Genomic DNA, 288,358 nt, shown 5'->3' with positions numbered 1-288,358 from the left:
ATATTTTATACCTTACCACACAAAACACACTTTCATGATGTGCATTTCATGTTCTCTGCTGTTTACTGGCTGGGGATGACTACAGGTACTGTCTAATTTACCCTAAATCCTTGAATTCACCCTGACTTTACCATCTTGGTTCTGGTGGTGGTGGTTGGAGAACAGGGGAGGGTACCAAGACGAACAGAGACAGAAATGGAGGGAAGGCAAGGAAGGGGAGACAACCCACCTGCCCACCCCACAGGCTAGAACACCCTGGTTAGAACACCTCATTTTTATGAATGAAGCTCACTTGGTTTCGAATGAAGAATCCGCAATAAGTAATAAGATATTTTAAGGGAACACTTGATATAGCAGTTTATTCTTTTTTTTTTTTTTTTGGAACTGATAAAAATCATCAGTATCAACAGGTTTTGAAAGAGTCATCTATAAAAGAAAGACACTTGAAGGAAAAGTCATGGGGAATAGAAATCAGAACGCCACGTCTCCCTTTGCCAATGGAAACCTCACCTTTGAAACTTGGGCAAGTTGAGCCCAGTGACACCGCTTTCCTCTCTCCCAGCACTAATATGGAGAGCTGAGGAAATGCTTTTGTTTTGTTCTCGTTTTTCATTTTTGTTTTTGTTTCTGTGGTGCTGAGGAGGAACCCAAGGCCTCACACCTGCGAGCCTTAGCTCTGCCCTGAGCTCTGCCCCAGCAAGCCACGCGCGTGGAGACAGTCTATAATTCTTTGTTTTTGTTAAAAAGAATGTCTTCTGTGGATCTATCGATTTGATTTTGATAACATGTGGCCGTTAAACTGGTAAACATCTGAGACCATGTAAAATTGCAAAGTCACAATGAATCTGAGACCACGGCCCCTTCCTAAATACAAGATTCTTTTATTCTGGAAGGCTGAAAACTCTCCAACTTGGTAGCCCTTCCATGTGTCCTGGAACTGCAGGTTGATTCCATGGGTTGTGAAGAATTTTCTCCACCAACCTCAAAAGTGATGCCCACCCCTTTTTAAATGAACACTCATTTCTGGGCCTAACATTTTCTCTTGCTGCATCTTATTGTGTATTAAAATAAACTGCCACATCTCAGATAGCTACAACTAACCAATATGATCCTAAATCTACAAGGGATACGTTTTGGAGGACAGAATTTTCTTTGTGTGTGTGTGTGGGGGGGGATCCAAACTGACTTGAAAGCAAACATGAACACAAAGCCTTTTCTTGCATTCAGATACATAAAGAACCCTGCGCATTTTCAAAAATCTCTATCCTGTCAATCGGTTGTATTACAATGCTCAGATTTATAAGTTGATGTTTTTAATTAAGAACAATAGATCTTAGGCATCGAGGATCCCCACATCAAAGCCTTTCAATCATGCAATCTTTCTCTAGCTACTTGACATATATATTGTTCACAATTTAAAGGATTTTCCACATTTTCAATCACTGATACTTATATTTGATTTTTAATGCTCTATAAACATCAACTAATAGTACAAAATACTGTATTCAAGGAAATAAACTGCGATAAATGAAAGATGAATTTGAACATAAATCTTTAAAAGAAAAACTTGTTTGACTAATAGAATTAATGCATATACAATGGGCCATTATCTAAGTGGATATAGTGCAATTTCAACTATTCACATCAGGATGAGAGGAGACAGAGCTTCTCGAGTAATATATATCCCTTAGCAATATCAGTGGTGTTCACTCCACAGACCTGTCTCTGCTCCACACTCAGTACCAGCTCGCACCTATTGTATGACATTCCACCCTACAATATAGTGTCTTAGGGCCAGGCCTCTGTATGTGGCTGTGAATGCAGCAGGTCAGCAGTGCAGTGGTGCCCAGCCTGGGTGTTCTCCTGACATGGCCTTGGCAGTCCACAGCTCCACCAGCCGAGACCTCCCTCTCCACAGCAGCACCCTCGTTGCTCACAGCTGTGGAAGCTCTGAGAGAGAGACCCCCTTGTGCAAATGCTTTCCAAGCCCCAATTTGCTGGTGTGCCGTTGGCCAAAGCAGGTCACAAGGCCAGGCCACATTCAACAGAGCCAAGACGCCTCCACCCCTGGTGGGAGAGCCTAGAAGTGTTGCCACCGTTTTGCCATCAACGACACCCACAAGATTTCCCCATCTGTATCCTTTCAATTTACTGCCTAAGTATCTCCGGACTTCATCCATTTCCCTCTCCAAGAGCCTTCTGCAGGGCTCCCTCCAGTCACACTTACGGCCTTACCAAAAGGCACCTATGAAAACCTTAAAAACAGATGTTATTGAGCCTTTCAGCCGCATCCCATCCTTAAACACAAGCCCTCCCTGTGGACTGCAGTGCCCTCTGTGACCTGGCCATTCCCCTATGGCCCTCCCTGTTCTAGGACCTTCCCCAGTAGTGGGCAGAAACACATATGGGGCTGGAGACCTGCCTAGGTGGAAAGCTTCTCTAAAGAAAGGGAATCCCATGGGGGGTTAAAATATCTGCAAGGGGCGCCTGGGGAGAGCTGGGGAAACAGGCGGGGGTCTGCAGGAAGTGCATCTGACACTGACTGTGTGACTCCTTGAAGTGCATCTGACACTGACTGTGTTACTTGTTGAAGACCTATTCATCTGCTCCTCGCCTCCAAATCCCTGGTGCCTATCCAAGTGGCTGCAAAGGGGCTCCTCCCCAATAAGAAATTTGGAGATGTTGAGATTCACTTCTGGATATCTGAGGAAAAACCCAAAATTTTAGACTTACATGAACATGGCCATATTTCAGAATGAAACTTCATGAATCTTGGAACCACTCTATTTAAAACATATGGTAGATGTTTCTGAGATTTCTATAAAGAATGAGAAAACCTGGGCTCTAGGACTAAGGCAGCCCTTACCTATCTGCTAAAGCCCTGGTCTCAGGTTCCTCATCAGTACAAGGAGACAGGCTCGGGCTGCAGACATGGTACTTAAGTTCCTTCCAATTTTTGAATGTTGTGTGATGCTATGATTCTGAGATTAAGGCGTCAAGTTTTAGCAGAGGAATAGCCTCCTATTGGAAGTAAACACATTTCTTATTTATTTATCTTGATTTACTTTATATGGATATGTCTTTAATTTAAGTAGCCAAAGAAGATAATTACATAAAAATTCAAGTTACTCAGAATGTTAAAATGTAGAGCTTTTTAAAAACCCTTTGAAATTTTTCAAAATAAAGCATGGAATAGAGAACAGATTAAACATACAATAAGCAAATAATAGAACGAAATAAAATTAAACAAAAATCTCCTCATCTCAGCTAACAGGCTAACAGCTCCCAATTTAGGTACTGATTAGTTGGAGGCCTCACAGTGAGAAATACGCCGAATTTCCACAAATTTTAACACATGGGATCTGCTTATGAAGCATCTGGAAAATCCCAAAATCAAAACATGAGCTGCAGCAGGACGATTTCAGAAGAGTCTAAGCGGGGGCCAAGTTCCCGGGGGCTCAGGGCAGCAGGAAGGAGCTGGGCCCCCACATGTCAGGACAGGATTTCTGCAGCACTTCTCAGGAAGACATTCAAGAGGAGAAAAGAAAGGCGGCAACACAGCAGTAGGCGTTTTTAACATATTTCAGATTTTACTCCAACAAAAACAACATCTGGGGGGCTGGGGATGTGGCTCAAGCGGTAACGCACTCGCCTGGCATGCACGGGGCGCTGGGTTCGATCCTCAGCACCACATAAAAAATAAAATAAAGATGTTGTGTCCACCGGACACTGAAAAATAAATATTAAAAAAATATTCTCTCTCTCTCTCTTAAAAAAAAAAACAACATCTGGAACTCTGAACAAATTCCACAGCGAATCAAATAAGAGATCTTGAACTTCTTGATACACCAAGTAATAGATTTAATTCTCGAGATTTGGGGAGGTTGCGGAGGTAAGCTCCAGGGTGTGAGGAAGGAACCCGGCCTGGGGCACAGGTGCAGAGTTCAAGCTCAGCTGCCTGCCCCGGCCTTCATTTCTCAAGGCAGCAGAAATGGGAAGAGAATAACTGTGGCTGCTGGTCCACGTTTCCTCCTCCACATCCCCTTAGGAAAGACGGTGGAGTGAGTGTGGGTGCCACTGCAAGAGTCTGTATTTTGCACAGTAGCTGCTAGAGAATAGAACATCATAAATTCCAACAAAAAGGTAGAAAGAAAATGCATTCACAAAAAATAACACAAACACAAAAGAAAAGTAGACAAAAATAAGAAAACCCAATACAGGCCAAAGAGCACCAAAAGGATGGTAGAGTTTGAACTAAGACACGCCAATAATCCCATTAAATATAAATGAGCCCTGGGCTATTCAAAGGTGAAGATAGATTAAAATGCAAAAAAAAAATTGTTTTATCAATGATACAAATAAAAATAAGAATATAGAAAGGTTGAAATATTAAATTTCAACATAGATATGCCTTGTAAGTATTAACAATTCCCCGTTAAGCAATAGTTTTGTTGTAGCAATATCAGAAAAGAGACTCATTACAGCGAAACACCTTGCTGTGTTTTAGCAAGGTCACTTCCCAATGAGAAAAAGGTGCAATAGATCCCAGCTCACCAAAAAGTCACACATTTTAAATTTTAATGTGTTTAATAAAATATTGACAAAACCAGAAGGAAACAAACACAAATTAAAAATCAAGATGGAAGATCGTAACTAAAGTTTTACAAGAATATAATAGAAGTGGGGAAATAACAACATAAAAACATGGCTGGCCCAGTTTTCACACTTGACCCAGTGGATTGCGTAGATCCGTCCATTAACCAAGAACAGGATGGGCATCTTCTACCCTGTGGCTCTCTATACAAACTGGCCGTGTCCCGAGCTAAAAAGCGAGCTCAACAAATTGCAAAGAATTAAATCACACAGGCCATTTTCTATGACAGGAAATTAGAAATCAATTTTTAAAACTAGACAGACCCCACATGTGTGGAGATCAGGTAGTATACTTTCTTTTCCACTCACATCAAAATTTAAAAATATTTTGAAATGAAATGAGAGTCAACCTGAGGTCTGCTCCTGAAGCAGGACTTGAAAGCCAGCAGCTTGGCGTGTACCTGAAGGAAGACAGCACAGCCACAACTAAAGAGCTAACTTAGTGAACAGTCCAGCAACTGAGGCCGGGGAAGGAGGAGGGTGACAAGGCTGTGGAGTAGGAGTCGGGGGACAGAAGTGAGCTTGCTTTAGAAGATCAACAAGGCCAGGAGTGGCTTCTCAGAAATCCAGTAAAACTGACCAACTTCTTGAAGGATTAAGCAAGAAAAATAGAAAGGGGAAAAACAACCAAATCAGTGACATAAAAGTGGATGTCATAATTCATACACACGTTAAAAGGGAAGAACAATATTCCAAAAAAAACTGATGTAGAAATTTTTTAAATTCAGAGATTAAACTAACCACTAAAAAAATGTAACTTACCAAAACGAACAGACGAAAAAGACAGAAACCAGGAAAGTCTGTTTTAAAGGTTGAAATACGTCACAAATCTTCCCACAAATAAGACTCCAGGTCCAGGCTGGCCTCCAAGCCAGCTGCTCCCAGGGTCAGCTATCCCCACCCCACAGAAACTTCTAGAAGTCAGAACACGAGGACCAAGCCCCAGATGAATCCATAAAGTTGCTGTAACCTGGAATACAAAACTGAGAAGGAAGTTGGGAGAAATGCCAGCCATCTCATTCAGATGTCAATGTTGGGAAAGGAGAAATTAAAAAAAAAATACATGAAGGCACCGTTTAGCAGTTTGGGTCCCTCCCAGGAGTGGTGGGTCGTGGGACACCAGAGTCAGAGTGAGAGCCACACCAACCTGCTAAGGGAAACACTTTATGATCACCTCCCGAGGACAGAAAATCCGTCTCAGCCCACGGAACTCACTTGTAGAAACCCCTGAATGAGACGCCTGGTGTTTCCAGACACCCAAAGGTGGTGGGCACCAACGAGGAGTGGTGGAAAAACTGCCTTTGTGATGAGAAAAGTGACTTAGACATACATTTGTATGTTTCATCCACCTTGTTGTGTTGTTTCATGATAAACAGTCGATGGGGGGGGGGGGAGCCATAGAATGGGTGAGAGCATTTCCAGGGACTCTAACAGATGAGTGAGATGAGCTGGAATATACAGAGAGCTCTCACAGCAAATAAGAAAAAGACAGTCGAGGAAACAGGCTCAGACAGCACCAGGCTCACAGAACAGGTGAACTACTACAGGGACGAACACCAAAGGTTTTCAGTAAAGAAATCCCAGTTAACATGCTGACAACCTAACACTGTCTGTCCAGTGGGAAAATATTCTAAATGCAAAAAAAAAAAAAGGAAACTAACAAAAATGGCAAAAGATTATTATCTTATATGTTTTGTCTTATCTTCTGGTTGGTTTGAAATGAGTCTTAGGCAAAAATCAAAAACTGTTCCAATATCACCTGACAAAATGTTGGCATTTGGAGCCAGAGTCTTCCTCTGTAAGTACTAGTGTGAACTTTTGAAAATGATATGCCTTCTCTAACCTCCATTTTCCCCTTAATTGGATGGGATATGGATGATCTATCTTATGTGATTATTCTTAAGGACACTAAAAAGCTAACAGTGGCAGACCTAAGAAATGTCTGCCCCAAAGTGGCCTTCTACCAAGTTTCCTTTCCTGTCCTTGGGAAATGACCAAAGCAGACAGTCTGCGGGTTCCCTAGGTGTTCGGCATCCCTTTACCAAAGTTCTCATCCGTCCCGTGGAATGAGAGCTCCGCACCTGCCCAGGCAGCGGCCCCTCTCTCTGCCCACGGCTCCTGTTCCACCGAGGGCAGGGCCACTCGTCACACTGGCTGCAGCGAGTCCCTCCTGCTTCCTGCTTGCTGGCAGTCCTTTCCAGTGTCTAGCACACTCTAAAACCACAGTCTTCATGTTTATCACGCTCTGGTTTGTGGTCTGTCTCTGTGCTGCCCAACCACCTGGACAGAGGCTCTTCCAGGGAGGGACATATTCCATGTACCTAGACCTCCTGGCAGGTGGGGGGCTCTCAGCCCACAGTTGCGGTGAGAGCACCTTGGCCTCAGAGAGAAATGGGACCTGGCAGCTCAAGCCACTTGAACTTGTCACACAAGTGAAGAACTCGTGACTTCATGTTTATGACTTACAGAATTGCAGATAATTTGGGGTAAGCACATGCAGAAAAATGTTCACAGAAGGTTTCTACCAAGAGACAACACCACTATTTACAATCCTCTAACTTGACTCCTAAGGCAAAAATAGAATTCTAAAGAATTTTAAAGGAGCTGTGACATTTGCCAGTCCTCGGTCTTGTCACAATCTCGCACCGTCAAGAATGGAGAAGGTGGTTGGGGTATGTGTGACAGATGGTGTTACCAGTCACAGGTCACCTGATGAACCTCCGAAGTACTGTGCCACGTTTCCCAGAAGAGCTGCTCTCCGAAACGCCCTAGCCTTGTAACTGACGTGTGACCAACCACAGTGTGACCTTCAGAAGGTTCTCCATGAGGTGCCTGTAGTGAGCACACTGGATTTGTGTCCTCTACCCACTCAGTGGAAAATCCACTCATGGGTCTTTCCAAGGCTCATTCACTTCTTTATTATTATCATTGTTGTTTACTTGACCTAAAAAATAGAGCTGTTTTGCATGTAAATTTATATTCTAAGATGTAGATATTGAATAAAGTCAAATAGGACAGTGGACTCTGATTGTGAACAGGTGTTTGAATGCATGGCAGGTCTGAAAGGGCGTTGGGCCGTGTGTCATTACTTACAGTGTCAGCGAGTGCCCAAGCCATCTCAGCACACATGTGGTCATGTGGGCACCTCTGCTGTGGCCTGTCTCTCTGGGACCCTGCAAGGAGTCCAAGCATCTTGATCCTATTCGCTCCTTGTGTTTCTCGCTGCTGTGAGAATTAGAGAGGCCGTCATGGTCAAATCAGAACATTTTCCAGTCACCCAGGCAAACAACGCTGAGTCAGTCTGTCTAGGGAACATTGTGGTCTCCTGTGTGCTTTTCTGGGTTCAGACATCTGAGGACGGTGCTGACAATACTGCGTCTAGGCAAGCATAACGCAGGAAGAATTTTAGAAACAGCTCGCAGATAACTAACACCTGTGTAGGGCCCTGATTCAGGTGAAGGTCTCCTCTGTAGGGTTTTCCCTAGGCAGATTCAGCCATGGTTTGTATTAACATAGGAATTAAATATCTCACTAACCGATACAAGGAGATTCAAGGGAAGTAAAAGTGGGGTTTTGTTTTTACCTTTGGTAAATTTACCATGTAATTTGAGAGGAAAGACATGAACAGGTTTAGTTTTGGAGAAACCAGCACTTTCAGAAGATTCTGAATAAGCCCTGGAGGTGTTCAGGAGAGGGAATAATAGACCAAACTGCTGTGGTGGAGCCCCGTGAGAAGAGGTAGTTGTGACTTGAGCCTCAGATGTGCCCCAAAGGCCCAGATGCTACAAGGCCTGGACCCCCCGAGTGACACTGTGGGGAGGGGTGGGGTCTAGTGGAGGAGGTCAGGTCCTGGGGTGTGCCTTTGAATGGGGACACTGGGACCCTGGCCCCTTGCACTCTCCCTGCTCTCTGGCCACCAGGAGGTGAGCAGTTTCCTTGGCCAGGCACACCCCCCATGATCTTCCCCTCCACAGGCCCAAGAGACTAAAGTCTGTGAAAACATGGGCCAAAATAAATCTTTTCTCCTTTTAAGTCATTTATCTCAGGTCCTTTGTTACAGTTAGGGAAAGCTGACTAACACAGACACATAGGGTGGGGATAAAGGGACAGACATTCATTCGTAGGCAGGCTGGAGTCTGCCAAATGGCAGCCAGACCTTCTCCACCATACACTGACTCATTTCACCTATCAAATGTCCTTAATGCCCACCTACCAACTCTCTTATGATTGGTACCTCCCAGTCCCAGTCCATCCCAAACCTGTTAGGTGACTTCAGGCCCCAGAGTTAGAAATACGTCACCTTAATTCATCATGAGGCCCAGCTTAGCACACCTCCTTTCCTCTCTTAACACAGTAAATGAAAGTTCTCTATAGCAATGAGCTTGATCCAGCCATCTTATAAAGGGGCTCAAAGAGAGACAGCCCAGGGTGGTGGTCCACAGCCCAGACTCTGCAGCCAGACCCCTGGGTTCAGAGCCCTTCCTACTGTGCTCCCTGTGGGTCTGATGTGGCAGGACTCTGAGCCTTGGCAGCTTGCGGGGGTTGTGAGGACTGCGTTAGTTAATGGCTCTAGGTGCCCTGCGCAGGGCTCTGTGTAAGTAGTCAGACTATCACTACCAATAACAGCAGCGTGATTACTGAGTGCACTGAGAAAATCATCCCAGGGCTTATGCAAAACAGAAATCTCTTTCTCTAGGAGCATTCCCGGTTAAGAATTTACGATGCTGGTTTCATTAGTGAAAGTTTCATTAGTGAAAGTGATTAACATGAACCTTCAACACTCACCAGCACGTGGCTAGAACTCAGGGACACCTGAAGTCCTCTGAAAAGGCGCCACACAGGTGGCTGGCGCAGTCGCTCTTAGGTCTAGCTCCTGCAGAGAGCAGAACGTGGTCAGGTTGCATGGATCCCTGGAACTGCTAGACAAGGGGCATTTGAAGATCTCCTTTTTGCTGAGCCTGGAAACCCTGGGAGTGGAAAAAAGGGGGGGGGGGGCTTGTTCTCCCTGCCTGAGCTGCAGGTTGGCTGGGTATTGTGTGACAGGCACCAGGCTGGGTTTGGTGGGAGCCCCGGAGTGAGGCCTCTGGCCTGGGACTCGGTACCCACTGGTTCTAAGGCAGGTACACGTCCTGGACCCCGGCAGACCCAGAGCTTCCAGCCATGTCGGCTATGCCCACAGACACTGTTCCTGTATTCCCTGGTGTGCAGTGGCTGAGACAGAGCTGTGCGTCCCAGGACCTCCCGTCTGGGAAGGAGGTGGGGCTCAGAGATGCTGTTGAGGGATTCTCCCTGGAGAGGCCTCAGCTCCTCTACTCCTGTTGCAGGCTGCACTTTGAGGCAGAGGGTGGTCTTGGCCCTGGGTGTGTCACAACCCTAGTCCCGTAAGCTATGTAAGCCACAGGGCATGCAGCCAGCTGCCACTGAGGCTGGGAGAGGAGAGGATTCTCTGACAGCCACAGAGAAGCTGGAGAATCTGTTTCTGCAGGTAGTCTCACGCTGCTAATAAGGAAAGGACCAGGGAGCACCCCACGCCCCGTGGCGATGAGGATCTCACATTACGAGGGCCAGAGGAAAACATCAGACCACGGTGGAGCCTTCCCAGGGAGCCTGGAGTCTTGCAAACAGAGCCAAAGCTACCAATCGGGCAGGAGACTTCTAAATGCTCATGAATTTAAGCATTTTCTAGACACGTGAGGCTCAGGTAAGCTTTGAATAAAACATCCACTTGTCTGGGTGCTTATTTTAAAACAGAATCTATGTCTGAGCCTTAGAGGTCTTTATACTCATAACAACAGTTATCATAGAGGTTATGGGATGGAATCATCTGTGACCAGAGGCATCGTAAAATTTCTTAGCAGAAGGAAGCATGGGTCCTCCCCAGACCCCTTCTGCTTTACAGTTATTTCTAAACCATGACCTATGTCCACCTCCACTACAACAGGAACCCAATCCTGCAGGACTTTTACAACCTGTAGCAAGTGCCGTAACCCCGACATTCCCATATGTTCTCCGGTGGGGCTTTTCCTGGCCCCTCTTCCAGAGCCATGCAGTCTGATTTCTTCCTTCCCCTCTGTTCACCAAGAGAGAAGTCGGCTCTAGCTTCTGAACGGGTGGCAGGCAGTGGCAGGGTGGCCACACCCACATGAGGCACAGCCAGCTGGACACCTGGACACTGGTGATTCCGGAGCTTCCCTGGCGCGTCTCTATCACAGGTCCATGGTAGGATCACCATCGTGTTCTGGCTATTTTAAGTCTGTTTAAAGGGAAATTAGGATAACTTAGAACTGAGTTTCTTCCACGAAGGGTGTATTGAAGCTCAGGTGAGAATCTGTGACCTGGGGCTATGCAGCGGGATTCAGGAGGCTGAGGGGCAGGACCCCAGGGGCTGGATTGAGGGCTGAACAGCAGACTCAGGAGGAAAGGACACAGGCGGAATAGACGGTGGACTTTCCAACATTTCTCTCTCCACAGCTCACACACCAAGCCCTGGACTTTTCTCTCAGAATGATACCAGGTACCCCTCACCCCCCCCACCCCCCAGCTATATCAGCCCCCCCCCAAACTCTGTGAAGCCCTTAGGCCTCAACTCATGGGTCGGGTCTCCAGCCCTGGAGGGCCCTCTCTTCACTCTCAGGCACTGGAGAAAAGAGTCCCCTGCTGGGCTAGTTCCTGAGCCATCTCTACTTTAATGACAGGAAAACCCCAGCAAGGCCTCTGCCCAGCTTCCCACCCCACAGAGAATATGGGACCCCCTGAGGGGGAAGGCAGGGAGAGCCTAGCTCTACTGTTTCCATATTCACTCAGCGTGAGTACCTGGGGTTTAGGCTCTTTTTAGGCTCAGTTTACAGGTTGATGAACCCAGGGTGCCCTCGGCCTGCTCCTCTGCACTTCGGGATGGTCTCTCCTGGACACCAGGAGCTGAGACCCTCTAGGTAGTGCTGCATGTCATTAGTCACACGTGGGTGCTGCAAGCCCCAGAATGGGGTTCATCTTCAATCTATGGCAGTACACCCCCAATTCTGCCAACATGCCCCTGCTAGAGGCATGAAGTGGTAATGGGGTCACGAGGAAACACGAGGTCTTCCCAACTTGCCCATGCATAAGAAGCCTACTTGTAACCTAGTGGAGAATTTGTTTTCCAAGTCCTGATGAGATAGCGCCCAGCTTTTCACTGAAGTTTCTGTACAAACTACATCCGTGCTCTGTAATCAATCCAATAATCAAAACCAGGACTCGTAATCAAATAGCTGCCAGATTATGAAAGGAATTTCTACTCATTGTGAGCTTGCTATGAGTAAATAACATGGCCTACGTCACGGAAAAAAACTGTTGGTAAAAAACCACCCTTAAAACACTGTGAATCCTTTGAATGAAAAACACAGTGTCTGGACCTGGGCGGTCCAGGCGGTGGTTTGCCCTGGTCCTTGAGTCTGCTGAGTGCCGCTGTCTCCTGTGTCTTGAGCATCCCACGAGACTGCAAATCCGTGGGCCGGAGAAGGGAGGTGGAACACCAGCATGCCTGCGCCGACCTCGCATCAAAGAGCTTCCCAGAAAAACAGAGAGGGAGAGTCCCGCAAGGCTCCAGTGTGGGTTCACACTATTTCTCTCCAGAATCGCGGGGCACAGCAGTGAGTCGGCATGGGATACTGCAAGTGCTGCCGCCTGACCTCGGGGTGCCTGCATCATCAGTGGGCTGGAAAGACGGCCCCCAGGACTCCGAGGAGGAGTGGACAGTGTGAAGGTCACACACACAACCGGGATGAGGCAGACAACCCTTACAGACCCCCGCAGAATTAGAACGGAGCCATGAGGACACACTGGGAGGACTGGGGAGGGAAAGTGAGCAGGACAGGAACCCACGCCGTCCTGAGGACCATCAGCTGGAGACATCCAGACCAGCAGGAAGCTCTACAGGCTTTATTCAACCAGAATAGAGACAAAAACAACAAAATGACTTCTATGTGGCCAGAGCAGAAAGCCCTGCAGGACAGATTGAGAAGCCAAGATAATGAAAAGAGTTAGAAATAGGTTGAGAGGCCAATAGGTGATGCTGCCCTCAGGCCCGGCAATTAGGGAGGCGGAGGCAGGAGGATGGAAAGCTTGATGCCAGCCTCAGCAACTTAGCAAGACCCTGACTCAAAATAAAAAGGGCTGAGGATATAGCTCAGTGGTAAAGAGCCCTTGGGTGGTTCAGTCCCCAGTAACAAAACAAAACAAAACACAGGTTGAGAGATTAAAGACAGAGTGAGGTAAGAAGGCATGGAAGAAAAGCAAAAAAAAAATAGTAATATTCAAATTAAAATGAATATTCAATAATAAATGTCTCTCAAAGAAGATTAATTCAATGTAATAGAAGAGGTCATTGAAAAGTTACTCTAAAATACAGAAGAAAAAGACAAAAGTCTCTGAATTTTAAAAATAAAGAAAAATTTCTGAAACACATAGAAGGAAATAAAATTACAAAAGGAACAAAAACTGGTAGCATCATACACTTCACCTGTCATCATGAATGCCAGAGATAATCGAATAATGCTCTGGGGTTTGGGGAGAGATATTTTTATTACTGAATTATAGTGCATACCTGGAAAAAGCAAGAAATTGTGAAATATGTCAGTGCTTAGAAAATACACCAGCCACTGACCCTCCTGAAAACATCATTCCAAGTGTGTCACTGCTGACTGAAGGTGGATCAGAATGAGGGTGGGAACGGAGGTCCAGTGTGAAGGCCTCAACTTGGAAGGCAGCACAGGTCCAATCACGAACCTGTGGAAGGCAGAAGGCACCTGATGGATCCCCAGCTCACCCCAGCGAGAACAGGATGAAGGGAGATCACACTAAGAGCATCCGGTCCCACGGTACCCGGGTAGACTCTGACCATCAGAGAATGAACTTGCAGGGAAAACAGTGAAACTAAAAGAGTTTTTAAAAATCCAGCGTTCAAAGAAAAGATAAAAGCCCACAACTCTTAACGACAACCAAAGTCAAAGTGCCCAGAGAGGAGGAGGTCCAAAGCACCCACTGTGGAAGGTGCTGGTAAGTCAGGAAGGTGGGCCACCCACAGCAGACAGGATGGGCCCCGCCATCCTGGGAGACACGGCCCACCACAAAATCCACCCCACCCCAAGCACTTCCTCTCACCCAGGAGGTGCCAGGCCCTGGGGAGAGGCCAGTCCTCTGAATTATGTAAATAGGATTTAACTTGTGCACTTCTGATTGGTCTGCTGAGCTCAGAGCTCCAAGGGCCTGGCTGGTCCTTGATGGCATGAGCGCCACCAATCACCTGCACTGGGCCACCAGAAAAGCCTTTTACACCACCACCCCACACACCAAGAAGAGCCAGCAGCACCCTCCGGTGGAACCCCTCCCAAACAAGGGGAGCCTTTATGGCTTCAAATAAACCTTGCTACTCTATCCTCCCCTGGTCGTGGATCTCATTCTTAAAAATGCGCAAGATAAAGGACTCACCTTACATCAGTTTTCTAGAACTGTTGTTAACAAATTACTACAAAGCATTCTCTTAAAACAACAGAGATTTGGGCTCTGAGAGGTCTAGCGGCCCATGGGGTGAACTCTGTGTGAGGGCAACTCTCAGGAGACTCCCAGGGAGAATCCTCTTCTGCCTCTCCCCACCTCTGCTGGCTTCTTGGGCCACCAACTGCCTCGCACTCCTTGGATTGTGGCCACAGTACTCCACTCTCTGCCTTGCTGTCTGTCCTTTTGTCAGGTAAAATAGCCAGTTTTCCTCTTGTGACCACACACAGGGTTGCGCTGAAGTCCACCTGGGTACTGTAGGAAAATCGCTTCTGCTCACAAGAACCCTTTTGTCCAGAAAGGCAACATTCACAGCCCCAGGGATTAAGAAGTGGACACACTTCAGGAGGTATGACAGTCTGCCACAGTAAAGGGAAAGCAAATAGTTAAAATTCCACTCCTTAAAACTGAAATTTCAAGTAAAGATATCAAACTGAGGAGGTGGGGTATACCTCAGTGTCAGAGGGCTTGCCGAGCATGCACCAGGCCAAGTTTGACTCCATGGAGCACACGCACGCGCGTGCGCGCGCGCGCGCACACACACACACACACACACACACAATAATTTCTCCTTTTCTCAAAAATGAAGATTCCTTCATTAAAGAAGTTGATCTTATGGATCAACATTCTACAGGACAGGAGGACAACTGTGTTGATAACAATTAATTTTACATTTCCAAATATCCCGAAGAGAGTGTTTTGAATGTTTCTGACAGAAAGAGGAAATCAATGCTGGATGTGATGGGTGACCAATTAGCTTAATCTGACACTTCATGTTGCACATATGTCTCACAATGTCACACTGTACCTCATAAATGTGTGCAATCACTGTGTGTCATCTAAAAACAGAAATAAAAATGAAATTTTTTTAAAAAAATGAAGCTTCATTAAGGGGTTTGGTTTTAAGAAATAATCCCACAAGGATGAACAGAATTGGAATGAGAACTAAATCGAGAAAATTATAGAACCAAGAAATCCGATGACTAAAGAGCACAAAATGTCTCCCGAATGGGAGAAGAATAAAGAATGCTCTTAGCTGGAAAGGTGGCCGTAACAACCACTGTCTGTCCTTTAATCAATGACTTAGCCAAACGTTCCCATCCACATAGACTACGGCGTAGAAAAACAGGGGCCTGATTGAATGACATCCTCTTCTACAGCATGTGTCATTAGATCCAAGAGCTATGGATTGTAATCTGCAGCTCACCCAGGAGAGGATGGGCACCAGGCTGGGGGCTCTACCCACGAAGCCGAGTCAGCACATGGCCGCATCCTCACTGAAGGGCGCATGAGAACTCACCCGCTGTGCAGACGTGACAGGAAAACTAGCTGTCTCAGCTTGACGCTCCCTGGGAAGGGAAAACGTCATCTCCCCCCAGAACGTGAACGAGACCCACAGGTTGGCAGAGCCAATTTAGGTTATCCACGAGGTTCAAAACCCAGCAAGTTTCTCACGAGGTTTGACTTAGAGGTCTCAAGGAGGTAATGTAGACACCGCAGGTGTTTGCTTACAGGGGTGAGCTGCTTGGATGTGCTCTCTCTCTCTCTCTCTCTCCCCCCGCCCTCCAGGAATATTATTGTATAGTAATATTTTGAGGCCACAGTTGATTGAGGGCAACTGAAATCACAAAGTGAAACTGTAGCTACGCAGTCTACTGCTCTTATTTTTATATTCTATAGACCTTGATTTGGGTGCTTAGTCTCTTCTTTGGCTCCCCCAAGGTTTAGCTCATACTAGTGCAGCAGGGACAGATGTCAGAGGACTTCTCTGTGTTGTACACTAGCTCTCTCCAAGGGGAAATCATTACTCAGTACCTTGGCAATGTATTTCACATCTGTTTGCAAATGAAAAATTGCAGTAATCCTTGTTTTGAGATGGAATTTCTTTCAACAGAGGGTTGTGTCTTTTTCTGTTTCTCTGTTCCTGAGTTTTAATGGCCAAATCCTTCAAGAGCCCAGTGGTGTCTCCAGCCTCTATTTCCCAGTCTAAGGCCAACCTCACCATGTAGAAAGTGAGATGTGTTCTGCACAAACCCTCAACGTCAAACTATCTACACCCAGAGCATCCCGCATAAGAATGGGAGGAAGGGTGGATTCAGAACACACTTCCAAACTACTTATGGGCATTCTCAAAGACAAGATTCACAATAAGCTAGCAACTGCAAATATTTGGTACCTATACATAAAATATTATAAAATAACGTGCACTCATGAATATATTGTGATAAATGTCATTAAAATAAGACGGAGGAAATACCATTGCTTCTCTTTTCAGTGTGGTGTGCTCAGGACGTTTTCTCACTATAGTAAGTAAACTTATGCATATAATTAAAACAAAATGTCTAGCTGAGACCATGAGTAATTTTGGCTTTATAAACATTGTCTGTCCTATTTGGAAGAACTGTTCCCCCATTAAGGTAAAGAAATAAGAACTTCTTTTTCAAGGAGAGCTTTGAAACCTGTTTCTTCGACAGTTTGGCACAGGTACTAACAGGAAAACAAAACAACAAATCATTGCTGGACCAATTTTCTACTAAACAGGACTCTTGGTAAAATGTGGCCACCAGAACCACGAGGGAGGGAACTGGTCCTGCTTATTGAGTTGCTGACAAGGGCATCCGCAGGCAGGACGCCTGTGATGCTGAAGCACCCTCGGCCACCGCATTGGGAGATGCGCAGCTTTTCTAGATGTTCTTGTACTAAGCCTGAGCTAAAGTCAGCAAGTGGTGATGAATGACCACCTATTGAGGGTCACCACTGAGAGCAACTGAGCTGTAGAGAAGCGACCGCCATTGCATATGGTGCATCAGGAATGAGATCTCTAAAGCCACTAAGTATATTTAGTGTGATTTTCTCAGGAAGGAGTCTAAGAATGCTTGTTTCAAAATAAACATAATTGGGGGGTTTCTTGAAGTAAAAAAAAAACAAAAACCAGAAATTTGCCTAGCATCTCTGATAAGTGCAGGTATGGCATTGTAACTAATGGACCCTGTAAAACTGGCAGCGTTTGACCATTCTTTACCCACCCAAAGGACAACTTCTCTAATAACCTAATGTGTACACAATGGTAGACGTTTCACATGTAGGAAACGACGTGCAAACCATTTCTAAAAATGTGTGTCCAGTTATTTCCATTTTCGGTGGAAATTCTGAATCATTCTTCTGTACCCAGACTCCATGGAAGCAGCACATGAGGATGAATCTGTCGTTCTGGGACAAGCCGGGAGAAAACTATAGCATTCGCCAACTCCAAGAGAAGAAGTAAAAGTAACATAGAGCAGAGGAAGAGAGCGGGAACAAGAAAATCGAGAGCTGGGGTCCTGGCTCAGTTGGTTGAGCGCTTACCCAACATGTGTGAGGCCCTGGGTTCGATTCTCAGCACCACATGTAAGCAAAAAACTTATAGGGAAAAAAAAAAGAGAATTGGAGGCAAAGAGGCTCACAAAGATAATTACCTCTTAAAAATAGATAAATTCTCAGACATATAAAGCAGGAAGTGCCATGAACGGTGGCAACACGGTGGCAACACTGAGAAACCTCAGGATGGAGCTGCACCCCGTGTGCCATGATTCCTTTCAAACTTCTCCGCCTAGTCCCAGAGGAGCTTGGGGAGGCTTATTTAAGACTCTTGTTTCCTTGCAAGCCCCGTGAAGTTAAAGCTTGACAGAGTCCAGGAAGTGCAGCCCCAGAGCGGCTCTGTGGCTCTCCAGCTGGGCTCTGGTGCTCTGGGCCCTTCCTGGAAGCCCAGGAGGGGCGGGCGCCTCGACCACGCGGTCGTTAAGGGGAGACAGAGGAGATTCGTGTCTGTGCTGCACCAAGCCCTGCATTATTTCAGTGTAGGGGAATTACAACTTATTAAATCAAGGGAAATAAGTTCCATTTTTAATCCCCTCTTCAAAAATTGCCATTATGTGATTTTCACAGGAAAATAACTTGCCCTGGTTTGAGTTTTGTGACATCTGAGTTTCATAACAGCTCCCTAAAATACCTCCTGCAAAGGATTGTATGGAAATATCAAGTAATGATTGTCCTAAAAAAAAAAAAATTGACTTCCTGTCTTTAATTTCCATCATAGATTTTACTTAGGGTTTTGCAATTCCTGTTTTAATTGGAAAGAAGACCCCTCTCCAAAAATATTCCCCTTTGAAAAAGATTTTGAGTTCTAAACAAATACTAATCAGGGGCATTTTGATAATTAACTGTAAGATGAAAATGAAATCAACCTCATGGTATATCTCTTTCCCTTTATGAACTTTAAATTGGCCAGGGAAGTTTATTTTAGCATAGAGCTCCCATATCACTTTCTTCTCTCTTCTCTTCCTAATTTAGAACCCCACTCAGGAGAGCTAGCCACTCAACTGTCTATTTTTAATGTGAAGGAAACTAAACAAAAGCTATTACAGGACTGCTCAAATATCTAAGATATTAAACAAAAGTCTATTGACACAGAAAAATAACCAAACAACTGCTAATGATTTTCCTACAAATCCCTCAGTTTTGCTCTGTTTTTCCGAAGGAGCCAGCCGGTTCCGGGGTGCCTTGGTCCTCCACCCTCCCTGGACCTCAGAACTGTTCCTGAGGTACAGCTGCAGCTCATTGGCCACAGCAAGCCCCAGGGCCCCTGAAAGCAGGCCCCTCTCCCTTGACTACTGGCCTGGCTCACCTGCGTGTGGAAAGGACACCCCCAAGGTGGACAGAGTGGCAGTGGCTGGCGAGGGACATGAAGTGGGGTCCAACATGAAGTGCAGCACAGACAGCTCTCAACTCCAACCACCTTCTTGCTCTGCCCAGGGCAGCCCATCATGGCCTGCAAAGAGAAGCGCCTGCCCTGCAAGGCTCCTCAAACATACAGCAAAGGGCCAGAGTCAGGGGAAGCCCTTCTGCAAGGTCTTAAATGAGCACCGAGATAGTTCAGCTTGGAAACATGAACTCTCATGTGTCAGTTAAGAACCCTCTCTCCTTCGTGCAGGTGTCCCCCGGCCTTACCTCAGTGTTTTCTGTCATTGTGTCTGAGGAGGTTAAATGCTCCTCCGCGTGGCTGAGGGCTGGTTAGAACGTGCTGCAGGGACGGCGGGGGTCACTGTTGCCTGGGTGTGGGCTAGATGCCGATGTCCCTGCGAGCTGCTTTGACTGTTTCCCCGGGAGCCTGAATCACTGTGCTCATTACACTGGACCATTAAAGAGAAGAGGAAGACAGAAAAGCCCAGGCGGGGTGCACAATGCTGCTCCCCTACTCCCCGCCCAGCCCCAGCCCTGGTAACTCAACAGGAACCCAGATCCCAGATTCCATTAACGGTGCCTTGCACCACGGCCACACAAGTCTCCGCTGCAGCTTTTATGACCTCCAAGGGCGAGTCTGTGGATTGTAGTCATGTTAATGACAAACACTTGGTGCCCTCAGAGAGATCTCCCGTTAATAAACCTACAAAGCACAGAGCTGTGCCTTTGAAGTCGCTGTAAGCATGTGACATTAGCCTGTGGCAGTGGACGGGGAAATGAGCTCATAGGCCCTGCAGCAATGCGTAACGCTTGCAATTGATGATTTCCTTCCCCAAATAAACTGCCGGCAGCCCCGGGGCTTCCTTCCGAAAGGTGCTCTGCCCAAGAACCTTATCTCCAGAATATGAACAGCAGAGCCCAGACACCGTGATAAGGCACGTTCACAGGGTACTAGTCCCTGTGAACTAGGGTCTCCCGAGTGCTGCCCCGAGTTAAATATTCATTAACCACATCCCAAACACAAGGCAGCAAAGGACAATGCCTTCATGTTACTGAACAGCCAAGAAAAACAAATCCCTGGTTAAGAAAGAAAGAAGGCGAATCCAAACCAGGGTGCACTGCGGCATGGAAAGCGTGCAGGTAGACGTGGTATAGGATAGGTGAAGAGCAAGTCGGCCACCGACTGTACCTTAGGGTTTGGCAAGACATTGGTAGTCATTCATCTGCACGTGCTGTTAGAAATCAGAGACCCCAAAGTCGTATTTTCCATTGATAATCCTTATTAACAACGCTTTTGTGCTCTTTCGGGTATGTATGTACCTCTATTTTAAAACTAATATTTCTTTTTAGAAAAGTCCATTCAGGTAGTAGCATTTTCTGCATTCCTTCTACTTCTTCAATTAGCATTAGTCACAAAAGAAAAAGAAAGAATTTAGAACAGCAGATTCTTGTGGTTTGGGGTTCTATGAAGGCCCCCTTTTACTCAGAATTACTATGCAGCAAGGTCAGGTCTGTTTAAATACATCTGTGCTACAATTATTTCAGATTAATAAATAAATCTTGATTTATATAATTTAGAATGTCCAGTTGTTCTTCTAAATTTGTAGCTCACTCACTCCATATTTCTTTTGCCCCAAACTTGAACCCAACTTGCTACTGGGATATGTCAGGAGAATTGTTATTTCAATAAAAGAACAGAATTGAGAGCACTTGGAACCATCATCATCCCCTTTTCAGAAGATACATTTGTAACCACCTAGAAACATCATTTCTCTTACAAAAACTATTTTTAATAAGTAAGCCCAGATCCCAAACCCCACAATCCTCACTTAAAAGACTGGCGATCCCTTTGCCTCTTACCCTTGGAGGAAGACATGAGAAGTCAAAGTCACGTTTTTCCTTGTAAAAGAAGTCCTAATTCATAGCGCCTTCTGTAGACCGTAAGACGTAGAAATGGCCCGAGACACAGTCACTGATTTTGTAAGTTGTTTAGCAGCTCCAGTGACGGCACACACAAAGCCTGGGTTCTGCCCTCTTTCTCTGGGTCCTGTGTGCTCCTCCAAATGCCCATCCCTCAAGGCCCCAACTGCCACCGCCAGACTTTCCCACAGAAGGGAACCCATCTCTGTTCCCTAAGCAACAGTCCTGGAAGATGATTCTGAAAGTAGGTAGTCAGCTCCAAAAACCCTTAGAGGGTTTTGGAGTGAGAAATTATGTGGGGGAGCATGCCATGCATTGTCGACCCCAGCCTCTACCCAGGTCCAGTGGCCACCCTTCCCCCCAGCATGGCAGCAGGGATGTCTGTGACATCCGCATCTGGGAGGTGCAAGCCATCAGGTGACGAGCTGCTGCTTCAGGGGAAGTCCAGGGCCCTCGGTGAAGGACAGGCTGCATCTTCCAGCCAACCCTGAGGATGGTCTCCAGGACAGCAGATACGCCCCTCCTAAAAGAGCCTCCATTGAGCATTAATCACCTCAAGGAGGAAATGTCACCACTTTCTGAATAATTAAGCAAGAAAATATGCAAACTCATGCTGTAAAATGATGCTTGACTCAAACAGTCCTAGGCTGAGGGCTGGGTGATGGGCTTCCTTTATAGACACTTCTCTTCCTTTAACATCCTGGAGGTAGCCAGGCCACATCATCAGCCTCATTTTATGGATGTGAAAAAAACGTGTGTTTGCCCAATGTGACACAGCAGAGGTGAACACCCAGGGACCCAGACTCAGAATTCCCACATATTCTACCAAGTAGTGCAGATCACGTTCACATGGACAAGACCGTTCATTCAGCCTGTTGTATTCCCGACTCCCAAATTCAGCAGTGAACAGACCAAAATCCTCATGTCCACTGTTTCAGTCAGCTTTTTCACTGTTATGGCTAAAAGACCTGTCGAGAGCAATTAGAGGAGGAAACCTTTCTCTGGGGGCTCCTAGTTTTAGGGTCTCAGTCCATAGACAGCCGGCTCCGTTCCTCAGGGTAGAGATGGGGCAGGGTATCGTGGCAGAAGAGTGTGCAGGAGGGGGGCAGCTCCCCTGAGGACCAGAAGCAGAGAGACTGCCCTCACCAGACACAGACCCCAGAGCCACGCTCCCGCTGCCCGCCTCCTCCGGCCACAGGCCTTCAGCTGCACTCAGCGAATCCCGCCAGAGGATGGATTCTCTGGTTGGGCCAAGGGTCTCACAACCAGTCATTCCTCCTCGGAGCCTTCTGCAGTGTCTCACACGCACAAACCGTGGGGTTACGACACCGTGGGGTTAGCTTGCGGTCCAACAGAGAAACGAGAGCCATCGTAAAACACACAGTACGTCAGGGTCTCAGAAAGATCCCGGGGAGAGTACCTGAATCAGCAGAGGGGCAGAAAGTGCCAGAAGGTGGGACTTAGGGGGAGTCAGGAAGGCCGTCATGGAGACAGTAGGTTCGATTGCACGTCGGTGAGGAGGAGATCCAGCCTGGGAGGAAGCAGGTGAGAGGGAGCCGGGCCGCGCACAGGACACGCCTGATCCTGGTGAACCAGAGGTGGGCCGTGAAGACCAGGCCAGGGGACGCAGCTCGGGGGCAGCACTTGCCCAGCGAGCGCGAGGCCCGGGCTGGCCCAGCCCCACACGAGGCAAACCCACCAACCCCAGCAGTAAGGTGCAGGACGCGGCCCGTGGGGCCCAGGCAGTGCCTGCCACGCTCCTCCCCGGGCCGCCGGCCTTACTTGTGGCAGATGCGGACGCCCTCCCCGGGGTATCCCACAAACACCGCCATCTGAAAGCCCGGGGGGCGGAACTCTCCCCTCCTCTGAGGGTGCATCTCTCCCTCACTGATGTGGCCACGTGTCAGGGTCCCTGGTGGAACCTTTCCTACAGATGAGTGGCTCTCAACCCCGAGTCATCGGCTTCCCTTCCCTCTCCCCAGTTCAATCTGTTTTTGTGTGTTTTTGTCATTTCCAGCCCTGTGACAAGGCCTGAGGTGACTGACTGACACCAGGAGGTGCCCACTGACTCCGAGGGTCAGAGGTCCAGTTCATGACCAGCCGGCCCTGTTATTTTCAGACCTTGGGTGAGCCACATTTGGTGGCCAGAGGCCTGGCAGAGATGTGGCCGGGAAGCACACAGGGGGGAGGGCAGGGAGCAGGGTCCCCAGTCCCCTCAAGGGCACCCCTCAGTGACCCAAGACCTCCCACCAGGCCCTGCCCCTGAAGGTTCCACCCCGTCCCCAGAGCGCCACACCGGGAGGCGCCTTCAACACACGCGCCTCTGTGGGTCGGAACTGCAGCCACAGGGAACCCTGAGTCTCCTGTCCACATTCTGGCCCTCCAGGGCCCATTTCCTGGGGTGTCTGATGGGTGCTGTGCAGAACACCCCACAATTCAATACTACTTATTGAATCCATTAATATGCTGCTTATCTTCTTACAAGCTTTACACAGTCTGTTCTCTACTAATAGTGTCAATGCTTGCTTGCTTGCTTTTTGTTGTTGTTGTTGTTATTTGTCCTTTTTAGATGCACATGACAGTCGAGTGCATTTTGACCTATTATACAGACGTGGAGTATGACCTTTTCTAACTAGGATCCCATTCTTGTGGTCGTACATGACGTGGAGTTTCACTGGTTGAGTTTTATATATTAACTTAGGAAAGTTATGACTGATTCATTTTGTCTTTCCTATTCCCATCCCCCCATCTTTCCTTCATTCCGCTTTGCCAAATCTACCGAACTTCCATTCTTCCCCTTCCCACTATCCTCACCCCTAGTGTGTTAGCATCCACATATCAGGGAGAACATTCAGCCTTTGTTTTTCTGGTGTTGGCTTATTGCAGTTTGCATGATATTCTCCAGATCCATCCACTTACAGGCAAAAGTCATACAGTCATTCTTTTTTATGGCTGAGTAATATTCCATTCTGTATATATGCCACATTTTCTTTGTCCATTCATCTGTTGAAGGGCATTTAAATTGGTTCTATAGTTTGGCTATTGTGAATTGAGCTGCTATAAACATTGATGTGACTGCATCACTGTAGTATGCTGATTTTAAGTCCTTTGACTATATACCAAGGAGGGGGACAGCTGGGTCATATGATGGTTCCATTCCTAGTCTTTTGAGGACTGTCCATACTGGTTACACCAACTTTCAGCCCACCAACAGTGTATGAGTGTGCCTTTTCCCCACAACGTTTATGTCAGGCTCCGGGAGGCCACCAGGGAATAAGGACGCACCTTACAGGAAGAGGCCGTAGAGTCTGCCGCTTTCTCTCTGCTCTACCCATGTGAGATCCACCGAGAAGATGACCGTCTAAGCCAGCAGACCAGCCACGCTGGCAGTGCCCTCCAGGTGCCCAGCTCCCAGACCGTGAGAAGTAAACTCCTGCCGCCTGGACCTCCCAGGCTGTGGGTTTCTAGGAGGGCCGCTGCACGCAGGAAGACAGGGAGGTCTCCCGGCCAGGGTGGCAGTTTTGAAGAGATGAAGGCGGCGGGGGCTGGGGGATGGAGCCTTTGGGGCGGCACTTCAGCCAGGGAGCGCCAGCTGCGCTGAAGCAGGAGGGGCCGGCTGGGCGCAGGGGTCAGGAGAGCCTGGCTCTTCCCCTGAGGGTCGGAGCAGAGCGGCATGTCTGGGACTGTGCTTTCTCCACGTAAGCACCCGGCTCCTGCCCCACTGAGTCCAGCCTCTCCAAAGGCTAAGAATGCAAACAGCAGAACACGGAACACGGCCTTCTCCCTGGAGCGAAGAGGGCCACTCCCTGTGGTCCTGGGATGTGAGGCAGGGGCACTGAGCACCAGCACAGGACAGCAGAGGCCCCTGTCCTGGGAGAGACTCCCTCTGCTACCGTCTGCCCAACAGGCCAGCCCCGGGCAGCTGCCTGGGCCAGCAGGGCGCCCAGCCCCACGCTCTCTGCCCATCTCTGTGAAGAAGGAGCGGGAGGGGGCCCACGGAGAGACTGTCTTTATTGTTCCTGGAGAAAACAGTCTTTTGCTAATGGCAGGCAATCGGGGCCAGGTACCAGTCACCTGGTTGGTGCAGATGCTCCGTTCACTGAGCTGTGAAACACTGACAATACAACACTTCACGCTGCAGGGCGGGTGTTCTTCCAGTCACGGCCAGTCTGGGCCCAGGACTGAGGTCATCACTCTGCCTTACACAGGGTCCGCCCAGGCGGGGGCCTCTTCCAGCACCTTCTGCCTTGCTCGTGAAGCCATAGCTGACTGACAGTGGTCCCCTGCCCCCTTGCCTTCCTGGCCTGGTGCAGATACCTCTCTAGCCAGCTGCGGGGTTTCACGTTCATATCACCCCTCCGAGGGCCAGAGTTCCATACTGTAAGTTCATCCGGGAGGGTTCTGCTAATGGTTTAGGGTCAGGACTAAGGACTTTGTTCCTTTAGGCAGAAGGAGAGGCGTATTTCAACTCTGCCTATCACAGCAGATTCCAACCAGCTAGACCCACTCTTTAAATATTTTATAGTTGCATCTTCGATGTTCGAAAATCACATTCATAGGCAACATAACTACCCTGTACGGGGTTTTAAAAGTCAATAAAACACTAACTATTATATAAAGAAAACAATAGTTGTGCAAAAAATAGACCCTCTCTCCATGTACAGTTGTGAACTCCAGGAGACACTGAGGTCCCAGTTGCCAGCACTGCGTGTGGTGACCTGGTGACTGAGGTATGGGGACAGCTGAGACCGTGGCTGCCGACCATGTCCTTCTCCAAAATGGCGAACACTGGAAGGTGCTCTCCCTGGTACATGGGGCAGGGGGGCGAGCACCAACACAGGACCGCACAGCCTCCCCTTGACCTGTCCAACACCATCACCGTGGACCACCAGGGGCGACCCGGTCGTCTTCCCGGAGCCTGCCTCTTGCCGTAGTGCAGATGGAACCTGCCACTTGCTTTGAACCAATGAATGTGGCACTTTGATGAGATGTGACTCTGTCACACCAGACGGCGAGATGAAGAGATCAAGTGGATGTAGTGAACTCTCCGATCAGTTGGTCTTGAGTTCTTCAAGAGGGAGATCATCTCACGTACTGAGGGCAGAGACTAGAAGGGCACAGCTGTCCTGCTGCCCCCCAAAAGCAAGTGGCCAGGGCCTCTTCAGGTGCCAGAGGAAGCCACCACCACCAGAGCTCTCCAGAGGTCCTGAGCCTGTGTGTGGTTTAAAAGTGAACAAAACATTAACTATAGCATAAAATAAAAAGAGTTGTGCATGAAATGAACCATTTCTCTGTGTAAAGTTATGAACTGCAGAGACAGTGAGGTCACAGCCACCAGCAGTGCACGCAGGTGACAGTGGTGTGGGGACAGAATCCCCAGCTGATACCTTAATGAAGCTTGGTAAGACCCCAGCGAAGGAGCCAGCTCTGCGCCCACTACTGACCTCCACCCACAGGATCTGTGAGAAGGCTGCTGAGTGCAGCTGGCCCTCCACACCCTGGGGTTCTGCATCTGTGGATGGAACAACCTGAAGTGTTTGGGAAAAAATTTGCAGAAAACTTGCACCTGTACTGCAGAGGTACAGACTTTTTCTTGTCCTTATTCCCTAAATGACACAGCCTAACAGTTATTTACAAAGTGCTTACATCATATTAGACATCACAAGTAACCTAAAGGTGACTTAAAGCTTATGGGAGGATTGCGTAGGGCTAGGCACGTACTGCGTCATTTTACACAAGAAATGCAGGCACCTTGGGGTTTGGCATCCAGAGGGTCTGGAGTCCAACCCAGTGGATGGCAAGGGAGAACTCACGTGTGTGTGTGTGTGTGTGTGTGCATGCATATGTTAAAGTGCTAATTCATGGTCTGTTACACAGCAATAGAAAGTAAATAGATATTTTTTAAAGTCGGTGTATGATAAAACATACTCAGTTATTTTCCGTACGTGTGTAGATCACAGCTCAGTCGAGGTTCGCATCAGCAGCTTTTCTCCTACAGCTGTGTCCAGGGGGACATTAGCGTGCCAGGACACGTGAGCGTTCTTTGTACAGGATCTGGGCAAAACTCCCGGCAGCATCTCACCAGCACTGTGTTGAAGGTGGGGCACTTTAATATGTCCCAAAGTCCCACTCGATGGCACTCTGTCTCAGCTAAGGCTTGGTGGTATGCAGGAGATGGGCGTGCTCTTTACCCCTGGAGCTGAAGTCTGAGTGTGAAGTTTCTGCAGGGTTCTTAAACTTTTTGCTGAGGGGCGGTTAATTATCACTTGAAGACACCAATAAAATCATTATCAGGTCCTTCTCCCTAGGGGAAACGTGGAGAGAAAATCTAGTGCCACATTTTGACCTGTGAGGGGACCTCGTCTCCAGCAGGACATGGGGTTCCCTCTGGGCTCACTCCGTACCTGCTGTGGCCCTTTGGGTGCACTGCAGGGGTGACGGCAGGCGACTGGCAGCCGCAGTCACGCTCTGGACCCAGCCACCCGCCTGGCTTCCTAGTCCTCGCTGCCCGAGGAGCCGAGAAGCCCAGGGCTCTCAGGGAGATGCTTAAAGATAACGAAAGACTAATTACCGCCATCCGCGCTCCACGGGAAGTTGAATAAAACCGCAGAGAACGCGTTTCTGGTCCTTAACCAGCAACAGAAAGGGGACGCAGCAGCCCAGGGGATTAAGAGGCAGAGGCATTTCAAAGGGACGGTGAGGTGCAGAAAGGGCAGGTTGGGTTACACTCGGGAAACCAAGAGGAAGACACTGAAGGTGAACCCACTAACACTTTTAGGGACCCTCCTTTTCCGCATTCCGTGGCTCTTTGTTGATCATATGTCCCCAATTCTTTGCCCGTTTGAATGGTCCAATTTTGACTGCAGTGATATTTGGTGGAGCTCATTATAAATCAAAAACCAATTTGATTTTTTTCTGTCACATGTATTACACCCCCTCTCCCCCCAAAATTGTCAGTTGTTTGTTTTGTTGAGGATTCTGTCAGACAGACGTCTGTTTTGTGTGGAAACGTGATCTGTTGTGCTTCTCACACAGGCTTCATGGATTCTCAGTTTGGAGCACTTCAGAAGGCCTCTCTTCTTTTAAAATCATTTGTAAAATTAACGTCTTTCTCTACGATTTTTGTGGGCTTTTAAGAACTGTTGGGTATAAGGTTTAGCTGGGAAAGATCCAAGTTTACTTATTTTTCCTGGGACATGTTTTGTTGTTGTTACAAGGAATAAGGATTTCAATTTCTGTTGCTTTAGTATAGACATCTTTTTCCAGAAACAGTGATTCCTCCATAATGATTTTCTTCTTAAGGACTTTCCTGAATACTCTTGCCTATTAGTTCTTCCAAGTGAGGTTTGCATTCGGTCATCAGGAGGAATATCACAGAGACGTTGGCAGTCGAAGTCAGCTGAGCTACAGATGGTCAGGAAGGCTGGCCTCTTCGCATGGGGCTCTGCCCTCTCTGCCCACAAGCCACGGGCAGTGACTTCAGGACCTCTGTCCTCTGGAAGCTTCTCACCTCTCCTTCATCTAGGTCTACAGGTCTCCTAGGAAACACATTTCATGCTTGGGGTTGGAATTCTAAAGGGAAAATACTGCAATCACATAAGCTAGTGAATATATGTTTTTCATATAGAAAAACTTCTTCCTAATGAGCACTTTTGAAAAGAGCTGCCACTCAGATTTCTCCCAGTGTCTAGTTTTTTAATTGACTTTTTAAAGATTGATACAGCTTAGACTTCTTTACTCATTCACATTTTCTAATTTTATTACCTACCCACAAACAGTTGAAATAATGGTTCTTGAATGAGTGAGCACCAAGCAAAACATTCGCTTTCCTTTGAGGCAAAGTTAGTTTCTGTCTATTAAAACCTAGTCTACTTATTCCTATTACATTAGTTCAAATGTTAGGATGTGACATTTAAAGTGACACTTTGCTGCATCTACTGAAATGTTTTCTTGCTTTTTTGTCCTGTTTACTGAGGCTGCACACGTGTTGAACGATTGCTATGGAAGAGTGTGCTTCCATGATGCACCTGTGAAGTTTTACATGAGCTCATTTCCATCACTTAAATGAAGTAGTGGCCTAATCTGACATGATGGAGATTTGGGCCTACTTTTTCCTCTATTAGGTGCAGAGTCTCTGGTCTAATTCCCAGGTCCTTGATTCACTTTGAGTGGAGTTTTGTGCATGGTGAGAGATAGGGGTTTAATTTCATTTTGCTGCATATGGATTTCCAGTTCTCCTAGCACCATTTGTTGAAGAGGCTATCTTTCCCCCATGTATGTTTTTGGTGCCTTTGTCCAGTATGAGATAACTGTATTTATGTGGGTGTGTCTCTGGGTCTTCTATTCTGTACCATTGGTTTACATGTCTATTTTGGTGCCAATACCATGCCATTTTTGTTACTGTGGTTTTGTAGTTTAAAGTCTGGTGTTGTGATACCTCCTGCTTCATTCTTCTTGTTTAAATAGCTCATTTTTAACATTTTTTTTAATATTTTTAAGCTGATAGGGTCATACATACAAAGTTTAATTGAAAAATGTGTCCATCCATTCTATTTAATTTGATTTTTTAAAACTTAAAATATAAATTTATTAAATAGAAGAAGGATATTAAAATGATTTCATTCAGGTATCAAATGTATTATGTATTAATAAAAGTTGGTAACTAAAGGAAACAATTCCTTAAATAACTATCGTCATCTCTGGGTATCCTGGGGGATTGGTTTCAATAGTCCCAGAATATTCTAGGATCCAGAGATGTTCACGTCCCATCATTTGACGGGCTGCAGTATTTCTGTATGAGCTGCAAACATCCTCACATGTACTTCACATCACCTCCAGATCACTTTGTAACACCTAACACAACATAAATGCTGTGTAAATAATTGTTACGCTGAATTGTTCAGAATCAAGACAAGAAAAAGCCTGAGCATGTTCAGTGCCGATGTTATTGATTGATTTACTTGTGTTTTTGACCCACCTCTGGCTGAACCAGATGTGATACCCACAGCACAGAGGCCTGTTGATGGGCAATAGCTGTCTGTCTCCGGGTGCCTCTTCTTTGCACAGACATTGAGCATGGTGTTTCTTTTAACAACAACAAAACAGTTTGGATTCGTGCCAAGCATCATCATGGAGTGAAGACCAGCAGATTAAAAGTGACCAAAAATTGGAAGGAAAGGCTACATGAAGGGGACAGACTGAAGAGACGCATTTGGTGGAAGCAACTGGCCAGCCATGGGGAATGTGGCCAGCAGGCAGCTCCCGGCCCTGCCAAGACCAAGCCCTTGGGAGCAGCCACTGTGGTGGCAGAGTAAGGTGGACACGGAGGCCTGACTGCCCACCCAACGTGGAACAAAGACAGAGCCATCGTGTCCCCAGATAGGATACTGGCTGGGTGGCAGCCTCACCCCAGAGCACCTGCCCCCTCTGTGCACCACAGCTATAGCTCTTCCTAGGCTCAGCTCCACCCCAGCCACCCTCCTGTCCCAGCCTGAGCCCGAGACACTGCCACCTAAGCTAAGTGGGGTTCAGGGGGGTGAGAAGGGAGGATGCGCATTAGAAGGGCAGTGAGCAGGCACGGGAATGCCCGGGAGAGGTTCAGGCTGCACCGTCTGGCAGCTGATGACCCTGCAAAAGCCGGCCACCTCCAGAGCTGCCTGGACTCCATCGTCACAGCGCAGACAGGTGCTGCGTCTCTGAAAGACCTACGGCACCTCTGTCTTCGGGTACACTTTTAAGCTTGTTTCTTTAAACTTATTTCAGTAAAATTTTGAGTTTATTTTTCGGACAGGGTCAGATGCAGTCCTTGGTCAGGGGACCTTCTGCACTTCTCTAATCCAATGGGAAATTAGAAACTGGCATGGAATGTTTTTATAAACCAGCTGAGGAAGAGGCGATTTCACTTCTATTCCCATTCTGTTCCTGCAAAGCCGATTAACAAACCCAGGCGAAGAAGACTGAGAAATGCAGGCTAGCCCAGTGTCCAGGGGGGCAAGAGGGAGGCTGCGAGTGGAGCCAGACTTCCCAGAGAGGTGCAGTGAGGGAAAAGTGGCCAGGACTGCTGGCCCCCACCTGGGACAGGACGCGCCTTATTACCAGAAGCCTAACTTGTGTGCTTGGCGCAGACAGGGAGCGGCAGCCACCGCTTGAATGTCACTTTTCCTGGGCTACAATCATGGCCGCGCCTTAGGAGCGGGTTCAGTCTTGGTGACTGGCACAGTGAGCGGCACCAGGTTTTCTGGAAGGCAAGCTTGCTTCTTGGGAACAGAGACAGGCAGTACTCCTGTCTCTCAAGGAGGGAACAGAGAGGCGGGCACAGCTCCAGACTGGCGGGTTTTCATCTTGGGCTGTTTCTTGAGGATAAGAGCAGTACTCGTCAGGTGGGAATGGGGAAGGAAGATGGCTGTAGCTATGCCCCCACGGAGCCCACGCAGCACCGGCTTTCCCAGGTGGCATCTCAGGAGAGCAGGTAGCGGACCAGAGATGGGCCAAGTAGAACCGGGACATCTGCTCTGGAGGGGTTCAGGCCCAAACAAAGCGAGCGGCCTCTTCTTTGAGAGTGTGAACAGCCCACAAGGTTCTGCTGCCCGGGCCTGCTTCCTGGCAGAGCAGGGTTCCCAGGACGAAACTTCGAGGGGACAAAGTCCTGGCTGGGTCTGGGCCTGTTCCCTGCTCCACCCAGTGGCTGGGTTTCTGGGGAAGCCTCCAGACCTGTGGTCGGAGAGAGGAAGCCTCATCCACATTGACAGAAAGATGATTTAAGAAATATCTACTGATCTTTTCAATGAGGATTTCAAGGAAGGAGGGAATGACATTTTAAAATTTGATCTATAGAAATTTTTTTTGCTAAACAGGAAGCACAGAATTACTTTTTTTTTTTGTATAGGGAATAGAACCCATGGGCATTCTACCACTAAGCTACACCCCAGCCCTTTTTATTTTTAATTGTGGGACAGACCCTCTAAGTTGCTGAGGCTGACCTTGAACTTGTGATTCTCCTGCTACAGTCTTCAGAGGTTCTGGGAATTACCAGTGTGCACCTTTAGGCCCAGCAAAAATTACTTTTGAAACCCACTCAATAAATGGGCAACCCTCTAAAAAGGCCTTCTCCAAAGAAGAAATATGAATGGCCAACAGGTATATGAAAAATGTTCACTATCCTTACTAATTGGAGAAATGCAAATCCAAATTACCCTGAAATTTCATTTCATTCCAGTTAGAATGATAGTTAACAAGAATACAAATAATGATGAAGGCTGGCAAGACTGTGGGGGAAAGGCACACTCATACAGTGTTGGTGAGGCTGAAAATTAGTACAAGCACTCTGGAAAGCATTCTGGAGATGCCTCAAAAGACTAGGCATGGAACCACCATATGACCCAGCTGTCCCACTCTTCAGTATTTATCCAAAAGAACTAGAGTCAGCATACCACAGTGACACGGCCACGTCAATGTCTATAGCAGCACAATTCCCAATAGCCAAGGTACAGAACCAGCCCAGGTGTCTGCCAACAGATGAATGGGTAAAGAAAATGTGGCGTATATATATATATATATGGTTTTACTCATGGCATTTTCTGGTAAATGGATGGAACTGGAGAACATCATGCTAAGTGAAATAAGCTAGGCCCAGAAAGCCAAGGGTTGAATGTTTTCTCTCACAGGCAGAAGCTAGAGAGAAAAAGGAATCTCATGAAAATAGAAGGGAGGTTAATAGAGTAGAGTTGGGGAGCTCAAGAGGGAGGGAGGGAGGAGAGAAAGGGTAAGAACTGGGGAGGGCAGTTGGCCAAATTAAGTCACGAGCATGTACAAAGGTTTCAAGGTGCATTCCAGTTTTATGTGTAACTCTATCGCACCAATTAAAACTAAGTGGAAGGAGCCCAGTGCAGCACAGGAAGGAGATCAGGGAAGAAGGTGCGGAGGGAAACAGTCAGACCCAGGATTGAAATGTGGCTGTTGTGTACCTTTATGAACATGCCAAAATGAAGCCCACTATTATATGTAGTTATAACGCACTAATAGCGTACCAAAAGAAATAATGTGAAAAATACAGAAAAAATACTTTTGAAAATGATTTCCTGGAGAAAATAGAGGAAAAAATTTTTGTATTGGCTGCTTAACAAACCAACCCAATGAAAGTAATTTGTTTGTTTTTTTCTCATGCATCTACAAATCTCTAAGAACCGGTGGGCTCAGCTAGGAAGTGCCTTTGTGGTTCATGTTTGTTGTTCCTCTCGGGTGCTCTGCTGACCTGTGGGTTCTCCATGGGATGCTTGCCCCTCAGCACCACAGAGAGGCAAGATAACCCACGGGGCCTCGGGTACCTGCATGCAGCACACACACTGGGACATCCTCCCACCTGCCGCTGGCCAAAGGCCGACTCCGGGGACACCCAGACGTGTGAGGAGCAGGTGCCAGAAGTGGTGAGGCACCTGACCTAGTGCAGCCCACCAGGAAGTCCTCCAACACAGCTCGAGATCCTGGCTCCCCAAGAACAGACGGAGGGGACGATGGTCCTCCCTTCACCCAGCAGATCCAGCATTGGTGTGTGGAGTCTTTCCAGGTACCCACTGCTCATCTTCACACTCTGTTACCCAACTCGTTTCTATTATTGTGTCTTTGGAGTGTGAGATCTGCAGTTTCAAAGAATAAGAAAAAGGAAGGGCGGACAGACAGGAGGAGAGTAAAATACAGTTAAATAGAAAAGAAAAAAATCCTTCCATTATAAATTTTGCAAGATCAATTTTAAATGAGCTACAATGTAACAGAGAAATTTGTGAAGGCAGGAAATGGGATGAGATGCCTGGGGAGCCACTGAAACATCCTGCCAAACTGCAGAGGACCACCGAGCTGGGACTGCCCGGGGCAGGTGTGACATGGACAACAGCACACAGAGACCCAAATCCAATAAAGAATGCCGGAAAAAAGAACAGAAGACCTGCTGAAATAAAGTCTTAATAAAATTTCTTACTTGAATCCAGAGACTTAAAGAGGTGACACCCGAGGAGTGAAGCGCCCACATCTGGACGGCCCTGTAAGGAGAGCAATCCACCAGCCACAGGCCAGAACAGATGTGTCCACAGCAAAGAACAATCGCTCGGGGCTGAGGCCACACTGAACGCCAGGCACCAGGGAGATGTTTCCTAACAGTTTAAACTACATGGTCTGTATTCACCCAAGTTTTACTTCACGTATAAAAGGAACTGAAAAGATATCATTCATATGGAAAAAAAAAATACCCCCCAAAGTATCCTATCAAGCTATATCTGAATACAAGAAAGGAAAACAATGGTGTAGGACCCGTGGAACTGTCTTTAAAACAATGCTACACAGTGCTGAGTTTAACAATATTATGTCAGAATGTATACATAATACTACTTGGAAAAAAGAGTCGACATGCCCTCCCATAGTATGGAGATGATAATTTGAAATGAGCTGGGTACAGAATCATAATTATATTTTTCAGGAATATGTTCAAATAGAATAAGTTATGACATAAAATTATAAATCATGGACATTCAACTTAAATAATAATAAAATACAGAATCATATAAATTAGTTTTTTTAAAAAAATACGACAATCCTAGGACACCTCGTCAGACCTTAGTCCCTGTTACACCCAGTCCATCAACAACAGGTGAGTCCTGGGGAGGGAATCAGAGTGCCTTGGCGGAGAGCAGGAAGCTAAGCTCATCAAGGTGCAAAGGTCAGGGGCAACCTCTTCCTCCCCTGGCTCCCACCCAAGCTCTGCACTAAGAGGAAGTGGAAGAAGGGCAGAGACCCCATGGTGTCTGAGACACTGAGGATCTTTAGTCCTTACCCTGCCGTCTTCCCTGTGGCCACCCCCTCTGCCCATCCTGGCTGTAAGATTTCCACCCTCACAAGCAGACCTGGCGGTGCTCTGGGGAGGGGAACAGGTCACCACTCCTGACCTCTCTCTGCCCTCCACCTCTCCCTCCTCCTGCTCTCTCTTTGAATGAAGTTTTCAATCAACTCTCTCCAGTAGATTTATCTTGGTCTTAGACTGGTCTCCCCATCAGTGGAGACAATTTACTACTAAATCATAAAAACAAATGAAGTAAGCATTCTGCTAGCAAAATTAAAAAAAAAAAAAACAAGCTCAAAGTGACTAAGAATCAATCAATATTAAAAAAAGAAAATACTGATTTTTTGAAACTGCAGAGAAATAGATTTAATAATTTCCATAAATTTTATTAATAATAAAAATAGTGACACCTATAAAATTCTGAGCCTTCTTGTCTATTTCCAAGTCTGTAGATTTCTAGATTTCCAAAGTTATTCTAACTATGGAATCTAAGTGATTCCATAAATATTTTGCTAGAAATTAAACCAATAACAATCTCTCAGTATAATCAAAAGTGCATAATACACAAATTAGAAATAGAAAGAAGGTGGAATGACAGTTGTAGAACACTTTTCAAAAAAATAATGATACTTAGCAAAATACATATAATAAGAAAATGTGGAGAAAAAAGCAACTCAGTTTAAAAACACAAGGTTAAAAAGTCCCAGAGTATCAAGAACTCTCAAAAATAACAATTAAATGTGGAAATGTTAGAATCACTTTGGAAATCTAAAAATCTACAGACTTGGAACTAGACAAGAAGGCTCAGTATTTTATAGATGTCATTATTTTTTGTTATTAAATAAAAATATTGAACATAATTTTGGAAGTAAAATAAAATTATTCTCAAGTCCAGGGGAAGAACTGGAAATGACCCATCACATAGCGCGTCATGGTGCCCAAGGCAGGGGCTGCCCTTGTGATCACCTCCCTTTTGTGCAGTGCCAGCTCAGTTTCTCAATAAATAATTTTCCAGGAAATGACAGCTCACAGTCAAATGTTCAAATGTAGGAGGTTGATATAAGGTGAATTTGCAATCGTTATAATTTAATATTATTAGATCTTATTCATTAATTGAATTATTTTAAGATCATCATTATATACTAAGTATGTAGTGAGGTATGAACATTGCTGATGTACTGCTTAATGAGCAAAAGTTGTAGACCCCATGTTCCGGATTCTGTATTCTGTAAATATATGCAAAGACAGAAAGAGGTCAATAAAACATATAGGAAGATCCTAAAAATAGTGCTTTGTGTGTGATACAAGAATGACTACATTTTTGTTTGTGTTTTTCTGTTTTCTAAATTGGACATATATTTGTTAATTAGAAAATTATGAAATTGCAGAAAGATGGGAAAACCAGGATGGTATCAGGTGCCTGCAGACTTAACGTCCAGCATGAGTTCTAGTCATTGGCTTCTCTGTTCTCATACCTGGGAATTAGCACAATCATTAATGCCATTCCTACCTGAAGCAGAGGAAAAGCTATTGAAGCCACACAAAGGGAAGTCAAGTGAGTGTCAAGAGTCGAGACATTTTAGAATTTAAGGGAAAGGTCATTGTCTAAAAAGTCTCCACTTCCTGTTTAAGTTAGTTGTCTCCTGTGAGAAGACACTGCAAGCCTATCATAGCCCCGCAGTAGGCCTCTCACCTCATTCCAACAGCTAGTGTTTAAATAACTGTATGTTCTTTAAAAATTAGAACTGCAACTTCTTTTCAAAGGTCATTACCTTTTATCATGTTTTTAATATGCACGGTATCAACCAGCCACCAGAAGAGTATTTAAATTCCTAACATGTGCTATGTGAGCTTTTTGGCACTGTGACCAAAAATCTGAGGAACAACTTAGAGGAGGGAACGTCTATTTGGGGCTCATGGTCTCAGTCCCTGGTGGGCCGACTCCAGTGCTCTGGACCCAAGATGAGACGGAACATCATGGTGGAAGGGCCCCGGGCAGGAAAGCTACTCAGCTCATGGTGAGGTCAGGAAGCAGAAAGAGAGGGGAGGGGGACACAGAGAAGATGCACCCCCAGGCATGCCCCCGTGGCCCACCTCCAGCCATGCCCCCTGCCTACGGTGCAACCCCGTCAGCCCACTCACACGAGGATGGACTGACCAGGTCGCAGCTCTCACAGACCAATCATTCCACCTGCAAATGCTCCTGCATTCACAGGAGGCTTGGGGGCACCTCATACCAGCCGCACAGGTGCCCTGCTGGAGGGAGGATGTTGGCTGCAGTGACGAGGACGCCTGCATTCTAAGAGCTCCCTGGAGGACGGCAGCATGCAGCACATGTCCACTGTGCCGCGGAACCTTCAGGAACAGCTCCGACTTCTCCCAGCTCGAGGTAAGCCCAGGTGCCTGGGAGGGAGCCTCCTGCAACAGCACAAGGACAGCGGAGAGGAGGTAGAGGCCAGGCAGGAGGGTCACTTGGCCCATTGTTCGGCTTCTGTTTAGAACTAAAGTTAAAACATACCTGACATATTAACGTCAGTCTCAAGAATCTCCAAATTGGCCACTTAGTTCACTGCTATCCATTCTCACATTCCTATTTTCTGAGATGATCGAAATCCACACCAAGCTCAACATGACTTTGGAATGAAGATGGTACTTATGAATATTAAAGCTTTCCTTATTAAACCTAATTCATGTCTCCAGAACATCTTAACAGCATTTCCTAAACTATTTTCCTCTTCTGCTTCACCAACTAAGCCTTCAAAAGAACAGAAGAATACTCTTTGGCTTCTCATTGTAGGACATGTCACAACATGACCTCATGTTTCGCTGTTCATTCTTATTTTGCAAATAATAGGGATTTATGAATCGTGTTCAGCTACAACCCTAGCTAATTTATCCATTTCCAAAAGTCTGTACAGAATCAACTACTTAAAATTATAAAATCACATTATTTAACACTATGATATTCTACTGAAAATATTTTTCTATCATCTTGAATTTCTCTGCAGACACATATGATAACTGTCCAGAAGTAATGTAATGACAACAAGAATCACAACTTGGTTTTCTAAAAGCAACTAGAAATCTCAAGTGTTCTCAATATCTCTCTCTAGGTGGAGATTCGTAAAGAATTAAATCAGAACTTAGGCTAAGGAGTACGCCTTCTATGTGAATTGCTCTTTTTATTTTGCTTAAGGGACCTCTTCTCTGTCCTTGATGACATCTTGTATTTAATCAATAGCAATATTGTTATGTCAGCTTCCTTTGGGAAATATTTGGTATATTTTTCATGCTTTTTATTATCTATTTTTAATTTTTGAATTTTTAGTGTGAATTTTATATATAAATGAGCCTATGTTTGTATATTTAGTTTAATGAATAATGATGGCCGCTTACAAATTGGCCTGGCTTAGTAAAGAGGGCATTACCAGACCTCTTGGAACTAGTATCTCCTCCTTGGTCACATTTCCCCAGGGGTTGTTCGGCCTCAGGGCCTCTACTATACCTAATTGTGGCCAAATTCTCCCCTGCTTCTCTGTATAGGCTCAGAACACAGGTACGCATGTCCATGTTATTTTTAAATTTTATCTAAAAGAATTCTGACATCACATTCTGGGGAAGAGCTTGTTTCTATCCGTCGTGATAATGCTATAGACATTTAGGCAATGTTAACTAGAAATGGGCATTCATTGTGTAAATATTCCAGAATTCATTTATCCAGCCTGCTAATAATTGGCTATGGGGGCTCTTCTCAATACTCTGCTACCATGAACAATGCTGCTATAAGAGCATTTGAGAGCATCTTCTGAAACCTCAGTGGGGCGACTGGCCCACTGCAGGTAGCCTGGAGCAGAAGGGTCTCTAGGTAGCCTAAGCCTGTTGTACAAATGCATTCGCTTCCTGTTGTTGATATCACAGATCTCTACAAACCTGGTGTCCTAAGCAGCACACTGTACTTTCCTACAGTTCTGAAATACAGAATCAGGTCAGACGTCCAAAGCTGATCTCCCTGGGCTATAATCCAGGTGTCAGCCAGCCAAGCTCCTCTCCAAGGTCCGGTGCAGGATTCAATTTGGGGCTTTTCCAGCTGCCACGGGCTGTCTGCTCCTGGCCCCATGGCCCCTTCCTCCTTCCCAGTCAGTGGCCTCTAGACTCTGTCACATCCCTTCATTTCAGTGCTGATTCTCCAGCCCCCTCTTCCACTGCTAAGGACCTTGTGGAACAATCCCCCTACTTCAAAGCCAGATGGCAGCCTGAATTCCATCTGCTGCCTCAATTCCCCTGAACAGAGCACATCCACAGTACTTCAGTCATGAGCTGCACAAGTTTGGGAGGCCATTATTCTGCCTACGGGAGAAAATTCTTGAAAAGGATTTGGATGGGGCTGTGGGACACGGAGCCAGCGCCAATAGATCCATAGGAAACCCTCAGTGTTTTCAAGAGAAGGAGGTGAGTGAAAGCACACCACTGGGAGACACTGAGGAGGTTCAATGTGAAGAGATGTCTGCACCCCCACTGGGTGCATCCAGGAACTGACATCCACTCAGCAGCAAGTTAAGGCCCCTCTTATAGAAAGGAAGGTCCTTTCAAATGCAGAGTCAAGAGCAAAGTGAGCTCTAGTAAGAAACATTCCCTGCCTGCAGAGCGGGAATCCCTGACAGCGTGCACTGGCTGGATTTCAGAGTGGCTCTGGACCTGTGGCTGCCGCGCGCTCCCTCCCTCCCCACTCGAGCAGGAGCGTCTATTGTGATGATGACTTAACTGAAAGGACTGAGATGTTCAGACCATAGAACAAAGCACAGAAGGAAACTCCATGACCTTTTCTGGGTAATGACTTTTTATGTGAACCCATGAGACTACTGCAAATAAAAGCTTCTGCATAGCCAATCAGAGGACCGACGGGGAGAGGAGAAAACCCGCTACGTGGGAGAAGCAATTGCAAACCATACATATGCCAAGGGGTAGATATCCAAAACATACAAGCAACCCAAAGATGTCAATAGTAAGAAAATAACCCAATTGTGGGTGGAAATGCTAATTAGCACAAGTATTGTGGAAAACAGTATGTGGTTCCTCGAAAAAATCTAAAAATAGAACTGCCATGTGACCCAGCAATGCAACTGCTGAGTAAAGGGAAAAAAATTAGTATATGGAAGTAATACCTGCACTGCCATGCGCATCACAACTTGAGTCACAACAGCCAAGATGCAGAATCAACCTGAATGTCTATCAATGGACCAAGGAATAAAGAAAATATGGTGTAGGTATGCAATTGAATGCTGTTTCATCTTTTAAAAGAAGTAAATCTGCTGGGCATAGTGGAACACGCCTGTTATTCCAGCCACTCAGGAGGCTAAGGAAGGAGGATCTAAGTTTAAAGCCAGCCTCAGCAAAAAGCAAGGCACTGAGCAACTAAGTGAGACCCTGTCTCTAAATAAAATACAAAATAGGGCTGGGGGTGTGTCTCAGTGATCAAGTGCCCCTGAGTTCAATCCCCAGCATGCACCCACCAAAAATGTAAATCTGAGTGAGTGAGTGAGAGAGAGAGAGAGAGAGAGAAATCCTGTATGTATTTATGACAATATGGATGGCAGCAAATCTTAACCTGGAGGGCAACTTGGGGTGGTTTGACCTGTAGATGGTTGGAACAGTCCCAGGCACGGGAGGACAGCACCCCCTTCTCTTGGAGGCTAACGTAGCTTTGGCCTGAGCAGCAACTCTGAATTACTCTCTTGATGTAGTTTCTTTCCATTGTTCCTTAACCTTCCATAAACCCTGCTAAAACTTATAAATGCTCTCAATGTGTAGGAAATTACAGAAAAAGGACTGACTGTCCCAGGGAATAATAGGATTTCTTTCTTTTTTTTTCCCCTGAGACTACAGTAGCAGTCACTGTGGGCATGAGTAATGACAGACAGCTTTTCCAGAGGACACAGTAGTCCTCGCCAAGAAGGAGTGCAGGGTAAGAGGGCGGGAGTAGAGCAGGTCAGGGGTCTTGTTTTGAGCACAGATGCAGGCCCCAGCTAAAGAGTTTCTGACCCAGGTTGTGGACATTCTGTGGGACTCAGTCTCTGACAATAAAGCTGGTGGGTGAGTGTGCAAGTAATAGTAACCTAGGTTAGGAACAGAAAGGAGAGACAAGACGGAAGAGGAGGAGAGGGCTCTACCTGTCATGCCCACCCACTCCACCCTTGTGTAAGCTGCTCTCATGTGGCCTGTTTTTCCTGAACATTTTGTTTGTTTGTTTGTTTGCAAATGAATGCCAGCCTAAGTATCTCAGAAAGAACTACAATGTTTTCTGCACTTAGGTCCACTACTGTGCTCCAAGTGAGAAACACAGGTCTACTTAGAGTGGGGTGACATGACCACTCCAGCCTAAGGTCATTAAACTTTTTTTTTTTTGAAGAGGCAGTTATTGATCTAAACAAATTTGTAAAGCAAACTACAGGTACTTTCATCTGCCAGATCCAATGTCGTTATTTAATAGCCATGAGGTTATTTAAATAAGTAAACTCTGTAAAAATGTCATGATAAAGCCATTAGTCCCCAGCATTTACTTAGAAAGTAACATTGACTCTGACAGAAACCGTGATCTGGGATTTGTTGGAAAATTATGTTCTCATTTATGGGAAAGTGTTTTGCCTGGTTCCTGTTACACGATGGGGAGGAGCGAGCATCAGAGGTGCTGTGCTGGTGCCTGGCTCCCTGCAGACCTGGACCCTGTCTCTCCCCCTCCACTGGCCGTCCCTTTCCTGCCACTCCTGGGGTCCTGTGAGCAGGCACAGCCGAGCTCCTCTCCTGCCTACCACACAGGACTGAGACCACACGACAATTCAGTTCCACATTCTTGGTTCTGTGTTTATGATTCGTGAGTTTTTTCCCTGTCCCCTCGATGTCACTGAAAGGTCTGGGACAACAAGCCTTCATCCAGCTACGTGGGGCGTAAGCCTAGAGCTTTTATAACAATTAAGGGCTGTTTTAGATCTATATTCTAGAGGCCAGTGTGCTAAGTGTGCCTGCCCCGTTGCCAGCGCCAACCCACTCACAGTCTCTGGAGGGGCCCCTCCCGTCAGAGGTCAGCCACCTGCCAGCGCCTGCTCCGCCAAGCAGCAAGGTGGCACCTGGCACAGCCTCAGTCCTCACAACCACCTGAGAGGCGGGCGCTGGTGTCGTTCTTGTTATTAGACACACCTACCTGGAAATTCATATCAGAACCTTAATTAACAGGTAATGGTAAGTTTTTGCCTGAAATTAAGGCTATTAAAATATATTCCTCCCAAAGAGTCGTTGCAGTATTTTAAAATTCGTTTTTAAACAAATCCTCTCTTTGCTTTCCTTCCACAAATTTTTTTAAGGTGAAGATGCAGGTTTAGAGCAGGTCCCCTCCCTGGACCTCAAGGGTGCTCAGGTTCAAACCCCAGGGTTTGAAAATCTTTTAAGGATCTTTTCTTGAAAGTGTTGATTCTTTTTATTTCCGAATTTAAGATGGTTTTAAATTAAGGTCAGTGAATATTTAAAGGCTAGGAAAGAGCGGGACTTTAGGGGTAAAGGAGTCAAGACGAGTGGTACTGGAATCACGCGATGCTGCCTCTGGCTGGTGGACATGAGCCTCTCACCGTCTGCTCTGAAGAGACCAACTAGCTGGCTCTGGGTAGCACTGTTTGGTGGCAGACGAGAACATATTGAAAATCTATGATCAGCTCCGAAAGCCAAATCATAAGAGTGTACTGAGCTCTGCACAGAGAGCATTTTGGCAAACACTTCATTTGTGTGAACAATAATGTGAACATGTATCTCAACTTCAGCAAGTTAGAAAATCATAATACATATGCCCTTCGAAATCTCATAAGAAAATTTTAGGAATCTAGCTAAATGGTATTATTTCAAGTTACTTCCAAATTCAAGTTACATAAGTCAAATGAAACTTGAAATTAAATGAAAATATTTAGATATTCAAAGTATTGACATTAAAATATTTAAAAGACTGTCTTAGTCTGTTTGGAGTGCTATAACAAAATACCTTAGGCTGAGTAATTTAGAAACAACAGAAGTCTGTTGCTCCAAGCCTGGTGGGACGCCAAAAGCCAAGGCGCCATTGGCACTGTGTTGGGTGAAGCTGCTCCCTGTTCAGATGGTGCCCACTCGGCCCTTAGGACCTAGTCACTGCCAACATGGCCCCACCTCTTGCTTTGGGAACTGGCTGTCAATGTATGAAGTTTGCAATGAAACAAACATTCATATTATGCAAATATTTTATTTTAAAATGAAGCCTACAGAATCATACTAACTGAATATGTGTTTAACCAAGAAGCAGTGACTGAAAATGGATGTGTGTCAGCCTCACATTATGGCACCCACGAGGAGTCCCGATCCTCAGCATCATGTGCACCAGGTCAAATTACTTCCCAGAAACAGATTTTCAGTTGATCACAGAAATAAAGGAGATGATGTGGTCTAACATCCGCAGAGCCACTTTGCACACACACCTCTTTCAGTCACCCTTCTCATATGAAGTGTGGATTTAACCTGGAGCCAGAAGAAATAAGGCCTCTGGTTTATGTGGCAGTTTCCAAATGCTAAACCTGCAGGCTGATGCCAATTCAGAAGAACTCCCAGCAGCATCTGTGCAAATAAGAAATAAGGACGATGCATTGAGTTCTCATGAGGCCAGGCACATTCAGTTATAGAAATACATCAACGTAAATTTAAAACTATATTTGTTTTATTCTGAGGTCATAACCTTTGACTTTTAGAAATGCCCTGACTCAGGCCTAGGAAAGTCTGCAAAATTGCTTTGCAATCTTCAAGTCTGTGGAATAGAGGATGTGGGACCAACACAAAGAGCACATACAACAGAAGGGGAGTGTGGCTTGGTGGTCATACAAGACTGGGCTCAAATCCCAGCTCCAGTTCTTACCACTTGGGTGACTGTTAATGACTTAGTAGCTCTAATCTTTATCTTTTTTTTTTTTTTAGAGATACCTTTTTTTGTTTGTTTGTTTTTTAAATGGGCCTTTATTTTGTACATTTACTTATACATGGTGCTGAGAATCGAACCCAGTGCCTCCCACATGCCAGGCAAGCGCTCTACCACTGAGCCACAACCTGTCACGAGCAGCTTCTCAGCCTTGTCTGGTTACCAGGAGTTCCCTTCCGGATATCTGCACTGGACCCCGGACCGCGACGTACGCGAACACCAAGCACGAACTCGATTGCCTTTTGAAATGCTGGTTTATTCGCATATCACACAAAGCAATACACGAGGTGACTGGCTCACACTGCACGATCTTACTCTCAGGCGATGAGAGTTGATTGTGAGCAAATACATGGAGTTTCCCTCGCGCTTATATACTCTATATGTTTACAACAAACTTGTTTATGTCTAACTTATCTAACATAAGCACACTACCTAGTTACATCATCAACTTATCTAACATGGGCATACTATCTAGTCATCCTATAACCAAAACATGTTTACAACTAAAAAGTCACTTAGTCACTGCAAAGTCCAAAACAAGTCCAAAACAAGTCCTTTTGCTGATTCATGTTGTTTATTCATCCTTGATGTTTGCTCCTGTCACAACCCCAGCCCTCTAATCCTTACCTCTCCCTCGAGTCTAGTTAGTGACTACACTGGAGTCTTGTAAGGGCCTTGGAATTTTATTCCCAGTCCTCTTAGCCGGGCCAGCAAGGCTGTGGCTGCAGCACTGGTTGGGGGTGACGTCAGCGGAGGTGGCAGTGTAAAGCCGTGCCTTTCTTAACTACTGTGAACAAACAAAGGCAAACATTTTTATTGCTGGTCCCATGTAGAATCACAGTGACAAAGACCACAGGTGACGTGAATTCTCTGTGATAGCTGGCGCTGCGCCCAGCACTGTTGCACACTTGGGTGCCCCGTGGCTTCCACGTAGCTCACAGCGGGATTCAGCTGGAACCCTGCTCCCAGCACAGCTCTGGGCTCCACTCTGCACCGGCACTTCTTCTGTGTTCTCATCACACCCTGCTCCTCGTGGTCCAGGAGGAGCACCCCAGGCACACCGACCTCACACGCCCACGGGCTGATCTCCACTCCCAAGCCAGCTCAATCCCAGCTTTTTCTGTGGCTACTCTTGGGCCAAGAGATTTAAAGTAAAGAAAACTGTGTTCAGAGAGTGTACAGATGACGACTTTAGGCTCATGACCCCACACTCTGCTTTTGTTTTTAGTTATGTACAACAAAACTCTTCAAAATGACTGCCTTGTGATCTCTATAATTCAAATATATCTTGAAACCATATACACCTCAGTTCAAAATATAAATACAACAAAAAAATAAGGGATTAAAATCTTATGAATTAAAAATAGCATATTTGTGAAGAAAGGAATGATACAATGGATAACTCATTGTAAGACTTCGTGCAAAGATAGTAAGCTCAAGGCTTAGAGAACAGCGTATTGCCAGGGTTATTCTTCAAGGACTTTGAATGCGCTAATGCACTGCTAACCCACAGGACATCTAAGAGTTGATTGATATAATTATGCCTGATTTTTTGGATGGGGAAACGGAGGCATAGAAAGTATAGAGCTGGAAAGATCCAAATCAGCTGCAGGTCACTGGATGCTTGTTTTATAATAATCTGAAAATGACAAACCTCACGAATGCCATTTGGAGATCATTTTAATGTAAAAGACATACTAATGATGGTGCATCTTCATTTTTTATTGATCAACAAGGTGCCTAAAAATGTCACAGAGTTATCAGTCCCAAAGCCCCAGTCCTTCAGAAAGGGATTGGAAACCATCTTCTTAAGTTTTTAACTCTTGTTCCTCTCCTTCCTTCTTTTCCTTCCACTCTTCCTCCCTAATCTTCAGGAAGGATCCAGAGGCCTGTTTTAAGTCTCTGCACTTAACCCAAACCCTCTTCCTGCATTTGCTGGGTTTCAGTTGACATAGCCTCCTGCTGTTTTCTCCTGGAAACTTGGACTTGTGTTATCTCAGTTTACATTTCCGTTGTCATTTCCATTATCTACCCTTGGGAACTGTGTGTGTTTGGGGAGCCTAGGTTGCTGTCAGTCATGGCCCACAGTAGGTCCTTCCTGAAGAGCTCATGGTGTGGACAGAAGAAGAGGTCCTCAGTGGGTCACTTGTGCCCTCCACCCCCGACCTCAGCCCTCAGACCATTCCTAACTCCATCTGAAGAAGTACTCTGGTCAGAGCTTCATCTCTCTTTCAAAATACAGATAAAGAAAAGAAGAATCATTTCTGTATTTGCACTATGACTGCCCTTTACCCTGAATATTTGAAGGTATCTGGCTAACAGATGCTCTTGGCTCAGGTTACAAATACTCTGGTTAAGTGTGTACAATACTGAAGGGAAAATCGATCCAGGGAAGTCTTCAATCCAAAATAAGAGGCCACATCTCCGATACCTGGTCACGAGGCTGGCCGTGCCCCAGGTCGGAAACGCCAACTCTGATAGAAAGTGGCAGTGTGCAAGAGCATTTACTGATGCTCACCTGCTGAATTCATTATCTTCATAATGAGCTTTCCAGATAAATCAGCAGAGGACCTAAAATTGCATAAATTTGTTCTCCAGGTTGTAAATGTGTCTGAGGAGCTGCTTTTCAGATAGCTGAGTTGACCAAGGGCTGAATGCTCCCTGTGTTAATAAGAAATAAAATAAGGCAGGACCTCACTCTGGTCAGGTGCCAAACTAATCATCCATCACCTGAGATCCTGCAGGGGTTCTTTGCACACTTATGATGCAGGCAGGTAAAATACTTAATCCCTCTCCAAACACACTCATCCACAATCAGCCTAGATGAAAATAAAACTGAGCAATAACCGTAATTTGAAAGAAAATCACCAAGTCAAGTCACTGACCGCAGTCTTGAGGAGTGGCAGTGGCCAAGCGGGAGGTGGGCTCTGTGGTTTTCTTACAGCCAGAAGTGATCTGTGGGAGGAGAGGAGGCCACACAGCAAGGAGGCCACCATCCCCAGCCTGGCACCCATAGAGGACAGCATCCTCTCCATGTGCTCTTCCTGGGTTAGATAAGAAGCGGCGCTCGGGTTGCATGATGGGAGGTGGGCCCAGGGGACCAGGGGACCAGGGCTCCGTGGCCCACTGAGTGCTTTCGTCCATCCCATTCCACCCTGTAGCTCTCTCTTTTTTGCCACAGTGAGTGTTGTTACCTTTCCAGCCAGTGTGACATCCCAACACTAAACGGTGACAAGTCATAAAAAGAAATTATGAGATGACCACTTATTTGTCACTAATATCACTTGAGCAAAAGAAAGAAATTTTAAAGACTCTGTGCAGGACTTATTTAATCACTTATCAATAAACAAATAAGAACACTTAAGGTTCTTCTTTTCTAAGTTTAGTAAATTTGGAGGAAAAAAACGTGAGGACCGGAGGTATAAGTCACCTTGACGACCTTATAATCGTGGACTTTGGGGCTGGATCGGGAGAGGTGGGGGTTTGGACTGAATTGAAGAAGCCCTGAGCTAACCATCATTGGTGTGACACCGGTCACAGCTTCTTGTGGACACTCAGCTGTGCTTGTAGCACCATGTGGCATGTCTTCCTGAATGAAATATTCCATCACACTTTAAATACAGTGAGCTTTATATTGTGTCCATCATACAGACATCATTTGATCTCTTATTCATCGTTTCTTAGATCTCTTAAATGACTTAACCCTAAACATCAAGTAATATTACACAGTATCCCAGGATACCCTAGCAAGTGAGCACTTCACTGACTCAGTAGAACTGGAATTCTCAAGTAACAGATCCCAACTGAGACTTAACTTGGCAATATCCAGGGGTCGGCATGAAATTTAAGTTTGATTTTACTTTCATTTCATGAATTTTGTGTCATTTTAACACAGTTTTTAATCTATATGACTTTTCTTTTAGAATGGCAATAAGCAGCATTTTATCCAAGTAAATGAATAAATCCCACTTAACCAGCTTCAAAATAAGTTTAAAATCTTATTTAAATTTAAAGTCGAATTTAATTCAATAAACATTTTTAGAGGCAGCATTGAAAATACATGCTGGAGGATTGATTGTAGGAGATGGCTTATGAGAAGGGGAATTTTAATAAGTCATTTTTTAAAGAAGATGGACATGTAAGTGCTCCAAGATTGTTTGGCTCTGTCTACCACCCCTGGTCACACCTACCTCCCCAGGATGCTGTGCCATGCCCTGGGGTGCAGTGGGCAGCAGAACCCAGAATTGTACCCTGCATATGTGGATTTAGCTCTGCACCCTCCAGAAACATACAAGAGACTTTTAAAAGTAAGTGCAAGAGAGTTGGAGCGGGAGAGGAGTATGGTGGTGGGCGGGGTCAGCTTTCCAGGGAAGGAAGCGTTTCGTTTGCAACTAAGATCTCAGTGAGCAGAGAGAAGAGGGTCTCTACAGGGTCATAATGGGCATTTGTGCCAGGAGGGTAGGAGGCCCAGGAGGCAGCGAGAAGTAGGAGCGGGACTTTCTGGATGAGGTGATGTGTGCGGGTAGACCCCACCAGCCTTTCTGTCTCTCTGGGGAGGTCATGGGTTCACCTATTCCTTTGCGGCAATAGGGAAATTTAAGGTGTTTGTTTATTTCTTTTTCTTGGTAAATTACTTCCCAAGTGAATTTTTCTTTGATTTTGCCAAGATGTTAGGAAGGACGAGTCTACTCTTCCCTGCTTCAATCCATCTTGCATATAGCAGCAGCCAGAGGACTGTGGAAGCACAACTGTGAGCCCCACACATTTATACTGCCCGAATAAAATGAAATCTAACAACACTTTATCTGACTCAGGGCCTCCTACAAAGTTCTTCCTTAAAAAAAAAAAAACCACTTTTCCCCCTAAATCGGCCTCACAGGTTGCCATTTCCCAGCATCAGGTATCAGGTGAGATCAGATTCTCAAATACTTCTTGGCTGAGTCATCTAATGAGCTTTCCTTTTCCTTCCTCTCCTTCCCTTTGTTGTACTCACCACGGTTTGGAACTGTACATTTGCGTGCTGAATTAGCTCTGTGCTCTCCCGGGTCCTGCAGGCTAGCCTCAAAGCCCCTCAGGGCCAGGCAGGCTCCTATCGCTGTGTAGACACTGTACCCAACAGGGTCTCTGAATGTTGGTAGGATGAGTTAGTTTGCAGCTGAAATTCACATCCTGAAACATAACCACAAATTGCATGACCTCTATACAGAGTGGCTTGTTACCACTCCTGTTTTCATTGAAATCTAATTTGGGATTCCAACTTTAAGGGAAGAAACCATTTCTTGATAGTCAGACTTCCTTGGTTGGATTAGCAATGTGTTCTGCGTGTTCGATGTGAATTTCCCGAGCATGGGGACATCCCACGGAAGTCTTCAACGTCATAACTCATCAGAGTGCATTTCCTCGGCAGCCCTGAAAAGCCACCAAAAATAAACACAAACCCCCCAAAAGGAGTTGACCTTCCACCTGGTGCTCAGCCTTGTACCACAGAATAGGTCTAAACTGGCGAGACCACCCACCAGAGAGCTGGAGTAAAGGACGTGAGGGTGGGGTGCTGAGAGCCATAGCCAAGTAGGACGCATGGCATTTTTGGTTGAAAGGTGACCCTGCTCAGGGATTAGGGTGGCTCCAGGTTTAGGGTGGATCCTGCTGGGAATAGGGCATATCCTGCTGCCTCAGGTGCCCACTCCTTGAATTCCCCTTGAGTTCTCGTTGAGTTCTGAGAGAATTGGTACGCAGAGCCCGGTGGAGGGAGTGTATTTTCCCCAGAACGTGCGTGTAGAGTGCTGGTGAAAGTTCGGGAATAAAGAGTTGCTGTTGGAATCTACAAGGCTTTGTGGTGGCTCGGTTATTTTGTGCCCAGCCAGACTGCGGCAGTGGGAGGGCTGACAGAATCCAAAGGAACTTGGACGCTGACCCGCTGAACAGGCACATAGCTAGAAATCGACTGCCATCGAGATGGAATTTTCCAAAAATGGCAATAAAAATGCCTCCTTCCTCACGTTCCCTTTGTAGCATGACCTGTACCCCAATCTCAAGGTGGACCCGTGAGTCGTCTCCTTGAATATGGTGGGCCCACAGCCCACTTGAGACCAGCGGAAGCTTATGGCTTCTGAGGCAGGCCAGGAGGGCAGTGTGGCTTCTACACTGTCCACTGGACCTCCTGAACTTAGATCCTGAGCCCCCAAGTCCTCCAAGGCTGGAGTGCTGTTGGGAGCCTAGCCATGTGGAGAGGCCGGTAGGACACTTGGGCTGGCAGCCTTGGGTTTTGAGTCCTCCCTGCCAGGATCAGCTTCTGGATGAAAGAGCCCCTTGTCTCCCAGCAACGCCACAGCCACAGCCACAGCACAAACCCTGAGATATACAATATAGTAATTGATAGGCACAGCCGCTCTCCAACAGAACACTGTTTACAAAACCAGATGGCACCCCAAATTGGCCTGCGAGACATGGCGTTCGGACTGCAGCTACAGAATCACGGTCCAAGGAGGGAGCTGACCATGACCCTTACATCTTCCGCTGAATGCCCGTGTCAACCTCAGTGCTTCTCAGCGACAGGCGTCCTGCGGCACATGAGGGCATCAGCATGCCAAACAGGCAAATGGTCCGCACCACACTGAGCTTGCTTCAGTGTGACACTGGATTTGCGGGTGAATTGTGTTCAGGGTCCCTTCCACGTACATGTAGTAAATCAAGACATGAGAGTGCAAAGAATACTTTGTCCTTAGCTATTATTTCAGGCAATCATTTAAAATGACGTTTTTATTGCGGAGTAATATTTGGAGCAACTCTCCATTGTATTTCCATTCACAACCATCCTTAGGGCTCTGCACCCACTGAGATCAAAGCATAAAGAGGAAGACCTCAGTCAAGGGAAGATTGGCAAATTACTGGTCCAGTTTTAAGCTTCCAAAATCATCTGTTAAAACTCACTTTCAAGAACAGATTTGTGAGAGACATGATTTTAATCTGCCAGAACAAGGTTTTGTTAGCGGGAACAAGCGGGGTACAGATTGGTATTAGTAGTGATTTTTACTTTCTGAACGTCATGGTGCTTTGAAGTTGGGGTCCCTGCTGATCCTGGACAGATGTGCTCCCAAACCGTGATTCCTGGAGGTGGCGAGTGATTCCTCTGAGCAGGTGCTTTCTCAGCAAGCCAACCCGGCAGCATCCCTGCCACCTCCGGCCTCCTTCAACAAACTCACCAGTGGAACTACATCCCTTGGCCCTGACATCTCCTCAGGCCAGGCACGGAGCAACCAGGGGCAGTCCCCCCGCCAGAGCCCACTGACCCCCACCCTTCCCGTCCTGGGACACAGTAAGGTTCCGGCCAAGCTCACCCCTGCCCTCCGCCTGTGGACTGGCCCTGTGCTCCCCGGGGGCTGCCTGGCACCCCTGCTTCATTTCTTGGGTTCTGTGCGCTTATAATTCTCCCTAAGGAAAAGCGCTGGCCACATTGAGAACGAGATTCCAGAGCTCAGACTTGGGGGATCTGACCGCGGAGTCTCCTCTGCCCCAGCAGGGGGACACATTCCCCAAATCCAACCTGAGCCTTTCCAGGCGCCTGTGACTCCCCAGATGACTTCCCAGCAAAAGGGCAGAAACTGTGCAGTTGTTTGGGGACCCGGTCCCCGTGGACACTGTGCCCTCTGACGTGAAGCAGGCAGCTTTAAGCCAGCAAACAAACAGCCCTTTCTCGGGGGCGTGGGGGGCTCTTAGGACGGAGCTGATCTTCTCACACAGCCTGGGGCTGGGCTCAGCTCCCGAGGTCCCTCTCTCAGTTCCCCTGTGCCCAACTCATCTTTCAGAACAAAACATGGACGCCAAGGCGAAGATCACACCCAGCACCTCTGTGTTCGCGCCTAGGGGACGTGTGGCTTGGGGAAGGGGCTCCTTCTGTCCAGGACTTGGGCCCGTCCTGTTGTTCCTGAGTCTGTGACAAACCTGTGGCAGTACAGTATTGCTGAGGTGGCGGAACCGGATCTGAAACCCAGAAAAATTAGCTGCCTAATAGAAAACCAAACCATGAGAAGCAGAATGGACGTCCCAGGAGTGAGCCGAGTGCGGTGGGAGCTCCTCACCACCCAGGGCTGTTCAGGCAGGCTTCCGGCTGAGACCAGGAGATGGGGACAACACTGAGACCAGCTCTGAATGAGCCTGTCATTGAAGAGATTCATTTTCCAGAAGAGACCACCGGGTCACACAAGAAAAATAAGGGTTGTTTTCATGAAATTGATCAAGCCAATTCTTAACAAATTAGGCTAAAAATAACCACAAAGCTACAATGAACTTAAATGGAACTTCTAGTGGGTTTCCCTGAGCCCTAAAGACTGCGGTAATCGGGCTGCACAATAAGCCAACAGAACGTCTAGCATGCGTGCCGTTTTCTGGACTATCAGTCTGTATAGCAATAAGATAATTTAATCACTGTACTTTCAGCAAACCTAATTTCCTGGCTATTTAACTTGTTCTTTTAAAAAATTTTCCCAACTGACAAAGCCCAAAATAAACAAGTACAATCCAGCATTACTTAGCCATTTGGTGAAAAGAACAGAATCTCTTTGAAATGCAATTAAGTTTCAGAAATTTCTATTAGCATTATCAAGTCATTAATATCACCCTCCAAATAATTCTGTGAAGACCAGAATAGATAGTCCTCACCTAATCTTCTTGTTCTTTCTCTCTTTCTTTGCTTTTAAACTCATACACTAGACTGAAATTGTAAAAGTACTAGGAGGTGCCATATTTTTCTAATGCCCACCTTTATCTTTCACAGAGATTTTCACAGGGCGTTGGGAACTTCCGGGCCAGTAATGCTTTTTGTGTTAGAACTTTTACATTTATGGAAGGTGGTTAAACGTGGAGTCTGAACTTCGGAGACCTTTCAGGTATGTGTGTTCTGGGGAGCCACAGGGCACGCTGGAGATGCTGGGGTCTCCGCAGCTCCCACAGGAGGGAGCGGAGTTGGCTGCTGTGATCCCGGGATGGCTGAGATGGTGGCAGGTCCCACTTGGCTCCCAAGATGGGGACAGCAGAGGATGTGGAAAACATACCCACAAAGGGGAATTTCCACAGGTGTTTCTCTCTGACTTCAATACTCCCATCCTAATATGGAGTCCCAAATTCAGGTCTATGGGACCTAATTTTTTTCAAAAGGTGATAAGGCAAAATAATAAACCACACAGACAAGGAAAGGACCCTAGGAGTCCCAATTCTTCACCTGTTCTTTGTTCATTCACTTCACACCTTCTAGCACAGCAACCAGCTGCGGAGAGCTGTTTTTTCGAATTGTCTCGACCCGCCCCAGTTCCTCTTGGGTAAGATCATCAGCGATGGCTTCATCAAGAGCTCTGCCTACGGTTTATGAGCACTTTTCCTAAGGCGGCCTTTGTGGGTCCCCAACAGTGGTGGCTTCTCCTGCTTCGGGGCGTCTCTTCTCTCCTGGCCTGGGCGTCTCCGTGTTCTCATACTGCCTGAGCCGCTCCGGAGTGTGAGAGCCTGGTGTTGGCACTGCCCAGGTGCTGTGGTGGCCCTGCCCTAGCCTGCAGCCTCCCCTCCTTCACCCCTCCTGTGTTAGGGAGCCCCAACTCCACGGCACCATCTGTCTCCACCTGTGGCATTCTGGAGTTTTTTAAACTTTGAATCAAATCCGTTTAAAGCTAGCCCCTTCCCTCACCCCCACTCCCCACCCCGTGCAGCCTCCGCCCTGTGCGCTCTGCCTGCTGCCGATCTCCTGTCGCTCTTTGTTCCCTCTGGCCTCATTCAGCAAGAGTCAGAAGAGGAATAAGCAGAACCTTTCTCCATGGCCTGCTGCTGCTTTTAATGAATGGCACCCTTTCCTTGGCACAGGTGCCTATGAGATTCATCTCAACGTGGCCTCTCTCCCTTTCCCCAGCATGCGACAGAGCGTGCCATGGCCCCTGCTTACACAGCAGCACCGAGTCCTTAGGAGGTGCCCTGAGTGTCTTCACCTCCCAACACCCCCGCTGCCCTCCGCTCACACCCCATGTTTGAGCCCCCTAAATGGATGCTTCCTAGCATGCTGCAAGCCCTGTGTCCTCGGTGCCTTGGCACGTGCTGTCTCAGATCCTTCCCTCTTCCCCAGCCTGGAAAGCCCTCCTCTCAGACTCACTAGCCCCTTTCCTGCAATGTTAACGTTGGAGCCCCCTTCCCTGAGCTCCTCTTCTGCACACCACCCTCCCAGGCTTCCTACCGCGGCTCCTGAGCACTTCTTGACATGGGCACAATTCCTTTCCCAGGAAAGGAACCACGTCTTATCCATTTTCCTTTGACAAACACCAGGCACAATGCCTCCTACTCAGAAGGTGTTTTCTTATTATTAAGCAGAGAATGGCAGATGGGTGCATGAAAAATGTATATGAAATATGATATTTAAAAGAAATAGCATTAATAATATAAAGTTTTATCATGAAGAAATATGAAATAGATTTGCTTTTATTTTGCCACCAAAGCAGACCTAGAAAAATTTACGAAGAACCAAATTCTTGTGTAATAAAACTGGCTGCTCTCACTCCTGGAGTTATCAGTGAGAAAACAGGAAGTCCAGAGAGGCTGTGGCTTCTGCTGACTGGACCCTAGACCCAGGGGCAGCCGCGGGGCCTAGTGCATCCAGAAGCTTGCTGTTCTCCACACCCATGGTGAAGAGGATCCAGGCCTCCAGGGCCCCGCTGGCTTGATACTGTTCTCTGAAGAAGAGACAGCTGAATGGTTCTGAGGTGACCGTTTGAGTAAGTTAGATGATTTGGTGCCTCTGCCTCCATTTTGTTTTTAAACATGTTAAATTTGAATGAATTAGAGTGTGGTCATAATAAGAGTCACTGAAACTTTGTAACTGCACAATATTCAGGGAAGGTACCACCAGAGACACACTGCTTTTGCGGGGAGCAGTCAGTGACCCCCTTCTCCCTGCTGGGTGTGGTTCCCGGGTGGTCCTCGGAGTCTGAGCCAGGAGACCAGAACCATCCAGGTCACAGTGAAGACGAGCAGCTCACCAGCCCCTCTGCCCCACATCCTCCTCAGCACCTGCCATCACCCTCCTCTGGATAGACCCCGGCCCACCAGGAGTGAGGGGGTCACACTGTGCTTTCAGTTTGCCTTTCTCTGATGATCGGAGACGCTGAGCATTTTCCAATATCTATCAGCCATGGTTCTGTCTCCCCTTGAGAAATGTCTGTTGGGTCCTTTGTCCATGTCCACAGGACGACGTGTCCTGTAGTTGGATATCGTCAGCTCCTTGTACATTTGGGACACTTGCCCTGCATCTCACGCAACATTTGCAAGTATTTTCTTTCTCCCGGTCTGACTGTCTCTCCTCCCTGCTGACTGTCCCTCTGCAGGGAGGGTGGGAGTGTTTCATCTCATTTGTCAACTTTTTCATTTGTTGCCAGGTGACCACAGTTAATAGTGATGTATTATGCATTTCAAAATAGCCAAAGAGTGGATTTTAGGAACTCTCACCTCAAAGAAATGATAAGTATTTAGGTGATGGAGATGTTAACTAGCCTGATTCAATCCTCCCCAGTGCACAGACATGAAAACGTCACGTTGTACCATGCATACACATGCGTGCACACACACACACACACGTTAAAAATAAAATAGAGCAAAAAAGGCCAGCGCTGAGTTGCAGACAGAGCCACCTTCTCCTGCAGACCTAACAGACACCTCCCACAGGGAAACTACACAGCCCCCAAAGATGCCGGCTGCTGGGCGGAGCTTCGGAACGGTGCCGAGCAGAGCTGAAGAACTTGGAGAGGACCTGGAACCCCAGCGGACACTCGGGGAATGAGCAGGAGAGTCCGACCTGAGGGCAAGGCCTTCGGGTCCTCTCTGCCCCCCTTGGATTCACACATCGGAAAACACAACGTTGCTTCTTTGGTCCTCTGAAGGATCGGAGAGGATGCACCTGGGGAAGCCCAGGCTCTTGTGTGGGGTGGCTTGTTTGGTTTTGCTGTTGACATACGCACCCACGCATTCAGCCAGCACGGGCCAGATGCCCCTCGGGCTCCTGGCTTTTGTGCTAGTGATCGAAGACAAATAAGCCACCAGCAAGGTCCTTAAAGACTCCACCTGGAGAAATGACCGAGGGCTAAGGATAATAGTGATGACGGTGAGGAGATGCGACCCCCCGGGATATTAAGGCAGGAACATTACACCTGAACCCCCCAAAAAAGGAGCAACGAATCACTGTACGAAAGGAAGAGACGCGTCATGAGAACACCCCCCACGTGGTGGCCCCTGACGCAGGCCTTGACGCATGTGCAGGAGTTCACTCGGAGACCGTGGGTGTGGACATAGCATCCCTCGGGGGGAAAAAAGGGCGTCCGCAGGAGAGGCGCGGACCCCTGGCTGCGCTCTGCCTTGGAACGCTGCGGCGCAGAGACGCACGCACAGCTTCCGCGCTGCGCCACACACGCGCTGGACCTGAGGTTCCCTTCAGCACCGGAGCTGGAGCCAGGGTTAGGAGCGGGCTAATCCTGCGTAAGACGCCATCCGGGCCATGACCAAACTCGTCGGCATCTCTCACCTTGGGCTCTCTCCAACAGTCACGGCTTACAAGGCTCAGCACTTGAAATCTGGACTTGAGCAGTCGTGTCCACCGTGAAAGAACCAAAGCCATTTTGCTTGGGAGTCAAACCTAGGCGGGTCAGATTCTAGGCTGTTCTCTGCAGCCCCCTCTGTTTGGCAGAAGGCATCCAGGAATGTGTTCCGCGTCTGACTTTGGGGAGCAGTGAAGCGAGGTTCTTGCTGAGGAGACCCATTTCCTCCAAAGGCTGTCTCTGAACCTAATGTAGACCTCATAACCTCCCTGTGTGCTGTGCAGACTGCATAAGGGGGTCCCCACATCCCGCAGGGCCCTGGCTCAGGAGGGACAGCAGGCATAGGACCAGGAGCAGGTGTCCTTGGCCCGCGGGTGAGCCAGCGTCTGTCAGTGCCTCGGAGGGACTTAGGTTTGCTCCTGTTGGCTTTTTTCCTGTCCTGTCTCTTCACAGACCGGCCCGTGCACGTCCACAGGTGGACTCCTCAGGGACCGTGTTTAAGTTCAAGGTTCCATGGTCTCAGCGTGCATCCTGTGGAATCACAGCTCCTAGCTGGTGTTGCTGAGTGGCCCGAAACCCATCAGGTTCTAGTTAATCCGCCCTGAGGAACCACAGCTGGTCGCCCGGAAGAAGAGGATTATGAAACCAAGTAGTTGTGTCTCAATCCCAGCAATTGCTGGCATGCGAGTCCTGATGTCACGGCTGGCCTTGCTCCGCAGACAGGCTCTGCACCAGGCCAGGAGCTGCTTCTGGAAAGTCTTTGCGACCATACTACTCCGAGTCCCTACGGGTCCCGAGTTCCTCCACACTTCTGTGAGACTCACCCATTAGGGCCATGGACGTTCTCCAAGCAGATGGCTCTGTGTCGGGGACACACAATCGGTTTTCTTCTTGTTAATTCATCCTTAAATAGAACCATGTTCTGTTTTATTATGAACCCATTTATCATGCTAATGTTGAGGCCACGTGTTTACAGTACAGACAAGAGGACGGTGACTTACTGCTGATCCAAATAGCTTGCGGAGTCCTGACAGTCCTGGCTGTGCTGTGCATTCAACGCTGAAGCAGACTTGAGGAAGTCCCCATCACTACCTGTGCTCGTGAGCAAGGTGTCACAAGTCCCAGCTCATAATCCCTACCCTTTTCCTGGGAACTCTGAAAGGCACAGAGGGTACGATGGTTAAGAGCACAGGTTCGGAGCCATGCCAAGCTTTGCTGTGTGACATTGGGCCCATCGCTTCTCTTCTCTGTGTCTAAGTGCTCTCAACTTTCAAACAGAGATGACAGCAGCTACTACGCGTGGTTGTCATGGGGACTAGGTGACTATACTATGTAGAACAGTGCCTGGGATTTAATGAGTGTGACGCGATCGCTCTCAATAACATTAAACAGCTAAAGAAACACGCGGCAGGGTGGGCAGTGAGCACAGCCTGCAGGACTTTCTGCTCCAGGGGCTCGTGCTGGAGGCTAGACTCCAGGCTGTCAGTGCTGAACGGGGCTCACAAGTGGAGTGGACTGTGTGAAGCTCATCCGGCTAACTGTGTCTTCTCACAAGAAAATAAGACGCAGGTCCACAGTGGTGTGCCGTGGAGGTGGGGCGGGAGCAGCCGGGGGCAGGAGGTGCTCCAGGTGGTGTTCCACTGCTCTGAGGCGTGGCTCCGGCTCTTCCTAGCCCTGAGAGCTCGTGATGGTGACGCGGCTGGCTTCCTGGAGCCCACTGCAGCCTCTAGGTTTCCAGATGTGCCGTGGCCCCAGCCTGGGCTTGGTGCTGATGCTCCTGTCTTCATGGTGACCTCCCCACCCGAGAGCACCCAGCAGTGACCCTGACCACCAGCTCTTGATTCTGCACCTGCTGCCAACACTGCCAATGCCTCTGCCATCCCCGAAGGTCGGTGGCCAATGCTGATCACCACGAGTGCCTGGATGCCCTCGAGACCACGGGGAAGCTTTTGGATCAAAACACACACTGAAGAGGATGCATTTTTAACTATTTCTCTTAATTCTGGGTTTTATTTAAATGTTGGGAATTGCTTTTCAGTCACATAAAACGTCTCTTTTTCACTTCTATGACTTTAATCTGACTTTCTGAAAGATCACACAAAAAAAGGTTTCAGGACAGGGTTTTTTCCTAGGATTCCAAAACATCATATGCTCCTTCTAATATCAAGACTCACTCGAGAGTTGATAAATGGGAAGATAATTTAAAGACAACCCTTTCTTTTTCTTTTTTTAGTTAAGTGCAATTCTTTGAAGGTTAAAGTGCCTATATTTTCACAAAAGAGGTTGGTTCCAGGCCTCATCTCTTTAGGACACTATAAAGGGTAGGTTCTAAGAACTTTTACTCCCAAAATTTGTCTCTAGACTTAAAGAAGAGAATACATGGAATTAAGTCACTTTAAAAATATTTAAAAGTCAAGTATTATAAATAAATCATTATGAAAATAAGACCTCCTGAGCCCCTCACTCTTGATTCTCTGGGGAGGGGGGAATGTGTGTGTGTGTGTGTGTGTGTGTGCATGCGCGTGCACACACGCCCTTGACAGTGTTTTCCTTTTAATAATTTCCTCACTGCTTGGGCTTCCATTCCTATAGTGAGCTTCTTAACATCTGTTTTCCATTTTTCTTTAATTTTGACTTGTGACCTTCAACCTATTCTCTGTGTTTGGAAAAAAACAGGAATCAGAGTTGACATTATCTCTCTGCTGTCTCCAAACTGCATACATTCACGCGTGTCACCCACCTTATGTCTGAACACTGGCTCCCGGACACAAATCCAGCTGTTGCTGTGGAGGAGGAAGTTTCATGATGCTCAACACAGAGGTCTGCACCTGCAGCTGGGGCTCCGAGGCGCTGCAGGCTCCAGGGCGCCCAGCACTTGGCTCCTGCTCTGGGGCTGCTGTGGAGAATCCCCCTCCCCAGGCAATGCTCTAGGAAAGTGTCCAAACCATGACACGACAGGAGGCTCTTCTTAAAATTACGGTGTAACACTTAATTTCTCACGTAAGACTGAAGAAGTTGACACTAACCTAGGATGAGAATTATATTGTACATGTTTTTTTAAAGTATCAGATGATGAACCAGTACTTAATCGTCATGTATAAAATGTGAAGTTATTCACCAAAATAATGATGAGATACAAAGGAGTTTAATATCATGCTAACATACACTAGATTTCAGAACACAGAAATGCAGAGCTAACCAGGACCCACAGTGACAAATGCACCGACCAAGGGATGAATCAGAGGGAGGGGATGGAAAGGAGGTGTGAGGATGATGGAGTCACAGGACCGCCTCCCCTCTTGTCTGTTGAATGGTGATTCACACGCACATCTTCCATGTGCAACTAATGCATGTTCCTACATGTATGTGCTTGTGCCCACGAGCAGCCTCGGGGTCTCGGGATACCACAACAGCTCTTCCCCCATGTCGAAAGTCAATGGAACGTTATCTTCTTCTGATTCTTCTTATTTCCATTAGATTTCTGCCTCCTTTATTGCTCTTTATTGTTTATCTTTGCACTCCTGGGCTCAAATGAGGTGTTCAACAAATATTTGTAGCAGCAATTGGTCGACCGATGTCCATGCCGTGAGCATTATGTGCATGGTGAGAGCGAAAGATGCTCGGTATTTTGTCCTTAAGACACAAATATTGGTAGCAGCACCTCCTTCCCAAAATGTCTCTTTTGATCTCTGTTAGTAGCTGCAACCTGCTTGTTTCTGCTCCTGTCCTCAGACCTGCTCAGCAGCTACGGCAGGAACCAGAGCTGCCTGGAGAAAGGGGGGCACGTCAAGGCCACCTGTGGGAGAAGGTCTCCAAACCTGGAAGTAGGTCGCACTGTGTGGAAGATGCTGGAAACAAAGGGCAGTTCTCAGCCTTTGGAGAAGACTCCCCTGAGCCTGCACCAGTGCTGAATAACCGTGCTCTCCTCCGTCTCTGAGTGCCACTTGTCTCTTTCCCAGTGCCATGATTGTGTGGGTTTTCCATACTTTCCATAATAGTAACGTTGATGAGATCTTACAGATTGTAAAATAGCTTGCACGACCCAAGTGAGTCAAGGCTTGCCACGCCCCTGCCGTGTAAGCCCCGGTGTCTGTGGAAATGCTGGCACTGCTGACGGAGACTCTGGACCTACCGTGCCTGGAAGGGGCAGGTGCTCTGTTGAGGATGGCTGCGGTCACGTCATGGAATGTGACAAGTCCTGCGAAACTACTCAACGAACAGCAGCAGAGGACACACACCAACGCTGTCATAACCTTTCAGAAGCTTCAGAAACATTTAGGTTTCTTAGTTTCTCCACAAAGTTCAGAATTAAGGAGTGATCCTGCTGCACAACTGGGGGGGTTTCTTTGATTCCAAAAGAGTTTCTTTACAATAAACACCTTCGACTGGGAAGAGCTGGAAGGGACACGCCGTATCTTCCAGATAGATCTGCCACCTACAACATGCAATTCTACATCTTTAAGTTGTCACCCAAGGGGCCTTGGTGCCCCCTCCTCTTCACCCATGGGGTGTGGCAGGTGCGACTGGTGTGAACAACCTCTGCTGAGTACAGGGACTAACCATCCATTGCTACTTGGTACAGGGGATTTACACGAAGTCCAAGAACAGCAGAGCCCCAGAGAAGTGGAAACGGAAGCCTGCGTCAATACTACCCAGAACTCACGAGGAAGAGGCTGAAGCGTTCCCCAGGCAGAGGTGCACACTGCCAGCTGCTAGCCCTGCGCCAGCCTCCGGCTCACCAGAGGCACGATTAACACGCCAGAGCCTGCCCACTCCTTGGGCAGTAGCCTCCAGTTTCACGCCTTTCCTTAAAGAACGAATTATCCTCCATGTCAAATAACACTTTATATACAAATTTTGCTGCATTTTCCAATGTCAAACAATGTATTGCCCTTGATAGATCCCTGAGGGACAGAACAGAGGGACGGCATTTCCCGGAAGACACACACAGCTGGGCCTCAGAAACAAAAAGAACAGGAAAGAAAAGAAAAAAAGGAGGGATGGAACTTACGGTTTCTCTTATTCCTGTGATTCTAGGATAACTATTATTAATCACCTATTTGTAACATCGCCTGGTCTCTGAACTCTTTTCTCCAAATGCCCTCTTCTATGGTTCTTTGAAATAACAATTTTTAAAAAATCTGTTAATGCTTTTCTGTTCCTCAAAGAGCAACCAAAGTGATCCCCCCTGATGCCGAGGAGTACATAAATAAAGGAGAAGCCCAAACAAAGCCAGGCTGTTTCTGTTCCAGGACACTTGCAGAGGAGGACTTTATTTGGGGCAGAATCTGTATTTTTTTCTTATGTGTCAGGATGATTCTTAAAGTAATAAAAGAGGATATCTTCTCACATCAGAACTGTGAAATACAAGGCTTGAATTGTTTTATCTGGCTAGCTATTTGGACAAATCTGAATTTAACAATGATTGAATCCATTTTCTCACTCAATTCACATGACCCTTCGCTCTTCCTAAGTTTCTTTGTTCCTTTTTGAATATGGCTCATCCTCCACTGCAAAGCTTGTGTATCCAGTGTTTATTCTCACTTTCTTTTCTGAAAAATGGCTGCTGGCATAGCTGGGGCATTCATTCAGTGTTCATTTCCTCCCCTTTCTTAAAATAAAGGTTCAAAGACAATCCCAGAAGAGCCAGTGATCTTCCAATTCTCTGAACGCCTGAGGCGCTATTTTTAATAGTGGGCTGAGGTGAGGCTGTTTGTGCTGCCCTGGTCTGTGGACCTCCCAGCCGCACACCTTCCTCTGCCCTGGTCTGTGCCCCCTGCCCACTTCCTGCAGCTGAATGCCCTGGACGTGCGGCCTAGCCTCGGCTCACCTTCATGCACACAGCCTCCTTGGAGGGACAGCTCCCTGGGGGATGCATCCTGGGCAGGAAATCAGGGCCCAGGGGTGCCAGGAATTAGGAGGAGGAAGAAGATGGAGTGAGTAAGGAAGAGAGAGGAACTCCTCCCAGATCTACAGCCCTTGCAGCTGTCAGAGTGGGCCCCAACCCTCAGGCTCCCCAGAGTGGGCCCTGACCCTCAGGCTCTCCAGGGTGGGCCCTGTCCCTCAGGCTCTCCAGGGTGTGCCCTGTCCCTCAGGCTCTCCAGGGTGTGCCCTGTCCCTCAGGCTCTCCAGAGTGGGCCCTGACCCTCAGGCTCCCCAGGGTGGGCCATGTCCCTCAGTCTGCTCCAGGGTGTGCCCTGTTCCTCAGGCTCTCCAGGGTGGGCCCTGTCCCTCAGTCTGCTCCAGGGTGTACCCTGTCCCTCAGGCTCTCCAGGGTGGGCCCTGTCCCTCAGTCTGCTCCAGGGTGTACCCTGTCCCTCAGGCTCTCCAGGGTGGGCCCTGTCCCTCAGGCTCTCCAGGGTGTACCCTGTCCCTCAGGCTCTCCAGGGTGGGCCCTGTCCCTCAGGCTCTCCAGGGTGTGCCCTGTCCCTCAGTCTGCTCCAGGGTGTACCCTGTCCCTCAGGCTCTCCAGGGTGGGCCCTGTCCCTCAGTCTGCTCCAGGGTGTGCCCTGTCCCTCAGGCTCTCCAGGGTGGGCCCTGTCCCTCAGTCTGCTCCAGGGTGTACCCTGTCCCTCAGGCTCTCCAGGGTGGGCCCTGTCCCTCAGGCTCTCCAGGGTGTGCCCTGTCCCTCAGGCTCTCCAGGGTGGGCCCTGTCCCTCAGTCTGCTCCAGGGTGTACCCTGTCCCTCAGGCTCTCCAGGGTGGGCCCTGTCCCTCAGGCTCTCCAGGGTGGGCCCTGTCCCTCAGGCTCTCCAGGGTGTACCCTGTCCCTCAGGCTCTCCAGGGTGGGCCCTGTCCCTCAGGCTCTCCAGGGTGTGCCCTGTCCCTCAGGCTCTCCAGGGTGTGCCCTGTCCCTCAGGCTCCCCAGGGTGGGCCATGTCCCTCAGTCTGCTCCAGGGTGTGCCCTGTCCCTCAGGCTCTCCAGGGTGGGCCCTGTCCCTCAGTCTGCTCCAGGGTGTACCCTGTCCCTCAGGCTCTCCAGGGTGGGCCCTGTCCCTCAGGCTCTCCAGGGTGTACCCTGTCCCTCAGGCTCTCCAGGGTGGGCCCTGTCCCTCAGTCTGCTCCAGGGTGTACCCTGTCCCTCAGGCTCTCCAGGGTGGGCCCTGTCCCTCAGGCTCTCCAGGGTGTACCCTGTCCCTCAGGCTCCCCAGGGTGGGCCCTGTCCCTCAGTCTGCTCCAGGGTGTACCCTGTCCCTCAGGCTCTCCAGGGTGGGCCCTGTCCCTCAGGCTCTCCAGGGTGTACCCTGTCCCTCAGGCTCTCCAGGGTGGGCCCTGTCCCTCAGGCTCTCCAGGGTGTACCCTGTCCCTGAGGCTGCTCCAGGGTGTACCTTGTCACACTTTGTATTTACTTTTCCTCCATATCTGCTTTTCATCCATTTCTTCCCTCCCCTTCCTTCTCCTGGGTTTATACCCTCCAGAAAACATTAGCCCGCACGCCTCACCCCCGCATGCCTCACCCCTGCACGCCTCGCCCCCGCACCTCTGTTTGCAGAACTAGGGTAAGACATCAGTCTACCGTATTTTTTGTTATGTTTTAAGTATCTCTGTAGCAGCATCTAGCATAAGACAAAATACCCAGTAGTCTCTGCATGAACACTTTATTTCTACTCTAAGATCAGCCAGTTTTGAATACATATATAAAGGACCTCTGTCTAGATGCCTGGTGGACACTTCAAAACAGAAGCAGATGGTTTCATCATTTATCCTCGGGAAAGTATAAATATTTGCACTAATATGTGACTTATTATGCAGCATCCGTCAGATAGATAATATCTAAATGCGATCTTTGAAGTATTTTCAGAATGAGAGAACTAACTTTTGTAGTTTCAAAGCAGAAACATCTACTTCCATAACCTCCATTCCCAACTCGGTTGTTACTAATTTTTCCACTCTACTTCTCCCAGACTGTGAACACTCAGCTGGAATTGAGTGGCTATGAGGCATCTGTAAATCTACATACAGTCTCTTTTTATAGAGCTTTTCCATCAAGGGCTCAATCACCAACAGCTGTCTCTCTGTATACGCCAAAGTACAAATTCCTTCACCCCAAGCTACTTCTCATTCCCTGGACTTGACTTATGCTAGAGCTCCCAAAATAACTATTGACAAAGTTCTTTTCAGTTCAGTATCCAAATGCTTTCACTTAACTACCTCTTTGCCCTGGTTTTTATTTTTATTTTTGAAGACAGGAACTGAGATTCAGAGATTGGTCAAGGCCATGCTGCCAAGTGGGGAGATTAGAACATGGAGAGTGTTAAATTCAGAAAGGTTCTTTTTATCAGTCCCAATAAGACCCTACATATCCCCCAGGGACCTTCCAGGAGAACGATTCCACAGTCAGTTCTGGCCAGCCATGTCTCCTCGGCCTCTCTGCATAGTCAAGCGCTTGCAGACCCTTGGATATTGAAGACGTCACGCGGCCCCTCGATGCCCAAGGGAAGATCTTCCCTGTACTCACAGGGGATCCCTTGGAGGTTTCCCCGTATGGCTTGCAACGATGATTGTGTTAGTTCTCTTTGTCACTGTGACAAATGCCTGAGGAAAACAGCTGAGAGGAGGAGAGACTTATGTGGGCTTGTGGTTTCAGTCCACGGTCAGGAGTCTCCGTGGCTGAGACACAACATTGAGGTGGGAGGACGTGTTGAGGGAAAGACTCTCAGCTCATGGCAGCCAGGAAGCAGAGAGGGAAAGAGAATTAGATGGGCTGGGGACAGAGAATAATCTTCCAGGGGACACCCCCAGTAACCTACCTCCTTCAACTGGGCCCTAACTCCTTAAGTTTCCACCAGCTCCAAATAAAGTCACAAAATTTTAATCCATTAATGGATTTATCCATTGACAAGGCCAGAGCCATTGTGTGCAATCACTTCCCAAGAGCCCCACCTTGAGTCCTCGCTGCACTCTAGACCAAGCCTGCAACACATGGGCCTTTGGGGGACATTCCAGGCCCAAACCATAACAATGATCAATAGTCAAGGGTCAAAATAGAGAATTTTTCATTCTATGTGTGAGGTAAGCACAACTAGTAAATTGAAATGGCATGTTACAGAATTAATATTAATAGTAATACCACCTACGAATATACTAAAACCTTGGAAAAAATTTCATGTCCCCCTAACACAGCCTTGCGCTCGGCCCTGGTGATTCTCACGTATTGGAGTCCAGGGGTCTCCTGCCCACTCAGCCCTTTCAGCAGCCTGGGAGACTGGGAGTACCCTTCAGGGTGCAAAGACAGGCACTTAGGAGGAAGACTTCTTGCAGAGAGCTGAATCCAATGTGATCATGTAAATTAAATGTGGCACCATGTAAGGATTCACTGAAGATATTTTAAAAATAGGACAAAAGAAATTTTGAAATGTGTCTCAGAGAAGAGTTTGGTTCTGTGTGTAACAGGAAGAGGGAGAGATGAAGACATAACTGAAGATGTTGGTCCACACAACTTGAACTAGAGGGACAGACGCAAGGGACCAGCGCAGCTCTGTGACTTGATTTCTCCCAACCCAGCCCTTACGTGGATTCGCTCACTGCAGTTGAGCTTGGGCTGCCCGAGGCAAGACTGCATTTACTGAATATTTTTTAAAAGAAAGAGTTAGCTACAAATTCTAGCTTTTGGAATTCTAAACCCAGGACCTAAGACAAGGCAGTCCTAGATGTGGGTCTCTAATATAATAGTGACGCAGAGATATTTTTGCTGTAATTGGTGATGGGTGTTGTTTATTTGGAGAGGGTTTGTGTAACCATTGACTTTACTCTCAGTTTGAAATCAATGTGTTCTTCCCCATCTCTCATACTACCTCTTCATAAAAATTGCTTAAAATCAAATTTCATGTTATTACCACTACTTAATAAGCTGGTTATGACTCCTTTTGCTCTTTTATAATTTTCTGCTGCAATAAGTTCCCAATACAAAAGTTCTTCCCTCCCTATTGCCTAAACCTTGATTTATTAAGTAGAAGCTGCTACATCCAGGTGCAGCTGGTGACCACAGGACAGTTTTAATACCTCATGGGCTGATTACTACAATGGCCTGCACTTCATTCTCCAAGGACTGGTCTCTGAGAAAATGACAACCTGGTGACAATAGGAACAGAAAATCTGATGTCCAGCCCCCATGTACAGAAGAGCATATAATGGCCACTTGGCTGGCCCCTAGGAAATCAGAACCAAATTAATGCTTATCCAGCTCAATTAGAACATTTCCTAAAAACTGCTTTTTTATTATGACATTGAATGATTCAACTAAATTTTTCCAGCCCAAAGAAAATAATTTTATTATATCATCCATGGATCAATTCTCTAAAAAACTGGTGAGTGAAAATCGTTGGAAATCTTGGTTTATTTAATAGTTATGTGCTTGAGGAGAGACTAAAATCCAGTGACCTCTGTATTAGAACAAAAAATGTTGCTAAGTTAGCTAAATATAATGAAGCTTTCTCATTCTTCATATACAAGGAGAAGTCAAAGAATTTGTAAATTAAAATATCGAGCCAATAAACTAAATTCCACTGAAATAGAGTCTGAAGTCCTGGGGCGGGGGGATTAGAAATACAAATGGCAACAAATACACGAAAAAACTGTTGAACACCATTGGCCATCTGGGAAATGGGAGGAGGGGGGGAGGGAGTGAGGAAGGGAGGGGGAAGGAGGGAGGGAGGAGGGAAGGAGGGAGGGAGGGGAGAGAAAGGGAAAAGGAAAGGGAAGAAAAAAGAAAAAAAGAAGTAGGCCTGTACTTCACACTAACCAGGGATTCTTGAAACAAAAACCTGGCTTCCCCTATTCAGTGGCAAACATTATGATTCAAGAGGACATTAACTGAGTTTCCCATTAGGGGAAACTCCATGTGACAGGACATCTCCAAACAAACAGCCAGTGATGGCCCCAGTCACCCACTGAGCAGTGGTGCTCAGGAGCACTGAGTCAAAGCAGCTGGGTCTTCAGCTTTGAGATGGATTTCTTATCAGATGCTACTGTTTCTCTGAGCTACTGAAGCAGGAAACAGTCTCCTGGATTTGCTCTTATTCTGAAAACACGATAATTTAATGCCTATTGCTTAAAATGCTTTAAACTTGAAACAAAAATCAAATTGTATTTTTAGACTGGCCTTTCTTCTCTTACAATGATCTCAGCACACAGTTCTTCAAGTATGCAAATTTCAAGTGTGCAAATGGATTTCTTCCCTTTGTATGTGCTATGTGTAATGGATGCAGTTTGCCTTTGCACACAGATGATCGTGCTCCCTGTACTGACGTAACTAAACTTCCGACTTCAATTTCACCCGTCAGCAGGGACTTTACAAGTTTGCAGCACCTGGAATCCCTGTGCCTCTATCCAGGGTCCGCCTCGTCGGAAGGTGCCACATCCTCAAGGTCCTCAAGATGCCCTCCTCGGGTCCCCTGGTGAGGCTCATCCAGGAAGTGGGAATCCTGAGCGCCTCCCGCAGGGTCATGGTTGAACACACCTACTCTCTTCACACCTGGGGGGACTTTTGTGGAATTATTGTTTTTTAACCATGTTATTAAGGAATGATTGACATACAGACAGCTGTGCACACCTAATTTATGTGACCTTAAGTGTCTAGGAGATAAGTGTACACCCGTGAAAACGTCCACGCCATCTGGCCCAGTAACCTTCCCAAGAGTTTATGCCACGTCCTTACTTATCGTTATTACTGTGTATGTGGCGGGGAGAGCAGTTGACAAAAGACCTACCTTCTTAGCATGTTTTAAAATAGATGCTACATTATTGTTAGCTATAGACATGCTCTATAGTAGATCTCTAGGATTTATTCATTTTATATAAAGAACTTTTCATGTTCTTGATAATCTCTCCCACGTCCCTCCCCACCCCGACCCCTGAAACCCCTGTTCCACGCTCTGCTTCTGTGAGTTTGACTCCCGGATTCGTCATGGAGGTGTTGTTCTTGTCCTATCTGTCCTTCTGTGACTGGCTGATCTCACTTAGCATAATGTCCTCCAGGTTCATCCAGGTTGTCACAAATGACACGATTTCCTCTTTTTAAAGACTGAATACTGTTCCTTTGCAGATGAGCCCTATTTCCTTTATCCATTCATCTGTGGATGGGCATTTAGGTTGCTCCCAGTCCCAGCTTTTGTGAATACTGCTGCAGTGAACATGGGTTTGCAGATATCTCCTTGGGATCCTGATTTCCATTCCTTTGTACAGGTAGCCACAGTGGGACTGTGAGTCTTATGGCGGCTCTGTTTTTACTTTTCTGGACCCTCCATACTACTTTCCGTAGCGGCTGCTCAAACACCTTCCCATCAGCAGTGTGCCGCTATTCTCTCTTCCACACATCCCCACCCGTCTGTTAGGTCCATTTCTATTACAAAATTTCTGAGATAGTCAGCTTTTAAAGACAGAAGGTTCCTTTGGGGTTCACGGTTTCAGAGGTTCCATCCACGGTTGGTTGGACCCATGTTGCTTTTGGGCCTGTGGAGAAGCAGCACCACCCATGGGGACCCAGGTGAGGAGCAAAACCACTCACCAGGAAAGCACTGGACAGGGAAAGAGGAAGGGTCCTAGTGCCTCCTCCAGGTTCCCGTCCCCAGGGCCTGCAAGATCTCCTCTGGCCCCTGCTCTTCAAGTTCTACCACCTCCCAGCAGGGCCTTAGAACATGGCCTTTGGGAAAAATTCTAGATCCAAACTATAGCGCTAATTTTTGTTTTATTTTCTTTTTTAAAAATAATCCTCCTGGAGATATTCTTAATACATGGGTCTGTTCTTCTTGCTGTATGGGTCCATTATAGAAATCAGGGGAGAAATGGAATGGGTAAAATTCATGAATAATCATCTTAACCCATTTGGGCTGCCATGCCCAAATACCATAGTCACAGTGCTGGAGGCTGGAGGTCAAGGTGGAGGCCCTGGCGGATCCAGGGTCTGCTGGAGCCCACTTCCTGGTTCATCAACTACAGCTTCCCACTGTGTTCTCAGTGGTGGAAGGAGTAAAAGGTCTCTCTCTCTTTTTTTTTTTTTTTTTTTGGTACCAGGGGTTGAACCCAGGGGCACTTGGCCTCTGAGCCACATCCCCTGCCCTATTTTGTATTTTATTTAGAGACAGGGTCTCACTGAGTTGCTTAGCACCTTGTCCTTGCTGAGGTTGGCTCTGAACTCACAATCCTCCTGCCCCAGCCTCCCTAGCTGCTGGGATCACAGGTGTATGCCACAGTGCCTGGCTTCCAGGACCCCTTGCACAAGGGCGCTAATCCTGCTCATGAGAGTGCCTCCCCATGACCCGATCGCCTTCCAAAGGGCTCACTTCTAGTACTGTCACCTTGGAGAGGAGGCCTTCACAAATGAGTGGGGGTAAAGAAGTAGACATAAAACACTCAGAGAGGAGTCAGCAAAGCGTTCTAACATGGACTGGATAAACAGGATTTATGGCACTAATGTAGGCTCGTTTTAATGAGCCGGATGAAAGTCTTATGTTTAGATAAGAAGGGATGGGAAGATCAAGTAGATGGTTAATAGCGTCAGGCACAGCTCAGTCACCTCACGTGGACGGTACCTTGGACCCTGACACCCGTGGGTTGCCCACATGTTCTCTGCTTGCAAAATGCAGACAAGGCTGCAGCTGCACAGGGAGCTGCACTGTGGGCCGCTGTGGCAGGGTCCCTGCCCTGCATCTCTGTGGGAGCAAGTGTGTGTTGGCCCAACGGACCGCTCACCTCCCGAGCCTTAATTCACTTCTCATACTACTTTACTCTTTCTGCTGTAACAAATTGCCACAAATTTAGTGGCTTAAAGCAACACAAACTTCTTCATCTCAGAGCTTGATAGGTTACACATCAGATGTGAATTTCACTGGGCAAATATCAAGAAAGGCTGGCTGCCTCTCTTTCTGAAGGTTGGAAGAGGAAAGTCTGTTTCCTTCCTGTCCTATCTTCCAGAGCAGAGCCTGCCCGCAGGCCTCAGCAGGATGCTCCTTCCTTCACCTTCAGGTCTTCATCACCATCACCATCACCATCACCACAATCATCACCATCACCATCACCATCACCATTCCCATCATCATTACCACCATTATCACCACCACCACCAACATCACCACCACCATCACCACCACCACTGCCACCGTCCTCATCATCATCACCAATGAGTCAACATTGACATTATTATTACCACCAACATCATCACCACCATCATCACCATCACCACCACCACCCCACTATCATCACCATCGCCTCCATCATTATCACCACACCACCAACATCATCACCATCACCACCATCACCATCATCACCACCATCACCAATCATCACCATCACCATTACCACTCCACAATCATCATCATCACTATCATCATCATCCACCATCATCATCACCAACATCATCACCATCACCACCACCATCATCATCACTACCACCATCACCAACCCAACCCCACCATAATCACCATCATCACCATCATCACCCCCACCCCTATCACCACCCCCACTCCCACCATCATCACCATCACATCCCATCACTATCATCATCACCACTATCACCACCACCATCACCATCACTACCTCCACAACCATCATCATCATCATCATCACAATCACATCTTCCTCACTCTCTGTCTATCTCCTCTTCTCTGTCTGATAGCAGCTGAAAAATATTTTCCAGTTTTTATTTTTTTATTTTTTTTTTGTGGGGAGGTACTAAGGATTGAACTTGGCCAGTAGGCTACATCCCCAGCCCTATTTTGTATTTTATTTAGAGATGGGGTCTCACTGAGTTGCTTAGTGCCTCACCATTGCTGAGGCTGGCTTTGAACTTGTGATCCTCCTGCCTCAGCCTCCCAAGCTGATGGGATTACAGGTGCGCACCACTGCACCCAGCTATTTTCCAGTTTTTAAGGATTCATCTGATTTTATTGGGTCCACCTGGATGGTCCACCTCAAAGTCCTCACCACATTGGCATCTGCTTTAACAGATGGCATCTGCCATGTAAGAAAACATACCATAGGCTCTGAGGGTTCCAGTGTGAACATCCTTCAGGGCCACCACTTTGGCTCCCACACCTTTGTTCTGATGCTTGTCAGCAGGAAAGGTGCCAAACATGTCGTGCCAAAGATGTGCCCTTCATGCCACTTGTTCCCAGTGTCAGTCTCCTGGGCCTCCTTCCCCTTGCTATCGCTGAATGTTTACAATTTACATAATAAACGTGTCAATCTTATTAGTGTGCCAGTGTTCCTCCCCATGAGCCCTGGGTGGCCTGCCTGGTAGGAAACCCGGAAGCCATCCCTGCATCACGGTGACTGCCCCAGCAGTGGGACTTCAGTCCTGGCTGGTCCTCACCAACTCACATAGGTAAAATATGATAAATTACTGTCAGTCACCTTCGTGCCACTGTGACCAACATACCCAACAGTAAAGTTAGAGGAGGGAAAGTTTACTTGGGCTCATGGGGTCAGAGGCTCAGGCCATGTCTACTCCATTGTCTGGCCGGGGTGAGGCAGGCCGTCATGGTGGAGGAAGGGCAGGTGGAGGAGAGTGGCACAGCCCAGGGTGCACCCTCCCCCAGCCACACCCTGCCTGCCTGGGGTCACCTCCAGCTCTGTGGTCCTTCCAGATTATCAGTCTATAGAGTGGATTCACCCCTGGTTGGTTGCAGCTGTCACCATCTCATCCTTCACCACTGAATGTTCCCACACTGCCTCTCACATGAGCTCGGGGGACACCTCATATCCAAACCATAACAATTACAGGTGATAAAATAAGCAATGAGTCATCTATTTATTTCTGGAAAAAATCAAGCTATTTCTGAAAAAAATAAAAGTTCAAATCAATCAGAAACATCTTGACAGTCAGGTAGTTTGAAGGGATGTAAAAAATCAATTGAAATTCAGTAGACACTCAAAACCAAAGCATCCTACCACTTGGAGGGAGTCCAAGCCTGGAACTTGGGTAGACACTGAGAACGGGTAACATGGCTGGATGAGGAAGGTAGCCCTGAAGCAGAACTGGATGTGTGGTTCTCGCCCTGCAGTAGGCAGGCTGGGGCCTCTGGCTGGTGGACTCTGCACCTGACTGTCCGTGTGGCGTTCATGTCCCGGCTCTTAGAGCCTTACTTTAACGCTGGGTCTCGGGCTGGGGCTGTAGCTCACTGGCAGGGGGCTTGCTTAGCTGACGTGAGGTGCTGGGTCTGATCCTTAGCACCACATAAAAATAAACAAATAAAAAAGGCATGCTGACCATCTACAGCTACCAAAAATAGATAAATAAATGGAAATAAAAGCTGGATCTCGAGTCTATTTTAGGCACCTGCCATTTGCCATCCACATTAATCCCACCAACAAACACTTCCTTGGTGCCTGTTGTGTGCGCAGCAGTGTGCCGTCAGCTTGCGTCTGGCTTTTGGAAAATACAGCCCAGAGCTGCTGACCAGGGGGCACACGGCCATGTATAATCTGGCTCTGATGACGCCTTCAGATGTCACATCAACCTCCCCTTACGCAGGCAGGTACAGCGTTTCCTTTCTGCTGTTCCAGTTGTTTCTACTCTTAATCTTGCTGTTGCTTCCTCCAGAATTCTCTTTTAAAACTCCGGCTCTGGTTGGCTATTCCCCTTAGGGGTCTTTTCCATGTCACTCTAGAGGAGGCTTCCCCAGCCACCCACCCTCGGCACCCTCCCCACCACACCCAGCAGGGCTGGGGCACCTCTTCTTCCACGGCCCCCCGTCAGACCTGCGATCACCTGGCTTACTCATTTACCTGAGGTGTTATCTGTTGATTCTTCCCAGAAAGCAAACTGCAGGAGACAGGGATTCTGTCTGTCCTCTCCACCTTGTCACCGGCCACCAGATGCCATGCATGTTTTAGGTACTAAATGGAATGGCTCGAGAATGATTGGTTGAATGAACAGATGAATGAATATAAAGGGGAATAGGTAACAAGTTCCATCCACAGGGAATGAAAAAATGTGTTGGTGGTTCCCAAACAGTGTGCCAAGACACACAAGAGAACCCCTGTGAATGCTCAGGGGCACCCCTGGGTACACCACAGTGAGACTCCACATACAGCAGGCGCCCTGCGACTACAAGACAGAGGTAGTTTCCAGTTTAAGGTTAGGTCATGCTGCCTTTTTAAGTGGAGTAACCTCTGTGAAGCTGGATTTCCTGTGGTTGCCGTGAGAGACACCAAGCACCGTGAGAAAATCAGTGTGGAATAGGAAGATCGGCTGCCAGGCCAACCCTCCTGCAGGACAGGAAATGCTCATTGCTCAACGAAAACAGGAACCGTGGTTATTAAGACCGAACTCTCCAGTGATCACATTTTACAAAGTGAAGAGAAGCCGATGAAATGAATATTAACGATACAACTTATTTGACCCATTATGTCCAAAATATCACCATTTCCGCATGTAATGAAAAAAAAATTAAAATGAAATATTAATTAATTCCTACCCCCTAGGTTTTGAACTCAAATCGTCATGCTTGGGATGCCCAGCAGCCAGCCACATGGGCCAATAGCCACGGTGCCACACAGTGCATTCTAGAGACAGGAGTACACTTCAGGAGGCCCAGCCCTCCGCAAGATTCTCATCTACTCCTGTTTTCCAATCTCAAGAAGAAAAATATGAGCCAAGCCAAATCTTACTGCAAATAACCAATAATCGAGTAAAACTTAAAACAGCTGGGATAAAGGATTGTTTGCATGTGTTACAAAGTAACAGTGTGTGATGATGACTCATACTCACCTCTTATATAACAGTATTTTTTTTTTCCTGTTTTTGATGCTGCAATTGAACCCAGGAGCACTTGACCACTAAACCATATCCCTGATCCTTTTGGTTTTGCTTTGTTTTGTTTTTTGAGACAAGGTCTCACGAAGTTGCTAAGGCTGGCCTTGAGCCTTCTATCCTCCTGCCTGGGCTCCTGAGTGGCAGGGTGATGGGACGGTACCGCCATGCCCAGCTGATGGCATTCTTTTGCAAAGGTTCTCTGTTTATAACACTACACAGCACCTGGCATGGAGTGAGTGTTGGGTAAGTAGTGGCTATCATAATTAATACCCACGAGGACCTTCAGGACACCAGCCTCCATGAGCATCCGAGGAAAAGAAACCAAGAGAGTCCAAAGCACCGCTCAGCCTCATGCTGGAACCTTTCTATGAAACAACAACAAAACAGCTAAAAAGTCAAAACAGCGTAGTGATCTCTTGTATCATAACAAAAGATAACTGGGAAATTAAGCTTCTCGAGCCCAAATTACATCTTTATGGTTTTGATCAAAACCACTCACTAGCCTGCTGTGGTGACTCATCCCTGTAATCCCAGCAGCTCAGGAGGCTGAGGCAGGAGGATTGCAAGTCAAAAGCCAGCCTTAGCAACTTAGCGAGGCCCTGAGCAACTCAGCAAGACCCTGTCTCTAAATGAAATATATTAAAAGGGGGCTGGGAATGTGGCCCAGTGATAAGTGCCCCTGGGTTCAAACATGGGTATCAAAAAAAATTTAAAAACACTCGATGTTTCAACAGGGAATTTTTAGGAATTTTCTGTTATTTATATCTCCCTCATTTCTGTTCAATTTATGGGGGAGAAAAGACAGACAGAAAGAAAAAGGTGTATGATATACCTAAGTGCCTGAATGCATTCTACAGTCATGTGTAACTAATTACAACAAATAAAAGTATATATAAAGAAAAAGAAAGAAAAAGAAAGTCTGTGCTAACGTTTTATTTCTGCATTCCCTATCAGAAAACCCCTTCAGTCCCCCCCACCTTCCCTGGGGCTGGGCAGGAATGTGACAAATGTGACTGATGCGGAGAAGGCGGGCCCTGCAAGCACAGATCAACGCTGACCTTTGTGGGGATGTGTTGACCTCTGTAGATCCGCTAGTTTCTGAAATGCCCACTGCGCTGAGCTCAACAAATCAGTGCGTCCCCGTGGGAGGGAGCCTTCCTGAGGTCTCAGAGGCCAAGCCAGAGTGGACCCGGAGGCACCCGTTTCTCACAGACTTGCAGTGAGCACATCTGTTGGTGTCTTCTGCGCCTGTTACGATGTTGACGCTGGCCTGGCACGGCATCCGCCAGGACTTCTGTTTTCACTCCCACCGCAGGAATTCAATAGCAGAGTCCTTACCCAGGCCGGCCACCTTCCTGGTCAACTAGCAACCTGTCCTTTCAGAGAGAAAATAAGAAATGGCACTTTGTCAGAAGCAAACGATGGGTGGTGAAAGACAACCCTGAGAAAGACTCAGAGGCTGCAGCCTGAACCAGCCTCCGCCACCAGGCCCTGGGCACAGGGTTCTGGAGTGTCACCATGGGGTCGACCATCCGAGGGCCACCTGTGGCCCCAAGAGGGATTCTGAGCCTCTACCAGACTTAAAATGCCAAGTCTCCCACCTGTGAGCTGTGCTGTTGATTTTCAGCTTGGGTTTTCCTACATGAGTTGGGTAGTCATCTCCCGCAGTTTCCTTCCATCTTAGATCAGAGGAAACAAAGAATCTGGACCAAACAGCCTGAATTAGAGGTGACTTAAAATGATCTATGACATTTTAGTAAATGATCTACATTTTTAATTCTATTACATCATTATAAAAATCATGAACTCATAAAATTAAAGTGTCTTAAAATTTTGAAAAATTGGTGAAATTTAGGTAGACAAGTCAAAATTATATTCTAATGGCTTCATAACCCTTAAGGATATTCAGCACTCAATATTTGGATTTCAGTTACCTGTCTACAGTATTGTTCAATGTGTAATAATCAGTTTTTCATATACTCATTACTTGTATCTATCCAGTATCCTTAACTATACCCATCCACAAAAATGATTATGCAATGTGAGGATGTGAAGTCTTGAGAATACTTTTAGCATTTAAGTCACTCTCATCTGGTGGATTATCTCCAGATTTATACAAGAACTTTATAACTTTATCTCAATCAAACAATCACTTTCATACTTTAATAAGAAACAAAAGCATGGTAGTAGTGCCATCTGATCTCCACTCTGGTTTCTGACATGTAGAAGGGATGTCAATGCCAGGACTAATCGCTATCAAGTGAAAGTAGGAAGTTGGGAACATTTATCAGCTGGATGGTGCTGTGTCCAACACGGTCTCTGAAAGGTACCAGTTAAGTAGCATGTTTCTATGCCACCAGCTCATAAGGATGGAAGTGGAAAGAGTGTCACCCTCATCTGAAACTGAACTTCAGGGTAGACCACACATGAGCTACTGACATGGACATTTCTGAGCTTCCTCCAAGGCTAAGCTCAACCAAAGTAAAAACTCATTTGCTAAATAAACATTCTGCCCAAAACAATCATTTTCAAGCATCCAGAAAAAATTTTTTGCCTTCCTCCTAAAGCATAAACAACTACCCAACTCTGAGGCTAGATGAAGCAATTCAAAGCTCAGCAACTTTGAAAGCCTTAATTAACATTATGATCATTAAATCAAAGTTGACCATCAAGAGAATGATCCATTAAGTGATTCTCAAATCTCAGAACCTATTTCTAACAGAGCTGAATCCTATGAAATTCTCCAAGAAAACACTATGGCTTGTCAGAGACATAATTTAGAAAACAATGTAGCATTTTATAAAGTTCTTGTATAAATCTGGAGATAATCCACCAGAAGAGTCTCATATCAAAATGCAAACTTCTAGATGAAATTTTCCTTTGCCCCTTCCCTCTGCCTTCTTAAGTCCCCGGGATAGTTGGTGCACCTGTGGGGTACACGCTTGGACAAGGTGTCACTACAGCTCTTCCTGCCGTTTACCTTGCAGGGCCATAAAATGCCCTGTATTCTTTCCAGGCTCCTAAAGTAGACCACGAGTACCTTAAGAGCAATAATCTGTACGTGTGATTTTCTTTCTTGCTAGCACCTAATGTATAATTGTTATTCTATCAATATTTGTTGAATTATGATAAATCTAGATAGTATAATAACTTTTAAGCACAAAGGCAATCTGTCTCACTTTGTTTTGGTATTTTACATTTATATACCAAGGAGAAAATATGTGTGGATATTATGTGTGAATTATATATATTGCATATGTGTAACATGTATAACCACAGAAATAATTCTTACATAAGTCTGCATACATACATGTATACATTATACAAACATATATATAATGTTTAGCATATATGTGCTAAATATGCATATAATACATATATATTATATAATATACACATATAACATATATAATATATGTTATATACATACAATATATAGGCTATATATTATACATATACCTATATGTATATATGTTCTCTCATTAATCTCCAGTTTCAATTTTTGAACCATTCTCGAATAAGATGGTTTGCAGTAAAGAAATTATTTCAAATCATTGAAAGATATTTTGATATTGTCTATGACCAGACATAAAAAGTTCATGTTTTAAATTTCAGACTCAAAGTTAAAACAAAAAAAAATGTTCCCAAGGACTCCTCCCCGCAACCAGCCCTTCCAGAAATCCAGGCTGGATGTGAAGGGTCCGAGCTCTGCGGGGAGTTCCACCACCTTTACTGTAACTGTTTACCATCGCATTTATTTATTACGTTTTTATCATAACATTTATTATAATGATCTCTCCAAAAGTTAAAAAAAAAATAGGAAAACAGAGCGGAAAGGCAGATGAGCTCTCATTAAGAGTAACGAGGAGACGGAGGTGCCCGGTCCTGGCCCGCCCCAGTCTGAAGCATGCACAGGAGGAGGGTGATTTCCAGAGTCAGAAGTGGCCGCCGCCCACATGCTGCTCACGGGGGCACCCTGCGACTCCAGAACGGGGCGCAGTCTCCTGGTGCCAAGGCGCAGACAGCGGAGCTGGCTGCAGGAGTCCCCTGCGGGGTCCTCCAACTCGCTTCCCGCTCCTGCCTCTAGACCCGGCTCAGTCACAGCCCTGAGAAAGGAACAGTTCCCAGGGCCACTGTGCAGTCCCCGTGGTGGCTTCCTTAGCCTGAGCCCTTTCTTTGTGCACACACCCTACTACCACAGGCCAAGGTGACCGGGCTCACCCGCAGCAGAGAGCCACCCCAGGGCCCAGGGCTCCTGCACAGGGCGCGGCCTAACCGCGCTTGCTCGCTGGAGGGCACCCACCTGGAGGGCCGTTTTTATTTGGTCAACAGTGGTGGTCCCCTTTAATGGTATCCTGCACAATAAAACCAGGAAAGGACAAAACCTGGGTCCATCCAGTAAATATTGTACGTCAAAACAAAATAGAAAACGTAAACGAGATTTGATGTGATGATTTGTGCTTAAGATTTAATCTGCTTTTGTAATCTCTCCCCTCTGCCCTCTATGAAACACAGGCCTGCTAGTAACATCAGGGTGCTCACTACCATCTCACAATCACTTTTAATAGATCCAGATGGAGAAGAATTAAAGAATACTGCACAACAACCCAGAGAAGACAAGACTTGGTGTATACGAACACCACTGCATTTCTTTCAAATACAGATGATCACGGAGCAGTCTTGCTTGAAGAGGTGCACTGGTTTAAGAGAGACCCGATGACCGGGTCGCTCACCCTCCTGCTTCACCTCGGCCCCGGGAGTCCACGTTGGATTGCTCACTTCCTGGCCACAGGAAGAGAGTGGAAGACTAGGATGGCCAGTTGATCACTCATTCTTCCTCCATCTAGATTCTTCTCCCGCTCCTGAGAGATTCCTTGGATAAGTCAAGTACAGATATTTTTACTGGTTTATTTTCATTCTACTTTGTTAGAGGAAAAACAGGCATAAATAAAATATGACTAAAGGCTACGAAAATACTTAGTATTTAGCTATTACTGAGGCAAACACTTGTTCTAATTTCATGGAAAATTCTCGATTTTCAACAGTCTGTTCTGAGATTCCCGTGGGACTTCCTAATGTTTTGTGACAAACAGTACTCCCCCATTATCCACAGTGAAGGCCTCCAAGGCCAGGTGGATGCCTGGATGCCCGAAATCAGGTAGGAGAACAGTACTGAGTCTTCCCATATGGTGCTTTTTCCTATGCATAAATACAAACATATCTATGATAAAGTTTAACTTGTAAGTTGAGATATGAGCAACAATAACCAATAATGAAAATAAAACAATTATAACAATATGTATAATAAAACTGCCAGCATCTCTATTTTTTTGCAGAGGAGCCATGATAAAGGCTGACTCCAACACAACACTGTGATACCAGGACAAGGAATCTGAAAACCAATTTCTACTAAGTCATTAAAGTGTAGGTAGGATATACCTGGTGGATCTGCTGGACACAGGATGATTCACATCCCGAGTGGGGCAGAGCAGGCACCGCACAAAGTGGGATCATACTTCTTAGAATCATGTGCATTTTGAAATGTGTGAATTGTAAATTTCTGGAATTTTCTTTTTAAGATTTTCTGACAGTGAATGACTATGGATAACTGAAATCTCAGAAAGAAAAACCACAGATAAGGGAGGGCTACTGTGTATCTCAGTTTTGGATTCAGAATAAATGGTCACAGAATTCCTCGCTTCCCAAGGTGCTGAAATCTTCTGCTATGGCATTTACAAAAGTAAAGGTGGCCTTTTGAATGACTAAGTAATTTGTATGTTCTGATGCCCCTTAAAAAGAGATTCTATGTAACTTTTAAAGTTCATCGTCACAGAAGAAGGTCCAGTACAGCAGTTTTGCTCTATCAGAACTTCACACTGAGCAAGGTTGGTTTTCAAATGGTATTTTCATGGAATCTCATCGAAGAAACTTCAGTTGTCACAGGAAGCAGTAGGGTAATCCCCTTGGCCACCCGTGCCCTTGCAGGTAGAGTCAGAAACCACTTATCACCCAACACAATCCACGGTAAATAACAGAAAGTGCTGGCGTCTGGCTCTTCGCACCACCCTCTTGATTCTGCTTGCTTTATTTTATTTGTCCACATAAATCGATGGACCTGTCGTCCTCTGCCTTCCACACAAGCCGGAAGGCAGAGGCAGGCTCGGTGCCTGGTGGCACACGAATCATGGAACCTGCGAGGCCGAAGCCGGCGTGGGGTGCCCCAGCGAGCTCAGGGCCCAAGCCTTTGACCTCGCTGTTCCCTTTCCTTGTCCAGTATTTGTTTTAACTTGGAGTCTTAGTCTTCAGCCTTCCGTGCCAGAAATATTCCTACATGTTTAGATGATGCACTTTCATCCAGTTCCAAAAATGCCGGGGGGGGGGGGTCAGAGCCCAGCACACGTTGTCCTGAGGCCAGCGTCTCCCGCTGGACCAGCGCTGGGGACCCTGGCCTGGAGTCCCGCCCTGGCCAGGGGCGCTGTGGTCCCCTCTTTCACCTCCACCATCCTCCTGTTCCGAGTTTACAGAGCAGCAAAGACAATAAACTGCGTCCGCCCCTCCAGCCCCTGGTGCTAAGCCGAGGACACAAGGGCCAGGAGGCTTGGGCCTGGCCCTACCTGTGCTGTCCCCGGGCAGCTTTCCAGCACCCTGAGACGCTCCCTGGCAGCCCAGCAGGAAGAGGACGAGGCAGGCGCTGGCGCCACCTGACAGACGTGCTTGTCCCATAGGGATTTACTCAAGGCTTGTGCATCCAGTCACTAAGGAAAGAACACGAGGGGAGGTGTGTGCCCGGGGGGCTTGCTTTGCACCCCTAAAAAGGAGTTAAGGGTTCTCGGCCTCTGCAGCAGGGGTGTCTGCAAGCCAACTGCTCATCACGTGCTGCCGGCCAGCTGCAGCCAGAGTTGGGGACAGCCCAGGAGAATAGATGGCGGGCGACGGGGCAGAGGGTAAGTCCACCTGAACACACCTCTGCCTTCTTGTGCTTCCGCAGCATGGGGCAGAGCCCCCCACAGGCCTTCTTTCTCCAGGCTGGGGAGGTGGCTGAGTGGTGGCGGCTGGTGGTGTCCAGTGATGTCCTCACCTGACAGCAAGCTTCAGTCCAGGATAGAAGCCCCCTCGAGCCCAAGTCCAGCACACCTATGCCAGTCACCCTGTCTGTGCCCCTGCTCAGCAAATGCATGTCCCAGGCAAGCCAGGCTCAGGGCTTCTGTTTACCCTGGGGACCCAATTTCTGCCTGCACCAGACATGATTTTTCTTTATACAATGAGCACATATTAAGCTCATTTCAGACAAAAGAAAAAAAATCAGAAAAATGTTCTAAGAGTTCTATAAGAAACATTCTAAAGTAGTTCATTCTTTTCTGGGAGAGAAAAGAATGTCAGAAGATGGGCTGCCAAGAAAGACAGGAGGGAGAAGGAAAAAAGAAAGAGGAAAGGATTTATGAAAAGATTAGCCAAACAGCTGTGGTGTGTATATACACAATGGAATATTACTCAGTCATAAAGAAGAATGAAATTATGGCATTTACTGGTAAATGGATGGAATTGGAGAACATCATGCTAAGTGAAATAAGCCACCCCCCTCCAAAAAAAAAAAAAAAAGCCAAATGTTTTCTCTAATATCCATGCAATAAAGGAGGTGGGAGGGAAGGATAGAAGTTCACTAGACTAGACAAAGGGGAATGAAGGGAAGTGGGGGGTGCGATTAAGAGACAGAATGAATCAGCATCACTTTCCTATGTTCACATATGAATTCACGACCAGTGGAACTCCACGTCACGTGCACCCCCAAGAATGGGAGGTTATGCTTCATGTATAATATTTCAAAATGCACCCCACTGCCCTGTATACCTAAAAAGAACAAGTAAAAAAACAAACTAGCAAATAAACAAAACAAACAAACCAACCCACCGTGGTGACACAGTGAATCTAATACAGAGGATCCAGACTCTGCAGCTGTGGTGGGTCAGTGGCACCCCTCTGCCAGTGGAGCCCGACACAAGCCTGGTGGGTACCAGCTTCCCACGACCACATCTGCTATGGCCAGCCTAAAGAGACGCACCCCCTTCTGACTCACGAGGCCAGAAGCTTCAGTCCGTGGACCATTGGTGCCCTTGATTTGGGGCCTGTGGCCAGGGAACACATCACCTGCCACCTCCCTGGCCTGGCCACCTCCCCAGGAACACCACAGACAGAGCTCAGCCTTCCACACTCGGGGCATCCCAGACACCAACGCCAGCAGCTGGACACAGGAAGGGCAGGAGGGCATGGCCAGCCTGGTGACGGATGTGGGTGGGTTCAGAGTTGGAAGGAACAGAGGGATTTGTGGGGGGAATTAACTGCCAAGTGTAGCCAACACGGTGCCACCTGGCTGCTTCATGTGACTAAACCTGTGTCACTTCCCACAATGGCAGGGGCAGGACTGTGTCCAAACTCTGGTCAGCTAGCTAGAGCCCTCCATGAGAGGAAAGAAGGTGTGTTTGTCATTTCTAATAGAACGTTTCACAGTGTTCCTTTAGCTACCTGAGGATTTAGGGACCCTGGCCCCACACCAGGGAGGACGTGGGTGTCCCACAGGGGGGAGAGGCAGCTGGGAGCTCTGAGGCAGGGGACTGAGCGCACTCTGAATCAGCACCCAGCACTGCGCCCGTCCCTGCTTCCCGGGAGCAGGACAGTCCCATGGGTGTGAGGGTTGGTGGCCAGGTGCTGCGCACCCACCTCCCTCCCGGTGCCCCTGTGTCCTTCACGCTGGGGCCTCGTGTCTAGCCCCGTCATCTCTCCCAGGGAAGCCCTGCTGCTTCCTCCTCTCCCCACCTCTTTTGTCTTCATAGAGGGACCTGTGACTCCCAAGGCCTCCAGCGACGCCTCCCTCCCACACCTGTCCACCTCAGAACTTTGCCAGAGTTTCAGATCTGAGTGTTTTTGTTTTTTCACAGAAATCTTACATTGCTGTCTATGAAATAAGATCATCAAGCAGGACAGTGACAGAGGGGAAAATCCTTGACATCTGTGTGCTACTAGGGTGCTCCAGGGGACAGACGCTGAGGCCGGGAGTGGACGCAGGGCCAGGAGCAGGCCTCCCACGAGGCTAACCCGGGGCCATGCACAGATTCATGCAGTGAACTCGGTACTCTGTTCTGCTCGGCCTGAAAATCACTCTTCATAAAAGAAAAAGGAAAAAACAGGGAGAGCACACGGGCGTGGGGTGGAGGCCTGGAGTGAGATGAGTGGACAGACGGCTCAGAGCGCTGCCCAAGAGCCTGCCCTAAAACCTCCAGGAAACCTGGAAGGAGCCTGGAGCCATCGGAAGGGTGAGGCTCCCTGCAGTGGGCACACGTCCTGTCCTCTGAACATCACTGCTGAGGTCACGGCTGGCCCCAGGTGACCTCTTGCCTCCTTCACATCCAGTTTTCTTCTGGTCACTCTCTCCGAGTCCACACCACACACAGACCCCTCCCCTCATCAGAACCTGGTGCTCCTCGGCCCCTGCCTCAGCCCGGCCCACCACCCGCTGCGGGGATAACTGCGGGGTGTGGTGTCAGAGTAGTCCCAGGCCTCAGGGTGTTTGCTGGACACGTAGGACGTGCCCGGCGGAGCACTGGGTGCCAGGGTGAGCGAAGAACAAGTGGGCAGAGATACAGTGATGCAGACCTGAGCCTTTCCCCGAGAACCACACTGACCACAGGTAGGCGGAGGTCAGTGTCCTTCCAGGGAACGGGGACTGCACCACCAGGGAGGTCACGGAGGTCTTGTGGCCCTGGCTACGGAGCAGAGAGCCAGAGGAGCAGGAGCCGTCCAGAGTGCGAGGTGGAAGGGGACAGCGCCCAGTGAGACGTAGGGCCAGGAGGTGACGTCTGGACCGAGAGGAATATCAGTGCGCAGCCTGTGAGACGCAAGCAGGAGCCCACCCGCCGGGACCGGGGGTCGGTGCGGCTGGACGGGAGAGCCGTAAGGAGAGCTGAGGGGCACGGAGGGGGACTCGAGGCCCGGGACACAGTGCAGCACTGTGTGGAACATGTCAGGGTTTCTGCGTTTCCCAGGGCCTGAGGGAGGCCTTGGAAATGCCAGTGGGGGATTTGACGGGATGAAGTTCCCAGGGAGACGGCCACTGGAAGCTGAGTGGTGGACCGCGGCGATGGGTGCAGCCCTAGGGGGCCTTAGGAAGTTTGCAGAGTGGTGGAGACCAGCCAGCCCAGGTGCAGAAAACGACCACAGCAGGTAGAGAGCCTGGCTGCCACCCGGCCTTCCGACCTGCACTTGGGACAGTGGGTGGACTTCTCTCCGAGACTGGGCTTGCTCTCCTGTCCTTCGCCTAGCAGATCCTCTCTGGGCAGCAGCTCCCAACTCTGACACTGCACAAGGGAGGAAGCAGGCTTTAGGACAGGTGTTGGAGGGCAGCATCAAAACCCTGGAGAGTTTCTGTCATGGTAACAAACAAGCCAATCTCAGCGCTGAGGACAGAGAGCAGTTCTTCTCACCCACCTCATGTGGACAAGGGGCCATGGCTCTGCAGCGGGCGTGGGCACCTGTTGGTCTCCCCGCCCAGGGTGCGGCTGAAGGAGCAAGGCCCATCTGCTGTAGGCCACCCAAGGGGCAGGGCCACAGGCAGAACTGGTGCTTGGCTGTAGTGTGTCCCTGTCAGTAAACCTCACAGCCAAGCCTCAAGTGGAGGGACAAGGGAGGAAGTGCCCCATCTGTAAATGTCCATGTGGGTGTGTCAAAAACTTGCTTAATCTAAGAAAAAGGAAGAGTAGCCATGGCACCCAAAGCCCCTCCGACTGGGGAGAGGGGGCTGTGACAGGCCTGGCCATCTGCAGATTGACCACGACCAAGCTTTCCCTTCCGGCCCTCCCCACACACTGTTTCAAAGAAGCTGCTCTTGACTCGGCAGCTTCCCGAGCCTTTACCATCACTGGGAAGGTTCTGCCTACTAGGACTCGCCCTGAGGTTGAGATTCAGGTGCAGTCTTCTTGGAATGCCGCGTGCCTCTTCTCGGGGATCTGACTCCTGGAGGTCCCACAAGGGGCTCCTCTGGGAAGGACCTCCTGCAGGCCTAGAGCTCCTGGGTGCACTCACCCTGGTCCTCCAGGCGCTCCGCCTCCCTCAGAGGCTTGCAGGGCTCTGTCTGGAAGTCCATCCCTAGCAAGGGGATACCTCCCAGCATCAGGTCTCTGGGAGCAGGTCTTTAAAAGTGGCCAGACAGCTCTCCAAAGAGCTGAGAGACCCACCCTTCCCAGCCAGAAAGTTCTTCACTTTCTAACCATAGTTCACCTTCCTGTAAGTCAATCCCATAAGCACTTTGCAAAGCTTCTTCTTTTTTTTTCCCCTCCATACTGAGGATTGAACCCAGGGGTGCTTAACCTCTGAACCCCATCTCTAGCCCTTTCTAATTTTTAATTTGAGACCAGGTCTTACTATATTGCCTAGGTCCTCACTAAGTTGCTGAGGCTGGCTTTGAACTTTGGATCCTCCTGTCTCAGGCTCCTGAGTAGCTGGGTTTAAAGGTGTGCAGCACTCCACCTGGCTGAAAAGCTTCTTATAAGTACTGGAGCTTCTCCACAGCTCTCCACCCCACCCCCCAAAATCTGAAAATTCAAATGTCATTAATATCAACTGATGCCTGTAATCCCAGCTACTCTGGAGGCTGAGGCTGGATGATTGCAAGTTAGAGGCCAGCCTGGGCAACTTAACAAAACCCTGTCTCAAAGTAAAATTTAACCAAAAGGGCTAGAGATCTAGCTCAGTGGCAGAACACTTACCCAACATGCGTGAGACCCCAATACCCACCCCAAACCAGAAGGCACCTAAAAAGAAGAGAAAGCCTAAAAGATATGACGGTCAAAGCAAAGGAAAGCCTTGCAGATCATTCTTCTAAAACTGTGGAGTCCAGCATGACCACCACTTTTAGGGATCCCTTGTGTCTTTTTCTGCAGAAGGCTTAATCCCTGAATACAAGACATTTTCATGTATGGATGACTGTAATGGAGATAATTAATACCTTTCTCTCTTCCTCCGGAAGGTATCTCCTAAGACAGCACCCATACTGACACATCAACATAAGGGGCTCCTTTGGACTAACTTTTCCTAGATGATCCATTAGAAAAGGTAGAAGTGATTCCATTAAGTGAAATTCTACATGGGTCGCATCTGGATCCAGTATCTGTAGGCAGGATGATTATTGCCTGAAGGTCAAGGTCAGTGTGCTGAGCACACAGCGAACATTCTTAGTACTCTAGCCCTTTCCTCTGCTTTCTTTCAAGAGTGCGGTCAGCTCCCTGCTCTCTGTCCAGAGAAGGAAGAGCTGACAGTGACTGCGTGGTGACACCCGTGGCCGGCCAGGCGTGGAGTGACGTGGTCGCTGCCAGATGACAGACCTCTCTCCTGTGGCTGAATTCTCACGCGCCTTCGAGCTCTGCAGTGCAGCATAGGGGTGCACGTGTTTGGAGCTCTGTGGGCGGAGCACAGGGGTCCACGGAGGGAGGGGATGGAGCTCTGTGGGCAGAGCACGGGGCCTACGGGGGCGGAGCTCTGTGGGAGGGGCATGGGGGCGGAGCTCTGTGGGAGGGGCATGGGGCGGAGCTCTGTGGGAGGGGCATGGGGGCGGAGCTCTGTGGGAGGGGCATGGGGGCGGAGCTCTGTGGGAGGGGCATGGGGGCGGAGCTCTGTGGGAGGGGCATGGGGGCGGAGCTCTGTGGGAGGGGCATGGGGGCGGAGCTCTGTGGGAGGGGCAGGAGGGTTCACCTGGGTCGAGGCTCTAGGTGTTTTCTTTGCTTCTCCCATTTTTTCTGCTTGTCTTTAAAAACTACCGACAGTCTTGAGATGGCAGTTCTTTGGTCAACTCGCAGTGTTACTCTCTGACACTTCTGTGAAGTGCTTAATCTCAAACAGAGCTTCCGACTTAACGCTCTAGCAAAGAACAGGTGGAGAAGAAAGGAGACCTGCGGACGAGGACGGAAAGGGACCGGCACAGGAGGGGCAGGTCTGTAGGGGTTACTGTCTGCTTCAGTCACTCCGCGGGCTCCCGCCTGCTCCACTCTCCCCACCGCCTGCTGGCTACGAAGAGGGGCTCCTTGGGCGCCCAAAACCATCACTTAGAGGCCGCCTCTGCTGCATGTCACAAGCCCAATTTAATGCTATTGTGCTTGTCCCCAAAAGCCCAAATCAGATTCAGATTTATATAAAGCCTATTTGCGAGACATAGAAATGAAAAATATAGTTGAGCAACACAGATAGGTTCATTTTGTTTGATTTAAAAATGTCCTTCATGCTCATTTTAAATAATTTTCATTATAGGAACCATAAAGCCAGTAAATTTAGAATGATTCCACGTAATAAAAAAAAAAGTTGACTGTATCACCCCAATGTTATTGTCTGAACAGTAATAACTTTCAAATTAATAAATTCCTAAATCATGAGCAATGGAGTGCTTTCAATAGGAGATCTGATTGACTTGCTGGGGCTTAGGGGCAAAGGCACTTACCATCACTGAGCCTAGGAGAGAACCGAACTTCACCCCACTCCCACTATGGAGCTTACTAACTTGGCATGACACGAGTACACATTCCGTCTTTCCCTGGTGTACACAACTCCATTACCAACATGGGCCGAGGCGTAAGTCGCCCACTGTAGGGCACTGATGCGTGTCTACATTGCAGGTCTAGACTGCAAGAGAATAGCAATAAGCCAGCTGTAAAGTGCTCCACGTTGCCCTTGAACGAAAGCAAATGGTTTCAGGAAACTCAGCACCGAGCTCACAACTTGCCTTTTGGACCTGCAGGACAATGGAGCCCGGAGCAAAGAGGACTGTGGCCACGCTGGAGCTGTGGACATTCATCACTGGTGACACCGTAATACAACACGTGCTCTGATTAAGCCACAATATTGGCTCCGCTGCAACGAGACCTAGTACACCTGGTGGTATCTGAACGTGAATACAAGAACAGTTTGTAAAGCTGCTTGTTTTAGAAACTGTAGAGGATCAAATTTTGAAAGGCAACAGGAATTTTGAAAACTTGAGCTAATTGTAGTTAAATTATAGTATGTTGATTATAGTACACTATAATTAATGAAAAACATTAATATTATTCAAGGCACAGCATCCACTGTTCTTTCTTCGATTCTTGGTTGTCCTTCCAACACAGACACCTACCCCCAGACTGCCAAGAGTGAGGAGGCGTCCCAACAAAAGGTTTGACCCTCTGCGATGGCACCATCGTGTTCGGCTTTCTGTTATAAAAGGTGGCTTTGCACGCTTGTTTGGGGTCAGTCCACAACACACTGATCCTGCCTTCTGGAGAGAAATTCATTAAACTCCGACAGACATTCTAGAACATTCCTCTCAAAACAAATGCTGTGTACCATGCTGCTGTCCCTTCACCATCTAGCTCACATTTCATTTCCAATTAGGCTCTAATTTCCTGGCTCCTGGCACCTTCCTTGCTTAAATAAACAGTAATTAAGGTCACTGTGTCCCTCCATCCTAAGATTTATGTAATCCTGTTCATCGAAATTCTTAGAAAAACTAAAAAGAAATGGTGGATGAGAGTTGTCTTTATGCTTTGGTTTTCAAGAGAAATTTAATAAAACACCAAAACAGAAGTAAAATGAATAATCCCCAAATGTGAGTCACTTTAATTCTGGCTTTATCCTTTAATCTGTCATCTCGGTTGCAACTGTAATTTTATCATGGTTCTTTTAGGTTTATTAACAAGAAACACCATTACTATTTTTTTTTCTGCTTCAAAGATATGCCCTCGATTTAGAAGCCATCCTTAGGATCCTTGAAATTTTTGTGACAAATAGTGTCTCTTAAGTGTCAACACGCCCAGTGTTACTCAGAGAATAATGTACTCTCTTCTACAGAAAACTGACTGAAAGAGGAGTCTGGTTTCAGGAAGTTGAGCTCTTTACTAACTTTCTTCACCTTTAAACTTTTTCACTTCTCAGCGCGCCCTGGGTGGTGGGCAGGGCTCCTCAGTGCTGTGCTCATGTGTCCCCATGCCAGAGTCCAAAGAAAAGGAGAAGGCCTCTCCTGCCAGAGGACTCAGGCTGAGCTCTGCAGCCTCCCGTTTTAAGCAGACTGCAAGTGACCAAAGGCAGGAGTCCTGGAGGGACGTGGGCAAACACAGGCCGCAGCATAGCACTTTCTGATTGTCCAGGAGCAGGAAAGGACTTTGACATGAACGACAGTTCAGACTGCAAGAGAATAGCAATAAACAGCTGCAAAGTGCTCCACGTTGCCCTTGAACGAAAGCAAATTGTTCCAAATAATTTTTCCTTTTCCCGCAGCCTTTGGATGTCCCGCAGGAATGTTTAAACAGCCACAAGCTCCGTGTACAGTGTGTTGGGAATCAGGCCAGGGGCGTCCAGGGTGCGGATCCCAGCCTCCTCCGCCTGTGGTTGGAGCACGCACTCCTTCTCGGCAGCTCATTTGATATGACTAAGCTCCAGTCAGTGAGGCTGAGGGGCAATTCACTGGCTAACAAATACTCAATTAACCATGGAAGTGGTGGTTACTTTAAAAAGTGAACGGGTGTTCTGTCTCTAAGAGGGACTGCCCCTGCAGCTGGACCTTGTGTTTCCCTAAAGATAAAGCACAATGCTTACTTTTCTTTATTATACAGACTATGTATACTGTAAAAATACTATGATCGTTCCGAGATTTAGATGAACTTTGTCCACTACAAGTCATGAGAACAATGTTATCATGTTTTAATATTATTAGTAGTATTTCTATTGACATAGTTGCAGAACATTTTCATATATGTGATTTCATTTAATGCACACAAAAGCCCTTAAAAATGTTAATGTTCCCAAACACATGATCTTTTGAATAATTACATAAAACACAATGTTCTCTCTCATTAAGGATATCTTTTCCAATCCATTATGTTAATTTTATATTCAAAACAAGAATAGCAGATTTAGCAGATGTCTCTTAATACTTCATCATTTTCAAATTTATGGTAAATATATTTAGTTTAGAAAACAACAGGCTTACAATGAAGAAGTATATTTTACTACACAAGAGAACAATTATATTCAAATAAATTTTCAATTTACTAATAAAAGTCAGACAGAAAAAATTAGTGAAAAATCAAAGGAACAATCAATTAAAGCAATTAGAATTGCTTTAATGCACTTACGCATTCTTTAATAGATGCATTCCTCTAATACTAAATTTAAATACAATATCTATGGATTAAACATATACAGTACATCTAGGGTTCTTTAATATATTTAACTGGTAGCCTATGACATCAAATTCTTCAGCAAAGAATATTATCCTGTAGCAAATTTTTATCCTAACTTTATTCATTTGGGTTTATATTTCCACATTTATCTAAAATTATGTGAGATTTTTCTGGTTTTAATTTGAATAAATTTACCAACCAAACCATGTGTATTGTTTATATAACTAGGGAGACAAGTTTGGCCTTTCATATAAAAAAATGGCTTTAGAATATTATTATTTTAGATGCAAAGAAGTATAGAAAAGATAATTTTTCTAAAGTAATCTCCAGATTAAACGTAGTTGTGTTTGGAAGTCTTCCATTGGAGATGAAGTCAATTATTATATATTAAATCTCTAAGTGTTTTTCTGCAAAAGTAACCAGGTTATCAAAACTAATTCTTCTTTCAATCACAGAAAATCAGTACCTTCTTGATCAATATTTATTTTTATAATGCTATGCAAACCTATAACATTTATTAGTAAGAATACAGTACGTATTAAAATCTAACCCTGATTTCCCCAGAGATTTATTTCATGAGACACTTTGTTTCCACTTTATCATCATAATAAATATGGACACGTGAGTGTACAAAGCTTTACTGTGTTTGGTCAGGGCACCAGCCAGAGGACTGGCACAACTGCTCTGATTTTAAATCATGTTATACTTAAGCCTAATTTTTCATCAGTGTTAGAGGTTAATAACACAGTTATTTCCTCTATTACCTGAATTTAATTAAAGCAGCGGGGCATAACATTCTGTAAGACCCAGCAGTAAGAGGAAATAACACAAATGTTAACCTCTAACATAAATGGTAATTACTCCAGTCTAGTTTTAAAATTAATGCCTTGGTAGTCTCCCAAGTGGCCAAAAAATAGCTCTCTCCTCGGTATTCTAGCAACCACCAAGATCCAAGGTCAAAGTCAAATTATGCCATCATTTTATGGGCTTAAAAAACATTTGTGCTCTAAATCCCCCTTAAATATAGAAGCACATTATACTAGGAATAAAATACTGCAATTAGGTAGTAAAAATGTAGCTATAAATTAGCTAAAACAAAAGTGCATATTGAAAATGTTAACAAAAATGTTGCAACACAGAAAAGTTGATCCACCTTCTTTTATGTAAAACAAAAATCAAGTTATGCAAGATGGTAGACAAATCCCCAAATTGAATCCTTGAGAAAAAGAATAAAGCTGGTTTTACCTCTATGCACCTATATTTTTACAGGGCGCTATTGAAAGTTCCATTTTTTGTTTTCTTCTACTTTTTGTAAAAATCCATCGTGGGCATTTTTATATACACACTTAGAGTTATTTCTGTTTGATAAATGTGATCAGCATATTTTCTTAAGCCTGGGTGGGTAGAATTAACTTCCATTTTCTTACCCCTCAACCTGGTTTTCCACAGCACCATGTCACGCCAGCAGCCTCTTTGGAAAACAGTGTGCTGGCTCAGGGTTTATTCCTGTCAGTCACCTCAGACTCTGCTCATGCTGTCTATTCACTGAGAACTAAGTTTCAGGTTTGACTTTGGTAAATCTGCTAGACCCTTTGGCATTTCAGAGGTGCCCCAAAGTAAAAATGTTTCCAGTTTTCCTCTTTCAGACGCCACTGATCATTGCAGATTTCAACTGTTTTATTTCTGTTATCTTTGCGTGTGCCATTTACAAAAGCAAAATTGTGCCTTCAAACTGTCATCTAGAACTTATTTGAATTTTTTCTTAATAATCAGTTCCTTATGTGCATGAATATTGGATTCTTTGTAACACAGGTACTTTGGTGGGCACCTAAAAACACTGATTTATATTTATACCAGCGGTGGAACTGGGAAGGAGAGAACTTTGTCCAATCTGGTGTAGGACAGCTAGACCACAGAGCTTTCATTATCTATCAGAAATCTAATTCCTGTCCTGTAGATTGTGGATGTCGAGGTCTCAGCACTGAATTCATCTCGTCCTCTGACAATTAGCAGAGAACTACATGGGAACTTACTCTTTAAAAGAAAATGCTAATTAACACAGCTAATATCTAACAATGAAATGACGCTATCCAAAAGGTGCATTCCTGCTCTGTCTTTAAGGAATCTTTAACACCTCATAAAACACAGGGAGGAGAGAAATCTCCAAATATTGAACTGATGAGCACAATGGCCAGTGGCCCAGAGCCATGAACAAGGTCGCTTACAGAGAAACCCTCCCCAGGCGTGGCCACCTATTTATGCTGGCCCAGTGTTGAGAGGAGGCCACCAGGGTGGTCTCTGAGTGAAGCCACTGCGTGGTACAGGGTGGTGAGCCTTCCAGGTGACCAGGTCTGCCAAGACCCCCATTGCGCTCTGCAGTCAAGAAATCAGGAAAGTGGGTGCAGAGGCGTGGGAAAGAGAGGAACAGGGTGTGGCTGAGAGGCCAAGCCCCAAGGCCTTGTGCGAGGAGACAGGATGCAGTGAGCCCAGGTCAGCTGCTTGACACCTTGATGACCTGGGGCTTGTTATTAATCCCTCAAACTTTCCTCACCCACAAATATGGGTTAAAACTGTATCTACTGCACGAAGAAAATAAAACCACCTACACAAACCAATGACTGGCACCCTCATCACTCCCAGGTCTCGGTGCTCAGCTGTGTCCTCCAGCCACGGAGAGAGACACCTGAAGTGACATCACACTGAGGTTCAGCTCCCGAGACCCTGGCACATGTTCCTCTGAATCTTCCTAAAGCAGGAAACATTCCTGAATTCTTGGTTTGGACAATTAGGGATTCATGTGCTCACATCATGAAATATTAATATTAAAGATCTTCTCAAAACTGTCACTGATTTTTAAAAATGCCACTTGACGTAAAGAGCTATCAGCTACTACACATTTGAAGAAGAAAGAGAAGGAAGCTTCCTTTTGAAAATTATTCCTAGATGAAAAGAAAGAAGTCATTTTTTAAATCAATTGTGAATAACTGTGTAAGTATATTTGAAAGTATAAAGAAATCAGTCAAAATCAAATGAAGACAAATAATAGGTGGTCTCTACCCCTGAGGAGCTCATACTTGAAGAAAAAAAGCATGTGCATTAATAATTACATATTGAGAGATAAGTGCAGTGACGAAGGTGTCCAACGCTTGTCAGGCACAGAATCTGAAGGATGAGGAGGAATTTGTGCTGAAATAAAGTGGATCCAGGAATTAGAAAGACCAGGGTATATATATCACCTGAGTGGACATCTGTTTGGCATGCAGACCACTGACCGCATGCCCCATAACAAGAATTACTGCATTATGGGGGAAAAAATCCCACACGCATTCTACCATCATTATGATTACCTGGGTAGCCAAAGAAATTTCTAAAGAAGATTAGTGTCTTGCTGCCTCCACATAATTTTAGAAGTTGGGCACAGTGGTGCCCACCTGTAATCCCAGGGACTGGGGAGGTTGAAGCAGGAGAATCACACGTTCAAACCCAGCTTAGGCCATTTAGCAAAATACTGGCTCACAATACAAACTAGTGTTGGAGTGCCCCTGGGTTTAATCTCCATTGCAGGAGAAAAGGGAAATACAAAACTAGTTAAAACAAGGATCATTTTCTTATTAAGCTTTTCTATTATTTAGCACATAAAATAAAAATTGCCACACACTGTGAGGACAGCTGGTCTCTTGGTCTGCACCGGGAGTCCCTTTGTTTTGTGGCACATCCTCTGAGGGCAAAAGTTCATTCTGGCCTTGGGGAAACCAATCTTTGCTCATTTCAGGAAGACTTCCCTGGGGTCAAGGTGTCCCACCAACAGTGTCCTTGTATAAACACCTTTGCCGGTCCTTTGTTTTGTCAACTTGTTAATTTTAAGAAACTCAGAACTTTTCCAAAATTGACATCATCCTTGGAATACCTTAAGAGGATAAATGGATCACTGATATCATCACCTTCCTTAGATTCATTAAGCATTGAACCTTGTTACATGAACACTTCGCCTTTTACTATCCAAGCTACAGAAATCAAGAGCATTAATGTCTTAAAATGTCATAGAGAAGATTGTGGGCAGGAGATAATACATCCATTATAAATGCATCCACCAAAAAGACCACAGAAGCTATTCCCCTGCTGCTGTAGGGTCTTCTAAAATGGAATTTTTAAAAATTCAGAAGTTAGTTCAGATAACTGTATTTCAAATAGAACAACAGGGGCTCATCTCAAAGCCACTCTCCTAGGTTTTCCTCCCTTCTGCACCCAGAGCGGGGAAGGGACCCTGGGGCAAGGACCCACAAGGTAGTATGAAATTTCTATGTCTTTAAGAAACAAAAATGGACTAAATAAAAAGTTTCTTCATTAGGACCTAACCCAATCTTCTCAGAAATACTATGAAGCAGACAAACTATCAATTATTTTACAGGAAGAATAAAAGTCTTCACAAATTTGCAAGATTTAGCCAAAGTTCCAAGATCTAATAAGTAGAAATTCTAGAATTAAAACTAAGGTCCTCCAACCTGAAATAGAAAATATCTTTCTGCTCGAGGAATCGCAGTCCATTTTGTGCATGTTCTTAAGTTTATGGCAACCAAACTGATGCCCCTTTCTTCGCAGATGTTTGTGGAATTTCTCTATTATTTAAAACAAATGTATTAGAACATTTGTTAAAACATTTAGAGAAAACCTAAAGGTCATTCTGCATCCACCTTGGTTTCACATGGTAACCAAGCAGACAAAAACACCCACAGACCTGACTTCTGCACCAGTAGTTGATTATTGGTGTTTTACGTCCTCGATGGCCATATTTGATTTTTTTAAGAGACAGAAAATAAACAAAAACTCTATGTGCTGTTTCCTCTGTTTGCAAAAGCTATGACCTTTGACTCTTATAAATCTGTTCAGAGCTGAAGTCTGGAGATGGGGTGTTTCAGGAATGTTCAAATTTAGCTAGAGATTTATAGAGCTGCAAGCTTTGCTTGGTTTTCCCTGGTCCATCTTATTTGATAAAACTTAACTGGTAAACAAAGTGGCTGCACATCCTCTACAAAACGTCCATTAGGTTATCTTGCTTTATACCAAACTAGAGTTTGTTTGCACAAGGAATTAATGAGAGGGGTTATTGAAGGACTTCAGTCTCTTCTTTCCTTCCACTCAGACAAATTGTTTGCAATAGCAGTACTAATGAATGCAAATAAAAGTAATTGACGTTCTAATGTATAACATGCTTTTAGAGAGTCCAGCCCCACTGTTAAAATGGAAAAAGATGTTTCTTTTTAAAAGTCTTCTGAGGGGTTTGATGTCCTGGTGGTTGAAGTTTCTATGGGGTTTATAAAAACCCTGGAGCTCCTGGGAGTCCTGCACTGGATTTAGAGACTTGGAAAGGGCAATTGTTTATGCACTATTTCAGCCTTGCTATTCAAAATGGCCCTACATCCTGGCTGTATTGTATCTTTCCTAAGGAATGGACCATTGGTATGCAAATCAGTTGAGATTAACAGAATAAATTTTTGTACTAGAAGCATTTTAAGAAAAGCTTGTCTGAATTTAACATTTTGAAATATACCATAAAAATGTGTCACTGGACCAGAGTGTTGAACAGGGTTGCCTGGCAACCTCCCTGGGGCAACTGGGGGCAGTGCTGCGCTTTCTGGATGAGACCAGGAATCCTCAAACAAATGCCCAATGCCTGGCTGTGTCTCTGAGGCCTCATCCTAAAACTTCCCTTCCCAGCTGGGCGCTCTGGCCTGTTGATCCACTGTCATCAGAGCAGCAGCTAAGGTGGAAAGCCTACATCCCAAGAGCACCCAAGATGGACCTTTGTTTTTATGCCTCATAGAAAAATTAACAAAGCAACTCAGTTTACTCATATTTAATATGCAGACTGAAACTGGTTCTGCCTTTCAGCCTATAGGTCAAAGCACTTAGAATTATATCACAGTGAATATTAGGGTTGTGTTACACTGAACAGAAAAATATTTACAATTATCTATACTAAAATGAATAGGTCGCATGAAAACCATGTGTATAATACAGAAATTTGCTGGTTGTCTCATGGAAAAGTCTTTGAAAAAGTTGCAGAATTTGAAGATGAGTTACATGTTTTTCTTTTATTAAAAAAAAAAAGGAACTTTTCTGTAATGAAAAATGCCTGCTTAGCAATATTTAAACACACACACACCCTTAATATGTCCCAGTGTGAAAGAGGCATTTTTAATAAGAAGTGAGAAAATTATTGTTTTGGAAAATAATTCCTGCTATCAAGACAGAGTTTTTAAAACAGATGTTTGGCAAAGTTTTCATCATTATGCAACTTTGTTACTGAAAACAATTTTAGTGTGTCAATTATAAAACACTCATCTGCATGCTTTGGAAATTGAATTTGATATATTTTGTAGAAATAGATGATGTTTGTTAATTTGTTAATATTTTATATGTGTTGCTTCTATGCTTATAATGAAATTGACCCACAGTTTTGTCTTGTTTTGTTTTTTCTTGTGCTCATTCCGACTTTAGTGAAGTAGAACAATCCCCGGTCCTTGATTGTTGGAAGAGCATGGAAGACAAAGGCTGTCTGTTCTCTGGAGGTTTGGTAACACTGTACCTGAAATAATGTCTTGTTGCCCATTTTGTGGGAGGGTTCTTGACCACCAATTAAGTGACTAAAATAGTTTTTTATTATTATTATTTCTATTTTTAAGTTGTAGTTGCACACAATACCTTTATTTTATTTATTTATTTATTTTTATATGGTGCTGAGAATTGAACCCAGCACCTGGCACATGCTAGCCAAGCACTTTACCACTGAGTAACAACCCCAGCCCCAGATCAATTAGCTTTGTAAAAAAAAAAAAAAAATCTCTCCTTTTGTCAACTTTGGTAATACATATTTTTCCAGAACATTGGCCAGTTCACCCAAGGATTGGTATGGAGTTTCATTTATGGAACTTGCCATTGGTTTTTAATATCTCTGTACTACATACAGTCATGTTTTGTTTTATTGACAGACTTTTACTGCCTTCTTTTTTCTTGATCAGTTTTTTCTTAAATTTCTTTTTAAGAAACAGATTTTACATCTATTAGACTTATTTGTCTTACATTTAATTAATTTTTATTCTATTTTTATTATTTTCTTCTGCCTGATATTTTTGAGTTTGCTTCGTTTTTCTTTTTAACTTTTGTACCCAAACATTAGAACATTAATTTTCAATGGGTCTTCTACACTATTATAAAACTTAAAATAAAACTCCTTACTATTTTAAAAACATTTTGATTGCTTTCCCCAAGTTTTGAAATGTAGTGTTTTGTTGCCTTCGATTCTAACTTGCATAGTGTCTAGAATCAAATTATCTGGCTTTGAATCCCAGCTCTGTCATTCATGTTATTATCAGCAAATAATAATGATAATAACAGAACTACTCCTGGGATTTTATGAGGTCTATACCACAAGTGCACAGCACCTGGCCAGCAATGACCGACGTCAACACTGGTCGCCAACATCAGTGTCATTCATACAGACTGTCATCACTAAACCCCTGCAACATTTTAAAGGGTGTTGATTTTGAGTTCAAAACACCCCAGTTGTGGAGGAGGGGCTCCTCTGTGACACTGAGGTGTAATGGTTACCGCCCAGGTTCAGACTGCATGGACTCCTGGATATTTGTTGTTTGCTTTGTGGTCTGGCTTGTGCACTAATTGTTGGCTGAAAATTTTTGAATGCACACATTAAACCAAACATGCTAATTGTGTTATTCAGTTTGTCTGTATATGAAATAAAAGTTGAATGCTTGATCCACCAATACATCACAGAGCTGTGTTAAGATCTTCTCTGCAGATACGTTAATTTCTTTTTTAAATTATTCCAGTTTTGCCTCCTGTGTTTGAAGATACGTCATGAGTAACAAATAGATTCAAGACTGCTACACCCTCTTGGGAAATAGCAGATGTGTCATTGTAAATAAATCCTCTTAACGTCTGTAATTTTTTTAGTTTCATGTCTACTTGGCATTATATTAATATAGTATGTATCTGATGTATTTTCTGTTTGTTTACTTATAACTTTCCTGTCATTGTTTTTGTCTGTTTCTTACACACAAAAAGTACATGACTTTTAAAAATAAAATAACTCTGGGCTTTAACTGTTCTGTATTTAATTAGTTGCATCTATTGGATATTTTTAATATTTGGATTCCTCTCTACCATTTTATGTTTTATGTTTATGCTTTTTATTTTCTTCTTCTATCTTCTAGTGAATTGACAACATCATCTGTATTCTCTTTTATCAACATTGAACATTCTTTTAGTGCAGATTCTCATTTCATTTTAATTTTGGACATGTGATTGCAATTATCTGTCAGACCATCCGCATGGAAACATGTGGTAACAGATGGAAATAAAGGTCATAAATTTAAGAGAAAGGCAAGTGTTTCAGGCCAACATTTTTTTGTGTGTGTGTGTTTAAATGAATTTAGTTTTAGACTTCACCAAATTGGACCAATTAACATTTAAAGCAAAACTTTTTGCCAAAATAAATAAAACAACTTATTAAAACTGGTTTCCAAAAATTGTCCAAATAATTTTGAATATGATTTAATTTTTTTCACATTTCTTTAGGTATTAAGTTCTTTTTATCAAACTTATCCAAAATACTGTATTCAGATTTTATAAATTATAGTTTATATTGATGGGAAAGAATGTCCTATTCTGGAAGGTAATGTCCTCTTATCCCTATAGTTCATACCTTCCCTTTGAATGCACACATGTCTTTAATTAAGTTGTCATTCTCAAAGAGGTTTTGGAGAAACATTTGTGAATCATCCATCCACAATTGTTTTACGCTTCTCTTTCCCTCCCTTCTTTGCAACACCTAGATGCAGAATTCATGACATCCCAGCATGATCGGGCTTGAGAGAGAAGACGGTGGACCCTGTCATGTAAAAGTGGAGATTCCTGCCCACTGCCTGGGCATGCTGACCAGCTGCATCCGCTAGTGAAATTATGAAGGCTGTTTGATTTAGTGGTTAATATCTCCCACGTTCTAACTGTCCTCCTTACTGCATTTGTTTTTGCTTCTTATTTCCTTCTTTTTATATCTTCTCTGGTTTCAACTGAGCATTTTATATCCCTTCATTTTATCTTTCTACCTTAACATACCTATTATATTTCTTTTAAAAATATTTCTAGTAATTGAGCCATTTTCAAATACACATTTTTAAATAATCTGAGCCCACCGTACTTGACTTACAACAGGATTATGTCCTGCTAAGCCCATCGAGGCTGGGCATCACAGGTTGAAGATATCATGAGTTTGTTAAAGCATTTAATATACCAGGCCTACCCAACACCATAGCTTAGCCCAGACTATGTTAGATGTGCTCAGAACACTTACATACCATATCACTGGGCAAACCATCTAGCACAAAGACATTTCACAATGCAGTGATGAACATCTCTTGTAATTTATGAAATACCTGTATTTTTCTGGGTAAAGAATTCAAAATAATGAAAAACTCAATGAATCAGATTAAAAACTCAGTTGACAGCAGTGCTCCAATATTTGGAACATTTTTAAGTGTTATATGTTCTAGATGAATTCTTCCTTTTATCAATTCATAATGATCTTTTTTATGTATCCTGATCAGTTTGGGCTTGAAGTTTGTTTGGTTGGCCATGAGTACAGCTTCTCCTCGTTGCTTTTTGTGTGATTTGCTCAGGATATTTTTTTCCATTCTTTCACCATCAACTCTCTGTGTCTTTGCCAGTGAGATGAGTTTCTTGCGGACAGCATCTCATTGGGTCTTGTTTTTTAGTCCAACCAGACAACCTGCACTTCAAATTGAAGAATGAAGACCTTTTGCATTTGGGGTTATTGTTGAAAGGTATGTACCTGGATGTCCAGGCCTTTCCGAGATTTGGGAAAGTTTCTACTACTATTGTTTTGCTGAATAGGTTTCCTGTGCTCTTATCCTATAACGGTGCTCCCTGTTAATTCCAATTATGCATTTATTTGATCCTTTGCTAGTTGTCCCAGAGGTTTTGTGTGTTCTTTCATCTCTCTCTTTTTCTTTATTATCATTTGGGTGTGAGAATTCCTCAACATTGTCTCCAGGCCACATGTCTCTCTTCCACTCCATGTAGTCTTTGGTAAGGCTTTCAAAGGAGTTTTTAATCTGACTTACTGAATTTTTCATTTCCAAGATTTCTGTTTGGTTCTTTTTCAAAAATCTCTCTTTATTGAGTTGTTCATTTATAGCCTGCATTGTCTTTCTTAATTCATTCCGCTGTTTATTTGCATCCTCTTGAAATTCATTGAGCTTTTAAAAACATCACGGTTTTGAATTCTTTGTCCAACATCCATGCACTTTGATAACTTTGGAGTCACTTACCCAGAAGGTTAGGGACTCAGGGACGTCACATTGCCTTGTTTTTCCAGTGTGTTTCTGCACTGGGGTCTGTGTGTCTGTCAGATGGACATCTCCTCCACTTTTACACGAGGACCTTCTTAGTGAGCGGTGAGTCGTGGGATGTTGGACTGTTATGTTGTGCTGTGTTCACTGGACGTCTTAGTGGAATTTCCCTGTGGCTCCTCTGACTGTGAGTAGGGTTTTGACACAACGTGTACCAGTTGGGGGCCTAAGGGACCTGCTTTCTCTGCAGGTCTCTCGGGAGTGGAGACCCTCTGGTAGTTGAGGCAGGTATGATGTAGACAGCACAGCAATGAGGTGCACCCTCTGTGGCTACTCCTCCCGTCTGACCAGCTGCATGCGGTGCGGTCCGGCAGGGCATGGGAGGACCTATGCTGAGGGACCTCACAGGTGCGTGTCCAAAACCATCATGTTATTCCCCTCTACCGACTTTCCAGGAGCAGGCTTCAGCTGTCCCCCAGGCATGCCCACCCGGGGTGCTTTGATCTCCCCTAATCTTTAAGTTGAGGAACCAAGAAAGGCCTGAGCAGGACTGTGCCATGGCTGGAGAGAGGCAGCGTTTCTCTGAGCTGGGCTGGGTATGTAATTCAGCTGCGCAGCACCCCTCCACAAGTTCAAAGTGCCAGGCTTGATCCCAGCACTGCACAGAAAAAAGAAAACAAACAATAACAACAACAACAACAACAAAACAAGAAGGAAGTAAAAACTAAAAACAAACACCACAACATCAACCACAGAAAAGACAGGGGAAAATAATACATAATAAATCAAAAAGTTAAAAAGTAATAAAAACTGAATTAATTTAAAAAAAATTTTTAAAAGAAAAAATGGAAAAAAAAGAAATATTTAAAAAGAGAGGGGAAAGCAGGAGAAAGGTAAAAGGTGCAAATAGAAAAAAGAAGAACAGAAAAAAAATACATATTAAAAGGAAAGAGAAAAAAGAATCTTTACATGCAAATAAAAAACAGCAACACCCAAAAATAAGTAACAACATCCTCTCCGCCACCCTGCTCCATCATGAGGGCAAGAGGGGACAGCCTGGGCCTATGCCCCCAGAGCTTCTTTTAGGGAGGCTGGGTCACCACCCTCTTTCCTTTGTTGGGATCACCAGGTGGCCTGTGGGCCTGCTCTGTGGGAGTGACCTGTGGGGAGTCCTCTGGAATACCTCTCAGCTGCCCTGCTCACCATACAGCCCCCAGGCAAAGATTCATCCCAGAGTTATTTATGGTGTCCATCTGGTGCAAGGAGGCCAAGGAGTAGCAGCCGAGTGTGCTGGGGTGATCCCTAGGACTCACTGTCCACTCCTCTTGTGCTCCGAGATGTAGCACCCCAGCAAGATCCTGCTGCCTGCCCATCCTCCCCACCCCGTCTTCTCAGTGGGCTTCCTGAACCCTGGGGTTAAGAGGGTGCCTCCTCCATTCCCTCGGAGACCCAGAGGGTTTCCCACTGCGTAGTGTTCTCGGTGGGTCTGGGTCAGAGCACGCCTCTCCTGCAGGCCTTCCATTGCTGATGCAGCAGGGAGACCCAGACACAGGACGATGCTGGGTCTTTGACTCACAGGATCAGACAGACCTTGAGAGGGCCCCCCTGAGCAGCCCCATGAGAACATAGCAGGGAGTGCGCAGAGCCTCTGCGACCCAGTTGGCTATGCAGATTCCAAGTCTACTGTCTGCTCAGACCACACGTCCACCAGCTGCCAACTCCTGGCCAGTGGGAGTCACAGAGACTCTCACTCTTCACCCCCCTCCACCCTCCACCACGCTGCCTGTGGCCCTGCTGGGGCATTCCATTTCACCCTCCGCCCCACCACCCAACAGCCCTGGGTTTTTCCAAGTCTCTGTTCACTGTTGAACTTCTGCATTCTCCCACCTGGATGGATAGATGACTGTCCACCTGGCCAGTAGCCCTCCTGCCAACTGGGTGCCTCTGATCCACCATCTTGAATCTGAGCCCTGAGATTCTGATCTGAAGTGTTTTCTAAAAAGCAAACAAAAGCTGTGTCTAGAAAACAGAGGTGATCATGAACAGAGCACTTGGCCCTGAGATCCAAAGAAAGAGGAGCACTTTTCTTTTAAAAAAAAAAAAAAAAAAAAAAAAAAAAATATATATATATATATATATATATATATATTCCCCCAAGGTTCAGATATTCCCATGGATCCATGGATGGGTTTATGAGTGGGCAAGTGGAGCAGAAGCAGGGACAGGGCTGGGCTTCCTCCAGCCCATTCCTCCTGCCCTTGCTGCGTTGATTCAGAGCTGAGGGCGTGTCTTCCAAATGCTTCAGGCCTGTTCCCGTAAGACTTCATTATGTGCCAAAGCAGTCATCATCCCCTGCAAAGTAGCCGAGTCTGGGAACAAGTTATCATTCTAAAATAATAAAGGCTATTCATTTCATTGACATTTAAAATGCAAGAGAACATTTATGACCAAACTCATACATTTCTAACTGAGAGTTTGTGGCATTAATTATCAATACTGCTCTGGGGAAGGATACATTTATTACATTATGAGGCAGATTTTTCTTTTAAGTCAAGGATGTTTGCATTTGGTGGGAAACTGTTGTCAGTTCATTTGGTCTAGCCTCTGATGACATCTTTCTGCAGCTGTCACCTCCTTTCTCCATGGGTTTCATTTCATTGCTACTTGGTGCTATGTTTTAAACCACGCTGGTTCAAAGTTATGCTTAATACTATAAAACATTACAATTTAAGTATTACTTGACAAAGATTGGCTGAGTCAGACCTCATTTAAAAACAAATGGCACTTATAGTAATGCGAAATGAATGTCATTGACAATAGTCACCCTTCTTCAAATAAGATACTATAACCAAGTAACGGAGCATATTGGCTAGAATGCCTCAAAGCCGATGTAATAATATCAATATTAACAATAATTATGTCATCTACTCATTTTCACAAGAGCATTGAAGTGCCTGTTTTTGTGAGGAGTCTGAGAATCCCTGGACTGGCTTTATAGAATAAATTGATCCCTAGAATCCTTACCACATCCAACATGCAATGGTCCTGTAACAAGAGCCAGGAGAGAATCTGCTGTGGAATGATGTGCTCTAACATTCTAATGCGTGAACGAGGATCAACCGCTGAACCATCCACCTCCTGTTTAACATATAAGAGAGGTGTTAAAGCATGACTTCGCCTCATTGGAATAAGCTCAGTATCAAATAAATAAGAAGATATTCTAATGGCTAAGAGCATGGATTTGTCCTGTTATACTGCTTTGGGTTCTTGCCCCAGAGTTTCTGCTTACTACTTGTGTTTTTGCCTGTTAAGGTTTGGATTTGAGGTGTCCCCTGGTAAGCTCACGTGAGACAATGCAGGAATGCTTGGAGGTGAAAGGATTAGATTATGAGAGTCGTAATCCTATAGATGGATTAATCCACTGGACGATTTCCTAATTTGAATGGACTAACTCTAGGCAGGTGGGCTTGAAAGAAGTGGGTTCCTGGGGGGCATGCCTTTAGGGACTGTATTTTCTCCGTAGCTCCTCACTTTCTGTTTGCTGACCACCATTAACTGAACATCTTCCCTCTGCCATGTCCTTCCGCCATGATGTTCCGCCTCATCTTGGGCCCAGAGCAATGGAGCTGGCCGACCATGGACGGAAACCCTGAAACTGTGAGCCAAAATAAAGTTTTCCTCTCTAGTTGTGCTTGTCAGATATTTTGGTCATAGCAACACAAAGCTGACTAACACAGTGCCTTAGACCAGTCTCTGGATTCTGACTCCTCAGAGAAAACCTCTGCCTTCCCTCACTTGTAGAACTGACTTCACCGTAACTGCACATACGCAGAGGGGGTGTGAGGCACTCTTGTAACAAAGAGCTCCACACAATGCACACAGAGCGAACCTCCAACAACTGTTTCAGGGCTTAGGCACATCTCTTCCTGTCCCCACCTCTAATCCCATGGCAGGTGGAGTGCCTTCTCTGAAATGCTTAGAAACAAAGGCATCTCAGATTTTGGAATTTTTTTTTTTAATTTGGGGATATTTGCACACATATACTAAAAAGTCTTGGGGTGAGATCCAAGTTTAAACATTAGATTCAGTTATTTCATACACATTGTATAAACATGGCCTAAAAGTAATTTTATAGAATATTTTAAATAATCTTGTGCATGAAACAAAGTTTTATGGTATGGAATTTTCCACTTGTGGCTTTGTGTCAGTTGTCAAACATTTCAGATACTGGAGCATTTTGGATTTGGGATTTTTCAGATTAAGCATGCTCAACTTTACTTCTTAATTACACATTTTAAAATATATAGATATAAAAACAGTTCCACTTATTTCTTAAGGAACTGATGTAAAATTCCCTGTGGGAGTTCTATTTATTTAGAAATGCTCAGGTATATAAGTACTTTGCTAGTGTTTCAGGGAACAGTCTTGGCTAGATATGGCCCCAGCTTGTGTCTGTGGTTTAGTAAGGGAAGTGGCATGGACACACATCCTGTCTAAGAATAGGAGCCATTACAAAGTGATGAGTGACTGAGAGCATCCAGAATTATCTCAGAGTTCGGAGGTCACTGGATGTTAATTAGAGAGATTGTCCTGGAGGAACAGGGACTCAGCTGTCATTTGAAGAAGAATGGGGAGAGATGAAGGAGAGGGAAGCCAGTACCCACAGCAAGCACCATGGTGCACAGAGTGCCAAGAGCATGGGACACAGCTCTCCACCTGAGGAACCTGCCCAGCAGCGCTCAGGGCCCAGCCACTCACTGCAATTACCCAGGGAGGCACTCCCTGAGCCTCCCTGAGCCGGAGGTCATCCACCTAGCACGCTCCGTAGTGACTCCATCAGAATGCACCTGTCCTGCTTTCAAGAGCTTTTTCTTCTTGAAGTAGACGAGGCTCACCTGACAGGATTATATTTACTAGTATGAGATAGGAATATTTATAATGGGCAAATCGACACTATCCAAGAGACACAGTAATAAATACTTCAGTGTTTCTTGAGCTATTCTAAAATAATCCAGCAACCGAAATAAGCTCAATTTGTAAACAGAAAACAAAAATAGAAAGTTGGCAGTTTTCCATCTCAAAAACTGAACTAACATGTACTTCAGAGATATGATAAATATGACAAAGTAATTTCATGTATTTATTGAAAACATGAATTCAGTTGTATAATCTGAAATTCTATAAACATTTACTTAGATAATCAAATACTGAACTGGAAAAAATCTTACCTTTGGAGTTATTTTATAGTAATTTAAAAATTACAAATGGTACAAAACAATCCCATATAAAGAAATCTCCCTTTGAATTTTCAGAGTGCTACAGAAGCACAATAGGGATTAGATATTACACACACATCACTTTTGAAACCCTATGCAACAATTCTCACAAAGGACCTTTAGCTCAAAACATTACCCAAATGCAATGTGCTTGATTGAAATTGGTTATTGATAAATTCTTTTTTTCTTTATTTCTATTTTTTTAATTTTTAATTTTAACTGGAGATTGAGCTCAAGGGTGCTCTATCACAGAGCTGCATCCCAAGGCCTCTTCATTTTTTAAATTTTGAGACAGGGTCTTGCTAAGTTGCTAAGGCTGGCCTCACATTTATAATCATCCTGCTTCAGCCTCCCGAGTTGCTAGGATTTCAGGCACGTGCCCCTATATCTGGTTAAACTATTTCTCATCCAAGAAAACCAACGAGCAGGCACCAAAATATCAGAGGATAAAACTGCAAAACAAATTACATATATATGAACACAGTGCATTTTTCCTGAAAATACTTTATAATAAAATGTTTACTTTTTCTTTTAAAAGACAGAGGCAAACCTCACTGAATTTAGTATTTCCATCACATACATCTAGTAGTATTTAGTACTACAAGTTTAAAACTGAGCTTAACTAGTATTTATTCTTATATTAATTGTATTAATAAGCAATCACACATAGGAAGCGAGTTTAAACAAGAAGCAGACAATCTCTGAGTCCCTAAGCAATAAGTATACTTCCTCTCTGACATCTGAAGATGGACAGGCAGTTACAGAACCACCAAATTCAGGAGATGGGAGTCAGAGATCTCCAACAAGAATTATGAAGATGTGACAAAAAGCCACTTACTGAAGCCACTGCTAAACTTAAGACCATTGCCCTCTTGTCCTCTGTGGAGGGAATGAAGCCACCTATCTCAAACCCTTATCTTCTCCAGCTTCGCCGATGCCGCCTGTCCAACTATCTAATAGATTTCAGGAACCGACAGCCCTGCTCTGAGAGGCTACGCCGTCGTGACTCTGTATTTGCAGCTGGAGAGGCTCTGTGTGCTGTTGTTGCTTAAATAAACCTATTGGTCCTTTCCAGATTTTATAGTCCTGTGGCACAAGCTATGAATTTTGAAATTGGAACAGGGAAGAAAGCATCGGTGGCCGGCTATGAGTCAAGTCCCGCAGTGTGTTCATCCTTCCACCCAACACGCCACTTGTGAAAATGCAAGGGAAATGGTTCAGGATGAGTATATAATTATGCAAATTTCACTGGACAATAATTTATAAGAGAAAAATTGTCCTCAAACTATTCAGAAATTAAAGATAAACGAAGTGCCTCAAAATATAAGATGAATAAAACAGATTATCCCAATAAAAATGATGTTCTAAACATACTTATTCACATCAAAAATGTTCACATGATAGTTACATTTAAAAGTAAGGTACAGGGCTGGGGCTGGGGCTCAGTAGCAGGGCACTTGCCTAGCCTGTGTGAGGAAGTGGGTTTGATCCTTAGCACCACTTAAAAATAAGTAAAGGCATTCTGTCCATCAACAACTACAAAAAAAATTAAAAACAAATAAAAAATAAAATTAAGGTAGATTAAGATTAGATTAAATGTGATCCAATTTTTATTGCAAACAAATGTGAATTTTGAATTTACAGATATACCCACACATGGAGAAATAGTTCCCTCGAAGACTGAATTACAATTAGATTGGATTTTCTCTTTGTTTTTATCCATATTTTCTGGTTTTAATCATGTAATAAAAAATAATAAATTTCTAGATTTTTGAAATATAGGAAATGAAAAATTTAACAAAATAGAGGAAGTTTTCTTCTTGCCCTGTCTTCTGTATCCCAAAATAAACAATCCAGAGAAAAACCAGATTGAACACATTTGAAAATAAAACAATTGAGACTCACCATTACATTAATCTAAGCACAATTAAATTGCATTTGATCTACTTGAACTAGTATAAATATGTATGTCCTATCATGACAAAAATCACCAGATTAGAAGAAAAATAAGTATGCTCACATCTGACTTTTTTAGCTAAATCTCTGGGAGATCTTGAGCAAAGCACAATTATAATTCCATAGTCATAAGAATCAGTTCCAAGGCGAAGCTGGCTTCCGGCAGCCCTTCCAGCTCCGAGGTCCCCCAGAACATCCTCACCTCCACTTCTCTCAACCACAAGGGATGCGCTCCAGTGTCAGCCGTGCCCTACGAGTTCCCCAGGCAGGGACTGTGTCTTACTTAAACATTTGCCATTTAAACGAGAGTCTCTCCACATCATAACAGCTCAATAGATATTTGGCAATAAATCATGCTCCTTGCTATGTTCACAGGCTCCTGACATCAGGAAACCTGCCCCAAGATATTTCCAAAAAATTGATTTGTCTGCACAAACAGCAATGGCTACTCTGGCCTGAGGGCTGGCACTGGTGTAAGAAGCAATGACAGCAAGACGGAGCTGGGCTTGGTGTCAACGGCTCTCATGTGCTCTCAACACGAAACCATGGGGCTCCCCAGCCACCACACCCCTCTCCTTTTGCTGTGGCAAGGCTGTGTGGTACCTTCCGTCTCGCTCTGCCATGTCATGGACGCCCAGGGCTAACTCTGGCTAATTCGTTGGACAGCTGGACTGCAAGCCCCCTGAGGGGGGAAGGTGCACCCTTAACATGTCTGAAAACACCATGCATGCACATTTCTTACCATCTTAGTCACCTAGTGACTGTTGGATGAATTCATACAACTTCCCCCTTGTTCTGGAGATCCCAAAGTCCAGGGAAGGACTCCACATGGGGCTCACCAGAGGTGCCCAGTTTTCTCTGAGGCATCCAGAGGAGCACCTGGTGGCACCACTTTCTGGTTCTCAGTGCTCTGTGTGCAGCTTGTCCCTGGAGTCATTTCATCATCCAGAGAAGAAGTGTCATCTCTGCAAAAGGCCAGAACTGGCCAACGCCAGGCCTGGGGAGATGAGCAGGGTGGGTGAATGGAAGGGTCCAGAGGGTCGGGCCATCACCTGGGCCACGCTCTTCAGTCCCCCTTCGACTCAGCAGAGCACAGCAGGAGCCCTCATGGGACCAGGTCAGAGTCTCCTTCCTAGTTCTCAAGCTGCCCCTTGGGAATTCTTGTGTCACCAAACATGGCCACACCGTTAAGTTCTTCTATTTCAGAATTCAAACAGGTTGAACTTGCTGCTCTCTGATGTTCCCATATCTTTCCATGATTAGGAGCCCAACACCTTGTAAGCTTTGTAGTAACTACTCAAACCTAAATCGCATCTAGAGGATTTTCTTTTTTTAGAATAGAATCTAGTATTAGTGATGGCAATAATAGTATTAGTGATAATAACAATAACAATGATCACTAAGGTTCAGATGCTGTGAGGGCCTGGCTTGGAAGGGTCCAGAGAGTAGGGCAGCCAGCGAGGGCACACAGAGAACTGAAGGTACCTGGCTTCTGGAAGGTGACAAGCCAGCCCAGTGAGAGCCACTCAAGCACACAGCATGCTGATGGTGACAAAGACCTTGCAGGAAACCTGCAGGAGGATCAGCAAGGAACTGTGCCCAGAGGTGCTTGCTTCTGAGCATTCTTATCAATACTGGCCTCGGGGTTTAAAAAATCCTCCTGTCTTATCCTAACAATGAACCTAAGAGAAAATTGTTACCACTATTCCTTTCCCCCTGTCATACAGAGCATCAAGTAAATTTCCTGAGGTCCCCCAGGTGGTGAGTAATGAAACTTCCGAACCTGAGCTCTGACCACTATGGGCACCGCCTCCACCAGATGATACTGGACAGGTCTGCGGTGATCCGCGAACCAAAACACCCACACAGTTTCACGTTTAAAACCCTTTCTTCTTCTGCATAAAACTATTGAAAGAGGGCACATTTTTAGGAGGCGGCATCCTGACACAGGAGGTCTGGGCCTACGCCAGTGCATCTTGGGCCATGTTTCAGGAGCAGCGCAGCCACCACAAGTAAAAATCAAAGTCAGGTGACGGAGAAAGCACAGCCAGGGCACCTCAACTGAGGGCGGGTGCTGGCAGCGGGGCTCCCAGGTTGGCAAGAAGTGCCCTGCACCACAGGACCTAGATGCCCAAATCACTTCTGTGCACTGATCCCATTGGAGGCAATGGATTCAGGTTTAGAGGAGCAGGAACTCAGGCGAGGTCTTAGCAGCCTCGGCTCTCACCTCTGCACAGACACAGGACACCAGCACCCGGGAGCGCTGAAATGCTGGGGTGGTGCACTCCATTAGACCTGAGGTCAGGCTGGCGGCCTCACCCCTCTCTCTTCCAGACAAGCCTGCTAACTTCTGCTAACCTCGTCTCTGTCCTTAATATGGTCACGATGACAAGAGCACCCACCTTAGTGATTTGAGTGAGAATAGAGAGTTGACTGTTAAAGGCATAGCACACAGAAACACACAGTAGGTGCTACTTATTACTGTCAGGAACGGCTGCGCCAACCTGAGCAAAGATCTGGACGCTCAGACCAGCGGAAGGTCTGACACATAGCAGGGCCCCTGACACTGTTTTTCCGAGAACCCGTTCTATACGCAAATGGTGAGGGACTCGGTCCCCCTCAGCTGCTGCCTGGAGCCTGTGTGTGGCAGCGGCAGCATGTCCAGGCACAAAGGACAGCGGCATAGATGCGACTGGATCCTGCACATCCATAGAAATGACTCGACTCATGAGTGTCTAGCAAGAAGGAAGAACAGAGGTGCCTCCCCGTGTGGAAAGGCACCAGGAAGCTCGGCCCCTGTCACCTGGCACGACACTGGGACTCTGACTGCTTCTCCTCATCCGTGCGGGGATGACTTAGAGGTGCTTCCCGGCAAGGACACTCATCACCACCTTGCAGCCGTGCTCACCAGCTCATTCCAGATTTCCTCTAGTCCTATCAACAGCCCCGAGAACCAAAGAAAGGGCTTGTTCTCATGTGGTTGCCATGGTGTTGTGTGCTTCTGCCCCAAACAGACAGATGCACATGAAGCCACGCCTGCCAATCCTTTAGGAGGCTGGGAACGGCAGGCAGCGCGCTGCGCCCACGGAGCAGTCACACACTCTGTGAGCACCCTGTTTATTGGGTGGGTGCTCTGGTGATGGGCTGCAGTGCATCAGCACAGTATGACAGCGGGGAGTTTCTCCAGTGGAACATGCCTTTCCTATGACAAGCATCCAGCGAGCAAGGGGAACATGTGCCGGCCACCGTGTCCACACACAGAACAGCGTCTCCGAAAGCAGAGCGCATTGGGTGCTGGGGTCTTTGGAACGCCGCCCGCAGGCCCCCGGTGACCTTTTGAAGCCATATGAGATAATACATTCTTGGACCCCTGTTTCCGGACCGCTGTGGGCAAGGTCAGGATGGCAAATATCCCACTTCCACAATATCAGATGTTACGGTAATTCCTTTTTGTTATGTGTAAGAGCAAAGGAATGCCTTCCAACCTCATGCAGGCCCCATGGAATCTGTTGAAAATGTGTGGCAGCTGTGGCTTCGGCTGGGCCGTCTGTGAATGTATGAGATTTGGAAAGAATTCAAAGCTAGAAATAACTGTACAAGTCGTAACTCTGTGCACCGTCCCTCCCTCCCTCCCTCCCTCCCCTCCCAGCACTCATTTCTCACTCGCTTAAGCTGGGTCCCAATCTCATCCTCAGCGATTTCGTGTGTTCTGCATGGCCAAGAGCTTGGGTAACGCCCTTCACCCAAAAATGAGGTGGAAAGAAGGAGCAGGGCAGGAGGGGCGACAGGATGCTCTCCATGAGGCCCAAGAACAGGAAATTGAAGGAGAGCTTTCTTCAGTGTCCAACCGGGACTGAGAAGCAGCATCAGACCCACCCTGGTGTTCAAAAGCCCATTCGATGTCAGAAGCATGGCTGAGCGCTCAGATCATGCACAGAAGTGCTCGACGTCAAACCTGCACTGCTGCTAAGACCTGTGACCATCTGACTTGGCTTTCAAAACTTTTCTGTGTGTTTTATGCACCTCATTGCTTGCTTCATCACAGGGGTGGGCTCCAAGACTTTTATTTGTCCTTCTTAAGCCAAATGACTGGCATTCAACTATATATTGATTCTGACCTCAGAATCCTGCTCTTGAAATTTTGATGTGTCATCTCAAGATGCAAAGACATTCTACAACCTGCTTGGTAAGCAACGCGACCTCCAGGAAGCACCCCTGGCGTCTCCGGGAACTCCTGGGCCTGCTACCTTTGTTTAAATTGTTGAATTCTTGGCACAATCAGTTTGTTCTAGTAGTTTTTCCTTTATAATTAACCCCTCGGCTGAGTCACCCATTGACAACACAAACTCTTCACCAGTCTAAACAAGCTGCACGTTATGCAAAGCCTGGCCATGATAATTGCCCTAGTTGGGGACTTTGGAATAAAACCAAACCCAGGTCTCTGCAGGTAATACTGTCTTCTTGGTACCCTAGGACCACCGTAGCACCACATCATGCATAGTGTGTAGAGCATTTCTTAGAATCCCCAACACAGCCAGCACTTGCAAAATCACTGGTTATCACCATGCAGGCAAGTAGTGTGGAGGTGACCTCTGGACCCCAGGCAGAAATTCTGGCCAGTACCATTCTCTGCCTTGCACCCTGATCCGACATCTCTCCTTTTCTTCTCGGCCTTCCAGTGTTATCGCCCGACCCCCTTCAACCACACTGACCTCCTTCTTCCTTCCACTGCTTGCCCCTCCCCACCCACACTGCAAACCACTCCCACAAATTGGTTCATGACATTATCATTCTCCCCAACTCAGTGCTCACAGTGGTTGTATTAATTACCCCGTCATGGTATGTAAAATGAATTCCTAGCCTTGGGAAAAAAAGAAAAAAGTCTATAAGTTTGGTTATTTGTATTTTTCTTTTATCATTTAATTAATGAATATTTTAAAAATGAATTTGAGACCCTGAAATCTCATATCTATTGTTCTAGGCACTGGTAGGAATTGAAAAAAAAAAAAAAGATATCTTTTAAGATCATGAAGCTCTTTTCTCTAGGACAAGATATGACATGTAGTCAAAATATCATGGTATTTATCACATCTTTTGCAGCCATAAGGTAAAAATGCAATGCTTAGAGATTTCAGGCGAATTATAGGTTTCTCCTGGTCTAAGCTATCAGGCCTAGACAAGAAGCACACCGTCTGGCTCCCCTCACATCAGCGAGCCTGCAAATTACAACATGTGAAAACCCAGACCCGCAGAAGGGCAGGCGGACGCCTGGGACCTGGGACCCAGCAGGCAGTGCTAATGGGCCCAACCTGGCCTTTTAAGTCCAACCTCTTTCCAAATCATCATTTCTTCAAATCTCTTGACACCTGTTCCCCCAAAACAAGGTGACCACCTCTGAATGCCCCACAGTCAATCACTGCTAACTTCAGAGATGCGGGACCGAGCGGCAGAGTGGGGTGAGAAGACGCACTCACCACCTGGCCAAGCCCTTCTCCGCGTGGAAACAGCGGGTTGTGGCACAGTGACCCCTGCTCCCAGCTGTGGTCAGGTGTTGATTCCCCCTGAGTTCCAGGGGTGGTGTCTGGACACGTGGAAGCTGGTGGCAGGTGCAAACGTAGCATGCAGGCTAGCGATGCTGATTGTTCACATCGTCCGTGGATCTAGACGCTACTACAACACAGGGTAAAAAGAATACTGTCTACTACTGACAGCATTTTAGAAAACGAAATTGAATTACTTTATAACATTTTATGAGATAATGATCTTTTTCATAATGCTCCCTATTAGATGATGAAATGGGATGTGTAACATTTATGATCACTTATAACCAAATACTGTCTTCAGAATTTTATTGACTGGTAACCTCGACAGAATTGTCCAAAGTGAAAATTAAACAATCAAAGTTCTGAGAACTATAATTACTCAAGAAATGCCATCCAACCTGGCATCGCTGCCAATATCACACAAGCACACACCCTGAGGTCAGAGCCTGTGGCAGGTTGTGTCCAGTGGTGACACAGGTTCCCCAGGAAGCGCAGGCTGGAGGTCAGTTGTGCCTGGATTGGTTCACAGTGCCCTCTGCTCAGCCCTAGAGGGAAATCTGCTAAGTCCCCAAGAAAGAGGGCTTTAAAAGCATAAAAGAGAAGTTCAAATTAAAGGGCCAGGAAAAATTAAGAGGAGGTCTACAGAACTGACCAAAAGTTAAAATGCAGCTTAGAAGAACCTGCTAGTGGGGATTCTATGAGAAGATGATTTTTTTTAAGTGAAAACATATTTCATGAAGTGGCCACCTCTCTCAAATACTCTGTCATTGTAGAATTCTGTAGAATTTCCACTTTCAGTTCATAAATATTCTTCTTGCTAAAATTGAGGCTTTAGTATTTGACCTGTGTTCATATTTTAGAGCTGAAAAATATATAAAACCTCAAAGGAAATCATAGCCAAATTGTTGAGATTTAGTTGGTTTTAGGTCAGAGTGCAAGAATCCATCAAGTTTTATGTACTTTCTACCCAAAATAAAGAAATAACTAAGTTTGCCTAAAACTTGGCCCAATCCCCCCATATGTCTGGGGCCAAAATGTTCAGTTAATCTGGCACAGATATGGAGTTCTTAATGACATTTGAGACAAGGTAGATTTTTTAAGTGATTTTGATGCTAACATTTCATAAAGCTATAGAAACCATAATTTTCCATTGCCCCAATATTCATTTAATACTTAAAGACAAAAAATAGCATAACTTAGTGTAAGCTAAATACAGCACAGCCCCCTTGAGTTTTAGACTGGTGGTTCCCCCAGGAGCCAGGAAATGATCTCCAGCTTCCAAGTGACCCAGTCTCAGTTAAGATGTTGCTTGAAGCAAGGAAGCACAGCACCAAGGTCCCTCTCCTAGTGGGTGACAGCTCCCTCCCCCTTCATAAGACAAGGTCAACAAGAACAAAACAAGGAGAATGAATGCTGAGAAGCAGGACGCGGGGTCATTTACCATCCAGGTAAGAGATGGAGCCATACAGAGAAATCCTGTAAGCTGACTCCTGGCAGCTACCAGTTTCTTAAAGCCTGAAAATTAGAAGTTCCCATAGGAACATAATTTCTCCTGCTTCCAAAGCATAAAACTGCTGAGAAGCAACAATTCCTTGAAGAGGGAGAAAAGTAAGAGACGAGCTGAAGTCAGGCTATCTTCTTCCCCAATTCCGCTCATGTTACCGAAGCTTCCACTGGGGGTCTTCAGCAAGCTGCTCCCGAGTTCCTGGTGCCCGCAGGACACAGCGAGCTCCCGCCCCGCTGGCCATCCAGGAGAACCCAGGGAGCCCAGCAGCATGGACGAGGAACCCAGAGCCCAAGACACGCCCGCCATGGTAGGAGATGGGACAGGAGTTCAAAGAACACACAAAGTCATGAGCTAGAATTTTAAGAACTCAGGGGTCTTGAGTTACAGGTGGGTTGACCCCCAGCCCTTGGCGAATGAGAAGTGTGGCTGGAGAATAACGAGGAGGTCCATTTGCCCAGAGAAAGACCCCGGGGGACATAGACACACAGGAAGGAAGGGAGACTATAAAACGCAGAGAGCTGAACGGAGAAGCCCCCAGAGGCAGCAAGAGCAGAGAGGAAGGCGGGGCACAGCAGGGGCGAGGGCCAGGGAGGCGCAGGGGGAAGCTCTGAAGGAACCTGCACACGGCACAGGTGAAGGGCGGAGGGAGGCCGTGCCCAGGAACAACCACAGAGGGTCCTGCTGAGCCACGTGTGGCCGGGCTCAGGGGAGGGAAATACACAGAAATACTGTCGGGAAGCACTGGGAGGGTCGACCAGGAGCCCCAGAGATCTGCATCTGGGTCCCAATCCTGAGAACCTGTGAATGTCTCCCATCTGGAAAAAGAACAGGGAATGGAGGCAGGGAGGTCATCCATCGTCAGGGTGAACCCTAGATGCAGACGCAACGGCAGGGGCCCTCGGAAGAGCGGAGCAGGGAAGGTGCTCCACAAAGAGGAGGCGGCAGAGGAGAAGCGGAGGCCCCGGGGGCCGGAGGCTGACCTGGGAATTCTGTAGCCACATCAAGTCATCCCGACAGCCACCAGAAGCTAGAAGAGGTGAGGACAGGTTCTCTTAGAGTCCTGGGGTAGCTGGGCTTCACTGACACCTGATTTTGGACTTCCGTCCTCCAGAGCTGTGAAAGGGTAAAGTTTTGTGGCATGAAGACACCGAGTTGTGGCAGTTTGTTATAGCAGCTCTGAGGAACTCACCCCGACTTCTGCACCAATCCCGGGTTGCTCTGAGGAGTTCGGTTTTGCTGAAGAAGCTTCTAAAGGTGGAAGATGGGATGGATGGAAGTTAGACAGGTGACAGGGAAGAAAACCTGCCTAAAGAGCTGTGGTTGAAGGTTTGAGCCCCCTCAAAATCCACCTGTTGAAATCCTCACCCCTGCGGGGATGGCGTTGGGATGGGGTCACTGGGGAGGCCATTGGGCCTTGAAGGAGGGACCCCGTGACCGATCGGTGCTGTTACAAAAGTAAGCTCAGAAAGCTAGCTACCCCTTCCCTGTAAAAGGACAGGAGGCCCTCACTGCCCACAGGATTGGACCAGAGTTCACGACCGATCCCCACCTCCCAGCCTCCAGAACTGCGGGAAATGAATGCTTGTTGTTTTTAAGCCTCTCTGCTTATAGCATCCTGTTATAGCAGCCCAAATGCACTAACTATTGTGATACTTCAAAAAAGTGGCTCTTTGTTGTCCAATGTCTAGTTTTCAGCATCCTCACACAGATATGTAGACTTGGGCTGACTTCATTCATAAGGAAAGTAGCAGCACAAACCCAGTTTATCTTGCTGGATCCTGATACTGAAACATGCTGACCCACACACAGAGAGTCAGTGACGAACTCCCGGTGCTGAAGAGCTTCCTGCGTTGCACACCATCTCACCTGGTGGCCAGGAGGGAGCAGGGCCATCCAGGGGTCCACAGGGAGAAGGCGACGGGAGCTGGTTCCTCCCAGAACCTGTCCTGGCATCTCTTCCTTTGGCCGGTTCTAATTTGCCTCCTTTTGATATCATAAAACTAGAATCACAGTACAGCACTTTGGCGAGTTCTCAGAGTTGTACTAACACGGCGTCAGACCCGAGGGTGGTTTGGGGAAGTCTCCAAACTTGCAGTTGGCGTCTGAAATGCGAGCAGTCATGTGAGGACAGTTCCCTCTGATTTTTCAGTTTGGCAAACTCCTTTCAGCTACTAAGAGGAAATATTATATTTGTTTGCTTCCTTTGTACTTTTGCAGAGGGGAAAACTATCATAGTAGGCAATCTAACTAAGTTCAAAAGTAAGTAAGAGACGTAGGTGTGTAATGAAGGGGCAGAAGACAAAGGACCGCAGAGAAGTTCCACAGCTAAGAGACAGATTTGTCATATTGAGTAGTCAGACTGGGAAGAAAGATGAAGCAGGTCCAGCTCTTGGCTGGGCTGGGGGCAGTAGGGTGGCCAGGGGAGACTGGCCAATTAGGAGTTGTATAGATCTGAGATTCCAGTAGCTCAATGTAGAAGGAGAATGGATTCCTTGAAATAGGTAATACATCCTTCCCACAGCACACGACTCGGACAAATCCTTCTCCCTGCCTCAGATGTCTCACGTGACATCCTTCAAAATCAAAGGTAACGCCCATGACAAGGAAAATTCTCTTGCACGTAAGTCCTCCTTCTGAGGAGAAAGCTCGTAACCTGCCCATTGCTACACCACACACTCTTTCCTTTGTGTCTCCTGCATGTTTCCCTTTTCTGATGACCTGATAGAGTCCAGTGATGGCCATGGCCCCAGGGCCCAGGGAAGGTGATAGTCACTTCTGTTGGAAGCACTGTCAATCACGCCTCCAGGCTAGGACATTAAAGCAGCCGAGGATGGTCAGGGCACAGGTCAGAGCCTAGGGACTGTGGAATCCAAGGAAAGGCAGGAATTTGGGAAATCTTAATGAATCAAGCAGGGACTTAGGGAGCACTGATGACCAGCAGATCAGGCCAAAGCAGAACTAGAGCACCATGGGGGTCAGCGGGGGCCCAGAACAAGGGGAAGAAACCCACGGCGATGCCATTGTCCTAAGGAGGCGTCCTAGCCAACGGAATGGTCTTAGAATTTTTTTTAAAAGATCTTTAGTTGTAGATAGATATAATACTTTTGCTTTATTTGGTTAGTTTTTAATGTGGTACTGGGGATCAAACCCAGTGCCTCGCATGTGCTAGGCAAGTGCTCTACTCCTGAGCCACAACCCCAGCCCCAGTCTTAGAACTTGAGGAACATTAGCACCTTTTTGCCACAAGCAGGAAAAAGAATAGTGCGTGTCTTTGACAGCACATGTCTACACAGCTGTGTCTACAGGGACTGACGGGCGGTGCAGTAGGTGATGCATTAAAGGAGTCTAGATTTGACGTTGAAAGCCTGATACTACTGCTTGATTACACACCAGAATAGAGCGCTAAGGAGTTAGGGTGAGTTTTAAACAGCAATTCTTTTGATTAGCTACATGGGCCAAAGTCCCGAAATATCCTATAAAAGACTCATAAAACTACAGCTCTGAAGTTGAGCCACATCCACCCACCTGAGTCGGATCAATGGACTATTACAGAAGATGACCTGAAAGTCTCCATTTTATCTATCAATCAATTTACTCAGCTCTGAAATTAAAGATGACATAACTCAACACAAATTTTTTTTATTTAATCAGAAAAATGCAGACCCCTTAATGGAGGATCAGGACATGGCGGAACTCAACTGAGGGCGTCTGATGGCCGGTGAGGAAGACACAGGAAGCCCCACAGTGGAAAGGAGAGAATTCGAACTAAAGGCCACTGGACTCTGCTGTCCAGTGACGATTCTGAACAGCTGTGACCTCCACACAGGTGGCAGCCGTTCTGGGGCATTCGCCCCGGGGTCAGTGAGCTCATCTCCTTCTTCCTTCAGATGGCAACGCATGCTTCCCTCAGTCTTGGCTCGTCCCAAGCACATCCCCTTTCTCATACATGCTTGTGTCTTCGTCTCTTTCTTTTATGACACCTATTTTGATTTTTGGCTGTATGTTTGTTTATTAGCACCTTTCTCCATCTCCAGACTGTAGGCCTGGGTCTATCTTTAGTCGTCATTCTAACCGTAACTCCTAGAGTGCAGCCTTTCACAAGCTATAGTCAAAACTCTTTCCTGAGCGTAGGGATGGATGGATGGATGGATGGATGGATGGATGGATGGATGGACAGGGTCACCAGCCTCAGAAGCCTCCACTCCACTCAACCCCAGCTGAAGCCTGTGCAGGCTGTGTGCATAAAGGGCAGATAACACAGAGGGACACGGAAGACAGACAAAGACAGGAGCTGCCCACGTTCCTTCCTTCTGAAATTTGCTTCAAATTGATTAAAAGTGGTGACTTCCATTTGTTTAGCAGTGTCTCCGCGAAGCCCAGTCATAGAAGTCGACTGCAGGCATTCAGCCGTGCCACGAGGGACACTCAGGAGGTCTCACCATCTTTCCAGAAGGGGACCTCCTAGCCCCTGGGGAACTTCCCGTTGTCATGGCGATGGGGAACTGGGGAGAAGAACTCAGTGAGAAAGATTCAAGAGCCAGGAAACACATTCCATGATGAAAGTCTAAAGGAATCAGGATTATTTCATTCCCAGAAAAAATTGGCAAATCAGATACTGGAGTCGTGCGGATGGCGAGCAGCTGTTCTGCATTCCCAGGGAACGTGGGTAAGGGGCGGCGGAGGGGCGCAGTTGTGGGCCTGCCCCTCCTGCACATCGCAGCTCACCTCCACCTTGCTGCCGCTGGAGCTGGTGGCCTCCCACCCCAGACCAAGGCTCTCCGACGGCGTGACTCGCAGCTAGCTTCAGAGTCCTTCTTAAGAAAACTTTTTCTCTGTCGAAGTTTGAAGAAAACTCTCTCCTGGATAAACTCATGCTCTGAAGTAATAATTTTAATCCTTCCTTTGAAATATTTGCAAAGCATTTCATTGACAAGACTCCTCAAAAGGGTCTCAGGTTTCTTTAATGTCTTAAGTAAAAGTGCCCTGCTGTGGACAGAGCACGCAGGTGTCTTCCATAACGTTGGGGTCTACACGCAGGGAGACAAGATTTTTCGCATGGACAGATACCAGGTTGGGGGTGGCCTATTGGCTCACATCTAACCCCTCTTCCATCTTCCTAAGTGCGGCCTGAGCAGCAGCCCGGCCCTGGAGGGGATTTCACTGCGCCATTGCTGTCCGACTTGAAGAAGCCGTGGCTCTTGGTCAGAGCCGCACATGCCAGCCAACCCAGGCCTGAGCCCTCTCCCCAGCCCTGGGCTTCTTTTCCCCTGGCTGCTACTGGAAAATACCAGAACGAGCCCAGAACAGCTGGCAGTGAGGGACAATGACGTTCAGATCATCCTATCTGACCAGTGTGTTGCTGCTGATAGTCTCCACTGAGAAACAATCCACATGGTTCTTTTTCTTTGCTGATTCAACCCCAAGCCATCCTTAAGGACAGGGATTTGAGGCTTTATTCATGGAGTGTACAAAAGAGTGTTTAATAGACTTTATTAAGTCCGTGCTCCAGAGGCCCCCGTGAGTCGTTCCTCCACACTGCTGTCAGATTGCACAGTGGTTAATACCTTGATACCACTTTGAACATCGTCAAGGATGATGTCACTTCCTGAGAAAAGGCAGTCACTTAATTCAACATATATGGCACTACAGTGAACCAGCAGGCTCAGTGTGCTGCTCCATGCTCCTGCTTTTCATTCTCATTGTCTCAATGGCAATGAGGAAACAAATGTCACAAACAGTAAGGAAAGTATTGAAAAGATCCTCAGTTCTAACTTTAGGTGTGTGAAAAAAATGTTCTCCATATTATCTATCAAATTAAAGTAGAAAAAGATCTAGCAAAAGTGTTTTGGGTGTTACCCCATTACCAGAAAGGGCCCCCCAGATGAACAAGCCAGTTCCTCATGTAGAAGAAAAGAGACTGCAGCAGCTGCCGTCCTGCTACTGCAGGTCAGTTAGGACAGCTGCACAACCTGGATTCTCAAAAACTTTCGGGCTTTTACAGTTTCTTTATACCTGCACAAGTCCTCTTTCCTTGTTAAACGATATTACCAACCTGGTACTCATCAAGATGTGGAACTACTGTTAATGTAAGAAATTACTGTTAATGTAAGGCTCATTATTAGTCTTTTTTTTTTTTGGTGGGGGCAGGGTACCGGAGTTTGAACTCAGGGGTACTAGACCACTGAGCCACATCCCCAGCCCTATTTTGTATTTTATTTAGAGACAGGGTCTCACTGAGTTGCTTAGAGCCTCACTTTTGCTGAGGCTGGCTTTGAACTCATGATCCTCCTGCCTCAGCCTCCTGAGCCACTGGGATTACAGGCATGGCCACATGCCCAGCTTGATTACTAATCTTAAAGCCTATGCAACAATTTATGCTAAATCCAATAGCTTATGTTACAAGAACTTAGATACATTTATTTTAACAGTAATAAAGGAAAAACTAATAAAACAATGACACTACAAAATAATCAAGTCTCTTAATTACTTTCACCTAAAAATTTAAAGAAGAGGCCATTAACAAAGTCATGACTGTTTTTTGGTATGGTCATAGGTTTTTATTTCTTTGGGATAAACATCCAGGGATGGGATGGCTATGTTATGCAGGTATATGTTTAACCTTTTCCTCTTTAATTAACACAGAAATTGTATGTATTTTGGGGTGCAATGTGGTATTTCACTGTCTACAATGAAAGTCACAACATCATGAGGGCCACCTAGAGGAATCCCATATTCTCAAACCCTAAGAATGATTCATACTGTGAATTTTAGTGGTGTGTGTTTGTGTGTGTGCATGTATTTGTATACATTTTAAATGAAGGGGATAAATTCTACTGATTTCCACATAAGTTAAATTAAGTTTTGGAAATTTTTAGAAGACCTATCTTTGTACTGAAAAATTAGAACCCAAAGGAGAAAATATGAAAAAAGCAATTAAGAGGAGATTATAATGAGACCTAATTTACAAACTGAAGAGCACTACTCAGATATTCTAATAAGCCACCTACTTCTTCCCTGTGTATTTATTTTCATCTCACAGAACTGAACAGAACAACAGTTGTGAGTAACAAAAGCACCCACTTACTGTCACTCAGTGAAATGGAAACAAAGAACCCAATCTGAACAACTTAGGGCACACTACCGACAAATAATTCTATCTCAAATTTTAGGCAGTCTTCTCTAGAACCAATGACTTTGGGGCTGCCATGTTTCTTCATCTTTGAGCCTGAATTTATAGACACCAGATTGGGAAAAGAAATGCCTGTGTCAGAGTCCAAACACAAAGAATTTGTGCTGTGCTTCCAAGTTTCTAATTGTGTAAATATTCATGTTTCCAAACTGCATGTAATAATTAAAGTAGAGTGTTCTCCTTCAGGAAAACCACAGTTCACGTTGGACGTTGCCATGGCGACGTGGAACCGACCTGCATCTCAGCTCTGTCACACATGCTTTTCATTCAGTGTCTAAAAATGATGCCACCATGTGACAGGCAGCCAATACGAGCCAGTCGGAGGAAAAAGACCTTGGAAGCCCAACATCTTTTCAAGCAAATGTTTTCACCAAAAGATTCGATCTCACAGGGCAGGGCTCCCTCCTCCTCCAGGCAGCACGGGAAGGGTCTGCCCAAGCTCGTGAGGACCGAGGGACTCCCTGTCCATGGGGTAAGGTATGAAATGGACAAGAAAGGAGATGGCCTTGATGGGCTGTCACAAAAGGCTTACAGACAGACGGCTGAGACTCCGCCGCACCTCCCTGCCCTTCCATGTTTGCCCCTTCTCCGTCACTGTCCCCCCACCCTGCGTCCTTCTACCCCACAGTCAAATAAAGCAAATAGAGGCATCGGGCCACATGGGGCTTCTGGACCAAGTAGAACGGAAGCTGCAAGATTGGAAGCTGAAATGGGGGAAATGGGGAATTTTTTCATAACAGCTCTCTCTCTCTCTCTCTCTCTCTAATTGGACTTGCATCAAAAACCAAAAATGGCGCTGGACACGAATCCTCCTTCCACTGACGGCTTGGGATACGCAGCAGAGAGCCAGGCTCTCAGACTTCAAAGCCCCTGGTTTTTTCTACCTTGGCAAGGTTCTCTGTGGGAGCCCCATTTTGGCACTCTGTAAGGGGACAGGGTTCCAAGGTTCCAGTTGACCTGAGTGAGCAAAGCAGCCTTGCATGGTCGACAGAACCCAAAACAAGACAATTTCCTGCCTGTTTGGAGGTGTACGCCATCCATGTCAGTTGCACTCACGTGAGGCTACCCGGGGCTTTGAAGGAACAGCAGGCCCCCCACACAGCCGGTGGACACTCAGTCACTACAGGATGGCGGTGAGAGAGAGCCTGTGGTTAGTTATACACGTGAAAGAAAGGCAGAATTCCAGTCTCAGGAGGTTTAAATGTGGAGAGGACCAAGAGGGGACACAAGCAGCCTCAGTCACCACCCAGGGGCCAGTCCAAGGTGGAACAAGGGTGCGATGTCCACTTCAGCCATTCTGGAGGTGGCAGAATGTCGGTTGAAAGTGAAATCTGCCAGGCACATCTTCAAGGTCAGGCCCCCCTGGTTTGGTATAAACCATACACAGGCAACCCTACATGGTTCTGTCCTTCCTGACCGTGACTGTCCTGAGCACTAGGTGGGCCACCCGACACTCAAGTGGCCTAGTCTAATAGACGAGAAGATGACTCCTGCTTATCATAAAGCTCTCTTCATGTACAGGGACAGTGTGCTCACTTTCTCATTGAGCAGAAGCTAGTTTTGATTATTTCCTTACCTCTAGAACATCATTGCAATTTCTGCAAAAAACAATCATTCCTGAAAGAAATTCATCCAAAGGCGACCTTTCAATTTAATTATAAGGCAATCTGGGAAAGGAGAATATTTTAAAAGCCCTCTAGTCGGCTGCTTTTGCGCATATGGCAAATTGGCTTGAATTATTGAAGCTTATGAATGAAATTCCCCAAGAACTAGGTCTTGCTGATAATACTGAAAATAATTCTAGAAATGAGGTTTCTCAGGTTATTTCACATGCCACTTCAGATTATTCAGTTTAATGACAACGTTGGTACGTTCTGAGGATTCACCATGTAAATGCAGATATTATCAGATAAAAACACCCAGCAGCATGTGGAGCTACTGTGTTTTCACCCTGGATGAGAACCTGGTGTAAATGCTATATAAATGCCAATAACGGCCAAGATTTGGGTCATGAATTTATTCCAGCCGCTCCAGCATTGGCATCATGGGGAGAAAACACCCCTTGAGAGTAAACCGAAACCAAGACGTTAAATGTATTTCAACTCCATGACAGAACAGAGCTGTGGAGTTATTTTGTTGGACATTAAATGTCAGTAAGTATTTTCAAACATTTATGTTAAGAATCTGTCATTATTCACAGTGTTTGAAAGAGGTCCCATCTTAAACTCTGAGAAATTTTGAAAAAGATTAAAAAGTTCTCAAATGACTATGAAAACCTATATCACTTGGAAGCTTCCAACTTCAACATCCAAAGCTTCATTGGATTTTCAACGGCTAATTTCCCAGGTGTCAAGAGAAGGTCCTTGTGCTCCCTAAGAGTTCCCAGAAGCCCAGCCGAAGAGGTCACCTGTGCTGCCTGTGTCTAACCACAGCCTGGGCCCTCGGTGTGGCCTGGGCCCTCGGTGTCAGCTGCACCTCCTGTTTCCAACCCTTGTGTCTTGGGTCTTCACAAGGAGGGTTGCAAGCGGAAGCGTTCCGACGGTGGACGGTGCTGAGGGATGTTTGCCTAAACCTTATGAAATGATCATTCACAGGAGCGCAGAAGTTTCTTCAAGTCCAAGTCCAGGGAACAATCCAAGTTTTGAGCGGGGATTACTGCAAGTCCACACCCGGGTGGGCTGACTGACAGTTTTTCATCCTTCCTTAACGACACCATAAATAGAGCAAAGACATTTTTGTTCTCTGATAATCCCGTCTATTGTGCAGTCTCACGCAATTGGTGGGGTTCTTGCTGCCAGCTCCTCGCTAGGAGGAGCCGTTCCAGGGCTGTCTATTGGCCCCACACCATAACCCAAGGGGACCTTGACGCCCAGCATGTCCCTGGTGAGTGAATCTCTGAAGTGTAAGAAAAGAACTCATAAATCCACAGGAAGAAAAAAATCCAAAGAACTCATAAATCCACAAAAAGCTGATGTTACAATGCACCCAGTGTACTCACAAGAAAACCAAAAATATCTCTAAGCTGCTACTCCATGCCTCGCCCCGACTCATGCTTCTGCCTAGCAAAAGTAACAGCAGAGTGGCTGTGCCTATGGCAGCCGCAAAGAACAAGTCCTGGCTGGCCGAGGACAAGGAAGGAGCAGGCTGACGTGGGCACCGTCGGTGGAATTGCTGGGTGCTCTTTCTCAGTTGCAGACATCGGTACATTTGAACACAAAGAAGGCCGCAAATCTACCTCCTCTTGTGATTCCTTGTTTATATAAAAGAACTTTAGGTGTGAGCAACTCTGTGTGTCCACTTAATTTCTTGGGATTATATAAACATGCATATGTCATAAGAAAAATAAATGAAGCAATACTTCCGGTCATGCATCTCAACTGCCTTTCTCAGTGCAGTTAGTCCTTTAGGCAGAGTGTGAGTGTGTGTGAGTGTGTGTGTGTGAGTGTGTGCTCCTTCTGCCTGGCAGGAAGCCCACTTCTCCATTCACTGGTCAGGACACAAAGCTAACAACCATGCCTGATTTAAGACAGACAATGGGAAGTCAACAGACTGATAACTTGGTAAACACAAGTTGGTGAGAGAAGGATTCCGTGGGCCTTCCTGCCACCACACCAAAACAGTGTGCAGAGGCGTTTTACAAAGGTGATCTGGAAATCACTCACAGCTTGCCTTAGAGGGTTGCGATCTGGGAGAACATCCTCAGCACCATGTGCACTGGAAACAGAAAGGAGCTGTTGAATTATTGACTAGAGAGCAGTGAGGTGTGTGTGTGTGTGTGTGTGTGTGTGTGTCCTCCACTCAGCTGAGCCCGTGAGAACCAAGGTGGAGGAGATTCACGAAGGCTTTCCAGCGTACAGTGACAGGAGGAGTCACTGTGCGCACCACTACCTGTCATCTCTCTCACGATGCTAAAACACTGAAAAAGGAGGGGCAGAGTCTCAGGGCCTGCAGAGGGACTGGCTGGTCTTGGGTCAGGAGTTTGTACAACAACTGGAAATAGGGGGAGGTCACGGGGTCATGTTGCTTTGCCCAAGTCTCTGCTATGGCAACTTTAAAAGTATGGGATCAGGCCGACCATGAATTTATAAGGCATTGAGAAGGGAAAGCATGAAAAAGTGACAGAAATGTTTCCTCATACATTAGGAATAAAGGTGACCCAGATTTCCAAAAACATACCAAGTTCCTGAGTATCGGGGCGTCACCTAGAGAGGCCCACACTTACGGAGGGCGTGAGAAGAAGCCCCCACCTTCACCACCCAGTATTCCAAACACGCAAGGCGTCCTGACCCCAAATCCTGCACAATACCACCAGGAGGGAAGCTGGCCTGGCGCACGTGGCCCCACTTTGGCGAGGGCTGAGGGTTTCTCTAATACAGGTCTATCAGGGCACGCAGCTTCTCTTGCCCTCAGAAGGGCCATGACGACCGAGCCCACCAGCTTTCCCCAGGTTTATTCATGAGCAGAGTTCAGGAGGACCTGGCGGGGGACACATGAGCAGAAAGCCCAAGTCTGGCGGAGGTTCCCGCCATCTACGTGAGCCCAGAGGTTGACAGGGCATGGTCAGGGAGCACTGAGGGTCTCTGCAGCCTCCTGTGACTGCCACTCTGAAGCCGGTTGACTGGCAGGGCGCCACCTGCCTCTCACAAGGCCAGGCGTGGTACACAGGCTCGTCCTGCCCAGGCGCCCCTCGCTCCCTTTCCAGAGGGCAGCACCTGATTCTCCAAACACCAGACCAAACGTCGTTTCCTTTCTCCAGCCTCTGTCCCCAGGCCCTCCAGTCTTCTAGGTCGACATCCCACACTGGCCAGCTGTGGTTTATTGGAGACACCTGTCCTTGAGACAGAGCACAGAGACCAGGAGATTTTCTTATTTACCTTTGTGTCACTGATATATTGCAGAGCATGTGGGGGGAGGGGGCCGATCAATGCTAGTGCATAAGGAGAAAGATGATGCGATTTGAAGAGCTGGGAAACCATTTACAACTGAACTATCAGTGGAGAGAGGGCTGTGTGCAATCCTGAACACCCATCAGACACCCACGTGCCAACAGACCATCCCTGAGCCCCTCCACAGAAGGAAGAGGACATCCGGTGTCAAAAGTGCAGGGCAAGGACGGCTTTACAGGAGAATAAAGAGACCCAGACTTCCAGAAAGCACGCTTCCAAAGGCAGCATGGCACTATCCAGGACAGGCGACACCCCACCTGGGGACACTAGGTCACCCAGGGAAGGACGTCAAGGCCACATATTGGGGAGGGACCAGTCTGACGAAGAAGACCAGAGCGACCGCTCAACCGCCTTGGAGACGCCCCAGAGGACGAGAAAGTAGGATCCACACAGAGCTGCGACGGACTGGGTCACAGCAGCAGAGCCTGGGAGCAACCTGCCCCTGCGACACAAAGCCCAGACTGAGTCCCACCCCAGGCCGCGTCCACCTCACCGTAACTCAACTTGGGAAAATCACTTATCCCGTGTGTGACATATAAAAGGTGGGACAAGGACAGCTGGCCCTGGCCATTGCTGGAGGTGGGCGAGCAGGTGCAGGGAAGGACTTGAGCGCAGCCTGTCCCAGCGGGGGCTCTGCCCGTGGCCTGCGCTGCCCAGTCCAGTCCGCGCGGGTGAGCACGAGACCCGGGAGCGAGCCGCGGGCAGGCTGAGGACGTGGTCAGTGTCCTCGGCAGGAGAGGCCCCGAGGACCCGTCCTCTGCAGAGGGCCGTGGGCCTGGACGAGGGCGGAACTGGTGAAACCCGGGCTCGGAGGCTACCGCGCCTGGGAGGAGCTGCCGGCCCTGGGCCCTGCCCCACAAGAATCCCTGGACGCACAGAGGGCGAAGGTTAAAGCTCCTCGGCAGAACAGGGCTGCGGGAGCAGAGGGACTGGGTCTGCCCACTGCGCCTCGAGGTGCCCAGCCGCCTCCTGCTGGGGTCCTTCCTGACAGCCTGTCCCTGTGACTGCAGAAACCTCACACCCTTGCTTTGGCTTCTCCCACAGTCCCCCCACTACAGTGTGATGGCACCAGAGTGACAACCACACAGTGTGACCCTGCACAACCACCTCGACTTCCTGGTGCCCTTCCCTCCTCTGCAGCATGTGGGGTGTGGCAGCTGTTCTCCCAAGGAGCTTCCCTTCAGGTCAGTCTACACTTTCCTCCCCACGCTAATCACTCAGGGTCTCCAGATTCAGGATGTGTCCCATGGTCTTCCTTTGCGGCCACAGCTTTAGGAAACACTGTGAAATGCACTGAGTGAGACTTAGTTCACAGAGGAAAGAAACCTGACCTTCCTTAAGTCAGTGTCCGACAATCCACGGCCTCTGGGGGTCTCTCCTCCACACAGCACACCTCTTCACGTCCCTCAGAACTTACCTTCCACGGGACACAGTTTGAGAAAGACAGGTGTGCGTCACAGAAAGCCCCCAACTAACCCAGTGTTCTCCACTCCGAACCTCCCACCGACCCGGAGTCCCTCTGTCACACCCTCTTACTGCGCTCCTCAGGGGCCTCTGACCACTCGCTTCCTAAGTTCTCCTTTGTTATTGAGAAGGAGCGATTTGGTACATTTTTGTCTCTTCAGCTACATCAGTGACTCCTGGATCACATCTCTGCGTCTTCATGTCCCCTATGGCATCTGGACAGCACCTCACACTTAACAGCACCTCAAACACTGCCTGGTGTTTTGCTCTAAGGAAACTGTCTTCAAACAACCCAGGCAGATGGTAGGAGATTTGCAGGAGAGAAGCTACCTGTTGTTAGCCCTCTGCAGGGCCATGGTAAGTCAGTCACAAAGGATTCAAGGGACAGACCAGGAAGCTATGAAGAGAAACAGAATTATTCTGAAGCTGTGGGCTCTTCCATCATCAGCAGCTAGAGCAGAATACATGTGGCGGAAAGTGTCCTCCTGAGCAAGGATTCAGGCTGGTGGAAGGCGGTTTTCCTACCTAGCTCTACAAATGACAGGCGATGATGCAAACGCTGATGTTCTGTGGAGATGAGGCTGTATTCCTAATGATTTCATTTATTTAAATTTGATTGAATTTCATCTTGATCTAGATATGAAATGAAGTAGTACCAATTTGCACTCTTTCTAGTTATAATGCAATTTTATTTGAAGATCTTCCATCTAGAGCCATGTCACTCCTCATCCTCACCAAACATGGTGCTTACCCAGTCAGAAAGGAATTCTAGCTAGTGACCTTGGTCCCTGCTGCTCAGTCACCAAGATAGAAAGGGCTCTGGGCTGTTTGCTGTGTCACTCCAGCGCCTATGGGACGTCACCACAAACCCAGTGCAGACCAGGTTGGCCTACGGTCTCTATGGAGTAGAGCATTGGAGTAGTTCAAGAATATTGTGTGTGGAAATAGGATGGGTCACCATGAAGGGGGCCCCTCACGACACGGAGATCAGCAGAGAAGTCGAAGATAAAGGAGGTGGTGAAACGGCAGTTCACTGCCGGAGGTCAGCGTACCTAGAGGAAACGTGGCTCTGTTTCATACGAGACTGAGCAGGTTTTGTTCAGGTTCTGATCAACTTTAGCTTAGGAATAGGAAGGTTCCACTATGATTTTTTGCTAATTTTTCTCTCATCATATAACTATCTTAGGTGTTTTACTAAAAGTCAGAACAATAAAAGGGAAAAACAAAAAAAAATCCATTCAGTGTTCCACTAACTAAGAAAGGGGTGTTTCTTCCCCAGTAGCAAAGGTCAACACTGTTTGCAGCAAGCACACTAGAAATTGTCCAGAACTACACATATGAAGCTCGCACATGATCTACACGTCCATTACCCAAAGTAAGTTCAGCCTCCTACATTTTGATGAATCATACAGACTAGGAACTTCAAGGCATTCTCTATGGGGGGCACTGTTTGAAGACACATAGTATCACACACACACGGCAGAGGACCTGGGTCTCACAGCAAGTGTGGCCACCAGAAAATGTTGTTTGAAACAGGGAATCCTAAAACAGGTGCTCACATACCCCAAATGTTTTGTTCTGACTTAAAACATACAACTGTGCACTTATTTGCCAACCTTTCACATTGGGCCAAAATAACTTGTTCTGTTCTCAGCTTGAATCCACCCATTTTTTCCCCAGCATGAACCAGACACAATGCAACAACTCAGATTTCCCTTTGCCCTCTTTAAAGTGAAGACAAATGTGCCCGAGAAGCACACAGGTGCATCCTCCTCCCAGGGAGTTACAGTTTCTTCCAATATTTTGTAATTGTCCTGGTCACAAGTGTTTGATCAGCAACTTTTCAGAGTACGTCTTTCCTGTAGGGTGGCATTGTGAGCAGAAATGACTCCTTCCCCAGAGCGCACAGCCCTCGTGTCCACGGGGAGTCCACCTCATGCCGGTGTCTCCTCCTCCTTGTGACTTCTGGCCCCTGAGTGTCCCTTCATACAGGGAGCTGTATGAAGGTTAAAGAGCACACTGTGTTGAAGCCGTGGGCTCTTAGAGATGGAGTGAGTCTCAGGGTGCTGACTACAGAGTACCCTTAGGAAAATCACCCCGTGGAAAGGTCAGGAAGGAAACAGGACTGGGCAGATGGGAAACCGACCTCGGCTGACCCCTGGGAGCTTCAGAGTGAAATGGACCATTAGCATGTCCCCACCATCGGCCCAAATGGCTGGACTCTCACACCTGCTGCTTGTCCAGTCCTGAGTGGGGGCCACCCAGAAAGGGCCTGACCTTAGGCAGGTGGCTTGTGCAGCTGAGGAAATCCCCATGGATGGCTCTTGCAGAAGCTGGGTGACAACAACGGTGAAGGTGACATAGACGAGTGACATCAGAAAAGCTGACGCAGTTCCCTTGGCCTCCTTTGCCTCCCACCCTCAGTCCCCTCAGACTGGCCCAGTGCCCGCTGTCTCTGAGCCACCTCTTAGTCATCGTCCCTGTCCTTGTGCCTGTCCTCCTGCCTCCGAGCATCCAGCCAGACAAGTGCCCACGCCCCAGGAATCTGCCCCGGCCCTCTGCTGCATTCCCAGCCCCCCACCAGCCCGACTGTGACCCTGTCAGCCGGTGAGCTGGGCCATCTGTTCACACTTGTACCCACCTTAGGTGTCTGTCCATCTGAGGCATCTTAATTTCTCAAATTAATTTCTGGTAAGGGTTCGAGAAAGCAGCTGGGACCTGACGCTTGATAACGTGTTAGACACTTAGCAGGCGCACAGTGTGCTCTCCTCCAAGGGCAAGGACTTCCACAGCTGGGCAGCAGGTCCTACCAGAGTCGGCCATGCTGCGGCTTCGGAGGTCAGAGAACAAATTGAGCCTTTTTGAAAAACACATTTTTTTTTTTCTGATAAGCAAATGTCAGGATTCTGTGAGCTCAGAATCCATGTGGGCTGTAAACGCCCTGCAGAGATGGAGACCGGGTCCCCGTGCTGCTGCTAGTGGGGCCTGTTGCTTTTCCAGCGTGGGTCGGAAGCTTGGTCTGCACCTCCGCCCCTTCCGTCACAGGGCCTCTGCTCTAGCGGCCTCACTCCAAACCTGTAATCTCCTTTATGGTTTTAATTTGGGGGATTCTTGGGGGTTACTTGTTTTATAATCGGAATTAACTAAAGGAATGAAATGAGAATCGTGGAAACCGTAGAATACTCAGAGGATAAAACCACAGCTGAAACTCGCCTCATTCCCATGGTCAAGACCAAGTTCCTTGGCCTCGTGGGAAAGTAAGAAGAGAAACCTGCCAAAGTTATTGACAGTGACACTGTCCCTGAAACCAGGCCAGCACGTGGCCATACAAGGGATGATCCGGGTCTTTCCACTGATGGCAACGACATGACATCATCCCCCTGTGGACCGGCCGCACTCTGCCTCACTGGCAGCCACCGGGCCGCGTCAGGACCAAGTTTGGAGATTTGCACAAGACACTTCAGCACTGAGCTGCCGAGGTGTGTGCACTCCCACGGCACGTGTTGTCACGCGGCCTGGAAACCCAGCAGGAGGCAGAAAGGAGAGGAGAGAGGAGGGCGGAGGGGAGCAGCAGAGGAGGCCAGGAATGGGGTGGACACTGCAGGAGGGCCTGGGCTGCCACGTCCACGCATGTGTGTGCGTGTGTCTGGGCGTGCACACAGGTGCTCATGCTCGCCTGCCGTGGAGGAGCTGTGGGCAGAGCAGCCGTGTGCCAGGGCCTCTGGTTCTCTCACAGGTTCTCTTCCGATGCCCGGCTCTCTGTGCCCGGGGCCTTGGCACTTACCCCCTTGGCCCACCTAACAACCCCGTGGAACCAGCTTTACTGCTCTCTCCATTTAGCAGGGGAGGAGCCAGGAACGAGTGGGCAGCTTCCCAAGGTCATGGAGACAGCAAGGAGAACCAGGAGGAAAATCAAGTTCTTTTTGGCTTAAAAAATAAAAACCACTGGTCCCAAAGGAAAATGATAGACACTTATTACAGATTTCAACGCGCCTTTTGTCAGCAATGGCTTTTTATATTCTCGAGCATGAAGTAGAATATGTGGCGGTAAAAGCCCGTCACCTGGAGCTGTCGCGGGATCAAGTTCCTAGCACAGTGACAGGTGCACTGGGCCAGCACTGCTCTAGAATGCCGCCCTCCCACGCACTGAGCAGGCCCCAGGTAGTTGCACCTGCAGGGCTGGAGCGGTGCTGGTCCGTCTCACCTCACACCACGGAAGGCCTTCCTCTCCTGCAGAGCAAAGCTGTGCCCCTGTCACTCAGCAGCTCTGTCAGTGGCTGGAAGGGAGCACGGACAACAGAGCAGACACAGCTGGGGGCCGGCTTTCAAGGGTCCTGAATCTCCAGCCCTCAAATACCTGACTCAAGATAAACATCTCCGACTTGAGATCTAAAGTTCCACAGGTGCCGTCCTGAGCCCAGCAGGACACAGATTTTGCAGTAGCAGATCCTGATAAACTGCAGGCTCAGTTCAAAGGCTTCAACACGTCCCAGTCCTTCAGCAGGTGCAAGGGATGGAAGTGCCGGGAGCAACCTAGACCTCGACGGGCCGCCCACCACGGGGCCCGTTCACAGTGATCTCCCTCCACAAGCAGGGCTTCCCGCGTTTCCATGTTGTCTAAAGTCTCCACATGGAACTCACATCCTGTACCTGAACCTCAAGTCTAAGGGTTCGCTTTGGGTTTATAGCAGCGAGTTGATTTAGGAGTAAGGTTGGAGTTTCCGACAATGCACTTAAGCATTGGTATCTCATCTAGTTGCCAGTGGGGTGTGTGTGTGTGTGTGTGTGAGCATGCGCACACACATGTGAGCAAGTACACATACACATCTCCCCATAGTTTCAGTGGTTAAAACCCAGAAGATGTTTATTTATCACCTAAGTGTTAAATTCCTTAACACGTTTTCTGAGAAGTGTGGAATATCAGAAGCAAAAATCTAGATGAGAAAAGCCAAAAGTGGCAAATGGCTGGCTGCCAGAGCTGGGGGTGTGGCCCCAAGTGGTCGTGTGTCTCCTACAAGACTTCATCATAAGGAGCCATTAAGCTCCTCCTCTCTTTAGTGACTGCGATTGGTGATACTCTCTACTAGTGAGTGACAGAAAGCTATGAAATTAAATATTAAGGATGTTAAAATATTAGGTTGTGTTCACAGCATACAATGAATTTCTTATTTTGAAGATAAAGAGAAAGTATATGATTTTTTTGGTCTGAGACATTCTTAATATTTTGCTTTATTTGATATAATTATAGACTTCCAGGAAGGTCACAAAGGTCACAGAGAACTCCTCCACGGCCTTCCCCAGGTTTCCCGGGTCAACACCTGACACAACCAGGCTGCATTTGCAAAACTCAGGATTGAACATTGGCAAGACCCAGGGAGTAAACTAGACCTTGTTCAGATATCACCAGTTTTCCTACAATGTCTTGTTATTTCTCCACCCTCCAGGATGCCACATAACAAAGACGGGGTGATCAGCAATGTGACCCCAATATGATGTGTAAAAAGCTACCTCACAACATTTATCCTCAGTGACACTCACAGCTGGGACCCAGGCTTTTCACACCTGTGATGTGTCCACGTTCATCAAGAACTGACATCAGAGGACCCCTTTGTGGGCCCTTGCTAATTATTTACCTGGCTCCATGATGTCTACGAATGCAGGTCCATTAGTCATTTATTTTGAGATGTTGAAAATTGTGATTTTTCTGTCTCTAGAATTCAAAAATTTTAAGAATGAACTCACATTATTTTTTCCAGGTGCTCCTACATTTAGGCTGATAAATTGGAACATATAAGTTATTTATCCATTTACACCTTATGGTTGTGCCAGGCAGATGGTTGTTGACTTGTACGAACAAGGGGTGGTCTCATTCTACCTTGACACTTGCACTCAAAATGAAGAAACTTATGGCAAACTACTTTTTTACAAGATGGAGTCACTCAGGGTAGGCACAGCCTGAAAACTCCTGTTCTGTACACCATGAGTCACTCAGGATTGGGCGTAGCCTGAGAACTGCTGTTCTCTACACTGGAAACCTTTACTTTTTCAGTTAATTGCCTCAGGCATTTCATGATAGTGACAGAAACCTCACTGATACAATCATCATCCCCAAAGTACCTCTCCTACTGTTTCCAGTCACTGTTGTGCCCTGTGTGACCACTGTGCTGGCTTCTGAAGCCTGAAGCCAGCCTGCCATCAACGTTACTTGGATGTGATGGAGCAGTATGTACAGTTCCCTGTCTGGCTTCCTCCACTCAAAATTCCATTTGTGAGATTCATCCATCTCAATGCGTGCAGCAACAGTCTGTTCATCTTCATCTTTGAATGGTAGTCCACTATACAACTATGCCAGAATTTATCTATTAGTTCTCTTTCTGGTGGAGATTAGGGTTGATTCCAGTTTGGGGCTGTTACAAATAGTAATATTATTGCTCAGTCTTTGGTTGACTACATATCTCAAATGAATATAGACCTAGGAGTGACGTTGCTGAGATGTAAATTGTGCATATAATTCAACTTCCATACATGTTGCCTAACACTTTTCCAAAATGATTACACCTGTTGACACTCTCACTAGCAGTGCCTGGAAGCCCCAGCTGTTCTCCTTGACCAACACTTGATCTTGTCTTTTCATTTTAGCCATTTTCGTGGAGGTACCATGGTATTACTTAGATTCCTGAGGAAGAATGATGCTGAATACATTTTTCATGTGGGTAATTAGCTATTTTGATATTCACTTTGTGGAGTATCTGCTTCAAGTCTTTGGCCCATTTTTAAAATTGGATTGTCTGCAATTCTCTACATATTCTGGAAAAAAACGTTCTTAGTCAGAAAGCTGTCTTACGAATATTTTCTCCCAGCTCACAGCTTGCCTTTTCGTTTTCATAAGAGAGTATTTAAAAGAGTAGGTCTTGATTTTAATGTGACCCAATCTCTTGGTTTTTCTTTTACCTGTATCAACAGGTGTCTCCTGGCCTGAGGTTAAGGAGATATCATGCTGCTTTATTCTAGATTCACTGTTTTATTTTCATGCTGGATCTCCAATCCACCTAAAATGGATGGGTGTGTCGAGTGAGACAGTTAAGACCCCTCTCCTTTGCCCTCAGTATGGTACCACGTGATCAGCACACTGATGGAGAAGACCACACTCCCCATCAGCTGTCCTCACCTTCCCAGTAGAACCCCCGACTGTGCCCCGGTAAGTCCGCCTGTGAGTCCAGCCTTGAGCCCACACCACGTCGCCTCCGTACACAGCTTCACGTCCACTAATGTGACTCCTTCTGCTCTGTTCTTTCTTCAAGGTGATTTGGGCTATACTTGGCTTTTGGTATTTCCATTTAAGTTTTAGAGAAAGTGTCACTTTCTGCCACCCTGTCACCACCACCATACTGGGATTTTGTTAGGACTGAACTGTATCAGGATGACACTGAAGGGAAACAACGTGTCATGCTCACAATACTGGATCTTCCAGTCCGTGAATATGGCAGATCACTCCTTAGTCTTCTGTTGTTGGGGTGGTTTTGCTTTGTTCTCCTTTAAAATTTCTAGAGTTTTTACTTAATCAGGTTCTGTGATTTTTTTATGTATGATGGAAACCATGGACCGGATCCAGGGCTCGTGTTAGGTTCCAGCACACCCACCCACATGCGCGTGCACACACACCTTTCCTTCCCCGTGCCAACTGCTGTGTGCTGCACAGCCTTTGCACCTTCTTCAGAGTCACCCCCACTCACCTGTGGGTCTGTCCCGACCTCTGTTCTAGCCCCTCTGTCTTCTGTCCATTCTGCACAGTGTCCTTGGCCTCCTTTCTAAGAAGTCTTATGTGCAGGTTCCTGTCCCTGTCTTTACGGTGGTCTTGGGCTCACGTAGCTGGGCATGTAAGTAATTTCCTAAGGAACATATTTATTTTCTGGGCTTTTGCCTTCGTTGCCTCCCATCGGCTGTTTGGCAAACATCTGGGCTCTTTCGGGCTTTTTTATCCAAGAGCTTCCTATAGTTTTGCTACAGAACAAGTATTAGAATACAGGCATTTATTTGAAAATGACAATATAAGGATCTAGCTCTGAATATGCTACTCAAGAGACCTGTCATTGTTCTATCTGCAGGAAGCCACCACCACCAGAATGATCCACAGAGATGCACACCTGTGCATATGACACACGTATACACGTCCACGTGCACACACACCTCGTGCCTGCTCACAATTCTCTCCACCCTTGCTCTATCGTCTCTTTTTAATGTTTTTTTTCCTATAAACTCCTCTCCTTAAACATCCTGTATGTCCTGTTATTATTCTTGATCTCAATTCTTCTTTTTTATTAAACCAATAAAAAATAAAAATACATTCATGCTAAAACACACAGCATAGGCTGATTTTTAGCTTCCCTGTTAAGTGACACTGATGAAAAATGAAGTATATCAAGAAGGGGGCATCACAGGGTTTCATAACAAGAGAACAGGTCAAGAGCAACGGACGTGCAGCTAAAAACAGAGCAAGAGATCAGAACAAGAAAGAGCTCACAGTTGGATTTAACCCCAAAGACCACCACAGAGGAAAACAAACCTCCATTTACAAAAGAAAGAAAGAAAGAAGAGTTAAATGTAAAGGTCTCCTGGCCTCGGCTGCTCCCAGTCACCTGTTCTGTGCAGAGCAGGCATGTTGGGCCCTGCTGAAGCCACTTCCTCTTGGGGATTTAAAAAAAAAACAAAAGGAAACAATAGTTTAAAAAAAACAGATGTATACACACACACACACACACACACACACCTGTGTGGGTGTGTGATGTGGTGTGAAAAAAACACTTAACACAATGTCTACCCTTTCATCAGAATTAAGTATGTAATAAAATCATCTCTGGACATGACGTCACTCATCAGAGATCTCCAGAACTATCCACCTTCATAAGCAAAACCTTGTCCCAGGGATCAGGGACTCCCCCTCCCTCTCCCCCAGACCCTGGCAGCTGCGGCGGCTCTTGCTCCTGTGAGCCTGACTCCTGTCCGTGGAGCCTTACCGCGCTGCCCTTCTGACTGACACTTCTCTCAGTGAAACGGCCTGGAGTTTCGTCCAGTCATTGCATCTTGCAAGGTTCCCTGCTTTTCTCAGCTGAATCACCTTCATGGCATGTGCCACTTGGGTGCTGATGGACATCTGTGTGGCCTCCACGCCCCAACCACTGTGAAGAGGGCTGAGACGCACTGGGGACACCCAAGTCCAGGATCCCGACTGCGATTCCTCTGGGTAGGTGTCCAGAAGCGGGTCCCTGGGGCATGTGGCTGCTCCAGTCTCACTCTTCCAGTGACGGCCACACTGACTTTCCTAGTGCACGCCACTTTGCACTCCCACAAACTGTGCACGATCTTTCTGCACCTTGGCCAGCCCTGTCTTCTCTGGTTTTGGTGACAGCCATCTAACTGGGATGCTATCTCACTGGGATTTTGACTTGAATTTCTCTGTCCAGGATGGATCACACAGTAGGTCACAGAACAAGTCCTTAAGAGTTCATGAAGACTGAAATCATATTAAGTATCTTCTCTAACCACACTGGAATCCAACTAGAAATCAACAGCAGAATGAAAGCCAGAAAATTCAAAAATATGTGGAAATTAAACAATAAACTTAACCACCCAGTAGGTAAAAGGAGAAATCAGGAGAGAAGTTAAGAAATCTCAAAATGAACAAAAACCAAAACATAACATACCAAAACTTAAGGGATAGGGCAAAAGCAGTGCTAAGAGGAAAGTTTATAACAACAAACACACACACCAGGAAGAAAGACCTCAAATAAACCACTAGCTTTAAACTCCAAGGAACTATGAAAGTAGAACAAAGTCAGCACCAAGTTAACGGAAGGAAAGAAATAATAGAGGTTTGGATGGAAATAAACAAAAGAGAGAACACACAAGCAGGAAAAAAATCAACAAAACTAACAGTTGGCTTCTTGACAAGATGCACAAAATTAACACCTTTAGCTAAACTAAGGAGAAAAGGAGAAGCCTCAACAATGATACTGGAAATGAAAGAGGAGATATTACATTAGTCACAGAAAGGACACAGGGATAAGGTCGTAGAAGACTACTATGGACTTATGCACCAAATCCTGGAGAGCCTAGGAGAAATGGATAGGTTCCTAGAAATGTACAACCTACTGCAGTGAAGTCATGAAGAAAAAGACCTGTCACTAGTCAGGAGACTGAAGTGGCCATCAAAATCTCCCAAAGAGAAACCCAAGATCAGAGGACATCACTGGTAAATTCTACAAAAGAGCTTGAGAAGAATTAGTGATACTCCTTCTCCAACAAACTCTTTCAAATTCATGTACAAGTATTCCAATACCAAAACTCCATAAAGACAGCACATGAAAGCTGTTAGACCAATCTTCCTGACGAACGCAGGGACCCCCAACCAAACCCAGCAGACCAGCTCGGCCACACTTAGAAGCATCGCACACCCTGAGCTGTGGGGTTTGCCTGTGGGACTCAGGGAAGCTTCATCACAGTCGATTAACGGGACCCACCCCGCTAGCAGGACAGTGTGTGGAAGGTCATGAACCTCGACAGAGGCAGAAAGAGTCTAGATCCAGCTCAACGTCAAAAGCTCTCACACCAGGAACGGAGGGAAATTACTTCAAATCCAATTAAAGAAAAAGAAAAGGCAACACTGTCTCCGCTTTCCCCGTCCTGTAAGCAGGGAATCTTGGAGTCACCATGGATCGTCCGTGACCCGTCAGTGACGTATGCGTCTCTGCATCAGGAAAGTAGAATTGCTTCCAGGGGATCCCACAGTTGAAGGAAACACAGAGACGCTGTGTAAGTTATGAAGTCTTCCACGCAGGTGAGCTCTAACAAGTGGCTCTTATTATAATCACTTTATAAGACAAAGGAAATTTAGAAAGTCTTAAATCACTGATTGCAATATGCCTGAAAACAGGCACATAGTTTGTCTCCAATGAATGCTCACGGTTACAATTAAGTCATTATTAAAACATAACTACTAGAGGTCAGAGCCCATGTTCACCAAGCAAGTAGATGCAAGTTGTGATGGATTTGATGTAATAAAACATTATAAATTCAAATAGTAATCAGAATCCTGGTTTCCTAATTTTTGCTCCATGAGATGGCCTTGCCTTTGGTCCTGGGAGTTTCACACTAGTGTAATGACAATGATCAAACACAGTGAGTCACAGTATGTGAGCTCAGGGCACCAGCTTTTCCTCTCTCCCCTTCCAAGCTTCTCATTCCAACATTCCGGGGGGGCGGGGGAGGGGACTTGGAACTGGAAGGTTATGGTGTACCCAGCCACATGGTCAAAATCTTCTTTAAGTAGTTGTTTCTTCTAAAATTTCTAGGGACACTGATTTTTTTCAAGCATTCAACCCACCCTAGTGAAACTGAAATAAAATAAGCATAAACACACAAATCAGAAAGTGACTTCTCTTGGTCTTTTAAAAATAAGGTGCTACCTCCCAGATTTGGAAAGGAAACAGGTCTGGATTCTGTGAAATATCTAGAACCCTAATTTGCAAGTAGGCACTAACCTTCCTCACCAAACCCAGAGGGACCTGCCTGGAAAGAAAGTTGGGGAATTTTCCTTTGAAGAGTTGATTGGTTGGTTGGTTGGTGTGAGCAAGCTGTTTCCCAGGGAGAAGATGGTGCAGGTGGCACCAGCATGGGTGTGCAACCAGAGCTGGTCCTCAGTGACGCCCGCCATCTGAGCTCACCACTTGGCTCCCTGGATGCCCTAATCCCCATCAAGGCATGCAGTGCACCCTCCCAGGTGCTCCTGGACTGTCCACCTTCTCTCATACATCATCTATTCCCTAATAGGCCACTTACTCAGCCCCTCTGGCCCCTAAACTCTTCCTCACCCCCTGTTTCCCTCAACATCCCATCTCTCCATTGGCAATTTCTTTGCCACAATAAACCAAATAGTTAAGCTAAATTAATTTAAGATCCAGCATTTTAAATAGACTCTTGATCAATACAAATGACTCTCCAGCTGGTAGGGCTTGAAGAACCGTGAGGTCTAAGGATCATCCCTGCACCCCAAGACCACGCCTTATGCCCACTAGACCTGACCCAGTCATCTCCCATCTGCAGAAGTCCTCCCCTGACCAACAGCAAGCACTTAGAAGGAGGTTGACTAAGGTTCAGAGTGCACTTGATTCCATGGGTCGGAGGTCTATCAACCTGTCGGTATTATTTTTAGACTCAACTGTATTATGTTCACATCGTGCTCTAGTTCCTTACTACCCAAGTATGGTCTGCAGAGCAGCAGCAGCAGCACCTCCAGAGAGCTTGTTAAATTTGCAAAATATCTCAGCTCCACCAAGGTCCACTGACTCTCCAAGGATTTGTGGACACAGTAAAGTTTGAGAAGCTGCTCTAACTTCAAGCTGAACATCACTAGCAAGTTTTGGACACAGTTATGTGTTGCACTGATGTGTAAGCTGATATCCTGCTCTGCTTATTAGCAGGAAGCATGGGGTGTCTTCAGAGCACCTTTGTTCCTGTCTGGCCCACATGAAGTCATAGGAGAGGAATGTGCTGGAAGCAGGAGCAGCCTGGCTGGACGCAAGCTCTGCTCTGTTACCCCCATCTGTTCTCAGCTGCTTTCAGACTTCAGAAATGAGCCTCTGCTTCAACATTCACACTGCATTGCAGGCATTACAGCAGGGCTATGTCTGGGTTCAGCCAGGCACTGGATCCACACCTCGCCTGTGCATTGTGTTACAAAGCTGAAACCAGAGCTGAGGGACGTCGAATGTCATTGTGCCAAAAGACAAAAATGCCCCTGCAAAAATCTTAGCTGGGCATTTCTCTTGCAAAGATATGTAGAAATGATTCTGTTACCCACAGCAACTATCTCACACTTTAATCATGTTCATTTCATACTCTGGAGAGTAGCACACTTAGGATAAGAGGGGTGGAATGGATGCCGTGGAGATGCTCCTAAACCCGCCACAGAGGAGATGGTGGTCCCAAGTAAGGACAAAACTGTTTCCTGTTTGATGTATGTGACCACAGAAATGCACTTCCTTTATCTGTGGTGACCACGTCGTCCCATGGATGTGGTGCCATGCCACCAATCGTGGCTCTAGCCCTCTGACTCATGCTTTGCAACAAAGAACAATAATTTCTCTGAACCTAACAGCAAAATCTCATTGAAGAATTCCCTGTTTTCTCCTTAAACCTACTGTAAATACAGAAGAGCATGTAGTGTGTGTTTCTGCACAAATTTGCAAAGAACAGAAAAAGGGTCCATAATGGAGAGTATCTAAGAGAAAGCAAGAGATGATCCGGAATCATCCCCCGGCAGTAGCCTGGTCAAGGCCACGTCACTGTGGAAGAGCTGTGCCTCCAGGACCTTTGTTTCCTTTGGGTTTTCTCATTAGAAACGCAAATATGACACGTGGGCGTTTCTTTCTTTTGAGGAATCTCCACACTGATCTTTTCCCACTAACTTGGTTGACCTCATGAAGATTAAGAAAAAGCAACTGTAGGAAAGGAGCAAGCTGTATGTCCACGGTCATCCCATAAGTTATGTACCCTCCCATGCCCAGGTCCCCACAGCTTACAGTGATAACAGGAAGTGCACATAGGGGAAATCAGGACTCAGAGGCCTTGGAGACTTGGTTTGATTTTCATGGAAGTCTGTCTTTCTGATTCCCCTAACTCTGGCCTTACTTTTTATCGGGTCTTATATTGGTGTAAACACCTCAGTATCCCTATGTGTATAACTGGACAAGAATCATGTCTTTTTAATTTTTCTTACTGCCAAAGTTCGGTTTCTTCAAGGCACACAAAAGCACTAATGAGAACTCATTTTCTTAAAAAGCCTTGAAATTTCCATACTTTTTTTTGAGGCAAGAATTCAAAAGGAGGGTTCAGTATCCTTTGGAGGGGAGCAGAAGACGAGATGCCCATGAAGAAGTACAGCACCATTGCCCACGTGTGTTGGCACCTACAGGGAGACTGGAAGCCCTTCTCAGCCTGAGCCCCGGGAGGCTGGAGAGGTGGTCCTGGGCCTCATCCAGGCTGGCTTTGACACGGCCAGGAAAGAGGCCACGTCAGAGCTAGGTTGCTGGTCCTTCCTTCCTTCCTTCCACTGAGCCTCCAGGAGAACCTCCTCCGGCACTTCATACCTACCTGTCCACAGCCCTGGAAAGATGCATATGAGAGCCAGAGAGGCGGGGGAGGCAGAGACAGAGAGAGGGACTAGCCCTCCCACACACGCTGCCGCCAGGTGAGACGAAGCTCCATCTGGTTAGCACTTAGAGACAGTGCAGCCCTGGTCAGCTTGTTCCTTAACTCCAACACCCTCTTCTACTTTAATTTATACAACAGTCCTGCCGAGCCTACTCAGATATCTCAGAAAAATGCCACATTACAATACCATAGGAGATACAAACTTCACTGAAAGTACCCTGAAATCCTGTTTGTTTTTCCTAGTAAGCTCTCAGATTCAGTCCGCAGAGGAGGAGGAGTCAGTAGGTAAACAATGCTTCATCTAACTACTTCTTTGAATGTTGATCTAAAACTACCCAGTGATTATATTGGGGAAATTTTTAGAAGAATTCTGAAGTTACTTCCCTTGGCAGTGAGTTTTCAAAGTGAAAGACCCCTGGGCCTCGACCCACTTCAGGGTAGAAGCATGCAAGGTTTCCTCGAAGGTCACCCACCCCAGCACCGCCGTCAAGGGAGGCAGCTAAGGACTCTCCCCTGGCAGCACCCATGCATGGCCAGGAGGACACAGGAAAAAGGGAAGACATCCTCTGCTTTGCGGGAAGTTCCCCTCAGTGTCCCCTGGTCCGGGCAGCACTAGGTCTCTGAGCTGAGCCATGTCCCCACCCCACCCCACACCTCTGCAGAACACCTGCTTGTTCTCAGGACTTGCCTCCTCTCTTTCCAACCATGACTACATTGCCTAGAACTTGATCCTTCCCTCCTTCTCTCTAAAACCAAACTCGCCCTCCATGTCCTTCCTGCCAAGTCACACTCTGCCCTTGACATCTTAACCACCCCCTCTTCCCCAGCCCAAAGGACAGCACAACAACGTGTCACTTGATGGGGTAAAGGGGGAGTGCTCCTCGTCCCTCCCCCTCTGCTTTTCAGAATCAACCACACAGGAACTTCTTGAAGAGGCCCTGAAAGGTACACTGCAGTGTCCTTGGAACTGTGCTGTCACCGCTGAGAACCTGTCCCCAGGAGGCTGAGACGGAAAGCCTTAAGAGGCAGAGCCCGGAGACTTCCCAGGCACCAGTGTGACCACAGCTGAGGGCTGAAAGAGCCACCAGGGAAACCACCAGGCCAGAGCTCCCCACTGCCTTTCCAGCTCCCTCTGAGTGACACCAACGACAAGGTCATGCCCACAGAAGTCACCCCGTGGCCGGCGGAGGCCGGCCTGGTGCCCTGGATCTGCTCCACTCGCCCAGACCTGCTTAAACCACCGTCTCCAAACAGTTCTGTTCTCAGGCTGCTCTGGGCACAGCTGTGACCAGCTGCGCGCAGCCTCCAGCCCACTGTGGCCCCGACACCAGATGACTCTTGTCCCTGGAAATCACCGGAAGCAACGAGGACTGTGCTGTGCGCTGAGATGGCCAGGGCCCAGGACGAGCGCGTGACCACCAAGGAGCAGCAGGGATCCCGGTCCTGCCCGCAGGGACGCCAGGACCCTGGGAGGGAGCTGCTGCGGGATCCAGGCACCGGTGCGGCCCCAGTCCTCCCTGGCGAGGGGAGCCCAGGGGAGGACAACCCCGCATCCTCTGTCCTCTCCGTCGGAGGCTGGGAAACAACTTGGGGCAGTCTGGTGTCATGCTGCCCCGGGTCTGAATGTGGACACCGAGGTAACCTCAGCTGGAAGGACAAGGCACAGAGGACCCTGCGGTGTGACACGTGACGCTTTTTAATAAGGGAAAGTGACCGACGTGTGACCACTCAACACTAGCTGTCCACGTGTTGCCATGTATGAGGACTGACGTCAGAACTCAGGTCGGGTCCGGGGAGACCCTTCCTGGCCCAGCCAGCAGCCGCCCGGGGAGGCACTGGTGTGTCCCTCACCTCCCGGCAGAGGGCCCGGGCGCCCTGCTCCGGCTGTTCCCGCCCCTCTGCCCCGGCTCCGAGCGCGTGGGTCCGTTTCCAGTGTGCGAAGGCAGAGGCCACGGAACGAGCTGAGGACGGGCCGGGCCGCTCTCCAGGGTCCTAGTACTGGGCCTGCGAGTCGGCTGGGGCCAGCTGTCCCCGGGCCTGCGCAGGCGGCGGCCTCGGAGTCCACGCGTGGCCTTGGGAGGGGTCCGCGTGGCGCTGGAGGACGTGCCCCGCGGACGCCTTCGTCCACCCACCCAGGCCGACTGCGGGTGTCCTCCTCGAGGCGCTGAGCGACCCTCGCCCCCGGTGCTCCAGTCGCTGATCCTCTGAAGAGAGGCCTCGCGGATGCGGTGTATGAAGACACGGGCTCAAGGCCAGGGTCCAGTTCAGGGCCAGCAACGAGTTCTCCTCGTGGTGCTGCAGGGGCGGGGCACCTGGCCTCCAGAGGGCGAAAGGCCTGCAGGGGGCGTCCCCACTGGCTAAAGGCCCCTCCTGACACCCAGGAAGGGGCCCTCGGGAGGCCCCGGAGGGCAGCCGGGTCCCTGCTGTTCCCAGTCTGAGACGCTGGGCCAGGCGGGGCCGGCACAGGTTCCGCCCGGAGATTCTACGTCCTGAGGGGACCTGGTAGTGTGAGCCAGTGTGGCGCCCCTGTGGGGTTCAGGGGCCCAGAGCACCCTCCTGGCACCCTCCTGGCACCCTCCTCCTAAGGCCCTCCCTCCTCGCCCACCAGAGTCTTGGGCTTGTCCGAAGTGAGTTGGAAAGAACAGCTTTCACTGAAGACACGCCAGACTGGATTCAGAATTAGTCTTAGGAGAGGGGAGAGAGGAGGGGAGAGCCCTCTGTGGCCCCTTCATCTGTGGTGATGGAATCCCCGAATGTTAGCTGGGCATTTGGCCTTCTGTAATGCTCCTGTTTCCTAGCTTCCTTACAGCTACCTGTAGCAATTTGTCAAATTTCTGGATGTAAGCTGAAGTAGTATGAGCAACCTATGACAAATGTCCTTAAAAGAGCAGCTCATCCCCTTCCTTCCTGCTTCCTGGAAACTGATGTTGTTAGAGTCTGTAAACAAGTCAAAATAACACCTGGCATTTTGCCAGGGGAATGATAGAGTCTGTAAACAAGTCTGGATGGCGCCTGGCAAAATTCCAGAGGGAGTGGTTTGAGAAGTAACAAAAGCGAGCCATTAAGTGTGGAGATTCCTGATTGGTTGACTGATGTATCTAGTTTATGCTAATTAGATAAGCTGTGTGGAATGTATAAATACTGCTCCTGTCCTGCAATAAAGGGCTCCCACTCCTGCTGTATCAACCTACACAAGTTATTCGTCACCCCCGGTTATTTTGCTGGTAGATGTGATAGCTAGAGCTAAAGCGGCCTGATTGGACTGTGAGGTGATCTTAAGAATAGAGGCTGTGCAGTGAAGCACAGAGCCAGGAGGTGCCCTGGTCCCCAGGGGCGGTTGGGACCACAGAGATGCCAGCACAGTTTCTTTCCCGTAGATACACAATGAGACGGAGATGAGCAGTCTGCTCTGAGTTTTAGTGTTACTCCACGGCTCTTCTCCTGTCATCCAACGTGTTCCTTTGCAGACCTTTGCTTGAAATGCTTCCATTGCACTTGATCTTTGTTTATTTGCTCAAGTGTCTCCGTAGCTTTCTATCTCGAAAAATCTGCATCTGTCATTGACATAAAAGCTTCCTGAATATTTATTTTCCAGGCAGAAGAACACTAAGAGCTTCTTCCTCTCCCTGGTTTGCCATTTATTCTGCTCCCGCGTTCTGTTTGGGCCTCCACCCAGTCTCTACCACGGGGGCTTCAGCCAGCTACGGGTTTGATTTTCAGCAACAGTTAGAGCACGTAGAAAGGGGGGGGAGGCTGAGGTCTCTGAGAAGACCCCTCAGTACAGCCCTGCAGGAGACCAAGGCCTTCGCCGACAAAGAGCTCAGCCCCTGAAGCTTCTAGGGTCCGGCTCCCAACCCGGAGCTGACCACGAGCCTGGGGATCCTCCTGCTCAGGGCTGTGGGGACGAGGGGCCCTGGGGAAGGTCCCCTGGGCAGGTGGACCTGTGCCAGGCTGGCCTGGAGCTCCTGCGGTGAGCAAGAGCGCGCGCACCTCCTCTTCCCCTGCCGCTCCCGGGGCAAAGGCGCCTGGCCTTTCCGTGTCCCTCCCGGAGAGCAGGAGACCAAGGAAGGCGGGCAGCGGGCATGGGAGAGCCGAGGGCCCCAGGACCCCGGCTGCCCATGGGAGGGCCTCCAGGGGACACCGGAGGAGCTTCTTCCCCCCATGGTGGCCCGCCCCGTTGGGCAGAGTAGGATGGCTCTTGACGCTGTCATTCACTGCGGGGACCTTCTGCACTCGCTGCTATGCTGTTGTTAATGACAGAGCGTCCAACAGGGGTTGTGGGTGAGGAAGCTTTGCCAGGAGGTGAAGAGAAGGAGCCCACCCCTCTAAATCGCTTTTATTTGCTAAAAACAAAAGAAAAGAAAAGAAAAAAACAAAAACACTGAGCCCATTTTAACAGACCTCTCTATTTTTTATTTAGACACAGGGTCTCACTAAGTGGCTGGCCTCAAACTTGGGCTCCTCCTGTCTCGGCCTCCCGAGCTGCTGGGATTACAGGCCTGTGCCCCGACCTCTGCTTCCTTTAAGTGGGGATAATATTAAGTGCCCCACTGGAGTTTTGAAAGATTTGATCAAACACCAGCACACTGTCAGGCACATGAGCGCTCAGCCCTGGAACCCGTTCTGAGGCCGCGGGTCTCCCTGCAGGACTTCAGGGGACTAGAGCTGCTCAAGCCCCCACCCCGTGTAAAGGCGCCTGCACAAGCCTGCTTTCCAGGTCCCCACTCCCTTATGAGAATCAAGAGCTTGGACCCGGTCCCTTCCAACTGCCTTTGTCCAACTCTAGCATCTGATTAGTCTGTTATTATGACTCATTAAAATAATTGAAAAAAATATTAAACACATATTTCTTTTCTCTTAATCAGAATTTAGGGGAAATAGCATATTTGTGTTGGCTTTTCCTCACTTGTGACTCATCTGTTGGATGAATTTGGGCAGGCCTAAATATATTAAACTTCATATTCACATTTATCAAATCATTGAGAATCCTATGATTCACATAACCAAGGGGAGTGTTGGGAAAACCATGTAACAAATGCAGAAGGAATTCGTGCAGAAGAACTGCTCATTGCCTCCATTGTATGACCCCATGTTCCCTGCAATCATTTTAAAATTTTAATATATGATTCTCCTTCATAATTTTTTTTTGTCCTGGGGATTGAACCCAGCAGTGCTTTACCACTGAATTACATCCCAGCCTTCTTTATTTTCTATTTGAGACAATGTCTCACTAAATTGCGAATGCTGGCCTCAAACCTGCCATCCTCCTGTCTCAGCCTCCCCAGTCTCTGGGATTACAGACATGCTTCACAGTGCCAGACTGGAAAGCATATTTTTATCTAAAATGCCTCATTATCTTTGTCCAGCATCATTTGTATTAAATAGGTATATACACAGGATTCAGAAAGCATCTTTCTCTGAGGCAAAGTGTAGAATATGCTAAAGACTTTTCCATTCAGGGTCTGAGAGTCCCAGAAGCGTGGGTGTGAACAGGTCAAGTGATGCTGACTCTGGCACAGGGTCCAGGCGACCCCATCTTGTGTCAGGAGGCGTCCACACTGCATGCACCTCCTGCGGCGTCCAAATATCTCGTCCTTTGAAATACTTGTTTTGCCACTTGCCACTCGTAGAACCAACTGAGGCAGCTCAGGCTGCTGCTCGAAAAATCTGGCGCAGACCCGACCCCTGAGGTGGCTGCTATCCCCGCAGCACAGGGAGCCACCTGCTCAAAGTGGGAAAGAAAAAACACCAGTTAGAGACTCTTGAACAAATCAGAGAACCGTCGGAGCCGCACTGACTTGGCCTGGGCACTGTTTGGTTCACTCAGCCAAAGGACATCGTAGGGACTAACAGACACACGCCCCGCACGGGGCGTCGGGGAGCTCGCCTCGCCATCAGAAATGGGCTGCGCTTTAAGCAAATCTTCCCCAAACCAGAAACAAATACCTAATTATACAGCACTTTATGTCTTGGTTCACTGCCCTGGTTGTAAAGGTCAGGAATGAACCCGCCACGGAGAGAAAATCCTGATTACATATGTTTCGTTTTCTAGTGAGAAATTAATTCAGCTGTATCTAACCTAAGTGCACATCTACTATATGCTACAAAATAACACTTGTCAGAGTCCTATAAACCAATGGGATCTGTCTTGCTGTGTCCCCAGCACTGAGCCAGTCCCACTGAATATATAAATGACACAGCCCAATTATCTTGATCACTGCCTAATTAATTGGGCACTTGTTCACATTTGGAAACCCCAGGCCAGAAAACTCAATAAGAATGCTAAAGTTTATATCCTTGGCTCCCCAGCACGGTCAGGCCACCACGTGAATCAATGAACAAGGGAATGATGACGTTAAGTAGGTAGTCCCTGAAACAGGGGATCTAGAGATAAGTCAGTTACACCATGCAGCAGCCACGGTACTTCTGCTCTGGCCATAACTGCATGATCACTGCTTTAGGTCCTGAGGTGAGTCGTTTAAGCAAATAATCCATCAAAAAAGGAAGAGGGACGAAAACATTTAGGAAGACAAACTCATAATTCACCATGGAAATAGCTTCTTATCTTGTTTATGACTGACTAAGTAACAATTTGCACTAGGTAAAAGAAAAACCAACATCCTTTTAACAACATCCCGCAATTTGAAGCTTGGTGACCACCATAAAACAAAGTGTAGATTAAGTAAAAGTTTCTCTCTTTTTTCCATTTTTGTGAGTTTCATGATATTGATGCCAATACATTTCCACAAACATTTATAGATACCATAATTAAAATACCAATGAAAGTTTAAAATGTGATGTGTCGCTGTAGAGGCATTTTGTAAAATCTCTGCTTTTGAAGATGAAGGAAATGTCTTACGCAAGGATGGGTTTGAAGAGGATAAAGAGCGTCTGAATGAAGCTGGAATCCTTCACTTTATTCTTTTCCTATCAAAAAATGTCATTGGAGGTAGGACTGGGCAGGGGCTCCCCAGGCAGCACAATGACCCACAGTGAACCGGTCACCCACCGGAGAGGAAAAGAAGCCGGTGTCAGGCCTCCCTCCGGACTTTGCAAGGACACACTGTGCTGAGATTTCCACTTGGGCTCCTGCTTTGGTCCAGATCGCCTCACATTCCGGATCCTGGCCTCAGCCGGCGCCAGGTGGATTGCTCCAGCTCTCAGGCCTGTCTCGCAGCCCCCAGGAAGCTCTGAGCCCCCATGTGAGGTGCAGAAAGGCTCTGGGGCTCACAGACAGCCCCTGTGTGCCCTTGGTCACTGGAGCTAGCGACAGCCCACGGCCAGCTGCAGGACGGTGCAGGCCAGGGGCCAGCTCACTCCCAGACAGGATTCATGAGGATCACCCAAGTTCACTCTTCAAGGTCTTGGTGCACAGCTGCTAAGCTGCGTTTCCCAGGCTCGGAGGGGAGAACTCCGGCAGGGTTGTTAACCACTGAACACTCAGCACGGCATCGGGAAGTCTGGACTCCTAAATTAAATTCCTTGTGACAACTGGAGTCCTCTTCCACGTTCTCCCTCAGGAGATGTGCGGGGTGGCCCCTGAGAGTGCACCCCTAGCGCCTGAAGACACTGGGCCTACTTATATCTTCACGATCATAGGGCCTCCTTCATGATCACAGGGCCACCTCAGGGCTCTCCTGAGAAGGTTCCCAAGTCCTCTTTGTGAACCTCCGAGCTCCAAACTCTCCCGCAAGGCTGAGGACGAGCGTCCCCACCTCCCTTCAGCAAGGCCGTGTGATGCGGTCAGCTGTGAGCCCTCCGTGGGTGCTCTGCCCCCACCCACGGGGCTCACAGTCCCTGCGACTTCACAGGGAGTGCTCAGGGCAAAGCCATGTCCACCCAGGTGGCCTCTCCCCTCTCCTCCCTGACCGGGCATCATCTGGCTTTTGCAGAGTTACAACGGCAAGGTCTGAGCTGCCAGATCTCTGAAGACTTCGGCGTCAGACTGTTGGCAGTTTGACTCCCTTGCTTTCTTCTGTCTTGGAAGTGTCACTTTCTTCTGGACTCTCGGCGGGCACCTTCTCAGTTCCCCTCGAGGACCCTCCCACCTGCCTTTGAAGCCCTGAAGATCCCTGCGGTTCTGCTCCGGGGCCCCCCGCCTCTTCTCCCCTCTGCTCCCCCAGCCCGGGCCTCCACTTGCCCCATCCCTCAGCGGCACCGCCCACCCACAGCACTAGCGCAGGGTCTCCCCCACCTCCCCCCAGCTCTCAGCTCCCCTCCTGCCAGGCCTGGCAGCGCAGGCACCCACGTGGGCTCCAGCACCTCAGACTGCACCTGTCACACCTGTCTGTCCCAGGAGCCGCAGGGTGCCCTGCCTCCTCCAGGTAGTGACAGCTCTGCGCTTCCTCGGCCTCTTGTCAGAGCCCCGTCCCTTGGGCCTCTCATGCTGTGCCCCTCCTGCCCAGCTGTTTCCACCTCCCTGATCCAGAGCACGGGTGTCCCATGTGTAGAAAGCAGCGAAGCCCCTGCCTAGGTCCGCGGCAGGACAGAGACCACACAAATCTCCACAGAATGGGTTAGAGTTCAGGATTATTATAAACCCAGTGAAGTCGAAGTGCAGGGTGCCACAGAACATGCATGAGGACCTGCGTTGGGTTTTGACCGAGTCACCTTGGTCTAGGTGGAGGGACGATGGAGTAGAGCTGACGCTGTGCCGTGCCGCCCTCCCCTCTCCCGGGCTCCCGCACCTCCCCATCGCGCCTCTGGCTAAGCAGTAGCAGGAACCGTTGATCTCTCAGAGTCACAGTCCATTCCCCTGAAAAGCAAATCCAACCCTGTCACGTCCACATCCTTCAACAGCTTCCCGTCATCACAGGGTGGGCACTTCTGTCCACTTGGTTCCACAGGCAGGGCCTCCCTAAGAGGATGCCCTGTCTGTTTACAGAGGCTGCGGAGGCTGCACCTGGCCAGCACCATTGGCCTCCCTCATCACACTGACTTTCCCTCCATCTCTAATACTCACCCCAGGATCACCTCCTTCTCCTCCCACCCAGTGCAGGCCATCAGTCATCCAGCTCCAGCAAGCCCCAGGGAGGGTCCTTCCTCTGTCACCAAGCACTGGCCCTCAGGTAGGCGTGATGTCACCAGTGGCTCGTCCCAAGCCTGAGCTGAGCTTCCTACACGTGTGCCTTGGGTGCTGCCGGGCCGTCTGATGGGAAGATCAAGCAAGAGGCAGATGGACTCGGTCCTTGGTTTAACTTCTTTCCTTGGGAAAGACCTTTTCTCTGGGTGGAGGGAATTTCACAGAAACCGTCCCACATTCTGCACCACAGTTTCTGAAGAAGAGCTTACAAAGGAGACCTTTGCTCAAATCACCAGGACGAGGAGACCTGGGGAACCTGTCAGTCAGCAGCCCCACTGCTGGTATTTTTGTCCTCTTTTGGAGATGACCTCAGTCCTTTCTCTCCACAACAGGAAGGGGAAGACTGAAGATTCAGGTAGGAGAGCCTCTGGACCCACACAGCCTTGGATTAAAACCCAGTGGCTCCACCTGAAGCTTGCGGGACCCTAAGCCTCCAGCTCACGTTTATCCAGGCAACAGGCCCTTCTTAGGGTAACTGGGAAGTTAAATGAGATAATGCTCCTGAATCAGACCGCCACACTCAGTAATCAGACCGCCACACTCAGCGCAACTCAGTAATGACAGCTACCATCCCCGTGGTTTCTCTCAAAGAATTTATCTACCTAGGCCCCTCGCTCTTCAGCAGTTCTCTCACCTCCTCAGAGAGCTTCCAACTCCAGCCTGGGACTCCCCACCTTCACAGAGCCCCATGGCAGGTCTTAGCTGTGTCCGTGCAGCGCTCCCTAGTGGCAGCGCAGGGACCATCAGACCTCACCAGCACCCCCGGGTCAGGCTGGGGTGGGAGCCTGGCCCAGGGTCAGTGAGTGCCCTCCACACCCAGGGCTGGGTGGGTGGTACCCAGGGCGGGCTCAGCCCTCAGATGTGAGTGAGGCCCACACTCCACAAGGTGCCATGGGGCAAGTCACAGTGCACTTCCAACAGGAGGCGCTCACGCTCCAGAAACCCCGAGATGGCACGTCATCCCACTTGGTGTCCAACCACAGCCACTGGCTACATAGATGTCAGTTTTCTCTAGAGAGTCCTGAGCATGTGCATGGTCCTACACTACAGATAGTAGATGGCGAATGAACAGCATTAATAGCTGAGGTCACTCCTGCTCTCGAGCCTGTCTGTCCAAAGACAGTAAAACCACCGAATCCATGACACTGCAGAAGAGCCACCACAGACCCGTGGCCCCCCAGAGCTGCAGCGCTGATTTTCAACGGCTCATCTCCTGTCCAGGACGAGAAGAAGTGGGCCCTGATGTGCGAGCTGTGGGGCAGGAGCGTTCCGAGCGTCGCCTGTGTATGGCTGGCCTGCCTCTCGGGACATCGCGAGGCACCTGTGTCCAACATGTCTTAGGGGAGACACTAAGGCATGAGAGTTGGTGAGTCACCAATGGAGGGACATCTGCAAAACAGCGGGGAAAACCGGACCTATAACCCGGGAGAGCTCACCACAGAAGGAAAGGAAGGAAGAGACACGGGACACGCCCCCGTGAGGGCGGACCCCCGTGCCACTGGAGGACAGCAGGATAGGGAGAGGACTCGGCCTGAGGAAGGAAACCAAAGCAGAAGAAAGAGGCCAACCAGCCGTTCCTGAGGACGCGCCCTGGGCAGTGGAGTCCAAGGACCTCTGAGAACTCGTGCTCTGCCTCACGCTTCAGGACCAAGTCCTGCTCCCCGCCCTGAACGACACCCGCCTTCCACCAGCAAGCCTAAGGCACGGGTGGCTCTCCCCAAGGCCCCCCGCCACTCACAGAAGCAACAACAGGGACAGTCAGGCCTCAGGAGTTATTAAGATGGCGCGTCTGGTGAAAACAGGTTGAAACAGGCTGAGGCTGTAACCTCAAAATGTCAGTGACCCTGAGCCCTCGAGTAGAGCTTCCTGCACACCAGGCACCGGGGCTCTGCGCTCTGCTTCTGGGTCTTTGTTGCCAGATGACTCATTGCTACTTTGTCCTCGCTTGGACCCAGAGGCCCACTGTGCGGTCATCTCTCCTGACCTAGCCGCATCTCCAGCGGCAGAACTTTCCTGGGCTTTTCCAGCTAAGGGAGTGGAGCCCCCCTGGTGCTCCGGGAAGTCTAGTCCTCACTAATCCTGTTCTCTGAGGTGGGGATCCCAAACCACCTCGAATACTCCAGCAAGGCCCCTGGTCATCTAGGGCCACAGGCCCTTGTCCACATACTCCTGCCACTGGCCATCTCTCTCCAGCGGGACATTCTCCTGACCCTTCTAACAGAAATCCAAGCTCCTGCAGTACAAACGCAGGCTTCGGTAGGTACCAGATGCACAGATCAAATTCAGGAGGAATAGGTCGTGGACATGGAGCTGTCAACGTGGGGCTCAGAGTCACGTTTCATCCCATGTGGTGTCCACCTGGGCGCCCTGTCAGTGGGTTTGATGGAAACTCAGCAGGTTCCGCTTCCAGAGTTGGCTTCCTGCCTGGGGGGATTTTTTTTTTTAGCTTGTTTCAGCAATGTGACTGCCCCAGAATTCAAAACCATCTTAGAACATAAATATTCCTCCTTTAGAATTTGTCTATGAAGAAAAATCATTTTAATATTACCACTAGAAAAAAAAAAACTTTAGTTGGCCTCTTTTATCATTTGCAATATAATAAAAATTATAGCAGGACTGCAGGGGTCCCATATTTTACTCTTAAAACCATGCTTACAAATGAAAATAGTTCCTGTGAAACAGTTACCAAACTTCTATTAGCAGCTTAAAAAAAAAGAAAGAAAGCCATAGATAGAACAACAAAGTACAGACGCTGAAGAAAGCGAGAAGGACCCGGATTGATTAGGTCCAACCAGCTTCTCCTTGGACAGAGGAGTCAAGTTCCTGAACTGACCCAACATGCTGCCTCTGTCATGCAGGTTTGGGAACAACCTACTCAGCTATTTGTGAAGAGAACATAGACGAGAAAGGTTTGGAACAGCCTCGTAGATTTAGTGCTTCTCAGAGATGAATTCTGATCTTTCACAGAATGCAGGTTCTCTGAAGGCTGACGGCCGGACAGTCCTCCTGGAGGCACCCGGCTGGGGTGGGCCCCCAAAGGCAGTGGATCATGTGATAGGAATACCCAAGTCTCCCGCCTTCTCAGTGCCCAGCTGGCGAGGAGTAAAGACACACCAGGAGACGTGCTCCACTCTCATCGACGTCGCTTCCAGAAACTCAGATCTGAATCTTCTGCTGTTAGGACAGGAAAAAAGAGCAGAAACAAGACGGCCACCTGAACTCATCAAAGGGGCCTGGTAAAACCAGTTCTGGGGTCCCTCCACTACCACCATCCCAGACCCACCCTCTGCTCTCCATGCACCACGCCAGCCTTAAGCAGGCTCCAGCCTTAACCAGGCCCCAGCCTGGTGTGGACCCTCTGCCTCTGTCTCCTGCTCCTGCCTCCTCACCTGCTGCATGCGCCTCTTCTCCTTAGGCACCTCAGAGCTGGGTTGGCAGCAAGTGCACGGAGCCAGGAAGCAGTAGCCTGGCACACCCGGTGGGGCAGGGGTGAGGGCCGACCCCCAGGATGCAGACAGTGCCTGAGGTGGTCACGGGTGCTTGTGAATGGAACCAAGAGGTCGGGGAGTAAGGAGATGAGGTGGGCCTGAGAGACGGCGGGCCTTTGCCCACCTGGGCCCGGCTGCATTTTTCTAAAACACTTTCTTCCTCTCTCTCCCTCCTCTCATCTGATTAAATCAAGCCTCGTCACATGTGTCAATGCTTTTGAAAAACTGTCTTGGATGCACTAAATCACCGAGTGTGCTCTTGCCCTCTGCTTCTCTTTGCTTCAGTGCCATTTGCCCTCTGCCATGATGCCAATATAGGGTCCCTGCAGGGTGTCCTTGTTGCCTGTCATGATGCCCAGCAGACACAACTCCTGCAGCTGGTTGTGGAGTGCTCACCAAGGGGACTTCCCAAGACAAACCTACTGTGAATCCTTGGACTTGACAGCAGCACAGAATCCTACTGAATCCAGAACCTGCCCACACTTGTCTCTGGCTGGGCTTGCAGGTGACTTCCTGTGATGGAGGACAGTGCTACTTAGTGGCTAAGAGAGTTGGAAATCTACCAGAGTATGGTAAAGTGACAAGGGAAGCCCAGTGATGTTACCAAGGGGAGGTTGAACAGCTTGTACTTGCCTGGGTGTCATCAATGTGCCATCTACTACAGAAAAGGGCAGACACGCCCTTGGTCTCAGCCTGCAGAACCGAAAGGGGCCGAGCAGAGACTCAGAACAGCAGCAGACCTGCCTGGGACGTGGGGCCAGACGCCATTTAGCATTCCCTGGGAGGGACAGACACCAAGTGAGACCTGCGGAACGGACACGCGTCTGGCCAGTGTGATTTGCAACTGGAGACGAAACCGTCTCTGTGCAGACTGGGGAGCTCTGCTTTAGGCAGGAGTGACCCATAAGCCATCTTCCCCCGGTCCCCTTGTTAGTAACCAACGCTCACCATCGTTCATTCTGTCTCGGTTACGTCTTCTCTGTCCAAGCCATGGCTTTGCTGATGTTCCTCAGTCCAGGCTCCCTGTGCAGATGGAGTAACCTACAGACCTTAGCAAAAGGGAAGTTGTTTGTAAGAAACATGTGTCACAGAACCTGTGGGTAATTTGAGGCTCCTGACTCTGGCCTCTCCCTGGCCACCTCTGTCCCTGTGCTCTCCCGTTCTACCAAAGGCTTCCTCTGGCTTTCTGGTGCACGGAGCTGAAACCCTGGCCTCTGCAGCCCTGAGCTCTCCTCGTATTTTAGAGCCTCAGCCATCAGAGAGGTGCTGGCCTTGTTGGTCTCCCAAGCCAGGAAGAACGTGGGTGCGTCTTGTCATTGTCTAGTGCAGAGGTCATCCTGTGGTCAGTAGCCATCGTAATGACCACAGTGACCATGCCCACACTGGCAGCCTGCAGTCCTTCAGGATCTGGAGGGCCAGAGTGAACTGCTGGCGCTGCAATCACGAGCATCAAGACAGGTTCTCCCCTCCTCCCCCTCCAGCCCGAGGGGAGACGAAGACCCTTCCCATGCTAAAGCTGGACCCTTCCGATCTGAGAACTGGGCACGAGGGATTCTAGACCCGGCGGCTGTGGAGATCCACCCTTGCTGGGCATGAACAAAGCCGCCCGAGATCCGTGTGGCTTCCCCGGCAGGGCCCTGCTGACTGGCTCTGTTCTGATTCTCTCTCCTGGACGGTGTCCATTGATCTATCAGTGACCCACGGGACTTTCCCGTGAGTTTCTCTCCCTTGGCTAAGTCCACCCCAGTACTCCAGAGACGTTAGAATCGCTCAAAAAAAAAATCTATTTTCTTTTCAGAAAATCTTGGTAGCCCCCACTGGATTTAGTTGTCTCCGAGTCCTCCCACTGGGAGTGTCCTTAGATCTCTGAGGCGTCTTCCTTGTCTCTAGTCCACCTTTTTAAGCCTCAGTCCTGCAGCCCACCTGCCCGCCTGTGCTGGACTGCAGGCTCTGCCAGGCCCGCCCTGGGTGCACATGGCCTCTTCCCCACAACCCGTCAGGAAGTGCAGAGGGAGCGCCAGCACCTGCCCACAAGCCGGCAGGTGAGAGGGGAAGTCGGGATCAGAGGCTCCAGGTGGAAGGAGGCCAGCCTCCGGTGCCGTCCTGCCTCCTCTGCCTGCCCAAGACTCTCCGCTCCTCACTCTCCCACACCTCGAAGACAACTCTGCGCGAGGAAGGCAGGGAGAAGGCCTTTTCTCAGGAGACCTTTGGTGGTCTTAGCATGGCGACGGGACCCCGTGGCCTGAATCCCTCTCACCATTCCTTGGGTCATTTTAATGAAAATTCCAAAGCCTGGGCCAAGAGGATAGAGTTGCTCTTAACCCTTCAGCAGAGCTGTCATTTGATCCCAGGTCCTTGGGGTGTCACCGCAGGTCTGCAGGGCCCAGCTAAGCAGGAAGGAGGAAGTGGCCCATCTGAGGCCCGGTGCTGCCTCCAGCCCACCCTCCTCGTGGGACCCACGGCAGTGCCCCTGCCGAGCCGCCCTTCACCCTGCAGCAAGTCTGCGACTCCCTCCCATCTTGATGTTATTCCCTTACTGGGAAGATGGAGTCAGCAAGTGGAGATTGACTCCCTGCTGCTCTTCGCACCCAGAGGGGCCCCGTGCTGGGGCTCTTCACGCCCAGAGGGGTCCCTGCGGGGACTCCCTCAGGACTTCACCTCTCCGCCTCTGTGCCTGGTTCCCTCAGGAGCTGGAAAGCTCTGTTGTAAAAGGAAATGAAAACAGAAGAACCAACCCGGGCACAGTTAGAAACACCAGGTGCCACAGGAATCAAAACGTGCTCAGAGCAGCTCAGCAAGGCCAGCATGACCTCTGCGGAAGGGCCTGCTGCCAACCCTGCGAGCAAGCACACCTGGGCAGGCCGTCACCGGCTGCGATCCCTAATGCAGCGCTGCCCCACCTCGACAGGAGGAGCTCCTTACAATCTGCACAACCTGCTAATTTCAAAGTCGGGGTGGGCAGAGGGAAGGGCTGGAGTTAAAATGGCAATGATTGGAATTTACATACCAATTAAGGCCTGATACTACGTTCTGAAACTGTACCACCTGAACTGTCTCTTTCTCACAGTGCTTTGAAATTGTTTTGATTGTGTTTCTTTTCTTTCTAAGCTTCGGAGAGATGAGGAAGGAAAGGGTTGACCAGCTGCCTGGGAGATCTGGGGTCTCTCACTCCCCTGGAATCCAGCAGAGTTGTAAGGACTAGTCATCTGTCCTTCAGCTGTTCCAAACTCATGACCAGACTGTCCAGCAGTGTCCAGCTTCATGCCACACTGACCCCTGGGAGCCACTGATGGGCACCTGCCTCCAGCAAACCTGCCCCCTCCTCAGCCTGGGCAGCTTCTTGTCCATGAGAGTCAAAAGGTCCGTCTCCCCACCACTCCTGGACCCTGGGGGTGCTCAGGGCTCCGAGGTGTAAAACAGACTGCATTCTCTTCGGGCCCTGGAGCTGGATGTGTCTGGAGAATATCATTCTCACAGAAGAAATTTCCTTTCATTAAAATATGCAGGCTCAGAAAGATTGGAAGCTATAAAAGCTTGAAAATGGAAAAGGCAACTTAAGATGAAATTCGAAGCCTGACCATTATAAATAACTCCTCTAGTTAGGGCTAGGGTTAGGGTTAGGGTTACCAAAGTACTAAGAGGGTTGATCAGGGAGCCCCGAGTTCCAGCTAGGTATGAGCAGTAGGGTGACTATAAATAGCACAGCAGGGTTGCACAAGGGGGTGACTATAGATTGCACAGAGGGTCACTGTAGATAGAGATCATGTGTTTTCCATCTCATAATACGCAAGACAAGACAGACATTTGAGGAGCCAGATAAGGTTCCCGATTACACAAGGTAGTCGTCCATCAGAACATCACGCGGAACCCCCATTAACAAGCGCAGCTTTGTGTGTTTCTGCATCCGTTGATGAAACGTTTCATGTTTTAAGAACTTACCACACTGGAAAGGTGCCATAATAGCCAAGATGTGACAGAGGCTGGGAGGGAGGAGGGAGCCTTGATATGACAGGCCTGAAAAAGTGCTTGGAAAGGTAAAAATGACCTGATACCTTTTCTCATAGGAAGGGGCCGGGCTGACTCACACCCCCGCTTTCTCCTCCCTCTACCCCAGGATCAGCTCTCCTGGGTCCCCTTCAGCTACAGTGACAAGGGAAGAGGGAGGAAACAGGGCTGGGCCAGGCCCCACACCCCCGGGGAGCACCCAGGGACCCGCCTTCCTCAGCCTACCTGCCAGGAGTCCCTGCAAAGTGATGGTCAGAGGCACAGGAAAGCATAACAGGAGTTTGCTTCCAGCCAAAACAGATGACGTGTTTGAATTTCTTGATTTACTTAGATGTATCCTGGCTTCCGTGAGAAATGTTGTATCTTATTTTAATTCCTGCAGGAAAAAAAAATAAGTAAACCAATGTATTATTTAGAAGTCTGCCAAGAACACAAAGGACCCCATCTGAGAAGGCTGCTTGTCCCTGCTGGTCCATACCTGTGGCTGCCCACACCCAACAGCAAAGTCACCTCAATTATGCCACTGCTACAGCTCTCTGAATTGTTCAAAGAAGCCAAAATAACCCGATTGCTGGCACCACCAGAGCCTTCTTTAAGAATACCAATAAAAGGTGTTAACGTTCCTTTGTGGTTTCAAACCCACATGAACTCATCTGATCCTTAAATATCTCTGGGAGATGTGGTTTTACTTTCCCCACTTTACAGGAGAGAACTGAGGTTCGAGAAGGTGAACGGAATGAGGAAATACATCAGGGGCTAGCACCCGTGACTGTGGGCTCCGAGCCCAGCCAAACCCTAACCCTGTGCCTGTGGCCACTCCCAGCTGTTTGACCTTGGCTGCACCAGACGGTATCTCCAGGTCTCAGTTTCCCTTATTGCAAAAGCAGTGAGAAGGAGGAAGGGGTCCTGGGGTTGAAACAGCAGACACTTAAAGTTCCCATTTCTAAAGTCCCTAAATCCATCAGCCTTTGAGGATACCGTTATGGTTTGGATCTTAAGGGGCCCCCAGTGGCCTGTGTGCTGAAGACCTGGTGGCCAACCTCTGGTGCTGTTGGGAGGTAACGCAGCCTTTAGGAGGTGTGGCTTAGCGGGAGGAAGTTAGGTCCTTGGGGGCATGCCATTAAAGGGGATGTTAGGACCCTGGCTCCTCTGTCTCCTCTCTCTTCCTCTGTCTCTCCTTCTTGGGCACCGAGAGGTGAGCAGCCTTCTGGGACCATGCTCTGACATGATATGCTGCCCTGCCACCGGGTCAAAGCAACAACAGGGCCACGCAATCTAGGATTGAAAGCTCTGACATCATAAGCCAAAATAATCCCTTCCTCTTTTAAGTTGATTTCCCCCAGGCATTCGGTCATGGTGATAGAAAACTGATGAACAGATCATTGATTGTCCATGGCCTCTGCTCAGGTTCTGCAAGAGTAATCAGGAATCATTTCTTGCCTCTCTTCTTGTAAGGAAAAAGTCAACTGATGTGGCCATAAACTTTGGTGTTCCCAACATGTTGGCAAATGCTCATCCTATCAGAAAGATGTTGCCTTTAGTAAATTCTGTGCAGGTCCATGTGGCCTATGCTACATGGCCTACACCAGTTTTCTTGTAGCCGCTGAGATCTGGACTTTCACCTCCAGCCACCTGTATTCCACTCCTCTGATGCAGAGAAGAGGTAGCAGCGGTCCCTCTCTTCACTTCCTGTGCAGCCCCTGGAGACACTCAGCACCGGTGGCGTGGTGGCCTTCAAATTCATAGCGGTTATGATACTTCCTCTCGCCCAACCCATGGCCTCTCGGGTGGTGATTCCCTAGTGCCCCTCTGCCTCGGGTCTCGCTGCCCAGACCTCCCGGCACCACCACACACCGGGCAGGGAGAGTGCCTGACCTTGTCACCCAAGGAGACAACAGGAAGTTATCTAATGTAAGGTCTCACCTCCAGCAGGAAGCGCTCCCCTCCCTTGGGGTCCGAAGCAGCTATGATTAGTTGTGTTTTAAGACAGAATGTCTGTTTCTCTTGGTGACAATGATGTCAATTAGTGGAGCAGAAAGAGCGCTGGCCTGAAGCCGGGGTCTGCTTTGGCGCCTGGGCCTCTACTTGGTGTCTGAAGAAGGGGCTGGGAAAAGAAGGAACTCCTCACGGTTTATAAAAAGAGGTTCCTCAGTTGCCACCAAACATGGCACTACTGGGAGAGGGGGGAAGAATGCAGGTGGCCCCACAGGGGCTGAGGTACAGGGTGGGGGAAGCAGGAGCCGGCCCGCTCAGCCTCAGGCCACCAGGTCAGGAGCCAGGCCACCTAGAGCGGTGTTGTTGGTGGTCAAGTGGCCTAGCCTGTTTCCGCTCGTTTGACTCTCTACTCTCCTCCTGTGCCCAACCTGTGCCACAGGGTTTCATGTGACGAAACGAAGGCATAGGTGTGAATCCCTGTAATAAGTCATGTAGACACATTTGCCACACATGTGCTTGTCTTTAGAAGATCAAGAAACAGAAATTGGGTTCTGAGCATAGACATTCCAGGAAAAACAAAATAATAACAGAATTAAGATCCGAATCTGCACTTAAATTAGAAAAATAAACATTTTCCATACAATGAATTTATTTTGTCCTAGTTGAAAGGAATAAAAATATTTTTAATATTGAATACATGGTTGCACACACCGCACTTTGTGTTCTTGTTATTTGCTTTCCTTTTCCAACATAAATTCATATTTCACCAGAATTACATACTTCTATAGCTTATTTCTGCAAAGGACAAGACAAGAGAGTCTGGCCGGCAAGGGGCACTGAGCAGCCTGGTGGGCTGGACGAAGGGCTCTGGAACTGTCCATTCTTCCCCAGAGGGAAACCACTGCAACCAGCAGCACCTCTTCCTAGGTCCCCTCCAGATCTCAGGAGTCGGCCTCCCTGAGGAAGTTTGGAACCAGGCTCTAGACAGAGGGTGTGCGCAGGGCCTGGGGCGGGGCTGCTCCCGGCAGAATGCAGAGCCAAGGGGCTGCAGCCCCACTGCACTGGCTGCCTCCTGAGCCCTCAGCAAGGCTCCTGCAGCCGCTCTGCATTCCAGAAAACCCAGAACTCCAGCCCGATAAGATAACCAGGTAATTAATGACGCAATTTCCCCTTCCTGCTCACATGCCTGCATTTAGTTTTTAATATAAATTATCATTATCTTGAGCAATAAGTACACTCTCTTCCTGTAGCCTTTATGCACTGAGCCAGACAGAGCAGAGCAAATAGTTCACATTTGGGCTGGATTTTTGGGGAAGGTAGGGTTAGGGCACACACGTGCACACACAGAGACCACAGATAGCTCTTTTGCCTTTCCAGGGATTCTGGCCTTGGTTTGCTTTTCTTGTCATGGGTTTACAGAACTCGTTTCATTCTATCTTCTGGTTTTATAGTCTTCTTGTCTCAGCTTATATGAATGAACATTTGCCATAGTATCAAACTTTCATTCACCATGGTGAATTTTTAAATAATTTCAGCAGCACAGTTTTTTTAAGTAAAGGTATACGTGGACTCCAGTACACAGAAACTAGCTGAAAGCTTAGCTATGTTCTAAGGATGCGATACCCCTCCTTCCTTGTCTCCTAAGCAGCCCAGGGAGATGGCAGAGGTAGGTTGGACACATGTCCCCTAATGAACCTGCAGTAGGTGCTGCTGACTGTCTGATCAAAAAACATCCTTGTGCATTTCTTAACCTCACTAGGTAAACTACTCAGATGGCCAGAAGGGAGATCGATGGTCACAGGATTCCACACTGACCACATCCTTGAGCTGACGGTGAGGGTCAGGTGCTGACGCTCACTCCGCCAGACAGTTTCATTCTGGATCCTGAGTCTAAGTGTTTTCACGATTTGAGATGATGGACCTCAACTGACGCATGCCAAGTTGTTCTGTAATCAGCGGTCCAACAAGGCTTTGGGAGCACTAAGGGGATAAAGAGAGCAGTATGAGTTTTCTCTGTCTGTTCAAGGCAATCCCTCTCTTGAAGTGCACCTACAGCCACACGGAGCTTGATTCCAGGTGGAATTGTTACTCTGCACTTGCGGCCTGGCTTCCTCCTGATCCTGCTTCTTTTTGAAGATAACAAGTCTGAGCATTTTAAAGGACAGGGAGCCCCTCAGAGCATCCAGTTCAAGGGCCTAATTGATCATGACCCGGTCCCACCAACACTCCAAACTGTAAAGACAGTGCTGTGTTCCGCAGAGAGCTCTGTTTTTGTTTTTCCCCAGTAGTAAGGATTGAGTTCAGAGCCTGTGCCTGCTGGGCAGGAGTTCCACCATGACCACGGAGCTACTTTCCTGCCCAATACAGAGACTTCTTTGTCATTGTTGTTTTCAGGGATTGGTAACATTTTTATGGGTGCATTATAGTTGTGCATATAGTAAGATTTGTTGTCACACATGTGTGTATGACACAATAGAACAACATCACCTGGCCAACCTCCCTTCCCATCACTTCCCCCACCCCCACTCCCTGGTTCCTTCTCAGATCTCCCTTCCATTTTCATGAGATCCCCAGCTTTCTTTTCCTTTTTCCTCTCTAGCGTCCACACAGGAGGGAAAACATATGACCTGCTAGACACGGTGACACACACCTGAACCCCAGCAACTCAGGAGCTACGGCAGGAGGATCTCAAGTTCAAGGCCAGTCTCAGCAACTTGGTGAGACTCTGTCAAAATACAAAATTAAAAAGGGCTAGGGATGTGCTCAGTGGTTAAGCACCCCTGGGTTCAGTCCCTGGTACAAAAAAAAAAAAAAGAACTTCTGAATTTGGGTTTTATTTAGCTTAACATAATGTTCTCAAGTTCCATCCATTTTCCATGCAAATGATGTTTAATTCTTTTTAACTGAGTAAAACTCCACTGTGTATATAGGCCACACTTTCTTAATGGATTCATCCACTGGTGGACACCTAGGCTGGCCCCATGGTGGGCCCTTGTGCATTGAGCTGCTGTAAACAGGGGTGTGACGAATCACTGAGACTTCGACTCTTCAGGATAAATACTGAGGAGCAGGACAGCTGGGTCCATGGTGGTTCTATGCCTAGACTTCTGAGGAACCCCATGCGGATTTCCATGGTGGCTGTATGGATTGACAGTCCCACCAGCAGTGTGACAGTGCTCCTTTGTCTCCACGTCCTCTCCAGCATTTTTCTTTTCTTAATGACTGCCATTCTGACTGGTGTGAGATGAAATCTCAGCACGGTTTTGAATTGCTTTTCCCTAATTGCTAATTATGGTAAACACTTTTTCATATATTTGTTGCTCATTTGTATTTCTTGTTTTGAGGAATTTATACTCCCATTTAATAATTGGGTTGTTTGATTTTTCAGTTCTTTCTATATTCTAGATACTCATCCCCAATTCAGAGACTTCTTGAGAGAACACATGAACCTCTCAGTAGCTAAGACTTCAGAACATTCTGCCACTGTAGGTCGACCCAAATTGATGGAAAAGAACTGAGGTGTGCTGGGCTTCTTTCCAACATGACTAAACATGGGGTCCTCACTAAGGGAAATACAGGTGTGTGTGTGTGTGTGTGTGTGTGTGTCCACACATGCCTGCATGAGTGTGTGTACAATCAATGTCATTCCTTCGTACCCTTTTTTCTTCTTCCGTGGAGAAGAGTTGTGTCACAGTTCAGTGACATTTACTCAGACCGAGTTCCTGCATCTCACCTGTTCATATCTGCATCAGACTGTGAATCGGGGACCTTCCGAGTCCCACGCCTTAGATTCTGAGAACAGCAGCAGCAGAGGTTTTCAGTGCGTCACCCGACAAGACGATCCACAGACCCAGGGGTGAGTTATGAGAAAGTGAAGAAAGGGTTAAAAACCAAGGGGGGGACAGAGGTGGGAATGAGAGAGGGAAAAGAAAGGAAGGCAGGAGAGGATGCAGAGCAAGGAGGAAGGAGCAGGTGCTTCAGAGGGAAGTCCAACCAGGGGCCTGGAGTCACTCTGGGGGATGGCTTTACCCAGTCTCTCACTCTGTGAATGGCATCCTCCCGTGTCCCTGGCCCGTTCCCAGACATGGCTAAGGACACAGGGGAGCAGAGGTCAGGGAAGGTTCCACGCAGGTGGAAGCGCTGGCCTGAAGCCGGGGTCTGCTTTGGCGCCTGGGCCTCTACTTGGTGTCTGAAGAAGGGGCTGGGAAAAGAAGGAACTCCTCACGGTTTATAAAAAGAGGTTCCTCAGTTGCCACCAAACATGGCACTACTGGGAGAGGGGGGAAGAATGCAGGTGGCCACACAGGGGCTGAGGTACAGGGTGGGGGAAGCAGGAGCCGGCCCGCTCAGCCTCAGGCCACCAGGTCAGGAGCCAGGCCACCTAGAGCGGTGTTGTTGGTGGTCAAGTGGCCTAGCCTGTTTCCGCTCGTTTGACTCTCTACTCTCCTCCTGTGCCCAACCTGTGCCACAGGGTTTCATGTGACGAAACGAAGGCATAGGTGTGAATCCCTGTAATAAGTCATGTAGACACATTTGCCACACATGTGCTTGTCTTTAGAAGATCAAGAAACAGAAATTGGGTTCTGAGCATAGACATTCCAGGAAAAACAAAATAATAACAGAATTAAGATCCGAATCTGCACTTAAATTAGAAAAATAAACATTTTCCATACAATGAATTTATTTTGTCCTAGTTGAAAGGAATAAAAATATTTTTAATATTGAATACATGGTTGCACACACCGCACTTTGTGTTCTTGTTATTTGCTTTCCTTTTCCAACATAAATTCATATTTCACCAGAATTACATACTTCTATAGCTTATTTCTGCAAAGGACAAGACAAGAGAGTCTGGCCGGCAAGGGGCACTGAGCAGCCTGGTGGGCTGGACGAAGGGCTCTGGAACTGTCCATTCTTCCCCAGAGGGAAACCACTGCAACCAGCAGCACCTCTTCCTAGGTCCCCTCCAGATCTCAGGAGTCGGCCTCCCTGAGGAAGTTTGGAACCAGGCTCTAGACAGAGGGTGTGCGCAGGGCCTGGGGCGGGGCTGCTCCCGGCAGAATGCAGAGCCAAGGGGCTGCAGCCCCACTGCACTGGCTGCCTCCTGAGCCCTCAGCAAGGCTCCTGCAGCCGCTCTGCATTCCAGAAAACCCAGAACTCCAGCCCGATAAGATAACCAGGTAATTAATGACGCAATTTCCCCTTCCTGCTCACATGCCTGCATTTAGTTTTTAATATAAATTATCATTATCTTGAGCAATAAGTACACTCTCTTCCTGTAGCCTTTATGCACTGAGCCAGACAGAGCAGAGCAAATAGTTCACATTTGGGCTGGATTTTTGGGGAAGGTAGGGTTAGGGCACACACGTGCACACACAGAGACCACAGATAGCTCTTTTGCCTTTCCAGGGATTCTGGCCTTGGTTTGCTTTTCTTGTCATGGGTTTACAGAACTCGTTTCATTCTATCTTCTGGTTTTATAGTCTTCTTGTCTCAGCTTATATGAATGAACATTTGCCATAGTATCAAACTTTCATTCACCATGGTGAATTTTTAAATAATTTCAGCAGCACAGTTTTTTTAAGTAAAGGTATACGTGGACTCCAGTACACAGAAACTAGCTGAAAGCTTAGCTATGTTCTAAGGATGCGATACCCCTCCTTCCTTGTCTCCTAAGCAGCCCAGGGAGATGGCAGAGGTAGGTTGGACACATGTCCCCTAATGAACCTGCAGTAGGTGCTGCTGACTGTCTGATCAAAAAACATCCTTGTGCATTTCTTAACCTCACTAGGTAAACTACTCAGATGGCCAGAAGGGAGATCGATGGTCACAGGATTCCACACTGACCACATCCTTGAGCTGACGGTGAGGGTCAGGTGCTGACGCTCACTCCGCCAGACAGTTTCATTCTGGATCCTGAGTCTAAGTGTTTTCACGATTTGAGATGATGGACCTCAACTGACGCATGCCAAGTTGTTCTGTAATCAGCGGTCCAACAAGGCTTTGGGAGCACTAAGGGGATAAAGAGAGCAGTATGAGTTTTCTCTGTCTGTTCAAGGCAATCCCTCTCTTGAAGTGCACCTACAGCCACACGGAGCTTGATTCCAGGTGGAATTGTTACTCTGCACTTGCGGCCTGGCTTCCTCCTGATCCTGCTTCTTTTTGAAGATAACAAGTCTGAGCATTTTAAAGGACAGGGAGCCCCTCAGAGCATCCAGTTCAAGGGCCTAATTGATCATGACCCGGTCCCACCAACACTCCAAACTGTAAAGACAGTGCTGTGTTCCGCAGAGAGCTCTGTTTTTGTTTTTCCCCAGTAGTAAGGATTGAGTTCAGAGCCTGTGCCTGCTGGGCAGGAGTTCCACCATGACCACGGAGCTACTTTCCTGCCCAATACAGAGACTTCTTTGTCATTGTTGTTTTCAGGGATTGGTAACATTTTTATGGGTGCATTATAGTTGTGCATATAGTAAGATTTGTTGTCACACATGTGTGTATGACACAATAGAACAACATCACCTGGCCAACCTCCCTTCCCATCACTTCCCCCACCCCCACTCCCTGGTTCCTTCTCAGATCTCCCTTCCATTTTCATGAGATCCCCAGCTTTCTTTTCCTTTTTCCTCTCTAGCGTCCACACAGGAGGGAAAACATATGACCTGCTAGACACGGTGACACACACCTGAACCCCAGCAACTCAGGAGCTACGGCAGGAGGATCTCAAGTTCAAGGCCAGTCTCAGCAACTTGGTGAGACTCTGTCAAAATACAAAATTAAAAAGGGCTAGGGATGTGCTCAGTGGTTAAGCACCCCTGGGTTCAGTCCCTGGTACAAAAAAAAAAAAAAGAACTTCTGAATTTGGGTTTTATTTAGCTTAACATAATGTTCTCAAGTTCCATCCATTTTCCATGCAAATGATGTTTAATTCTTTTTAACTGAGTAAAACTCCACTGTGTATATAGGCCACACTTTCTTAATGGATTCATCCACTGGTGGACACCTAGGCTGGCCCCATGGTGGGCCCTTGTGCATTGAGCTGCTGTAAACAGGGGTGTGACGAATCACTGAGACTTCGACTCTTCAGGATAAATACTGAGGAGCAGGACAGCTGGGTCCATGGTGGTTCTATGCCTAGACTTCTGAGGAACCCCATGCGGATTTCCATGGTGGCTGTATGGATTGACAGTCCCACCAGCAGTGTGACAGTGCTCCTTTGTCTCCACGTCCTCTCCAGCATTTTTCTTTTCTTAATGACTGCCATTCTGACTGGTGTGAGATGAAATCTCAGCACGGTTCTGAATTGCTTTTCCCTAATTGCTAATTATGGTAAACACTTTTTCATATATTTGTTGCTCATTTGTATTTCTTGTTTTGAGGAATTTATACTCCCATTTAATAATTGGGTTGTTTGATTTTTCAGTTCTTTCTATATTCTAGATACTCATCCCCAATTCAGAGACTTCTTGAGAGAACACATGAACCTCTCAGTAGCTAAGACTTCAGAACATTCTGCCACTGTAGGTCGACCCAAATTGATGGAAAAGAACTGAGGTGTGCTGGGCTTCTTTCCAACATGACTAAACATGGGGTCCTCACTAAGGGAAATACAGGTGTGTGTGTGTGTGTGTGTGTGTGTGTGTCCACACATGCCTGCATGAGTGTGTGTACAATCAATGTCATTCCTTCGTACCCTTTTTTCTTCTTCCGTGGAGAAGAGTTGTGTCACAGTTCAGTGACATTTACTCAGACCGAGTTCCTGCATCTCACCTGTTCATATCTGCATCAGACTGTGAATCGGGGACCTTCCGAGTCCCACGCCTTAGATTCTGAGAACAGCAGCAGCAGAGGTTTTCAGTGCGTCACCCGACAAGACGATCCACAGACCCAGGGGTGAGTTATGAGAAAGTGAAGAAAGGGTTAAAAACCAAGGGGGGGACAGAGGTGGGAATGAGAGAGGGAAAAGAAAGGAAGGCAGGAGAGGATGCAGAGCAAGGAGGAAGGAGCAGGTGCTTCAGAGGGAAGTCCAACCAGGGGCCTGGAGTCACTCTGGGGGATGGCTTTACCCAGTCTCTCACTCTGTGAATGGCATCCTCCCGTGTCCCTGGCCCGTTCCCAGACATGGCTAAGGACACAGGGGAGCAGAGGTCAGGGAAGGTTCCACGCAGGTGAGCCTTCGGCACTGATAGTGTACTTTGCATTACTGGTGTTGAAATTATTTGCATCGATCACAGAATTTACACTTATTTTAATAATTTAAGTCTCTCATTTCTCATAATTCCACCTATCAGTTCTAAAAATCAATTATTCTGGGTGTCAAGCCTTACTGTTTTCCTTTTTAAACATTTTTTAATCACATGTCCTAAGGTCTGTAATATAAGGAATAGAAGAAAAAAGCAGTAATAACCCAATAGTTTGGTGCCATTTCACCCAACTCTGTAAATCAACCTTTTCTTGCATAAAAGCTGGGAACTCTTTCGTGTTCTGCTTGTGTTTTAACGGCTGGCCCAGCGCGGTTTGGAGATTCCTAGGGATGTGTGAAGACCTTCCTGTCCTTCTTCCTCCTCCGTCTGCTCATTAATATCTAAAACACCCATAAGACACGGCGAGTGCTCACTTGGAGGGGACACGTACCCTCCCTCGGAGCGGCTGCCCTTGCGACCCACGTTTGCACCTCCGTGTCCTCTGGCTGCCCACCTGGGAAGCAGGAGTCCAGGGACAGAGCCATGTTTCCTTTTAGATTCCTCACAGCCACCCAGACAAACCTGTCCCCAGAGCGAGGACACAGCACAGGATGCAGGGGGTAGCACGCTTTCTAGAGAGAGGGTCGAGCAGCAGAGGTCAGCTCCCGAGGTCTGTCCCCTCTCAGAGTCCTTTTGAGGGTCCACTGCGTTCTCTGGCTTTCTCCTTTTCAGCTGTGACTGAGATGCCAGGAGCAAACTGAGCCGTCTGGTGACAATCTGAAAAGAGAATACATAAGCAGAGAGTGCGGGCCTGGGAGTGATTTTCTCCTGGGTGGGGGTTTGAGCAAACAGGAAGCCCTGTTTAGGGCTCGTCTTCATCATCTTTCATTGGGAGTCCACCTGGCTTCCTGATGCCTTCAGACACCAGCCTCCTGGGACCGAAACGTGACCCGGGGCTCCAGCCCCCCAGCTCCTCCTGCACTCCCCTCCACCACACCCCAGCTCCCCAGAAAAACCATCCTCTTAATTGCTGTAAGTGACAGCAGAAAATGGGTCCTTGTTGGTATCTAACCATAGTCACAGGATCAGGTCACATTCTCTTCCCCCGCTGAGGCTTAAGAAGGGGCGAGAAGCGGACCACACACCAGAGATGACCATTAGAACACAGGACCCCAGGGGCTCTCCTCAGCAAGGGGAAGCCGGTGTTCCGTAGATACTAGAAAGATATTAATTATGAAATGAAACTGAAACACTTTCTTTTAAAATCTTATAGCCCTTTCAGAATAAAATACATAATACCCTCAGCGTTTGTCTCTAGTTCATATATTTAAAACACACTTTTCTAAGTTAGCAATCTTTTCTTAAACTTCCAATTACATCAATTTCGTTTGAGCTATTTTGTTTGAACGACTATTACTGGAAGAACGGGTTCAGCAATTTTCAGGACAAAGTAACATCTGAGAATTTTTGATTAAAATAGGTGATTTTCTACAAAATGCTCAATATGAATCGATGATTCTCCTAAATACTCAAAGAAGCCGATGCCGACATTTCAGTCTGAGGCTGTGATGTTTACCAGAGTAATGACACCAACACCTGAACTGACACAGCCTGATTCTAGAGCGGAATTCTAGAGCTCGCGGATTCATGTGGAAGGGCAGGGGCAGATGAGCAGGCAACCACCACATCCCAAACCTTCCGGATGGTTCCTGAACCCGACTTCTCTCCCCACCCAACAGCATACACGTTGCTCAAAACTGCAAATTTTAAAAACAATTTAAACTGCATATTTAATATTCATTTTTAGAAACAAAGGGGAAAAAGGAAAATAAACTCGAACAAAGTCCTGCTCTTCATTCTCTGTCCAAGAAAATGAAATGTCGGTTTGTTGAGAAGCAGGACTGAATTTCCCAAGGGCGAGCAGCCTCTCCAGAAGGAAGCCCAGGCCCGGGAGGGAGGTACTGGCCCGGCAGGAGCTGGGGGCTGTGGCCTTCTCAGGGAGGTGGTGATTCCGGCCTCAGGATCCCCCTGTGAGAAGCCCGCTGCCTGGCTGGCGTGTTCCAGGCACCCGTAGGTGTGGTTTCCTGTTGTGAAGGTCCACCATGTGAAGGTGCTCTAGAGGAGCCGGGCCTCGTGCCCCAGGCACATGGCGCCATCACAACACAGAAGCTACCAAGAACACAAGCTGGAAAGAGTCACCTGCCATCAGAGGGCACACTGCAGAGGCGCGGTGATCTGCCCTGCGAGGCAGGCCTGTGAGGGAAGAGGAAGGCCAGCTCTGCCTCCATGCCCACCGCGCACCCACCAGGCCAGCGGAGAGCGCCTCAGATAACCTCGGCTGGTGCTGCTTGGCACACCTTGGGACACAGGGGACACACAAGTGAAGGGTGTGTGTTCTGCTGCCACAGACTTGACCCCAGTAGAGAGAGACCCTAATAGACCCTGCACAGCCAAGGGCCCAGTGACAGTGCGTCCTGGTTAACGAGAGAACAGGAGCCACCCAGCCCAGCAGGACCCAGGGAGGCCACCAGCCAAGGCTGTGGGGGAGACAGGCCCTGGCCCGTCTGAGGACCAGGAGGACCAGGAGGCTTGGAGCCAGTAGGGCGAGGACGGCAGAGGACCCTTGTAGAAGAGGGCGGTGGGGTGTGTGCCAGCGACTGCCAGCCATTTGTCACCACATAGAAGTCAGGCCACAGCCCAGCCTGGGGGCACAGGTCGTCCAGGGGATATTAGGACATATCTGGGAACCAGAAATCTTCCAGTCCTGTCACTGTCCCCCCTTGTCACCGGCACACAGAACAGGTGGGTGGGGGGAGGAACCAGCCAGATCTCTCTCCTCCTGCCACCACCCGAGCTGATGCTCCTTCTGCCCCCTGCGCAGCCTCCCAGGATGGACACAGGATACTGAGGACACAGGACGGGGAGCAGCGAGCTTCGTGGAGCAGCGCTGTTGGAAAGGAACGCAGACTCAGAGCCGGAGAGGAGGAAGGAGGACCAGGCGGGAGTGAGGAGGGCCAGCCAGCCTGGGTGAGCGGATGCCCTTGGGGAGCCCCAGGCCCCGGGCCGAGCAGACCCAGAGCTGAGGGACAGCAGAGTGCTGTGGATGCCGTGGAGCGCGTGCGGAGGGCGGTGCCGGGCTGACCACTGCGAGTTCCTGTGCACACAGTGGACCATCTACACCAGGGGACTGATCGACTGGGACAGCGGCAGAGACTCCATCCGAGAAGAACAAAGACGCAGGAGAAGAAAGACTGAACAAGGGAGAGAAAGGCACCGCGCCCTCCACTGCATCGCTGGGCCACCGAGCTGACGGTGCGCTGCTCCGGGTAGCCGCTCACTCTCGCTGCACCCTCAACGGCCTGCTGCTGAGGGCGCTGAGGCCCCGGGAGAGCTGAGGCCCCGGGAGACCCGGCTGGAGAGCTGGCCAGCTGAGGCCACGCAGGCAATGCCCCCCAGAGGGGGCCATCTGAGGGCCAGCCCGATTGTCCTGTGGGACTCTGTCCTGGGTCCCGTCCTGGGTCCCGTCCTGGGTCCCGTCTTGCTGGACCACAGCCTTGCTGCAGGTCGGCAGTAGGTGAGGCCTCACTCAACACCTCCCACGTCTGGATCAACCTTTCTGAAGGATGATGCCTTACTGCCTTGCTCACACCGACGGTGGCTGGTGACATCTTCAGACGATTAACACAAACATAATCCAAACGGCTGAAAATTCATTCAGCCAGCAGGTCTTCACTAAACGGCTGAGGGGTGGAGGAACGGCAGAGGACAATCCTGTCCTGGGAAAGGAGCAGGGAGGTGGACACCCAGCCCCCGGGCCTAGACGGCACCTCCCTTCACTCTCAGGCCACAAGCAGAGCTCACATCTTTCAATAAACTGGCAAACTTTCACTCTGTGCCCCTCTAGGCCGAGCCTGTCTCCCGAGGGGCAATGTTTGCTCAGTTTACTTTTCTGTTGTCTTGTCTATTTTTTGTTAGCCTTCGCACACGATTAAGCACCCAGTCCATAGAGCAAGGTCTCCACTTCTGTGGCCATGGTGAATAAGATGCCTGATATTTTTACTTTTTCTTTCTAAATGCAGCAAAGCTCTAAGAGTTTTTGTGAAGACAGAAAACCAACAACAGAAAAAATTTGCTTTTTTAAAGTTACAATGTTACATCTTCATGTCACACTCTCCACAGTGAAAAACTAACTGTCCCCTGCAGCCATGCTCCCTGCTAGCCGAAAAGACCCAGGCCTTTCAACCACCAAATATAAAATTGAAATGTCTTTCTTCTTTCAGAAAAGAAAGACCCACCCCGTGATTCAACCTCACTAGAGTTGCTTTTTTTAGAACTTAAATTAAAAAAAAAGGTGTTCTCTTGAAGTTTATCTGAACTCGCCCTCCAGCCCACCGACTGTGCAGTTCTGTGCGCCCAGGCTGGGGAGTCACTCAGGACAGGAACCACCCCGGCCCTGCACTGTGCCCAGCAGTGCCAGGAGACAGTAGCCTCGAGGACTCGCTGTCTTTCCACTGCCTCCTCCAACAGGGCTCCCTTCCCTCCCAGAGGCTCCCTCCCATGAACGCACAGAACATTCTCCCAGTCCAGCTCGAGCTGCCTTAGAACACGGAATTTCCAGCAGATATAGCTCCTAAGAACATGGCCACTCGCCCTTTCAATATATCTCCGCACTGCCTGTGAGTCTGATTAAGTGACCGGTGTGCCCAGCACTGACTGAGCATCTCCGTCACTCGAGTCTCTTCCTGGGCCCTGGGGGAGAGAACTTATGAGAAAGTGACAGTCCCTGAGCAGGGGAATGGAGTGTCAGGGGGAAAGAGGGAGGGCTGGCAGGCTTCTTGGAGAAGCTTTTGACATCACCAAGGAAAGATTTTGTTGATATTTGAGTCATCTAACTGAAAGCATCAAAAATTGATTAAAAAAATAACAGCAATAAAGAAAGACCACAATTCCAAGCCAATAGATTACAAATTGGAATTCTCGTTTGGACTAAGGATCATAGCTAAGTGTTTATAGTCTTGGGGGGAAACCCTGAGAAATAAGATTCGTATGACTCAAGATTTAAAACTTATCCATTGAAAGACACAAACGGTGTGTCCCCAGGCACCCAAGGGACTTCTCTCTAGTTTTTTGCATGTAACTGCAAGTGTCTGCAGAGACCCTTCCTGCTGTCCCCTGGTCTGTGCAGCTCAGGGTTGATGAAGCCACGGGAGGCCTCACCACCTCAGAACAGGCTCTTCCACATTCAGCCCTCATTGGGCAAACTTTGCTGAGCACCTACTGTGTGCAAGCCTCTCTGCTGAAGAAATAGAGATGACTACAATACAGTCCTTACCTCCAAGGAGCTCCCAGCAGGAGGGCCTACATTTGAACAGAAGCAAAACTAGAAAAGCATTTACAGGTTCCTAGGTGAGGGGCAGGGAGCAGACAGAAGGGGCCTTCCATGCACACAGAGGAAGGATAGAACCATGCCAGGAAGGCTCCACTAGAGATCACTCAGAGGAGCGTCCAGCACCATGCTGCAATTGCCCCTGGGACAGGGACAAATTGCTGGGAATGAAGGTAGGAGCCAAGGTTGAAAGGTCAAGCAAAGCTAAACTATGGAACACACCCAGGCAGGACTGGGGACTTAAAAAATATATATATATAGCAAAAGGCAGTTTTTGGCCTCCACTCTTCACTGGAGAAGTTAGAGGGAGAGGAAGTCCCAGAGGAGAGAGGGTTAGAGTGACCTTTGGGTTTATCCTCCCTGCTGTCACTTATATTTCTAGTTCCCTCTTGGAAGACCTCATATTTAAAAAGTCACCCTAGCAGGTTAACAATGAGCTATCTGGAGGCTCCCTACATGGGCACTGTGAGCCACATCAAACCTGGGACTACCCCTCTGACAACTTCCTCCCTGAGCACCACCTGGGAAAGCAGAGCTGGCCCTAGCGTAGGCTTGGACCCAACACTAAGGATGTCTAAGACAGGAAATGAGCTTATCTTCCCATTAGAAGCACACTTCAAAGAGCCAGGCGGCACTTCAAAGGGTGTTTACCAGCCTGTCTCCAGGGCCTTGGCCCAGTATCCCCTAATAACAGCCCATTAGCACCTCATTAGCCAGGGCTAGAACGGGAAGCACCCAGGCTGATTCCCAGAGGGTTCCTGCTGTTGTCTCACCACGTTTGTAAATGCTCTAGGATGTGTCTGAGATGCCCCCAAAATAATATGCATCTGAGTTCTGCACTGGTGACTATGGTCACCTAAGCAGGTGCAGCAGGGCAGGGCGAATCCTACATCCAAGGATCATGTGTACAAATCTCCCTTTAAAAGTACAGAAAAGTGAGCATCGGGTCTGGGAGCCTCTGGCAACCTGGGTCCCCAAAATCTTTAAATGAAAATAAATCTCAGACCTTCACAATAACCTCTGGGTCTCTCGTGCTTTCTGCATATTGGAATTCCTGTGGCTTGTACATCATTCAATCCAATGTGTCAAAGCACCGCACCAGCACCTTGCAGGCTCTGAAGTTCTCATTCCACAGCTCAAGACCCCCTTTGCTCATGAAAAGCAGAGCGGTCTCCATTATTAACAAGTGGCCTCTGCTGACCTGACACCCTGCAAGAGAGCTGAGCCCCCTCGTTTTCCCAGGTGCCTGTCATGTGCTGGTCGGCCAGCGAGCAGTCCAACAGCCACACTAAGTCACCGGGAACCGCAGGGCTGCCACAGAACCAGGACCCTCCAACTCTGGAGCGCTCTGTGAGTGCTGAAGGAATCCCAGCCTGTGGAGGAAGACCAGCGAGTGTGCGATGCTGGTGTGCAGTGCAGTCGAGCTTCTCCAAGTAGCTAGAGAGAAAAGCGGGAGTTCACCATGGAAAAGCAGCCCTGCCTTTCTGAGGAGCACTGCATCAACACGCTCTGTCCCCCCACCCGGGAGCCAGGCCGGCTCCCGTGGAATGTTGAGCCACGATTCCACTGGAAATTCCATCTATTAAAGAAGGAAGGACCTGCTGTCCTGTGAAAGCACGTGGGTAAGACAAATGTCAGGCCCCAACTTCTAGACCAGTGGTGGAACCCAAGAGTGGTGGCTGGACAATTCACTGACTATGTGAATTCTACTTGGTGGCCAAGTATCTGATGAGCAATTAAATGAAAATAACACACTAACACAAGCCTGTAGAGTTTGTTAAGTATAAAGAGGAAGGCACAGTAAAACCTGATTCTTCCTCTTGGTCCTGATGTCAGTTACCACCACCAACACTTGCCTCCTTGAGTCCTCCATTGACAAGTCGATGAATATTTTTATTGCAATGATGCATATTATTTATATGCATTGTTCTGAGTCTTGCTTTTTTGATGATACACCTTGAAGATTTCTCCATATGCACATAGAATAGTTCTGAACATTTTCCTTCTTCACAGCGGTGTGGTATTCTACTATATAAATTTATGAAATTACTTAACTTTGGATTGATTCCAGTTTCCTAAGCCAGATATGAAATTCTTTTCTTAGGATGTGGCTTCAATGTCATGGTAGTTTCATGAAAATCCGTTGGAAACCTTTGTCGGTTCAGCTCTGGAAGTCCATAGGGTGCTTTGGTATTTACTCTCATGGTTTGAAAGTTAATATATAAAATATCATGAGTTTGACCTTTTAAAGGAGGGGTAGCGCTAATCTGGTTGGACTTTTAGCCTCCCAAACTATGGACTAAATCAAACTCCTTTTCTCATTTAAAAAAATTAAAATTAGGGGCTGGGGCTGGGGCTTACTGGCAGAGCGTTTGCCTAGCTCACGTGAGGCACTGGGTTCGATCCTTAGTACAGCATAAAAATTAATTTCTGATACTGTATATTCTTGCTACCTTCTTGTCCAATTACAGTATCCGGTGATTTCTCTGTGTTTGGGGGCTCTTTATTTACTTATTAGTTCTAGTGTATTCTAATGTTTTCTTTTTGGCTATTGTCTTTATTTACCTCTGACTTCTGATTTCTTAAAGACAGTTTTGCTGGTCTCTTCCTAATTTCTTATAAGTTTATTTCATTTGGTGGACAGGTATGGCTTTAGCATATAACATATGTTCTCATACGCCATGTTTTTATAGTAGTTTTATTTTCCATATACTCTGCAATTTCAGTTCTCTTTGACCTAAAAATTGGTTGTTTCTATTGTGTTGTTGTTAATTTCAAGTGGGTTTGGATTTTGTCATTATATTTTTATGCTAAATTTTTATTTTCAGTGTGTTGTCATCTATTACTGTATTCTTTCTGCTTCATAGAGTTTGTTATGGTTTTATCTGGGTCCAGGTACATTTTGTCACTGCACCTGGCCAGCCCTCTCCTCTTCTGTCCGTTGTTGTCTTCTATCGCCTCTCATTTCAGTTAAATAGTATTGTCTTTGGTTTATTTGGAGTGTGCAGGACTGACGCGTGACCCATGTTTTCGGCCCCCTGGCATAGCCCAATGTGGCCATTCCTCTCTCTCACATAGTGATGGCAGTGACTATGAGCAGGGGACCTCTGCTGGGGCTCAGATGTGGTGTGGGCACGTCCCCCAAGGTCCACCTGCTCGCGCTTGGTAACTGTGTGGTGATGTTGACAGGAGGCAGGATCTGTAGGAGCTGGGGCCTGGTGGTCCCTGGAGCACTGCCCCAGGAGACTACCCCCTGTGTTTGGCACCTTCTCTGGGCCACCATTTCTCTTTCCTTGGCTCCCCCATGTTATGAGCCAGCAGAGGCCAAAGAGATGGGGCCACCTAATCTCAGACTTTCAGCCACCAAAACTGTGAGATAAATAAACCACTTTTCTTTATAAGGTTCCAGCCTCAGGCATCTTGTTATAGCAACAAACAAAGACAAGCTCCTATTCCTCTTTCTCTCATCTGTATATCAGTATCTGTGTACAGATCCTGTGCTCCTTCTTTTCAGATGATGACTGTCTTGGCTTGCTCAGGCTGCTATAACAGATCACCACAGAAGGGTGCTTACACAACACCAAGTACATCCTCCAATTCTGGAGGTTAAAACCCAAGATTAAAGTTCTGGCAATTGGGGACTGGGGTTGTGGTTTAGTGGTAGAGTGCTCACCTAGCAGGTGCAAGGCGCTGGGTTCGATCCTCAGCACCACATAAAAATAAATAAATAAGATAAAGGTATTGTTCTGAACTATATCTAAAAAAAAAAAATTAAAAAAATATTAAAAAGTTGTGGTGATTGTAGTTTCTCCGGAGACCTCTCTTCCTGTTTCATAGAGGCTTGACTTGACCTCCCACGTCTTTCCTCTGTGCACACAAGGATAAAGAAAGAGCTCTGGGTTTTCTTCATTTCCTGTCGGGTTAGGGATCTGCCTCTAGGACCTCATTTAACCTTTATTGTCTCCTATTAATGCTGTCTCCAAAACAGTCCCCTTGGGATCAGGCTTCAGTGTATGGACAGGTGGGGACACAGCTAGGCCCTAGTATGGCATCTCTGAATGGGGACAGTGGAGATTGGCACAGGAGAAGCCAGGCAGGCAAACCGAGGCTGCAACTTCCTTGAATTTAAAAATAATGTCTCAAAATATTTTCTTCCTAGTCCTGAGACTCAGATGTGCCTCAGTGACATGATCCATGCGTTCGAGTTGCTGGACCCCAGTTCTTCCTGACAGGTCTAGATGCAATTTAGGAGAAATCCCACCAGGGCTTTGTGAAGTGCGAGGGGCGTGGTAACCATGGTTGACTATCCTAAAAATATAATTTGCATTTGGCGTCCACAATTGGCATAAGGGTAGTAGAAATTTTATTAAAGGATATATAACACACGGCTTAAAAAATAGCAAGATAACAAAATAATTGTGTGAAATCCATGTCGTCAACTGGTTATCACAGAAGGCTTCTATTGAGTTTTGTTTGACTCAAACCCAACCTATGATTGTGACTGAGATGTGTAACAATGACATGATGTTTAGGGACCAAGGTGAACAACCCTTACCTGAAGTGCTTAGGACCACGGGGATTCGGATTTCTTTATAATTCTGGAATACCTGCATGTGCGTGATGAACTGTCCTGGGGATGGACTCCCGGGGATGGGTCTCAGGTTTCAACGTGAAGCAAAGTTGGGTCCCTTGACACATGGGAGGGCACAGGTGTGGCATCCCAGCACCACCACGTCCCTGAGGGATCTGTGTGGCAGCCGTGGGCAACGGCCCTCTTCTACTCCCTTACGCAGAAGAACTGGGCACCCGAGAACGTGGCTGTCCATGAACGCACTGTGCAGGTGACTGTGCGCAGGGCCCATGGCTGCTCTGCTGTTGGGCAGCAGCGGCTACAGACCGGGGCAGCGCAGCCTCCGCTGCTGGGCGCTGATGGACAGGGAGCCACCCAGGCCGCGGTCCTGGGGCGAGAAGCAGCCTAGGCTCTGGGATGGGGCGGGTCTAGGAGGCTCTCTGGCTTCACAGGCTCACAGGCTCCTCGCTGTGTCACGAAGCACGGCTCCGGCCCCTCAGTGAGCCCACCGCACGCGCCCACCCGGGCCCCGTTCCACAGTGTTGACACTGTCATCTCCGTCTTCACTCCCATCTCGACCGCCCACTGGGAACCATTTGGGCTGCTTCACCATCGTCAATCAGGAGCTGGAGCCTTGTGTTGAAAGCCTCTCGTTGCACCTCTCCCAGCTCACGGAGGACTCTGGTGCAAGGAGGTGGCACGAGGCCTCCTCCTCCCTGGACGTCCAGTCCTCGGGACTCACCGCCTCGCTGCTCCTCGCCACGGCACACAGGGCGCGCCTGCGTGTGCGCCCGGCAGGCACCGCCCGTCCTCGGCCACTGAGCCCCGGGCCTCTGTCGTGGTGAAGTTCTCAAACCCACCCACCCAGCGCCTCGGCTGCCGCTGCTGGCCGGCTGCTGGCTGGGTGGTTTTGCACGCACCCTTCATCCATCTAGAGCGCCCGTGCGCAGGGCTGAGTGAGTCAAGTCACGCTTGGGGAAAGGTCGTGGCCCAGAGGTTTTCTTGAGTATCAACTGGAGCAGAGCAGAGCAGTGGCCAAGGAACAACAAGACCCTCCCTTGTTGGTGGCCCGGCTCCCTTGCAGGAGCAGCGACTGCCAGCACAAAACATAACCAACCAGAAAAGTTGGGTCTGGTGAACGAGGCTTTTGTCAGCTGGTATCAAAACAGTGGGGACGTGAGCTGCTCCTCATGACGCCCTGCTCAGCTCAGGTGTGCCTGTGGCATCGGCACGTCCAGCTCGGGCACTCTGTCCATGGCAACTCCTGTGGGGGCCCTCACTAGACGAGCCAGTGCCTTTGTGAGGCAAAGCACCAAAAAGGGGGGTTTCCCCAGCATTCTGGATGTTTTTGGGCATCAGATTTTCACAGGCAATGACCTTGGCAAACTCGTCAACCAACGCACCGCTTTGTAAGCAGCAGATGCTTGATCACATCTTTAAGAATTCAGTGCCGGGTCTTCAACTTCTGCAACCAGTTTGCTCAGCATCCACAGTTCCCCTGGCTTTCAGCTCCTGTGGTGGACCTCTGCCTGGTTCCTGATCAGCGTACCATGTGCCCACGGGAGCTCTGACCCATCCACTTCTCCAGTTCTCAGTCGTGATGTCCATCGTCAGTTTTGTGCAGCTATCTCTTGCTAACTTCTGCCCCCCACTTTCAGCGCAGACCCCTAAGAGTTTATTATCTGTGTCTTCAGGTGGCGTGTGGAGGTCTTCCCATGCCACAGTCTTCTAAAAGCTGTTCCACACTTAACTCTGCTGCCCAGATTCTCCAAGTGCTGGAGTTAACACAAATGTCCCCTGTGTGCTCGTCATCATCACCTCCAGGGACATCTCCCGGCTTTTTAAATAGTTTCAGTAATGTCTCCATGTCACCAAGCAGAGAAAAAGCAGGACACAGAGTGACCATGCACACAAGTCCCAGCCCCCCAGGGGCATCGTGGGGACCCACTGTTAGCAGATCTGGCCTGCACGTGTCTGTGTGGGGGACGTGAATATGTGGAAGGACACATCACAGCTGAAGGGGGTGGGGAGGGTGGTGCCCTGGGGATGTGAGTAAACGTGTGGTGTTCTCACGTTTCAACTCTGACCCACACGGGAGGTCAGGTGAGGAAATGTCAGCACTCGAAGTCTCAGATCTGGAGCATTTTGGAGTTTGGATCTCAGATTAAGGATGCTCGACTGTATCCGTTCGTGTTAGTAAGTAAAATGAAGATGAAGCTGAAGCAACAAGTCTGTGGACCGTGCCGCTCATGCCTGTTGATCAACTGAACAGCTTCTCTGCTGGCTCAGGTGGTGGTTGGGATGCTAGAAAATGCTTCTTCAAAGAAATATGACTGGACAACAAACACATGAAAAAATGTTCAAGACCTCTCAAGGTTAGAGAAATGCAAACTAAAACTACACTGAGGTTTCATCTCACTCCAGTCAGAATGGCGATTATCAAGAATGCAAGCAACAATAAGTGTTAGCAGAGATGTGGGGGGAAAGACTCATCATACATGCTGGTGGGACTGCAAGTTGGGGCAAACACTCTGGAGAGCAGTATGGAGGTATGTTTCTCAGAAAACTTGACATGGAACCACCATTTGACCCAGTTATCCCACTCCTAGGCATATACCCAAAGGACTTAAAATCAGCATACTACAGTGACACAGCCACATCAATGTTTTTAGGAGCTCAATTCACAATAGCTAAGCAATGGAACCAACCTAGCTAGGTTCCCTTCAACAGATGAATTAATAAATAAAATGTGGTAAACATACACAATGGAATATTATTTAGCCATAAAGAAGAATAAAATTATGGCATTTGCCCATAAATGGGTGAAACTGGAGAATATCATTCTAAGTAAAATAAGCCAATCTCCCCCCCCAAAAAAAAACAAAGGCTGAATGTTCTTACTGATATGCAGAAGCTAACACACAATAAAGGGGAGGTGGTATAGAAGCTCATCAGATAAGACACAGGGGAATGAAAGGAAGGGAGAGGAGATGGGAATGGGAAAGACAGTGGAATGAATCAGACAGAACTTTACTGTGTTCATTATGAACATGTGACCAGTGTACCTCCCCATTATGCACAACCACAAGAATGGGAAGTTACACTCCATGTATGTATGAGATGTCAGAATACATTCTACTGTCATGATAACCAAAAAGAACAAATAAAACATTTTCAAAAAAACCAAAAATACGTTTTCATTTTGTGTGTGTGTGTTGTGCCACAGACAAAATGCTGTTTATTTTACTCTGAGTTATGAACATTTTCTCCACCACCTGAAGTCTAGGTAATAAACAAGGCAATTACGTGTGTTTTGATTTGTAGTATTTGCTGATTCCACGGCGTAACCACTGCCCTCATAGATGGTTCCAGGCCACCAATATGGTACAAGCTGACTGCGCCAGATGCTTGCTGTCAGCGTGAAGACCTGAGAGCACTGAGAGTCTCAACTGAGGACTGACCGCTTCTGAGTACTTGTTGCCTTTGCGTTTAGTATGCAAATGTAATTTTTAATAAAGTGTAATTTTTTATAAAGCTGCGTTACCACAATGTGCAGGTCGGCCCTGAGAGCAGGGAGTGCCGGGGGTGGTGTGTGAGCCCCCAGCTGCTGGAGGCTCCCGCAGGCTGTCCACCTCTGTCTTCTCCCCCCCTGGCATCCACACACACGGGGTAAAGCAGCTCAGCCCCAGCGACTCTGGGGGTACCCTGAGCATGCTCAGCAGCAGAACCAGAGACCCCCTCCAGCGCTCCAGCACTGCAGCGAGGGAGCCCTGGGGAGGCTCCCAGGGACGGGTCTGCCACGTGAGCAGCACCCTGCCCGCCCGTGGCTCCCCCCGCCCCCTGGACGGCTGCTCAGGGCCTGTGCTCATCCTCACGACCTCCGCACGGGCCGGTCGTCCACTGGCCGCCGTCTTCCTGGCCTGCTCTGGCCCTTGCTGCTGGTTTATCTTTTCCAGGAATGACCTGGGCTACCCGCCCATTTCCTCTGCCACCTGCAGTCAAAATCCTTTTAGGTCTTTAAACATCATTCAGTGCAGAGCCAAGTGACTTGTCCCAGGGGACACAATCAAGGCACAATTTAAAACAGGTCCTGGGAGAAAATGCAGTGTGACTGTGGACGCCAAAACCAATGTCCTCCACAAGACAAGGGCGGGGTGCCGAGAACGACGCCCTCCCCGCAGGGACGCAGGCGGTCTCCTGCAGAGGGACCAGGTGCCCTCCTGCGGCCCAGCGCATCACACCCGGCATCCAGTGGTGACAAGGGTGGACCCTGCGAGCAGTGTCCCATATGCACTGGAGACGGCACAACAAGTCATTCCACAGTGGCAGACTCTGTGCTGTCTGTTCTGTTGGCGGAACATTTTCAAGTCAGGAAGAAAAAAAAAACAAAACAACAGTCGTACATCCTTCCCACAACGTCTTGCGTCTGCTGAGAGGAAACGTGTCGCGGAACAGAGCAAAGCAGAGCCGGGTGACGAACGCGCTCTGGACGAGGGAGCCTCGTGTTTAACATGGAAACAGTTGAACCAATGGCCGCTTCGACGTGTATTTCTTCAAAATTCCCTTCCCTGGGAGAGGAAGAAAGACTGTGGCCTAGAGCAAGATAGCAGGAGAGAAGAGTTTGTCTCTGGGAAGGATGAGAAAGGGGACAGCACAGGACACCAGGCTTCGCGGGCAGCTCTTATCAGGGCCCATCTCCCTTCCCGCAGGAAGCCATGGGGGGGGGGGCTTGGCGGGCCTTATCGGCCAGGGACGGTGGCCCCTGGAACAACAGTGACCCTGGCTTCACTGAGGAGCTTCCAGCAAGCGATGCCTTCCCCCAAGTGACGTGCTCTGGAAATGCCCCCAGGCGAGAGGCATGAGGAATGGCGAGGCCCGGGAACTTTCTGAACAGGAAAAGTAAAGAATGCAGTCTTTGTGGTGGAGAAGTGAGATCATTTTGAAAAATAAATGTCTAGAAACCCGGCTCTTGCGCAAGTGGCACTTTTTTTGGAGACTCAGAAAAAAAATTGCCTCCTGGAGATTAATCTTACATCTGTTTCCAGAGGCCTCATTCAGAAGTTGACGCTTTTGTACAAAGGACACCCCGGCTGCCGGTGGCTGCAGGCGGCCCTGCCACAGACTCTCTAGCAACCCATAAATCTGTGGGAACTACTCCCCGCACAGTGCAGCCACCCTGCCTGGACGCGGCAGCCTCTCCTCACCCCGAAACGTGGAAGCCCAGAGCCCAGGGAGAAAAAGACAGCAGCGACGTCAGGTGTGGGAGAAAGGAGCCTGATAGGTAAGACCAGAGGCGAGCGCAGCCGGGCCGGCCAGCCCTGGCACACTCAGGCTTCTCCCGGCAGAAAGGGCCACTGTTCCCCAATCAATTGTCTCCTGTTCCCAGGCGATTGCACGGGCGACGCTCCCAACGGCCTCCGGAAAGTCCTGCAGACCCTGGGCTCTGATCCGGAGCTCCTTCCCCTCTCTCTGTGAGACCAGAGGATGTAGTATGTATCCGTGCTGTCAACTTGCCAGGCTCACTGGGGTGAGTCAAAGGGACCTGGCATTGCATCACAGAGATCCGAGCTGCTAATAAATACAGCAGGCCCCGGCCATTGTTGATTAATTCTGACTGAAATCTAAACACCAAACAGCAAACACTCTTCAACCGCTCTGGTACCCATTAGCTTGATGTGTTTATTAGACAGGTCTGTGTTCTTTCAAGTTTATTAACAACAGATTAAAAAACTGCAAACAAACCTAGGTTTCTTTATATGGTTTAAGAGTGTGGGTACCATTTGCTAATGTTTTTAGGGTTTGCCAGTATATCCAAACAAGGCTGAAAAAATACCATCATGTCAAATTAAGATCTGGGTACAAAGTATGAACAGTTATTGTTTATGTGCAGCTTCTCGTATTCGAACAAATAATCAAGGTTTCTATTTACTTTTATAACTTCTAGAATTGTCATGCTTTTAAAATCTATTTTGAACAGGGATTTAAGCAGTATTGTAGTAGGAGATGTAAAAGTTTTACAAGTCATGACTCAAAGATTCATTCAAAGATTATAGAGGTTAATAAGATATATTTAATTACAGTTACCTGTAGATCAGTCCTGAATTGAGCCAACTAGTACATGTCCGTGCAATATGCTATATGTTATTTATTACTAGTGTTTGAAAATTTAAAAAAAAATGACAAGAAAATGCTCAGCATGCAGATAATCAAAAGTGCCCCGATAGGGAGGACCTAAGCGATCCCGTACCAGGAGTGCAAGTTTTCAAACCTTCTGGAAGTATTGTTGAAGTCTGGGCAGATCCTCGAAATATCCCTTCACAATGTACCTTTATCAATCTCTGGCAGCCATGAGCTACTCCAACTCATTCAGTGGAAACAAAGGAACAAGGTTCTATAAATAAACCATATTTATAGACCCAGGAAAGTCAGCATAAAAATATTTACCTTAATGCAAGGTATTTAAAGACTATACATTGATTTTGCTTATTTAAAGGCCATTATATAAGTTTTACAACTACGTAAAATTTCAATGCCTGGTGATTTTGCGTGCTTTTTAAAGACTGTGTGAAGGAGAATAATTCTCATGTTTGGGCTAAACAGAAAATTCTCGCCAAATCCAAATCCTCGGAGATCCAGAAGGTCATCTGAGGCAACATCTTGATTTGAGAAGCCTTCTGTGGGTGCATCTGCTTTTGCAATCTCAAAATGTTCAACCCAAATCTGTCACTTCGATAACTGGATTTTCCCCAGAGATCCCCGACCACCACCAGCTCAGTTCAGCAACTCCAAAATCAAATCACTCCCTCCTCTAACCCTAAATCATGTCCTCTTAATTTTTACAGCATGTAAACTAAGTTTTTATTCTGTTCCCCCCACCCCGCCCAGGAAAGCATAAAACCCCTGATAGTGAAAATCAGAAGACAAGGCTCGCACATTATACATTTGATCGGTTCATTCCAACCCAAGGTCACTCTTACAGTGGTGGCATCAGAGGGCATAATCATGATTGTGTGAGCCAAGAATAGCTATGCTTGAATTTCTGACATCTGTAAGCAAATCCTTTTTACCAAAAGAAAGCATTATAAGTATTTCAAAAACCATATGGTGTGAAAAATACACCACTGTACCTACGATGGTAAAGGTCGGGCAGCTCATCGAAATAAAAATGAATCACTGCCATGTTGCTCCTAGCACATGTCCCCATGAAGGATCCATCTGTTGGTATTTGATGGAGGAAAGGAGGGGACAGAAAAGGAGGAGGGAGAGGTCAGGGGGAGGAGCAGAGGTGGCCGAGCTTATCACAGTAAATAATCAAATGATATTTTCAATCCCAGGTAGTGAAGAAAACTGAAAGAGTACAAGAATAATGACTCTGACTACCAACAAGTAATGGCTACTCTAGCAATTCGAAAGTTGGCCCTTTATACAATTAAATCTTGTCAGTTTAGTAGATTTGTATAATTAGCACCTTGCTATTTTTTTAAGGTAAAGGGAGAAAATGGGGGGATTTTATGAGAAAATTATCTATTTTATGTTGATTTTTACTGAAACAAAATCATTCAATGAGAAAATGACACAGTGCTTTGGTGGGACTCTGGGGCCTCAGTAATAACGTGCCCCTATGCACAATTTCCATGTTTTTGCCCTACGGTGCCCGGTGGTACCCTGACTGTCCAGCCACGTAGCTGTGCCTGCTTTGTCCTCTGCACAGTCTCCCGGCTCCATCCCCTATGAACCTAGACCGGACCTCCAAGTCCACTGGTCTTCAGACCAGGCCCATACAGACATTAACAGCCGAAGGCAGAGGACCTGGATTCAGGAGGAAACGCAGCTGGAAGAATGAGCAATAATGACCTGATCCCAAACGCCTCCACACGGTGGGCCCAAGGGCAAGAAAGGGTGGCTCGGCGTTACCTGGGTTGAAAACGAAATCATTTCTAGTGTTTGTTGAACTGGCAAGTATGCTGAGCACCTCGCCATCTCTCCCTGCTGCTGTGACTGCCGTGCTCGCCTGGTCCCCTGGGCTGGCTCTCCCTGGTCCCCTGGGCTGGCTCTCGCCTGGTCCCCTGGGCTGGCTCTCCCTGGTCCCCTGGGCTGGCTCTCCCTGGTCCCCTGGGCTGGCTCTCTCCTGGTCCCCTGAGCTGGCTCTCGCCTGGTCCCCTGGGCTGGCTCTCCCTGGTCCCCTGGGCTGGCTCTCCCTGGTCCCCTGGGCTGGCTCTCCCTGGTCCCCTGGGCTGGCTTTTGCCCACAGCTTTGGAGTTCTGCTTGTCATTTAACCTATTTTGCTCTTTGGGTGCTTTAGTCTTTTTGGTCCAGGGCGGAGGGCTGATCATTGCTGTTTATTTTTCACGTCCCACTATATTAAAAAGGAAGGGAGCGAGGCAGAGAAAACAGATGGATGGACAAAACAAGGACTTGTCTTCACAGCCCAATGTCCAGACTTGGCACATAGCCATGCTCAATGACTATTAGTTGAACTTTTAGAGAATGGAGTTCAAGTACAAATTTCATTTTCAGTGCCACTAGGAGCTGGCCAAAACCCACCATAAAATATATGAAAGAATTCCCAAACACAGAGGAGGTGGGCCAGGGCAGCTGAGGGGCCATGAGGAGGTGCCTGGGGGCTGCCACAGGGCCACAGAGCCACCCAGCCTCTGGGAGGTGAGGGCGCTCGGCAGAACCCCAGCCCGTGTTTGCAGTGGTCGGAGGACAACTCCCGTCTGGTGTCAGGATCTCCCATGCCTGGTTTGGTTCCAAGATGCAGAAGAAATGGGCAGTGACAAGAAGCCACAGCCATGGTCATATTTGCAGAGACAAGGAAGCAGGAAAAAGCTGGGCACTGTGAGGGGCACACCCAAGAAGGAACCCCACAGCTGCCAGAGTCCCACACCAAAGCCACAGCTGGAATAAAAATCAATGATCCTGAAGCCCACCTATCCCCCGAGTGTTCCTTCTAGAAGTGACTGGAAAACCGAGAAAAACTCATTTCTTGCAAAAACATTTTATAGAAAGAAGGAAGGAAGGAAGGAAGGAAGGAAGGAAGGAAGGAAGGAAGGAAGGAAGGAAGGAAGGAAGGAAGGAAGGAAAGATGGATCATCTAGAAGGCAGTAAAACTCCAAGCGACTTATACGACAAAAACGCAGTCAGGCACATCTGCAAGAGCCGCCTGCGTCAGGGGCTCCAGGGCCTCTGTGGACCTTCGTCCCTGCCCCAGCATCTAGCAGGAGGACGTGGATGGTTTGACAACACACACCTGGTTCAAGGCTACCACAGTCCTGCTTTAGGTGACTTCAGCCACTACCTGCTGCGCTCCACAAGCATCTTGTTGCCCGTGGCAACAGGCTATAACTTTTTTTTTTTTTTTTTTTTTTTTTTTTTTTTTTTTAGAGAGAGAGAGAATTTTTTTTTTAAATTTTCGGCAGACACAACATCTTTGTTTGTATGTGGTGCTGAGGATCGAACCCGGAACAGGCTATAACTGATTCGGATCCAGCCGGGACACCAGCAGCGTCCCGTGTGGCAGGCTTTTTGTCATCACAAGACTTCTAGGATTATACATTGTCCCTTCGAGGCTTCAGCTCAAGAAGCAGAAGGCATTCCGACCATGTGCTGGGGTTGGGTCACCCCTCCATCGTGCACATTGGGATTTACTTGCCCTGGTCATGGAGCTCAGAGGTGGGACTGCAGGAGTGGCCAGGTCTTGGGGCCTCTGCTGCCCTGGATGGATCAGTGCCATCGCTGTGGGAGCCAGAGGGTGACAGAAAGGAGGAGGCCCTCAGTTTTCTCTGCTCCTGTGTGCTGGCTTGCTTCCTCCACATCATGACAGCAAGAAGGTCCTGGTCAGATGCCAGAGCCATGCTCTCAGACTTCCCAGCCTCCATCACTCTGAGCCCCCAAAACTTTTCTCTATAAATACCTAGTCTGCAGTATTATGTTTCAGCAACAGAAACTGGACGAAAACACTGTTAAAGCAGTAAAATATTTGATCCAGGAAATAAGATGCTTTCAAAATCACTGGAAATAGAGAAGAGCAGGAGTTAGGAGTTTGCCCTGGAAACACGGAATTAAAAACATATCGCAGTGCGCCCTTTGGGAATCCGGAAGCCTCAACAGCTGCCGCTCAGCACTCAGGAAACAGTGACCCACAGCTGAAGCTCTAAGAGCAGCTGCACAGCCTCCAAGAGGTGTATTCTTAGCATTTGTATCAGCCACTGAATTCTGTCGTCTGTCCCAGATTATGCCATTAAAATGTGTCTGAGATGCAACAATGGCCAGCCAGGATGATAAATTCTGCCATAAACCTACTAAAGCTCTGTTTAGGATCCTGGAAATATGAGGCCCTTATTGGAACTGGAAGAAGATGGAACAGGAGTGTGCATCGGTGAGCTAACAGCACATTTATCTCAGATGCATTAAATATCTTTACTAATGAGAACATTACACTGATTTTTACACTTATAATGAGCAAGCACTTTCTAGGATCCTAGATATACAGCTCAGGACACTCACACAGAACTGTGGAAGAAACTATTTTAGCAATCATCTTGTCCAAGCTTAAACATGTGTTACCAAAATAAACCCACCGAGGCCCTGTACATTGACTCATACAGTATGCTCTAGGAGAAAACACTCCAGACATCAAAATGTTTACATGCTTTACTTCTTCATTCAGTCCTTTAAAGAAACACTTAAAGAAAAAGTGAATTCTTTCTACACACACACACACACACAAAATAATAATGATGATGATAATCCTCCAAAAAATATGATTGGGGTGGAGCTCAGGGGAAGAGTGCTTGTCTGGTGTGCACAAAGCCCTGGTTTTAATCTCTGGTACTGAGACAAATTTAAAAAAAAGAAATTGACTGTGAAAAAATATTAAAAAAAAAAAACTTGTCCTGCTGACTGTGCTTCTCACTATTCCACACGTCCTTTGCAATTGGTCCCCTAAGCTCTTACTACTGACAACCGTCAAGAACAGATGCCCACAGCTTCCCTGCCCCTCCCGCCTACTAACTAGATCTGCTTATCCTATTTTTATTATATTAGTTTTTCTCTCTACTTTTCCTAAAACTCAGAGATTATAGATCTAACCAAAAAACAGCTAGAAAACTTGGGAAGATAACTTGATGCACAGAGATATATATTCTATGTTACTCGGCAGTTGAACAGGATCTGATTGTGTTTTGAGCTTTGTATGTACCAGCCAATAGGTGCCAACTGCTGCCTCTCAGAACAATTGTGTGCCCAAAATGCAAAGCTGATTAGAAGCAATCTTTGCATTTGAACTAAATTGACCAGTAAGTGGCCCTGTTACTAACCATAGCCAAATTAGGATACCAGACAAGAAGTCATTTATCCTTGATTTGGTCCAAGAAAAACGGAATAATACCAAATGACACAATTCCTAGTCAGGGCAAGAATTTTCACCCAAGAGCCACATGTAAATCTCCACATGAGTTTCTTTCTTTGCTATAAAATTAAAAGGTAAAAATTTGTGACAATCCTTAGAAAAATAATTTTCTTAAATGCCAATTCATTTTATCTTATTATAGAAGAGGCTGTAGACAAGTAAACCAGTTTCGATGAATTCAACACTAGAATTCAGTTAGAATCCAGTTTCTTACTCAAACAAGAAGCATCAAAATGTGATTCATCCATTATAGAAACAGTAGGAAAATGCAGAACAATGAACAGATTCTGACCCAAGTGAGGAAGAAATTTATTAATGTAGAAGAAAGGAAACAGAATCTAATCCTCCAGAGAAACATTTGCATCTCTGATCCCTGTTACTAGGAGGAATAGAATTTAAAAAAGAAATTTAAAATATTGGCCAATATTTTATTTTGTGCGTATAAAATATCTTGGTGTTCAGAACAGTGACCTTGGGGTTGTCGGCCAGGTGACCGGCTTCCAGATTCACTAGTAAATAGTTCTGAACTAGAGGCTGCCTCACTTAGGTCCCTCGGCCAGCCAGCAATGCCGTCATCCATTGCTTAGGGGAAGTGTAAGGCGTGACAGACTCTCCAGGCAACAGAAGTTAGGCAGAGAACAAAACAAGCCGCCGCTCTCCCGTGGACCCTACATGCCACCTTAGGGAAGAGAGGTGCACATGAATTAAAGGGCGATAACGGAGATGGTCCTCAAGGGGGCAGATGAGTAGGGGGCTCTGGAGCCCTCATTTGAGGACTTAGGCAAAGGCTAGATAAAAAGTGCATCTGGGCCTGAGGAGGCTGTGTTCTAAGAGCGGCAAGAGGCCCGAGCTGCTGGGGAGGCCACACTCCGTGATGTGAGGGGGCGGCTGGGGCCAGGCCATGACCTTGTTACTTATGGTTATTTATTTATAATGTGTTATTATCTCATTTATTATTTTATCAGAATGTCTGAAGAATAGGAAAATAGTTTAATACATTGTGGAAAATGTACACAGTTACTAACAAGAGTAACAATGTTAATGACTATTGTAGAGATACATGCATTATGTATTTTTTTAAAGGAAAGCAAATTGCAGATTAAAGTGCACAGTAGAAAACAATTTTTGCTTTTAAAAATCCCTCACTTTCTGTAACATAGAAAGAGCTCTATTATTCAATAGCAAAAGTACATTCTCAGGGCTGGGGATGTAGCTCAGTGGTAGAGCACCTCCTTAGCCTATGCAGGGCCCTGGGTTTGATCCCCAACACCACCACACACACACACACATACACACACACACACAAAAATGATTGACAAGTTTGGAGAGTTTTTAATTAACTGATAAAAACTTAGATTGCTCCAATGTATAAAAGTATTAGCAGGAAACTCACAAAAGAATATCACAATTGAGAAAAAATTGTTTTTAAGACAAATGTGTGATGTTCGATAACACTACGTCAGCCATACTCTAAATGATCAGAATACTGATGTGGGACTGTTCTGAAAGGATGAGGGTGAAGAAGTCAGAGGTTTGAACTCTAGTGATCAAAGAAGCAAAATAGCAAATACCTGCTGAGTGGGATGCCGAAGGGCTGCTCCCCAGGACGAGGCTAGGAGGGCAGGGGAGAGAAGCCCACAGGAACCCACGCTGGCCTTCCAGGGGGTGATCCTAGAGCACTAGCGACCTCCATGCCCAGGAGACTAAATACAGGTGCTTTTAGGAGAAAGAGAACACTGGTTTTGGCCTAGAATAATTTCTACAAGTAACTTTATAAGTGCAATGTCCACACAAGGAGAAAGATATCCCAATGAACACCCCTAGAAAAACAGCAGAGAGTCAACCCACAGGAACTTCTGACATCAGAAATGTCAGGCACAGACTTTAAAATAACCATGTCTTCTTCTCCCAAGCACATCGAGGACAGAATCAAAAACTGGAAATTTTGTAAAAAAGTCAAATGCAAATTATAGAACTGAAAATCAAGAGAACCCATGTTTAAGTTGAATGGGTAGGTTTTAATAATATCAAGGTAGAAAAAAACCGAAGAAAGAATCTAGAAGATGGATCAGAAACATCAACACACACAGGGACAGAGGACGAAAACTTCAGAGGAGGGGGTCGAAGAGGACACTGTGGGAGCCCAGAGGAACCCTGATCTCCCAGGAGACACGGGAACACGGAGACAGGGGCAGTGCTGAAGGGAACAGGGGGCAACTTCCCACGTTACTCAGAAAACAGTTGAGATGCCGACTCCCAGGCTCCTAAACCAAGGTGGGTAGTGCAACCAGTGCACCCAGCCCGGCAGCAGGAGAACGCCCAGGGAGCAGGCAGGACAGGACCTGAGACCAGCTAGGAGGAAGGCAGAGTTCTCAACAGAAACCAGGGGAGAGGTGGAAAATCCCAGAAGAAAAGACCAGCCCAGGATTCTACACCCATAAAACCGTTTCAGAGAGAAAACGAGAGAGAGAGAGAGAGAGAGAGAGAGAGAGAGAGAGAGAGAGAGAGAGAGAGAAGAATAAGGAGGTGGAGGAAGTAGAAGAAGAGAAAGATAATTTGCCCATTTTTTTTCTAAAAGTTTAAAAATCGAGAACTTTAATCTACCTGGACTGACTTCTGTGTATGGGTGTGAAAATATTCCAATTTTACTTTTTTTCCATATTAGTAACCAATCACTTCACAGTGATGAAAATACAGATCCTCTGCCTGCTAAGTGGCTGCTGCACTGAGACCATGAACCTGTCCATATGTGTATGCCCCTGCACACGTGCATTAGCTTTGATCCTCTGGCCTACTTGCTTATTTCTATGACCATTCCAAAATGACCTACCTACTGCAGCTTTGTGGTGAGTTTGGTATCTAGGAGGGCAATTGCCACACATTATTCTTCATCAGAAACTCTTAGCTATTCTGGACTTCAGCACATCTACATACTACTAGAATCAACTTGTCAAATAAAAAAAAGACAATTGAAAGTTTAATTTTTCTAATCCTTGAACATAAATGTCATTTTATTGGGATTTTTATGTCTTTTAATATATTTCTAGAATTTTTCCATACAGATCTTGCTTATAAGACAGTTCTGGGTGCTTGATATTTTTCATACTACTGTTAGTGACAATTTAGGTTTCATTTGTTAGAAAAACAATTCATTTACTTCTGATTTAACTCAGGGGCACTCAACCACTGAGCCACATCCCCAGCCCTATTTATTTTTATTTTTATTATTATTATTATTATTATTATTATTATTATTATTATTATTATTATTTTATTGGAGACAGGGTCTCAGTTGCTAGTGCCACACTTTTGCTGAAGCTGGCTTTGAACTTGTGATCCTCCTGCCTCAGCCTCCGGAGCCACTAAGATTACAGGCTTGTGCCACCATGCCCGGCTCCCCAGCACTTTTTGTTTTTTATTTTGAGACGGAATCTTGCTAATGTTGCACAGGGCCACTCCAAGTTACTAAGGCTGGCTTTGAACTTGCATCTTCCTGCCTCAGCCTCCCAAGCTGCTGGGATTATAGACATGTAGCACCAAACTCACCTAAAGATTTATTTTTAAATTGATTTTATCTTCAGCAATCTTTGAAATATTCTCTTACAAAGTCTAACAATTTTCTGTGGATTCTTGGGAATTTCCCAGAAGACACCACCAAATCATCTTCAAATCATAGCAGTTTCCTTTTCTCCTTCCTATGTAAAACGCACTCTTTCCTTTCCTTCACTGAATCCAGATCAGAGTCCAAGTGCCTTGATTTTGTTTTATTCTCAACACCATTGAAGGTAGCGTCAATATTTCACCATTTAGTGTTACATTTAGCAGTTTTTTCCCAAATATCTTTTATCAGTCGTATGTCTTTAACTCCCAATTCACAAAGCATTTTCAACATCATTGGATGTTGAATTTTAACAAATTCCTTTTCTTTCTCATTTCAATGATTACCTGGCTTTTCAATCTATAGTGTGGAGAATTACACTAATTGACTTTCTAATGCTAAACTACAGTTACATTCATGGAAAAATCCCAACAGGGTCATGATAGGATTTTTTTTTTCAAGCACTTTGTTGGATTTGGCCTAAAATACTTTGTTCAAGGATGTGGCATCTATGTGTATGAATGAGATTAATGAATCATTTTTGTTCCTTGTACTCTCTTTGTCAAGTTTTTGTTTCAGGGTTATGCTAGACACATAAAATGAGTAATGATTTCCCCTTTTTTCTATACCTTGGAAAAATTTGTGCACCATCTGAGTTAGTACTTCTTTGTTTAGAAAGATTGTTTAGTTTAAAAAATCCAGTCCCTGTGGTTTCTATGCAGAATTTTTTAGCTGTTGGCTTGAAAACCATCTTCATTGGTTATGGTACTATTCAAGAATTTGGTCAAAAATAAATACAACTTAAGAAGATTCCGGCACTACTACTCTATTTGGGTCTATAACATGGGACACCTGAATAGTCGAAGATTTAAATGTCTTTATTTCTCCCACTCCATTCAACAGATTCAAGATCCATCTCAGACAGCCCTTATGCCCAGGACACCCGTGTCACAAGAGGCTCAAGAGGGAGAAGGTGGGAAGTGCTGCCATGTTTCCCTGGGCCTGAGCAGCTAGCTCCTGGTCAATGCCAAGCGCATGAGATGGTGCACTACTGGTCCCCATGCCTGACACCACAGGAGTGGACCTCCTTCTGTAGTGAGAGCAGAATCCTGCAATGGGAGGCAACGGTCCCTCAGAGCATTGTCACATTTCCCAGGGCTTACACCTCTGCAGGGACGCCCCTTCCCTGGCAAGATGGTTTCCACACATTTCTGTGGCTCTGAGACCATCTTCCTCCCCACACCTCCTTCAGAAGTGAGCACCCTACACTGATAGGCCTGACATGTGGTCAGGCAGGGAAGGGACAGTGCTCCATGGGTCTCACTTCACACTACCCGTTTCATATGTTTCACATTTAAGGGGTGGGACCTGATCCCTCATTCAATCTTCCTAAAGCTCTGCTATGTTCTGGTGCCAGAGCCCATAATTACCATGAAACAGGTTGATTTCAGGCTGAATTGCACTGGAAAATGACATTTTGAATTTTTATTGGCACTTTGAAGAGAACATATTCTTCTCCAGTTATTGTACTTTCAACACTAAAATACTGAGAAATAGTCTTTCCATATGTATTATAAGAAAAATATCTAAAATTTAAGATTTATTCCCTTCTCTTGCAGTTTTTATTAGCATTTTAAGCAAGTTCAGTGCCCATCAGACCTATTCTCGTTATTTTTATTGATGCCATATAGACAATCCATAATCGAAACCACTGGCAAAACAGCTAAGTCGCCTCTGCTCCTGCCAGGAAACTGGCAGAAAATTCTCATTTAAAGTTTGCAGGAAAAACCCAGAGGAAGCTTGCAGAGATCTTTAGCTGTATATTTCCAGGCAAGAGAATACTTTCCTTCCTTTGAAAACTCCATTAAATTTTACTTCACCAAAAGTGTGAAAACCAGGTGGCACTTAGGAGTCCCAACCCTCTCTGGTTAGCCTTATAAAAACACACCATGCTATTTTACAGGGAAGAGCCTGAATCCCTTCTGACCACCCTCGCTAAATGACATGTCAGAGTTCAAGAATGTGGAACGCTGGGGTTCCCTCCAAGCCTGGGGGGAAGAAGCTCGCGGGGCGTAATCCCCAGCGGAAACAGTCGCCCAGTGGGCCGCCCTGCCCCTGATCCCAGCCCCCCCCTGGTGTGGGCTCCCACCAGGGCTGCCCACGTGAGCCCCGCCCTCGCTGTCCTTAAACTCCTCAATGCCCCCGTAAGTCACTGGTCTCCCTAAACACGATCCAGCCTCAGAGCACGATTTCCCTCCTGCAGAGACGCCTGGTCACTGTTTCCTTGAGGGCTCAGGAAGGACAGCAGTCTCTTTTGCTCCTGTGGCGTTGATACTGTTCTAACTAAAGGGGCCCGAGCCCAAGGGAAACGTGAGGCTCCTGTCTGTCAACTGCACCGGGTTTGTCTGCCAAGGCCCAACTCAACTTTGCCTGGTCCCAGCAGCCCCAAGTTCCAGCCACCCCTGGCTCTACTACTGCGCTGGTAGAGACAGACTCAAACATTCAGAGCACGAAGGAGCTCAGAGTTCTCACAGCGGATTGGTTGGAACCCTGTGTTTGGGGGAGTCTTCAGGACTCCTCAGATGGACTGGTGAGGTGCAGCGATGTCCAAATCTACTTAGAGGACAGTGGCCAGCCTAGAACCAAGTGCTCCGTCTCCCTCTCCCAGCTCTACAGTCCTAGGGGCCTCTGGATGACAACATGCACACTGTTGAACTTGGGTGGGTCCACGTGCTTGATCACTTAACAACAACACCCTTTGGGCTCCCAATAGAGGCCTGGGCTAAATCTTGGCAACCCAGGCACAGTCCACATCCTCAATGAGCTACAAAGAACCAACTTCAAGTGAGCAGGCCGTTATAAACGATGAGCACGAGGTGCCTTGCTGAGGAAGACTTCCATGTCACTAAGGAGCCCCGCACTGTCCTGGAGGCCACAGAGCAACTGCCAGTGGAAATGAGGTTGGTTTCTTTAATTGTTTTTGCACATGCTCAGTCCGCGCACCAGCCGTGTTTCATAGAACACTCCAGAGGTCTTGAGAAGTAAGGGTTCCCGAAGACCCAAGCTATTTACCCCTCGGAGGCTCCGAAGGCTGATGAGTGAGACCCCCTTAGGAAGGAAGAGGATCCAGAGACGCAGGGCAAGGAGGCTGGAGGGGTGAGAGGAGGGGAACAGGAGACGAAGGCCACGGGTCTCTTGAGAAGGACAAGGACCCCAGGCATTTCAGCTGTCCTCGAGCTGCCCCTCCCCGCACAGGCCCAGAGTAGGGCCAGGAGGGCGAGACTGCAGAGAGGCCTGGGACCTCAGCCCCGTGTGCCCAGCGCCACGGCAGCTGCCTGGCCCACCCTCTGTCACGGCACCCAGAGGCAGGCCAGGTGTGGCCCTGGCTGTCACCCCTACAGGCATGAGCAGCAGATCTTGCTGGCATCCCTGTGACTCTGCAGAAGCACAGAAGCAGTGACTGGGGGCCGTGACAGTCCCCACTTAGATTTCAAGGGATGCTGTCTGTGGAGAGCCTGGGTGGCAGGCAGAGGCTTGTTACCGTCTTTATCTGAAATTCTGCTGCGGTGTTCACAGTGCTTTTTTGTGTGGCACTCATTTTGATTTTTTTTTTAAATATGTCACTAAGGTTTCCTAACTGAGGTTTTTGAAACTCTCTTCCATTTTGTGTCTGAGTGTCTCTAACGTAAGCCCTACAACACTCCAAGAAAAAGAGAAAATAACACACAGGGAAAATGCAACCCATACATAATAAATTATGGGAATTATGGACCAGCAAGTAGCCTTCACACCGCCTAGATATCAAAGTCTACCTTAAACACACAAGCCCCACATGCAGCCTCGAACCATAAAAACTCAAAGCCAAAACCACGGCTACAGACAGGGTAGTAAAATATTAAAAAGAAATTATTAATAAAAGCCTGACAAATCCAGCAGCCAGTTCTTGGTTTTCCTGCCACCGCGATGTGACTGGCCGTGTTTAGTCTGGCTGCTCCGGTCCACGGCCAGATCCTTGAGTGCTGGAACGTGCAGATGGGACGCCTCGGTGCCGTCCGTGCCTGAGTGGTGCCCAGGGACACTGCCGCTGAACCTCTTGCCTTTCTGAAAAGGCACACTCTTTCCTGAGTCCTCGGGAATGCCTCATTTCTCAGGTTTGGCTTCTCTCCGAGCTGGCTTTCCCTGCCCTGAAGAGGTTGTGTCTCAGGTCACCTTTCACGGGTCCACAGAGGGCGGCGAGTCCCAACACACGGAGGAGCCCAGCTGGAACTGGAGGCGCAGGGAGGTGCGCGTGTCCCTGGGACTTGAGCCTGAGGTCTGGAGAACGCGCTCTTCCCTTCCCTCTGCACGTGCAAGGCCCCGACTGAAACAAACTGTTCTCTTGAAATCACCTTGTGTGCTGTCATTGTTACCAACAGATGAGGTGCTTTAGCAAAGCAGGTGACTTCAACATCTTTTAAATGGTATTTTTTACCAAGACACACAAAATCCTCACATCTACGCAGAGGTATTTGAAAGTGAGCCTCTGAAGGGTGGATTAGCATCTGTAGGAAATGAGAGGAGAGGGAGGAAGGGGCACACAGCATTGCAGAGGCCTGTCCACGCGCATGATCAGATACACGTGGATGCCTGCCTTGGACCCCAGACCTGCTGTGCTTACAGCAAAATGGCACATTGTTTTCCAATATGTCTGACTGTGCTGTGGTGGTCTGTTATGATTCTCTGTGGAAAGAAAGCTCTGGGGACCTAGGTCTTCACCTTCCATCTCTGCAGACCTAGGACTCGTCCCACAGTACGTCTTCACCTTCCATCTCTGCAGACCTAGGACTCGTCCCACAGTAGGTCTTCACCTTCCATCTCTGCAGACCTAGGACTCGTCCCACAGTAGGTCTTCACCTTCCATCTCTGCAGACCTAGGACTCGTCCCACAGTAGGTCTTCACCTTCCATCTCTGCAGACCTAGGACTCGTCCCACAGTAGGTCTTCACCTTCCATCTCTGCAGACCTAGGACTCGTCCCACAGTAGGTCTTCACCTTCCATCTCTGCAGACCTAGGACTCGTCCCACAGTAGGTCTTCACCTTCCATCTCTGCAGACCTAGGACTCGTCCCACAGTAGGTCTTCACCTTCCATCTCTGCAGACCTAGGACTCGTCCCACAGTAGGTCTTCACCTTCCATCTCTGCAGACCTAGGACTCGTCCCACAGTAGGTCTTCACATTTCATCTCTGTAGACCTAGAACTTGTCCCACAGTAGGTCTTCACCTTCCATCTCTGCATACTTAGGACTCATCCCATAGTAGGTCTTTACCTTTCATCTCTGCAGACCTAGGACTCATCCCACAGTAGGCTTTATAGGATGAAATTAATGAAGGAAAACTGGAACATCCTCCTCCGTGCCTTAGAAAACAATGTAGTTCTCTTCCTCCACCTCCGCAGGGTCAAGCGTAGAGCTCCATATGCCTGGTGCGGATCTTCCTAAAGGCTGCCTGCGCCTAGCCCCAGTACCCAGTGCATATCAGAGAACTAAAAGCAGGCAAGAGCCGAGGTGGCCTAAGGTAGGTACTCACAAAATGGGACCCGGGGCCCTATTCGGCTTGTGTGTGTAGCCTTCCTCACTGTCAGGCACAGCTGGACAGCCCCCAGAGACCCTAGGGCTTGCTCAGCCCCAAACACTTCTCATCCAGCCCTTTACAGGAAAACTTCCAAACCTTGTGTAAGATAGTGTCATTGACCTTAGTGACAACAGGATCACCTCCTCTGGGTTCATAACTAATCCCTGCCAGCCCGTTCACCTATGACGCGCAGCATCCAGTTCTGAACTCCACACACTGCTGCAGAGGTGGCCAGACCCATGGGAGAGTCACGCAGTGTGACTTCTCCCTATAGCTAGCACCCTCCCTTCAACGTCCTCTTGTGATCTGAGACCTAGAGACCTGGCCTTCTGGATGGCGGATCAGAGAGAGACAGTCCTTGGATCCTGGAGGAAAGGATCCCTCTTAAGAACTAACCTAGCAGGGAATCGCCAAGCCTCACAATTCTGAATTAAAAAGGACACATCCTGCTTCCAGTCCCCAGAAGATGGCTGCCCTGGGAAGCACAGAGGAGTGAGTGCAAGCGCAGAAGCCCCAGGAGCAGACAGGTGACAACGGGAGGCCCAAGACTGGGGACTTCAGACCACGGGATGACGGAGGGAAATGGCGGCTTCCGCTGGGGATCCTCAGCTGTTATCCTGTAGTCCGACTCTCCTTCTTGGGTTCCTAAGGCCACCTTCTCTGTGCTCTCCTTATATGACCTGTAGGTCCCTATTCTTCTGGTCTGGGCACCCCTGGTCACTTCATGATCTAGTCCAACCTACGGCCAGAGTCCACTCACAAACTGACCAAAGCACACAGACCAATTGCTGTCGGGCTGGTGTGCACTTCCTTGGGGCCATTTAGCTTTCCTTTGTGCTGGTCTTTGTAACAAATCAGTTGCTTTTCTTAGGTAACTGGGTTCAACCCTAAGATCTTTTTTTTTTTAAGCAAGAAAAGAGCCCAACAGCTCAGCCAGTGATTTTCCCACATCTCTCCCATCCCATCACGATGGATGTAGAAAAGAAGATTCCTGTCTCCACTGAAAAGAATATCCTGAAACCTTTTGTGGGAGGTTGGTTTTGCATCCAAATGCTGGCCAAAAACAAATGGGAGAAGAGCTAGAAGTCAGACGGTACGATCTGAAGGCTGTGCCATCTCCGCACATCTGAGAAGGAAGCCTCTTCTTCCTGGGCTCTGGAACTATGAACCCATCCCAGGGATGCAAACGTCATTGCGGAGAGACTCACGGCTCTGGATGAGTGCCACCCACACAGCACAATGTATTTGACAACCCCGCAGGGGTTATGCGAGAGGACTAGAGAGTATGCAGGACCCTACCAGCCCCAGTTCAGAAGAGAGGATTGAACGGTGTCCCCTGAGACGCAGTCCCCTGCGAGAGGAGTTCTGGAAACCAGACAGGCCATGGTCCAGGGAAAGCCAGCTTTGACAGGAATGCCAAGCTCTTGAGGGGAACATGTTCCATTGTGGGAAAGCATGCTGTATGCATCCCCGTGGATTTCTCTGGGGTTTTTAATTTCTAAAAAGATCTGGAAGCAAATGAAGAAATCATAACGTAGGTAGTATGGCCAACAGCCCATCCCTCTTCTGTTCTCTTCATCAGTGTCTTATTATTCCAGGAAACTATAACGGGGACGATCAAAGTGGCAAATACTTCTATTGCTCATCCCAGTTACTTTTCAAGATACCATGGAATTTACACCTCACTGTTCTCCACCAAACACTATGGGAGAGTTGGCTTCCAGGACTCTGAATTTCCTCTCCTCAGCACCCTTGTCTTGCGGCTTTTATCTGTCTTACCCTACCCTAATAATTTCTGCGTCGAAAAAGCCAGTCTGCACCCCAAACCTCATGAGGACCCCAGACTACGAAGGCTCTGGCCAGGCTGTTCTTCCCTGGCAAGACTGAGAGTAGACAGCGGTATCACCAACTGGCTGTTTGGGCAATATATTCAAGGAGTCAGATTTCAACAACCGTCAATATTGTAGGCAACACGTCCACGAGGAGGCCTGGCCTTCCTAAGTCTAGTGTGGAGGCTGCTGGGCAAGGCTCCGTGAGCACCAGACTCACAGCCGCTGCGTCTGCCTTTGCTCCTGTCATTTAGGGCCAAGCAGCCGGCTGTTATGGTCCCTGCTAACCAAGCGAGGTTCCAACACCTGTCCACTCTGATCTTTTCCATAGATACCCCCCCAACCCCCCCCACACACAATTGCTGAAGAAGTGTCAGAGACCTCCTTGATTAGGCCCCTTTGCACACTCATTCTTCTTTCCTATAAATAAACTCTTATTAGATATGGGATACAGAATCTACATGTGCATTTACTGGTACACTGTGGGCGTGAAGCAGGAGTGCAGCCACAGGAGGAAAACAGGCATCTCCTCTTATTGGCTTCCTACGCTTCACTATTTGGGACTGACACTGAAGGCTGCTGTGTGGAATTGGATGTGTCCATATATCTTGGACTCTCTTTCCAGTCATCTTCCGTGGGCCTGACCCCCTAACAGAGTGGTTTTACTTGGTAACTGTATGCGGCAAACACAGAACTAGCTCATGATGGAATCAGCGTTCAGGTTACCATGGAAACGGTGACAGACTCCAGCCCGACCTGGGCGACGCTCAGTGGTAGATGATGGCTCGGGATGCGCACGTCCCAAGCTTGATTCCCCCAGAATCACAAAAGAAGGAAAGAAAACAATAACCGTTTCTAATGAGTAAAGAAGATGATGTGAAAACCTCCCGAAACCCTCACCCCCAAATAGAATTGGAGGGAACTGATGTTAGGGGAGATGAGATCCAAATCTCACCTCTTGTCGTAGTCAGAGAGAAAACGGAATGTCTTTTCTTTTAAAAAATCTATATTTCAAATAACCCTAAAATCAACAAGACATCAATGAAGTGAACCCTGAGGTTGTGCAAAGTCAAAACAAGGAACTTGCACTTCTTCAACAGTCATTTTTTTTGCTGATGCTATTGGTACTGTTATTCTGAAAGTAATGTGTGTGCGGGCATGTGTTGTGGTTTAAAGGAAATACACGAATCATACATTGAGCCAGGTGCCAGGGCTACTCGGGAAGCTAAGGCAGGAGGATTCCTTGAGCCCAAGAGTTCGAGGCCATCCTGGGCAACACAGTTTGAACTCATCTCAAATTAAAAAAAAAAAAAATCTTGCTTCATATATCTCGATATAATCAAGAAACTATATTTTCAACATAAGAAGGAGAAAATCTAATATTAGAAATTAGATTTTAAAATCAGATTTTTAAATGTATGTAAGTATATATCAGGATGAACTCGGGATGTAGCTTTTCTTTTAAAAAATCTCTATTTCTGGTTCTGGTTTGTAAAGGCTGGAAACAATGATCAGCCCAGTGGAAGTGATCACTCCTGATGCCCACCCTGCATGTTCTTAAAATAGCACCAAATGGAACCAGGAATCTAGGGAAATGGCTAGTTTCAGATACAAGGCAGGAAATACACAAGATAACCCTGAAACACCCTTCCAGAAACTGGGACCCATCGGACTCCCCGCTGGACTCTGGAAAGGGTCTGAGTAGGCTCTCTCCAGCCAAGGATGGGCCATCTGAGCACCAGAAAGACTAACCAAAATGACGAGCATGACAATGTCACAACAAACAAATCCTCATGGGTCCCCTTTGGGGAAGGCCAAGGAACCCACTCATTGTTTAACAACTGACAAACACAGAGAATTAAGTAGGTTTCTGTCTGTCAGGGGTGGACTGAACCTCATGGTAACATCGTAGTTGGAAAGAGGAAGTTTCTCTTTAGAAAAATATTCAACTAGGAAATAAAGACAATGGAATGAAGCACCATCATTTTGCACCCTTTCAGGAATCCACAGGCCTAGAGCTGTACTCCACAGTGTGGTGGCCAATGGCCACGCGTGACTGTTTAAAGCAACTGAATTTCTTCACATTAAGAAGTCATTTCCTGTCACCACGTTTCAAGTGTGCAGCAGCCGTGGGGCCAGCGGCCACCATGTTGAAGAGCACAGGGACAGGAGCTTTCCATCACCGTGGAAATTGCTGTCAGAGGCTGCCCCACAGGCCCACTAGACAATGAGCACCGACGCCTGCCAGCGCTGAGTGGATGAGGACCCAGCTCTCCATGCCAAACAGAAAGAAGAGAGAAAGAACCCCGAATAAAACAGAGCCTCTGACCTACCGGCCTGCAGGAATAGAGGACAGAGGAACGTGTCTCAACACCGCGGCTCCAGGGAGAAATTCCAGGTGAGGAACACTAGAGAACTCCTTCACAGAGGAGAGGCGAGGCAGCATGGTCCACAAAACTACTGCTGGAAAATAATCGAGAGAGGAAGGAATCTAAACTTCATAGGTTAAAGAAACCTATCAAACAATCCATAGTCCTACTACAAGCCTATTCCAAACAAACTATCAAATAAATGATCACAAATCTTAAAATATTATGGAAATTCGAAAGCTGGCTTGGTAATTGTTGATTTTAAGAAAGGAGTGCTAACTTGGTTAGGTGTGGTGGTGTTTGGGGATATTTTCAGCATCTTAACCTTTTAGGCACATACTGAGATGTCCACCAGGAGAGGACACATGCTTGACTTGGCTTCCAGCAACCCGTCTGCGGAATCCATGGAAATAATAAATGAAACCAGATCACCTCTGACATCCACGTTGGAACTGGATCATGGGTACACAGAGATTCATTAAATTATTCTCTCTGCTTTCGCATACGCTTCAATTTTCTATAATAAAAATGTATTAAGACTTTCATTACATAAGCCCATGATAATCCACCGTGCTGTAAATCTGCAGGTGAACTAGCATTGGTATTTAACTGTTCCTCATCCGTGATAAACCACTTATACCTCCCAATCTTGGTAAAATTTATCACCACACAAACATCCCCTGAAGGATGCTTAAAATTTGTATATTTTTTTCAAATAAATAATTAGAATGTTCATCTTAATTAGAACATTCTTCAGTTTAAGGGGGAGAAAAGAAGGGCCCACAGGACCGGCAACAGGGCACCAGCAGGGGGAGGTAGATGCTGGATTTCCTCGGAGATTTATTTTGTTTTGTTTTTCAAGAAATAATCCATGTTTAATCTGCATCTGGGTGGTTGGGGTGGGGGGGGCCCTCCTGCTGTGTTTTCCAGAAGAAGCATCCTCAGTTCCTCCACCTTTCATTTCTAAGAAGGGCTTCTCTGCTCTGAGTCATTGCGATCCAGTTTCCCACCTGAAGGGATGACCTCCTCACACCTAACAGCGCTCTGCCGATTGTCGTGCTGCTCCTCCCTCGTCCTGTCTTCCTGATGGATATTTAAACCTTACTCAGGCGTGTAAAAAGTGAGTGATCTCTCACTCTCCCCCACATGACGCTCATTTAACATTCGGGTTAAACTAGTACTCTCGTAAATAGTGCCTCTCACTTACACAACTGCCCTTGGATGTCTGCCGTGAGGAGTGAGCATCAGCCCCACCTCAAGCCACAGCGGTGGAGGTCAGTGCACCGCGGGGCAGCCACCCATCCAGGAAAGGCTTCCTGACGGACTGCCTTCCCTTCAGGCTGATCTGTGCGGCTATCAGCCTGGTCTCGTGTGATTCGTATTTCATCTAACACACACTGAGCACCTTTTGTGAACAAGATGCAGTGACGTCTTGATTCAAATCCCCATAAGTCCTCCGGCTCAGGACCCACCAGCTCGGATAGTGTGTCCACCTGTAACAGTAAACAGCTCTAAACACTTTTTCATTTCGTCAAGTTAGCATTTTCAATATGAATTTCTCCTTCCATTGCAAAACCCCCACAAACAGTGCTTTGGTGCATTGCATAATAATTTGTTAAATATTCTGTTTGATTCCCACCTGAAACTGAGCACGTTCTCTCTCTAATGCTCGTAGGATTTCTTACTGTCTTTAACCAATTCACGTGCAGTTCCCTTGATTGGTATCAAGGCCATAACTCCCCAGGAGAGACTTCTCCGTCTGGGTCCATCCTCCTCACCCAGCCTGGGTCAGTGGAGCTCCGGGTCCTCCCGTGGGCCAGGAGGAGAGGACAAGTCCTCTGGGCCATGGGCGGTGCCACCCTCCGCCCTTGCAGGAGTGGTGATTCCTTCCCCTTGCCCCAGCCCCGTGCACCAGCTGCTAAACGCACCTCTCTTGGCGAGGAGAGCTGGGTTGTTGGGCCTTTGGAAAGATCCGCCAGGGCCTCCTACTACTGCTTTCCTTTGAAGCCCTCTCTCAGGCGCCTTCCAGGTGGAGGCCAAGGCCACCCTGAGACACCGGCTGGGAAGGGCAGGACCCCAGCCTCCCTGCCTTGCAGGTCAATGGAGCGGCTGTCCACCCCTCCGCGGTCACTGGGCGGCCCCTTCAAGACGTCCTCAGAGCCCCTGTGGCCCAGGCGCTTTCCCATCCCACCCACAGGGCCTCTTCCTCTCTCCTGTTTCTATTGGGCACTTGCTCCGGTCTTCAGCGTCCACTGGGTCATCTCCGCCGAGTCCTCCCAGCCCTCCTTCCCTCCCCGTCTCACAGGCAGGCCTCTGGCCTTCTCACGGGTCTGCCCTCTGAACTCCTGAGCGGCAGGTGCCCACCTTAGGTGGCCGGTCCTCCTCCTTGGGTCCCCTCAGGCTCCTTCCCTTTCCTGAGTTCTGGCATCCACCAAGGACAAACCGAGGCCCCAATCTCTTCCCTTCCTTCTGCTCTGGCCATTGCCACACTGTGTCCACCGGGGTCCAGCTGGCACTGTCTTTCAAACCTACCGCTGTTTTCCTTACGCTAAGGACTTTTAGGATGCGACCTTCATGGAGATGAGAAGTCACTGGCATGCAGGTCCTGCTGTGGGGCTTGGCAGAGGTCCAAGAGTCTCTGTCACTCAGCTTTCTGCGCCTGACCTTAGGGGTCCCTGTCCTCAAGTTTCCTCACCTTCACTCCCTGCCCTGGTGGAGCCCAGCTCTACTCCCTACAATGCTGGCCCTTTTCCAGCCCGGCTGCGTCCTGTGGCTGCCCCTCCCTGTGCCCAGGCAGCTCAGGAGCAGCCCACACTTCCTGGCTCCTTCTCAGTTCCTTCCGACCTTCTCTGACCTTCGTTTCAGAAGGGGTCTTGTTCCAGTGTCTCTATTTATATACATTCATATGGGAACTGCTGCTGCTTCTGACATGAATGTGGTGCAGTAGTGGAGAGTCATTTGGACTGGACAACAAGGGGAAAATGACCCGAGTGCAGGCCTACAGGGCCTAAGCTGCACATCAGAAAGGCCTGGGGGCACCCTAAACTGGACAGGTCCTGCCTCTCTCTTCCTGGGGATTCCAGGTCAGGAACCCCAGGGAAAACTCAGAACCACCTAATAATCTCCTCTCCCTTGGAGGTGCTGGGGACAGAACCCAGGGCCTGGTGCCCGCTAGGCAAGTGGTCCACCATGGAGCTACATGCCCAGCCTTGACCACTTCTCCAGAGTGACGTCTACAGCCCCTGGAGGGACAGGTGCCTGGAGCTTGGCATGACTGTCCTCTGCGGGGCTCTGCCTTGGCTTCTTCACAGGAGCCCTCGTCACATGTGTCCACCCCTCCCCCTCCGGCTCTGGGGTTCTGAAGCCACAAAGAGCCCTAACCCTTTCCAAAGTGCAAAAGGGACATGGGTCATCACACTGGGCTTTCGCCTCTGCTTCTGCCAGGTCCACTCCTCAAGGCTGCCCGAGCACCCAGGCTGGCCTCTCAACTCACCCACCCCTGACGGCCCCACAGGGTGGGAACAGCTGCAGCAGGCTGCGGAGGGTCAGGTGAGGTGTCCAGAGCACAGGGCAGAGAGCCACCAGGCCCCACTGCCCTGAGGAACAGAGCCGGACGCGGCTTCTCGCTGGCTTTCTCTGCAGTGGGTTCCCAGCCCTCTCTTCGTTCTGGGAGGCTGAGTTGATAAGAGAAAAGGGGGGCTAGATGATGCTTTTGAGGGTCCCCATCTCTCGCTGTTCTATTCCTCATCACCCCACTTTCTTCTTCCCTCTGTTGCCCGTCGATGCTGCAGACCGGGTGCCGCAGACAGGGAGAGCCTGTTTCTCTCTCTGCATGAACAGCCGCGCCGACGTTTGGACAGTTCTTGTTCTAATCCTGCTTCGGCTGCTGGGTCTGACATGGTGGATGGTTTCTAGGTAACACCCTCCCCACAAGTGAGACAAGTCACTCCCTGAAACACCTGAGAAGCCACGGAGCAGAGCAGACTCGAGCGATGGATACCCTTCAGGTCCGACCTCATCAAACCAGCTATGAGCCCACGGGAGGCCATTTATACCCGAGACCCGATTTAACCCTCTGTGAAACAGACACACAGGCCTTCCCAGAAGGTGTCAGGGATGGTAAATGACATCCACTCACCCTAGCCTGGCTGCTGTCTCACAGTCCATCTATTTTTACTTTCATTACCTCTCTTCATATCAGCGTGTCTGAGACTCACGTATGGGCTGCACCATTCACCCTTGAGTATTAGAAATAAAAGAGTCTCGCCAAATGGCTCACGGATGAGCACTCCCGTGACCCATTACACACCCACAGCCCTCATCGCTGCTGTCAGACAGTGCTTGCTACACAGGAGCATGTGCCCGGTGAAGGACATCAGCTAGACAGCCACATTGCATGATTATCCTGGTTCATTTTTGCCACTGGGCTATTTGTTAGGTTGAGTTATTTCCTATGATTATTTGAAGTTGTTCTCAGAACAGGAAAGAAGAAAGCCTCCTCCTTTGAATACTAATGCTTTAGTTGCATCTGATTGTGAACCAAAAGCCAGGAGATAACTTCAGTTCCCTTCCCAAAGGCCATTCTGTGCTCCTCAATCGGTTAGGTGATCTCTTACCCCCAATCAGGGACCCAGGGCTCTCCCAACAGCAGAGCAGAAGGAAATGTTCTAGGTGTCAACCATCCATTCATTTCCAAAGTCAGTCATCCCACAGAAATCGATGGGAAAAAAAAAATCTAGCCTGCATTCTTCCACTTCACAACATGATTTCAGATATGGTCTCGGTCCTGTTTTCGTAACAAATCACGTTCTTCACAATGTCACACTGCATTTCAGTGAAAGCACTCATTTGTCATGGTTCCAACTTCAATGTCTGGGATAAAAGTGATGTTTTTATAATTTCTAGCTGTTGGAGTTTCTGTTTCTTCATGGTCTCTTCTGGTTCCAAAATTCTGAAAATCTTTAAGGCCACAGAGATGGCACCTGATAGAATTTCTTTGTATTACATGACATATTAGACCCACAGAGAGGCCCCTTTGCCTGTGCTGAGAACTCGTTATGATGGAGACCTTAAGTCTTCCGAAACAGCTCACTTTATGGTGGTGTTCAGAGTAGTAATGACCAGAATGGTAGCCCTAGGCCAGGCTACACCTTTCACATACAGTAGTTATTTAACCCTCCAAGTGCCATGTATATAGATTTTCATTCCCACTTGGGACAACAGAGGCTTCGAGAGTTTAAGCCACTGCAACCTACATTTTGGTAAAATCTAGAACCTTCTACATCTCTCCCTGAATCTAAAACTTTTGTACTTTATGCAGTACTAACCAGAATAAAAATGAATTGAATAATAAATTATACCATGCATCAATCCGCCTTCTGCCCCTATAACAAATACCGAATGTAATCCACTCATTTAGAGGAAAAGGTCCATTTGGGCTGGTGATTTGGTCGTCCCTATTGTTTTGGCCTAGGGAAAGCTGGCAATGTACATGGCAGAGAAAAACTGCTTTCTTCACATTAAAGGAGCAAATGAAAGGGAGAGGGAGACCAGGCCCCACAACACCCTCCACGGGCAGCGCCCAGTGAGCCCAAGTCCTCCCACTGGGCTGTACCTCTTCAAGGTCCCACCACCTCCCTTTAGTGCCACCAGGAGCACCAGACCTGTACCAGGGGGCACTTCACCAAGCCAGGGCATGCCACCCGACAGCTTTCGAACACCTCCAGTCTGCCCCCAGTGAATCAAGACCAGAGGCCAGGGGCTGGTGACCAGCAGTCCCCACAGCTGGGCCATGTTTGGATTGACCTCCATAATGTTTTGATTTTAATTCAGATTAATTGCCAACCTGTAAAACTATGCAGAATCCACACGAAAGACAGGATTGGGAACTTCTTTTGACAAGTCCGAATATCTGGTAATATGGGGCTCTCCATTCCCACCTGGGAACAATAAGTGGAGGGCAGATGCCCCTTCCGACAGGGCACTCCTCCAGGGGCCACCGCCTGTTCTTGGCTGAGTTTGAGGGCCTGGGCCTCTTGGGCCTTGGAGTATGTGCCCCTCCTTTTCTCCACGGCATCTGATGGGGGGAAAGCATCCTCAACCTCATGAATACACAGTGTCAAAAACTGCAAGAACTGAAGCCAGTGTGTCTTTTCCTCAATGGCTTCTTCTTGGGGTTGACCCAGAGACTGTGAGGCTGGGAGAACAGCCGGGGGCCTTCAATTAAAATAGTTTTGTCTCTGGTTACTACCGGAATAAACCTGTGAGCAGACAGCTGCTTCACGCCAGCTGAAATGCTAGTCCGGGTGGGATGGCAGAGTTTACGACTTCAGACGAGAAACAGGCAAGAGCAGATTATATGCCTGTGCCAAGTTTCTTCCTTGCTGCCATGGAAGCAAGTGGAGAAATGCAGGAAGGGAAAGCTTTGCTCCACCAGCGTCCCACGTGGGCTTTCTGCAAGGCATCAGGACCTGCTCAAGATCCTGCAAACACATTTACAGGAAAATCGTTGCTGTAGAAAAACCCCTAAAATTACAACAGACCTGGGAAGGATCAAGACCACGCATTTGTCTTTAAACTTAGAAGTGGGACCCCGGGGACTTGGTATTCTATAACAACACTGGAAACATTATTAACGTTAATAAATAAACATCTGGGTTGACTTGCAGTCTAAATTTAAGTGTCCTAGATATTTTTGCTCAGTTATAACTGGGCGGCGTTTTTCTGAGTTCTGAAATGTTTCTCCTGCCCTGCGCTTACACTTCTTTTTCTTCTGACTCTTTTATCTCATCTTTTTTTCCATGAAAATCGACCTTGTTGTATAAATGTGTAAGAACCAGATGTCCACAAAAGGCTGTGGAGTGGGCCTTGATTCCACGCCTGACGTCCTTCTAGCTGGGATCGTGGGACCACTCCTTCTGCTTCTCTCTCTCTCTCATCCAGTGCTCTGTGCCTGTAAAGGCCAAGTCTGCTGAAATTTGCCGGCAGAACTCTAGTTGAGTGGAAATTAAAATTTTAAGCCTTTCTGGAGCGATCTGTTAATTTCATATTTTAATATAAAATTAGCCGGGTCTGTGCAGTTTGGGACAGTAGTGGGGAGGAAACCTAAAGGATGGGGTATAAGCCAGATTCAGCCACGATCACGGCCCAGTTTCTCTCAGACTCTCCCGTGTGTGTACTCGGCGGGCAGGAACACACGTGCGATCACAGCAGCCAGACACCCTCCACCAGGAGACCACAAAGGCCAGTGCAAAAGGAACCGAGCCCTCTGCAGAGGCTTCCACCCCGCGACAGTGCCCACACGCTCACACCAAATCCCTTTCTCGCCACCTTGGCTTGAAGAACTTGGCTTGAAGAACTTGTTTCTAGTTCTGAGCCAAAGGGTGGCTTGCACCGTCCCGTGCCTGGAACCAGAGTTCAGCCCTCACAGGCCCGTGCGCCTGAAATAAGATGCTTTCCATTTCCCTGGGCTTATGTGAATAATGAAAAAAGAAAACAAACAGAAAAGATAACTGCATTATGTTAAAAGCTCATCCCTTAGCATAACGATGGTCCAGAAGGCTGAGCCCCACCGTCAGGCAGAGATCCAGTCTGCATCCAGCGACTACGCGGACATTTATTTATAAGAGATTATGCCGTGACAGGGCTGCACGTCATTTAGAAATGCTCCCATTCCCCAGGGCCTCCGCTCTATTTATATGCAGGATCCTGTATTATTTTTCCTGGTGTTATGGCAACGGGATTTCAACGGAGCAGAGCTATCAAGTTCTGACAGGCCAGGCTGGGGACTTGGCATTCACACAGAGCGAGGGACCTGGGGCGCTGAGCACAATCTGGGCTGCCCCAATGGATAGCACCTGAGCAGGAAAGGCAGGGAGCAAAGGTGCTCAGAGCCACAGCCCCCAGGGAATCTGCTCTGGGGACCCCTGGGGTTTAAGGGACAATTGCAATGTGTGCTGAGCCTGGAAGTCAGAGTCAACCCACCAGAGAGACAAAAGCCAGGTCCGGCCACATTTTGCGCTCCAGGTGGAAGTGTAGAGCACGTCAGGGCCCATCCTGAGGCTCTGGGGGGGAGGAGGCTGTCTCTGCAACCAGGTTTGCTGTGGAGTACACTGTGGCTTGGTGAGCAGCGCAGCCCACCGGCACCGCGGTCCAGATGGCCTCTCTAGCGCACTCCAGTTCTGCACAGATTGCAGGACGCAGCAGGTTACAGAAGTGTCCCTGAGATCTCCGTGTCTCACAGACATCATCCCGAGAACCGCCCCTCATCGTGGGGCACAGGTAAGCAGCTCCCTGGGGCCCAGAGTATCCACGTGGAGCTGTTTTCTGGAGTCTGCTCAAGCCTCTCCTGGACCAGCACACTCGAAATCATTACCAAGCAAGTCCTCCCAGGGTACCCTGGGCTTCTTGGTTCTAATTGAAGCAGGAAATTAAAAACCACAGGCTTAGCCTCTGACACAATCAGCCGCCACTTTCCAAGTCCAGCTTTGGGCCAAGAAAACAATCAAGTCAGGGTAAGACTCAGCAAGGGCTCCAGCCCGCTCCTGCCCCCCTGCCCTCCCTCTTTCCTCCTTCTCTCCCTCCTTCCCTCTTTCTTCCTTCCCACTGTAGATGTGTGTTCGTAAGGGCACTGGTGTTTATTGGGTTATAAAAGTGTCACACTGAATGATGGAATGGACTTTACAAAGGTGTCTGATGTTTTTTTAATTTGAGGTTTGTTCTGTTTGTAAGTGTAAATAGCAAGAAGCAGGCAGGTCTCCTAACACTTAGGACGAACACTTCAGCAACAGTGGACTGAGACTCGCCCTCTAAGGGAGGTGGGGGTGGGGGGTCACTCACCGGCATGCCCTTCCAACTTACATAAAATAAATTTTAAAGTAAGGGGGAGAGCCTGGCACAGTGGAACATGCCTATAAGCCCAGCAGTTCAGGTGGCTGAGGCAGGAGGATCACAAGTTCAAGGCCAGCCTGGGCAACTTAACAAGACTCTGTTTCAAAGCAGAAAATAAAATGGGCTGGGGTGTAGCTCAGTGGTAGAGCACCCTGAGTTCATCCCCAGTACCAAAAGAAAAACCAGTAAGTGGGGGTAGCAGCAAGAATGAGTGTAATAAACACTCTACTTGTCTTCCTAGGTAGACCAGAGTCTCATAAGAAAGCAGCTGGAAATGGCACGAGACTGTGTCCCTGCCTGGGAGGGCAGTGCTGGCAGGCTGCTGCCCTGACTTGCTGGAAGGCTGCAGGGGGAGGTCTCCTGCCCTGGCGCTTTCTCTCCTGGCTGCCCTGTCACTGTGTGCAGGACCTGTGGTGCTCAGCGGCTCGCTGCTCAGTGCTTGGAGTCCGCCCGCCCCCGGGGATCCCAGCACACCTGTGGCCAGTCCTCCCAACAATCAGAGACTAAAGATGTGCCTAAAGCTGTGCTCTTTGGGGAGACCCAGCCGTTTCCCACGCAGCACTGATGGCAACGCCTTCATCACAAGAGTCTTCTTCCTTCTCGGGAAAAGAATCTACGACAAACATAATTGCTTGGATGACTTTCCTGGAGAAAACTGCATATGCTTGGGTCTTACCATGAACTCTGCAAACTCATTTTCCATCATTCCACGGGAGTTGCTTAGGGCCTCACTAAGTGGCTGAGGCTGACCTTGAACTTTTGTTCCTCCTGCCTCAGCCTCCAGAGCCGCTGGGATTACAGGCATGCCCCACCACACCCAGCTCTTTCTTAGCTCTTGTGAAAGGTACTAAGGATACAGTGACGTGCAAGATGTCAGATGTTTGCCCAGAATGAGCTTGAATTCTATGGGAAGCCAGGTCATAACTATAAACAAGGCAACAAGCAACACAAACGCTAGAGGTGGGACATCACCATGAGAGCCACACGGGATGTCTTCAGGCGTTGTGTGTGAGAACGTCCCTGAGCCACACTGAAGACGTGACCTGCTGGGTGACAGCACAGTTCTGACCCAGAAGCCTTCCCCTGCTGGCAGGCCTATTGGACACAGGCCCCTCGCGACTACTTAGGACGCCAGAGGAACTATTTCTGGCACATTTTAAACTTCTCAGGCTTCTGGAAGATTAACCAGGATGATTTAGGGGAGAATGGATACCACAGGGTTAAACCGGTGCCACCTGCTGACCTGGCATGGGCATTTGAACCACACCAAGGAACCAGGACTGTCCCCTACTGAAGCAAGAGAGAGAAAAGGGTTTTTAACCTTCAGGTTCATGGGGGCCCCTTGGGGTCACCCTGAATTCACATGCAAAATAAACTACATTTAAGTCATAGGTACTTAAATGTACCTAGCGAGAGCATCTAGAACTTTCACTAGATTTTAAAAGGGTAGAGCCATTTGGACGGTGAGTCTGAAGTGCTCCACTGTTCTGGAATCTTCCAAAAAGTTGACTGAGGCCTCCCCCACCCCCTGACATACACGTAGATAAAGCCCAGACTTCTTCATTCCATATACTTTAGTAGATTGATCTATAATCCTCCACTTTTGTTGAATTACTGATGTCAAGACCTAGTAACACCTGCATTTGAAACATCCGCAAGGTAAATAAAGGGCAAATGCTTCCTCTTTGGGTGTCAGCTGCAACCCGACAACCTCTCCAGGGGTCTGGCAGGGACTTACCTGGCAGGTAGGCTCTCCAGAAGTGGCAGAGCCGTTCCCCACCCTGACCCAGCCCAAGAAGAAGTCGACAGACTGTAGGTGCCAAGACCCAGAGTGACGGTCATCATCAGAATCACCTGAGGGTTTTAATCTAAAGTATGGGCAGTGGGTGTTATGGGTGGGAGCACATGGGGCCATGGTACTGTCCTGTCTCGCTTTCTTGTATGCTTGAAATTTTCCATATTAAAAAACTGGGGAAAAAAAATAACTGCATCTACACCTCCCTACCCGCCCACAGGGTTAGGAGTGAGTAGACGTGGCATTTTGACACAGAAGCACACACGTGTAGATCTTGAGAATTCAAAGAGAGACATTCATGTGTGATTTCAAGATGTACACCTTGAAGACCACCGTCCTAAGGGACAGAGAAAGGCAGGGGACGTGGGTCCCTCTGCTCAGCAATCAGCCTCCTGCCCTGAAGCCCTTCCTCCCTCAGTGTGACCCCCTCCCGCCCCTCCCAGAGGAATTGGGAGTGGGCGGTGGTGGGCGGGAGAAATGCATGAACCAAACTCCGTTGTGTCCAGTGAAAAGAAGTTTCTGATTTGGGGTCATATTAGGAGGTGGATGTAAGAAGAAAACTGGGGTAAGAGATGGAACTTCATGGCAAGCTCTGTGACCCACAGTTGCCTACGGCCAACTTGAATTGCATTCAACCATAAGCAGCTATTTGAGAAAACTATTTCCCTCTGTGGTCAGCACACCCACAGCGACACAGGTGATCCTGTACACGTGGGGACAGTGTCCTTGAGCTTTGCGACCACTGACATGGCTCATTTCGCATCTTTGGGATTGGTATTCTCCTCCCTGATGGCTCTGATTTGCTGCAGAAGAGATGCACGTGGCTCCTGTGGGAATGGAAGAGCAGGGGTCAGCTGGACTCTCAGGAGTGAACCCCTGGACACCATCATTCTTGTGCAAGTAATTTACTAGGGAAGTTTCTACAGAAGAATCCAAACGCAGATGAGGGGCCCCAGAGAGAAATGGAAGAAGCCAAACCAAGAGCCACTTGTACAAAATCCCTTGGTTGACCTGAAAAGAAGACCTCAGAGCCCAGTTGTGTCTCAGAGTTGGTCCTACGGAGGGCAGAGAGGCTGAGTTGGCACACTCCCTCCCCGGGAAGCAGGGGCCTAGGAGGCAATGTACGCTCTCGGGCACCGGGGCTGCCCCTCTGAAGGACAGCTAGGGAGCCGGCCAGGGTAGGGAGGCAGGGGAATGGGGGGGCAGTGGTTAGACACCAACGGTATGCAGCCCACCCCTGGGACCCCTCCCACCCATGAAGGTCGCACATTAAGCTCTCTTCAGTCTGTGTGGGAAGGGGGGTTGGGGGACTTATCATGGAAAGGCTAATCCTACCCCTGCTGCGGGCGGTGCCCCACTCAGAACGGCCCTCGGCTCTCATCCTCTCCCTCCACCAGTCCTGGTGTCCCCCTGCACCAGGGCTGGACGCCTGTGGTTGAGCAGGCTTGAGGAGGTGACCCAGGGTCACCTGAGGGAGCTGAGACCTAGCTACTGTGTCCATTTCAGGCTGCAGGGGGACTCTGCCATTAACAGGTAAAACCAGGCCAAGTGGCCACGAGGGGCAGCCCAATGCATGATTATTGGCAGAATGGATGATTTACTGGGTATACAGTCCTAGCTGACTAATTGTTCTTTCTAATCTCAAAATCAGCCTGTCCAGATGGGTGGCTTGGTGGGAAAAGCCACAGGTAGGGAAGAGTCACCACAGACTGACAGCTGTGGAGAGGAATCATTAAGGGGAACGTACTTCAAATGTCTAAATGGTATGCGCCACAGTTCCCAGATGGAGGCTTTATTTTTCCACATGTCTCTGTCACTTTCCTCCTGTGTGTTACCACCTGGCGCCCTTTTGTTCCCCAGCCAGGCCCCATAAGAATGCAGGTTGCTTGGCAACTGATCCATCCACTCAAGTGTCTCCAGGAAATAACCCCAGTTCCTAGGATGGTACCTTATCCAAGTTATTATAGTGAGCTCTGGTGTTTACACCTAAGCCTGAGAGATAATCCTCACTCGCGGGGCTTCCGTCAGTCCATGAAAACCTGCATACAAGCCAAAAAGCCAATGACAGCAACATGGCCTGTTCTTTTTTTTTTTCCCCCAAGATCTTTTGATTTGAAAATATATAAAGAGATGCTGGTACAAGTTATTCCAATGTTGAAATATTCCTTGGTCAAATGTAACACAGAAACTGTATAAATGGTTGTAGGCAAAATAATAATAATGATGATAATAATAATAAGTAATTAATTAATTGATAGATTTTTCCAATATCCTAAATATAGCCATATAATCCAGATAATGTAACTGAGATTTTTTTAAATGTCCAGTCTTTCCAACCAGAATCTTATGAACACAGGTACACACATACACATGCACGTCCAGCTAAAGCTGTTTTTCACCCTTGCAGAGGAAGCAGCGAGACACCGAGGACAGTGCTGTGTCATTGTTTGCCCAAGGTTCGAGGTCCCAAGGAGCCTGAGACAGAGGTTGTCTCTTCAGGGCTCCAAGGTCTCAGGAATGGGAGGGCCCATCCGTTAGGACCAGAAATAGCCAAGTGTCCTGCTCCCAGCACATGGGGGACTGCTGCAGCACACATCTCGAGCCCAGACAGGTGTGCCCACTCCCTCTGGAGGGTTGATTGTCTACCTGGTTCCCGTAAGAGACATGGTACTATGTGCAGGATCTCCACAAAACCACTGCTCCGGTTCCCTGAAGTGCACCACCTAGACTCCCACAAGTACAGCTGTCTTACAGCAAAACACATGCGCCTTCTTTTGAGGAGGCTTTCTAGGAATTGAACCTAGGGCCTGGCACACGCTAGGCAAGTGCTCTGCCACTGGCCACAGCCCTGCCCTCCGTATGATTGGTGACATTTTAAAAGCATGACAGATTGAGAGCCCAGGCACCTCTACGAGAACCTCCTCAGCAAATGAGGTAGCTGCCCAGGGCCAAGGGAATGAAGCTGTGTTCTGTTGTGACAGCGTGGTCCCCTTCCACCCGGAATCTGGCGACAGATAGCACAAACTGGTAAAGAGTTTGAGGGTTCACGCCCAATACTGCTAAGAAGCCAGGAAGTTCAGAATCTTCATGTATTACACTGGTGGATGTATGATCTGAAGCAAGTTTAGGTACAAAAGATAACTGAAAAGATGCCCATGGAAAGTAGTTTATAATGACACACTTATAAAGGAAACAATTTATAAAGTTCAAAGATGGATTTATTCACATATTAATTCAACAAAGTTTTCGGCCCATATATAATGGGTCAGATACACTTCTGGGGATTCAGTGGTAAATTTTTAAAGTTCCTTGCATGCAAGAAACTTAAAGACAGTTGGGGGGGGGGAACATGAACTTGTAGAGAGAACAGGGTCAGTGATGCCCCTGATGGACGGGGTCAGGGAGCATTCAAGGTGAATCCCAAGGTTGGGGCCTGCACCACTGAGTGAGCTACACAGGAGATTCTCTAAGAAGGGAAATGTTATTTTTCCCAACCTGTGCTCTATCCCTGGGAGGAGGGAGGTCCAGAAAAGTTTAAGCAAGTCTGGAAAAAGAAAAGAGGAAAGGTGTGCCTGACTTCCCGGGGAGCCCAGAGGAAACAAGCACCGGAGGAATTCTACAGACACAGAACAGGGACCGCAGACAGGGCCTAGTCCAGGCCCCCCACAGGTGGGAGGGGAGTCTCTCCAGCACCAAAGACAAGCTTCTGAGGAGGAATGGGGAGGCCCAAAGGAGTCTGGTGGTCCAGAAAGGGGGGCCAAGAATCAGCTATGAAGGCCGGAAGGCTGGTGTCCACTCAGGAATGGTGACCACACTCAGAGGCCAGCAGGTGCCAACAGAGAACAAGGTCCAGCTTCGACTGGGAGTCTGCTGCCCACTGAGGTCCTCGCACAGCTGTAGCCACCACCTCTGTCCAACATGAAGGCAGAGGGAGCCTGGGTGGAGCTGGCCCTGAGTGCCCACTGGGGCTGTTACCAGAGGAGACCAGACCTGCCACCCGGGGGAAAGGGCTAGGGTGGTCGTGCAAGGTTAACCTTGTTCCTTTCCTCCTCCTTCTTCCTTTCTTCTCTATTTTTTGCACGCTGGAGCTTGATGCTGATCAGTCCAACCAAGATTTGGAAGCCAAACATCGTCCAAGTGGTCTCGCCGTGGACCTGGGAAAGGCCCCTAAGCCCCTGGAGCGCTTGCTGGACTTGCACCTGGCAGAGTTGGAGTCCACCCATGTCAGCATCATTGGGACTTCCCAGGAGATGACGCCATGACATGGGTGACTCTGTAGCCCAACGCCCTCACCCACCCACCACTCCTCCAGCCACCCTCAGGGGCAGGTCTGCTCCACTGTGCATGTGCTACTGCCGGGGCCATGTTTTCATGGGAGGAAACTTTTATGACTCAATATTTGAAGTAAAAAATAAAAGACTGATTCATAGGAAGAAAAGTGTCAGTATCTGCAACCCCAACTAAAGGTGCTGTCACTTCGAGATCACTTTCCCACCTCTGTGTCTAAGATGTCCCTGGTGAGAAGGATGAGCATAAGGCTATCAGGGTTAGCAGAAATCCCCGTGAAAGATACCCAAATGTTTTGGCTCCAGCTCAGTCCTAACTGGGAGGAGGTGAGACATGTCCCTGGGGCAGAGTGGTCTCCACTTACACTTTGCAAATCTGGGATTTTGATTTTTCACTAAGTCCCGAGTAAATTTGTGACTATGCACAAACCCCCCAGAGCCAGAAGCACCTGCAAAACTGGACATCACAATGGCCATGTCTGCCTCAGCAGCCAAGCTCATCCCCATCCTGGGATGTCCTGAGGCAGGAAGGTAATGGAATCTTCCAGAATGCTACCTTGAAAATGGCCTTAGGGCACTAAGAGCCCTGGAGGTCATGTCATAACACAATGGCAAATCCCAAAGCCACCAACCCACTCTCCTACTCCGTAGCCAAGCCCTGGCCCCCTTCACCTTCTGAAAGGAAAGGTGAACAGTTCTCAGAGCCTTGGTTTCCTCTCTGAGTAGTTGACTCTAAAATCTCATCATCAAAACTAGAACGAGAGGTCTTTAGATTCATGCGGATAAACTGCAGTTTCCCCAGAGCCCGACTGCCATCTTTCCCACCACATCTAACAGTGAGGATGCTCCGGCCAGGGCACACTTTAAGAGGAAACAGCTCACTATAAAGCCATAAACTCTTTTTCCAACCTCGAGCAAGACGTTCGACCATGTTGAGTTGATGTGGAGTGGAGTGCAGGAATTTTCTTGGGTTGAAATGCAATATCTGCGAGTGCTATACATAGAGGATCCATCCAGCCGAACATTATATATATATATATAATTTTTCATATGCCTATTTCTGAGCTCCTGAGAAAATGGAAAATATGCCTCGTAGCTCTGATACAGCTATCAGGAATCCAAAAAACACTTTGCACATATACAGCGCAATCCTTAGGAGTGTTCAGCCATGCACCACAGAGCTCATAGGACCCTGTGAGCACTGTGCCGGCCGTGTGAGAGCTGCGTGCTGTCCTGAGGTCCCACTCCATCACAGCCATAGGAAGCTGCACACAGGGTCCCAGTGTTTGTTTGTGGACTTGTTCTTAGAGAACACAGCTCTGACTTTTCCTTTAAAGCCAAATAAGGACATCAAATTATAACATTAGCTTAGGAGACAGATGAGCAGGAAATTCCAAGGCTGAGTCTCTCCCTGCAGTTGTAACTTTCCCATGACAGACGGCTTTGGTCCTACATGTGCAGCTTTGTATAGGAGTCAGCTTCCGACCTCAGTCACACTTGCTTTGTTTGTAACTTGCAAATGTAAGGGAGGGCAAGGAAGAACCCAAGCCCAGCCAGAGGTCAGCAGCCTGGAAGGCAGGCTGGAAACAGACCGGAGAAGAAGGCTGTGGAGGCGCACAGAGCCGCAACTGGAGGGGAAGTTCAGGCGTGGACGGAGGTGCGAGGGAGTGCGCAACTGCAGCTGCAGATTTCTCACAGGACGTCTTCATCTACTTCTCTCCAGTGACTGCTCAACAACAGTTTGAACCACATTTGGGTTTATTATTATTATTATTTATAGAGAACAGGAGCATTTGGTTCTCTTTGATTCCACCTCTTGCATATAAATCTTGCAACCAGTTATTAAGTGCTTGCGAAGCCCTGGCACCTCATAAGTTGTCAATCATGTTGGGCTACAGTGGGCTTCCTGGGAGGCAAGGACTCCACACGGGCGCACTGGCAAAGAAAGCAGGCAGGCGGCCTGACGGAGCCCGTAAGAACCCAGGTTGCTGCTGACAAGAGAACAGAGCTGACAACTAAAGCCCTCTAACCTAGAGGGACAGGGGCAGCTGGGACGTGGGCCTTGTTGAAGGAAAGGATGCTTCAGACCTAGGCAAGCGGGAGGGACAGACCTGGCATAGAAGATTGATTCCTAATCCTGCTGGGAATGAATCATACAGAGAGGAACGTGGCTTTAGCCACAGGGTCTAGGCAGGAAGGGCCAGGGCAAAGCTTCCGGGTACACCCCCTCTTCCATCTGAGATGCTGCAAACTGGACCCTGGTTGAAGGGTCATTTTGGTACAGCCACCGGAGACATGGAGAAATAAGAAAGAAGAAAAATTTACTCAAAGTGCGGGGCACTGTTACATGGGGAACAACTGTGACCGTAAGTAATACTCAGTGTTGGTAAAGATGTGGTAAAACTGGTACCCACATATTACTGGGCTGCATCAGTCAATACAATCCTTTTGAAAAATTATTTAAAATATGTGTCCAAAGCCATAAAACTGTTAATAGCTGTGGTACAGATTTTTTTTTTTTTTGTGGTCATCTACCCCAAAGAAATACCCTAAAGATGGAAAATTTTCTATGCAGAAATATTTATGACTACTAGATATAAAGTGAAAAACACACAAAAAAACAAACATCCAATAATAAAACATATCTTAAGTATAAATTGTAACATATACACTTACTGAAATGATAAGGTACCATGCAGATCCTATAATTGACATGAAATAGTCCACCCCCACCCCTCACAAAAATGATTGAACTTTAACCACGCTTTTGATAACTTCCAATTTATAGGAGGGAAAAAACTAGATTAAAAGGAACAAGTTAAACTGCCCCCAATTAAGCAACCCAGAACTATGGAATTTGACCTAATGTCTTCAGCTACTGCATGATCTGGGAGAGCAAGGGAGGACCTGGTGGTCACCACCAAGTGCTCCAGATGTGGCTAACGTGACTTACATCTGAACCCATAATCTCCTTTACTATTAATTTTAAATCCACCTGTAGCCGGAGGCTACCATATTGGATGACACCCTTTTAGAGTTCAAGGGTTTAAGAGACACACAGCCAGAGGCATTGTAGGGTGACGTTGGCTCCTGAAGCCAAACAATGAACTCCATGGACCTGAAAGAGCGTCTCAAGGAAATTCGACTGTGGCCTGAGTTAGGCGTTGCCTTCATTAATCAAGATGGGGGGGACACTAAAATAATCATAATACAGCACTCTCATTAAGGAGGATAAAGTTGAATCAAAACAAGTAAGACTCAACCAAGAGGTATTTACAGAGCCGGGCCAGAATTAGGCATGAATGTTTTAAAAGCTGTGGATTTGGGGTATAGTTATTTGTTTTCTTTCATTACAAAAAGTATAGATGTAATTACTCTGTCTCTGAAGGTAGAATGTCCAAATGTCACAATGTCAAGGTTTCCTTTAAAATGCTTCTGCCAAGTGAGAGAAGAGAGAGACACAGAGTGAGGTGTTGAGCCTGGGCAGGGGCTCTCTGTAGTTTCTTCTTTCCTATGTACACTTGAAAGATTTCCATAATAACTTCTAACATTCCCAGTTACAAGGAAAATGCTCATGAATAACATGAAGTGAGAAGGCAGCGGTGCCACCCTTCTGGTCCCACCCTCCAGGGCTTCTGCACCCCTCACGAAGGGTCTGATCAGGTGGTACCACAGGCCACTGGCCGGGACATGTTGGCGACGGTCTGCATGAAGCAACACACTGGAATGGAAGCTCATCCTGCAGGAGGGATGTCACATGTGCTGAATTGTGACACCTTAATCCAGCCTGGTGGGAAGGAAGGTTTTTCCTGCCAACTTCATGCTCTGGATACCTGAAGTTCTGCCTCTCAAAGACAAGACATCTTTTAGGTGCATGTTTTTAACTGATGATAAACAGCACAGCCTAGTTAGACAAAGTGCATGGCACGTCATATAATCTTACCTTACGTCAAGGTCATCTTAGGAGAACACAGTGCGACACAGGACGGGCCCTGGATCACAGAGACTGTCAGGGTTTCAGTCCTGTGCTACACGGCCTTGGGTTCCCTCCCTTGTCTCTTCAGGGTAGTTTCCTGACGTCCTCAGGGAAGCTCCTCAGAAGTCACTTTGACTGATAGTCTTACTGTCCTTCCCCTAATGACCACCCAGCTCCTAAGTTGTGGCTTCTCGTTGCTGTGGTTTTGAAAACTGTGGGACTAGTCATGCTGCAAGTATGAATTTGAGGATGAGCTTCTGTATGGATTTATGAATGGCTGTATCCCCATCCCTCTCCACAGACGATCTGTGGCATCTTTTAAAAGCTATGCAATTAAAAGAATCCTGATTTTTGAGGAAATTTGAACAAAAGAAAAATAAAAATAGATAAATGATAAAGGAAAGGGTGGACAACACAGAGACTGGATGCACTTTAGCCCTCTTGTTGCTAGCTCTAGGAAATGGAGTTCTGGGTTGCCTGGAAGCCAAAGCAAACATGAAAAAGTGATCTGTTAGTTACAGGATCACCACGCTCAGGAAATGAAAACAAACCCTTGACACAGATCTTGCATTAAGTAACATGTGCAAGCCACAACAGGGGAGTCTGGTGTTCCTGTTCTCCTGATGCAGGGCTATCAGAGCCCAGCTCCTCACTGATGGCTGTGTTCCAGACATGGATGTTGATGGACACCAATTTACAGGGAGACCTATTTCTTTTAGATGCTATTGATAAACTTCAAACATCTCTGACCATTAGATTTAGTTAGTTTTCAACCCTAGCCTTGTTGCTAACTTTGTTTCATGAGAAGAATCAAGAAAGTGTTATAATTGGAGCTCTCTATAATCCCCAGCTTCCAAACCCTCAATAAAAAGATTGACCGCCAGATTTTAAAAGAAAATTTGTAAATCTGTAAATGAGCAGAGTGGACTGGAGGAAGGCATGCTCTAATTTGCACAGTAACTAGGAGATGTTCTTTCAGATCCCTCCTCTGAAGTGAATTTAATCAAAGTTCATTCATGAATTTCAAAGCAAATCCACCAGCCCACTTTACCTTCCCTTTAGGTCCCTAACAACAGGGCTTGAGGATGGTTCTTGGCTTTAATTCTTTTCTTTGCAGTGTCTACTGTATGTGGAGAATGTTTGCATGTTTGGATTCTCTGAATGACACAATGAATTCCCTCCATGATACCCCAACACAATTGCTCAGCTATCAAGGAAAGCTTTTTTATCCTGCTGAGTTCAAAGTTCAAAATTTATTTCTTAGCTTAATGCAATGCTAGTACAAGTGTGTTTAATATATTCATTCTAAATGCCATCAGAGGACGGTGGTGTCAACATTTTGGCTTTGTTTGGACAGCTTTTGTGCAAGTGCAAACACTAAGTGTATGAAATCTAATGAGATTAGGCGCTTACTGCAAAATTAAAGGCAGGCGACAAGACTTCAAAGACAGTACCGCAGTGCAGATCCCTTGTGTATTTCTTGGGCCATTTCAGCAAACCAAAGTTTGAGAATCCCCTTTACCAAAAGACTCTCTTCATATGGATACTTGATATTAAATGCCTCCTAAAGCACATGTGATTTTTTTTTTGGAGGGGGACACTAAAATAATCATAATAAAGCACTATCATTAAGGAGGATAAAGTTTAATCAAGACAAGTAAGAATCAACCAAGAGGTATTTATAGAGCCGGGCCAGAATTAGGCATGAATGTTTTAAAAGCTGTGGATTTGGGGTATAGTTATTTGTTTTCTTTCATTACAAAAAGTATAGAAAACAATAAAAAGTTTGATTCTAAAACAAGATTACAATAAATGTTCTGAAGGATTTACTAGGACCCAGTCTATTCTAAGTATGTATGAAATCAATGCAAACCACAGCCTTATGAGATTGGTACTTAGTCCTAAGTAACGGATCAGAAACCTAAAGTATACTGAAATGGAACTGTGGTCTATTAAACTAGAGTATAGAACCAATGTCGGTAGGAGATATAAGCTGAAAATCCAAGCAAGAAAAAAGCCTTGTATCTAATCATCAGCATTTTTAACTTCAACCAGAGAACTGTCCACAGAGGGACTGATGAGCAGGTCTACATTACCTAAGGATCAGTGCTTCTGGGCGAGAATCGCATGGTAAGAACTTCAGTGTGGCAATGCAGTAAGAGCATCAACTAACAGCTTCTCCTTTCCCAGGAGAGAGGGAGAGGAGGAAGCAGGAGGGACCTTCCACAGACACTCCAGAGCAGCAGACAGTGCGTGTCCAGAGCCGCCCGGTAGTGAGAGGCTGGCTGGAGGAAACTTAGGTTTTGGAGCAAGCAGTCAGTTTCAGTTTGGGAACGTAACTATAAAATAGAACCATATCGATTGCTGTCTCACCACGTCTTACCTGCTCAGTAACTGCATGTGGTGCAGCACTATGTTTTTGAGAGATTCAAGTGGAGAGTCACTGACAGTGGTGCTGTCTTGGATGTGTGTGTCCATTACACCAAGAGCCCTGTAATACGGACTTAAGAGACATCCAGAGGGGACCCATGACTTCAAACCACGTCAGAGGTTGCATTGCCAAGAGCAGCCAAGAAGACAGTTGCCCAGGGTTCTCACTGCAACAAAAGATGAAGAAATCAGTGGCCTGAACAAACAGGAAACTGCAGGCACCCTGTTGGGGCCCGAAGCACTTCATTTAGGGGAGCAGCATTGGAAGCAAAAACTGTGGGTCAAAGAAAGCCAGCCACCGTACAAACTGTGCCTGTCAGATGGCAACAGCCAGGAGATGGGGGTCCAGAAATCGTGTCCACAAACCAGGAGCTTGTGGCTAAGAGGAGAGCAAGAGGCGGCTTCCCAGTGAGATGGTGATGTAACGAGACGGGCGGAGGCCACTGGGCTCTTTCTTGAGAAAAGTAACAGCAAGAAAAAGAAAATACACATAAAAGAGCTGCAGAGAGCACCAAAGAGAAAAACGGAAGAATGCAGCGCATTTTCACACACCACCCCGCGGGAACCCCCGCCCAGGAGGGGATGGGCTGCTGCACGAGGTCCCACAGGAGGAGGCGCCTCTGCTCTAGTCTCCTGACCCGGGACTTCATGAAAAAATCTCCCTCAGGAGGTTCTGCCAGAAAGGCTGGCCCTCGCAGCAGCCCGGTGTGTGTGTGTGTGTGGCGGGGGGTCCTGCTTGTGTGCGCACAGCAGCGAAGGCTGGGTGGCAGGCGCGGTGGCCTACAGGCTCCCTGAAGCCAAGCCGGCCTCCATCAGAGAGAATCGAGAGCTGTTAGACCTCACTGAAAGTTGTCGAAACCCAGAAAATTTGTTGGGAGAGAAACTCCTAAAAAACAAATAACAGACGAGCCTGATGGTGCACGCCTATAATCCCAGCAGCTCAGGAGGCTGAGGCAGGAGGATCATGAGTTCAAAGCCAGCCTCAGCCACTTAGTGAGGCCCTAAGCAACTCAGTGAGACCCTGTCTCTAAATAAAACATAAAAAGGCTGGGGATGTGGCCCTGTGGTTGAGTGCCCCTGGGTTCAATCCCCAATACAAATAGATTAATTAATTAATTAATTAATGACAGGCCAGTATCAGGAAGAATAGATAACAGAGCAAAAGAAAATGTCACCAAGCTTCACTTTTCCTATTTCCTTTTTCCCCATCTTGGGATACTTAAAATCTGCAGCATACACACACACACACACACACACGCACACACTGAGAGAAAGGAGTCCTTCTTATTCCGATTTCTGTCTTGCAAGGTCCTGCACAGGGTCTTAGACGCAGCAGACATTAACGCTCCTTGTGAATGAATGCCTTGAGCTTATGATAAGCTACTAGTTTTGATATTTAGAATTTATAACATAATGGTTTTAAAATACTTTAAATGATTGATGAAACTGAGCCCAGTAATAGCAATAATTAACATTTACAGCGTCTGTACTGGGTGCTAAGTTTTTAGCTGTAATTCCTGGTTTCTTCTCCACATTGATCTTAAGAGGAAGAGACCACTATCACCCCCGTTCTGCAGCTGGGACCGAGTGGGCTCAGACAGGCTGAAGGCACCTCAAGGTCACTCTGCTGTGAAGAGGCGCGCAAGGACCCCAGCGGGTGCGCTCTCAACATCATGACCTAAGTCAAACAAGGTCATTGTGTGTGTCAGTCATCTGGCCTGCTGCCTGGCTCCTGCATGGTGGGTTTCCTGCAGGTGGAGGCTGTGACCCAGGACATAATGGGCCCTGTGTGTCCCCCAGCCTGCAGCCTGGCATTCGGAGCAGCCATGTAGCTTTACTGGTGACCCCGGCAAGGAAAGCAACTGCGCTAGACCTTCCAACTGCCTTACAGATCGCAACTTCTCTGCCTTTAGACCTCTCCCAATAATGGATTTGAAGATGGCGAAAACTCTTGCTTCCTCCTGGTTGACCAGCACCCCAAAGCATCTGCAAAACTGAGAGTGTCTGCAGCAGGGTGAGACGTGGCAAGTCAGTGCTACTCTTAGAAGTTTTATCAATCTCACACGACTATTCATGTGACCCATGTTCAATAAGCAAAAATTCTGTAAAATTTTACTTGTCTTTTTTGTCCTAACCTACAAAGTAGAAGCCAAATACAAAGTATATAATGTCACTCTTGTGCCCTTAAGAGTGAGATAATCACAAATGAAGTAAAACCAGGTGTCTAACGGTGTGTATGGCCACCCTGTCCCTGGACTGTCACATAAATTCAGTGACTCAACCTCTGCAGTTTCTCTTATGCGAAGGTATGCATTGTTAAAGCGGAAGGGACCCAAAAGACCACAGTATTTAAAGCCTAAAACCAGACACCCGTGAAACTACATCCTCCCAGCTGCCTCAAGGCTGAGCACAAGAACCCGAAAAGCACCCAATGCAAATTCATCGTGTGTTCTCCTGCAGAGACGCACTCTCTCCACCCTGGGCGGTAGGGACGGCGGGCATTCGGTACTTCAGGCCCCTGCCACGGCTCTCAAACGGTGTTCCAGCACCTCACAGGCAGATGCAGCAGGAAGGAGACAGGAAGGAGACAGCAGCAAGGGACCCACAGCCAGCAGACAGAAGAGATGGAGCCCAGGCAGCCAGACCTGCTGGTGCACCTGGTCCAGAAACTAAGCTCACTGGGAAAAGCCTCCTGAATCCCAATCTCAGTAAAAAACAGACGCGTGGATTCTATCTCCTTTGCCTTGGAAAACACTGCTCTCCTTAAATGGAACCATGTCCCCCAAAGATAAAATTCTCTTTTCTCCCAAGAGAAACAAAGAATGTTCAAGAAATTTCAGTGCCTTTATAGCAGCTCACTGCCTATTCGCGGCACATGCTGAGTTCTGAGGTAGACTGTCATCAGCTAGGTGACTGATTAGCCTTGTCACTTCTGCCTCTCAGTCCTCCAAATAGCTTAGCCTGACCCCAACCTCCAAGTGGCAACAAATTTCCCCTTCAGGAATGCCAAAGACCTGGTAAATGAGAGGTTACTTTTTCTGTTCATTAATAGAAGAGGGAAATCCTGTCTTTAGCTGGAGCCACAGAAAAATATTTGGTGGGTCACCAGAAAACACAGAGAGGACAGTCGACGCCCTCAGAAGTCGTCCGACACACTGCGAGCAGCTGGCTCACAGGGAGCCCTGGGCAGAGCAGGGAGAGGACAAAGGTGCTCTTTCTCCAGCTCACTACAGAGAGGGGACGCGGGGAGGCCCCTGACCGTGTGACCGGGAGTCGGCACTCACTGGGAGGAAGTCTGGCTCTCACAGGAAGCTCCTGTGGTGACGATGACAGAGGATGGCTGCGACCCACCAGGTTGGCAGCTGGCGCCCTCAGGAACCATCCGTGGTTCACCTCACTCTGACGACAGGCCGCGGCCTCAGCCTCCACTCTGAGGAGGAGCAGGTAAGCTGAGAGGGGAGGCTGGGAGGGCGCTCTGGCTGCCAGGGCTGGGAACAGGCAGCCTGGGGGGACGGCCACCCCCAGCTGGTCCCTGCCCAGTCCTCCCCAGGAGCGGGCCAAGGGGCGGAGAGGGGTGAGCTGGGCCTCCCATCCCATACTGCCCCCTTCCTGGGCAGAGCAGCTTCTTCAGGTCCAAGGTTTTAAGAAAGAACTTTTTATCATGCCCCCCACCCCGGCCAAGCTTCTGCTCCTTCTGTCTGACCACCCTGCCCTCTTTGCTGCTCCAGCTGGGTCTCACTCTTCAGGCTTTGGCATGTCACTTGCTGGGGGCATCTTCCCTGAGGTCCCAGCTATCCCACCCCACCCATTTGCTCTCAGGAACCCTAACTCGCAGATCCTTGTAGCCCTAAAACCCCGGTGGCCCGTGGGTTCTGGGTGTGATCGCGTCTTAGGAGCTATATATTTTCATGTAATGTCTCCCTCTGCTCTTCACAAACTTCAAGGCACCAAGAGCCATGTCCTTTTGGTCACCCCTTGAGCACAAGGGAAGTGTTTCACCTGTTTAATCACTAGACAGACACCCTCTCGAAAAATAATTCTTTTCGCTAGCCAGCACTCTGTTTCTGCCAAAATACTGAGACCTAACTGGCCACATAGGTCTCTGAAGACCCCAGCTGCTGCTGCAAAACAGGACACAGAATGGAACAGGCAAAACTAGTTTCAGTCACAAAGGACAGCATGTAGATCTACTGTTCACACCAGATTCATTACCATCCACCCTAACACAGTGCCCCAGTAGAATTCCCACCCAGCAGCGCCATCTTGGTTGGGTTGCTTCCCACCCAGACTAGAACTGGCCTACATAAAGGATCAGAGGAAGGCAGTTCCGTGTCCCCAAGGTAGACCCAACCCCCTTTCTGGAAAAGTCATGAATAATCCTCCTACTGGTTATCTAAAATTCTGCCCTCACCCTCATGAGGACCCACCCTTTGTTTAGGTTGAAAAGCTGATCTATGAGTTTGTCTCCCTGCTTCTGTTCTCCAGCCAAAAAGACACATTTCTTGTCTGCTCAAACAGCACTGGATCTTGTCATTGGTTCCAAATTCCAAGAGGGAAAATGGATCCAGTTTGGTGTAAGAAATTGGTAACATGAGCAAATGAAGATTTGCACCAAATGTTTATTACTATTCCATCAGCTGCCTGTCATGTTGGATTTTCTGGAAATGCTACAGAATAAGAATTGGGACTCTTTCCTCTTTGAGGCAATAGAAAGGAAGCAATCAATGTATCTCTGACCTGTAAAAAGAGAATGGTGAATAAAACCAACCTTTCCCAACAGAAAGCCACAGGTAGGGAGGGGCCATAAACCTGGACAGGCAAATTGGAAGGGTGAGGAGGAAGTCATGTTATGGAGCCTTAAATTCAGGCTTCAATATAAGTTATCAAAACTGTTGCATAATAAAGTGACACAATAAAGTTGTGAGATGATTTCAGAAGTAAAATTGATTCAAGCAGCAGAAGTGAAGACCACAATCAATTAGGAAACTAAATAGTCCTGGCTTGATTAAATGAGGGCCTCAGTTATCCTGATCAGAGTGGACATGGGAAAGCAGGAATGATTTCTAAGAGACCAGGGAAGAAGGATCGGCCACCCTGGCTGTGGGAGCACAGTCCATTGAGCCCTGGAGGAATGCAGGGCCTGGTAAGAGGTGCCCCTCTCTTCTGCCCCAGCTCTCTGGGTGACCTTGAACAAACCACCTCCCCTCCTTGGGCGCTCTCTCCAGGTGTACAATGACAGCACTAGACCAGCCCAACGTCAAGAGTTAGCGTTGAGTTCAGTTACCAGGGAGTTAGTAAAAGTCATTGACTGGGGGAGCTGAAGACCCGTGTTCGTGTTGGATATTGTGACAGAATGAGGTACGCCTCTTGGTCTTTGTCCTGGCTTCTGAAACAACGTCAGGCCCACCAAGGCCAAAAGGAGCATCTTTTCTCCTTCATGAGCCCTTTAACCACACCTGAGTTTGTTAAGGAGGTGACATTGGGACAGCTTATCAGCAAGGACTGGGGGCTGGTGGCCAGGGAGCCAACCATGATCAGAGGGTTTGGACTTTTAGCCCCACCCCAGATCTCCTAGGAGGGAAGAGGAGCTGAAGGTAGAAGCCATCCACACCCAACATGAAGCCGGCCACGCTGCATGATCAAGTTCCTAAGGGAAGGGATTCGGGATTCAAAGAGTTTTCATGTTGGTAAGCATCTTCACCCCCAAACCCCATGGGGACAGAAGCTCCTGTGCTTGGGACTGTCCTGAACCCTTCCTATGTGTCTCTCCATCTGCTGTTCATCTGCATCCTAACAGATCTAGGATAACCACATTCCCTGGGTTCTGGGGCCATTCTGGAAAACTCTCAACTCTGGGGAGGGATCCTAGAACCTCTAATTTGTAGCCAAATTGGACAGAAGTCATGGTAAGCTGGGGACCCGCCACTTGGTCCTGGTGTCTAAAGATGGGGAGTAGGTGGATAGACATGAGCAAGGAGGTGGGGAAGAACCCAAGCTCCTCCCTGGGTTGTGTGCCCTGCTGCCATCATGCTGCGTAGGGACGGCGACCTTGTGGTCAGGCAGCCCTGTCAATCTGGAGAAAACAGATGTGATCTCTCTGGAAAATTTCCAACATGGCGAAATTGGTGTGGGTTCCCTAAGCCATGGCAGGAACCATGGTAACCCCAGAGGGAGGTCACTGTGCAGAGGGAGGGTCGCAGACCAGGTATGAAAACTCATTTCCTCTCTTGGAGGCGGCCTGCTCCACATGTAGGGTACTTCTATCCCGCTAAATCATCCCTTCATGCTTGTTCTAACTGGGTCTCTGGATGGCATCTTTCTTACCCTCTACCCCTAGGGAGGGGCTGAGCCCGGACAGGGGTCTCTGCCTGACTCCAGGCTATTAGAGCAGAAGGGATTAAAGTGTGGGGTGCCTGTCAGTGTCCACAAGAACTGAAGACCAGGTTGACATGGGGGAGAAAACCCCCACGTGGTGTGAGGAATGTTAGAGTGTAAAGGAAGAAGCAGGAGGTTTCCACTTAAACTTCTTGGGTTCAAGGTAAAGTGAGACCCTGAGAAGAGCTCTCCAGCAGGCAGCTGGGAATCCGGGGAGTTGTGCCTGGGAGAAGAGCAGGCGGGGACGAGGTGGAAGAGGCAGGGCCTGGTGGTTCCGCCACAGCGATGGACGGTGGAGAAGAGGAGATGGTGGTGTAGACTGTGTCCATCCACGGAACCCCGGGCACTGGGGCCTTAAGCCTCCCTGGAGACAAGGGTTCCTTTTTGCTCCGGGACAGAACTTCTGACATGACACACTCTGTACCTTCCTTATTCCAGGCTGGTAGAGAACCGAAGCCAGTAAGACGGGTCAAGGAGCAAAGCGTTTTTGTCCTCTCTCGGTCCTCCAGAAAGTCGCAAAGGCTCTGAGTCACCACGGGACACCATGCCCACTGCACCCCAGCCCCTTGCCTGCCACTCCAGGACCTTGCAGAGCCAGAGGCAAAGGCGACCATGAGATGCTTCAGTGCTAGTCTTTGGGAGACCCCTGGTCCCTGTCTTTCAGTGCAATTCTCTTTGCCAGTAGACATCCAGGCTATGAAAAGCATATGTGCTACACCTTTAAAATTCCCTTTGCCCTTAGCTGTGAATAGGGTTCCATTGTCTGTTGCCATCCTACCAGAGAGAGAGCATTGTGTAGTCGGACAAAACTTGCACCCTTGAGCGACTGAGAGCTCGGTCTCCTCTAATGATCCCCAGGCAGGCGCACATTGCCAAGGGCACACACATACACCAGTCCTCCTCAAATTGCACACGGGAATGCGGAGTGCAACAATCCCAGCACCTGACCGCCTCCGTCCAACATTCTGGAATCATCAAACTTAATTTCCCCTTTGTGCAATAAAACACCAAGAGGAAGCTTTAATGGATTGTATTGTGTAACGGTTCTATAAAAATAGCAGGCCAGCACTGGAGCACTTCCTTCCGGGCCCAGTAACCTATGCTGAAAGGATACACACCGGTTGCCCGGGCAACCATGAGAGATGACACTGGGGGGGGGAAACGGCAACAAAAGGACCATTTTTTGGCTCCGTCAAATGAGGTCTGGTTTCAAGCTTGTGATACAGTGAATACAGACAGCCCAGCTCAGAGAGGGAGACACACTTAGCAATTCTGCTCAGGCACCAGGAGGCTTGCAAAGCGCCCCTGCTTCCGGGTGTTTTTCTCTCCCTTCTTCAAAGAGGGGGAAATGCCTTCCCCAAGAAATTTCATTTTTAATTTAAAGAAAGCAAAACCTTTGATTGTATTTGAACTGTGGCAATCAGGAAACGAGGTTCATTTGACTCTCTGTCTCTTCCTAAGAGCTCAAAAAATAATTTCGGTTTCTTTCAATTGTCTTTTCTTTTCTCTCAGCTCGCCTGGGATCTGTTCATGCAGGAAGCAAGTCATTTAAAGGCAATGACCTTTATAAATAAAAAGGGAATCAGGGACACTCAAGCAATGATGCATTTTAAAAGTGCATAATAACCATTTTTGGGATCCCTCTTCACCACGAACATCAGGGACGTGGCTTCAATAGACCATGATATCCTCTCTCCTGCTGCACTGAATGAGCACCCCTAAGGTTCCTTAGCAGGTCACCATCCTCACGGGCACTGCCTGACACAGTGGGCTGCCATTTTAACTTCAGAAAATTGCTTTTCTTGATCCAGTGGCAGACAGTTCCATGAGATGCTGACAGGGACCCAAACAACGTTCCTCTCACAGGGAGGAAGTGGACCCTCAGAGATTTATCAGCATGGTTTGGAACCTCTGGCAAATAAAACCAAGGCTGAATCAAAAGCGACCAAGCACAAATCTTTAGTATAAAGCAGCATCAATAGCTCTTTCAAAGTGATTCTTGAAATCAGAGCTCATAAATATGTAATATACTTTTAATCTGAAAGACCTCTTTAAATCCTCAGAGAGTAAAGGATTCATTTCAAGATTAGGTTCTCAGCAGAAAGCAGGCCCCTCTGATCAAGTGGGGATAAAACCCGTGAAGGCAAGAGGGAAGCATGGTGTCCCTGCAGGCCGTGTGGCCGTTCTGGGCACTGCTGGGCTGGAGAGGCACAGCCAGGGAAAGAGCCAGTTGTGCCTTCCGCGGAAAAGACCCCTCCCCTGCGCTGTCCCTGCGGCCCCCCTGCCCCTTCACAGGGAACGCAAACCCTCGCTGCATCTCACTGTCATTTGCTTCGTGGCAACTAACCAACATCCAGACCATCTACCTGGATCAAAAAGAAAATGGAGATTTAGAAATTAGGCATTTATTTCTATCAATGCATGTGGCCAAACTGGAGATTTTGGTATCTGAAGGGCATTATTGAAGGCAAAACTGCAGCCCTTCCCCACAGAGCTGTCTAATCATCTCTATTACATACGGAACAGATTAGGAGGGGATTCATTTTTTTCCTTTCTTTCTTTTTTTTTTTGAAACAGGGTCTCACTAACTTACCCAGACCAACCTCGAACTGGCAATCCTCCTGCCTCAGCCTCCAGAGTGGTCGGGATTACAGGAATACACCAAGTTACCTGGCTGAAGTAAGGAATTTTTAAACACCGGATGCTGTGGAAACACAACATCATTCATTCTCCAAGCTGCAGACACACACTTGGATCCCTGAGTGTTGGGGGAACATAGGCAGGGTGATGTGTTCCAATTAGCAGTCTCCATTTTCCCATTACACCAAGGATTTTGAATTCAACAGGATTAACTTGTAGATAGCTGGGGTTCATCCACACCTTTAGTTTGACCCTAAAAAAGGTACTGAAACAAATCTGATAAAACAGACGTATAGCCATCTTTTGTAGAAGCTCAACTCCAGGGTAGAAGCCCGACCCAGGAAACACAAGGGTGTCTGGCTTGCGTCTCTGATCCAAGATTTCAATTTAGTGATGCTTAAGTCCATGGCACAAAACAAAGCACACAGAAGTTTCAAAGCTTTGTACCTGCCATTAAATCTAAGTCCTTGTCAGGTATTGAAGGAATGCTACATAACATGTGCTAGGATCCATACTTCCCAATCGAAGTCCTCACTCAGCTTTCCGGCTTCCTGCACAGCCTTGGTCAACCTCACCTACTACTCACGAGTGATGCTACTACCCAGGTGGCCGCTCCTCTCAGAGGCTGCAGAGTTTACAGTGCCATGTCCTCATGTAACAAGGACTGCTACCACTTCTCAGGTCTTTCTCTGGGCTGGCTAGAGGAGAAGGGCAGAGGCTGTCCTAGAAACACAGGTGAGTTTGAGCACCTAGAAATGAGTGGCCGGAAAAGGGAGGGGGTGAGCCAAAGGGACCCAGAGAGTAGTATCCACAGCGTGTTCCAAGGATAATGGAGAGACTGAGGGCTTGGATGAGAAAACAGGTTTGCAGAAGAAAAAATGGAAAGCAAGACAGGAAACACTATTATCTGCATTTATACAAAAGAAAATATGGATCATATCACATGCTGGATTAAGTTACCAGAAAACCTGGATATCGTTTTCATGTGACTTGGAGCAAGAATACTAACTTTTCCTCCTTCTATTTCCTTATCTATAAAACAGAGATGAAGATATTAAGAATACCAGGAGTGTAGCTCAGTGGTGGAGCCCTGGTTTACCACTCTCAAGGCCCTGCGTTTGGTCCCCAGAACTGGCGGGGGTGGGGAGGAATAGTAGCAATGATGGCATCAATTTACAAGACATCCCAAATAAATACTGGCCCATCTCATCCTCTACTCACCTTAGGGTTCACTTTCTCTTCGTAATAGTTCCCATGTCAATTTATTCCGTTTGTTCTGGTAGGATTAGACAGTCCCCAGGGCAGCCCATGGCCATGGCCTTTAAAAGATCAACTCAAGTTGACACCAGTGAATCCCCCAATGTCCAGGAGTGGGTGCCTGAGAGAGCAGGGCTGCTCCCAGGTAAGTCCACTCCACAAGGCCACGCCCTTCCTCCCAGGACAGGATCCTGGAGCAGCTGGCCCCCACTCCGCCGATGGCCAGCCAACTCCCCACTGTCCTCGAGGTGTCCCAGCCAGGAGGGCCTGGGCTTCCCAGGAAAGACGCAGCCAAAGCTCCTATTCCCGACCTTGGCACTCGGCCAGCACCCCCACAGAAGGGAAGACTCCCCTCTGCTCTCTCCTTCAGAGGGTCTTCAAGGCACATCAAGCCCTGGCCCCAGAGAAGGGCACATCTGTGGCCCACATTGTGGCGTCCACTTCCAGATCATTTCTGTGACTTTGGAAAAGCCACGCTTGCATCTGGGATTGTGATTCTAAGTTGCTGGAGAAAGGCAGTTGTTACATATTGTTTAAAATTTGTTTGATAAAAGGGAATTTCTTCGAAAACATCAGACCAAGCGAGTGATGTAAATTTACTGTCTATAAATTTACAATGTAGCAAGGGAAACTGAGCACAGTGTTTTAATTGATCAGTGCTGCAAGACACATTTCCTACAGCAGTGAAAAAGTATGTGGCATTGTGTTTAATAGAGGTTAACCCAAGTGGGGAAATAAGATGCTCTTCTTCTGGGTGAGTCTTCCTTTTATGGCTCTTTTTCTCTTTCTGTTCATCTCTATTTTTGCCAACTTTTCTATTAAAACAATATAAATGCTTTACATAATTTAGAAAAGAAAAAGCAAATAAAATGTTGGTGCTACAACCTCAGACCATCGAGCAGGGACGGTTGTGGGCTGTAACTGCTGAACACCCAGAGCCCCCCCTGGCTTCCTGCTGCCTGGGTGGGCTGGTTGCAAGCAAGCTCCTAGGCAGAGCCAGGACCCCGTGCTCTCCTCCTGAGCCACTTTCTAACCTTGCTGTTCGATTCTGATCTGGAATGAACTCTTCCCCCTGACAGTTTCAAGGCCCTCTCCCCTCGATGGTGGCCCTTGCTAAAAGCAAAGGTGAAGTTTTTATTATTTATTTACTTATTGATACTGCATATTGAATTCAGGAGCATTTAACCACTGAACCATACCCCCAGCCATTTTTTTGAGTTTTATTTAGAGACAAGGTCTTGCTAAGTTGCTTAGGGTCTCACTAAGTAACTGAGGCTGGCTTTGAACTTGAGAGCTTCCTGCCTCAGCCTTCAACTTGCTGGGATTACAGGTGTGTGCCTCAGCACCTGGCTATACATGGTTTTCATTTAATTGCACGTTCTGCTGTGCCAGGGAGCAGACCCCAGGGTCTCACCCTTGAGGAGAGCACTCTCCACTCAGCTACACCCCAGCCTTTTTTATTTCATTTTATTTTATTTTATTTTATTTAGAGACAGGGCCTCACTATCTTGCTGTGGCTGACCTTGAACTTGTGACCCTCCTTCCTCAGCCTCCAAAAGCCTGGTAAATGTGACCTCCTTAAAGGCACAAGAAATTCTTAGTTTCTAAGATACAGCATCAAACAGCTCCAAGTCATATTACAAGATGAATCATATTTTACTTGGCAAATAAATATTTCACCTACCCAGCTCCTCCACCTCAAAGGTTTTCCCACCCCAGAAGTGGACCCAGTCCACCAACAGTCACCTGCGTGAGTGCCCAGGGCCTCCTGTGCAGGGCGCACAGCAGAACCCAGCCGCCATCTTGTCTTTCCTGAACAAACCACTGCTTCCTCAGTAGACTCTGACATGCTCGGGAGTAAAGAATTAGGTCACGTATCTTTGGAATACCAAGCTGTCACAGCTGGTCACTCTTGCTCCCTGGTGCAAAGCAGACTTAGGCAGAGAATATTCTGTGGAAGGAGCTAAACTGTCCCAACCTGGAACTCAAGTGGTAGGAAAAATAAAACAGTCCAGAATAGCCAAGCAATTTACCCAATATCCTTTTTTTTAAGAGAGAGAGAGAGAATTTTTTAATATTTATTTTTTAGTTTTCGGCGGACAAACAAACATCTCTGTTTGTATGTGGTGCTGAGGATCGAACCCGGGCCGCACGCATGCCAGGCGAGCGTGCTACCGCTTGAGCCACATCCCCAGCCCCAACCCAATATCCTTTTTTAAAAAAGAAGGGGATATGTTCTTTAAGTGGTGAGATTCTTTTGAATAAACCAATTGTAGTTTCATGCGGTTTCTCTGCAATTCGTTTTCACTGCATTTATTATAAAAGAACATCTGGAAAATTCTGACTTTTAAGGGCCCAACACTTCTTATCTCTGTCTTGTTGGCTGTTTGTTATCGTAAGTTAGCCACATTTTTTTATTAAAGGTAACCATAATAGAGTTGGTTCTTGAGAAACAGAACAGGGAAAAATTAAATCATAGGAGGAAAAAAGATTCTATCTTTTTATTATTAACAGAGCATGCAAGAAGTAAACCAGAAAATGCCTTGTTAATTAGAATTGCTTCCAAGTAAGAATTTTCCAAAGGATAGCATGGCCTCAGTCAGGACTGGTTCTTAAATTATATATGTTTACATGTGCTGTGGTATTTTTTAAAGTTTACCAATAACCCCAAAATTCTGGGCACATATACAAAAAAATAAAATAAAATAACCCACAATTAAATTAGATTCAGCGGTAAAAAGAAAATGTAAACCTTAACTGTCCCATAAGAAGAGGAAGAAAACTCACCCCTGGAGGGAGACGGAATGCCAAACCAGAACTCTGTGCGCTTGTCCCCGGGCCTGAGTGTCACTAACCACCATGTCACCTTACAGAGCCACTCGGATGGCAGCAAGCCCAGGAATAATCATCCTGCGAGGCCAGTTAGCATCTTTTCTCAAACACAGGAATGACCTGCAGACTGGATCCCATCCTCCCTGCCAAGCCCAGGTCTGAGGCCACACCCTCGCCACTTCCTGTCCTCAAGCACCCTGGCCAGGAAGACCTTGGGCCCACAGCCGCGTGGCACTGCCAACCCACGGCTCCCGCTTCCTCCTCAGACCTGGTCATTTCCCAGAACTGCAACCGAGGAGCACAGGCCCGATGGGAGGGGCGGCCCTGCTTCCCTCCCCCTCAGGGGCAGCAGATCCACAGCTGCCACCTCTCCAGAGGTGCCCCAGAGAGCCCAGAGATCAGGCCCTGGAGGAGCACGGACCACACCGGCTCCAGGGGAAGGCTGAGCCAGCTGCAGCAGGACTGGAGGACTGGGGGGATCAAGGAATAGGGCTGACAGCTACAGACCAGAGATGGCCTGCTGTGGCGCATTTCCTCCGAGTGCCCCAGGCTGAGGACGCGGGAAGGGAAGCCTGGAGAAGCAGAATGGCCTCTGATGAGAGGTGACCTTCTTACATCTCTTCCTGGAATGCCAGGAAGAACGCTGCTACTTGATTAAAGGGTAATAAATGCAATGATGTGGCAGCGCATGCCTTGAGCCCAGGGACTCAGGAGGCGGAGGCAGGAGGATCGAAAGTTCAAGGCCATCCTCAGCAAGTTGGCAAGACCCTATGACAAAAATTTTTTTTAAAAGGCTGGGGATGTAGCTTCAGGGTAAAACACCCCTGGGTTCAACCCCTAGTACCAAAATAGATAAATGAATACATCAATGTAACTAAAGCTGGCTTGGGAGATGCTCAGGAAATGATATCCACTTGATCCAGTCACCCCTCCGCCCTGAGCACCAGCCATCCACCAGGCCACACCAGCTTCTAGATTAGGAAGATCGTAGAAGTTTAGGAACATTTTTTCACATGTCACATGGGTCCTGGAGATTCAGAATCAGCAGCAATTGGAATTTACCAAGGACAGTGAGCTGCACCCCACCCCCAGCCCCCACCCATCCTGGCAGGTCCCCTGAGCCTGCCCCAGCACAACACAGGGAGGTGACTCCCGAAGCCAGTGGGGTGACCAGCTGTCACAGCTTCTTCACAGGCTCTCTATGCAGGACTCCTTTCCATTTCCACAATAAGCCTCAACACCAGTCACATGCCAGTGTTTAACCTCCAAATTCACGATAATCCATCTCTCATGATTGTTCTTCCGCTATCAGAAATCCTGCATCAGAAACATGGCTCATCCTTCAAGACACTGACTGGCGTCTGTTCCATACTGCTCTGCAACACCGTCTCCATCATCACGCAGATGCCTCCAGGAGGGTCCCGTCCACACCTGGGGATGGTCTCCACTGTGGGTGGGTGTGGAATTCACTGCAGATGGGTGGTATGATTGTTGCAGAGGTCACTGTAAATGCAGAAAGGAAATCACTGCAGATCCTGTTCCCTCAAAAAAAAAAAAAGGTTCCTTCATACAAGTTACTGATGAGAAATGTTAAAACCACTCCTGTGCCCCAGGGTGCCTCCCTCCTGGTCACAGGGCCATCAAAAGTGCTGGTTAAAATGGGTGCCAGGTTTAGCTCTGCAGTCCTTTAAGCAGAGAGGAGATGCTGAGTTGTGCTGGAGTAAAAGGAAGCAGAAATACTTCCTTAGCCTTCGCAGCCATCCACGAGACTGGCTCCCAAGATCTTCCTCACTTTTTAATCTACCAGACTGTAGAGACAGCACAGTAACGGGGACTCAGTCACCCAGATCTCACCCAGCACGACCTGCAGTGGCCAGTGGTTGAAGCCACCACTGCCTCTGGTGTTGGGCTGCGCAGGAGGGGAGAGAAAGGGAACACGCAGAAAACAGACGTGGAAGTAACTGTTTGTCATCAGGCCTTCGCCCGCCTGGGTGGGCAGAGCGCCCTGCGCTCCATCTTCCAAGCCCCACCCAATTTATAGTCAGAGAGGGAGATGGAGCCTCCGCAGGGGGCAGAGCTCCTGTGGAGGGTTCTGAGGCTCCCTCTGACCCAGGGACTTTCTGCCAGGGACAGCGGGGGAATAAAAGGTTTATTTAGCTGGTCTGGGCTGTCCTTGGACTTCCAGGCAGAACAAACAGCCCTGGCCCTGCATGCTGGCCCAGCGCCAGGCAGACACTGGGACGCAGCCTGTTTATCAGACAGCACGTTGTCCCCAGCAGGATGCGGGCGGCCTCGGGAACAAGCAGTATGCAAATGAGCTTCCCAGAGACCCAGCGCCCTCCCCCACAGGCTCCCTCCATGGGCTGCTGGCAGTGGCCTCCTGGAACAGAGAGAAAGGAGGGAGAGGAAGTGTCCAGAACTAACCGGATCAGCCCAGCATCTCCACTCAAGAAACACACCACAAAGAATGCACTCCAACCACCACTTCCCCCAAAGAAAACCATTTGAAAAATAGGGTTTTAAAATAGAACTATGCGCATATTTTTTAATATTCAAACATGAAAAGACTTCTGCATGGGGCTCCTGTAGTCTTTGTGCAGGGAAGACAATGCAGCTGTAAAATGCTCCATGTTCTCTCCAGAAAATTGCTTCACCATGCACTTGCTCCTGTATGAAAGGGTGCTGAGGACAGGACCCACCCCGCGAGGTTGCGGGAGGTCTGGATGAGGTAACTCCTGGAAAACCATTTAGCAGGATGCCCAGCACACAATCTGAGCTCCGCAATGTTAGCAGGTTTTATATCATGCACATTGTTGAGCTGAATATCCTAAATCACAAAGGATGAGAGAAAACTGGCAGAGGGAAAAGTCTCAGGGTGGGAAAGGAAGAACAGGATCCTGTTTGCTAGTTTCAAGTTTAATAAGTTACTACTTTGTACAGACTTCAGAGCAAACAAGCTGGTTTATATAACCTCTGGAACATTCCCTAATCTGATCAGAGCCTTGGTTTCTTTCCTTATAATATGGGCTTAACACTCACTTCATGAGCATTAAGAGACAAAACACACCAAAGTGCCCAGCACAGGAGCAAACGATAGCCACTCAAGAGTGGTCAGTATTTGCTTGCTGTATTTACACAACCCTAGGATTGGGTTAAATTCCAGCTACCTCTTTGTAGCTCTGTGACTTTAGGCAAACTACTTAAGCTTTCTGGGCCTCAGTTTCCTCAGCGTGGAATGGAGATCACAGCACTACTTTCCTCACCAGGACGGCTGTGAAGATGGCCCTCACTGGCCCTGAAACCCAGTGACGACAGGTCACTGTTGGTGGCAACAGCACTTATCACTTAACATGTGCAGTCAATCTCACTCACGTCTGAATGTTGGTGAGCACAGGTTGGCTATGGGGCACCCTGACGGACTGCCATCTCTGGCATGGGAATCCCATGGCCTCCTGACACACTCTCATCAGCCCTAAGCACTGACATGAATTATGCCTCATGAAGTCAGAATTGTTCCTTCAAAGTAGGCAAATCCTGGTTTTCTCCCGATGGCTGGACCTACCTTCTCCCATCCCCCATACCACCTCGCAGGGGTGAAACGTGCTCTCTCCTAGCTCTCTGTTAACTCACCGACTTGAGGTCCTCAGGAGAGTTGAAACTGAACAGAGGTTCCTCTTGGCACCCCCACTGCAGGATGAGCCTGACACCTGCACGAGCCACCGTGGAAGGCCACACACACACACACACACACACACACACACTGATGAAGCCATTCCAGGGCCTTCAGATATGGCTTCTACCAAAGCTTCTTAGAGGTAAACAAGACCCCGCCTAGTGCCTCCTGGCCCTCCTCCATGCCTGTGATACTTCACCTGGCCTCGTCACAATTTCCCTGCCACTCTGCCAGCTTCCCGGCTACCCAGGACTCAGGAGGAAGGTCCTTGACAGTGTCTGCGTCTCCGTTCTGCCAGCAATACCATGAAGGCCTTACTGGCACCAGCCTCGTGAGAGCGCAAGGTAGACAAAGACCTGATCCATGGAAAGGGCTCAGAACAGGGCCTGACTGAGCCATCGTGACTCCTTCTCCTGCTAGGGTGACAGGAGGATTAGTGAGTCCCACCCGGGGCTTGTGTTCAGGCCTTGAGGCGGGCAGAGACCCGTGTCAGTATGACCTCCGGGCAATACATGCGCCCTGAAGAACACAGCAGAGGGAGCTCAGAAAGTGCACTGGAGACCCTCCAGATGCCCGGGGAGAGGCCTCTGTGCTGGAGGAAGCCAGCCGCGAGGTCCTGGGGAGAGAGCTCTCTGCAGACGGAGCAGACCAGCCCCAAGCCTGAAGGCAGCGAGAAGCGTCTTGCTCCAGAGCAGAAGGAATGCCCGGGGCCTGGCTGCAGTGGAGTCAGGGCTGGCCAGGAAGCCTGGCAGGCAGAGGGCCGTGTGCAGCGGGGAAGTCTGGCTTCCGGTCCGTGGGTGCAGGGATGCCTTTGTTGGGTCTTGCAAACTGACATGATCTCATTAATGTTTTTAAATAATCACTCTGGCTGCCATGTGGGTTGGAATCAGGGAGATGAATTTGGAAGCCCTTGCCATAATCCAACCAAAACAAAACGGAGGAACAAGAAGTAGCCAAATGGGGGCAGGGACAGTGGGGAAGAAGGAGGTGGAGCTGGGTGGGTTCTGAAGATAGCTCGTCAGGATGTGCTGGCAGGTCACCAACACAGATAACCAAGGTAAAGTGCTTATTAAAGGAGCAGCCGCTCAGATGAGGTCACACTTTCTTAACGCTGGGCGTTAGATCAATCTCCAAAGCCCAAAATGGCCCAGCAAAGTTAAACGTTCTCTAATGAACACACAAAGGGACAGAGCTAGAGGCACTTCCCAGCCAGGGAGAGGGAAGCTGAGTACCCTGGCCAGTGGCCGCCTCGTCCTTGGCCTGCAGCAGGCGGTGGGCCTCGGGGAGGACCTTGCTGGCGCCATGCCAACAAGACGTGGACATCCCTGCAGCATGTTGGCAGAGGGAGCCAAGCCCTGGAGCCCGGGCTAGCGGGTGGGGGGGTCCCTCGAAGCCTGCGTGTAGCATGCAAGGGGCCCAGAGGGTGCATCCCTGGCCACAGACCCAGAAGAGCCAGCCGTCTGGCAGAGCCACAAAGATCTGGGATCAGAAAACGATAGCAACCTCAGAACATGACTCTTCTCAACCCAGTGCAGAACACCCAAGGCCCAGAACAGCAAGTCAGACCCCAACAGACAGCCTGCCCCAGGGAGCACGGAGGACAGTGGCCACAGGTGCTGCAAGGTTGTGTGAGAGCAGCAGGAGTCCAACCCCTGAGCTCCCCCCAAGGAAAAGTGATCCTAAGGAGGCCAGGCGCCAGCAGTTGGAAAATTCCAGTTTTCTCCCTTTCAATCCTACAAAAGCTTGTGAAGAAAACTGGCTTGGGTGCTAAAAAGATAAAACATACATTTTCTTTGTCCATCTAATTTATAATTATTACATTTGGAATGTCATCATAAGTGTTGGTTAAAGCGTTAGCATTGGACAAAGTCCAATTCAAGCAAAAGTGTTAGAAATGTGTAGGAAATTTCATAATGAATAATGCAGCCGGGCACGGTGGCACACACCGGTGATCCCATCATTCAGGAGGCTGGGGCAGGAGGATCCCGAATTCGAGGACTAGGGAACTTAGCAAGACCCTGTCTCAAAATTCAAAACAGAAAGATCTATGAAGCACCCCAGTAAAAATCAGTAAAAGACACTCAGATAAATATCTTTTATCTGAATTTATTTCAGTTGGTCCAAAACACTTCTACCTACATCACATTCCTCCTTGGTATTCATACTATCAGTGTCAAAATGTTACAGCCAAGCAAAAGAATCTTAATGTTGTTAAATGGAGAAAACCTTCAAGATCATTCAAATAAAACTCTGTGGATTTTGAGTTTTGCTTGGGTCCAGGGCAATTCTTTTCTTGTCAGAGCCCCTCCCACAACTGAGCTGCCACTTCACACTCCTGACATCCACTGGGCTGCGTTTCTGAAGCGGTTCCATTTTGAGCTCCAACAGGGGCTGAATCTCAGCATCGGCCGGAAATGATCTGCTAAGGAAACTCTCGAACCTCCAGCCATCCCCCAAAATTCCCACGTGTCCTCCAAAGCTCAGGAGGTGTGTGAGCGCCTGGACGTCGGAGACTGCAGTCACGGTGCTGAGGTGGGGTCCACTGGGCCTGGTTTTAAGGGGTGAGTTCTGTCCCATCTTCTGTGGCGGCTTCTTGACAGTGAAAGAACAGGACCATGGGGAGCAGGACATACAAGGATATTTTTAAAAGGTCTTGTTATCTCTCTTCCATCTTTTCAACTGTGTCAGTTCACTGTGAACTTAATAGAAACTGAGATTTCAAAGTGAGGAAAGAAAATGTAACCTAAAATAGAAGAATAAATGCTTCACATTTGTAGAACGCTCTGGAGGGGTGGGCACTGTGCCACCCCAAACATGCCACTTTGGCACGAGGATCGTCTTGATGGGAAGGCAACTGAGAATCAATACACGACCCCAAACCCAGAGCATGAACCTCCGTCTGTGAAGGTGGAGCCCTCACCAGGGCGGGGAGAGCAGGTCTCATCACAGGACGGGGCTGCACACAGAAGAGTCTGAGTAAGCAGACCCTCTAAATAGCTCTTCTCCTCCATTAGTCCCCCACCCCCGTGGTTTCCAAGGTACTGCCCACAATTCGTCATCCCCGAATCCCAACCCTCTTCTCTTAGTAAAGGTCTGTAGGTCCCTGGATCTAACTCTCCTTGGAGTTTCTCTTCTGGGAACACCGAGCGTGTGAGTGTTAATAGCTCCTGCCCATCTCTCTGTGCCAGCCAGTCCCCGTCACTTGGACTCACAGCCACGCGGGGCTGGAAGGCAGGAGGAGGGGGAGCCTCTCCTCCCAACACCGGGGAGGTCTCAGGTTGCTCCCCAGACCCCGTCCCCTCCATTCTCCCATTGGAGCCCCAGGTAGGCACCTGGTGTCATCGTCACCAGCTGAGAATCAGACATGGAGGATCTCGCTGAGGGTGATCTCCAACCTGAGACGGGGCCATCAGGTGGCCCAGCCCCATCCTCACACGCCCGGGCGGGTGTCCTGCTTCCCCAGCTGCCCTTGCCTACAAACCTATGCGGCCTGACCTGGCTTCTCACCTAGGCGGCTGCAGGACAGCACTCCCTGCAGACAGGCCAGGCCTCCTGCCGACACGGCGGGGCCTGGGCAGGTTTTCACCTCTGCCCTGCAGAAGCCTCCCCTGGTCTCAGGGTCCCCTTCGCTGAGGATCTACACCTCTCATCCCAGAGAATTTTGAGGGGAAAAAAGCAACTTGGCGACATCTCAGAGATTGTCGTCACCCCAAACCCACAAGGGACACCTTCCATAGGGTTGGTAGGAGGTACACTCGTGGGCACCTCCTCCTCCTCGAAGAATCACACTGTCCCCTGGCTGACCACCCTCGAGAAGTCTCCGGACGTCTGGGGAAAGCCAAGGTGGTCCTGCCCACGCTCTTTAGAGAGAATTCTCCCCTGAGTCAAGTCCGTGCACACGTTTTCCAGCCTGCGGGTGTCAGCTGCCCCTCCAATGTCCTCAGCACAGAAAAGCGGAAGGAGCGGGGGTGGGGGGAGGTGACCCACACCTGGAACTCCTGACCTGGCTTCCCACTGCATCTTTAGACCTCACAGAAGGTCAGCCAATGCTCCCAAGCCCTCTCCGACCACGTCCACGTTCTTAAGTGTCCTGACTGCTGACTGGAACGGAGCTGTCCTTCAGCCGGTGCGACCTGCGTCACACGCTGAGGCTTCTTTGCATCAAGACGGCACTTGCTGGCTGGGCTGGGCTGGGCTGCAGCCGGGTGGTGGAGCACCCGCCCAGCACGCAGGACACCGGTTCCATCCCCGCACAGCAACAAACAAACCCAGAAAAACACATGTGCTAGGCATAAAATTTGAGAAAATAAGAAGTTGATTATTGTAATTTAATATCGTTCATTGATCAGCATGTTCCAGGAGGCAACGTGGAGTTTGCGGCAGGTTCCAGAAGAAGCTCATTGTACTTGGTATGACTGAGATAAAAGGTGGAAACGAGAGGGTAAAAACAACGCTCTTTCCTTCTTTCATTTATTTATTTTTTTAATTTTTTTTTAGATGTTGATGGACCTTTATGTTATTGATTTATTTGTTTGTGGTGCTGAGAATCAACCCAGGGCCTCACACGTGCCAGGCAAGTGCGTTGACACTGAGCCCCAGCCCCAGCCCATCTTTCCTTCTTTGTAGAAGCATCTTTCTGGGACTTCTTTTCCCGGGGCCTGTCTCTTCACCACTGTATCCACAGATCTGGTGAGAAGCCAACGGCTGACCTTCCCTGTATGTTTCAGTCGCTCTGAGCCCAGGAGGAAGCTTGCCAGCCACCTGGGAAGACGGCCGGGCTGCCCGCTGGTGCTCCCAGCGCCTCTGGACCTGTCCTAGGGTGGCTGCCCGTCACCCAGCATGTGGGCATCTCTAACACCTTCTCTGGGTCCGACAGGTGCTTCCTAAAGGGAGTTTGCCCTCAGGAGTTTGGTTTTAATTCCAGAATTTTTTTTTTTGGTCATAGAGTGGTACAAAAAAATATGGTTCATGATAATTGAGAAGAAATCCACCCTGAGAACATGGACAGGTTTGGGTTCTGACTGCATGCACCCCAGGAAACAGACAGGAATCACACTGCCTACGATTGTTTAAAAACTGGTCTTTTCTGATAGGTAAGTGGAGGCTGCTCTGTGGGCCACAGGTGTTCAGGGCAGGGCCTTCTCCTTGTCACTGATAAATCACACAATAGGGGCACAATACTGATAACCTAGTAGATTGATCCCAATACGTCTAGACCAGGGCTCAGCACAGCAGGCGACAGGCTGAATCAGAGCACCGCCTGTCCTGGTACATAAAGCTCGCTGAAGACCTCACAAGGGCTCATCCACATCGTCTACAACAGCTTTGGCACCACGAAAAGTTGATTGGTTGGAACAGAAACCACGGGGCCACAAACCTACTGACCAACTGGCCCTTCACAGGAGAAGTTGGAGTAGCCCTGATCCAGGGGAGCCCGAGAGTCACGAGGCAGATGGTGAGTGTACATCTGCCTTGTGACTCTTCATGTACAAGTCTCTGCCTGAGCAGATGTCCCTCAGAACCTGGTGTCTTCTTGCCAATCCACCAGTCAGTCTCCCCTTTGGCTCCCGGGCATCTGCGGGCCTGATCTCCTTCTCATCTGCCTCTTCTTCAAATCCGTGATGATCTACGGAACAAGGGGGACACCACCCCCTCGTTTTCTCCCTTAGTAAACACAGTGTGACGAGGGACCAGGGCAGAGCCACGGACGAGGCACCCACAGCTCAGCGGGGAGAAGACTTGCTGTCCTTGCAGAGGGGACGGTGGATGCAGTCTCTCAGGCCTCCCTCCAGGGCCCACCTAAGGCTAGGACTTCAAATACCGATGGTGGCATCCAAGAAACCCGAGAGACCGCACAGCCGTGACCAGAAGACCTCTGCTTCCCAGAACACCTCATCACAAGGACACCCCAGAACAAGGACAATCGGAGCCAGCCAGAGGTGTGCTGCTTCCACCCTCAGAGTGAGAAGCCATCCAAGGCCGAGGGTGAGCCACCCCGCGGTGTGACAACTTTTGAAAAAACAAACTTCGAAACACGGGTTATCTGGGCAAACGGGTGGTTTTCTCCTTTTCTCCCCAGTTGTCCATGTGGCACACAATCGGGGCCATGAAAATCTGTCTTCCTCGGAAGAGTTGAGGAACAGCAGAAATTTGGATCAGAAGAGTCTCAGTTCAACCCTCTGATTTTGCTAGAGGACATCGAGCCCAAACCACACAATGAGCCAGAGGCAAAAGCAGACCCAGAACGCGGAGCTTCTCCTTTCTCCACATCACGCCGAGCAGGTTTGTCTCTGCAGGTTGGAGTTCACAGGTCAGCTACCTAGGGAAGGAGCTGGGTGGGAGCGTTGGGGTGCTGTCACTGAGACTCTGGGCAGCCAGGTGCAACTCTGAGAAGTCCACTCACTGTCCATCATGAGCTGCGGGCCCTGAGGTAAGCAGTCCTGCAATGAGGTCCTCCGGTAGCTCCCCTGGCCACCACGCAGGCTCATGCGGCTGGGCAGCAGCCCGGCCCTCTGCCTTTGGAAGGAGTTCCAGTTCTTTTTTTGGTGACTGCCACTGCCCACTACTGCCCCTCCTGCTCCCTGGAGTGCACAGTAAAGACCAGAGGCCTTCCATATAATGACTGTGGTCAGCTGTAAATAGAAGGGACTAGTGTGCACCGTCTTGGTTGGGGATAATCTTAGCTCCGCAGTTTCATTTTAAGTATGCCCATCCTGGACTGGCACACCAGCATTCAGCCTGAGAAGTCTTAAAAATGGAAATTACAAAACCACAGAGTGGAACCAAAATTGTTCAGAGTGCAGTCACCGTGATCGAGGCACCCTCAGTAATGTGGCCAAGAAGAGGCCTGGCGGAGCCATGGGGGCCTCACACCACGTGGGCGAATGCACTCGGCCATCCCTGCAAAGGGAACAGAAGACGGCACCATCACCGGCTCCTCCCCAGCACACGTGGCCAGCGCTGTGCTACAGGGCCGTCCAGGGGCAGGTGTGACAAGGGCCTCCCCAGCTCTGGGGCTGCCTCTCTGGACTGGCCTGTCGGGTGCAGTCTGAGGAGCCCTGGCCACTGGGTTCCATCCACAGAGCGGCTACACGGTGGGCCTGAAGACCCCCGCCTGCTATTTCCCTGAAAATCTGGGTCTCAATCTTGGTTCACGTTTGCCCAGAAATATGGCATTGCAGAGTGTCCTCATAAACCCTTCAGGTGGAGGCTGGCGGCGGGCACGCTATTATTATCGCTCTGCCTCGCTGTGCCCTCAGAGTCAGGGACGACCTGCGGCTGCCAGGGCTGGGCACCCCCAGCTGCAGCTCCCAGGGGTTTCTTGCAGATTCGGGCACCGTCGGTGTTTCTCCCCCTTTGGAGAAACAAAACACAACTCTTGATTAAAAATATCCTCGACTCCTTCCGTTTCATAAGTCCGACCCCTCTGCCACACTGGCGGCTGTGATTTGGAGATGCCCACTCCCTCTCCCCAGAGAGCCCCTGGTCAGGGTGTCCCTGCCACCAGAGAACACGGGGACTAGAGGCTCTTGCAGAGCTCCGTGCCCCCCACAGCCCCGAGAGGAAACACGCTCTGGCCCACAGGTTGAGCTGAGAGCTTCAAGTCCCCGCCCTCCGTGGCAGGCCCTGTTCCCAGTGTCTCGCAGCCATCTCCAGCCCGAGATGGACTGAATCACTCTCCACATGAAGGCACGACTCACGACTCACGGGTCTCCCTGCTCAGCGTGCAGCTGTGAGTCTGGGACCCTCCAGAGATGGCAGCCATTCCCCCCGCCGGAAGTGCTCCCCGTTCTGCCCACAGTCAGCTCTCCCCTGGCCCCGACTCTGGCAAGCCCTGCTTCCTGAACTGGGCACGGTGAGGAGGGCAGTTCTCAGACCTTAGGCGTGGCCTCCAGACCCACCATGGCACCGCTGCAGGCCGCCTTCCCACTCTGGGGAGCCTTCCTCGGTCCGTGGGCCACCGTGCCCCGGCCCAGCCTCCAGACTGGGCCGATGGTGAATGAAACAGCTCCAAACAGCATCGTTCAGGGTTCACTCGTTTGTTTCACAACCTGTTTTTATTTCATTTGGATAAATCATTACATGTGACTGCTGGATGCAGCATGGTGTACGACTTCCCAAGAGACGGCCTGGCTCCCAGGTTGGTCCCCTCCTGGTCTCACCGCTGCACAGGAGTGGTGGCTTCCACAACTTCACACCCTTGATGCTGCCAGTTGCTTTGAGTCTCAGTCGCGCTGACTGTGTATATCAGTACCTCACTGTGGTCCTAGTTCGCATTTCCCTAGAGACTAAACCACCTGCAGAGTGTTGAGGGTACATATTTGCCACCTGCACACCTCAGGTACAATGCCTATTGAAATGTCTTGTTTATTCAGGGATATGCTTTCCTATTATTGAGTTTGGAAGGTTTTTCCCTGTGGTCCGGATATGTGTCCTTTACCAGATATAGAATTACACATATTTTCTTCCAATCTAATTAACAAGTGTTTTAAATGAAGGAATATGTAGGGAAAAGTTCTTTTGAAAAGGGCTACTTAAGGGCTGGGGATGTGGCTCAAGCAGTAGCACGCTCGCCTGGCATGCGTGCGGCCCGGGTTCGATCCTCAGCACCACATACAAACAAAGATGTTGTGTCCACTGAAAATTTAAATAAATAAATAAATAAATATTTAAGTTCTCTCTCTCTTTTTTTTTTAAAAAAAGGACTATTTAACTCCACAAATGATGCAGATCCATGACTTTCCATCTTCATGATGCTGAGAATAATATAGTGGAAAACTTGGTAGCAGCAGATCTAAACTGGCCAGGCATTTGAAAATGAGCTGAGTAGAGCACATTGGGGACTCAGTGCAGGCTACATGAGCATCCCCCTTAAAACAATGACTTACCGTTATTTGTTTTGAAAGAAAACAACAATAGAAAGTGTACATTACATGTGTTTCCCCCCAAATCAGAGCCTCATCTTTCAAGTGATTCCTGCCATCGATTTCCACTATTAGAATAGGTGTTGATGTCCACCACAATGACAACCTGGTCCACACTCCCTGAACTCACCTGCGGCAGGCATGCTACGGGATCCTCTGTCAGCCCGTGAGTGTGGACCTGGGCGGGGTTCTTACCAGGAGGTTCTGTGCCCAACATCCCATAGTAACTTGCTCCACTGTCACCCCTACTGAAGGGAAGGTCTTCAGGTCTTTCCCTACAAATGACACACCCTGTCATCAAATGGAGACCCGCTTGGATCAAAGGACCCTGCTATGTCCCAAAAGTGCTCTCTTTATACCCAATCAACAAACACGTTCTGGGTGCACCATGCTGTGGCCATGAAGGACGCATGAGGCAAGGCTGTGACCCTCAGTGGGCATTCCTGTAGTTAAGGAGACAAGAAGGTAGCATGAAATGTGGGCAGCATCACCAAGTGGAGCTGACCCTTAGAGAAAGAGGAAGGCAGAGCAGGCAGTGAGCTGGGTGGGAGGAGAGGGAGCTACCCAGGAACCCCTCCTGCTGTCAGAGGGACAGCAATGCTGTGTCCGTTGAGGGTCAGGTCCACTGATATGAAGGCATTTTGACAACTCATTTTAACCGTAAGAAATACTCAGAAAAGGGATAAAACCAAAGACTGGGAGTCCAAGAAAATTTCCCAGGGGAAGTGGGACGTAAACTGAACAGTGAAGGGTGGGTAGCATACAGAATGTAGAAGGGCGGCTGTGGAATTTGTCACTCTTTGGTCTCCCAGCCTCTGAAAGCACCTGCCCGCCATAGAAGTCAAACCTACCAGACACCTGCTTCCAAGTCTCCCTGCAAGTTGATGCACGTGACCTGGGCTCCGCTGGTTGGAGTCACCTGCCCCAGAGAAAGTGTCCACGCCTAGCGCCAGGTAGGGAAGAGGCCGGAATGTGCACAGGTGTGGGACCCGAGGAGGCTGCGTCCAGCCCTACAGGTGGCCAGAGCAGGGCTCAAGGAGCCCTTGGCCCCACCCTTCCTGGTCAGTGGTGCCACATGGTCAGCAGCACAGAAGTCCTAGACACATGTCCTAGACACATGACCACTGAGTCCAGAATCTAAAGCCATCTAGTGTCTTTTTAGTTAGTTTCTCACCTGCTTCAATCAGCTAACATGGGCTTTAGAGTAGCAGTGGCTACTGTGCAGCAAGACCCTCTCAGACCCTGTGCAAGGCCAGTTAGCATCCTACTGGGTGTAGCGTGGCGTGGACGCAGGGCTCAGACCTCGGCGACATCCAAGCAAAGCCAAGGGGACTTCAAGCCCTCGGTGCTACAGTTTGGATAAGTCCCCTCCCCTCCCCACAGGCCCAGGTGTTAGGGTTTGTCCCCAGCCCACGGTGACAGTGGGAGGTGGAAACAATCAGGAAGTTTAAAACAGAGTGTGGGGTCCCTGTATGTAAAGATGAGCACTGCGGGGGGTGGGGGGTCATGGTAAAGGGAAAGCTTCTCACTGGTGAAATGATTTGATATGATTTTTTTTCATTATTCAGATTTTCTTTTAATGTCTGAACAACCACATGCTGGTATCCCTAAGAATAAAGACTTTGTGTACATTTTATTTGATCCTATAAATAGATTTGGTACAATCAATTAAAAGTAGGAGGAATCACCTACCAGGCCCAAGCAGGCGTGGGCAGTGGATTCTCTGTGCCCCAGACTGGCTCACTTTAATGCTGGCCAGACGTCCACTGGCTGGGACCAGGGTTTCTCTACGTGAGGGCTTTGCCCCGTGTGCAGCTGCCAGAGGTCCAGCGCCGCCCAGAAGACGCTCCCTGAGGCTGTGCTGACCCCCAGCCCCCTCACTGCTCCAGGAATAACAAGGTGTGTGTTTTAAACGATGCCCCAGCGTCCCCAGGGGTGGGGCTGCAGCTGCCCGTGATGGCATCCCTGTTGCTCCCGCTCCCTGGTCCACGGCCCACTCCCTGCTGCTCCTGGGTCACCCGCCACAGACACCAGTCTCGAGCCTTCGCAGTCCAGGGTGTGCGGGCTCCAGGAGCAGGCCCGAGCTGCCTTCCGTCCCTGCACACGCCAGCTGTGGTCTGGACACCTCCCTCGTGTCAGGAGGAGGACGCACCCTCTGTTTCGCCGTGTTATATGAGAATGGAACGGCACGCAGCAGTGTGTATCAGCCGTGCCACAGGAGACGCTGACACCTGGTTTTCAGACGTGGTGACTTTAAGAGAAGCAGTAATGACAGGGAGCAAGTGGCCTGAGACCAGCGTTCCTCTGACTTCCGGGCACAGGACCTCTCTGGCATTCTGCTGAAGGACACATTCTTATTTATTTGTACAGGGGATTGAACTGGAGCCGGGGCACTCCACTGCTGAGCTACTGAGCCACACCCACTCTTAGTTTGAGACAGGGTCTTGCTAAGTTGCCCAGACTGGCCCAACCTGCAGTCTTCCTGCCTCTGCCTCATGAGTCACGGGGATCACAGACATGGCTATGGGGCCACCTAGAATACAGAATCTCCTAATGAATCCCCAAGAAAAACCAGAACTGCGGGTCCTCAGACAGTACCCTGAGCAGCCAGATGTTCTAAACCAAGGACTGCCAGGAATGAGGAAGACAGCCCTCTGCACAATAACTCACTCAAGGAGTGTCCTTAAGTGCTACCCAACCACCACACACACACACACGCACTCACATGCATGCTCATGCATGCACACATGTACACATGCACACACACGTGTATACACATACACATGCACATACACACATAACACACGCACGTACCCACATGCACACATGCATATGTGCATGCACACATATGCACACACATACACGTGCACACACACAAACATGCACACACATACACTTTCAGATGTTTTCGGGTCAGCAGAGGCAGCTCCCTGTGCTGCGTGACATCACACCTAGGAACACTCAACCATTTCAAGCTGAAAGACTTCTGAAAACCTTGGCTCTCCACTCTGGCACCAGACTCCATTCCGTCTGCCCATTTCTGGCTTGTGTAACAGCCTACCCCGATTGGTGACAGAGCAGCAGCCCCCCACACCTCACCAGGGTGAGCCCCTGGCCTGGGCAGGGCCCAGTCCAGGGTCAGTGCAGTGGCCCGCCAGCACTCAGTGAGATGTGGGGCTCGTCTGGAGGGCCCACGGCTGCAGCCGTAGGAACGGCTGGAAGATAAACTCAGTGGGTGCTGTCGAGCAGAGCACTTCCCGAGGCCTCCCCAGGAGGATGGGGGTGGCCTCAGGGTCCCAGGACAAGCGCTGCACTGAGCTTGACAGAAGCACCCGGTCCCATACGCACAGCGCCCTGTCACTCTCTTCTTCGAAGCAGTCGTGGGCGATCCCAGACTCCTGGAGGGAGCAGGGACCACCTCTCAGTAAGGTGGCACCACGTTTAGAAATGCAGGGTGCTGCCCGTGCACTTGTGTCCCCTGGGGAGACGCTCCCGAGACCCAGCGCCAGCACCACCAGGCACCAGCTCGGGCCGGCTCTACCGCGTGTTCCCTGCGGGCCACGGAGAGCCCAACTTCAAGCCCTGTTTCGGGGAGCTCCGCTGAAGTCGGCGTTTAGCCAAACGGAGAACTGTGTCTAGTGCGAGAAGGTGGGGGACGCAGAGAGAAGCCTGGCAAGGTGCGCTTTTGTTTATTTCAAATATCGCAACGATCGGGCTCAAGCTCCCGGGAGCTCTGCCTAAATGAGGCACTTTAGGAAAGTACGTGACTCTCAAGCCACGAGGGGATCATTTCGGGGTCCATTTCTGCCACATTCCTAAGCATCTCTCTTCTTCCCAGGAACAACGTCCAGGTAACAGCTCTTCGGCATTCGAAGGTTCCGGCTGTGTTGGTGGAAGTGCCGCAGGCTGCGCTCGCGCTGCCCTAACGTGCCGGATGCCCTTCAGTGGGCGATACTCTGCCATGCCCCTCTCACACCCTCTCTAGAAGCTTGAGTAGGGACACGAAGAGGCCTCGGGGACTTTCAAGTTACCTTGATGAAAGTGACGATGAGGCCCCTCAGGAAGGCATTTCACCAAACGGCAAGTCAGTGGTCACCAAGTACGGCAGAGGCAGCAGCAGGCGCTAACCAGGAGGGGGACAGGGACCTGTGCACACGGACTGCCGCCTTCAGACTCTGCAAGTCACGCACTCTTCCTGCTTCAGGAGCTCTTTACACAACTGCTGTGGAGATCGAGTGGGTGACAGTCCGTGGGTTTGTAAAGGGAAGCCCGAAACACGGCAGGAGGGGCCAGTGGGCTCGACCGCTTCAGGGATGGCCTTTGCGGGGAGCCTCCACCCAGGCCCGCAGTGTGCGGTGGCTCGGTCCACGAGCACCACGAACAGGAAGGTGTGCACCACGCGCTGCTCCCCACTGGCCTGGACTGACCGGGGTCTCCCGTGTCTACCGGCAGCTCTGCAAATAGCATCCCCCGGTGACAGCCGTCACCTGTGTTCCAAGTGTGTGGAGAATGACGGCAATGTCCCCTGCACTTCCTGCTGTCACCTCCATCCAGTCCAAGCCTCCACTCATCCTCTGCCTCACTGGGAAGGACCCTTAGGAGACCCAACGTGACACATTGGGTTCCAATGGGCCCACGCGGCCTCCACACTGGTACCAGCAACACCTGGCGAGGCCTGAGCACCATCCCCCGGCTTCCCGAGGACACGGGCCCACATCTTTCCTCACCTGAGCTCTGCTTCACTTGGAAACCTCTGGCCCTCCACCTGCTAAAGCCTGACCAAGACTTTAAGGCACCTTTAAAACTTATTTTGAAAAAAGGAAGAACCCATGTGGGTAATGATAACAGGTCACAGAAAGTTACAGGAACCGCAGGGCCCCAGGCAGGACAGCAGCTCACCACCGGTCACTGCAGCACTAGAAAGGTAACTTCACCCAGCGCTCGTGTGGCTGCTGGCACGAGAATTTAGAAAAGCTCCTTGCCCCGGGGACTTCACCAAACTGACAAGTAGACAGGACCTGCCAACTGTGACCAGAGCTGGCTCTCCTACATACAGTTCTCCTCACACTCCCAACCGAACTGTGCCAGAGCGATCCGTCATTTTGTTTGGTGTTTAAATGCAAAACAGGTCTCCCAGAGGTTGTGCTTTCCAGACCGTTACAAAAAGACCTCTCGGTTGTCTGTCGGTGTTTCCTCTGAAGCCTCGGTGAAGCGACGGCAAGCACATAGTATGTGTATTGTTTTTATCTTCACAGGGGCTTTGAAGAACCTCTTGGCATTATCGAGGGTGGGCGAAGAGTCCATGGGGAAGAAAAGTAAAGTCAGATCAGATTTTAAACCCTCTATATGTTCCCCCAAGACGGGTTTATCTCCCAAGGCTTTCAGTGGCTCCAAACATGTGACAGTACACGGGACATGAAGCACAGAGAAGTGTCCCTCACCCAGAGGCCACCGGGAAGGGCTGTCCTCTGAGGTCAACCAACCAAAACCCAAGCAAGAGGGCTGCAGTCAGCTGCCGTGAGCTAGGGGAAGGGAGTCCCAGCAAGAACTACCGCGAGGTTTGTTGTTGTAGTCCGGCTGCAGCAAAATAACCGGGGGGTGACGAACGACTTGTGTAGATTGATACAGCAGGAGTGGGAGCCATTTATTGTAGGACAGGAGCAGTATTTATACATTCCACACAGCTTATCTAATTAGCATAAACTCGATACATCAGTCAACCAATCAGGAATCTCCACACTTAATGGCTCGATGGTGTTACTTCACAAACCACTCCCTCTGGCATTTTGCCAGGCGCCATCCAGACTTGTTTACAGACTCTAACATTCCCCTGGCAAAATGCCAGGTGTTATTTTGACTTGTTTACAGACTCTAACAGTTTGTGTCTTTGAAACCTCCCAACAGTGGCAAGACCCCACGTCCCCTCTAGGAAAAGGACACCTGCTCCCCCACCCCCTCAGGCTTCGTCACTGTTACCTGCAAAGAGAATGCAGGACAGGCCAGACTCCGCACAGTGGCCTGGTTTGAGCATGGGGAGTCCCTACCATAGCTCATGTTGAGGGCTCCATGACACAGTGTTGGGGTCTTCAGGAGGCACAGGGACCTGACCCCATGAAGGGACTAATGTCTCCCGTGGCTTAGCCCTCAAAGGAGCTCAGCACCTCTTCTCTCTTCTCAAACTCCTGCTTGCCCTTCTGCTCACCACCATGAGCCAAAGCCACGTGGCGCCCTCACCGGGAGGCAGCAGCCTGACCAGGACTCGCAGCCTCTGGAACTGGAGGCTAACTAAACCTCTTTACCAAACACGCAGCCTCAGGCATTTCACTCCAGCAACAGAAAACAGAGTGAGTCACACAGTAGAAGTGATATCTAGTCTCTTTTTCTAAAAGCAATATCTATGTTATGTTAACTATGATGAAATAACAAAGAAAAAAATTTTAAGAACCTTAAGAGTAGTACAACTCTACATATGTTGGAGATACTTGTTCTTCATATAATATAAATGGAGAACATTTTAAAGGAAGTAATATGTTGCCGGATATGGTAGCACACACCTGTAATCCCAGCAACTCAGGAGGCTGAGGCAGGAGGATCACAAGTTCAAGGCCAGCCTCAGCAACTTAGTGAGACCCTGTGTCAAAAAATAAAAAGGGCCAGGGGTGTGGCTTAGTGGTAGAGCACCCCTGAGGAAAAACGTAATATTCAGCCCCTTAAAATTTATGTAAGATTTAAAAAGTTCATGTAAGACTGAAGGTCCCACCACTCCCAGCATCACCACACAGATGACCGAGCGTCCAGCGGTCAAGCCTGGGGAACGAGGAGAGAAGCAGAACACCCTGAGTCAGCTCACAGCCTGTTCTGTTATCTCTGCAGAAACTCAAGAAACGAATGCCCACATCTGCTCAGTGGGATCCCCCCGAGCACACGGTGTCAGGGCCTCCCCGGGCGTTATGGAAGCACTCTGAGAAGCCCAGTTTCTCTGCTGTTTGCAGGGCCGCGACAGGCACAGGGGGACAAGGATCACCTTCCAGTGAAGAGCAGACAGCCTTGAAACACTTCCAGTGAGGGAGCAGACGGAACAGGGTGTTCTGATCCTCTCCTCCCACAGCATGCTGGTGCCTGGTGTGCACGAGGTGTGCCTGTGTCCCCAGGGTTCATGTGCTGGACGCTCAGTCCTCTGCACGATCATGCCAGGAGGTGGCAGGACCTTTAGGGGGTGGAGCCCAGCAAGAGGAGGGCCTTTAAGAGGAGATTGGGTCCCTAGGGGCATAGCTCCCGAAGGAGTAGGTGGCTCTCGCTGGATCCCCGCTGGTTCCAGTGGCTCTGGATCTCACCAGGCAGTCTCCCTCTCACAGCTTCCATCAGTGTGGCACCATCTGCCACAGGCCTTCACCAGAGCTGAGCAGAAGCTGGTGCCATGCTCTCGAAACCCCCGCATCGTGAGCTAACTAAACTCCTTCTTTATAAAGTATCGAAAAGTCCCCACTCTCAGGTATTTAGTCACAGCAATGGAAGACCAGACTAACACAATTTGTAGCAATTTTACCCATGAGTACGTCTTCTTAATTTCACACTCAGAATCTCGGGGATCCCTTCATGCCAAGGACAGTGGTTGAATATATCCTCAAACTATAAAGATGGAACTGTAGGCAATAACCAATGGTTCATCAATTTTTAAATATATGAAAATAGCAATTTGTTATGCATCAAACCAACAGAACAAACAATCCCCAGGGCTTCTCGCGTGCCACATTGTCTCTAGGCAGGGAAGGGGACCAGGGGAGCTGGGAGTTTCAGTGTTCCCTGAAAGGGTCTCCAGGTCCCCCGGCCCCATGGCTGTATTTCCCATGCGATACAATAGCACTCTCAGCGGGCTGGGGCTCTAGCTCAGTGGTACGCGTGGGGCACTGGGTTGGATCCTCAGCACCACATAAAAATAAATAAAATAAAGGCATTCTGTTCACCTACAACTACAAAAAAAGAATTTTAAATAATCCTCTTTGCACATTTTGTGTCAGAAAAATCATTTTAAAAAAGCAGAAAAATCCAGCCTCCTTCAGCAGGTAATTCCAAAGCCACAGGAAATAATGAGCAAACAAACAAACAATAAACAAAAACCCTGGTCCTCTGAGCTGGTGAGGACCACAAAACACCTTGAAACACAAGTGTTCAGGCCAACCATCGCCCCTTCTCCTACCTCAGCACGGGCTTGTCCCCTCTGTGTTGAAGAAACCTCCCTAAGACCCCACAGTGATTTAGATCCCCAACTACTGGGTCCTGCACCATCTCCCCCAGGTTGTGTTTATGGACTTCCATAAAGTGGCAGCATCAAGACACTGCCCAGGTCCCCAGGCTGGGCTGGCACCGGGGCCCATGAGAGCAACACCTGGTCCCTCAACTTGGGGCCACGCTGCTCCTTCCTGTGGCCCATCAGGCCCAGGTGGGAAGGATGAATGGAGGACTTGGGACCAATGGGAAGGATGAATGGAGGACTTGGGCCCAGGTGGGAAGGATGAATGGAGGACTTGGGACCAGTGGGAAGGATGAATGGAGGACTTGGGCCCAGGTGGGAAGGATGAATGGAGGACTTGGGACCAGTGGGAAGGATGAATGGAGGACTTGGGACCAGTGGGAAGGATGAATGGAGGACTTGGGACCAGTGGGAAGGATGAATGGAGGACTGGGCCCAGGTGGGAAGGATGAATGGAGGGACATGGGCCCAGGTGGGAAGGATGAATGGAGGACTTGGGCCCAGTTGGGAAGGATGAATGGAGGACTTGGGCCCATGGGAAGGATGAATGGAGGACTTGGGCCCATGGGAAGGATGAATGGAGGGACGTGGGCCCAGGTGGGAAGGATGAATGGAGGACTTGGGCCCATGGGAAGGATGAATGGAGGACTTGGGCCCAGTGGGAAGGATGAATGGAGGACTTGGGCCCATGGGAAGGATGAATGGAGGACTTGGGCCCAGGTGGGAAGGATGAATGGAGGACTTGGGCCCAGTGGGAAGGATGAATGGAGGACTTGGGCCCATGGGAAGGATGAATGGAGGACTTGGGCCCAGGTGGGAAGGATGAATGGAGGACTTGGGCCCATGGGAAGGATGAATGGAGGACTTGGGCCCATAGGAAGCATGAATGGAGGAGGACTTGGGCCCAGGTGGGAAGGATGAATGGAGGGACTGGGCCCAGTTGGGAAGGATGAATGGAGGACTTGGGCCCATGGGAAGGATGAATGGAGGACTTGGGCCCAGAGGGAAGGATGAATGGAGGACTTGGCCAACCCCGGGAGGCACAGCACAAAAACACAACACCAGGAAGGGGGGCCAAGGCCATCCTCCCAGTCCTGGGGGACGTCACTGCTTACACCCCTGCCCACCGCACTCCTGCTCTTCCTCCCATGGGTACCTTCCACCTGGCACCCATGGGTGCTGAGGAAGGCCACCTGGCTTCTCTGTATGGCACAGGTGTGGCTGGTCTTTGCGAGGGGAGGGTGGGGGGATGCAGGCAGGTGCAGACGCCTGCAGAGCTTCTGAGGCCGCAGGAGCCTCCTCCCTAGGCCACACCCACTCCTCCTGCCAGGGAGAAGTCTCCTGATGGTTCACAGAAAAGCAGCAGCAAGCGGGCAGGAGAGCTGGCTTCCCCAGTGGGGGAGCAGCAAACCAGGCAGCAAGGAGCAGCCCATCGGAACTGCTTGCTAAGCATCTTCACCTCCAGCCTGGAGGAGGCCCAGCCAAATCCAGCTCCACCTGGCAGAAACCAGAGCAAAAGGGGTGGGACCGCACGTGGAAGTTCACCTGCACAGCTGGCCACGGGCCCTTCCCTTGCTGCCCTAGGAGGTGTCTCAAACATGCCATTTCTTCCTCTTATTGAGCAAGACCCCGCCCTTTGCGTTGGGTGCACTGGAGTTGGTGTGGCTGGTCTGGCACCTACTTTCTGGCAGGGTCCCCTCCCTTTAGGGCGAGGGCTGGGGCTGGAGGTGAGATCGGAATCAGGCGTGGGGAGAGAGCTGCAGAGAGAGACAGGCCAGGGGAGGTCCTCCTCTGCTCCAGTCGGCTCTTCTGGCTCTCAGCCCTGCTGACCAACTGTGGCCCCTCGGGGTTCACAGACCTAAGCAGCCGCCTGGAGGTGACACCCTCTCAGACTCCCCATCAGCTCCCCTCACAGCCCCAGCCCCCAGCCCAATGGCCTCATGCTTTCAGATACAAGCTCTGACTTGCCCCTGGGCCAGTGCTTCAGTGTGTCTGTCCTCCAGTCCCCTCTCCAAGCCCTCCTTTCCCTGACCTCCCAGGGACGTAGCTTGACTTCCTGCAATACAAACCCCGCCCACACTCAACAGGGCACTGCTGCCCTGCAAACCCTGGAGAATCTCCCTGCTCAAGCCTCTGGCTTCCAACCACCTCCGGAGATGCACAGCTCCAACCCCATCCACGAGCACCTCGGGCGCGGGGCTGACAGAGTTCTCACCTCTTCCTCCTGGCCCTACACCCAGCGCCTGAGAACCGCTGCCGGGCCTGGTGCTGCCCCCCTGGCGCATTGTCCTTCTCTCCCCCAGGAGCACACTGGGTACAGTCAGTTTCATCTAAGTGGATCTCATTTGTACCAGCTTTGAAATGCATTTTTATTTATTTGGTTTATTTAATACATTCAGTGTTTCTTCCAAAGAGTCACATTTGACCAGGACCCTTTCATTTGCTTTAAGGAACCCACTGACCTACAGGAAGGGGCTGAGGAAAAATCGCTTGTACATGACTCCTCTCCAAGGACTCTGTTTAGGGTGTGATTGTCGTGTCCTAGTTTTCACGCGACTCCAGGTAAATCATACCTAATCTGGGAGATTTGGTCAAATGAGATAGTATAGAAGCTAATTGAGGATGCTTGGGTAACGACGCTCAGAGAGAAACCTGGGCTCAAGATGACTATTTTGAGGTCCTGTATATAGAAGTGACATGTGAACATACGAAGGTAGATACATTCTTTAAAAGATAAAGTCAGAAAATCAGGGGGCCCAGATGAGCACATGGCTAGTATCTGTGTCCCAGGAGCGCATGACTAGAGGCCACCCTTGGCACGTTACTCTACATGCAAAAGTCAAGTTGGGAGAACCTCGCCAATTAGATCTCTCAGACTAGGACTTACAGAAAGATCAGAAAGCACATGGCCTTTATTTTTCTAGTGTCATCTCTCTAGGTGGAGCAAGGGGACCCCCTTACCCTGTACGTTCTATGACGAATGGGAGGCTGTGGAGCAGCTGTAAAAGCCGTTTTACCTAATTGCACCCCTTTGCTGGAACTGGAATGGCTCCTGATAGAAATGTCTTTGGACTTTGATCAACACATGTGCAGACCTTTGAGACTGTAAATTAGTCAAATGTCCATCACTTGGGAACTGGCTGAATAAACGATGCAGCTCAGTGGGGACGGGGGATATCTGCAGACGCTGCTAAAGAGAGGACCAAGAAAACGGTACAGTGAGGGTCAGAACCAAGGTGTCCAGTAAACTGACTGGATGTGGGGGAGATGCAGGGACCGGCGCAAGGTGAATCGTGACAATGAACCATCCAGCACAGCTCCTCCGCAGCAGCAAGCCAGCAGCTTCTCCACAGCTCAGCCACCACCTGCACAATGAAGTGACACTACTGGACACTACCTCCATGGCTCCTTATGAGAATTAAGGGAGGTCACAGCTGCGAGGCACCCCGCTCGGTTCCTGACAAACAGTAAACACTTAAACCTTAGCTATCAGGATGTTAGGTGTCACAAAACTGGCTGATTGGTTGAAGCCATGGCAGGGTTTCTGAGCATCAAAACCTATAAGACTGGCTCATGAGACATTGTTATTCTTTCTTCTTAGTGAAGAGCATGACAGGAAGACACAGCCGCCATCGCCGGCCGCAGCTTAGCAGGCTACACACACCGACACTCCACTGCGGCTCCCAACCAACAGGCTGCAGCCCACTCGCCCTGCTCCCTGCCTTCCTGTCTCAGCCCCCAGGGGCAGTCCCAGTGTCCCCCCGGCTTCCAGCGCCAGAAGAGAGGAGCAGAAAACTTGGTAGTCCTGGTGGACAGCCAGAGTCCCGTCCCGTCTCCGTCCTTACAGAGCTGCACGACATGGGATCACCCGGTCTTTTCAGATTTTAGGAAACATGATATCGATAACATGGAGATTCCCTTTAGAGACCATTAGAAAATTCTTTGAGGCACCTTTGCTAATAGCAATTCTTCTACCTTCCAGGCTAAAATCATAACCACCTACAGCCAAGATCACTTGAGTGAGGGAAACAATGGAGCTGTCCTGACACCAGGACTGTGCCATCAGCGGACGGGGCCGCCCCACCTGGAGCGGGGGCATGCTGCCAGGCCCCCCGAGCCGGGCTCCTGGACGCCTTCGCCACTGCAGGACACTGTCACCAAAATCCCTGTGGCACAGCCTCCTCCCTGGTGCTTTGATTCCTGTCCTTCAACAAATATTCAGTGAGTGACTGGGGATACCGGGGACAGTCCCTGAGGGTGGAATCTGGTGGTAAAGGAGACGGAGGAGGCCTTCATTTTCCACAGAGCTCAGGTTCTCGTGAGAGAAGACAGAGTGAATCGACCAATCAACAAGGACTAGCGAGAAAACCCCGAGACAGCGGCCGTCCCATGCAGAGCGGTAAAAAAGGTAACGTGACAGCCATCCACTTGGTGACAACTGTGAGACGGCCAGGTTGAAAGGATATGGAGATTCTTAATTTTAACAATTATTCTACTTGCTTTTCAAAAGACTTATTTCCAGTAATTCTCCTGTCCCCCAACGATGGAAATGTAAGTTCAAAAAGTGTTTCTTGTCTTCCTTTTCGACTAACTGGAAGGACTTCTCAGCTGACAACAATGTCTCAAATTGTACACATATAAATGCAAATGGCTGTGAGCTGAGCATCAAGACCTCTTCACATCATCTTATATACTTTCATATACAGGCACACGCTTACATATGCCTGTGAGTTCAGGAACGTACCTCAGTGAACACAAGAAATGTATGCATTTTTCTGTTGGTGAGGTGAGAAAAGAATTGTCTCATGTTATTATAGACAATAGAGGAGTTGACTCTTGTCTCCATATATATAAATATATAAAATAATATATATGTTACTATTATTGTTATTATTATGATTATTTTTGGTAGTTCTGGGGATTGAATCCAAGGCCTAATTCACAGTAGGCAAGCACTCTACCACTGAGCTACACCCTCAGCCCTTTTTATTTTGAGACAGTGTCTCACTAAGTTACTGAAGCTGGCCTTGAGCTTTTTTTTTAATATTTATTTTTTAGTTGTAGTTGGACCCAATACCTTTATTTTAATGTGGTGCTGAGGATCGAACCTAGGGCCTCGCACGTGCTAGGTGAGCCCTCTACTGCTGAGCCCCAGCCCCAGCCCCACGGCCTTGAGCTTTTGATCCTCCTGCCTCAGCCTCCTGAGTAGCTGGGGTTATAGGTGTGTTCCAACACACCCGGCTGTTCAACTATCTTTTTAAAATGTCCATTCTGGCTGTGCAGGAAGATCGCAAGTTCAAAGCTAGCCTCGGAAGTTTATTGAAACTCTATTTCAAAATAAAATAGAAAGGCCTGAGATGTAGCTCGGTGGTAGAGTTCAGTCCCCAGCACGGCAAACAAAAAGACGGTTAAACAAAACTGAGTTCTTTAAAAAGGCAGGAAGCAAGTGTAACGGTGTAGAAGAGATTGCTGTGAAGAAAAACCTTGATGGGCATCAAAAAGCAGCCCTGGAGGAGCTGAGGTATTTGTAGGAGTAGCAATCAAAAGAATGCCACCGAATCTGCCCTCCATAGCCTAGGGAGTGGGCCTTGCCGACATCCCTGTCCCTGTTGTAGACCTGTGAGCTGTCCAGAGCTGTCCGTGTTTACAGGACTCGTAAATATGCGACAGGTATCTCATGGGGAAAATTGCAACAGAGAAGCTTTCAACCACCTAAGGTGGAGGAAGGAGAGGCCTCTCCTGGGCTGTCCCCAGCCCACCACCCTTCTGCCCTGGGGTGTGGCAGCATTCAGCCACCATCCCCTGTAAATCACCCATACCCCAGAATGTGAATGACTGTGCCATCTAAGCCTGGCCTCCTCTTAGAGGTCTGCACCCACATGGCAGGAGCAGGGCTTTATTTTACCGTGTATCACAAGCAAAAGCAATGGAAAGAATTCCACACCGAATCTTTTTTTTTTTCTTCCTCCCTCCCTTGAAATTTGATCGTATTCCTAACTTTACTCAACTGCCTGGTTTCCTCTCCCTAATGGAGTGAAATTTATGTGCACGATTAGAGCATTGGCTAGGGAAAACCGTTGGAGTTTTAAAAGTTACATGTTTAAGCAATAGATATGGGGATCCTGGAAGAAAACTGGAATGTTCAGAATGTTATCGTAGACATTCCAATAGCTCGCCATTTCCATCCCGGTAACGGTGGTGTTGAACTTATTGGGGGAGAGAAAACATTGACTTGAAGCTTCTCATAAGGACTGCATAGAGGTGCAGCTTTTTGGCTAAGATGTCTGAGAGTTATTTTGAAAACAAGGAGGAAGGTGGGGGCATCACAAGAGCCACTTTGTTGGAGGAACACTGATGACAGGGTAATCCCAGACCCACACATTCAGCGGCATCGGGGGAAGGACGCAGTGCTTCTTGTTTTATCCATAAGTTCTTCACTCCAAACTTCAATCCTGACTTCAGTGTACCAGGGAAATTCACTATGAACAAAAGGACGCGTTTGGACCTTGGGGAAGACGGACAAGGCAGCAAAACTTCCATCACTAAATCACACAAACAGGCCACTCTCCCGGCTTCCTCTCTCGCACTCAGGTCTGGCTGCAGGGGATAGGGGAGCAGGAGCGCTGTCCTCAGAGGCTCCACACATCCTGCCTTCCTGCCGTGGGACTTAGGAGCTACCGCTAACTTCCTGTTTCTGAGCTTCACCTGCACTTGAGGGTGTTTTCAATGCCTGACTTCAGTTTGTTTGCTATTTTGGGTGCTGGCCTGGAACCCAGGGCCTCACACACGCTAAGCACACGCTCTCCCACTGAGCCACACCCAGCCCACCCCGTGCGTCTCATGTCTGAGTCCTTCTATCCAGACACACCCACTCGCACACGCAGCTGCTACCTGCAGGTTGGAGGTACTGAGTATGTAGTGTAGGTCACGCATCTCAACACCGTTGATTTAGATGTTAGAATCCAGTGACAGTTCTTACCCAAACAGTCAGAAATGTTTACCAGTTCCTACAGCACACAAGCTTGAAGAACACTTCCTAAGATACACTACACCTAACAACAAAAAACCCCGAAGGTACCATCCCAAGAAGTTCATTTAACATACAAACTCTCAAATGTCACGACAGCATTTGGCATCCGATATAATGTCAAGGAAAGTGAGTTTAAAAGGCCCACGTGACTCTTCAGGCCTCTTAAAGTCAACAAGTTAAACACACGGGATTAAAAATAGCATGAAAATAGATTCTCACTGGGAACATTCATTTTCTTGGGTCTCTGTCATTGCCATCGACTGCTCAGGTCACTTTGTTTAGAGGCCCATTTTCCCCCAAAGAACCAAATGTTGGTCACTTGACCAGAGTTGGGGCAGCACCCATCAGATGTGTGAAGAACACCGGGGTACAGGCAGGGCCATGCAGCGGTAATGGGGCGGTTTCTTCAGTGCAGGGATTGCTGCACTCGCAAGGACACTCAGAGGGCCTCCTGGACATTCCAGTCTTAGGTATGGTGGACCTCCCTGGGCCTCACGAGCGACGAGCCTGACGTGAGGGACAGGAATGGAGGAGCCAGAGGAACCCCCGCCCACCTGCAGAGATGGGGCAGTGACACAGGCCCTCAACTGGGGCTGACACGGCCGTGGCAGATGCCTGTCCTCCTGAACAGACGTGCAGTAAGCAGTCGGACTTGTTGGGAACCCCTTCCCTGACTTAGATCCACCTGATGAGAAAACTCGCTCATTTGACAAAGATCTCAAAGTCCCCTCTTTTTTCTTCCATTTCCCTGAAACTTGCCTCCTAGAGTTAACTAGGTACCTTGTTTTTAAACAATTTATCACAAGTTTTGTTTTTCCCTTAATCCTAACTAAAGATGACTAAATACTTAAGGCTTTTGTTCTAACTGGAGCTTGATGCATGTTACACAGGCACTCTTCCATGAGGCTATATTCCTGATCTTGTTTTGTTTTGTCTTTTTTTTTAATATCTTTATTTTACATTTATGTGGTGCTGAGGATGGAACCCAGGGCCTCGCACATGCTAGGCGAGCGCTTACCGCTGAGCCACAGCCCCAGCCCTGTTTTGATTTGTCTTTTGATTTTAAGGCAGGGTCTCACCACGTTACCCAGGCTGGCCTGAGACTTCAGTCCTCCTGCCTCGGCCTTCCTGCCAGCTCAGATTACAGGTGTGTGCCACTTGAGACTCTTCTTTTAATATCACATTGTAAAAACAAATTATCAATTTATTCATGTAAGTTTAAAAAAACAATTCAGTGAAGATGACAAATGGTACAAACCATTGTTTGTATAATAGAAGCCTATACAACCAAAAACTTCCTTTTTGAAAAAACTTTAATGGATTCTTTTGTCATCATAAAGATGAATATTTGTATGGTTTCAAGTAGCACCAATTCTCTAATATTTATATTAGATTAATATCTAAATAAGATGTTTTTAAATAAAATAAGCGTTCAGAGCTGGGGACACAGCTCAGTGGCAGAGCAGGTGCAAGGAATACATAAATAAATAAGGTCTCAGAACAAGGCTGTGTACTAGCACTTCATAAACAAATGCAGAAAGTCCCTCCAGTGAATTCTCTGCCCCTACTCCCACCCCATCCACTCCATCACCATCATGACACCAGACTGCTTTATTGCAGTAGAATTATGTTATAATGTTAAATTGCTATAATTCAGTTTCCAGGGTGGAAGAAAAGCAGGAGTCAGGTCTTTTAGAGGCAAATTAGCAAATGAAAAGAAGAGTGTTGAAGGAGAAAGAGTGAGTGGGAGAAACTGTGGGGGAGGAAGGGGCTGCTGGCCCAAGCTACTCCATGCCTGGGAGGCTCTGGTATTGCTGGGTGTTGCTTCCAGGGACATCAGGACCTCCCGAGGTGACTGGTGACCTGGCTAATGAGTGCTGGCAGGTTGGCTCCCGGGACTTCTCCTTCTCTCCTGGGTGCCCACTGCTGCCCTCGAGGTTCTGCTGGTGCCTCCTCTGGTCAAGGGCCATCAACCAGAGACCACAGAAAACTGAATACTGCTCCTCCATCAGGGCTGAGGCGAGCCTCCATGACAGATGTCTCCGTCCTCTGGATCACAGATGCACAATAAGCAATCAGACACTTGTTGGGGACACAGCTGATGCGCTGTCGTCAAGTTCACAAAGTTCCTGAGTCTCCACGGCAGAAACCACGCAGCTCCTGCAAACACTTCTCGACAGTGAGATCCAGCATGACCTACCCGGTCATTCAACCAAGAGCCCTTCCCAGCCGGCAGGCCTGGATCCTCTGAGGGTCAGCGGGAGGAGGAGATGCCCAGTGAGATGATGGGAATCTGCGCGTCCACCTCCTAGGGAAGAGGAACTGCGGCGCAGGAGGTGAAATCCGACTTCTCCACGTGGTCAACACCAGGGAGCTCGATGTGGTGAGGGGAGGGTTATAAACACGTTCCCTTTCATCCCACAGATATGAGAACACAAGTCACACTGCCATTACTCGACAACTTTATGGCCCCAAATAATGCTAACACGCAGTAAATCAAAGGAAGCATTCCCGGCCGCATGGATGGCAACCTCACATTTGCTCCAGAAGGGACCCCAAGCAAGTCCGTCCCAGGCCAGGCTGCCAGTGGCCCTGGATGGGATGGGGGAGAAAGGGCAGGGGGGACAAGGCACAGGGGAGGCCCAGTCGGCTCTGAGTCAACCCCCAGCCCCTCAGCAGCCTTCCTTCTCTTCTCAAGAAATGACAGAAATTAGGAAATACTACTCGGGTTTGCAGGCTTCTGACCTGGTCTATCAAATCCTCAGAGAAGTCCCAGCAAATTACTGGAAACTGCACTTTGAACTTGGCCTTTGGCAAGGAGCCCAGTCAAACAGAAATGCACAAGCTCCTTTCCTCCCAGGGCCCACACCAGGGTGTCCCTCTAGACACTCCAGAGCTGATCCAGCAGGTTGGAATGAGGCTGAGCCAGGGAAACAAGCCCCAACCAGCATGACTTCCTACTGCCTGGGTTCTTGCTTAAAAAGGTTTCTTTGGCTTGTTCTCCCTCATTTTGTTGGACTGGGTTACAGGCGCAGGTCTCGTCGAGGAAAAGACTGGCACAATTTTCACTGCTTATTTAGTTCGAAGACTGCTTGATCAGCCCCTCCAGGGGTGCAGACTTGTTGGGGTGCAGGTTGGGGGATTGGTCAGGCCAGTTGCTAAGCAAATTCTAAGAGCTCCCAGGAATGGAGAAATGATCAACTCATAACCCCACAGATATTTCTACCTCTGCCGAGGGACATCTCAGCATCTCTGACCTGCAGACCTCATTTCAAGGTATTAAAATAAACCAACAGAGACTGTCATCGAAGGAACAGCCCATAGCTGCTTCTCCTTCTTAAGAGCAAACAATCAAAACATTGGCCTCTTTCTAACTCTGTCCTATTTCTAAGAAAACTCAATTTGCACAGGCAAATAAACTGTCCCATGGTAAAACCAAGAGGTCACCAAAAGGCAGATAAAACTAAAGGTCAGCTGGAGAACCAAGCCTCTCTCCAGCTGCTGGGAGGCTCCTGGAGGAAGCAGCCACCCCCAGGGATCTACCAGCAACCTGTGAAGCGGAGGGAGCCCGGAGGAGAAAGGAGCTGCTCCCAAAGTCCAGGCTCAGCCCTCAGCCTTCCTTCCTCAGCTCTGAGCCCACTGCAGTCCCAGCAGACCTGGCCCACAGGGACCTCGCTCTTAATGTGCAACTACTTTAACCGCCGCCTCCTCCTGGATTCTTCTCTACAGCCCTTGTGTTGTTTCATATACAAAGTGTGACCTGCTCTTCTGATTATTTTAGGAAGAAAGTGTCTGAAGTGTGTCTTTTCAAGCCCTCAAGATTTCACATGGACGGACAGAGCTGTTTATTCCATCTCTAAGCCCACAGCTTCCCCTTCCTGGCCTCCCTGACCTCAGACTGACCCAGTTCTGCAAGAATCAACAGTCAATGAGTACCACACAATTAAAAAACAAAACCTGCTATCAGGCAGCCTCCCTGAGGACACTCCTGGCTAGGCTGGCGCATTCGACAGAGGTCCCCACACGTTTCCCCTTTGATTGTTAATGCAGAACTCTGGCCCAGAATTCACCCCTTGTTTCCCCCTCTCCTCCTTCCCAGTGATTCTAGTGGATGTAAGAAAAGACTACAAATCAGGGTGTGTGTCGGGTGAATCATTCTCACCATGTGTTCAATATGCACTTACGATCATCTCCGACAAAGCAAATCTCATTTCATATATTGCTCTTGGACTCTGTGTCCTCATTTATAAAACAGGCTGATTTAAAAAAAAAAAAAAAAACCCAACTCTTGAGGATGTCTTTCCATTAGATGGCAACTCTGAGTGGCCCCAGCATGTAGGGGACTCCCCAGGGAGAGCATGAGAGAGAGGTCAAGCTGGTAGGAGAGCCTCAAGAGAAAGGGCCCAGAGGCAAAGCGGGGCAGGAACTGAGCTTGGTGCACCTTACAGTAAGGAGAGCGCTGCCCTGGAGCCCTGGTCTGCCCACGAGGCGGGCACCTGGGCAGCCCCACCAGTTTGATCCAGCAGTCCCAGTCAGGGCCCAGGTTGTCCTGAAGCCCGACATCCCTGAACCTCAAGTCAGAGAGCGAGAGGAAGAGGGGTCAGGAAGGACGAAGCAGCGAGGCACGGGAGGCAGAGAGGGCGTGCTAAGGGCGCACCGTCAGGCCTTGGGAGCACTGCGCAGCCCTCTACTCTCAGTCACAGATGGGCTCGTCGACAGGTGAAAGTAGATTATTTTGGCATATGCTGTCAAATGCTCACATTTTACTAAAAATATGCAATATATGAGAAAGCGTTTATTGGAAGCACTTAAAACATTAAGCTGCTATGATGGTCCAGTGGAAGTATTCTAAAACTCAGATTAATCAACCTTCTTTGAGAAAAGTAGCTTCATTTACGGAGGCCGTCTGCCTGGAGGCATAGATCTGAATCTGAATCGCCAGGAAGCACACAGTTAAAGCCCTCGTCCCCCATGGAGAAGCCCTCAGCTTGTAAGCCTGCCCCCATTGCTACCTCTGACAAGAGAGACCTCAGTACACCGGGACTGTCATCCAGGTGGAACTCGTCCACCTCTTTAGGTTCTCACCTGCATTTCAGGCCCGAACCAGGGACTAGGGTTTCCATGCAGAATCCAAGGGGACGCCAACTCTCAGCTGTGTCAAATCACCTGGGAGACCCAGGGTGGGCGGGCGACAGCCACTAGTGGAAGAAAACCAAGAGCGCTTCATTAGAAGGATGGCCTGGTCAGGGGAGTGGACATGGGGCTAGAAGGCTTTCTGCCCCTGGGACTTGGACTAGCCCCACGTCCACTCCCCTGACCAGGCCATCCTTCTGATGACATCACACAAATACACTGCATTTATAAGGCAACTTGAAAACTTTTTATTGATCTTTTAAAGAAGGCAATATTGAGATCCGCAGAATAAAAAGCAAAGGGCTGAAACCGATGATTCCTAAGAGATCCAGCATGTGACTAAGAGGATTTCCAGAGAGAACAGAGAATGTGACGGCAGAAATCAAAGAAATCAGGTGAGAAAACTGCCCGTACCTGAGGCAGTGACGGAGTCCCCAGGAGCGCTGCTGAGAAGATAGACGAAAAGGAAAGCATCCAAAGCCAAATCGAGAAGGTCCTCAGAGATTCCAGAGAGAGCAGCCTAAGACCTCAGAAGGGTGCTTGCCACCCTCTGGAGGAGAGGGCTCTCTGACCTCAGCGTCACAGAGCCAACGCCAGCCTCACACAGGCTGCTGGAAACCAGCCCCCTGCCCCTCACTCACACATCTCCTCTGAGGCTGTGGCTCGGGACCATCTCACCGGGTCTCCTCTAGGGAGCCGATTTCCGCCTAGGCAAAGTGCTCCCGCCGTGCAGGGATTCCCATCCTGCAGCCTGAGCTCCCGGCCTCTCTTCACTCTCAGTCTCCTGGGCACCTCCTGGGCACCTCCTGGGCACCTCTGCTGTTAAACTTGCTGTCTGTTCCCATCCCCCACCCAGGTGGGGGGCCTTCCCTTCACACTTTGATTGCAAGCTTTTCTCCTAGACCCACGGTGGCTCCGCATCCCTCCTCCCGAATGCACGGCAGCATCCACTTAGGCTGCTCCACTCGACAGTGGGTCCGAGACAGCACAGATCAGAAGGGGCCAGGTGGAGGCTGGAGTAAAAGGAGAACAGGAATCTGCTACTAAGGAGGGCCGCGACTAGAACTGGAGAGTGGGGCTTTCCCCGTGCTGGGATCACCAGGGCACAGGCCAGTTTGGGTAGAAATCATTTGCTCAGAATACCATCTTTGTATGACTCTCAGGGTCTGCAAGTCCAGCGCTCAGAAAGAAACTCGCAAGAGCCCGAGTCCAGCAGAGAAGAGGTAACACTATCGCACACTCCGTCATAACCAAGAGTCCCCCGAGTCCCTCGTGAATCCCCGAGAAGCATCTGCGACATTGGCATCAAAAGAGAAGGATTCAATAAAATAGGTGAACTGAACATTCACTTGTGCGACCCAATCCCCCCGCCCCCCGCTCCAGTTCTGGTGTAGCTTGCTGGACACACTCAGCAGGTTCAAATCCTAATTCATGACCCTCTTTCCTAAACTCCTTCCTCGACTTCCTCGTTTTAGTCAGTGACGTCACCAGCATCCCCCTTACGTGGCTCCTAATCTCTGCGTCATACCACTTCCTCAGCCCATCCATCATCCATCGGCCCACGGACCCTCCCATTGAAGCCCACAGTTCCCATTTACTGCCACCAAATAAATGAAGTATGCACCCCTGATGCAGGATTTCCACTGTTCTCATTCCCTCCCCTCTTAGCAACTCTGCCCTGGCTTCAGCTGTAATGCTGCTGCCCAGAACACAGCTACTCAGCCCGGCTCGGCCCCTGATTTGTAAGAAAGTGAGCCAGGAGGGGCTCTGACAAGGCTGTCTCCCAGGAGGGGAGCTGTGCCCTTCTTGCCATTCTCTTCCCCCTCACCCGCCTGCAGTGGAGACTTGGTGGATGGTGTCCAGCAGCCACCTCAGACCATGAGGCAACTCTGGGGATGAGAGTCTGCCTCCCTCAAAAGAGAAGCAGAAACATAGGAGAAACCCAAGTCCCTGCCCACAGCAGGTAACACATACATCAGATGTGAACTGCCCATCGCCAGAGTCTCATCCACGGGAAATGTTTCAGGTCAACTTGACTCACAGCTATATGCAAATGATAATTAGCAAAAGTTCACTCTCACAAATCATTGGTGGCTCCCAAATTCCAATGAATCAGTGTCCGGACTCTTGGTTCAGCACCCACGGCAATCCCAAGTCTGGACTGACCTTCATTTCCCGGCTGGTCTTCCACTCCTATCCCTGTGCAATCCACACTCCAGCCAAACTAAACAGCTGTGATCCCACAGGGCACAGCCATCACCCACAGTGTCTAGAGACCTGCAGGTCATCAGGAAGAGGACCGGCATGGCTCCAGAGCAGGGGCTTCAGAAGGGTTTTTGTGAATGAGTTCTCCTTCTATTTTTTAAACTAATATCTTACACAAAACTCCAATACAAAAAAGATTAAGATTTTAAAAAAAAGACCAGGTCACTTTCTTACAAATGCTTCCACTGTCTCCTTCAAGGTGAGGAAATGAAGTTCACCAGGTTGGGAGCTGACTCAAGGGCGGTTAGCAGCAAGTTCAAAACTAGAACCCAGGTTCCCCAGTGGCTACTCTGTCCCAGTAGGTGACGCCAACAGAGATGGTGAATAAAAGAGAACTCAGTTTCTAATTAAGAGAAGAGGGGGATGCACTGAGCAATGCCTTCCAGGACTCCCAAGCCCTGCCAACTCGGCCGACGAGGGATACAACATAAAAACAGCCTCCCAGGGCCTATGCCCATCAGTCTGGGATTTTCCATCAGAACGTTTCCCATTCCGATCCACACCTCACCTCGGCAGCTGGCATAATTAACCCAGCAACCAGAGAAGTGAGATGATGTGTCTCCCCATGACACTCATAAAATCCCATTGTCTGGTGTCTCACCCTATAAAAAATACCCCAGGCTGAGCCTGCCTGGGAGAGCCGCCCTGCGCTTGGTTCCTTGGGTCATCCTGAGCGAACTCCGCAGCTAGCGGCCATGAACAGAGCTGAGGCTGCCTGTACTGCAGACCTGCTCTGGGGTCCTGGGAGGACCCTGACTCTCCCCAACTGCGTTTCTGAAAACTGCTGCCCCAGGTAGGGGTGGAAAGGACGTTCTGTTGAAGATGAGGGGTTTGAGAGATGACAGCAGCGGAGTTCTGCCTTGTGTATTCAACTGAATGAGGTCTGTTCTCTCCACCTGAATAGTAAGCTCACAGGATGAACAGAGGCCATGGGTAAGCTCACACCTGCGCAGGAGAAATGACCCGCAAGTGATGCTGGTATCCAGAAAGACAGAGCAAGGGAAAACGCAGAACTTGTGGGGGTCCCAGAGGCCAGTGGCCCCTAAAGAAAGTTCTCAGGCTTAACTGGAGGCCAGGGATCTACCTGCTGTCCAGAGAGGGCCAGGGCAGCAGGACAGGCCCGTGCACCCTGGCCGGATGTTAATAGATGGGCCTAGCTCCTCTGGAGCCTGACAGCCACACACTGTGCCACCTGGGGCAAGTGGCCTCTCTAAATGCCTGTAGAGTGGAGATAATGCAGTGTCCACTTGATGGGGTGGAAGAAGAGTGCAGGGAGGCGCCACACCGAGGCTGACACTGCTATCACCAGGGTGGACACTGGGTCCATCTCTCCAGCCGCACCATAACACCTGGGAGCGGAGGCCCTGCCTTATCTCGCCAGGCACACACGCTGCGCTTTAAAGGTGTTGGTTGATTGATTAATGCGCCCTGGAAGAGGAGGCTGAGCTCATTAGGTGACATGTGACAGCATGTTCTTCCAGGTCTCAAAGGGATCTCCACGGGCCCTTCATTGGGGAGAAAGCGGCAGATCCCGCACCTTCTACAGCCTACCAAAGTGGCCGCTTCCCCGCGCCCCAGATCCAAGCCACAGCCGTCAAGGGCGAGCCAGGGGCCGCGCCGGGACGCGCAGGGCCGGCCGGGCGTCGCAGGCGGCCTGCAGCGGCGCTGGCCTCGCTGCGAAGCTCTGGCCCAGACTTGCGCCGCGCTCCATAAAACCCGCTCCCTCCGCCCAGCCTCCCGCGCCCGCCGCCTTTGTCTCGCAGCCGGCTCTCGCCATAAAACCCCGGGCCAAGCGCGCCTTTTCATTTGTGATGATCAAAGTGGTAGCTGTCTGGTGCAGAAGCGAGCACCTTTTAATATCTGTGCTTTAAAATTCCGGCTCCAAACTGCTCTGGGCTCACCTGTGCCCAGCTCGGGGTGAGGCCAGCCTCCGAGGCGTCACGTGCGCGGGGATTGGGTTCCCTGGAACGCGGGCCGCGGGAGCCGGGAGCTCTGGGCGCTGGGGGCGCGGGCGGAGGGCGGGGAAACAGGACCCGGCAGCAGGAAAACAGGTTTCCTTTCCCGGGCGCCCGGGCTGGCGGCACAAGCAGTTGGGGGCGGGGCGGGGGATGCCAGTTGCTCTTGTTTGTCTTGAAACAAAGGGAGAGAGGAGGAAGATGGGGGTTCTGTTGTGTTTTTTGCTCTTCCTACAATTATAAGTGAAATGCATCCTGCAGTGGGGCCGGGTGGGGCCCCACGTCCACCATCGTGGGACAAATCGGAAGGGCCACCTTACAAGCAGTGGCTACTGAGAACCGGGGTCTGGTAGGTATTCTGGAACCCACACCTCGCTCCTGAGCAGCCTGTGAGCTAGAAGTTGCTTTCAGGGAACCCTGGAGTGAGCAACCAGATCAAGGTCTTCTGTCCTCTATAAACAAGGGCTCAGGGCAGGGGCAGGGCTACTGGAGCCCGGAGGGGGGGGGGGGGGCACACCAACACCTTCACCCGTGTCCCCAGCATTTTCCCCCAAGACCAAGGAGGAAGAGTTTCCACTCCTCTGTGGTACTGGGGAGATGGATCACTAGCGGGCAGCTTCCTCCAGGGTTTAGATCTGGTTCCAGCAATCTGGAGCAAGGAGACGGAAGAGTCTGGGGTTTGGAAGCCAGACCTCTACAGGGCGAACCAGACACTTTCAAGATTAAACCTTAACGGGAAAAGGAAGAAAAATCAGATAATATCCTTTCTGCCGTCCCTGAATACCGTGAGGAGTTCAAAGGTTCCCCGAGCCTGGGGCACTTGGCAATTATAATTACACAGTAAAATCCCGAAGGTTAATGAATAACCTCTAAAGGAAGTTGCTTCACATAATGACGGCAATTTCTCTGAACTAAATGTTAATAATAAGGCCGGTAATACTATGAGAAGGAAATGGTGGCAATTGGCAAAGGGAACTCTGTTGCTTGGTAACAACCTGAGGTATGAGCACTCTCCTTACCTGCAGGAAAGGGGTGGGTAGAGACCCAATCCAGCTGCCGAGTTTGAAACCATGGCAGCTGGTGCGCCACAGCTGACCAGCAGCCCTGAGTGGAAGCACAGGGGGCAGGTCATTTTATTAGAGAGGACATTAGGAGGGGGAGAACCCCTGAGAATTACCTAGCAGCTGCAGTGAAGGAAATGGGTGTCATCTGTAAAGAGTGGTGGGCAGCAGCGTTCACATCAGCTGGTGCAAATCACTGCTCAACAGAACATTTCAGCAAATCCCTCCAACGGCTAAATCTTCTCCCCTGCCCCCTCACTTCTGTTTGCTCCAGCGGGGACATACACTTTGAACCTCCTGTTTGTTTGCTCTGTTTAAGAGCAACTATGGAAGTTGAGAGGTGAATTAGGAAAGGAATGCAATTAAGACAACCTAACTGCAGTGTTCCTTGCAGGGGACAAGGTGGTGCATTTGAACTGTAGCCTCTATTTAGTCAGGTAATTATTGCCAGTCTGGATTGCAAGAGCCTAGAGACAACTTCTTCCAGCTGGTCATTAATCAATAGGAAATAGCCTACAACAAGGTCTTTATTACCTTAAACCACTACAGGAGCATGTTCTGTGAGGGGCCAAGATAAGGCTGGGAGTTTAAATCCCTGCTTGTTTTATGGCAGAGGTCCCCAGATCTGCCAGAGTATCTATATCACTTTGATGGCCTTTTGAAAAATGCAGATTCCTGGAACCACTCCTGAGCCTTGGTGCAGTGGATCTAGATCAGTATCTGGGAATCTGCCTTTCAAATCTCCATGATCATCAGCGCACTGGGGAAACCACTGCTCTAAGGTATGTGAGCAGAAATTTAGGGTTCAACCAAAGAGAAATGGAGTAAGTAATTTTTTACATTGAGAATTTAACACGTTTTCTTTTTTTTTCTCTAAAAGAAATTGATCTACACATTTAAAAAAAGAAAAGAAAAATGTACTCTAAAGACATTATTTTCTTGTGATATTTATTTGTTTGTTTGTTTGTTTATTTTTGCTGTACTGAGGATTGGACCCAGGACCTCACACATGCAAGGAAGCACTCTACCACTGAGCCCCAGCCTCAGCCCTATGTTTCATTTTTTAATTTAACGTTTTTAAACTAAACGTGACAGGCACCGTGGTACATGCCTACACTCTTAGCTACTCCGGAGTCTAAGACAGGAGGATCACAAGTTGGAGGCCAACCTGGGCAACTTAGCAAGATCCCATCTCAAACTAAAATAAAAAATACAGCTCAGTGGTAGAGCCACCTAGGTTCAATCCTTAGTACTGTAAAAAAAAAAACAATGTAAACCAAAAATAATTGAGTTTCTGAACATACCATCATTTAATTAGAGGCTATTCGCTGTAAATTTAGCATCTTTCTAAATAGTCCAATAAAACCATCTGCCGTGAGCACCTTGGAAGGCTTGCCTATGCAAAACCACAAACTGAGCCAAGTTTGTCCTCAATCTTGACATTTTGTCTTGGGGTTTTTTTGTTTTGCTTTGTTTTTTGTGGTGCTGGGGATTGAACCCAGGGGTGCTTTACCGCTGAACCCCCTCCCCAGCCCTATTCATTTTTTATTCTGAGGCAGGGTCCCAGGACGTGGCCCAGGCTGTCCATGAACTTGCAATCCTCCTACCCCTGCCTCCTGTGAGTCCTCAGGCATGTGCCACTGCCCAGGCTCACCTGGCTCCTCAGATTATGAGACTGACAGTTGCCCACCGAGGCAAGAGGGTGACAGGCTCACCTGGTTCTTTAGAAGCCAGAAGCAGGTCCTCCTGGCCCCAAATCCTAACTGAATGTCTTTCTAAAGAGGTCACAGTACTTAACGTCCATGCTGCGGGACTAGGAGGAACTTCTACCATAGTACTGATAACTCTCTTGACATTTAGAATGACCGTCCCAACCCCAGTCCTGCCCCCAAAGACACAAGACACCCTGAAGATCACACTTTGGAACCAACCCACCTTAGCTGCAATCACCCAGCAGCTGGGAGCTGAGCGAGGACTGACCCTTGTGCCTCGGCTTGAACGTGAGCCTGACAGAAAGTGACTGGCAGGCAGAGGGAAGCTGTCCCTCCCTGGGGCACTCCCTACCCTGCAGGGGCCCCCATGCTCTCCCAGGGCACGTGTGGGACTCCGGTGACTCTCCACCATGCATTGGGGCTGCGTTGACTCATCTGCCTCCTGTGGCTAAAGCTCACCGAGGGCAGGAAGCGGGTTTACCCCACCTCACTCTCCAGGCTGGGAGGGTGCCCGGTGCATCCGCGGTGCAGCACTGGGGACTGATGAGCGGGTGAAGGCTGTCAGAGGACACCGGAGCTGGAAGGCAGTTCCACTGGTGAAGCAGATTCTATTCAGGACTATTGCAGTAGAGGGGAAGAGAACTCAGTGCAAACTAGACTCGGCCCTGAACTCCGCAAGGGCCAGTGGGAATCTCTAGGCAGAGGCACCTCGATGGGGGACGGGCTGCAGAACACTTCCTAGAGGAGTGCCAGGGCCAGAGGGTTCTGACTGACCGGACTGGCCAGGCCAGCGTGGTCAGACACCCCCTGAGGGGGGTGGGGTCCTGCTGCAGTGGCTCAGCTCCGTCCTTGCTCACGCTGGATCCTGTGAGCTCTGGTTTCAGTGTGTTCCCCCAGATCCTCCGCCCAGGGCGTTTGGAGGCAGAGCCTCTGGGAGTGGTGAGGGTAGAGGCACCAGAGCTGGCCACTCGCCCTGCGCCATGCCATGTCCTCTGCCAGCAATGACGCAGCAAGACCATCCCCGGGGCTGTTAGACTTCCCAGATCTGGGAGCCACCTGGCCTTCCACCGTGGCCAGACCCGGCCCTGGAAGCTCATCCCACAGAAAACCAACGTCCAGGAGATGAGTGCTGGACAGAGAGGCTGGACTCAGTGGCCAAAGAAAGAAGTGGGAGCCCATGCTCGGAGGTCACTTCTCGCCTCCAGGGGTGGAGGGACACGACACAGGTGGGAACATGAGGAAGAGAAGAGAAGCACAGGAGGCACGTTCAGTCTCTGCTCTGCCAGGAGCTCTTCCCATGGCCGGGCTTTCCAGTCATGGCGGCAAGTAGGCTAAAGCCTCCAAGGGGAGAGAGAGGGAGAAACCAGCAAGTCTAGACCAAGTTAACCCCTTGCTATAGTTTGGGATGAAGCCCTTCTCAAATGATCAACCTAGTGGAGCTGCAGGTGTTATTTAGATTTTTCCTTGGTAACACTGTACTTTTATAAATTACCCAGCCTCAGGCATTTTGTTATACTAAGAAAAAACAGAGTAATAAAATAAGGAAGTGCACAGATGGGCCTCACTAAAGTTTGGTCAAGCAAAGAATCTTTGTCAAGATCTCTGCTGCAAATGGCTTCTTTCTCCATGTTAACCATTATCTTAAATATTTTTTTTGAATTGGTAGAGCCGGCGATCCTTTTCAGATTAGAAGTTCCAGGGCACTTGAGAGTGTGCGCAAAGGAGAGGGACATAAAAGTCAGATGGGGCCACGAGGGAGAACTCTCCACAACACTCGAGTCTGTTCACACCTGTACCCACAGGGGTCCCAGTTCCTTCCCACCCAGAGGACAGGTGGGTGGCGACTGTGTTGAAGTAAATCTGTCCCACAACGGCCACTAGGCTATTAAAGTCGGTGTGCGCCCTTGGAGCCTAGGAAGGACATGGCCACTTCTTGGTGTATTACTTACCTTGAGGAGAATGGCAAATCTAGGGGCATCTGGTGCCGACCTGTAGCAGAACCACAAGAGAGTGAGTGAGCCAGGTCAAGGTCAAGATCAGAGAGCCAATCCCCGGGTTTCCTATTCAGTCACTTACCGCGAGGATGACTGTAGGCTGGCAGCCTAAGCATCAATTTCTCGTTTGTGAAATAGTAACAGTAGCCCTCGCGCCTTCTTACAGGACGGTGGAGAACCACAGCCAGGAGCACACAGCAGCTGGCACGGGGCACGTGGCCATAGGTGCCAGCTCCTCGTGAGCTTAGTGACTGATGTCCGTGACACGGGCTGGAAGGATCTAGCATCCTTTGGAGTGCCTCTGGCCCCAACAGCAAAAGAGAGGGACATAATGGCCCCTGGGGTCTGCTAGGAACAAGCCTGCTGGCTCTGTCCTCCTCGGTGCCCCTGGGACTGTCTGCTTTGCTACATGTCGAGCCTTCACATCACAAGATGAAGGAGAGGTTCAAATACTTTACAGCTAATTTAACCAACAAACATGGTTAAACCACAGAATTCAAATTGCATCTTGTTTTGACCAAATATGCCCAAAACTACAAAAGTTCTGTTTGTGAACACCAGGGACATGGTGCTGAGAAATCTTATTCTTTAAAATCATGGCCCTGGAGAAAGCTGGCTCTTTGGAGCCCTATCAGGGACTTCAAGACAAAAATGGGACAGCTTTACGCTGAGTAGTTTCAAAGAATTCAGCTTTGGTCCAAGGGCCAATCAGCATTATTCCCTGCGTCTATTAGGACTAATAAAAAGCTTTCTCTTTTCTTTCAGAACTAATGGAAACCCTCTGTTCTCACTCAGAAATGCACGAAGTCCCGGTGCAAGAACACTTCAGGGAGACTGAGTCCCAGTGCCCCGTTCAGCAGGAACAGATTCTGCCTTTTTCCCTCAGCGTGGACAGTCTCATGATCTGAACAGCAGAACCGGAGCGTCGGACCCTCCGTGAACAAAGCCCTGCTCTTCTGGACCTTCCCTTAGCTGACGATGGCATTGCCACCCAAGGAACCAGGTTCTCCTGGAGACCTTCGGCCACCACGCGGTCCTGTGTGCTCCTGCACCGCCCACGTGGCCACTGCTTAGATAAAGTGAGCACTGCGGTGACAACAGGGACGCACCCTAGGCCACCTGTACGTCCTGGTACCAGCTTGGCCTGCAAGGACACAGGTGAGGATGCTCGTGCCCCCTCCCACTCCATTTCAGGTTCACCTCCAGTCCTCGTGCCCCCTGGTGGGTGGGGACAGATGCACGACTTCAGGTCCAGTGCTGACTGGGGCTCTGCCCTCCGGCCATCCAAGTCAAACCCCTTGGCGTTTCTGAACTCCACTCATCTGCCTTCCGGGGGCTCAGAAGCCCAGACCTGCCACCGCGACCTGCCCCACTCCACAGCCCCCTGCCCTCCCCAGCCCACCCTGTTCTGCCGGGCTCTGCCTCTCGCCTGCACCCCCCAGATCCCTGTCCCCCAAATCTTACCTAAGGCTTTCATCCTGTTTTCCCTAACTTTTGGGAATCACCTCTATAAAGCCCTATGTCTCTCCCAAGTACCAAAATCAGCAGAAACACTTCTCAAACCGACCGCATCTGTTACTCATCAAGGATGAGCTAATTCTCCATATCCTCATGATTTTGGAGCAAAGCCAGTTCACTGCTTTCCAGATTGCCAGTGGGGGTTCTGCGAGGTCCCCCGTGTGTCCCAGAGCAGACCTCGTCTCCTAGCAATCTGAGCTGGTAAATTAATTCACAAGCTCCAGTCCCGGAGCCCACAAGGTAGAGAAAAGGGTTTTTCCCTCCTCCACACGTGGCTTGAGCGTGCTGCACGCGTGTATGTTCAACAAATGATGTTTGAAAAGATAAAACCATTTCGTTTAGAAAATCTTGACCTCAGTTCTGTCCACACAAACCCCTCCGTTCATTCAGCAAGCGCGGGGACTGCAAAGGGCCGCGTTTGGATGGTTGGTTGCTACTCGGGGGAAGTTACCTGAAACCCCCAGCCCCAAAGAGGTGACCCACCCGGGGCTTAGTGATGAAGTGTGCAGAAGATGTGGAGTGCAGGGAGAGTGGGCTGGGCTGCTGGGGTGGGGAGGCAGCAGGAAGGTGACCTGGAGTGCGTGGTAATGGGGCTGGTGGGGTACGGTTTCTCAGGGGGTCTCAAGCCCCCTCAGGCCATGAGTCATCCTCAGAGCCATGGGGGGACTTACAAATGGAAATTTCCAAAGAGAAATTCAGACCCTGATTCTAGGCAGAAGAGGGAGGGCAGAGACCATTTGGGAGCAGCTGCACCTTGCAGGATGCCGGTTTGAAGTGTGGTGGCTTCTGCTGCTCCTTGGGGGTAGGGGACAGTGAGGAGGAGCAAGGAAGGCGCTTCATCCCACAGAGCCTCTTCCACAGAGCTTCTGGACCTCCCAGATGCACCCAATTTCCTCATCAGCTTTTACCATATCATAAAAGACATTTCACTTAGTAACATGGAGGAGATGAAAGCAATAATGTATCATATACTTATTCAACACACAAACCTATTTCTATGGAGAGAGCAGATGAAAGGAGTCCTGCTTAGACTCCAGGCAACCTCAAGTTTTGCTGACTTACACACACATAGAATGATTATAGCAAGTTGTAATTGAGATGATGTATTTCTTGATGCAGGAAGTTCATAATTCAGGAAATAGAAGTTGGTGAAATTGAAACCAATTTATTATGTAAACAAAGGAAACATCGGATACAGTCAAAGCACTTAGGAGTTAGAACACTTGATTTTTAAGAAGTTTTGGAATGGAATACTCAGGGAACTATAATTCTTCAGTTTTTGTGTTATAGTATCACTCTAATGTGTTACTATAATCCTCTGGATTTATTTAGAAGAAAATACAATAGCTATCTGGAGAATCCAGTTTGACCTCTGTTTTCAAACTTTCCCCAAGATTTAGCTAGGAGTATAAACACTTAGTTGCATAAACTGGTAACAGCCTGTGTCATGGACCAGGTCTTCTGGAACCAGCCTCCCCATCCCTATAAGGAAAAACGAGGTCTGTCCACTCTGAATGGGCCTCTATCATCCCCCACCCCTGCTCCTTGACCACAGAAGACCCCTGACCAAGGCCCAGGTCGAGGGAGGCGTCCAACTCCACCCTCCAGGAAGGAGCGCCTACAGCCATGAGCCTTTCTGGGCCTGTCGTTTCTCAAGATTTTCCACAGCGAGGCCGAGAGAAAGAGCTCCCGGGCACCTTCAGCACTGCGGGGCCTCCCCAGGACTGCCCGTCACCCTGGGGCTGCCCAGGCCACCGCCACTCAGGAAAAGCCAGAATTAGGCAGAGAAATGAGCAAACAGTCCTGGTAATCCCAGTCCTGGATCCCATGGCTCTGAGGCCCACCCCATCTCTCCCCCATTACAAAAGTCCCCACGTCCCCTGTTTGGGAGAGACTTGTAGAAAATGCATTCTGGCCAGTGCATCTTGCGTCCAGGGTTAACAGGATTGCTTCAGCCAGCTACAGTATGTTCACAGAATCCGAGTGCCTGACCATTAATGAGCTGACCCACGGGGCCTCTGGTGTGCCTCTGGGGTCCCAGCTCCTCGGGAGGCTGAGGCTGGAGAATCAACAGCGTGAGGCCAGCCCGACAGCATAGTAAGTCGCCCCTCCTCCACCCTTGCACGCACACACACACACACACACACAAGAAATCTTCCCAAGGAAGAGCTTTCAATAAAAACTGAATAAAAGATGAAAGGAGGGAAAGGCGGAGGACAGAGATGGTCTACGTACTAACAGTGCAGAAGAGGGTCACCAAGCAACAGGCACTGCACCAACTCCACTGTTAAAACCAGATGATAGCGAGAGACAATGAAATCTGAATCATAACTGTTTTCTGGATATTGGAACAATGTGTGCTTTTTTAAAAAAATGAATTTCTACACTTTATAATTTTTATTTTTATACTAAGAATGATGTTAAAGACCAATTCTGGCCCAATCCTCTCTTGGGGCCATGTGCAAATCATACTTTATTCCCTTAGGTATATACACAACTGCATGACCCATGTGATTCCACCACATGAACAATCAGAAAATGAGAAATTATACCCCATTTATGTATGATATAACTGCATTCTACTGTCATCCATAAATAATCAAGACATTTTAAAAATCACACACACACACACACACACACAAAAAAAAAAAAAACCCTGATGGCCAAGTTGTTCACTTTAAATCTTGAATTCACTTTGAATTTTCTTTCTAAATAAGTTTCCCTCGGCAGGGTGACTCGTCATTCATTTCCTTTCTCAACCTCTGGGACTTGAAGGGTGATCTTTTTTTTTTTTTTAATATGACAGTGGAATGCATCACAATCTTATTACACATATAGAGCACAACTTTTCATATCTCTGGTTGCACACACAGTATATTCACACCAATTCCTGTCTTCATACCTGTACTGTGGATGATGATGTCCATCACATTCCACCATCACTGCTAACCCCCGCCCCCTCCCTTCCCCTCCCACCCTCTGCCCTACCTAGAGTCCATCTGCTCCTCCCCTACTCCCATGATCTGTGTAAGGACAGTAGAGATTTAGCACCTTCCACCAGCCTGGTTCTGGCTCTTGGCTGATGCGGCACAGCGTGAAAGAAACATGTCGACCCAAGTGGGGTCACTCACTAATGCTATGATTATCTTCCTCATTGCAGCATTTATAAAATATGAGAAATATGTTTACTCGAGTCCCTTCTTCCCTTTCAAATCCATTTCTGAGAGCCTCAGCATCTCCCTGGGGACAGGTCCACTGGGACACCGAGTCAGGACCCCCGGCAGCAGCAGCCCTGTTCTGCCGTCCCAGGGAAGGCACCAGGGGCTTTGGGTTTCTTTATTGAGATTCTTGCTTCTCAGGCAGTTGGCTGAGAGCTTTGGAAGGCCTTCCTAAAGTAACGTCCTGTGAAACTGAGCTTTTCTTAGGCTTCAGACTGCAAAGGGACACGGCGGACCCCGTTCTCTCCACTAGACCCCTTCCCTGGAGGGCTCGCGAGCCAGGCCAGCTCTATGGGGAGATGCAGGGCCTGGCGCCTCGGCCACCTCCTGTCATCAAACAATGGCTATAAGTCATATTTATGAGTCGGCCTTTCACCTGGCAGGACTTCACGGTGATACCGCAGGACTCCTGAGGTTCCCTGAAGAAGTACTTTCTGCCCAGCCGAGAAGAGAGTCTACACTCATCTCAAGCTGATTCATTGATGACGAGGGCCATGAAGGAGGTCCGGCGGGACCCAGGCCACTCACGCCCCACTACCCAATGAGTCAGGAATGGGAAACAGTCCCTCACCCTGTCCAAAGCCCATAAAGCGGGATCGTGTGTGCACGTGTGTGAGTGTGCATGCGTGTGAATGCATACATGAGTGTATGCATCTGTGTGCATGAGTGTGAGCATGTGCGTGTGTGAGTGTGTCACCAGTGTGTGTGGTGGCGGTTGGCTTGGGTTTTCAGCATCTCTCTGTGACGTGCTGTGAGATGGGTGAGTTTCAGCCCAAGGTCTAGGACATCGACCTGATCCATGCCTTGTGCCCTCTCCCCACCCCACCACCTCACTCACAGTGAGGGACCTGTAGGTTTTCAGAGGATTACTTAGCCCGTAGAAGACGATGTGACGGGAAAACGACGGAAGACTATGCAACTTGCAAAGCGTAAAAAAAAAATATATGGATTACTGGTCCCTTACAAGAAGCTTGCTGCTCCCTTAGAACCCAAGACCTGAAGAGAGGAATCCAACCTGCAGCATAGGAGTTCAAGCTGCAAACCTGTCTGGCATTCCTAGTGCCACTCAGAATCCAGGACTGACTGCACAGGTGGGCAGGCTGTGAGGTGTGTCTCCAGTGTCACTGGACGTCCTTGGCGTCAGCAGATTGCTCTGGACTGACAGGTTCGTGTACCAACACGCGCAGAGGAGACGCCACACGCCCAGCCTCTTCATCCACAACTGCAGCCGACACCCAGCCCGACTGCGGGGCCCTGGCTCTGCTCTGCAGGGGAGGGGGAGGACCCTTGGGCACAATCTGGGGAGAGCCCCAGGCAGGACAGGGCCTGCTAGGGTCACGATCAACCAAACAGAATGTCAGCCACAGAGCTGCCCGTCCGTCTAGCCTTAGAACTTTGGTCTGGATTTTTGGCCAGCTTGTCAGCCAGGTGACCTGCATATTTACAAGCATTCCCCTCCTTGCCAGCAATGAAGATAACATTGCCAGGCCCCGTACGCAGCAACGAAACCTGCTTTTTGTGTAAGGTGCAAGCTAAACCTGCCACAGGTATCATGCCCTGTAAGCTGCTGTACAAACGCCCTCGGCAGCTGGACCCACCTGCAGGCGAGTGGGCGAGGCTCAGAGCAGCCTCTGTTCCTGTCAGTCTTCCTGCCAAGTTCAGGACACAGGACACGGGTCCCATGGGACAGATTTCCCATCAGGGTTTCAGCACCCTATTGGAAACTGAAGCATTCGATTCAGAAGTCCTTCTTCACTGATCCCTAACTTTGAAAGGTATAGTTAAAAAAACTACTTATCCCCCCAAAGTCCCCCGTGTGGTGGAGACGCCATTTTCGACTGCCAGTGGGGACCTGAGCACGTGGCTCATGGTGAGAAGCAGCTAGAAGAAACCGAATCAAACACAGGAGCAGACTTAGGGCAGCCCAGCACCAACCCCAGGGGCTGCTCTGGCCCCACAGGGACCCAGCAGCACTGGATTGTGGGTGAATGACCGCGTCCTCCGGCTGCCCTGGTTCCTCCACACAGTCAGACAAGGGTCACAGGGCGTTTGTCACACGCCTGGACGGCACTTGGCATGGGAAGGTGTGGCCCCCTTGACACTCCAGCAGGGAAGCAGGCCCTGGGCTCCCCCCCGAGTGCCACTGCCCACACAGGACACCCCACACCGTGGCGTCCAGCCTCCTCTTGGCTCCGGCAGGGAGCTTTCCAGTTTCCACAGGCAGTTCACGCAGGGGTGACCCCCTGAGTAACGGTCAGAGTTGGGGTCACTCCCCAAGTCCTCCTCATCCTCAGCCTGCTGTGCAACCAGGGAGAAGGCCAGGAGCCCCGACTCCTACAAATGAAGCTACAGGCTCAAGAAGGGACCAACTGTGACGGGGAGACAGTCCCCCACTTTTCTGGGCACAAGGCTGGCTCAAGGGAAAACCCTAAATGGGCAGAGTTCCGTCCTTCCCCTTCCTGAGCCCCAGAGCAGCGGGGCCTCCTGGCCTGTGCTCTCCAAGCTGTCCTGCAGGCTCTCCAGGAGCAACTCGGACAGGGCAAGTCACAGCCACCGAGCAGCCTCCGCCTCCCAGGCAGACCCCCGGGGGCACGTGGATCCATCCTGCTCTGCACAGTGAGCCCCGGTCAGTCACCTGCATGTAACCAAGCCAGCGGGTTGCCCTGGTGGAGTCCAGTCTGTACTAGAAGTGGGGGAGTGTTTAGAATCCATTATCCTGTTAGTTCCCCTTTTCTTTCCTTCCCATTATGGAAATCCTGCACATACACAAACACGGAGATGATGACCTGGGGGCCCTGCCACAGCTGTGACCACCTCGTGCCAACCACCAGCCCATGCTCAGTGTTGTTTCGTCTGTACCTCTAGCCCCATGCCCCTTCACATTAAGTTAGTCAAAACAAAACCCTAAATATCATATTACTGCCCCCCCCATATATATATATGATGGTAATGGGTTTAAATCCCCAGCCTTGCCCGCCCTTGCTAGCATGCTACCCTGAGCTTCATCCCAGTGTAGCTACCTAATTTTTGAAAGATATTAAACATTTATCTTTAAGTACAGAGCAGATTCTTTCTCAC

At 48.4% G+C, this 288,358-nt stretch overlaps 5 long non-coding RNA genes across 9 annotated transcripts; 2 read left to right on the top strand and 3 right to left on the bottom strand.

The window, feature by feature from the left end:
* Positions 1–154,235: 154,235 nt before the first annotated feature.
* Positions 154,236–160,081, bottom strand: LOC131424727 (uncharacterized). Its single transcript, XR_009228192.1, has 3 exons — positions 156,119–160,081; positions 155,800–155,948; positions 154,236–155,679 (listed from the first exon to the last, which is right to left on the bottom strand). It is a non-coding gene; the product is annotated as an uncharacterized LOC131424727 (long non-coding RNA).
* Positions 160,082–165,325: 5,244 nt separating this feature from the next.
* LOC124102853 (uncharacterized) lies at positions 165,326–239,611 on the bottom strand. Its single transcript, XR_006855014.2, has 3 exons — positions 238,502–239,611; positions 225,396–225,609; positions 165,326–170,067 (listed from the first exon to the last, which is right to left on the bottom strand). It is a non-coding gene; the product is annotated as an uncharacterized LOC124102853 (long non-coding RNA).
* Positions 227,713–236,345, top strand: LOC124102851 (uncharacterized). 2 transcript variants are annotated; one of them, XR_006855010.2, is made up of 5 exons: positions 227,713–228,886; positions 230,998–231,129; positions 234,395–234,496; positions 235,017–235,192; positions 235,501–236,345. It is a non-coding gene; the product is annotated as an uncharacterized LOC124102851 (long non-coding RNA). The 2 variants fall into 2 exon arrangements; XR_006855009.2 differs by having other exon boundaries at positions 227,715–228,886; positions 235,017–236,345.
* Positions 239,612–239,677: 66 nt separating the features above from the next.
* LOC124102852 (uncharacterized) lies at positions 239,678–276,259 on the bottom strand. Of its 3 annotated transcripts, none has more exons than XR_006855011.2 (3): positions 275,724–276,258; positions 271,510–271,622; positions 239,678–240,049 (listed from the first exon to the last, which is right to left on the bottom strand). It is a non-coding gene; the product is annotated as an uncharacterized LOC124102852 (long non-coding RNA). The 3 variants fall into 3 exon arrangements; XR_006855013.2 differs by lacking the exon at positions 239,678–240,049 and adding an exon at positions 244,306–244,911 and having other exon boundaries at positions 275,724–276,259; XR_006855012.2 differs by lacking the exon at positions 239,678–240,049 and adding an exon at positions 268,032–268,473 and having other exon boundaries at positions 275,724–276,259.
* Positions 275,856–282,454, top strand: LOC124102848 (uncharacterized). Of its 2 annotated transcripts, none has more exons than XR_006855005.2 (3): positions 275,856–276,126; positions 277,510–277,620; positions 281,310–282,453. It is a non-coding gene; the product is annotated as an uncharacterized LOC124102848 (long non-coding RNA). The 2 variants fall into 2 exon arrangements; XR_006855006.2 differs by lacking the exon at positions 275,856–276,126 and adding an exon at positions 276,452–276,777 and having other exon boundaries at positions 281,310–282,454.
* The last annotated feature ends 5,904 nt before the right edge of the window (positions 282,455–288,358 follow it).

The sequence above is a fragment of the Marmota monax genome, unplaced genomic scaffold, assembly GCF_021218885.2.
Source record: "Marmota monax isolate L192 unplaced genomic scaffold, Marmota_monax_Labrador192_F-V1.1 WCK01_AAM20220418_F8-fsc00361, whole genome shotgun sequence".
Taxonomy (NCBI): Eukaryota; Metazoa; Chordata; class Mammalia; order Rodentia; family Sciuridae; genus Marmota; species Marmota monax.
This window is presented reverse-complemented; position numbering and strand designations above follow the sequence as displayed.